Raw genomic sequence first — 288,358 nt, forward strand, 5'->3', positions numbered from 1 at the left:
TCCTCCACTGCGTCTGACTTCCAACAGTCTGATGGCTCTCCCAGCCTTCCCTGGCTCCCTCCCCATTCTCTCTCACAAGTGTTTCTTCTAATAAAATCTTGCACGTTTAATGTCATCTTAACAACTCCTTTTTAGAGGGCCCAGACTAACATGATGATATTTCCTTTGAAAACAAGCATCTTGTCAGGACCTCACTTGGTGTTCATAGTTGTATTATAATGCAGCAGGCAATACTTCCGGTTCCATATCCACTTATGTTACTAATCATAGGATGAATGAATGATATGGTAAGAGGGAACACCAGGGAAAACTATGGGATTTTACTTTACAGTTCTTGTTGTTCAATCCACTTTAGGTTTTGTCAAAATATAGGTCTAATTTGTATGAGCATAAAGCTGAAATTTTGGTAAGAACTATCATAGTGGGTGCTCAATGTGTGAGTGGGGACATTGTATATGCAAATCTGTTTGAGTGGGCAACTGGCCTAGTGCCAGGACTTGGATGAAAGGTTTGTTACATGCTACCTTGGAATTTCAAAGCAACCTCAACCCTAATATCAGCATTTTCCTTTATTCCTTTACATTTTCTTCCTCCCCAACCCCTTCTCATTTTTCTCTTCTATCTTTTCACTATATTTCTTATAGTGCCACTGCTTGAGAGGTTGCTAATAAGCAATAGTGCAAGTAGAATACAGAAACAGAATAGAGAAACCTTCATTTTGCTTTTATCTGAACCTGATAAGTTATTTAAAGCCGTACCCCAAAGAAGGCAGAATAAAAGTAGCTTTTTATACTTGTTCTCCAGAACTTCAAGTGTCCCAAATCCTACTCTCCTCTTTTTTTTTTAAAGAAAAACTTCTGATCGTAGTATTTTTTCCACAAAAGTATGTAAAAAACATCAATACCAAAATTGTATTTTGATAATATCCTGACAAAAAACAAAACAAAACAAAAAAACAACCAATGCTTTTCAAGCAAAAGAATACCCCTCTGTAATTTGTATCAAGGACTGTCAATTGTCAAAATGTGACAACATGCCTTTGTCTTCATTATAATAGCAGGCAATTAGGAAAGGTTTACTGTGGCCAATTTGTTCATTTCCCTATATTAAAAAGAACTGTAGCAGATACGGAAAATACAGAGTAGAAAGAAGAAACTAAAATAAACGATCACTCTTCAAACATTATCATTCTTCATTCTGATGTATTTTTTTTTCTACGCATAATTTGTTTTTACAAAAATATTACCTCGCCACCATGGTCTCTAGCACTGGGCTCTGACCTACCCTGACGACGGGATGTCCCTGGGACTCTGACACCCAGGGATCTGAGAGGTCCTGTTCTATGCAGGCGCTGGGGGGTGTGGCTATTTCCCCACCTGAAGGCCTCTGTGAAAAACAAAACAAAACAAAACAAAAAACAAAACAGAAAAAAGAAAAAAAATGGCCTCAGTGGCTATTCGCACTTTTTAATTTGAGAGCTAGTTATAGCTAACGCTGAATTAAGATCGAAGCATTGATTCCTCAGTCATATTCTAAAGGAACGGAAACCAGGAGAAACAGCTGATTTCGTGGAATGTCCCAAGATAATAGCTGTCAGGCCTTTATTATGGCTGGAGACTATTCGTCAATGATGACAGGCCTCGAGCCGTCTGAACAGTCTTGACTTTAAAAGTGCCTGACAGGAGTTAAAATGTTTCCCAGCGCCCAACAGTCAGTGCCAGTTTCCTCAGCTAACCGGCGGTCGAGGGCAGCAAGAACCCTCCATGAGCAGAGTCAACGGGCGGGAGACCAAGTGAAATCGCAAGGCACTGGGTTAGCGAAGGTGACCCTGGCACACGGTCCGGCCCTGTGTCCACCGCAAAGACCACGGTGGCTGCGGCTTGGCCCTACTCCATGGGCAACAATGCTGAGCTGAAAGTGAACGCCCTTGCAGAGTGTCCTGCCAGGATGCAAGCACCAGGGATTTGGGGTTTTTCAAAATGGAAGCATTACCGAGGAAATTTAAAGCCCTGTCTCCACAGACAAACTGAGGCGTTAGGCCAGCTCCGATACGAGCTGTATTATCTTAGACAAATCACTCGCCCTCTCCTAGCCCTAATTTCCCCGTAATGGAAACTATACCATTTCTTCCTCCTGGACCTGTTGTGAAGAAAGGATTTAAATGGCACGGCAATGCTGGTGTTGCGTACAACACGACACGTAAAACCCGTTACAAAAAGGTGGTGGTAAATAAGACCCTAAAACCTTCCCTGCCACCGTCTGCGTCTCTACCGGACCCGCTTCCGGAGCCCCTTCACCTCAGCCCAACGCAAATCCCTCCGCGCTCGCGTCACTTCCGGAAGACTCAGGTCGCGACTCCTCCAAATACCCGGATGTAACTGTCATGGCTGCCATCAGTGAGGGACCGCAGTAGAGATCGAGTCAAGAGCTGCCCGGAAAGCGCTCAGAGTTGGGGTGTCAAGGAGGCCTGTCAAAGGACAAAAGATGAGATTACTGGGCGGCAGGGTGCCCCAAACGTCCTAGGAACTGCGCCTCCGCGCTTCCTGTTAGCTTGCCGCCAAGTTTTTCTAGAGGAGTCGCTCCTTTTGGCAGGGTGGGGCCTCGCTTCTTTCTTGGGCCTTCCTTGTGTGGGGGGGGTTTGGTTTCTGTCACTCGGCTTAGCCCTGGAGTTGCCGCGGGCAATGGGAGCGCTGGCCATGCGGGCGCTTGCCGAGGAGGAAGGGGCGGGGCAGAGCCTAGGACGGAGAGAGGTGGGGCGATGTGGGAAATTTGGGGCAGCAGAGGTTTGGAGCGCCCCACTAAGTGCAGGCAGCCTCGAGCTGCTGCCCCCATTAGAGTCTCGTTTCTGTCTTTTTGGCTGACGTGCACCTTGCCGTGGGGCTCTCACGTTTGGCCATAGGGCTCTTCCCTGCTGACCCAGCTATGCTCAGCATTAGACTTTGATCCTCAAATAATATCCAGGATGTGTATAGTGAAGTATGCAACTGGTTTAAAAGTCCCAAACATAAGCAAACTAATATGTTAGCTTTAAGTTTCAGAATTAATAGGGAAACTATACATGTTGATTATTGGGTTGGTTTTCTTTAAAGTTTTAAATTTGGATAACATGTTAACTGCTTGTGAGATTTTTTTTAACAAAAGCATTCTTAAAATAACTGCAATGAGAAAATATGCTAATATTTAAAATACTCAGAAAATTGTTGCACTTTGCTACTGCGCAATTGTCACGATGAAACACGACACCAGAATTGTACATCATAAGACTTTAATTGCCAGAGGCTTCTGCAAATACAGTAATTTTAAATATAGATATATTTATTTCAAGTTAATTCTCTTTGCAGAGTGGCCTGTAGGTATTTGTCTTCAGGTGAAACAGGAACAAATGTGAGTTGATTGGTTAACATTTCCTAATAGTTAGAACGACTTCTTAAGTGCTTAACTGTGTATCTGTTGCATTCAGAATCTCAGTTGAAACCATTTTTATTTGTCTGAAATATGTAATGAACTCATAATGTAAAATATACATATAGACTGTTATTTTTATTTAAAAAAATACAGAAACTAATATGTAAAGCAAGTTGACCCTATAAAACACAGTGTGCTATAATTTGGATTTTCACTTAAACTCCCAAAATTAAAAGAGCTGACCAGAAAGACTTAAAAAAGAAATGTAGACATTTACCCCTTCTCTAAACATGCCATTGTTTGAACAGAAAACAAAATGACATTGGAAAGCACCTGGGATTTACTTTTACAGTTATACTGTATGCAAGGCACTGAGTTGATAATGGATGAGAAAGTGCTTTACAACATGTAAAGTAATATACTGATCATGAACAGTTAGTACTCTCACTTCTGACCAAATCATGTCTCCTTATGGTACATTTTAACCTCCAAAACTTGTGGTTCTTGTACAAGTATTAATATACATGATTGTAATCGTATTTTATAGAAAACAAAAATAAATTAACTTTTTACATTTTGAATATTTTTTCTTGTTTATTTGTTTCAAATTGTATTTATGCACTTGTACACAGTAGAGTCCTTAGTAACTTGATAATCATAGTTGGTGTCAATTCTTATTTTTTGTATGGTTTTTTTGCAGGTAGGTCTACTGGGTTCTTGGCACAGTACCATATGGACCTGGACAAAGCATTGTTAAGGTGGAAATTTTTATTGTATTAATCAGCTCAAATATTTGACCAGTCTATTTATTTTCCAGTATTTTAATCAATAACTAGATGTGGGCTTCATATAGTGAGCAATGTTTGTAGGATAGTAGGTCACTTTAAATTTCCTACCAAGTGTAAAGTTTGATCTCAAATAGTTAAGTTTTACAGAGCACTAACTATATGCCAAACTCTGGGTTAAGTCCTATATATACATTATCTTAGTTAATACAGTATCATGAGTTAGGTCTGTTAAACTCCTTTTTTTATAGATGGAGAAGCTGAGACAAAGAGGGATTAAGTTCCTTGTCCATGGTTCCAAAACTAGAGCCATATTCTAGAGCCTTTCTTGCTATATATTTGAAGACTTTTGTAGAAGAATAAAAACAGAAGTTAGAACCTGGGCTCTGGTACTACCTACCCTGCTTTGTACATCAGGGCAAGTCATTTAACCTCTCTGAATTTCATTTTCCTCTCCTACAAGAAATGAACAGTTTCAGCTATTACATTTTATTGAATCTTGAATCATCAAGAATCCTTAAGAGTGCTTTCACCATTGTCTTGCATATTTTCTTCCAAGCCTCTGATGCTGTTCCATGAGTTTTGATGCACATGTGCAGTCAGTGACAGCTCTCCCTTGAGTGCAGCCTGGTCTGACCACATTGTAAGATGTAGCTGATTTCACAGTGTCAAAATGTAAAATAATGTCCGTCTTGGAATTGATAACATGTAGTATGTGATCTCTGAGCTCCTTTCAACCCCAATTCTATGACATTTGTGACTATCTAGCTTTTTGCTGGTTTATGTCTTTTTTAATGTGAATGATTCAAGATAAAACAAGCTTCTTGGTAGTGTAAAAGTTGGAACCATTCCTGTCTTTTTTATTTCTAAATCTTCAGTACCCAGAACAATGCCTGGCACGTAGTAAATGCTTAGTAAATATCTGCTGAATGAATTCAGCAAATCTTCATTTTGCATTACAAATACAACTTCTTAAAAAAATTGTGTTTGACTTGAATTTGACATAAAACAGAATAGTATCAACAGTACAAAAATATTTTGCTAACATTTTTGCATTCAGGAGTGTATTGTTACAAAACAGTCATCTTTGTTTCCAAACATCTTTTCTGTGTTATTATTTGTCATTGAGTGTGTGGTACATTTTGTTCCTTGAAGAGTAAAAATTGAAATGCTGGCATAGACTTTTTAACAAGGCATCAAACTTTTTTTTTTAACTAGCAAAAGTATAGGAACACTGATTAATATATAGAGATTTTCATTTTAACAAAAGTTGGGAAAATGTTATTTAATATCTTTATTAAATTTTTATGTGTATTCTGGAGGTGATTAAAAATACCATCCTTCCAAATATACAAATAATATTAAATATGTCTGAGTTGTCAATGATGAAAATAAACTATAATTGAAAGATATTTTGAAACTCCATGAATGGACAGAAAACTGTTCAAGTTTTGGGGTGGCTAAGTGTAAGATAATGTAACTAAAGATATTATCCCAACTATATTTATAGTATGTCTGATGAGGTCTGTACTTTAAGGGGACACAGTAATTATCATAGAATTCTAGACTGTTTTCTGGTGATAATCAGCTAAGCGTTCTGCCGTGGCCAGAAAAGCTAACAACATGTGAAGTATCATCAAAAAAGGATTTGGGAAAATCAACAAAAAATATCTTATCCTGAAGCAACAGAATGGTCTATCTAAACATGAAGGTGTAGGCAGTTATTTTATATTCATGATAGATCTAGAATGTTCAAAATCCTTTTAATCCTTAAATATGACTATAGATATTATTTTCCTCACATAATTCTGAAGAAGCTATATGCCTATATACCAACTTCTAAAGACTAAAATACATAGCCACTAAAATTTCTGCCACTAAAATGAAGCTCTGTATCACATTACAGCATATTATTACTGGATGAACATTAATCACTAACTTCTCTGAATTTCCACTCTCAGTTTGCTTTTCTCAGGTCACCTTTTCATAGAAAACACAATTTTTATTCTTTATAAGTCACAGCTTGTGCAATAATGAGGAGGGAGTAGTGTTCACTTCTCTTAGTACTTACTCCCTTGCACAGGCTGTGTAAATGTGTCCTTTCCCAAAGCCCCAAACTCAAAGGAGAATAAGGCCAAGGGCCCACAAGACGTTATGAGTTCAGATGAAATAATTCATTTTATGAGGTTTTTACAGAAGTTTATGTGTATTGATTAAAGGCTTATTCCTGTACAGTTTTGGAGAAGTGAAGGAGTGATATTTATCATTAAATTTGGAACAAATATGTTCATTGAGTTCAATAGCTAAAGAGTTGTTTAAAGTACCTAATGGTAGTGCTTTGTACCACCTCAAAAAACTTTATCTTTAAAACTTCTACTATTTTCACATCTTTTTTTCTCCATCTTTTTGTTTCCCTATAAATAAATCACAGTAAACCCCCTCCCCCTTCCTGGTCTGGCAGCCCCCCCCACCCCCCGCCAGTTGTAACTTCATATGACTTCATCTAGGATAAAATCCTAGGATACATTCATTTTGTTTTGTATACTTTTTCCACATGTTTAAGAATTTATATCAAGTATGTATGATTTGGAAAATCTGACATTTGGGTAAAACAAATATAAATCAAAATAATAAAATCAGAAAGGAATGGAACACTTGAAAGTAAACCAGAGACAAAGTTTTAAAACCTTCTCTGGTTATTTACCTACAGCAAAAGTGAATTTATAAGTATCACATTGAAACTCTAGGGCAAGTAGATCCCTCAAGTTTTTAGAAAAGGAATACAAATGGAAATGTTGCTAATTCATTATTGTTGGTAGTTTGGTATGTTGAAAGTAAAGGATTTTACAAGTTCACTTAGCAACCTTATTCAAATCCTGTTTTTTTCCCTTTGAGATCTCAACCATGACTTCTTTTAATAGACGTTGTTTAGAAATGTTATGCTGCAAGTTGGTGAAGAAATATTGTATCTCCTTTCTAATATTTAAAATCTTTTTTTTTTTTGGAGGGGGGTAGGGGGATGGGGTAACTGGGTGATAGACATCAAGGAGGTTATGTGTTGTAATGAGCACTGGGTATTAAATAAGACCGTTGAATCACAGACCTGTACCCCTGAAACAAACAATACGTTATATGTCAAAAAAAGTCATTTTTTAAAAAAGTAATCTCTACACTCTTCACAGGGCTTGTACTCACGACCCCAAGATCAAGAGGCAGATGCTCCACTGACTGACCCAGCCAGGTGCCCCAGAAAATCATTCTTTATAGTCAGAACTTAAAGGCCTGATGACCCATTATCATGGGTAGAAAATTCTTTTTATGCTCTGCCTTCTAATTTGGTGACTGTGCGAAGTCTCTTATTTAACAAATAACATTTATGAATGCATGCCTACACAGGGTTGAGAGACAGACATGAAAAGATCACTACACCTTGCCACAACCCTGGAAGTACCTATATAAGAGTGACATTTGAACACATAAGCGCGTGGAAGGATGGCCTGTACTGTGATGAAAGTATGTACATGGTAGAGGAAGACACAGGTGATCTTCCTGAGGTCTGGAGAGCATGTTAAAAGGGGGAGAGGAGCTGCACAGAACTGTGATACCTAGGATAGCCATGCTCCTTTGAGGAAGCACTCTAAATAATTTGGTGGCTGTGTTTCTTAACAAGGACAGTATTAACATAGGGTAGGACAGTTTATCACTGTACTGGACTCGTAAGTGATAGGAAATATTTAGCATCCTTGGCTGTATGGTCTTTTCTCACCAGCCAGCCTCAGTTTGCATCATGAGGAGCAGTTGGCTTCCTCGCTTTTCAGTTCTGGCCTTTATGCATGCTCACACAGTCAGACTGCATCGCTTTCGGATGCTTTCCATCCATGTGTGTCATTCTCATTCGTTGCGTGCGTTCTCCAATGACTTTGCTACCTGACTTACAGTTTCTCTCCCTTCCCTGAGTCCCACCTTTAAGCCAAGGTTACATAAAATTCCATGTGGGTAACCCAGCCGATATCCTGGTCTCTTGATTGCTTGAACTTCTCAAATCAGTGACCTTCACCTTTTCCATAAAGCCACCCACTACTTGGACCTTGTCATCACTTATGTCAACTTCACCCTTAAAAGCTTAAAATAAACTCTTCTACTTTCTGCCCGTTTTCCCAGCTTCCTAACTGAATGACTTCCAATGCATCTGTACTTCAAGAACTCCAGGCCTTTGTGCTACTCTGTCTCCCCCATCAGTTTCTTCCCCTTTTCGCTTCACATCACTTCAACCACTGCATTCTTGCACTCTTGTCCTTCTGTTAAACCTATTCAAGAAAACCCAACCGTAGGTCAAAAATGATGATAGTAGCTAACATATATGTGTGCCTATTGTGTTCCAAACACTTCTCTAAGTTGACCTGGATTGTCTCCTTTAATCTTCATAATAGCCCTTTAAGATAGGCATTATCATTATTTTCATTTTGAGATGAGGAAACTAAAACACAGTTTCTGTCTACTAAGTAGTATCTCTAGAATATGAACCCAAGCAGTTTGCCCCCAGAAACTGTGCTTTTCATGACCACTTTAGACTACCTTCCGAACCAGCTGTCTTCTGTGCTTCCATTCTTGGACTGCTGAGCTGTTCTAGAGCAGAGTAGGTTTGGCTAGATGGAGAGTGTTGAAAGTACTAACCTTAGCCCTTGGTTCAGTAACTACCCCTCATGATAAGTTTCAAGCCAAGTGGGGAGCATAGAGGGAAGTAGCAGTGATTAGGTACTTAATGCCCTCAGCTACTTCTGAGTGTCTGTAGCCAGAGGGAGGAGAACACTAAAGAGATGCATCAGTTTGGGAGTTGGACATGACATGTCACCTCTGCTTGATGACCAGGTAACTACTGAACTTGAGAGACTGGGCTTGGCTTTATCTGCAATGGAGTAGACAGGAGAGAGTCCTCCATCAGTTTTTTTTTTGGGGGGGGGATAGTCACTCTCATCAGTTTTTCCTGTGGATTTCTTTCTCTAGATGTCCCTCTTTTTGTCATGGATTTGTTGACCCTGACATTATCACTTTAAGTGACAGGATAAAGCTCTTGAGAGCTGATTGCTCCAGTTAATGGGCTTACCTGTGTGGCCCTCTAACTAGTTATTTTAGGGCTTTGGTTTTGACGGTGATTTTTGGTTCCCTGTACAAAAAAACCTTGCCTCTTGCCATCCTTAGGTACTTGAAAGGCAAACGTTTATTTTCTATGTATTTAAAATAATACCAATGACTTCTTACCTTTAATATTAAATACACCATAATTTATGTATGTATTACATACAGAAATTTTATCTTCACCACAATTCTGAATCTGAATCTAAGTTACTCAATTTCAAGAGAGAAGGCAGCCTCTAGTGAAGTAAGGATTTTTCTTAGAAACCCCTTTCTGCTTAAAAGACTTCTGGAGAAAAACCACACATCGGAGAACATTAGTAGCGTAACAAATTTATGTCCATGACTTTGCCTGGCAATTCTTCCCTGTTTCCCATTCTCCACAGGAGCTATTTTAAACTTCTGCTCACCTAAGACCTTCCCTGTTGTGTCTACCAACCCGTGTACTCCTTCACTCAGCAGATTATTTTACTTCTCATTTTCTCAGAGAAAATAGAAACCGTAAGGTGGAATCTTTCTCAAATTAGTATCACCAAACCTTCAAACTTACTTGATTGGTACCCATTCTTTTTCCTTCCTTCCTTTTGCAATGGAAGAGGTAGCCCTCTTCTGATGCAAGCTGGATCCCTTCCCAGTCCTGCTTCCTAGTACCTTTGTCCCTTTACCTATCTGGGGCTCCTTCGCATTGGCATTTAGGTAGTTTCAAGTCTTTTCTAACCTTTCTATAGGAACTCCTCATTTTCCATTCTGTTTCTTACGTCTTTACAGATATGGTTTATGAAAGAGTTGTCTCTATCCACTGTTCCTTACTTCGTATTTGTATTTATTCTCCAACCAACTGCAATATTTTACCCCAACTGAAATTATCAGTTTTAAAGTTCTCTAACTACCACTCTGTTTCTAAATCCACTATGCACTTTTCAGATCTTATCTGACCTGACCTTTCTTCAGCAATGTTAAACAGCTTAACAGTAACCCACAACCCTCCAACCAACTATGACCTTTCTTCAACAAATGAGAGTTGAGCAACTCTCTTTTCTTGAAATCTCTTCCTTGGCTTCTGTGACACCATTGTTTTCCTGGTATCAAATAACTTACTTCTCCAGCCATTCCTTCTCAGTGTCTTTAAGGGCATCTATTCATTCATTCTCATTGTCTTACATATATATATATATATATATATATACATATATATATATATATATATACATATATATATATATATATATACGTATATATATATATATATATTTTAAAGATTTTATTTATTTGACAGAGATAGAGACAGCCAGCGAGAGAGGGAACACAAGCAGGGGGAGTGGGAGAGGAAGAAGCAGGCCCATAGCAGAAGAGCCTGATGTGGGGCTTGATCCCATAACGCTGGGATCACTCCCTGAGCCGAAGGCAGACGCTTAACCACTGTGCCACCCAGGCGCCCCTACTCATATATTTATTAAGCATCTGTTACATGCCAGGCACTGTACCAGGTGCTGGTGACAGAATCTGACATAAACTCTGGAGTCTTTCTCCAGAAAAATACACTCCCAAACATATACCAGAATTTAGCATATATTTTCAAGGGTTTCATGATCACTAAATACCTGTTTATGATTGTATAGTAAGAGACCTTGCTTTGGAACTTCCAATTTCTTTAGTAGAAGCTTTTACAAAAACATTAAAAAACAAAACAACCTGATTAAATTTTTTAAATTTAATCAGAAAATGAAAATGAAGGCAGTTTTTCCCAGAAGAAAGATTTTGTAACTATTGGATATCTCCTCTAAGATGTTAAGATTAAACCAGTTCCTCCAACCTATCATTTGTGGACAAACTACTGTTTCCCTACCCTCCAACCCCCCACTCCTATATGCCTTGATTGGTGTTACAAGAATAAAATTCAGGAAAGAGTCTTAACTCATCCTTGAAAAGGAGAAAATGAAGTGATAGAGCTGGCATTACTTTGAAATTAGATTGAATAGGATTCTAGTTTCTACTAGGTTCAAATGATGCATAGGGTGTCAGCTTCAGAGAATGGGGCAAGCAGGAGGCTGAGTAATTCCTCACTTGATGAAGCTATTTCTAGTGACAAGAAAAGGAAATGGTGCTGGTGTTGATATCTTGTGGTCACAAGTAATAGGACATTTGCATTCTGGGCTCTTATCTTTTTATGCCATCCATAGTCTCCCACCAGCCTCCAAAATGTGTGGGTGCTGAGAAGATCCAGCTCTGTCTTCTCATTACATGTTTTTAAAGGAAGAATCTTTTAGTTACAGATTCCATATTGGAGTTCTTTGATCACAGGAAACAACCAGGAAAAACAAACAAATGGTAAGATTCACGTTTCTTTTGGGACTATTGTGTATGAGGCAAAATGTTTGCCAACATTTTTTTTTCATACAACACATATATTGAGCATCCACTGCTGTGCTCCACTCCGGCCATGTAATGATGAGTAAAAACAGATAAAACCCCTGCTCATAAAGCTAATAGTTTAGTGTAACAGATCACCAGTAACCAGATAACCACACAGAAATATACAAATGCAAATTTAACGGGTAGTGGGAAGAAGTACAAGGTTATGTGAGGGTCTATGTAACAAGAGAACTTGACTATGTTAGCGAAGTCTTAAAGTGATGCTCAGGCGAAGACGAATGTTATCTAGGTGAAGAGGGAAGGAAAGTGTCCCCAGAGAAGGGGCTAGAATGTGCAAGAATCTCTGACAGGAGAGAACATTCAGGAAAGAGGTAGAAGAAAGGTTGGGTGGCTTCAGGGGAGAGAGTGAGAAGAGATGAGGCTTGAGGTCGCACTTGAGTTTTGAGAGGATTTCCTTGGCTGAGGTTGAAGAAAGGATGAGAGCAGGGCAGAATGCAGGTGAGAAGACCAGTCACCCAGGTGTGAGATGATGGGTGGTGGGGGTGGAAGTGTAAGGGAAGAAGTTGATTTGTATTTGGTGATTCATCTTGAGTACGAATACTGGATTAGATTGGATATATATTTTGCTAATAGTTTAGCAGAAACTAAATTTTGATTATTCCTTTTGGCAGTAAAATAAGAATTATTGTTTAAAAAAATATATATATATGCTTTTAAAAAGTTAGGGAAGACCACACTGGGATACAGGTTAGGCCCTCCTTGAAGCTTATTATGTACACTGAATATGAACAACTAAAGCCTCAAATTGGAGAAAATTGAGTCATGGACCTTTGAGATGCAGCCTCCAGATTGAAAAGTATCTCTATAATTTTAAGAATAAAACTATGTATGTATGTATGTGTGTATGTGTGTATGTATTTGAGAGAGAGGGAGAGAGAGTGTGAGGGGAAGTGGGGAGGAGGGAGTGGGAGAAGGAGGAAGTAGGTCCCCCGTTGAGCACATTAATACCTCGGGCTCCATCTCCAAGACCCTGGGATCCAGACCGGAGCCAAAATCAAGAGTTGAACACTCAACTGACTGAGCCACCTACGCGCCCCAAGAGTAAAACTAATTTTTATAACCAAGTTTGAGATTATTTAGTTTGTTTGGATGGCCTAATAGAACATTCGTTTGTTAATATTTTAAGTGGTTCTTTTATCCCACCCCCACCCCTTCTGTAACTGTTCTTATCTGTAATTTAATGTATTTAACTTAAATGCAAATTTAGACTTGATTCCTAAAAGAGAAATACCTGTGGTAAAACTGCAAGGAGAGAGTGTCTATCTTCCCTAGCCATTGTCTGTGATAGTGAAGGTTTGTTGCATTTCTCACTTGAGGGCAGCCAGCGAGTGGGATGTGCGGTTGCTGTGTACTAATTGCTATAGGACAGCCCTAGATTACAGCACTGGGGCGGGTGGTATAATTAGTGGAATTTTTTTGGGGGGGGGTCCAGCTGCAGGGCAGTCTTCAGGTTTGGTTGCCTCTGCTCATCGGCCCAGTGATGTCATCAAGGACATAGGCTCTTTCCAGCTCTTTCTGCCATCTTTTGTGTTGTATTGTGTGGGAAAGTGTATAATTATGATGTCAACATCAAGCTGGAGCAAGATGCTTCCATAATTCACAACATTCCACAAATTTACCTGGCTTCTTACAAGCTTTGCACTTTCTCCTCTGAAATGGTCTGTGACACCACTTTTGGGGTTCCTGCTCTGACCCTGCCCATTGCATACTGCCAGGGGTCTCCACAGCCTCTTTTTTTGATTATGAACGAATTTATTCGTTGTTGGCTACTGTTAAGGACTTGCCCCAGGACCTGAAACCCTCCCCAGTAGAATTCTAGACTGAACAGATTCAGTTTATAGCTTTATAAATTCCATTCTCTTCTGCAGTTGTGTGTCTCCCAAGAGGCTTTACATTAAGGCCCTTTTCTTCTTTCCTGCTACCCACTGATCACCGATAAGGGTCCCACCCTTTATCCTGGACTTGCATAATTGGCTCAAAGAACCTAGATCAGATATAAATTTCCCCATTGTTCCCATTTTCCCAAGTACCATTTCTTTGAAGGTGTTTTCCTTACCTGTCTCATTGTCTTAGGACTAGAGTCTTTATATATTTTTTTTAAGATTTTTTTATTTACTAGTGCACGAAAGAGAGAGTGCGCACACACGCGAGAGAGAAAAAGAGCAAGAGCAGGGGCAGAGGGAGAAGGTGAAGCAGACTCTCTGCTGAGCTGGGAGCCTGATTTTGGGGCTCCATTCCAGGACCCTGGGATCATGATCTGAGCCAAAAGCAGACACTTAACCGACTGAGCCACCCAGGTGCCCCTAGAGTCCTTATATTCTATTGTGATTTCTCTCAGGGATTTATCTTAGTTGTTATTTGAAACTAGAATTTAAAAAAGTAAAATTTTTTGAAATTCTAACTCCCCTGAGAGGCAAAATGAAGTGGCCTTCCCTCTCTCTGCTCTGGTAAGGCTTACAAAAACAGATTGCTTTGTTTCCTGAATCCCTCCTTGGCTCCCTCAACAATCCTCATCTCCTGGCTATTGCTTCAGGCTTCCTGTGGAAGGAGACTCAGAGAAGCTTTTCTGTTATTCCTTAAGAACTGTCCGCTCCATCTGCCATCCCCAGATAAAACCATTCTGCCTCCATCTCCACATAACTTCCTTGGCCAGGGCACAACCTCCCCATCATCCATGTTTTACCTCAAAGGAGAATGCAGATGCTGATTTTATCGAACTTTGTGCCTATGCCTCAGATTGCTGGAATGTTACTCTTTCGACTCTGAGCAACTATGTTTCTTATGAGGAAGGATGACCACTTTGATTTAGCGGGAGACTAAAGCCGGCTTAATTGCGAGCAACTACATCCTGAACGTCCAACTGATTAGGTCCAGTTACCTTGGTGGATCAGGTTTCCTGCAGGGACTTAGATCAAACCAACTGACTTCATTTTTGGTGCTGGTAAATGTGTTTCTTTTGCCAGTTGAAGAATCCAAGTGGGCAATTTGCTGATTGGTACCTTCAGAAGAACTGAATAAGACGGTATGCGTGATTTTTATTCAGTTTAAAGAAATCCAGAGGTCCAAGTATTAAAGGCCTCACTTCCAGGAGCTTTGCAACCCTTGATGTAGGACACAAGTTGGGCCTTCCCTGGCTCAAAGATGCCCCATGGCAAGGAGCCTACAAAGAGGGCTTTGTTCGAGACCACTTCCTTGTAGGATCAGAAAGATCTGTCTGGCAAGTAAGCTTTTCATCTCTGTTCTTCTCTTCCATGTGGATTTCTTATGGCTGCATGGATTCTCAACACCAGTGCTTCTCCCTGTTAATGGGTCCTGAAGATGTGGGCACCCTTTTTAAAAATCAAACATTAATATTCATACAACAAAATGCACAAATTACACCTGTATAACCACCACCACAATCAAGATACAGAATATTAGCATTACCCTAAAAGGTGTCCATGTGCCCTTTCCCACTAAATCCTCCACCACCCAAGTCCCTGGCCCAAGCAGCTGTGGGGAGTAACACCCATGAGATGAGGATCTATCAGTGTGGAATAAACCTGTCTTTCCTAGAGTTTCAAACAAATGCAGTTACGGATTTCCCCACTGTCTGAAAGCATTCCTATGAAACCTTTCACAAGCCAAAATGGTGTAAAGCAAAGTAGCATTTACCATTAACTTATATGGAAGATTGTTTGTTCCCAGACCCGAAAAGGGATGCATCTTGCTAACAGAGGCACAAAATAAATCAGGATAAAGAACGTGCTCACAGACACAGTTCAAAGCTATGGCAGCTTGATGCTGAGATGCTGAGTGTGGTTCCCAGGGAGGAAGCTTGGCGGGGCCGCTCTTGCAACTTGGGGTACGGGCTGCCCCCGTAACGGCTTGCTGCAAACAACCCCTGAATGCTATTTTTGCTTTACACCTTTTCCATCAAAGTGAATATCCTCTCTGGATTTCTTTTAGTTAGTGACAACAGGTACTCACGTGGGTCTTTCCTAAAAGCATAGTGTAATACAAACTTTCAAAAAGTGGGGAACATGGATAGAATGTGTTCTCTTTTGGGTCTGGCTTATTGCATTCGGTGTTACGTCGTAGAGGTTCATCCGTGTTGTGTATGTATCTGTAGTTTGTCTCTGTTGCTGAGCATGATTGCACTGTGTGGATATGCCACAGTTTGTCTGTTCACCTACTGATGGGCATTTGGCTGGTTTCCGGTTTGGGGCTAGCTTTTGTTTGGGCATATGTTTTCATTTGTTGTGGGTAAACACCTAAGAGCGGAACGGCTGGGTCTGTGGTAAGTGGATCCTTAAATCTATAGTAAACTGCCAAACTGTTTTCCCAGAGTGATTGTGTCGTTTTATATTTCCACCATCAATATCTGAGTTCCTGTTACTCCACATTCTCACCAATATGTAGTCACTTTAATTATAGCCATTGTAGTGGGTGTGTAGTAGTATCTCATGGTGGCTTTAATTTGCATTTCTTTGATGACTACTGGTGCTGAGGATTTTTTATGTGCGTATTGGCCATACTTACATCTTCTTTGGTCTAGTGCACAAATATTTGAGCAACTGATTTTACTAGGCAGTGTGACACCTCATCTCCTGGCCCACTTGCATTTCTAGAATGGGTACCAGAGTTGCACTGTTCCTACCCAGCTACACAGCCTCTTGGTGCTGTACCTCCTCCCTTTCTCTAGGTCAGGGATCAATAAACTTATTTTGTAAGGGCCCGATAATCAATATTTTAGGCTTTGTAGGTCATGGCAACTTTGTCACAACTCTTCAGCTTCGACAGTCTTTAGATTGTTTTTCAACCATTTAAAAAGGTAAAAATTATTCTTAGCTTGCACACCTAAGCTCGCCAAACGCTGCTCTGGATGGTTCCCGTGATCTCACCCTGTCCTTAGCGTGCAGTAGACTCACACAGTTAGAGGAGTTTGGGTCCAGCTCCCCCACTTGCTGGTCTGTGTCCTTGGGTATCTCTGTTCCCCTCACTTTTAAAGGAGACTTTCTGGAAGTCCCTAACAATGCTTCCACTTATATTTTGTTGGCCAAAACTTAGTCACATGGCCATGCCTAACTGGAAGGGGGGCTGGGAAAGTCATCTTGGCTACATGACCATGTGCCCAGTTAAAATTTTGGGTTCTATTAGAGAGGCTGAATGGGTTTTGGGGTAAGCAACGCAGTCTGTGCCATACAGCCCTATCCAGATATTCTCTGAGCCCTCGAACAGGCTCCTGAATTAAACAAGACACGACCCTCAGTCACAGCTCCCTGCGTGCGAGTTGCCTTGTGGAGCAATAATGTCTGTTATGTTGAAAAAACAAAAAACAGATTTTCAAGTCCAACGATGTTCAGTACAATCAGTGGAAACTGTTAGTATGGACAAAAATGTCATCCCCCAAATCTTTCATTTCATTTCAGATCTCTTTTGTGATTCTATTTTCTATACTCTTCCAAAATTCTGGATCAGATTCTGAGGTTTCCTCTATTTCTGGGATGACAGTGCTTTGGTGAACAAAATGTCAGTTTAGACTTTTTCTACCCTGCTACTCAGCGAACATTCAAAATAAGTAGGTATGATTATTTTAAATATTTTGTTTTGTTTTTTGTTTTTTTTCCCCCTCCCCTAAATGCCTGTCTCCACAGCACCTGAGGTTTTAAAAAATTGATAGTGGTAACGTTTGAGTGGAGGGAGCCTTAGTTGAGGATTTCATGATAGACCTAATCTTGTTCAAGATCTTTGACTCCCCGTCTATTATTTAGATAATACTTAGATACACGGGAAACTCCTCCAAAGTTATAGGAACAGTCATGCAGGAATGGCTTCCACAGAGCACAGTCCTCTTCAAATGCCCACAGAAGGGGCGTTCCAAGAGTTTAGACGTACCATATTAAAAATATTAGGGTGGAAATGGGGGCCTTAGATTATATGGATTTAAATGGTTAAGGCCTTCTGTTTGGATTAAAATAACATGCTTTTATACTGTTATGGAACAAACAGAACATATTTTGTCTACAATTTATATACTATGATTTTATCATGTTTCCAACAGTTGGCAAAACTGCCTTGCTTTTGTGGAAACAGTGAGAGCACATGTTTGTCTGTTGGGATCCCCTCCTCCTAAAGCTGTTTTATGCTGAAAATGTATCTTTTCCAAATGGGAAAAACATCACCATCTTCTTGAGAGCTTTATTTGAGGGTGTTATTGTTATGTTAGCCAGAGACCTCTGGGTTTTAATGTAAGTGGTTGGGGTCACCTAGAGTTGTCTATAGTTATAGAATGAATTGATTTATTGTGAAGTCGATGTATTACAATTTTTGAATCAATAAACGACCATTCTTGAAAGCCAGCTGGTATTTTGTTTGCTGCTAAGCCATACAACATCTTTGGGCACTGAGAATGGGATCCTATTAAAAAGAGACCTGCATGAATACTTACTATGGCTTTCATCTAGAATCTCTTTGAAGCATGGTGAAGTCTACTTGATCTGAGAAGATTTTTATTATCGGTAAAAAAAATAAAATGTATTTTTCCTAATTGTGAAAGTAATCCATATTTACTGTAGAAAAAGAACACAAAGTTACAACAGAAAAAATTAAAATCATCCACAGTCCCACTACCCAACAATAACTATGTTAAACCCTTTGACAGAGGGGTGGCTCAGTCGTTAAGCATCTGCCTTTGGCTCAGGGCGTGATCCCGGCATTCTGGGATCGAGCCCCACATCAGGCTCCTCCACTGGGAGCCTGCTTCTCCCTCTCCCACTCCCCTGCTTGTGTTCCCTCTCTCACTGGCCGTCTCTCTCTCTCTCCCTGTCAAATAAATAAATAAAATCTTAAAAAATAAAAAAAATAAATCCTTTGACAAACATCCTTTGAGATGACCAAATTAAGTTAGTTGTCTTTGAACCAGTTAGACATACCCAGTGGCCTACCCTAAAGTGATTTGTGAGTAAGGGAGGGCTTTGAGCCTCTGTATAATCCAAAGACCCCTTTCACTTGGCACCTCACTGGGAGGAATATCTATAAAACATGAGTCTTCCTAAATAAACTAATTGCTAATACTGCAGCACATACCCAAACAGTCCTTTATGTATTTCTCAAGACCTTTTGGAGAACCTAGTTTCTAGGATGACACATTATTTTGTGATGCTTTGATAATAGGACCAGTAGAGGTTGTATTTCCTTAAGGGCATGAACATCGTTTCCCTTGGCTGTGTGAAAAAAGGAAGAAAGGTGTGCAGTTGGAGGATATAATCCCATCATCTCAGATTATAAGCCACTTCCCTAGCATCTGAGAACCATGAGGCTCCTCTGAGAAAAGCAAAAACAAAATATTTGCTGAGTCACTTTCTTGCTTTCTATGTATTGGGACGGGGTAGTAGTGGTAGCTGGCTAGGAAGACTTCTGGGGCAATCATCTTTGTATTCCCTCTACTGCCAGGCACAAAGCCTGAAGCCTCATAGTGCAGTAGCAATTAGTAAAAGTCACAGTTGTGTTAAGAATAATCAAGGTCAAAGAGCACTTGAGGATACATATTGACAACAGCTCACATCACATATGCCACTTAACCATGTAAGAGATCCAGACCTTCTGGATCTCTGGCCCAGTAAATTAATATCTAAGAATGGAGGTAGGTACAGGAAGGATCTGCAGACTGACATGAGGACATGGCTGTAATCTGTGGACACATGCCACCCAGCCCTGCACTTTTGTACTGAGGTGACTTTCTACAGCAAAAGGATGTCTCTTCTGCTGTCTTGGGAACTTTCTGGAGAAGACATGTATGTACAGTAAAAGTGCTTTGTTCCTGCAGCAATACACCCTCCTGACTCTCTGCATCAAAACTGCCTGGAGTGCCTTCTAAAAATGCAGGTTCCTGATTCCCAGTCCAGATTTACTGAATCAGAATCCTTTGGACTAGAGGTTTAAACGATTCTTATGCACCCTGTTGTTTGAGAACATGGGGTTAAGCAGTGTTTTCAAGCTTAATGTGACGTAGTAGAGTTAGAAATGTTTACTAAAACAATACTTATTCCTACGAGGGCATTCATATCTTCTATTCCATTCTATTCTATTCAGTTTGCTGACTCTGATCCATTAAGTTGATTTCATGACCCACTAATGCTGAATTAGAAAACTGAATTCAATGACTTTTAATGTTTCAACATTAAACATTCTGCAACTGGGAAGAATTGAACAGCATACAGAAAACAGCATACAGAAAAATAAATGTAAATATAAAAAATAAATAAAATGTCATCCTCTTTTTTTCCTCCTTTCAGATTGTAGCCAACATGAAGATTGTCAAAATTCATGGAAGCCCAACAGATGACATACCTGGGCTTTACTCTCTTGCGACTGAACAATTAAAATCTTTGGGCTTCAGTTTTCATCATCTATAACACAAAGGTAATATTCCCCTTTACATTTCTTAAAACTTTTCAGATGAGAGGAGTGCCTAGGTGGTTCAGTCAATTCAGATGAGAGGAGTGCCTAGGTGGCTCAGTCAAATCAGACTCTTGATTTCAGCTCAGGTCATGATCTCATTGTCGTGGGATCAAGCCCCGGATCAGGTTGTGCACTCAGCGAGGAGTCTGCTTGTCACTCCCACTTGTGTGCTCACTCTCTCAAATAAATAAATAAATAAATAAATAAATAAATTCTCTTTAACAAGATTAAAACTATGAGGAAGCTCTGTGGACTCTACATTCATACACTGACCTAATTAATGCAATGCAATTAATGTAATTATGTCCTTTTATGTTAATTGTTACTTGAAAATGTTTGGACATCAGGCCACCTCTCTCATAATACCTGTTGCTTTCTGATCATAACTTACACTCTCCTTGATCCCTGGTGGATGGGCTTTAGAGGAAATGGCACTGCAAAAATCATGTGAATCTTAATGCAATATTTGGTTCTTGCTCTTACATTCTTAGTTGCTTTCATATAAGAGAAAATGTCCTGAAAAAACACACCTGGGAGAGCAATCTAGATCTTTGGTCTCGAGATATCTTCTTTTTCTTTAAATTTATTTATTTTAGAGAGAGAAAGCACTCAGTTTATTGAATAATCCATACTTTCCTCCACTGACCTGAGATGCTACCATTATCTCATATTAAATTCCATATATGGTTAGGTTTATTTTTGGAATTTCTGTTGTTCCACTGAACTGTCAACTCATTTGCCAGTAGCACAGTGACTTATTTACTGCAGGTTTGTTATATATTTTAATATGTCAGAGAGCTTATCTCCCCTCCTCATCCTTTTTCAGAATTTTCCTGGTTATTCTTGTTTAGTTCATTTTCAAAAATTGGCTTGTGAGGTTAATTTACAGATTAATGTAAGAACTGTCATCTTTATGATGTTGATGTGTCCTAAGAATATGGCATGACTGGGGCGCCTGGGTGGCTCAGTCAGTTAAGCATCTGTCTTAGGCTCAGGTCATGATCTCAGGGTCCTGAGATGGAGCCCCTTGTCCTTCTCTCTCTGCCCCTCCTCCCCACTTGTGCTCTTTCTCTCTCAAGTAATAAAATCTTAAAAAAATATGGCATGACTTTTTCAAGTATTCTTTTGTGTCACTGACAAGTATTTAAAGTTTTCTTCGGGGGAGGGCAGTGGGGAATTGGGATAGGCCGGTGATGGGTATTAAGGAGGGCATGTATTGCATGGAGCACTGGGTGTTATACGCAAATAATGAATCATGGAACACTACATCAAAAAATAAGGATATACTGTATGGTGACTAACATAACATAATAAAAAATTATTATTAAAATAATGTAAAAAAGTAAGTAATGCAATTATACCATTTTTTCCCATATGATATCTAAATAAATAATTTTTCTGGCAAAAATAAATAAAAGTTTTCTTCATACTGATCTTGCACATTATATTTATTGCTAGACATTTTATCTTCTTTTGGTGGCCATTATACTTGAATATATTTTTCACTAAATCTAACTGGTCCTGTCTGTATATATGAAAGCTATTTTAATTATGCACCCAGTCAATTTACTGAATTCACTTATTGTCTGTAGTAGTTTTCCAGTTGGTTATCTTGGGAGTTTCCAGGTGTACAATCATATCTGCAAAAGTGGCAGTTTTACCTCCTTTTCAATTTTTAAACTGTTTTATCTAGCTGCACTGCAGGCGTAGATCAGGTTTTTTTTCTTTTATAATTCTTTAATTTCTGCTTTTATCTTATTTCTTTCCTTCTGTTTTTGCTTGGTTTACTTGTTCTTGTTGGCATTTTAACTTTGTTTTTGATCCTATTATCTATATTTTTTTCATTGCATTTTCATGGAAGTATGTTTTCTATAATGACTGTATGATGTTAATTCTACATTTTGGAATTACTTGCTGTTTTCTTTATGGAAAGTCAAATTTTGTGAAAGTTCACATTAGAGTTTAATATTATCAAAGAAAACTTAGATATAATAATTATTAGTACACCATTTACTTGTGCAAAGGAAACCAGTAATAAGTTAATTTCATTTAATGAAGGCAAAAATGGGACTATTTTTGCAGTTTGGAAACCATGGATTTTCTTTTCTTTGGGTGAGCTGCCGATTAGCTGCAGCTAGCAAAAAGGCCAGTCAAGGCATTGTGACCATAGGCACCCAGATGGGTCAACAAAGAAAGCAATTGCAGTTGTTAAAAACTTTTGAGAAGACTCAGAGTTTTGCTATTGGCACAGGTGACACTCTGTCAAGTGTCCTCTGTGATCTTATCCACTAGGTCTGTACCATCTCCCTTCTCAGAATCTCTCCATATAGGTCAGTTAGATCAACCATATAATGTTATTAATATCTTTTAGATCTTTATTTATTTTTTAAATTACCAATCTGCCAGGGACCAAAAGAGATGAATTACAGTTTCCTACCCCCTATGTTTTTCTTTTATTTCTCCTTATATCCTCTGTTGCTTTCACAAAGTATTGTTGCAAGATTATATGATTCACAGATATTAACTGTTCATCTGTACTGTGAATTATAACCTTTAGCATTAGGCAGTGCCCCTTTTCTCTGGTTGGTCTAATACATTTGGGCCTGAATTCAGCCTTGTCTGTTATTAAGATGTTGCTTTTTGAGATTTTTTTTTTTTTTTTTTTTTGGTATCTTTTTACTCATCCTGTGTCTTCAACCCTTCAGAATCATTTTATTTTTGTTGTAGGTCTGTTAGATAGCATACTTTTGAGTTTTGCTTTGTGATTCAGTCTGAAATTCTTTTTCTCTTAAGAACTGAGTTTAGGGGACACTGGGTGGCTCAGTTGATTAAGCATCTGCCTTTGGCTCAGCTCATGATCCCAAGTCCTGGGATCGAGTCCCGCATCAGGCTCCTTGCTCAGGGGGGAGTCTGCTTCTCTCTCTGCCTGCTGCTCCTGTTTCCCTCTCTCTTTCTGACAAATAAATAAATGGAATCTTAAAAGAAAAAAATGTTGAAGTACCTTTAAAAAAAAGAATTGAGTTTAGTCCTTTTACATTTGATTTGTATATTTGGTCTTAATTCTGTCCTATTGTTGTAATTTTTGTATTTATACCTTCTAAAAATATTTTACACAGACTGCTTGCTCTGTTTTCTGTATTTGATAATTAGGAGGGTTTGTATTTTTGTTCCTGTAGTTACCTTTGTAATATCCTGATTGTATAACAACCTCAATTCTGTATTTATTCAGCCAGACTTTCAATATTTGTAATTCCCTTCCATAAGTAATGACAAATGATCAGCTGGATTTCATTAAGATAAAAAACTTAGGCTCTGTGAAAGATAATGTCAAGAGAATGAGACAAGCCACAGACTGGCAAAGACACATCTAAGAAAGGATCGTTAGCCAAAATGTAAAAAGAGGGGCATCTGGCTGGCTCAGTCCATACAGCATGCAACTCTTGATCTCAGGGTCGTAAATTTCAGCCCCACGTTGGGCATAGAGATTACTTAAAAGAAAAAAAAAGTGAAATACCCAAAATGGACAAAGAACTCTTAAAATTGACAATAAGAAAATAACCTGAAGGGCGCCTGGATGGCTCAGTCGGTTGGGCATCTGACTCTTGATTTCGGCTCAGGTCATGATCGCAGGGTTGTGAGACTGAGCCCCACGTCGGACTCTGTGCTCAGCACTCAGTCTGCTGGAGATTCTCTCCCTCCCTCACCTCTCCCTCTGCTCCTCCCCCCACTCGCACGCATGCACTCTCTGAAATGAGTGAATAAAATTAAAAAAAAAACCAAAAACCTGGTTAAAAATTGGGCTACAGACCTTCAGATACCTCCCCAGATATACAGATGGCAAATAAACATATGAACAGTTGCCCCACATCATTTATCATCAGGGAAATGCAAATCAAAACAATGAGATACTATACACTACATACCCCTACACACACTACACACCTATAGAACGACCAAAATCCCAAACACTAACACCACCAAATGCTGATAAGGATGTGGAGCAACAGGAACTCTCTTTCACTGCTGGTGGGAATGCAAATGTACTACCACTCTGGAAGATAGTTTGGAGGTTTCTTACAAAATTAAACATGCTCTTAACCATACAACCTAGCAACCTCACTTCTTTGGTACTTACCCCAAAGAGCTAAAAACTGACATCCACAGTAAAACCTGCATACATGTTGATAGCAGTTTTATTCATAACTGTTGAAACTTGGAAGTAGCCAAGATGTCCTTCAGTAGGTGAATGAATAAGTAAACTGATCCACCCAGACAATGGATTATTCAGCACTAAAAAGAGTTAACAAGCTATGAAAAGACATGACGGAAATTTATACGTATCACGAAGTGAAAGAAGCCAATCTGAAAAGGCTATGGACTATATGGTCCCAACTATATGACATTCTGGAAAAGGAGAAACTATGGAGACAATAAAAAGATCAGTGGTTGCCAGGGTTTGGGGGTGGGGGAAAGGGACGGCATGGGGAGGCATGAATAAGCAGATTACAGAGAATTTTTAGTAGTGAAAATACACAGTATGATAGTGTAATGATGGATACATGCCATTATACTTTTGTCTAAACCCATAGAATGTCCACCACCAAGAGTGAACCATAATGTAAACTATGGACTTTGAGTGATTATGAATTGTCAGGTAGATTCATCAGTTGTAACAAACGTACCACTCTGGGATAGGACATTGATAATGGGGGAGAATGTGCATGTGTGGGGTAGTGGGCACGTGGGAAATTTCTGTACCTTCTCAATTTTGCTCTAAAAATTACTCCAAAATTGCTCTTAAAAAAGTCTTTAAAATAATAATAAAAAGAATGGCAGTTGGGTAGGGGTAGGGTAGCAGTCTACCCCTACTTCCCATTGGAAAGCTGGAGTTTGGTCTTGATGCTTTCCACCTACTGTATTTTTTACTTTTTTTTTTTTTTAAATCTGAGGAATTAAAAAATGGATGTTGAGTGATTCTGAGTTCCAGACTATACCACTGTAACTGCTCCAATGTGATAGTTGTATCAAGCTAAATGTAAGCCGCTTGAGGTTAGGGAGGTTAAGTCTTTCACCATGTGCTTGACGATCCTTGATGGATATCGACTTGTTACATGGGGTTCAGAACTGCCTCCACGTAAAGCTACCTGCCCTGGTTTGAATGTTTTCTTAAATTCAGCCTTAAAGAACCTTGTATATTAACTGACTCTTGAGGTCTGTTGCTACACCCTGGCACTGTGCCACAGCAAGGGACAATACAGAGGACTAATTCAAAAAATGCTTTTTAGGGGTGGAAGTTCTTAATCCACACATACAAACCTGTTAAAATTTTACTCTTCAAAACAATTTCTATCTGCTGAGTTTTAAGTGGCAAATGATACATATACTTAGGTGAACAGACCATTCTCACTCACTGTTGACCCTGTTCCTCTCACACCCCTGACCATCTTGTGTCCCTACTTTTCTGAGATCAGACTTCAAATTTTCTCAAGTATGTGTTGTTTGATAAATCAGAAACTGTAATTGCTAATATACTGATTTTAAGCTCAAAAGGCCAAAAGCTGTGTCCATCATACTTTCGTGGGCTTTGATGGGTATGTATGAATACATAATCAATGGACAAGAGTTTCCTACGACTTCAGTTACACTCTACACCTGGATGGCTTTTAGTAAATATAATTAGGATTCCAACTCTGACTAATGTGATGACATGGTTCACTGAAGCTACAAATATGTATCAAATATATTTAAAACAAAACACTAAAGCCATTTTACTGAAAACTAGTTTTATTTTAAAATTAAGTGCATAGCACTCATCTAATTCCATTGGTGTAGAATTTAGCACCATATTCGCTATTTGCAATTAATGTCACAACACAGATACATTTTGGCTTGCAGTCTGTACTTGAGTAGTGTTTATTTAGTGGACTTTGGTAAAGCCCTTTATACATATCATTAATCTCTTCACAGTACACATTTAATGATGGTCCAGTAATCTCAAAAAAAAAAAAAAGACCTACTTTAAAGACTAACCAATAAATTAAAACAAAACAAAACCCACACAACTCCCCCCACCCCCATCCCCCAAGGCTAGCAGTTGTGAGTTGTATTTATATTGAAACCTAATGTTTTAAAAATAGTTCTGATTCTCCAACCACCCCATCCCACCCTACCCTGGGTATGCAGCAATAGTAACCAATTAATTATTTTATTCTACCCCCCCAAAAAAAATTAATCCAGTGTTCTTTAGCTTTTTAAATACAAACTGGGAAAGTGTTATAAGCTTTTTAAAAAGGCATATTCTTCTATAACAAGAATGACAATTAAACCAATCAATAAAAGCATTTGACAAGACATTAAATTACCATAGGCACCGGTTGTTGTTTCAAGTTGGGATCTCTATCCCAATATCTTACATTCATAGCATTATTGAGGTAGTTAAAATACTGAAAATTGGACTCCAGGTGCTGGGTTCTGAATGTGAATGTGAAAGATATATTCTCTTTTGAACCCACTTTCCCCCAAATAATTCAAGCTCTCTTGAGGTAAGAACTACCAAAATCCAATTAGCAGCCTTCTGTAAAGAGGAAAAGTGATGACACTTTCAGAAAACAATTTTCAGGCTTGAAAACTGCCATGAGTGAGTGTTCTTACCTGAGTGGTTTTTTTATCTACCAGACGAATAAATCCACATCATGCCCTATGTACTCTAATTATAAAAGTTACCATTCTTTTAAGGAGAGGACATTCTAGGAATTCACGCTGGCAGAAGCCACCCACCCACATCTATCCACTGGAGCCATCTGGATCAGTCCACTACTGCGTTGAGTCCCTTCCCTTCCTAACAAAAGCCATCGGCTTGATTACTGAGACTCCTGCTGCATACCCACAACATCTTTATAATAAGTTTGTCTTCAATGCATATTGTGGCAGTCACATACCTGCCATGCAGTTTCCCTTCTATTCAAGTGCTATCTTTAAAAAAACACAAACAAAAAGACACACCTTACTATTTTTAAATCGGAAAGCTTCCCTCCACCAAATCTCTCTTCTCCCACGGGTAAGAGCACAATGTATAGTTTCAGTTACTATAATGCTTGCTTTCTTTTTACTTTTTATTCCCTCTCAACTCTTTCCCCCCAAATTGCCCTTGCTGTAATGGCGACTTATTGCTGTTTTCACTCATTACCGACACAGTGAAACGTCCCAGGGCAGTTCTGGGGCCAATGTAATGCAAATGGCTACTGCAATCTAGTTTTCGGTTCCTTTGCCTGATGCACAGACTGGCTGGATTGCAAGGCTGCTTTTTCAGCTTGTCCTCCACGTAACAAAGTGCTGCTCTAGCACAACCTGAGCGCTACCCTGGCCACATTCCACTTCAAAATAAACCTACAGCACCTTACTCTAGTACTGACGTTTTACAGTTATGCCTTCCCTTGAAAAAACTTCTAGTGACATCAAATCTGAGTATAAATCACTGATTGCACTGAGAAATGCAAAACCTATATATGGATTATGAGTGATAGGAACCACTTCATTCGTTCTAAACTACAATTATGTTCTCAGTTGAAAACACATCCTAGCAAGAGTATTTTCACCTATGTTATAAAGGTAGTTCATACTATAACATTCCCAAAGCATGTTGCATTACAGTTAAGTGTTTCCAAGTAGTATAAATTCCCTGAGTTAAATGTGTTTTAATCCTAAAGATTTGAGGTTGATCACTTAGGGCAAAAAAAGCAACAAAAATTTTCGACCATGATTTTAAGAGATCTACTCCACCCTTAATTTTAGTACAAAAATCCAGATACCTATATATTGTGATAGGAAGTTATATAGACTCATCTAAAAAAAAATTTTTTTTTACTGCACAGATTGGTATAGCATAGCAATTCATGAGTTTAAACTTAGTCAAAAATTCATTTGTAGATCAAAAATGTAACTCAAAACTGCAGAATAAAAAAGACCTCTTCAAAAATTAATACTGTAACTTTCCTTCATAAAAAGACCATTTGGCAAGTCCACAGATAAACATTAGTCTCTGACATGTAAGCCAACATGAGGCCCAGAGCCCACCACAGGTCAAATCTCAAAATGGCGATTTACAGTCTGTCCAAATTTTCTGTTGTATTGAATATTTTTGAAATATTTGGACCATCAGCCAGGGCTTGAAAATTTTTGTCATAAAGGGATGTTTTTTTAACAGGATTTGATATACATACTGTTAAAGTGTTTGCAGTGTGTGTTCAGTCCTCCCAGGTATTCGTGGTGCACTGAAAGGGATATTCCGTCTTCCTGATGCTGGTATCCGAAGAGTTCTGATGTGATCTGGATCCCTTTCCTTTTGAAGAGATTACAAAAAGCTTGCCCCAGAGCTTCAAGTCACAGAACAGTCTGGGTGAGGAATTACCTTCACATAAAATCACCTTTCAAAGCACGGAGTAATGCAAGGGTAATGTTCATTTATCTGGTAACTCCGGTTATAAGAAACATTCAGACAGGGCTTAACTTCTACTGGTATTGCCAGTGACATCCCAACACCAGTCTGCACGTGCCCAAGGCCCTGCACACTGGTCTGGAAGCCAGCAGGACAGGTCTGTAGTGTGTAAGACGAGGTGTGTGTGGTAGATCCAATCTGCTGGCAGCTCGGCTGTTCGGCTACAGGATGGCGGTACTGCAGCGGGGTGTGGTGCGTCTGGTGGAGATAGTGGGGCTGCTGAAAGTGAACTGGCCGAGAGGGCTGCGAGGCCGACTGCAGCACACTCAGCTGCGCCGGCTGGGACCCTGCCTGGCCTCTCTGTTTGTTTGCCTCTTTCACATCGTTATCATGCGCGCTGTACGGAGAGAGAGTAAACTGTTAATAATGGTACTTCAACTCTTCAACGGCTCACTCTGCAGATGGCCCCACGGCCTACGTAGCAGTCGCTTTAACCATAATTTCAACAATGGTGAGATTTCACTCTTATCCTAAAAAGCTCCTTCCTTTGGCACAAACTTTGGCAACTCACTGCTGGTAGCTCTGAGGACTATTTCCTGCTTGGGAAATATATCCACAACAAGGACTTAAACACTGCTACCACTTTGGTGACACCCTGGTGGCCCCACAATTCAAAGATGTAGAAAGAAGGACCAGGGCAAAACTTGCCTGGAATGATCTGGGTTATGGGCTCACTCATGTAAGAGCATACCATGTACCCAGAATCATGACAGGTGACAGCCTCTCCCTGGAAAACAGCCAAGGCACAGCCTTCCACCAAGCACTGCTCATAAAATGGCTTGCTCAGGGCAGCCAGCTACTGTCAGAGCCAATGTCCTAAAAGCTCTGCACTTGTGAGAAGCTGTTTTTGGGGCCCCTTATCCATGAAGAAAAATACTGAGAAATCACAAACACAAGATTAAGGAAGCTTACATTAATAGCCGTTCAATGCACTGCACTAAAAAATCCCAGGAGTAAGCAGTAAGACGATGCAGTCTTGTAGGCCACGTTGGAGAAAGACGAAGTATAATCCTTGAAGAAGCCACACATGCAGCAGCTACTAAAGAAGGTGCATAATTTAGAAAGGCATAATCTGTGGAGACATCAAAAATGAACTTAAGCAACAGAATACACAAGTCACAAGCTCACATGTCACCTACTGGCATCCACAATGACTCACCTTGCAAAGATACTTCCAGGAAATAATCTGCATACTTGGCCATGTAGAGTTTCGTTTTTTCTAAGCAAATCATTGGCCAGCCATCATGAAGATCTGTTTCGTGTACTGCTTCAGAGAGATAATACTCAATGAAATGGGCAGCTGTTGGAAGGCAGAGGTTCCACTGAAAGGTTTCTAATAATAACAGTTCCATATGTAGCAAATTTTGCTTTGTTAATACTAGATTCATATTAGTCATACAACCCAGGCTGTTGAGCTGTTCCAGCTTAGGCACACTATCTTCTTTTTCTTCAAATTTACCTTATAAAGAAAAGGCGGGGGGGGGGGGGTGGAGAGGGAGAGAGAAAATGTTACACAAGTGATCATTATAGGTCTAGTTACTTAAATGGGATTTGCTGTCTCACTGCAAAGATTTAGATCCAAAGACATTCTTTCTCCTACCTGGGGTAGATACAATTGTGCCAGAACTCTGGCTCTCCTATTCTGCATGTTTCCTCTCCTCGTGCCTGCACCCCCTGCCCCTCGCCCTCCTCTAAAGAGAAATGGAGCATGTGCACATGTTGATCCACGTCACACTACAAAATGAAAATGATCCTATGTGCCGATGAAAAATTAACTCTCTCATGTCTCACCAGCCAAATATTTCCAGGAAATTTCTTTTGTGGGGGCAGGCAGTGGTCAGTGGAAGAAAATTAGTTTATTTTAGAAGAAAGTGTAAAGAATTTAATGTCATGGAGTTATCTGAAATCAAAAGTAGCTAAGCTTCAAGTGTTTCATCTTGGTATATTTTCAGCATAATCTCAATTCTGGAGAGACAGTGGGAGAAAAAAACTGGGTGAATATCAAATAACCATTCTCATTCCATAGAGAAACCTCCTCTTCAGAATTCAAAACAGAAACCTAGCTAAGTCTGTTACCAAAAAAGGGAGGGGAGGATACTTTTTACCTGCTTTTATATCCCTTCCTGAAAGCAGTATAGAAGTAGACAATCAGATGGCTGAACTTCATTATTCTAAGGCATCAACTTCCTTTCAGGAAATACTCATCCATATGTACAGCTGAGGAACAGAATTCCCTCTCCAGGCCCAGAATAATGTTTCGATAGGTTTTGTACCTATAGGTTTTGTACTTCAATTTTACCATACGTAAATCATTCATTTTAGGTATCTCTAGAACTTACGGCTGGAGAAAATTCAAACTATCAAGTACCAGTATGGTTTTCTAGATGCAGCAACAGAACCAAAGAATTGCCTTCAAGTCTCTATGGGTTTGTTCCACAGCGGTCCATAGAAGAAGGAAAAGCCTGGGGCGCCTGGGTGGCACAGCGGTTAAGCATCTGCCTTCGGCTCAGGGCGTGATCCCGGCGTTATGGGATCGAGCCCCACGTCAGGCTCCTCCACTGTGAGCCTGCTTCTTCCTCTCCCACTCCCCCTGCTTGTGTTCCCTCTCTCGCTGGCTGTCTCTATCTCTGTCAAATAAATAAATAAAATCTTTAAAAAAAAGAAGAAGAAGGAAAAGCCTTCTACCTTCTAGTATTATGTTCTATTTTATGTTAAAGTTTAAAACAGTCATATTATATTGCAATTATTTCTAACTGTATGCAATACAATCTATCATACAGATTTCTCACAACAGCTTTTAAACTTGCTCAAAATTACAGTTGTTAGACTACGTTACATATTACTGTATAAAATTTTTTGTTTTACTATTTCGATAACTTTTTCAACATATTTGGTTTCCTTGCAAATCTTGTACTTTTATTTTATCCATTAAAAACATATTTTGGAGATGAGCCAGAAAAACTGCCAAGCAGTAGAAACCAGATAAGCTCCCCTGTGAAGTTTCTCTTCCAGAAGGGCTGGCTTTATATCACACATCGGAGGTACTACAACAAATGGTAGTGGCCCTCGGGCCAGACGTTCAACATACGGGAGCCACTGGGGTTGTTCAAAGTCAGCCTGCCTCAGGGCTGGGGGAAAAGCACTGCAGACTACCTTGGTCTTTGCTTGGAGGGTGGGAGAACTGGAGTAGAAGGTTGTGTCTCCTATGCCAGGAGAGTCAAATCTCATGACCGGAAGAAAAGTTGGAGCCCAAAGAGAATTTTTCTCCCGCCTCAGAAACTCTGAGCTGCTTTAGATCTAAATTGCTCTTAACTAAATACTGCTGCAGGTAGGAGTTGATTTAAAAAAAAAAAAAAAAAAAAGGTACACAATTCAGACTTTAAAAGAATCTAGACAGCCCTTCCCAATTAAAATCGCATAGAGAAGAATTTCCCAAGTTTTTCCAATATGATATACTTAGTACAGCCCAAAGCACTAAAGTGGTCTTTAGGACACAGTCATCCAGCATTATCACTGCATAAAGATACAGGAAAGGAACGACTGTTCTCAGTGTCAGAGTGGAGAATGTCCTAGGAATTTGGTTCAATCCGTCTGAATGAATCATTAAGGTTCTTTAAGTACCCTGCCATTTGTGCAGCAGCAGTTAACACTAGCAGTATACTTCAAAGGAATATTGTAAAAACTAATGTGCTTATTTGTATCATGCTTGAAGTTCCTTTGAAGAAATTAATACACCATAATTCACTGTTTAATTCAAGGATCAAGAATGTTCCATATTATCTTCCCTAAACTTTCAACATTGAAAACAAAATTGTATATGACCAATTTCAAAGCTCAAAAAACCAAGATAGTGAGGTTGGCCAATTCATTTAAGGTCAAATAAGCTGAACCAAATAAAAAATGGAAGACAAAAAGGAAGACTTATGTTTGAATTCCCAAATCGGTACTTCCTGATCAAAGTACTGCACCGGGTTATATGGGAACGACAAATATCAAAATAGACGTCGATATTATTAAAAAACATCGACAGGGGGCGCCTGGGTGGCACAGCGGTTAAGCGCCTGCCTTCGGCTCAGGGCGTGATCCTGGCGTTGTGGGATCGAGCCCCACATCAGGCTCCTCCGCTATGAGCCTGCTTCTTCCTCTCCCACTCCCCCTGCTTGTGTTCCCTCTCTCGCTGGCTGTCTCTATCTCTGTCAAATAAATAAAATCTTTAAAAAAAAAAAAAAAAAAAAAAACATCGACAGGGTTTCTGTATTTATAAAGTACTTGGCTATTACAAGTGTGAAAGCCTTTGCAACTTGACATGCAGAGTTAAAAATAACCCTGAACTACATAAATAACCATACTTGGGATTTTATTCAGGCTTATGTTTTTTGGAACTTTTTCATTATATATAGTGATATAAATACTCCGAATCATGGACATTAAAGGATTTCAAAATGTGTGACAATGTCAGTGAGTTCCTGCATTCATATTCATAGTTTTTGTTGTGCTGAAAACTATGTGCATGAGTATTTTAAATCCACTTATCTGCAATACCACATACAGATCACAAAGATCAGTTTCTTCAATTGAAAGGAAATACCAGAAGCCATGTGATTATATTGATAAAGGCCTCAAACAGGAAATAAGGGCACAGGAAATTCACATCTGCTTCCCAGAAAATAAAGAATTAGACGCCACAGAAAAAAAAATCAGACTTTCTTCCCTTTATAGGAAATGCTCAGATCAGCCATGGAAATCAGCACATTTTCAAAGCTAGCAGTGAACGGCAGGTACGTGGCGGAAGGGCAAGGATCCAATGTCACGCAGTAAGCTCTGCCAATCCACATTTAATTCTGTTAGTACTGCGCAGGAAAAAAGTCATCCTTAATATATACTAAGAATTTTCAAAAATTTGTAAGACTACCAATAATAGAAAACCAGGTAAGGAACAGGAAAAGACAACTCATGGGGCGGGGGGAAAGGGTTCTATTCTCATTAAAAATTGAGACATAAATCAACTATTGAGATAAAATTTTCACCTTTCAGTTAATAAAGTAAAAAGCTTTGTCAACCCATTACTGCTAAGCAAGGAGAAACAAACACTTATCACAGATTTTTACTACTAACAGCTTATAATCTTATTTTTGGCTTCATTTTGATTCTGAGATAATTTCTTAGTTACACAAGACCTTGAGCAAATTATCAAAAGCCTCATCTCCAAGACTGCTTTCATGTTCTCCACAAGTTCAGTGCTGATCACAGAAGCCAAGGCAAGCCAGGGTATACAGGACAAAGAGTTGGAATTTCAGAATTTCCCAGGACAATCAGAGACTCTTCTAGAAAGAGCCAGAATCTTTAGGGCCAGGGAGCCCGATTAAAGATTAAAGAACAGTTTATGGAAGAATTAATCATTATGATGCTGACTTTTAGGTTTCAATTTCCTATGTGCTTTTAAACATCTTACCCACTTGATCCTTACAACAACTTTGTCAGTTAAATGTCTTTATTTTCATTTTATGGACAAGTAACTTCAGACTTAAGGGTTGTTGAAATTCATATTGCTGACAAGAAATACAAACATAGGAAATTCATCACTGTAATCCCTACTCTAAAACATGGCATACCCCTCCAATCATGGAAAGTCTGTAGGCCCTTTCTTCCAACTTCCGACTGTGCAGACACAGGCAGATAGGTATGCATATTACCTGGAATTTACAAGCTGTGCTCCATCTTTGGCCAAACTACTGACAGCCTCCCATCCTACTTAACAAGTGGAATCCAACTGTCACCCAGTCCTGTCAGCCGTAAGCTGTTCTTCACTTTTACACAACAGGCTGCCCATCCTAAAGCAGGTAGCAGCTGGAGAAGGACATACAGAGTTCAATCATTCTGGGAGGAGAGAGCATTACTTAAATAAAGTTTATGAAGCCTAAGTGGAGAGCTGCCAAAGGTTAAGAAGAGTTTAAGAATGTAAAAAACACTAGAATGTACTCCACAAATTAAAAACAGACATCAGATACTGAAAACAGGCTACCAGTTTATAAGCATCTTAAGTAATTTCGTTGTAGTAAAGTTACAGAGCAGAGGCAGGAGAGATTGTAGCCAACTACTAAGAGCCAGCCTCTTTGATTCCTGACCCAAGCACAGAGCTGACAGCTTGAACTCTTGCCCACTGCCTACCTGGAGGGGCCGAGACCCTGGGGGACACCTACCTCATACATTCTTCAGTGGGAAAGGAACAATGGGAAAACAATTCTCTCTCAGGGAAGGAGAGGTTAAGGGGTGTCAGTAGAACAAAGGAAGGAGGTATCTGACTCTTTCAGTTAACAGCTGATCAACAATTCATATTTGAACCACAGCAAATACAAATCCTAAAGCCTAGTTCCTGGAAAATGTACAAAATCATCTTCAATAAAATAAATTGATCATAATCTTAAACTAAGAATAATAGATAATTAAAAAAAACAAGAACAGTTGAAAACTCCATTCCAATCAACCTAAGATGGTGTGCAAATAAAGTATCCTTCCCCCAAATTGTACGAATTGCAGAAACTTGGCACTAATGCCAAGCACTGTGTGGTGGTCAGAAATCTTATTACATTATTTGCCTAGAATCCCCAGTGAACTCTGGCAATAACACGTAGTTTATGAATATCCAGTTTAGTATCCCCTTATTTGAGACGTTACCAGTAAGTAAACTTTAGTCACAAACGCAAGTCGGTCTATGAACTGACTCTACATCATAATTTCACAGTCCATCAGCAAGAATCTCCCACTTGGTCTGCACCACACTTTTAAGAATCTCGGGCATAGAGCAGATGGGGCTTGGTAGTGGTAAAAGCACAGTGATGGCCACAACAGGCAAAAATCATTTTTCATTAATGATCCAAAGTTTTTAAAATAACCTAACTTGTGTATGTGATTTCCAGTATCTCTCCTCTATAAACTTATCCCATTATAAACTAACATTTTGTAGGATAACAAGAAACCATTCCATTTGTGGATTCTCACACATCTGATATGTCAAATATGGATTTTTCTAGTCCTATGCAAACTATGAAACCACAAAGGGCTTCACAGCCAGTGATGAAACACATACAGAACTGTACGTGAGATTGCTTATGAGAATGACACTCTAATCAATTAAAGGTTAAAGGCTGATTATAAATACAAGTATTACCCCTCCAGCTTTCTGGGGAGAGGAACAGGTGATGTGTCTGAATCTTTGAGGACAATAGATTAAAGGAGAAATATAGATTTTCAGGAAACAGATGGTATTTTGGTAAGACTTTGGCTCAAGGTGCATGGGAATAGGGTGGGAAGATAAGACTGGAAAGGTGGCTGAGTCCAGACAAAAGGTTATAAATGTTACATTAAGGAGTTTCTATCTTAACCCACAGGGAGTGGGAAGTCATTACCCACTGTGTTTATTTATATTCAGCCTGGTCCACAAAGGATTTGAAATAACTTAAAAAAGACCTCCAAGGAGAAAAAATCAGTAGTTGAGGTCATCAGATCAAAGGAATAATAAGGGTAGAAAAAGAAAATCTGAGAAGAAATCAGTACTAGAAATGATTCCACAGGCCTGCATTTGGTTTTAGGTTTACTTGTAGTCAAAGAACAAAGTTATTCTAGAAAGAACTCTGGTGGCAGGGTATAGAGGGGAATGTTCCTTAGACAGCAGCCACACAAGATCCCAAACCCTCAAGTGGGGGTTAGAGATGAAGGCAGTAGGTATTTCTACATCCTACCTTAAAGTGGGGTTTACATTCCTATTGTAATGTCATAAATAATATAAAAAGAAATGAATTCAATTTCAATATCAAAAACGATCTTTCTCACATTACTAAAAGAAGAAAAACCCGATTTATATTCCTTTACTCACCCTCCTTCTCTTTGGTCAAGGTACTAACAATGAAATTATTTACAGGAAGAAGCTAAAAGAGGCACCAAAAGACCCACCAGTACATTCTGCATCAGGTAACAAATGTGGTTTATCACAGTCTACCTTGCAGCCCACCACGGTACTATGCCTACTGCAGAAGCAAAGTCCTTCCCATTTGTAGCAGTTGCCTGTGAACCTTTAGTTCACTAAATCAACTCATTATGTAGTCAGCAGAAGGTATTCTAACAATACAAGAGTATAGTACCTTTTTAGACAGAGTTTCTCAACATAGTTCTGCTGACATTCTGGGGGCTGTCCTGTACACTGTAGATATTTAGTAGCATCCCAGCCCTCTACTCTCTAGACCTAGCAGCACCCTCCCAGGTTGTGACGACGACCAAAACCACCATCACCCAAAGCCAACTACTTCTTGTGAGGCACGGTTTTTCCCGGTTGAGAACTTTAAGGCAATGGTTCTCAACTGGAAAGGAACATCAGAATCACCTTTGAAATTCGAGCCCCATGATACAGATTCTGAGTCAGTAGATCTGGAGTGGCCTAGACTTTTGTACCAGAATCTTCAGGATGTAGGGCTTAAGAATATATGTTTTCAAAAGACTTCAGAGCCACTTTTTAATGACTAGTTAAAAATTATTATGCCAAGAAGCACTTTCAACATAAACTTTCTGATACTACTAAACTGGAATGAATGGAATTTGGTGATATTTCACTGAGCTCTACATAAATTTTTATTATAAACAATGGAAATTTCCAGTCATGTAGATGAGACTCATACTTACTTGCTAAAAGCAGACAGGAAAGTGCAACTAAATGCAGCTGCTGGATAGAGATGTCATATCGATCCATAAATAAGTCCAGCAAATAGACAGCAAGATGTCGGGCAGAAGGGCAGAGGGTGAAGCGATTGCTCACAATGGCAATCAGGTCAGCAAAATACCTTCTGAGACTTAGTTGAGGGGACTGGCCTTTGTAGGAAGGCAACTTCAGCTCCTATATCAAGAGGAACAACATTTAGTCTAACATAGCCTGTAGGAGTAGTACCCGCACAACGCAAAGACAACTTCCCCCCAATATATTAGTGTTAACAAGTGCCTAAAACACTTTTCTTGAAGGAACACAAATATGAAAAAGTTGAGTGGAAGGATAATGAATAGTATTAATTAATAGCACTTGTTTTAAAATTTAAAACCAAACTTTTCGGGGCACCTGGGTGGCTCTGTTGTTAAGTGTCTGCCTTCGGCTCAGGGCATGATCCCAGAGTCCTGGGATGGAGCCCTGCATTGGGCTCCCTGCTCCACTGGGAGCCTGTTTCTCCCTCTCCCACTCCTCCTGCTTGTGTTCCCTCTCTCGGTGGCTGTCTCTCGTCAAATAAATAAATAAAATCTTTAAAAATAAATAAATAAAATAAAACCAAACTTTTCTCCTTCATTTTTAACCACCTCTGATGTGATAAATTGTTTCTCTTGCATTACAGAATGGATATATTCCAGCAAGATTTTTGTATCCTGTTTTCTCTACCAGGTGTTTTCCAAAGAACATCCTTACCAAAATCCCAACCACACAACACATACACAGCCCCTCCAGAAAGCTCAATGCTTTGGATTAGAAGGTAACAGTGAAGTGAATATGCTCCTGGTATGTCAATACTATATTACACTTGCAGAGGTGTAGAAGGTAGAGACTACTATTCATCCACTAGTATCTTCTAAGCATGTTTCCCTTTTAGCAGCTTTATGATGCTCTCCTTTGGCATTACCTTTCATACACCTAAAAATTTTCCCCTCATTGCTGTTCGATCTCAGAATTATATGAACCCATTTTTTTGAAATTGGAAGTTTTCTATACTACTAAAGTATTTCCACAGCATAGAGAAAGACAGGTTCTAAAATACTTCATGAGGTCAGCACAGTACTAAAAATAAACCCAACAGGTATCACAATAGCAGGAAGCTACACAGATATGACCCCAAAAGCACAGGCAAAAAGAGATAAATAGGACTTCATCAAAATTAAAGACTTCTGTGTATCAAAGTTCACTCTTTTCAATAGAGGGAAAAGGCAATCCACAGAATGGGAGAAAATATTTGCAAATCACATATCTGGCAACAGGTTAATATCCAGATTATATAAAGAATTTTTATACACGCAATCCAACAACAACAAAAAAACCAAGTTGCTTAAAAATGGGCAAAAGACTTGAATAAACATTTCTCCAGAGAAGATATATAAATGGTCAATAAACAGATATAAAGATGATCAACATTACTAATCATTAGGGAAATGCAAATCAAAACCATTATGAGGTAACATTTCACACCCATTGGGATTGCTATTATCAAAAAAACACAGGTGTGCCTGGATAGCTCAGTCAGTTAAGCATCAGACTCTTGATTTTGGCTCAGGTTATGATCTGGGAGTTGTGAGGTGGAGCTCTGAAGTGGGCTCCATGTTGGGTGTACAGCCTGCTTGAGATTCTCTCTTTCCCTCTCCTTCTAGCCCTCTTTTTCTCTCTCAACAAAACAAAAAACCAAGAAAACAGAAAACAAAATTAACAAGTGTTGACAAGAATGTGAAAAACTGGAAGTCTGGTATAATGGTGGGAAATAAAATTGTACAGCCACTCAACAATGGTATTTCAATTCTTCAAAAAAATTAAATACAGAATAACTATATGATCCAGCAATTCCACTTCCAGGTATACACCAAGAAGAACTGAAGGCAGGGACTCAAATATTTGTACATATATTGATAACAACATTATTCACAAAAGCCAAAAGGTGGAAACAAACAATCCATCAACATATGAATGGATAAACAAAATGATTTTAGTTTAAGATGAAAAAGTTCTGAAGATAGAGAGTGGTGAAAGTAGCAGAATGTAAATGTACCTAAGTCACTGAACTGTACACTTAAAAATGGTTAAAGTTTTATGTTGTGGACATTTTACAATAAACCAATACAAAAAATAGAAGTCATATATCTAACTTAATAAGGTATAAAACTTTAGATAAAATATTAGCCAATGTAATTTCATAGTATATCCAAAGAATACATCATCATCCCAGTGGCACCTGGGTGGCTCAGTCGGTTAAGCGTCCAACTCTTGGTTCCGCTCAGGTTGTGGTCTCAGGGTGGTGAGATCGAGCCCCCGGTTGGGCTCCATGCTCAGCATGGAGTCTGCTTGAAACTCCCTCTCCCTCTGCCCTTCTTCCCTCAACCCCGCTTTCTCTCTAAAAATAAGTAAATAAGTCTTAAAAATAAAATTGTAGTACATCCCAGGAATGCAAAGATGGTTTGATATCAGGAAATCTATTAAATCACACATGATTACTCACAATCATCTTGATAGATGCCAAAATAGCATCTGGACAAAGGTGACTCTGGGAGAAATAATATCAGATGTGTATTTCTTTGAAGAAGGAAGGAAGGTAAAAAAAAAAAAAGTCAAATTTAAGAGCCAGCATCTCACTTGGAGATTAAACAATAAAAGGATTAGCATTCTAGTGCCTGCTATTGCAATATTACTTAACATTATTCTGTGAACACTAACTAATCCAATAGAAAAAGGAAAGAAAAGGTTTAATGACTGGAAAAGGAGAATCAAAGTCACTTATAGGAATAAAATTCTTTTTTGGATGATAGAATTTATATCCAAGAAAACCAACAGAAAAAATAAACAGTAAGTATTCAGTAAGATGGCTGTTTAAAAAATTAATATTAAAAAATCAATAGCCTGGAGGGCACCTTTGGCTCAAGTCATGATCCCAGGGTCTGGGGATCGAGCCCTGCATCACGGTCCCTGCTCAGCAGCGGGGGGGGGGGGGGGGGGGGGGGCTGCTTCTCCCTCTCTCTGCTGCTGTCCCTGCTTGTGCTCTCTCTGTCAAATAAATGAAATCTTAAAAAAAAAACTCAATAGCCTGTTTCTATATTAACTGGTTAGAAAATAGAAGATTCCATACAAAGTAACTCTAAAAATTAAAACACCTAGAAAAAGTATTTATATTTCAGCACTCTATGAAGGTAACATTAAAATTCTGATGGAGTATGGAAGACTTGCATACATGCAAAGATTCCTTTTTCTTGGATAAAGAAATCAATTTGGTAACAATGGCATTTCAAATCAGGAGAACAGATGAATTTAATAAATGTTTCTAACACATAGGACGGAGTTAATTTCTCTATTTAGAGGAATCTGACACATCGATAAGAAAAAAGGCAACATTTATGAACAGTTTATAGGAAAATAAAATACTGCCAAAAACATATAAAATGATGGCTCTTCTCATTCAAAACTAAAGAATTACATAGTTTTTCACTTCCCAGATTGTATTTTATTAACTTTTACTTTTGCTATCAAGAGTGGAAATAGGAACTACCATGTATTTAATAGGTCAGATTGACAAATGATGTAACCTTTGGAGGGCAATTAGGTAATATAAATTTTTTAAAATGCAGATTGCAAATACTTTTCAACCTATCAATTTACCTTACATATAAGGAGGTCCTTTGCAATATTGTTTTTAATAGCAAAATAGTGGGAAAAGCTTACTGTCCAACAATCTAGATGAATCTCCAGAGATTTATTGCTGAGTGTATAGAGCCAATCCCAGGTCACATACTCTGTAATTCCATATACATAACATTCTTAAAAGGACAAAATTACAGACATGAAGGGACAAATTAGTGGTTACCAAGGGTAAGGGGGAGAATAAGAGTGGAAGAGAAGAGGACGTGGCTACAAATCATAACATAAGAGATTCTTATGGTGATAAAAAAAATATTCTTATCTTGACTATATCAATGTCAATATCCTGGTTGTGATAATTGTACTAAAGTTTCGTAAGATGTACCACTGAAGGAAACTGGGTAAAGGATACAGGGGATCTCTCTGTATCATTTCTTACAACTGTATGTAAATCCACAATTATCTCAAAATAAAAACTGCAATTAAAAAAAAAGCTTGGCATTCATCCACAGGGAACTGATAAACCACAGGACATCAATTCAATGTGGACATTAAAATAAAGGGCAGTTGATCTAAATGTGTTGATACAGAAAAAAACATAAATAGAATGTGCTGAATGATGTTGGGGTCGAAGAATGGTACAGAAGAGCAAATATATATTCTGACCTCTTAATATTAACAACAAAAAAATATTTGCATATATACTGATTTACTGGATATCTTTTCAGGAAAAAAACAACAATGGTGGTGACTTTAGGGGATCAGGAACAGTGAGGTTGGGGAAAGCTCATTTTAAACCTTATACTACCTGAATTTTTTTTAACCATATGCACGTATCACTTAAAATTTCAAAAAAATATTAACAAGAGTTACTTGGGAGATAGACTAATAGGCCATTTTAATTTTTGTACATGTGAGAAAAGCATAAACAAGTGCTATTTAGGAAAAAAACCCATTGGCTTGTTTGGTTTTTTGAAGAGAAAAAAATATATTAATTTCCCCAAATAAAAGGAACATGTTGATTTCTCATGCAGCCCCCAGGATCTTCTCCTTTACCGTTTCTGCAGATCTTTAGAATGGTGTAAATGAGTTATAATTTTAAACTCCACCTTTCTTTGCTGTCATAATATGCCATTTATTGTGCATCTTTTATATAGCAGATACTGTGTTAACCCCAGGGATAAAAGCTGGCAAACAGTCTCAAACCGCTCTTGAGCAGGTAAACCAAAATACAGAGATGATTAGGATATAATATAGCAATCATAGGGTATTACAGGAACACTGAGATGGAAGATCTAACCCAGCTCAGGGGATGGAGTGCTGGGAAGAAAAAGCCAGGGTAGGCTTTCTTTAGAAGAGGCCTGAACAAGGTCTTAAAGCTCATTGGGAAACAGCTGGAAAACACTATATTTGGTGGACTTTATTTTTCACTATATTAACTGTATGAAATGTGAACAAAACAAAGGCAAGAACACCAAAGACCAACAGGAGATTTTTAACAATGTGTCTAATACATTCTCTTTATGGCATTTTTAAATGGTAAAGTACAAGTGCTTACCAGATGGCTATCAGATTTAGTTCTCCTTGTCAAGGTACTGCCCGCAGTTAGGCAAGCATGAGAAAATGACCTACGCTTCTCTCAGCTTACAAGGTTTTGTAATATTTACTCCTGATCCTCCAGAATTTTACACTCTCATTCTTCTCTGCTTCTCGGAATCCCATAGGACCAAAGCACCATGACCTGGACTTGTCATCTCCATCTCCAGTCTCAAGTACTAGTCAGCTCTCCACCCCAAATCCCATCCCTTTCCCAGAACAGATTACCGTCCAGTTAGGATGGAAATAAAGGCATAGAAGGAATACTCACAAATGTAAATACAATACTCTGTGGGATATTTTCTGAATGTTTCTCACAAGCTAGCATTGTTCCCATCTGTCACAAAGGCTCCTGCAAATACTTCCCAAGCATCCTAAGGCACTACTATATACAGAAAAACATGAGAAAACAGAGGAGAAGGACAGAGGGGTGTAAGAAGACAGCTGCTTTGTGGGGGTTTTTTGGGGACAGTGTAATTATATTTTACAAAAACAATACAGCTGGTTTTTGGGGTTGAAGAGAATTTCCATTTGTTGTCATTTTTACCCTTCTCTAGTAGATATAATGCTGGTCAAAGCAATTATTCCTCCACACACCTTGGATCTAAACACACAATACTTCCATAGTGTCTGAATGGCAACTGCCCAAAAGAAGACCTAAATTGAGATAATCTGAGTTATAGGCGATTAGACTCTGTAAAGGCAGATTATGTCTTTCTCATTCACTATTACCATTTTAACACCTGGCATAGCAGCTGGTATACTGCAGGTACTCAAATATGTTGAATAAATAAATAAGCATAAGACTATCCAACTAAATCACCTAACTAACAGCTTGGAATTAACATTTTTTTTTAATGAAAAAAGTTTATTTTAACTTTCCTTGACTTCAGTGTACTATAACCAGGGTTCTTTCCAGTTTCACGATGTTCAAGTTTTACTGATTAACATAAACTATTCAAAAAGTGTGGCCATTGTGTCAAATGTGGCTTACACAGTGCTTCAAGAGAAAATAAAGACAACCCAGGGTAGCATGCCACAGGTGGTCCAAGGTAATTTTTAATGGCATTCCCTCAGACTCTGTGCTATCTCATCCTCCGATAATTTGTAAGCAACTTTAGTACAGGGTTGTGTCTTATTTCTTCAATCCTCTCCAGAGCCTAATAGAAAAAAAGTATTCAACAAATCTGTGGGGAAGAAAATCCACTTCCAACCTCAACTGACAAAATTAATTCAAGTAATCATTCAGGATTAAAATTACATATAAAATAATCGAAAACCATGGAAATCCGTTAAGAAAAATCTTTTGAAGGGTGCCAGTCGGTTAAGCATCTGCCTTCAGCTCAGGTCATGATCCGGGGGTCCTGGGATGGAGCCCCACGTTGGGCTCCCTGCTCAGTAGGGAGTCTGCTTCTCCTTCTCCCTCTGCCCCTCCCGCTGCTGCTTCTCTCTCCCACTTTCTCTCTCTCAAATAAATATTTTTTAAAAATCTTTTGAGTTTTAGGTCACTAAAAAAATAAAAGTATCATTAACATCAAATAATTAATTTCACCACATATCAGAGGGATAAAATGAGCTGACACTTAGAAAAGGAGAACATTTAAAACTAAAAGACCACATCTTAAAAAAAAAAAAAATCAAAAGTATATGGACAATTTTCAAAGTGGAAAACCTGAAACTCTCTTCCTACACATTCAAGAGAACCACTCCACAGTTGAGACTTTTTTGTAGTAGGAAAAAACTCTTAGAGAGCTGAGGTGTATTTAGTCCATCTAAGAAGCTCAATGTCAGAATTAGTAAGCAGCATTTAGAAATCTCAAACCTTAGACAAGGGTACAGTTGTAACAATTAAAAGTCAGAATTAGGTGTTTCTAATCTAGTTAACCTGGTTTAAAAAAAAATCCAGACACAAGTTCATTATCATCCCAGGATCTCTCAACTCCAACAGTCAGCATCCCTTGAATCAGCTGTTTTGCTTCTCTCTCATTTTCTATATATAACAAATGGCTCTCTCCATCCATGGTGAAAATGAGTCAAGTCAGGGATAGTTTTGGATCTGGTCTCTCTTCTGGTTATCAAAGAGGCAGAGATAAGCCCTTAAGGTGAGATGTGACAGAGTAAAATTGTACTTAAGAGCAACAATACGCAGACTTTGCATTGTGCCAGAAAATTGTATTCTCCCTACCAAGCTCTATTAAATATACTAAGTCTACTTTCTGCCTTACTTTAGCTGGAAGGAGCAGTTAACTCCTACCTTAAGGCTTTCTGAACAGCCCGCAAATCTGAGGGTCTCAGGGAAAATAACAGTTATGGCTTTAGTGCTTCTATACACCAAACACTGTTCTAAAGCATATGTACAGTATCAGCTCATTTAATCTCACAATCCCCGCCCCCACAAGGCACGTTCCATTATTATTCATTCCACTGATGAGGAAATTGGGAAACAGGAAAATTAAGTAACTCGTCCAAAGTCTTACAGCAGGTTAGTGGACAGGCTGGGAAATTGATGTACAGATGTGACATAACAGCCTAATGCAACAGCAAACACAGAACAAGGAGGGCTACTCTGCCCAATAAAAAGCCAGCATACGTATCTGTTTAAACACAGTATCAAAGTCATGTTTCGCCTTCCCTCTCCCAAATACAGCTCCCCACCCCCTTCCTCATTTAAGTTGCAGGTTCTTCTGATACATCCAAGCGAAGAAACTAAGAAGTTAATTAACCTCGACCAAATAAGCAAACACACCCTTTCTGGTCTGGAAACTAGTGACCGCACTTCCCAGGGAGCCGCATTTTTACTAACTGGCACAAAACACTGCAAGGAAAAGTCAAGCATCGGGATTACCTTGTATCGAAGCGCTTGATGAATGTCTGCGGCCAGCTGTCCCCGCCACCACTGTCCCTCCAGCTCCATGGGACCGGGCGGCGCGCCTGGTCAGACGCGGCAACTTCAGTCTGTAAGACACACCCCAGACGCGGTCACGGCCAGCACCCTCCACACGACCCTCCGCGCCCCCTCCCCGAGGGGTGTGACCTCAGGCCACCCTGGGTGGCTGTTCCTCTTCACCAGACTCGACCTAAAGCTAGCACCGATCCAAACCAATTCCCTGACGCCGCGCATAAGGCCCGAACTACCCAGGCAGGAGGAGCGGACTCACGCTGAGAACTGCCGGACTGGGTGCCGGGCAAAGGGGACCAACTTGGGCCCGAGTTCCCAAGGCGCGACCCCGGGTGCGCGCACGGGAAGCCAGAGGCGGAGGCCCGGCTGAGGGCTCCCCGCGCCGGGTTCGAATTCTCCCGTCGGCCCCGGGGAGCCGAGAGACTGACACCAGTCGCAGACCCCCTGAGGAGAAAACCTCCCGCGGACAAGCCGACGGGCGAATGCCAGCCTGGCTCCGGGTCCCGGCTGCAGACGCCCGGGCGCTCGTTTCTCCCGGGGACCTCCCCGCGGTCCCGCCGGGGCCGGCGCGCACCCAGGCCGCCTCCTCCTCGTCCGGAGCAGCGCACGGGATCGCGCGGCCCCAGAAAGGCGAACAAAAGGCCGGGCCGGGCAGGTCCGGTGTCCCGCGCCCAGCACAGGCCTGCCGGTCCCCACCGCGGCCTCCCTTACCCGGAACCGCGGCCCTCACAGCCCCAGCCCCGCCGGCGTGCCTGGGACGCCGGCCCCGCTCATGATGCGGACAGTCGGCCGCAAAGCGCCGGCCTCAGCTCGGGCCCAGCACCGGGGCGCTCGCACCGCCCATTGTTAAAGGACCGGCAGGCGGCTCCGCGTACAAAGCCAGCGCGGGGGCACATGCGGACCCGCCGCTGCCAATCTCGTCTCGCGATACAGCCGGGTCACCTCGAGCCGTCCAATCGGCGGCCGGGCCGGGCCCAGGTGCAACGCCCGGCGGCGGCTCGGCGGCACCGACCGCGACCCAGTAGTATACGCCCGCGCCGCCTCGGCGCGACCGGGTGTTCGGCGTTGCCCGACAGCTCCGCCACCACCTACCGAGAAGCCGGCCCGAGGGGCGGGCAGAGGTCGGAGGAGGGCGCCAGAGAAATTACAACGTTGATCATCTTTCCGGGGGCCCAATCTGGTCATGCCACTCACCTGCTGAGAACCTTCGATGGCTCCCGATGCCCACGGAGGAAAGTTCTGAAGCCTCAGCTTGGCGTTTAAAACCCCTTACACATGGAAAACCGGGGATGTACTGTACGGTGACTAACATAATATAATAAAAAATCATTATAAAAAATAAATAAATAAAACCCCTTACAATGTGGAGTCGGTCTGCTTTATCTCACATCACAACAGCCCCGTGTACATCCTAGGGGCTGCTCAGTGGGATTATTAATCCCTCCGCAAGTGTTTTAGCCGTTTCCGAAGCTCTTAAACGCGCTTTCTCTGTGAAATTATGCTGTCTCTAAATTCCACCTCAAAGCCTATTCCCGCTTCTAAAAACGTGATTTATCATTCCTCCTCATTTCCTCTGCTTTAGAGATTCCCAAGAGTTTTGAATAGAGTTGAGGTTACCTTTAGTAACCTAGTTTGTGAAATCCAAAGTGGATGTAATTAGCCATCTGTGGTCTTAAATCAGGAAACTACAAAACTTGTGGAAACACTCCAACATCAAGTAAGGTGTTGTGGTACTTGGAATATGATTCGCAGAAATCTATTGTATTTTAACCTTTTTGGTGGGATGTCTCAGCAGAAGTGCATGGTCAACCCAGGACAGTGATGCTCACTTTTCTGAAAATGTAGATTAACCTCTTTTAATATTAAAAAATGAATCATGGCAACTTCCCCCTTTTACTTAGAATCTTTGTCCCCAAAGAGGCATGATAAAGAGCTACTATAAAGTGATGAATAGCACAATGACATCTTGATATATTTGAAGAACAGCTGCAGATATGTATGTGAACCTTGTGAGACAATGCTTATGCCCAGGAGAACAGGGCTACAGGAACTAATGGCAAGACAAGGAAAACTCAGAAGCAGAGGCTGGCAGAACTGAGCCTAGCCCAGCATTGTCCAGGGAGAGGCTGCTGAGGCCTATCTCAGTTGCAGGGTTTCCCTAGAGAGGAGATGAACACATCAGGCTAAAAGCTCCATGCCATTTATAATAGTGTTTAAATAGTACCTACCTCCTTAGGTTCTAATTCACGTGCACTAAGCAACTTTATGACAATAATTTGGCATCCCAATAACTTAAATGTGCAGGGTCTAGTTAAGAACCCTTTCAGAAAAATAGGTCACAGACTGTAATCATCAGTGTAACAAGTAGGCTGACTCTCATGGTTTACTTTGAAGATATTATTCAGTGGGAGATACTTGTTCACAAAGAATTCTCAGATTTTCTGGATTTGCCTCCTATGATGAAAGGACCTTAATGCTCATTTTATAGATTTGTGTGTGTGTATATATACATATATATACACATACCTATATATATTTGCCCTAGAGTGTCTTAGATTATAAATCCCTAAAGTGTAAAACTCAGGTTTATTATGATTTCCTCATTAATTCCTTTGGGACAAGCTAGACACAATTAGGTATTTACTTAATTCCTAAATGAAGTCTGGTTTCATAGAGTTTATATTCTAATAGGGAGAGAGAAATACAATAAGTGAGCAACAACAAAAAGTCACATGGTGACAAGTGCTGTGAAGAAAAATAAACAGAAATAGAGAATAGAAAGTGACAGTGAGCAGACATTGTTTATGATAAGGTGAGGTGTGCAGAGGCCTGAGAGAAGTGAGGGAGCATGCAGATATCTGGTGGCTGAGTGTTCCGGGCAGAGGGAACGGCAAATTCAACGGCCCTAAGTAGAAGGCATGTTTGGAATGAACATGGAGGTCAGTGTCTGCCTGGAGTGAAGAGATAGGAAACACTTGGAAGTCTTGGAAGCAGCAGCCAGCCTGCAAAGGTATGAAAGGATGGAAGTAAAAAAAAGAACTTCTACACAATGAGCAGAGTAGGCAACTTGCAAAGGGTCCATTGTGCCTGCTGCATAAGGCACAAAATGGATTAGGGAAAAGATGAGGGTAGGACCAGATTCTCTGGAAAGCTTTTAAAACTCACAAACTTTAGATGGTGAGAAGCAACTGATGTTAAATTAATTTTTTTAAATGAATGCATGCAAAAGGTAATACATTCAAAGAGAAAACTGTATACAGTGACTAGCAAATCTCCCTCTCTCCTCTAATTTTAGTTCTTCCTACAGGCAACATTAATACCATTTTCCTTTGTACCCTTCCAGGGATATCCAGGTACTTAAAACCATGCATATACATAATGTATGCCCCATTTTGTGCACAAGCGAGCGCACTTTACACTCTCTGTTGTGTGTCTCGTTTTTTCATACTATATATTCTGGTGAACATTCAATAATAGAACATCCAGGATTTCTTTCAATGGCTACATTGTAATCCACTGAATGCAAAGGACTGGAAGCCAGAATCCCTGGGCTCTGGTTCTCAGTTCTTTTTTTTTTTTTTTTTAAAGATTTTATTTATTTATTTGACAGAGATAGAGACAGCCAGCGAGAGAGGGAACACAAGCAGGGGGAGTGGGAGAGGAAGAAGCAGGCTCATAGCAGAGGAGCCTGATGTGGGGCTCGATCCCATAACGCCGGGATCACGCCCTGAGCCGAAGGCAGACGCTCAACCGCTGTGCCACCCAGGCGCCCCTGGTTCTCAGTTCTTGATTTATCGCTTCCAATTAGAGTGCTGGTATTTTATCTCCTCTGAGACTCAGGTTCCTATCTATAAAGTGAACTAGATAATGGCTGAGATTGCTTCTGACTCTAACATTTTAGGTTCTTTGCTCTTGCCATACATGTGACAAAGTCTTCTGTAGGGAAAGAGACCCAACACTAGCCATAAAGCTCTAATCATTATCCAGTTTTAAAGGTTTTAAATTTAAAGTGTATCTTGGATATTCATGTCTGTACACCCACTAAGAAGTCAAATATTTCTAAAAGGTAACCATTCCTTGTTCCACTCCCTCCTCACTCCCAATTCCCATTCCAAAAGGTAACTAACCACTTGATCTCTTTTAGCTATTTTTCATAGTGTTTGCTACCATCTTTCAAACTGTCATGTTTATATTATGATTTCAGTTTGTCATTTTTAGATATATTTACATATGGTCCTGGAAAATAAAGATTAAGATGCCATATGTTACCTTTCACACACATATTTCCCCCTTCCTCATCTCCCCAATATATAATTTTAAGATATTTTTGGTTACATCCACTTTCAGTTGCTTTCATTGTTATGACTACACAAACATTGTTCACTGTTGAGCCACGTGGTGTCCTATAATTATACTTTCCGTTTCGTTTTCCTGGACTTTTTTTCCTTAGCTTTCTTCAAGCCTGTATCTTAAGTTTTCTACATCCTCCAATAGCTCTGTAAAATGTGTCCATTCAGCTTTCAAAAGTCAGACCTTCAGATAACTTAGTTTTATCTTTCTGCTCTTGATTTATCCACCTGGATCCATCTACCCTGATACTCCAGTTCCAATATTGATGGCTTCTCTCTAGAGCTCCCTTTAGCTGCCTATCCTGGGATAGATTCCTGTTCCCAGGATCCCATGTCATTCTTTTCCTTGGTTTACATACTCCAGTAGCTTTCTGAGAAAGGGTACTTGGGAGGCAAATCTTTGAGACGCAATCTATCTGAAAATGTCCTTAATCTCCCCTCATTCTTGGTTGTTTGCCTAGATATGAAATTCTAACCTGGAAACCACTTCCCCTCATGATTTTGAATTCATACTTTAATTAATGCCTTCTAGCCCTCTCTCTCTCTCTTTTTTTTAAGATTTTATTTATTTATTTGACAGAGAGAGACAGCCAGAGAGAGAGGGAACACAAGCAGGGGGACTGGGAGAGGAAGAAGCAGACTTCCGGCGGAGGAGCCTGATGTGGGGCTCAATCCCAGAACACCGGGATCACGCCCTGAGCCAAAGGCAGACGCTTAACAACTGAGCCACACAGGCGCCCCTAACCCTCTCTTTTTCTGCCAAAGGAATAGGGAGATGGTGTTAGACTGGCTGATAATGTTTTGGAGGCTACATGGAAAAGCAGCCTAGAAGACTGTCCTCACTGTAAACAGACTTTCACATGATTTCTCTGTTCTTAGTAGAACCCCTTTCTCCTTCCTACAGTTCAACCTCTTTAGAATATAAGCTTTCGGATTTTTAGTGTTGGTAAGTAGAGTTGTCTGGCTACAAAGAGTGAGGAGGGAGATCTTACAGTTTAGTCATTTCTTTTAAAGACTTTTAACCAATCATCCTATTTTTAATTCACCTCGTATCTCTACCTCTGCCTCCATCTTTAAAGCGTCATAGGTCCTGGGGTGTCTGAGTGGCTCAGTCGGTTAAGCGTCTGGCTTTGGCTCTGGTCATGATCTCAGGGTCCATGCATGGACTCCTGTGTTGGGCTCCCCGCTCAGTGGGGAGTCTGCTTCTCCCTCTACCGCACCCCCGCCCCCCCGGCTTGCGTTCTCTCTTTCTCTCAAATAAATAAAATCTTTAAAAGAAAGATATCACAAGGCCTGAGTTTTTTGAGGTTCTTGTTGACTTTGAAAAGTCCCAACATCCCTGAATCTATAGGCACTTTATTTTCAGCTTCCTCTGGTCTGGTAAATTGGTTATCATGGGTCTATCTACTTTCTAGTTTTTAAGGTTTTATTCGTTCTTGTGGTCCACTTGAGAGGGAGTAGAATAAGTGTTCAATCTGCTATATTTAATTTGAAGTTGAATTAATTATTTCCAGTAAAAGTCTTATATTTCGTTCTTGACTTTTGATATTTCAGAAGTATGTTTCATAACTACAGGTCTGTTGGTTCTACTTCCAAAATATATCTTGATCTACTACTGTATTAGGTTTGCCAAGACTGCCATAACAAACTACCAGAAATTGAGTGGCTCAAAACTACAGAGATTCATTCTATCACTGTTCTGGAAGCTAGAAGTCTGAAATAAGGTTGTCAGTAGGCTCCTCTGAAAGCTCTAGGAAAGGATCCTTCCTTGCCTCTTCCTAGCTTGTGGTGGCTCCTGGCAATCCTTGGTTCTCCCTGGCTTGTAACTACATCATTCCAATCTCTGCCTTCCTCTTCATGGGACCTCCTCCTCTGTATCTGTGTCCTCTCCTCTTCTCGAAAGGATAGTAATCATTGGATTTAGTGCCCACCCTAATCCAGGATGACCTCGTCTTAATTATATCTTTATATATATATATACATATATATATAAAATGTATATGTATATATGTATATGTATATATGTATATGTATATATATATATATACATATACACACACACACACGCACAGAGGAGGAAGGGTAAAGAAATCTATATGGTGGTGATAGTTCTACAATCTCCTTAAAGTGGTATATTTTAAGTAGACTGTGAAAAGTTAAGTATGTATTGTACAATCCCTAGAGAATCCTTTAAAAATATATAAAAAGATGTAGCAAAAAATACATACATTAAAATGAAATAATAAGAAATGCTCAGATAACCTAATAAAGTAGCAAAGAAAAAATAGTGGAACAAAAACAGAGGAAAAATGGAATACAAATGATAAAATGGTAGACCTAAGTCCAAACATAAATAATAACATTAAGTGTAGGGGCGCCTGGGTGGCACAGCGGTTGAGCGTCTGCCTTCGGCTCAGGGCGTGATCCCGGCGTTATGGGATCGAGCCCCACATCAGGCTCTTCCGCTATGAGCCTGCTTCTTCCTCTCCCACTCCCCCTGCTTGTGTTCCCTCTCTCACTGGCTGTCTCTATCTCTGTCGAATAAATAAATAAAATCTTTAAAAAAAAAAAAATAACATTAAGTGTAAATGGTCTAAATATGCCAGTTAAAAAAGAGATTGTCAGAAGGTTTAAAAAAGATAACCCAACTATATGCTATTTATAAAAAACTCACTTCCAATAAAGTTATATAGGTACATTAGAAATAAAAAGATGAAAAAATATATATATATATATATACCAAGTAAACAGGAATCCAAAGAGAGCTGAGCTATATAAACATCAGACAAAATAGACTTCAGAGCAAAGAAAATTAGTAAGGATAAAGAGGGACATTACACAATGATAAAAGGGTTAAATAACCAGGAAGACATAAATCCTAAATGTATGTGCATTTAACAACGGAGCTTCAAAATACATGAAGCAAAACCTGACAGAACTCAAAGAAACAACAGTCAAACCCATAATTACAATTGGCAACTTAAATACACCTCTCTCAGTAACTGACAGAACTAGTTGATAGAAAAACAGCAAGGGTATAGAAAAACTAAACAACACTTTGACCAACTGGATGAAAAGATATTCTTATCAACAAGAGAATGGTTGAATATACCCTAATATATTCACAACAAAGGCCACCACATACTACACAATTCCAGGGATCCTTGCACATAAATTATGAGTTGTGTGGTGCATGAACTGCTTAAGAGTATGTAGTTGTTCTGCCCAGACTTCAGAATACTATGGATCCTTTAAGAAATAGGAATTCGTTCATTTGGAGGTATTTCTACTATTTTCGAAGGAGAAAAGCAACATACAGAAAAGCATACATAATATGGTCTCATTTTTGTAAAACAAACAGGAACATACACACACAAATGTACATACGTATATTTGAGAATGATGGTAAGTGGAAGGATGCATACTTGGTTGGTAAGCAGGTGAGTGAGGTGAATAATGTGGATGGAGAAGGGGAGAGAACAGTGGGATAGGGACCCAAGTGAAAGAAAGAAAGAGAAAAAGGAAAAGAAAAAATACGCTGCACTTAAAAAATATGATCACATTTACGCACTTACATAAAATAATATCTGTAGAAGTAATTTTAAAAGTAGTCTTAAATATGAAAAAGAAAAATATTTTACTCACTTAACACCTTTCGATGATATGTTATTGTCCTTGAAATAAAATCTGAATTCCTTACCATGACTGACATGATCTGATTTTTGTCTACCTCTCCAACTTTATTTGCCTCTAGTGTCCCCTCCTTGTGTAAATCTCTTTCCGGACTCAAGGCCTGTGCAACTGCAGTTTTCCCTGCCTGATACGCTTTTGCTATAGGTTTGCACTACTGGTTTCCTCTCATCTGTGGAAGCCGCAGATGCCTATCCAATAAGCCACCCTCGCCTTCTTCCTTACCAATAGAACACTGATTTTATTGGGACAGCAAAATCTCCTTTACAATACTTGACCTCCCAGCTTGCCCTGTATCTAGGAGTGATACAGTTCTGGTTGATGGGAGATAAGTGGAAGTTACTAGGCATGGCCTCCTGGGAAGCTTTTTAAAAGATCTACACCAGCTGCGTCCTTTACCTCCCCCTTCTGCAGTTTCTTGCCATGGAAACCGTTGTGAGGCTAAAGCAAAGGTTCTCAAGTGTGGTCCTCAGATCAGCAGTCCCAGCAGCACCTGGGAGCTTGTTATAAATGCAAATCACTGGGCCCCACAGATCCACTGAATCAGAAACTCTGAGGGTAGGGCCCAGCAACTGGTGTCAACTGCTGTTCAGGTGAGTCTTCAGCATGTTGAAGTTTGAGGGCCACGGACCTAGTGGACACAAGCCTCCTTAGAAGATGACTGAGACCAGGGCACCTATGACATCACAGATATTGCATCAGACCGGGACTGCCTCCTCCGGTCTTGGCAGTTACGCGAAAAAGTAATCCCTATTTGGTTAAGCTACTACGATTAGGTTTCTGTTCCATGAACTGAATGCAACTGTAGTTGATAAATCATCTTCTAAATCTTGGCTCTAACATTGTCTCTCTAGAGAGGACTTCCTTAACTACTCTGCTTATACCCCCTACCCCCACCAAAGTCCCTCTCTATCATGCCATCCTGTTTATTGTTTTTATAGCACTCGGTATACACTGAAATGATCTCACTTACTTATTGTTTATTTGCTTATGGTCCATTTCCCCTGAGGAATGTAAGCTTCACAGGGGCAGGACCTTCGTCTTTTCACTGCTGTACTCTGGCACATACTGAAGTGTCTGGTACATAATGGATGCCTCATTATTATTTGTGGAATGATTTAAAGAACTTTAAAATTAGATGTTACATTTAAAATCATGTATTTTTAAGTTAAAAATAGAACTACCCTGCAAGTCAGCAATCACACTACTGGGTTTTTACCCAAAGAATACAAAAATACTAATTGAAAGGGATACATGAACCCCTATGTTTATAGCAGTACTATATACAATAGCCAAGATATGGAAGCAGCTTGATGAATAGATAAAGAAGATGTGGTAGATATATGTACAATGGAATATTTATTATACAGCCATAAAAAAAGAATGAAATCTTGCCATTTGCAACAACATGGATGGAGCTAGAGAGTATAATGCCAAGTAAAATATGTCAGAGAAAAACAAATACCATATGATTTCATTCATGTGTAGAATTTAAGGAAAAAAACAAATGAACAAACAGGAGGGAGGAATGGAGAGAGAGAAAGCCAAGAAACAGACTCTTAACTATAGAGAACAAACTGATGGTTAGCAGAGGGGAGGTAAATGAGGGGATGGGTTAAATAGGTGATGGGGATTAAGGAGGGCACTTGTCATGATGAGCACAGGGTGATAGATGGAATTGCTGAATCACTATACTGTACACCTGAAACTTACCAATGTAACCCTGTATGTTAACTGGAATTAAAAACTTAAAAATAGGGTGCCTGGGTGGCTCAGTCATTAAGCGTCTGCCTTCGGCTCAGGACGTGATCCCAGAGTCCTGGGATCGAGCCCCACATCAGGCTCCTCCGCTGGGAGCCTGCTTCTTCCTCTCCCACTCCCCCTGCTTGTATTCCCTCTCTCGTGGGCTGTCTCTCTCTGTCAAATAAATAAATAAAATCTTTAAAAAAATAAAATAAAAATAAAAACTTAAAAATAAAATCATGTATTTTTAAAGTAGACAAATGAAAATAAGTGGTTCATTACAGTTTCAGAATTTTAAGGAAAAAATTTTAGTTGAGAAATCCATACACCTGTAAAAAAGAAATGTATATGATACAGAAGGGTCCTCTATGCATGCCTATGAACACTTTCTACCTTACTCATAAGTGGCCTATCAATTTGAAAACCATAAACAACTAGCAAAATACTTATGTAAATATTGAAGGTGTCACAGAAATTAACTGCATGAGTTCAGTATTTTTTTGGTAATTTCTTGTCTTTGCATTAACAACATTTTTTTTGTAATTTCTTGTCTTTCCATTGACAACATTTTGTGCTACCCAATCAATGTGGGAGACTTGTTAGTAACAAAACTTCATGTAGCATTTAAACACAAACATTCAAATAAGAAAAAAATTCTAATTAATTTTCATATGCGTGCCAGAGAACACACACAATTAGGTTTTAACCTTGAAGCGAAAGCATTCTCTTCACCCACATCCCTACTATTTTACTCTTCTAGTAATCTCAAGTTTGGTCCAACACAAACATCACTGCAAATAAATGAGGTCTTCTCTGGCGTCAGCCCATGCTGGTGCACTGCAGGAGCGAATTCAGGTTGAGGATTCCCCAGCAACAAACGTGGGGTCTCTGCTTGTGAAAGGGAACCCAGAAGCTCCAGCACTCCTGCACTGGGAGACAGAAGTTTACTTTCTCCTGTTTTTACCTCCTATAAAAGTATTCTCATCAACCTCTGGAAATCCTTTGGTTTTTCTAAAATAAGTTGTTCTGTAACAGTTAAGTAAAGTGTATATATATATTTTTTAACGAAGCACAGAACAATTAAATAGAAGAAAGCACAGTGCTTCTGACTCAGATCCCTGTCCACTCTTTCTCGAGGCTCCTAGGATCCAGATGGGCCTCCTTGGAGCCACAACTGGGAAAGGAAAGTAGCAGAAAAGTGCCAGAGGCAGAATGGCAGGCTGTTTACTAAAGGGAAAAGGAGCCTTGAGATTTGGTAAGACCATGTTCTCCCTTTCTCACAGAATCAGGAAAGCATATCAGACAGAGTTTCTTGAGAGACCCTTCCAAATATTTGGAGCTGAAAGAACTTCAGGTCAGTAACATCCCAAGTGAAAACTCTGAGGAAGCCCCCAGAAGCTGCCCTCAGCCCTCAGCCCAAAGTGGCAGATTTTCCTTTTACTTCACTAGTGCAATAATCTTTTATCTTATGAGAGGCAATGACCTCATGTCTGTACTTGAATTCCTTCCACCTGGAATGGCAACAGAACCAGCATCAAAAGTGCCAAGCTCGTTGTAAGGCAGGGTTCTCACTCTTAACGGGTCATCAGAATGATCTGGGGGTCCTTGTTTACAATAAAGTGGGTTCTGGAGCTCCACTCCCAGAGGCTCTGATTCAGTAGGTCTTAGGTGGGATGTAGGAATCTGCATTTTCAACAAGCCTCCCCAGGTGATTTGATGGAGCTGGTGTGAGGCCTACAACTTGAGTAATACTGGCTTCAAAGGGAGGGGCCAGAATCACTTCTTTCCCATAATAAGCCCTACTGTAGACAGTGACCCAAGGCCACCAGACTGCCCAAAGTGTTCTCCTTGAAGAGGTCTCCATCCTCAAAGGGTCAGGGAGTGAGTCTCCATGGTGCCCAACTCTATAAAGAACCAAAACTTGGGTTCACACTTGGCTGGACTTGAGGATAAGTAGTAAAGTCCTATGTACCAGAAAAGTCTTCATTGCTCTGGGCGAGGGGCCCATAACACATTTTTTTTTTCCTTTTCTCCTCTTCCTTTTCACTGATGTCGAGCTAAGGAAGCCAAATAGACCCACACAGATAATATGTTGTTTGGGTACGGGTGAATGTATACAGCTAGAGCAAATTCTGTCTGGGGAAATTCAGAAGAATGAATTCCAGTTCGATACACAGCATCAATAATTGACTGTACATCAGTGTATGGCATCTGGATAGGAAACCCTGTGACCTAGACAAAAGACAGAAGAACATGTAAACCTGTGCTACAATTATGTAGAATGGTAGTCATAAAATAATTGTTATTTTATAGGTGCTTATGATGGTCTAGGAATAGTACTAAATGCTTCACGTACGTATTTAATCCTCAAACAACCTTATGAAGTAAGTTCTACTATAGTTTCCACTTTCCGCAGAGAGAGGAGCAGAGCCAGAGCTGAGAGTAGAGCCTGCACACTCAACACTCCACATACTTGCACTGTTTCTAGACTAGCAAACCGACAATGAAAAGATTACTTGGTCCTACAAATGAGGTATTTAAGTGAGCATTATGGGAGAATTTATTTAACATTGATTCAGTTCATATTCTTTTTTTTTTTTTAAGATTTTATTTATTTATTTGAGAGAGAGAGAGAGAGAGTACAAGTGGGGTGAAGGTCAGAGGGAGAAGCAGATTCCCCACTGAGCAGGGAGCCTGATGTAGGGCTCGATCCCAGGAGTCCAGGATCACGACCTGAGCCGAAGGCAGACGCTTAACCGACTAAGCCACCCAGGCACTCTTAGTTCATGTTTCTTAAGTGAGAACCATGTGACAGGATTAAAGGATTATGGTACATGGTCCTACATAACATTATCTATTTAATAATACACAGGCAACAATCATACACCTCTTTAAAACCTTAGATTACTTACTTCAGGAGGCTTTTCTTGCTCCTCAAATCTGTTCACGTGTCCTTCCCGGGTGGTTGCAATAGGATGCTATCCTCTCCTAACTTACTTAATAAAATATATTGCAATCATATGTTTTCTGGTCTGTCTCCTTAGCCTATAGTCTCTGTGAATGCACAAGATTGTATCTGTCTTGTTTATGGTCATAACCCCAGTGCCTAACACAATGCCTGGCACATAGAATACAAATAATATTTAACATTTGCTAAACACTTGCTGAGTGCTGGGTGCTGTGGTTAATCCTCACCATAACCACAAACCAGATAACTATTTTTATCCCTGTTTATCTTGCCCAATGGGGTGGAAAGTATAGAGAAGTTAGGTAATTTGGTCAAAGCTGGAGAGTGGTTGAACCAGGTTTTGAATCCAAGCCAACAGGATTCAGCTCAAGTTTATGATTGTGTGTTATTAAATAGATAATTTTACAAAGAAATTCAAAGTTTTAAACCTTGGCTTATATGCTTTGCTTATCTGTTTACCCCTAATTCTATTTTTTTAAATGCAAAACAAAACAACTTCCTCCCTATTCATGAATAAATAGCACCTGCAGATACACACCCCCTCCCCCGCCGGCCAGGCTAAGTACTAAACTCCCAACAAATTCCTTCCTTTCTTCTCTCAATGGGTTTCACTAGGAGATATCTCCTAGTCTATGTGATGGTAGGGGGAAAGAATCTCACTCTTGGGATGCTGGGGCTTTCAAAAACCCACTGGACCAGTTCATAGGGAAGAGTCAATGAGAGGATGCCCAGAGCTGGAGGTAGATAGGGGAAAAGAAGGAGGACCCTAGCAATATACCAAATGCCTACCATGTTTGGTTATGAACTTGTTGAGTTTGAGATGCCTTTTAACCACCCAGGATGATGCCACATGTGTTGGTAAATTATAAGAGAGGAGGTCAGGAGAGAAGTCCAGGTTGGGTACATAAATTTGGAGTATTTTGCATATAAAAGATATTAAAGCTTGCCTGGAGCCTTGCCCAGAACCAAGGACAGGGAATGTATTCTATCACTACCACTGGAAGTAGTAATTGCAGGTGATTTCCTTTTGGTCATCTCTTTCCAGAGGTTGTGGTTTATATAACATATAACATATGACTAATTCCAAGAAAATGTCATGCAGTGTGGTCATGGTAATAGTTGTTCAGTATATTTGAAATTTCTTAGTCTATAAATACATGTATTTTAATACCATATCATCTATCATCTAGGATCAAGATAAAAAACATTTCAGGGATATTTAAGGTTACTATTACCTAGTAATGAACAACATAGATAAAACAAATGTTATTAACGCACTAAATCATATACATACCCAATAAAATTGTAGTAGCCTTTCAAATTCACTCTCTTCTTCAGGGGAAACAAAGCTTCCAGAGCCAAGTTCTAGTTTAGGAAGGATTTCTCGCAAAATATAAGTACATTGTCGATTCCAACGTGTCGGCTGTTTAGGTCGCCACTCCATCATTTTACATTTCAGAGTCCTTTCAATCCTAACATAAGAATGCAAAGATTAGTTCATGATAAATTACAATTCATTTAATAAATGTGATAAGAGTTTTGGCACTTTACTCAAGTATGAGAATGATATTTTTTTGATTTTGAATGAACCAGTCCTCTATGGCTAAGTATTTCTGCCATCATTCACATTACTTAAGTTGGGGAGAAACAGGCTCTTGCTTGGCTTGGGAAAGCAAGAAGCTTCTGGGGTAGCTAACAACGAGATCTCAAGGGCACAGCTCCTTTCCAGTTACCTGTGTGTAGGCAGCTGCCTATTAGGTGTGATGTGACAACCGTCTACTCACTGGTCACTGAACTGACATCCGCATTCTCCAGGACCCACCCCTGCCATAAAACATTGTGTTTCTAAGAAACTGCATTCACAAAAGTTCAGATATCTGGTCTGGGTAGTGTTAGCAGGAATGGATTTATTTGATCAGTTAATTCAGCAAGCAGAGTCGGAAGGAAATAGGCATGGACAATAAGCATGATGATCAGGTTCCCTACTAGAATGTACACTCTGTACAGGCAGGGATTTGTGCCTGTGTATTCAGCCCCAGAACAGGGCCTGCTGGTAGACTGATCCAGGGACAGTGCAGGTTGGTTGACGGGGCCTACTTGGGAAGCCTCATTCCTGCAGAATCAGTGTGTGCTTAAAAAAAAAAAAAAAAGGCCACTGGGAGTGTCCTCTTGGCTAAGCCTGTAGTGTAATCGAGCAGTTTGGAGTTTGCGGTCCCAGCAGTGGCTGAGCCTCAGAAGCGCCACTAGGGCTTTATCATCATATTTTACCTCTAGATATCGATTCGACAGGTCTGGTCTGGGACCCTGGCATCTTATTTTTAAATAGTTCTAGAAGTGATTCTGATTAAAAAAAATAACAGAAGCTGGGAATCATTTCTCTACTCCATTTCTTCCCTTTTTTGTTAAGAATTGGGAAAAAAGGAAGGGAATAAGAGGTGGGAGTTGTGTGCTAGTGAGAGAAGAGACTAGCAAAATTATGTTCTGTCATGCTTTGTTTTGATCAGTTGGAAGCAGCTTATGTGGCAGCCTCCTCTGTCAGCATGAGTCACTGGAGGCAGTAAGATCAAGAAGCTTCTGACACATTTGGAGTAAGAGTAAGGCTTGCTGCAAAGTTTGTGACTTTGACAAACTTGCTCAACTTGACTGAATAACTCCTTAGGGCACGTGTGTGTGTGTGTGTGTGTGTGTGTGTGTGTGTGTGTGTAAGGGAAGGGGGGAGTGCCGGGGGTGGGGGTAAGACAGTATTGATGTTACCACCCAACTTGGATGTTTTTTCCATACTCCAAGTGGTGGGCCATTTACCTTCATGTCCTTTCAAGAAGTATTAGCTACCATGCTATTATTTTACTTTAATGTTAACAGGTGTCTGTGCCAACAACTTCCCAACAGCAGCCCCACAATGTTTCCAGAAGCAACCATTTTTTGACCTAGATGGTCTTTTTAAGGAATGTTCTGGAATGGCAGAGGGGCTGTTTTTTGATGCACAGACTAAAAGACAGCTGACTCAGTGGAAGAAACTATTATAAACTCAATTTCCTGCTTCTATTGCTGAATCGAATAGGTGTTCTGAGAGACTGGGTTAGAGGACTGAAAGGTGGAAAAAGGACTGAAAGATTCGGGAGAAAACATGGTAACCATAAGATACAAATAAAGGTGATACCTGTTCTTTAGATCTTCTATCATGCTTTTATTAGTCTCACAATAAATTATTTCTTCAGGCTGAAATATGTAGACAATTGAAAGTTAGAAAAGATTCTAGGGAGATGACCTTTACATCAAAGTCACCCCTGGAGTGCTAATTATAACAGGGAGAACCCGAACCACTTTCATGTGGCAAAATCACCCCACTACAGAGGCGCAAAGGTAAAACACAGATCACAGTGCCGCCTTTAATTTTAGTACTACTTTACCAGAGCACGGGATGAGGAAAGGATTTACAAAGTTATTTTTGCTGCATAAGACAGATCTGCTGCCCACATTCATTTACGCAAGCAAGCATTTGACAGGTTTTTCGATGATACCAGATAATCTTTGGCAGCTGCTTTAGTCTCTTCCACTTATTACCTGGGGTCTTGGTGAAGTTACCACATCTTTGAAACAGGGACAATAATAGTATTTACTTCCCTAGGGTCTTGTGAAGATTTTGAAATAAAGTAATACATGCAAAGCCTGGCACATATTGTTCAATAAAATCAGGTATTACTTTTACTACTACTCTGTTAACATGGTTTATCATTTTCCTTCTTTGAGTACCCTTTTCTTTCAGCTCACAGGAGCTGGGTCTTTGTGCGCACGCGCGCGTGTGTGTGTGTGTGTGTGTGTGTGTGTGTGTTCCATTTCAGTCTCCTCTGTCTCCAAGCTGTCGCTCCAGACACTGTGAAAACAGCAGAGAGCAATGCTGTGCCACATTCTCCCATGTTCCCTTCCCTGTCTGGCAGGATTTGCTGCGAGGAGAAAGGACTCTGTAAGTCTACCACCCAAACCAGCCCTCCCCGCCCCATCTCACAGGGCTCACGTGCACAAGAAGGAGGGGCTGGGTTTAGACAGTTTTACCTTGGACATTCCTGAACTGAGAAATAGAGACAGCTGTAGAGACAGGGACATGAGTGGAAGGAGGGTTGTGCAAAAAGAAGGCAACAGTTCTCAGGCCTCTAGGTGCTGGAATATCTCAGGAGTGATTGAGAAGATGCAGTCTGTCATGTGGTGATCTGAGCCAGTGGTTCTTGAAGTGTGCCCCCTCCCCCCACCAGCAACCTCATACCCGGGAACCTGTTAGAGATACAGCTTCTCAGTCCCCACGTGGGACCGAGTCAGAAACTCCGAGGGCAAGGCCAAGCACTCCGTGTTTCATTCAGCAAGCCCTCCAAGGTTCTGGTGCCCGCCATGGATAGATGTGAGAACAGTCCCAGGCACAAGGAGTTTCCCCACACCAGATGGGAGGCACTGGAGAAAGGGAACCGAGAACTCCAGCGTCACGTTGCAGGGCCACCAGCTATCCCAGACAGGACAGGTACACCGAATGCCTTTATTGCTGTCACCAGCCACTGTCCAACCCTCCAACACCTCCACTCCCCTCCCCTGCCCCCTCTCTCCAGCAGGTAACTCCTGTGCATTAGTGAGGCCACCTTCAGACCTGAAAAAGAGGCCCGCGTTTTGTTAACTAAGTAAGTTTATGAGGTATTAGTCCACTTTCCTTTTTTGGCAAAGGCCCCTTTCTTTCAGGGAATTCATATCTTTTAAAACTTCAAGAGGATTTCCCTGTTAACTTCATCTCTGAGTACCACATGCTCATCTTACACACTCAAATTTGTGTTCACAATTGTGATAAAGTTCACAATTTTGGGATGTGTGTGGCAAGACAGAAGATTGAGGGCCATCAACCACAGGAAACAAATCAGTAGAGATGCAAGTCAAATGCAATTCTGAATTTTCTATTTATAGATCAACTTGACAAAAGATTTCATTTCTTTTTTTTTTTATTATGTTAGTCACCATACAGTACATCCCTAGTTTTCGATGTAAAGTTCCATGATTCATTAGTTGCGTATAACACCCAGTGCACCATGCAATACGTGCACTCCTTACTACCCATCACCAGTCTATCCCATTCCCCCACCCCCCTCCCCTCTGAAGCCCTCAGTTTCTTTCCCAGAGTCCATAGTCTCTCATGGTTCATTCCCCCTTCTGTTTACCCCCCTTTCTTCTTCCCCTTCTTCTCCTACGAATCTTCCTACTTCTTATGTTCCATAAATGAGTTATGGAAATCATTTCTACACTCAGGCAGAGTGGCATTTAAAAACTACGATTGTGATCATGGCAGACTTGTCTTAGTGCTGTTGACTTCTGACTGTCCTGAGGACAAAGGGCCATGTCCTTAGCAGGACTCCGCTCACCCCTGAGCTCGTCTTGCTTGCTCCCTGGCAACAGCCAAGCTGGCCTTGCAGCTGCTCCACAGGTCCCTCCAAGCCCCACACATCTTCATGCCTGCTGTGCCCTCTCTCTGCTGTGCGGTTCTCCATCCTGATTTTCCTCTTGGCCAGCTCCTGCTCACCTTCCTCACTTTGTCAGTCATCCCTTTTTCCCAGGAAGCCCCAACAACTGTCCTTCTCCTCAGGTCCTCCTCCTGCGTGCTCCCAAAGCACACTCATTTCTTCTGTAATCACATTTACCACTCTGTCCTGCAAGGGCTTCCTTCCTTCTCTTTGCTCCTTGAGAACACAAGCCCCGGGAATACTGAGACATGTCTCTTCCTTGTGGTACCCATGCCTGACATAGCACTGGCTCAGAGCAAGCATGCAAAAAACAGTCACTAAACGCCTAATAGAATGATTAATGGTAAACAAAAAACCTCATCTCTAAATACACTGTTCTCCTCTCTAGGAGGCAGCATCAGTCACAACTTTGGGAGGGGAAGAGCAAGGCATGGCCTGTGGATGCTGAAAGTGTTTGCTCAGAAGAGATAAGCACATTTCCCCTTCTTTAAAATGACTTTACAAACAGGAAATATTAAAAAAATATATATGCTTGCATCACGTGGAGAATGTTTAGAAGAATACACAAGTTACTACTAAGAGTGGTTATTTCTTAGAGACTGGGAAAAAGACACTGAAGAGGAGGGACATTCTTTATACAGTTTGGTACTGTTTGATCCCTTCCCTGCAACCGCCATGTATTCTTTTTGGTGTTGTCAAATGCCTCAAATACACAGACAAGCGTTAAGAGTAATATAATGGAGGGGAGTTAAGCTGGCGGAGGAGTAGGGGATCCCTTTTTCAGCCGGTCCCCTGAGTCGAGTTGGATAGGTACCAGACCAGCCTGAACATCCACGGAATCAGCCTGAGACACAGGAAGCTACATCTGGATCTCTACAGATGAATATCTCCAGTGCTGAGTATTGAGGTACGAAGCGGGGAGCCATGAAACCGCTCACAGATATCGGAAGATAAACGGAAGGGGGAGGGAGCCACCGCCTTCGGGCGCCGGGAAGCGGCAGCCACCTGCACGGGGGAGTGGGCGGACTCGCGGACAGCACCCATAAGAGAACGGACTGAGACCGTGAGCCAGGGAACGCGCGCCTCCAGACTGAAAACCGGAGGTCCCGTGCGCTCACTGGAACCAGACTGAGACCGGGAGCTCTGGAGCACGTGGGGCGGCTGGCAGCTGGCGGTGTTAGAAACACAAAGGACAGAGAAGCGCCAGCCCAGGAAGTGAGGGCTGGGACGCCGGGTGTGGGGCGCACATCCCAGGACGCTGCAGGGTTGAGCAGCACCAATGGAAACAGAGTTAATGTGGCCAGAACATCAGTGGAGAACGGTCCGTGATCCCTCTGTTCTGAGACAGAGGCTGAGATTCGGCCACTGCTGCTCTGACTCTCAGAAGAGGCACAGCAGACCACCAGGAAAAGCCGCCAGAGAACAAAAGCCTGGAAATACCAGCTCACATTGTGCCTGTCCCCATCCCCCCTCGCAGGGGACACGGAGACTCTACCCAAACAGGGTTGCCTGAGTATCGGCGTGGCAGGCTCCTCCCCTAGAAGGCAGGCTGAAAAATCAAGAATCCCACATCCCTAAGATCCCTATAAAACAAGGGCACACGGCCTGGGTCCCGGTCAATAATTTGGGCTCTGGACAACCCCACAACCTCTCCTCATCAGAATGACGAGAACGAGAAATCCCCCCCAGCAAAGAAAAGACAATGAGTCTGTGGCCTCTGCCACAGAACTAATGGATATGGATATAACCAAATTATCAGAAATGGAATTCAGAGTAACAATGATCAAGATGATGTGTAGACTTGAAAAAAGTATTAACGAAAATGTTAATGAGAATATAGAATCTCTAAGGGCGGAAATGACAGCGAATCTGGAAGAAATTAAAAATTCCATGAGCCAAATGCAGTCAAAACTAGAGGCTCTGACGGCCAGGGTGAATGAGGCAGAAGAACGTATCAGCGAATTGGAGGATGGGTTAGTAGAAGAAAAAGCTAAAATAGAATCTGGGCTCAAAAAAATCCACGCTCAGGAATGTAGGTTGCGGGAGATTACTGACTCAATGAAATGTTCCAGTGTCAGAATCATCGGCATCCCTGAGGGGGTGGAGAAAAACAGAGGTCTAGAAGAGATATTTGAACAAATTGTAGCTGAAAACTTCCCTAATCTAGCAAGGAAAACAAACATTCGTGTCCAAGAGGCAGAGAGGACCCCTCCCAAGCTCAACCATGACAAACCTACACCACATCACGTCATAGCGCAATTCTCAAATATTAGATCCAAGGATACAGTATTGAAAGCGGCCAGGGCAAAGAAATTTCTCACGTACCAAGGCAAAGGTATCAGAATTACGTCAGACCTGTCTACACAGAACTGGAATGAGAGAAAGGGTTGGGGGGGCATTTTTAAAGCTCTTTCAGAGAAAAACATGCAGCCAAGGATCCTTTATCCAGCAAGGCTGTCATTCAGAATTGATGGAGAAATAAAGACCTTCCAGAATTGCCAGTCATTGACCAATTTCGTAACCACGAAACCAGCCCTACAGGAGATATAAAGGGGGGGTTCTATAAAAGTAAAAAGGCCCCAAGAGTGATACAGAATTTATAGAAACAAAGACTTTACTGGCAACATGGCATCATTAAAATCATCTCTCTCAATAATCAGTCTCAATGTAAATGGCCTAAATGCTCCCATAAATGCCACAGGGTTGCAGATTGGATAAAAAGACATGACCCATCCATTTGCTGTCTACAAGAGACTCATTTTGAACCCAAAGATGCATTCAGACTGAAAGCAAAGGGATGGAATACCATCTTTCACGCCAATGGACCTCAAAAGAAAGCTGGGGTAGCAATTCTCATATCAGACAGATTGGATTTTAAACTAAAGACTACAGTTAGAGACACAGAAGGGCACTATATTATTCTTAAAGGATGTATCCAACAAGTGGATATGACAATTATAAATATATATGCCCCCAACAGGGGAGCAGCAAGATATACAAGCCAACTCTTAACCACAAAAAAAGAGACATATAGATAAAAATACACTAATAGTAGGGGACCTCAACACTCCACTATCAGCAATAGACAGATCACCTAAGCAAGATATCAGCAAAGAAACAAGAGTTTTGAATGCCATACTCGATGAGTTGGACCTCATAGATATATATAGAACACTACACCCCAGAACCAAAGAATACTCATTCTATTCTAATGCCCATGGAACATTCTCAAGAATAGACCATGTTCTGGGACACAAAACAGGTCTCAACCAATACCAAAAGACTGAAATTATTCCCTGCATATTCTCAGACCACAACGCTCTGAAATTGGAACTCAACCACAAGGAAAAATTTGGAAGACACTCAAACACTTGGAGACTAAGAACCATCCTGCTCAGGAATGATTCGATAAACCAGGAAATCAAAAATCAATTTAAACAATTTATGGAGACCAACGAGAATGAAAACACAACGGTCCAAAACCTATGGGATACTGCAAAGGCAGTCCTAAGGGGGAAATACATAGCCATCCAAGCCTCACTCAAAAGCATAGAAAAATCTAAAATGCAGTTTTTATATTCTCACCTCAAGAAGCTGGAACGGCAACAGAGGGACAGGCCTAATCCACGCATGAGGAAGCTGTTGAGCAAGATTAGAGCAGAAATCAATGAATTAGAAACCAGGAGTACAGTAGAGCAGATCAACAGAACTAGAAGCTGGTTCTTTGAGAGAATCAATAAAATTGACAGATCACTGGCAAGACTTATCCAAAAGAATAGAGAAAGGACCCAAATTAATAAAATTATGAATGAAAAAGGAGAGGTCACAACCAACACCAATGAAATAGGAAGGATTATTAGAAACTTTTATCAATAGCTTTATGCCAATAAATTAAGCAATCTGGAAGAGATGAGGCCTTCCTGGAAACCTATAAACTACCAAGACTGAAACAGGAAGAAATTGATTTTTTGAACAGGCCAATTAATTATGAAGAGTTTGAGTCAGTGATAAACAACCTTCCAAAAAACAAAACTCCAGGCCTGGATGGTTTTCCTGGGGAATTCTACCAAACATTCAAAGAAGAAATAATACCTATTCTCCTAAAGCTATTTCAAAAAATAGAAACAGAAGGAAAGCTACCAAACTCATTCTATGAGGCCAATATTACCTTGATCCCCAAACCAGGCAAAGACCCCATCAAAAAGGAGAATTACAGACCAATTTCCCTAATGAATATGGATGCCAAAATCCTCAACAAGATCCTGGCTAATAGAATCCAACAGTACATTAAAAGGATTATCCATCATGACCAAGTGGGATTCATCCCTGGGATGCAAGGGTGGTTCAATATTCGCAAATCTATCAGTGTCTTAGATTTTATCCAGAAAGAAAAATTCAAAAATCATATGATTCTCTCAATAGATGCAGAAAAAGCATTTGACAAAATACAGCATCCTTTCCTGATTAAAACCCTTCAGAGTGTAGGGATAGAGGGTACATTCCTCAATCTCATAAAAACCATCTATGAAAAGCCTACAGCAAATATCATTCTCAATGGGGAAAAGCTGGAAGCCTTTCCCTTAAGATCAGGAACACGACAAGGATGCCCACTCTCGCCACTATTATTCAACATAGTACTAGAAGTCCTTGCAACAGCAATCAGAACAAAAAGGGATAAAAGGTATCCAAACTGGCAAAGAAGAAGTCAAAATGTCTCTCTTCGCAGATGACATGATACTCTATATGGAAAAACCCAAAAGAATCCACTCCCAAACTATTAGAAGTTATAGAGCAATTCAGTAATGTGGCGGGATACAAAATCAATGCTCAGAAATCAGTTGCATTTCTATACACGAACAATGAGACTGAAGAAAGAGAAATTAGGGAATCCATCCCATTTACAATAGCACCAAAAACCATATGTTACCTTGGAATTAACTTAACCAGAGACGTAAAGGACCTATATTCTAGAAACTACAAATCACTCTTGAAAGACACTGAAGAAGACACAAAAAGATGGAAAAATATTCCATGCTCATGGATCGGAAGAATTAACATAGTTAAAATGTCCATGTTACCCAGAGCAATCTACACTTTCAGTGCTATCCTGATCAAAATACCAAGGACATTTTTCAAGGAACTGGAACAAATAGTCCTTAAATTTGTATTTAAGGCCAGAAAAGGCCCGAATCGCCAAGGAACTGTTGAAAAGGAAAAACAAAGCTGGGGGCGTCACAATGCCGGATTTCGAGCCGTACTACAAAGCTGTGATCACAAAGACAGCATGGTACTGGCACAAAAACAGACACATAGACCAATGGAACAGAATAGAGAACCCAGAAATGGACCCTCAGCTCTTTGGGCAACTAATCTTTGATAAAGCAGGAAAAAACATCCAGTGGAAAAAAGACAGTCTCGTCAATAAATGGTGCTGGGAAAATTGGACAGCTACATGCAAAAGAATGAAACTTGACCACTCTCTCACACCATACACAAAGATAAACTCCAAATGGATGAAAGACCTCGATGTGAGACAGGAATCCATCAAAATCGTAGAGGAGAACATAGGCAGCAACCTCTACGACATCGGCCACAGCAACCTTTTTCATGACACATCTCCAAAGGCAAGAGAAACAAAAGATAAAATGAACTTGTGGGACTTCATCAAGATGAAAAGCTTCTGCAAGGAAACAGTCAAAAAAACTAAGAGGCAGCCCACAGAATGGGAGAAAATATTTGCGAATGATGCTACAGATAAAAGACTGGTATCCAAGATCTACAAAGAACTTCTCAAACTCAATAAGCGAGAAACAAATAAACAAATCTTAAAATGGGCAGAAGATATGAACAGACACTTTTCCAATGATGACATACAAATGGCTAACAGACACATGAAAAAATGTTCAAAATCATTAGCCATCAGGGAAATTCAAATCAAAACCACACTAAGATACCACCTTACGCCAGTTAGAATGGCAAAAATTGACAAGGCAAGAAACAACAATTGCTGGAGAGGATATGGAGAAAGGGGATCCCTCCTACGTTGTTGGTGGGAATGCAAGTTGGTACAGCCACTCTGGAAAACAGTGTGGAGGTCCCTTAAAAAGTTAAAAATTGAGCTACCCTATGAGCCAGCTATTGCACTACTGGGTATTTACCCCAAAGATACAGACGTAGTGAAGAGAAGGGCCATATGCACCCCAATGTTCATAGCAGCATTGTCCACAATAGCTAAATCGTGGAAGGAACCAAGATGCCCTTCAACAGATGACTGGATTAAGAAGTTGTGGTCCATATATACAATGGGATATTACTCAGCTATCAGAAAGAACGAGTTTTCAACATTTGCTGCAACATGGACGGCACTGGAGGAGATAATGCTAAGTGAAATAAGTCAAGCAGAGAAAGACAATTATCATATGATTTCTCTCATCTATGGAACATAAGAACTAGGATGATCGGTAGGGGAAGAAAGGGATAAAGAAAGGGGGGGTAATCAGAAGGGGGAATGAAGCATGAGAGACTATGGACTCTGAGAAACAAACTGAGGGCTTCAGAGGGGAGGGGGGTAGGGGAATGGGATAGACTGGTGATGGGTATTAAGGAGGGCATGTATTGCATGGTGCACTGGGTGTTATACGCAACTAATGAATCGTCGAACTTTACATCAGAAACCAGGGATGTACTGTATGGTGACTAACATAATATAATAAAAAAACATTAAAATAAAAAAATAAAATAAAATAAAAATTAAAAAAATTAAAAAAAGTAATATAATGAACATACTACCACTTAGCTATATCTAATATTTTCGCATTCTTCCATATCTGTTTTAGATTTTTTAAAAAGAAGTAAAATATTATAGACAGACTTGAAGTACTTTGTATGCTGCCCCCGATCTCATTCTGTCTCTTGTCTCGAAAGGTAACCTTTAACCTAAATTTGGTATTTATCATTCTTATGAATTTTTACATTACATCAAACTTTATATAAGTGATTTTGTACTCTGTGTCATTTCACGTATTCTTTATTTTGCTTAACATTACTTATTAGATATTCATTCATGTTGATGTGCATGGCTCTAGATCAGTCATTCTCAATCTCGGCTGTACACTGGAATCACCTGGGGAGCTTTAAATAATACAGGTGTGCGAGTTCTACCCTCAGAGATTCTGATGTAATGGACATACAGTCCAAATTGAGAACTAGTGTAATATGGTTCTTTTTTTTTTTTTTTTTTACTATATAGAAGATTTCATTGTATGATTACTTCATAACTTATGTATTCTTTCTCTGGTGGATGAATTCTTTCTTTCCTTCTTTCTTTCTTTTCTTTTTCTTTTTTGCTGTTTCAAGCAGTTCTATAATGAACATTCTATACTTGTCTCCCTGTGCATGCTCCTTTACCGTATGTACTTAGAAGCTGAATTGGTGGATCAAAGTTTGAGCATCTTCAGCTTTATCAGATATCATCATATTGCTTTCCAAAGTATTTATAGCAATTTACCCTCCCACCATTTCTCTGCTTCTTTGCCAACACTTGGTATGATCACACTTAAATTTTTTTTGTCAATCTCATACACGTGAAGTAGTGTTTTATTGTTTTAAATTGTATTTCTCTGTGAGATTGAGCATTCAAGTTTCTGCTTCTATGAATTGTTTTCTGCCTATTTTTCTACTTTTTTTTTTCTCACTTTCTCTGGGCTCGTAGCTCTTAGTTTATGGATTTTGCAATTGCCTGCACCCTGCGTACCATGGCCCTCAATCCAGAAACAGCCACTGAAGTGAAATTTGGGGTGCCATCACAAAGTGACACTGAGTACATCACAGATCCACTGGCTGAGCCATCTGGTCGTTAGGTTGTTCTTGACCTCAGGGTTGTGCTTCCACCTCCTGCCTCCTATGCCCCTCTGTCTGCAGCTTTTCTTCCCCATCTGCTTTCAAGAGTAGTGAAGTAGGGGGCCCCATCACAACCCTTGGCTCCAAAAAGTGAGACCGGCTCTGGTTCCCTGGATTTCATGAACCATTTTCAGACCTTGCTGCTATTGCTTGTTCAGCCCTACTCACTGCTAGTGTTTCTGTCCTGTTTCTATTCCATGAGAAAATCGTAATGGTTTGGAGCCCAGATAAGCCTTCTATTTTTCAATTTTTATATTTTACCATTCCCATGGATGTGGAGCAGAAGGGCTACATCAAAGTAAACTTACTACACCATCTTAACATTATATTTTCAGTTTCAGAACATCTAAAATTTTTTACTTTAAAATCTAAATTCACATTTAAGATGATACCTTCTTCTCAACTCCTCTTTTCTGCAAATACAGGAGTATGATCAGAGTAGCCCAAACTCAGGCTGGGATGGCAAAGAAAACTAGATTTTATTAATATTGCCAAGTAAATCAACATGCAAACAGCTATGTAAACATAACAAGAGCTGGCATGACTGGTAAAGATTAGAACCAATGGTAACTTTCATACAGATGTACCTGGAAAAATAAAATTTACCTGTATGGTATGTGCTTTTGTCCCTTGGAAATTTTTTGGAAGCAACTGTTTCCAGAAACCTTCCTTTGAATAGTCAAAACGTACAGCCGTTGGTGTATTATTTTGTTGAATATTAAACCAGACCTATTAAAACATTAACGTAAAATCAGTACAGTCACATGGGAGCACAAAGCCCCTACTTGGTTAGGATGAAGCGAAATTTTACAGTCCTACTACCAGCTGAAGTGGTAGAAGCCAAAGGAGGTTCTGAGGTAGGAGGTGAAGAGATTCTAGGGGTTTGTGAACATTAGACTGATTACTGGTTCTCAATCTTGGAGGTGCCACAGAATCACCCGAGGAAATTTATGCATAAAAGATTTCCCTGGCCCCATGTCCCAGGGATTCTAATTGAACATCTGTAGCCTCCTCAAAGTTTTCCACACAATTCTAATGTAGAGCTGGGGTTGAAGACCACTGTTCGACTCTTGAGGAGATAATTCAAAATAAGAAATCCCCCCCCCATATACTTACATTTCCATCATCAAACAAACAGTCTACACTTTGTAAGGGACAAAATGGGTCGAACTGCTTATGACATTGCCCAGTTAATGGATTCCAAAGCAAATATTCATCAGTTTCTTGAGTTAATACATAAGCCACTTGCCCCTATACGAGGAAAAAGAGTTAAAGTCATGTTTGGTGGGTGGTTGATTTAACTCATTTTTGTATGTAGAAATTATAATGTAAGTATGTGATATCTTTGATTTCTAAAAGTCTTTTTTAGGGTCTTCAAAGTCTTTTTGAAAAGCAAAAAGGCCAAAGCTCCAGAAATCCTCAAGCCCAGGGTAGCATGAAGATTCAAATTAGAGAACTTTTGAGCTGGTGCTGCCATGTACAGCCCTGTAGGGTGTACCCTCACAGCAATAAAACATGTTTTTCTAGAAAAATCCGTATACCCTGACAATTTCCCAACAGCTAGCCCTGAAGTGTTCTGAGGTAGGGATACTTTGGCCTAATTCCCACAAAGGCACTATATGGACTAGCTCTGCTTTGAATGGAATATACTTGGGGACTGAAGGGGAACACGCAGAGTTAGGAAATGGGCACTTGCTGAAGGCTCTGAAAAAGCCAAGTGAAGTTAAAAAGCCATTAAGTTAATCTTGAGAACAAGATCTGAAGTTAGAGGCTAGAGACAAAGTATATAGGAAACCATCTGAGGAGTAAAAGTAGTCATTATGTTATTTTCTGTTCTGAACATTCCTTTTTAAGTGCAAAGTTTTCTCAGAAAAGAATAACAATTTCAGGTAATAATAGTAAAGACTATTGAACATTTATTGGGAATTTATGTGCACCAGGTAGTGTGCTCAGCATTCACACTAAATTTTTCACTTGCATTCACTCCAAATTCTTCGAGGTAGGGGTGATCATTATGCCCATCTTTCAGATAGAGTCCGAGGTTGAGGGGCTTGTCTAGTGTAACAGTAAATGGCATTAGCCTTGTTCAGGGAGAGGATAACTAAGGCTCAGAGAAATAGACAAGCTTAGACCACACAGTTACTAAATGGCATTGCTGGGTTTAAAACCCCTCTTTGACTGACTCCCAAACACAAATTCTTTTTTTTTTTTTTTAAGATTTTATTTATTTGACAGAGATAGAGACAGCCAGCGAGAGAGGGAACACAAGCAAGGGGAGTGGGAGAGGAAGAAGCAGGCTCATAGCAGAGGAGCCCGATGTGGGGCTCGATCCCAGAACGCCGGGATCACGCCCTGAGCCGAAGGCAGACGCTCAACCGCTGTGCCACCCAGGCGCCCCCCAAACACAAATTCTTAACACTGTGCCGTGCAGCCTGGTCTCTCCAACGCTCTTGCTCTTTATCACTGTGCTCATCTTATTTACAGTAAAGAGGAGGCTTCTCAGCCGCAGAGCTGAGGTGCCCACCGTGCTGACTCACAGGCACAAGTGCAAATGTTTGTTGAAATATTGTCGACTGTTTACTGCCATCTAGTGGCACTTAAAACTACACAGGGAGATTGCGAGGGGGAAATTAACCGCAGGCTTTTTAGCTTGCAAATGTGGCAAAAATAATAAGCCACGCCAAGGAAATATAGAGAAATAAGTGATCATAACAAAACCTCAAACCAGACTGGAAAAATCTTGACCCTTATCAAGATATTCGTGGTAGAAAGAGAAACAGTCCAAAAGACGATAGCTTTCTGGAGGTATGAATGCAGGAGCATATAATTAAGTTGTAAAAATTTCGGGTAGGTAAACACAAATTTCAGGCCCACATTTGTATGACGAAAAACTGAGGAAGGAAGAATAGGGAGAAGTATTTCTTAAGGACCTTTAAATCTATTATTAGGAAGTTATAAAGATGATGGTGGTGATGATAGTTAACAACCCCTACAACTACTGCTATAACTATTATTTCATCACCACCACCACCACCACCACCATTTATTATTTGTTATGAACCAAGGTGCCCTTCTCAGTGTCACATATTCGCTATATAATTTAATATCTTAGTAACCGTGTGAAGTAGCACTATTATTAGTAGAGCTCTACAAAGAAAAGTGAAGGAAAGCCTTTCTTCACATTGTGGTCGTTTTTTATGAGCCAACATTATCTTCTTAACTAAATAACTGCCTGCCCATGAAATTCACCAATTAGCTTGTGAAAAGATGGAAAACTGGGGTTGGTGTCTTTTAAATTTGCAGCTGAAGGCTGATTAGTTTTGTTTACACTATTTAAATATTAACGCCAGCACTTACTTCCAACATTGAGTTCCCCAGGAGGACCAAAGCTTTCTTTCCAAAATACAGAAAGAAATTACAGAGTAGTATGGCATGCTCTTCCTTATTTCCCATAGCCAAACTGATGCAGCGCTAAGGCAAAGCAAAAGCAACAAGGCCAAAAGAAAACAGGTGAGAAAGATGAGTAATAAAAGCATCCCGCAGATTTAGAGCCCCTCTGCTCCCTCTAGGTTCAAACACACACATTTTTGCCAGGTGGCTAGGGTGACTGACTGCAAAGCTGAAAACTCTGATACCTTCTGCCTGAGAAAACACTGGGGAGAACACTAACTCGGAATATAGGGGTCACCTTTACTGTGGGACAATTAAGGTAGATACTGTGTAAGTGACCAAATAGTTCATCATCCAAAAATAGGATGAACATACTCTGATTAGGTCAAAGAATCTCAGAAGAGTCTAAAGTTAACGACACCTCTTTGAGTTTACTAGATTTCGATCACTGAATCACTAGAACCACATGCTGTGTCTCCTTTGCTCACTTAGCAGAGGACAGGGTAGATGAACAATTAAGTTAGTTAGTCCTGTGCCCCCTAAATCCATTTCAGCTCAACTCTAGCCTCTAAAACATTCCAGATAAGTGCCATTCCAGACAGAAACTGTCCCTCTCTTAAGCTCCTGTCATACTAGTAATTTTCAATTCAAAGTATTTATTGAATACTTGCTAAATTTATATAAAAATATAAAAATAAATAATCAAATCTACCACTTCATTCAGAGGTTAAACTTGGGATACAGAGTGTGGGTATAGAGTCAATACATAAGCAACTAAATATAATTTAAGGTGGAATGAAAAAACTGCTCTAATGAGGGTTGCCAGATTTTGGGAAAAAGTAGATGACCAATTAAATCTGCATTTCAGATAAACAAATTTTTAGTATAAATATGTCTCAAATATTGCATGGGGTTTGTATTTTATTTGGCAACCAATCTAAAGAGAATTTTAATCCAATCGCTAAGGAAGAGTATTGCTGTACAAGCTCTTCATTCAGATGTGGGGAGCTGGGGAAAGCTTCTGAGAAGTATTTGCCCTAGACTCAGCATCTGTCCAGCTCCATAGTGACAAACCATGTTTCTCTCTGGAGGATGCCGTAATATTGTACTCCTGGAATTCTCATTGCATTAAAATAATTCATGAGCTATCACTTATAATGTTGAATAAGCTTGTTCCTCTTTACGAATTATTTCTACGGATTTTTATAGAGTTGAAAATGATGTATTAAATTATCAAATGTTTTCAAATTTCATAAGACAAAGTATTTCATAAGTACATAAGTGTTTCTTTAGGAAAAAGGTAAGAAATACTATATATTTTAATTATTAAACATAATGGGAGCACCTGGGTGGCTCAGTTGGTTAAGGTCTGACTTGGTTTTCACTCAGGTCTTGATCTCATGGGTTGTGAGATTGAGCCCCACGTAGGGCTCTGTGCTCAACAGGGAGTCTGCTAGAAATTCCCACCCTCTGCGCCTCCTCCCAACTCATGCATGCACATACTCTCTCTCAAATAAAGAAATCTTAAAAATAAATAAATAAATAAAACATCATTTGTTACCTCTGATGTCATCCACATGTCAAAACCATCATTTTCATCCAGAATATCAGGCACAGTAGGAATCAAAGATACAAAGCGAGCAATGAGGTCCTAGAATAATAGTAACTAACATTTATTAAGTGCATACTATATACCCATCACCAAGCACAGTGTTTTACATGCAATATTATCACATTTAGTGTATCCCACAAGCCCATCAAGTACATACTGTTATTACTTTTGTTTTATGTGAGAGGAAACAAATATAGAGTGCTAAGATAACTTGCCCAGGGTCACAGAGCTAACACAATGTATGGAGTCTCTGGAAATAATCCCAGTTAGCCTGAGTCCAGAGAATGCCTGTTAACCGTGACACTTCACTGTAATAAATTATTAAAATGTTAAATATGATATATATTACATATATACCTTAAATTAGAACCATAAAAATTTTTTTAGAAAGATATTGAAGAATAGCAAAAGTCTGATTTGCTTTTAGGTTCCAAATCTATCAGAATTATTTTTATGAATATAAGCTTGTTACAAGCTGTTGAAGCAGGAAAATGTTGGTGCCCTTTTACCCCTACAGGGCTAGAGACAAGGGCCCAGACTAAAATAGGAAAGGAGAAAGGGATACAAATAATGAGTCAACACAGAAAGTTTACTGACATTTTCAATGATTTATAATAGCCATCATTTATGCACTAATGACCTTCTACATTGGTCATGTTTCTGACTCCATGCAATTAATTAAACATGGTTCATAGTTTCGTAAACAAAGTTGCTAAGAGTTATACTTTTTTTTTTAAAGAAAAAGATTGTCTTTGAAATAAATCTACAGCATTATTATCTTCTTGGACTTGGATGATAGGAAACAGACAGCAAAAAACTCATGATGGAAAGGCAGAGTGGAGCAAAAGGCAACCTAAATTAGGATTTCTGATTTTATCCTAAAGAGTTCAGCTAAGGGAGCTTTATAGTGGACAAATAATATAAATATTCTGAGGTAAGCCAATTAACTCAATCAAACCTACATAAACAAAAGATATAAGCAATTGTTCACAGATCCTTTAAGCAAAGCTAATTTTTTTTCTCAAAGAGGAGACATATTTCTGATTTCCTATTTTCCTTTCTCAAAGTAGAAGGAGGTTTTGAGCCCACAGTGAATAAATCTTCATTCTATAAGAAATTCAGTTTTGAGTATATGTCTCTCTTGTCATCTGGTAAATAGATGCGCATAAGGAAAAAGCCACATAGGGATGGAGTGGGAAGTGTTAAGTTGACAGTTTACAGAGAAAAATATAACATAGTTTCTTTATTCTCCCATAGAGAGAAGCTATCCTGTGAGAAGCAATCCTTAGAAGGACACAACCACTTTAGAAATAAAACTTTTAATTTTGCCTGGAAGTCAAAGGAATTTTTCTGTGTCATTTTTCAAAGTTGGTAGAAATGTTACAAAGCTAGTGTGGTCACATGAACTGGTGTAGCAACAGTGACTCTAGTCCAAGGGGGATCTAGAAGAAATATTCTCCCTCATCTGGGGCTTAGGAAGACATACTACAACACAGATGGTTTCTCTCTCAGGAAACTGTCTTTGAAAGCAAAATGATTTTAGTAAGAAAGTTATGCTCAAAGTTAATATAAAAAAGTAAACAAAAAAATATAAATGAAGATTGATGAAAATATTCTAAAATTTACTATGGTGATGATTGCACAACTCTATGAATATACTAAAAACCACTGAATTGTATACCTTAGGTGGGTGAATTCTATGTAATGTGAATTATGTATCAATAAAGCTACTAAAATACATATCTTACAAGCGTTGCATTAGAATCATGAAGAAACATATCCAGGAGTTGCTGAGGTGGATTTAATGCCTTGATATATCTTGTTACTAAGATCTGTATCCCTTCACCATTAAAAACAGTAGTTGTGATCCTTCGGTTGGGAAACATCGCCTTACAAGTTTTTTTAAAAATCTGTGCTCTCTCCAAAACATCTGTTTGATCTGAAAACTAGAATAAAGTTCAAAATATTTTGACATTGTACCATGTTGTTCCCACAGGAAAATATCAAGAACCAATGCTCATTTTTACCAACTTTGAAATTATTATTACTAGTTTTTAAAACAGTATATACTTCTTTAGTAGTACACATAAAAACAATTCAATGTAAAACCTACCTTGTCTAGTTCCGGATTACAAGTGACATGTGATATCTGAGGTTCAATGGTAGCAAAAATATTTAAGAAGGCACATTCTTTTAAATTCTGCCCATTATTATCTTCTTTAGGAGACACGTAAGTCTTACTCCAAGTATACCCAAGCAAAACTGGTGGAATATTTACTTGAAACGTTCCACTAATCTGAAAGAATATATCAATATAATAGATTCTACACAAAGAAAATATACAACAGCAAATACAGTACAGCCCATTTCAGTCTTCTCCAGAGGAGGAAACAGGCTTGCATGGGTATGTACGTGCTGATTCTATGCACCTGCACAACGATGATCAGGTTCTCCATGGTGGTCTATTCACAGGCACCCCTGACGCCCTGGGTCCCTGAGTAATATGCACTATGTGCAGAGGGCATATCTTAGAAAGGGATGACACGAGGATGCAGGTCATCCTAACAGAACGATAGAAGTGCTTAGAAGACCTAGTTCAGGCTCAGAGAAGATGATAAAAGACCATGTTACCTTTTACATTGGATCTAGAAATAGAAGAAAAAATGTAACAGCAGGAAGAACAGGTCCATGGGAGGAGGGATCTTGTGTGTATGTGTGTGTGTGTGTGTGTGTGTGTGTGTGTGTAGGTAGGAGCTGATTTACAATAATAATAACTCATAGTAATAGCTAATAGTTATTGAGGACTTACTATGTGCAAGGCACTGTGCCAAACACTTAATATAGATCATATCATTCAATGAAGTAGATATGGATCTTATCTCCATTTTGCAGATAAGGAAACTGAGGCTCACTGAATTTAAGTAATTTGTGCAAACTTAGACAGCTAATGAGGTCTGTCCACTTTTGAAGTTCACATTGTCAACTACCTCTCTATCCTAGAGTCTGTCCTGAGACTGAGAGATACCAGAGATTTACAGATGTAGGAAGCCCTGTACCTCTAACAACTTAATTCTCTCTTGCTATGGCGCCTGGGTGGCTCAGTCGGTTAAGTGTCTGTCTTCAGCTCAGGTCATGATCCTGGGGTCCCGGGATCGAGCCCCTCATCGGGCTCCCTGCTCAGCGGGGAGTATGCTTCTCCCTCTGCCCTTCACCCTGCTCGTGCTCTCTCACCACCCTGCACCCCCACCCCCACTCGTGCTCCCTAGCTCTCCCTCTCAAATAAACAAATAAAATCTTTAAAACAAAATAAATCTCTATTGCTCTTTATTCACAGCCCTTGTACTTGCAACATGCTCGCGTGTGACATCTCTCTTGATGACACATTATGCAGATATTTCTCCTCTCCTCCCTAATATCCATTCCGTCCTCCTTTCTCACCAACAGTTTTAGGCAGGCAACATGACAGGCACATAGTGGCCAAGTCACTATGCCAGGGTTTTCTGTGTAAGTGTCTGTTTTCCTGATACAGGCACTGCCCCTTTTTGCTTCACCCTGCTCTTGTCTTCGACACGAATGTGAGGCTGGAAGTGTATTGAACAATTTGCAATTAGGAGGATGAAAGGTACATGATATTTATGTGATATGATGATATTCTTGAGCTGCTGCACTGTCATCTAGACTTCTTTTTAGGTGAGATAAACAGACCCGTTGCATCACTGTTAGGTTTTCTGGGGCAAATGCCTGAATACAATACTAATACACACATAATTACTTCTGAGTCAGATACCCTCTTCTGTTTGACAAACCATCTTTAAGGACTTGATTCAAAAGTTATCTCTTCTGTAAATACTTTCCTGACCTTTCATTCTCCTCCTCCTATACCTCTTACTCACCCCTGACTCCTCTGAATACCCCACACTCCTTCTCCAAGCCAGGAAGAGTAAGGTACTCCCTACTAATGTTCTCAGAGTACCTATCTCCTGCCCCTGTCAAAGCACTACAGCATTATTAGGTTGTACTGAAGTGTTAGCTTTCTTCTATGGACAGTGAGCTCCTTGAGGTAGAAATTCATTTCTAAAACTTCTGTATCTGGCATAGCTCTGTAAGAAAGTAACAAAACCTAAAATGGAGTCTAGGCTGGGGTTTTTACATTTTACTGGTCACGAAGACATATTTGTGCTACATAACTCAGTAGGACAGCCCTGTGGGGATATCGCAGAGACAGGTGCTAATCATCAGTCTCACCATTATCAATAAACAAACCCGAGGAGCTGAAACTCCTGGAACCCACGGTCACAAAGCAACATCATAAATCATTTATCATTAATCAAAGAACATTTGTGAATCTGGTCCTAAAAAACTATTATATGCAAATGTAAGTGTTGTTTTAAGACCTAAGGCTAGCTTTGTTATTCTTTATCAATGAACACTCTAAAGAGATAAGAAATAAATATATGTGTATCTCCTGTTCTAAAGACAGCTAAAACATTTAAATACTGCAACATCCTAATGGCACTCAAAAACAAGATCACTTTAACTGACCTACCAATCTGCCAATCACAGAATCTGATTCAAAGACAACAAACAGTAAGTTTCTATTAACCAAAGGTAAAAACTCAGAATAATTAGCAAATAATCATTTTCTATTACCTCAGATTGTTGCAGAAGAGCAGAGAAAGGGAAGACAATGGTTCCGAGCCAATTCTTTCTTATATGTGAATGACTACTGCAGCTCTTGAAATAGGGATCCTATTAATATGAATAATTTTTCTATTACTTAATTTATACCATGTGATGAATAATTTCACAAACTTGCAAGTAAGTATAAAAAATCATTTTTTCTTTTTAAAAAGGAACCAAAGAGTAAGCAGAAAGAATATTTTTCTCTCTTTAAAAGATAATTACTATTTAAAGCAAAATAATGACCTATTGTGGAGTTTATGGCCTGTGTACGGTTATTTACATTATTGTAGTAGATATGTTCTGTGCAGCAAACTTTGCAAATACACTAAAGAATACAAAGAATAAAACTTACCTTAACTCAACCCCAAAGACCTCACCACCACTAACAACATTTTAAGATGGTAACCTTAGGTTACCTACTACCTTAAATGGTAGTGAAAATATGTCAAAATGATGAGGACACACTCAAAGAGAAGAACAGCATCATGGATTCTGGGTCAGTAAGAAAAATAGACTTAGAGTAGAAGTTTGATGGTTGATATAACATGGTCAAAGTAATTTAAGTGCATGACATGTCTATCGGAAACAGGTGACCCCCAAGTCTACCTCATTAAGCCCTTAAGACCATGCAATTCAGTTTTCTCTGATTTATCAAGCAGTCTTCTGAGCCCAGTTCAGTTTCTAAGAAAGGTCTTTCGAGAAGTGATTGCACTGATAGACCAGTTCTGAGTGGTTGGTATGTTATGTTTCTTATGCTAGTTGACAGATTGTTAATTTTTCCCAAGGTCCTGATCACCTTTATCATGGGAATTTCAGATTTGCAAGACTGGTTTGATTTCCTTTCTTTCCTATCCCCACTTTAGCCTTGGATAGAGCTTGCCTTACACTTTCAGGACCTTGTCATTAAAGAAGTAAACAACAGGCCATCCTGTTAAAGTAAGCCATCCATCTGTGTACAAAGAGAAATTAATCATTTTGGCCTGTTTAGAATATTATGATTTATTCTAGGCATGCTTAAGTCCTATCATGTTGCAAACTGGGAAAAGGAAATTGTGCTAGTTAACTTTACATGTCAACTTGACTGAGCTAAGGGATGCCCAGATATGGTAAAACATTTTCTATGGGTATGCCTGTGAGGGTGTTACTGAAGAGATCAGCACTTGAATCAGTAGACTGAGTAAAAATCAGCCCTCATCAATGATGGCAGAAATCATCCAATCCTTCTGAGGGCCTGAATAGAACAAAAAGGTGGAAGAAGGGCAAATTCTCTCTCTTCTTGAGTTAGAACATCCATTTTATCCTGCTCTTGGACATCAGAGCTCCTGGTTCCCAAGGGCTTTTGGACTTACACCAGCAGTCTCCCTGTCCTCAGGCCTTTGTACTCAAACTGAATTATAGCCCTTGCTTTTCTGGTTCTCCAACTTACAAATGGCATATTGTAGCATATCTCAGCTTCCATAATCCCATGAGCCAATTCCCATAATAAATCCCTTCATATATATATCATTTATATAATTGATTCTGTTTCTCTGGAGAATACGGACTAATATGAAGATAATTAAAGGAGGAGAGGGGACATATACCATGTATGCGGGATTGGAAAGATCAATATTATAAAAATGTCAATTTAATCGAATTGATCTATGTATTCAATCCATCCTAATAAAAACCCTAGCAGGTTTTGTCTTGTTTTTGGAAATCAACAAGCTGATTCTAATATTTATATGGAAATACAAAGAGCTAAGAACAGGCAAAGCAATCTTGAGGAAGAAAAACAAAGCTGAAAAACTTAGGTTTCTAAATATCGAGATTTATAATAAACCTTTAGTAATTAAGACAGTGTGGTATCCATGTAAGGATAGATAACAGACCAATAAAACATAATAGAGAGTCCAGAAATAAACCCACATTTATACAGTCACCAGATTTACAACAAAGGGTGATTTGTTGTGCAGTGGGGGAGGGGATGATCCTTTCCATAAGTGGTGCTGGGTCAACTGAATATCTTTACAGGGAAAAAAGTAATCTTGAATCTCTACCTCACAGATACATAAAAATCAATTCTGGTTGAATTTTAGATCTAAATGTGAAAGATAAAATGATTCAACTTTTAGAAGCAACCACAGGATAATACCTTCATGACCTTAGGTGGGCAATATTTCTTAACGAGGATCCAAAAAAGCACCACCACTGCATCACACTATATTAAATCAAGATTTTCTGTTCATCAAAAGACACATTAAAAAAATTTTAAAAAGACAAGCCAGTGTGGGAAAAATACTTATAAAATGTATATCTGACAGAGTACTCATATCCAGAGTATACACAGAACTGTTAAAAATCAATGAAAAAAAATGGGCAAAATACTTGAACACATCTTTCACAAAAGAGGATATCAAAATGACCAATAAACAGAAAATGGTCCTTAATTTCATGAGTTATTGTTAAAATGCAACTTAAACCCATAAGGTGATAGGATTACTTTCATTAGTGTGTTTGAAATGAAAGAATCAGACAATGCTAATTAACAACAAGGATGTGGATCAATCAGAACTCTCATGAACTGGTGGTGGAAATAAGAATCGACACAACCATTTTGGAAACTGCTTGGCATTAAACTACTAAAGCTGAGCATATGCACAATCCAAGAGCTAGCAATTTTACTCTTAAGTACACTTCCAACAGAATGCGTGATTTCCCCAAGACACATCCAATTATATTTATATCAGTGTTAAATGTTAGAGCTGACAACTAGAAAGAAGCAAATTATCCATCAGTCATAGAATGCATAAAAAAGTTGTATATTCATACAATAACATACCATACACCTATGAGAATCAAGGAGTAACACTACAGATAACTCCCACAAAAACAATGTAGAGAGAAATAAGCCACTCACAGATGGATGCATACTGTACGAGATTTCAACCATACAAAGTTCAAAAATAAGTAATACCTAATCTATGCTGTTAGAAGCTAGGATAGTGCCCATCAACAAATGAATGGAGAAAGAAGATGTGGTATATACATACAATGGAATATTACGCAGCCATCAAAAATTTGAAATCTTGCCATTTGCGATGTGGATAGAACTAGAGGGTATTATGCTATGTGAAATAAGTCAATCAGAGAAAGACAATTATCACGTGATCTCAATGATATGTGGAATTTAAGAAACAAGGCATAGGATCATAGGGGAAGAGAGAAAAAAATGAAAGAAGATGAAACCAGAGAGGGAGACAAACCACAAGAGACTCTTATTCTTAGGAAACAAACAGGGTTGCTGGAGGGGAGGGAGGTGGGGGATAGGGTAACTGGCTTATGGACACTGGGGAGAGTATGTGTTGTAATGAGCACTGGGTAAGACTGATGAATCACAGACCTGTACCTCTGAAACAAACACATTATATGTTAATTAACTGACTTTAATTTAAAAGAAAAAGAAGCTAGGATAGTTACTCTTGGGGAGGAAGTAGCTTGGAGAGAGCACAAAAGAGGCTTCTGGGGTGATACTAGCAATATTTGGTTTCATGTTCTGAAGTAATGACATTTTTTCCTTTTTAGCCTTTTGTCTCTACTATTTATTTTCCCATGGAGAGAAAGCAAAATGTTTGCCAGAATAAGTTTGTCAATACAAATTTAATTAAGAAACCTGGAGTTGAGTATTTCGCATCTGAATAATCTAAACTTATCTGAAGTGGTCTGTAAATTCTAGGGAATGCATATAATTAAAATTAAACTTCAAAAATAAAATGTTTTAAAGAGTTCTGTTCTTCAAAAATCATAGTACCAATGATTAAAAATTACAAAAGCACTTTGGCTACAACACAGAAAAACTAGAATTTATTTTTTAAAGATTTTATTTATTTATTTGAGAGAAAGAGGGAGAGCACAAGCAAGGGGAGGGGCAGAGGGAGAAGGAGAAGCAGACTCCCTGCTAAGCAGGGAGCCCCCAACCCAGGGCTCAATCTCAGGACCCCAGGATCATGATCTGAGCTGAAGGCAGACACTTAACCCACCCAGGGCCCCTAAAACTAGAATTTAAAGTCAAAACTTTAGGGGCGCCTGGGTGGCACAGCGGTTGAGCGTCTGCCTTCGGCTCAGGGCGTGATCCCGGCGTTCTGGGATCGAGTCCCACATCAGGCTCCTCCGCTATGAGCCTGCTTCTTCCTCTCCCACTCCCCCTGCCTGTGTTCCCTCTCTCGCTGGCTGTCTCTATCTCTGTCGAATAAATAAATAAAATCTTTAAAAAAAAAAAAAAAATAAAGTCAAAACTTTACACTAGAGTCACTCAAACGTTTGAAAATATAAAAGCATAATACTGAGTAACTAGTAGGTCAAGAGAGATAAATGTAATAAAAATACATAGCAAATAACACAAAATAAAAATAACCTAATATAAAAGATCTAGTCTAAAATATTTAAAGACAAATTCATGGTCTCAAAATATTACCAGTACTATGAGAGAGAGAGATTTATTCCAATTCATCTCAGCCCAGCTCTTTCATTCCTAGTGCTAAAAATAGGCCGCACAACGGGGCACCTGGGTGGCACAGCGGTTAAGCGTCTGCCTTCGGCTCAGGGTGTGATCCTGGCGTTGTGGGATCGAGCCCCACATCAGGCTCTTCCGCTATGAGCCTGCTTCTTTCTCTCCCACTCCCTCTGCTTGTGTTCCCTCTCTCGCTGGCTGTCTCTGTCTCTGTCGAATAAATAAATAAAATCTTTAAAAAAAAAAAATAGGCCACACGTCTGTGAGACTTCCAAGTCCTCAGCTTCCTGCTAACAAGTTAAATAATGAAGGGGAGACCCACCTAAAGTAAGAAATAGTTGATAGCAGGAAGAAAAAATACACAGGGAAAAGAGGAAAATCGAGGCATGGAAAGAAACTGTTTTCTAAAGAAGAGTGATCGATGATAAACTAAAACCTTCTTTCAACTGGGTGGTCAACTTGGGGCTCATCCTAGGTCTGGTCTTTTATGAGAAAATGGAACCTTGTAACCCAGTGCATGAGAGGAAGGCAAGAATACAGGCCAGACCCTTTCCTCTCCTGAAGAGTCTGCCAAAGTCGTCACATAAGTCTGATACCTGAAGCATATGGATTCCATTCACTAACAATACAAAGCACTTATAAGAATAGAACTATTAATCAAATACTATTCAATTCTGGTCAAACTGATCATTGAGATATTTCACTTCTGGGAAAAAGTCTGTTAGGCATTCTTTTAGGTTTCCCAAGTTCTAACCATTATCAGTTTAGGTATTCAGAAACTACTCAGTTTAACTCCTTGGAGAATAGCCATCACGAGGGTGCCTGGGTGGCTCAGTCTGTTAAGCATCTGCCTTTGGCTCAGGTCATGACCCTGGGGTCCTGGGATCAAGCCCCACATTGGGCTCCCTGCTCAGTGGGGAGCCTGCTTCTCCCTCTGCCTCTGGTTCTCCCTCTTCCTCTGCTGCTGCCACCCCCCCCCCCGCCGCTGTTACACGCTCTCACTCTCTGTCAAATAGATAAATAAAATCTTAAAAAAAAAAAAAGACTAGCCATCACCAAATTACTCTTCAATATTTTACCTTCAGCCTTTATGAAGAATTGATAAAAAATGTTTTAGTAAGAATGTGTGTCTATTTCCTGGAAAACTGAACTGGAAGATAGATAGATAGATAGATAGATAGATAGATAGATAGATAGATAGATAGATAAACTTAGTAGTTCTTAGAGAAGTCTCATTCCTGAACCGTATTTGAAGGTTTAGTTCAACTTCTCTCCCTCTGATCCCCAATCCCTCCAGACAGAATTAGTTGCCCATTCAACTAATTACCATAGGATCTGATGGGCATTTATATTAGGGCATTTAATCAGAGTCCCAAAGGAGGAGGTGTAATGGATCTGCATCTTTATACTTCTGGTGCCAAGTTTAGTAGGAAGGAAGCTAACATTTATTTGAGAGCTTGCCCTAAGTGTTGTTAGGAGCTTTTGTATATCTATGAGGAAGACATTCAGTAATTTTTAAAATTTGTTTGAATAGGGGCGGCTGGGTGGCTCATTCGGTTAAGCGTCTGCCTTCAGCTCACGTCATGATCCCAGAGTCCTGGGATCGAGTCCACATCAGGCTCCCTGTTCAGTGGGGAGACTGCTTCTCCCTCTTCCTCCCCCAGCCCCTGCTCATACTCTTTGCTTGGGATCCCCTCTCTCTCTACCTCCCCCTGCTCATGCGCATGCACACGTTTGCTCTCTTTCCCAAATAAATAAAATTTTAAAAATAAATAAATAAAATCCGATTAAATAGAACTGGGTTTAATCCTACAAATAATTTGGTGTCTTCTGTAGAAGTGGTGTATTTTCTTTGATTAGACAATGAGAAATATATAACCCATTTTCATTTCATTTATCTTGGCTACCAGGAAGCTCACATTTAAATGTTATGTTTAGGGGGTGCCTGGGTGGCACAGCGGTTGAGCATCTGCCTTCGGCTCAGGGCGTGATCCTGGCGTTATGGGATCGAGCCCCGCGTCAGGCTCCTCTGCTGTGAGCCTGCTTCTTCCTCTTCCACTCCCCCTGCTTGTGTTCCCTCTCTCACTGGCTGTCTCTATCTCTGTCTAATAAATAAATAAAATCTTTAAAAAAAAAATAAATAAATGTTATGTTTAATTACAGAAACCTACTTCTCCCAAATTCTTGGTATATTTACCCTTCCTCCTCCTATATGTGGTTTATGATTTCTGCTATTTTTTAAATGACTTGCCATATGTCTGATTTTATTTCTTTTTTTTTTTTTTAAGATTTTATTTATTTATTTGACAGAGAGAGAGACAGCCAGCGAGAGAGGGAACACAAGCAGGGGGAGTGGGAGAGGAAGAAGCAGGCTCCCAGCAGAGGAGCCTGATGCGGGGCTCAATCCCATAACGCTGGGATCACGCCCTGAGCTGAAGGCAGACAGACGCTTAACGACTGAGCCACCAGGCGACCCTGTCTGATTTTATTTCAAGTTACCCCAAATCCTTTTTAAAAAATGCATCTAAAAGCAAATTTACAAATATGTTACTAGAGTTCATTCAGTTTGATTTAGAATCAGCTCAACATAATTATTCTAATTTACCTCGTGTTTTTCAATAATCATTTCATCAAAAATGTTGATATATATATTATCTTTTATTTTAGATAAGCTTGAGAAGCTATAATCATGTCCTGGTGAGCTGTAAATAAGAAGAACATATGTAAATGCTTAACTTATTTTATAAGAGCATTATACATAAACAACCATAAAATTACCTGTTCTTTTCTTTTACAAAGTAGAAGCTAAGAAAAAGCTACGTGTTTTACAGATGACTATTATCTTTCATTAGAGCCAGTATGTGCTTTGTGATTTATCTTGTATCGCTCTTAAGGTAATTTGCATGAAAAATAAGAATGTTTAAATTTCAAGGAGAAAGACTTTTACTACAGCCATCCATTGCAAACAAATTATCCAAGGTACGATATATTAAGATTTTCCAAATACCTTACTCTGCTACTTTCTGCTAGCTCCCAAAAATAGTTAAACTGCTCTTTTTCTCTCAGCTAAAAGATACAACTGTTAAACCACAGAACTTATTCTCTTTCCCACATTTATTTTCTCCAACCAGAAACTGGGATAGTGGAATTCACCTTGCAAGCTGTCTGTTGATGGCTTACTTGATTAGATACAATTTTGGAGGTAGTGAAAGGATAGTGTGGTATACCTCAAGCCTAGAACTTCCTTCACTCTTAGTTCCAGCTTGTGCATGGAACCTTGAACCTTGATCAAACTTTTAAGTGCTCAGAGAGGTTAAATAACTTGCTTAAGGTAATGCCACCAGCAAATGACAGAGCTCATATGTGAACTCAATTCTGACTGACTCGAAAGGCCAGACTCTTTTCACTATACCAACTGCCACTGATATTACTTACTGAAGCTTGTTGCTAAGGAAGCAACTACTATTTCAGAGGATCTCCAAAAGTTTGTATCTTCCGAGACCTACAGCCAGTGACAACTGAAAAATGTTAGCTGAGATTAGAGAACAATTTTAAGTTGAAGTTTCCTTATATTTTTTAAGTGATAAGCCGACTTCCATACCCTGCTCTTTAAGAGTTCCCTTTCATGTTGCAAAGGCGTAAGACAGGACAGAGGAGGCAATGAATACTTACAACACTATGTTGGCAGGAGAAATGATAACTGTCATCCTCCAGACATTTGTGAGTGTGTCAACTCAGTATGTCCCCTAAATCACTCAAGTCCTGCATTGTCTTGCATTTTGTATTCTACTAAAACCTTATTCAAACTTTACCTCAATTTCTCCTCCAAAGCAGAGTTCACAAGGCTAATTACTATATACTGTTTATTTATTATTACTCTCTATCCCATTTGCATGTTCTTATTCACTAAAATGTCATGTAGAGAAGGGACTAGAGCTCTTGTATCTCAGGGAACCAAAAGTGGTAACTGAATGCTGTGCCTTAGCTGAACCCTCTGATCTATTTGGTTATATTCTAAAGGTGTTCTTAGCATATCTTGCTGCTGTAACTGTGAGAAGGCAAATACGCTACAGACTCCTTCTCTTTAGTTCACTTACAAATTTATTTATCTTATCAACTATTTTGTGTTCTCCTAAATCTATTTATTTAATAGAGTGACAGCACCCAAGAATAATCAAATATGAACCATATGATCTGCAGAACTTGAGGGAGCTGAAGAAGATTGGCAGGAGAAGGGGGAAAGGGCACAAGGACAAGAGAAAGGACTTTGATAATGGATGTGGTTGACAGTTCTTTATATTCTTTCACCTCAGTGAGAGCTAAAGATATTTAGGAAGTGATAACTGAAAATGGCTAATTGAGTTTAGAGAGCAATTTTAAGTTCTAGGTTTCAAATTTATCTTGATCAATGTACTTTATTTCCAATAACAAAAGCCTGTTTATACAGCTTTAGTACCAAATATAAATCTTAAAAAGAAGAACGAAGCTGGAGGCATCCAGCTTCCTGATTTCAAAATATATTACAAAGCTACAGTAATCAAAATAGGATGGTACTGGCATAAAGATAGACATAGAGACCAATGGTATAGAATAGAGAGCCCAGATATAAATCCTGGCATCTACATCAGGAAGACTGGTCTTTGACAAGGATGTCAAGCATATACAATGTGGAAGGAATAGTCTCTTCCAACACAAACTAGTGGTTGTTACCTCTGGGGGAAAGAGAGGGGATACAATTAGGTGCTGGCTCAGTAACAACTAGGTACTGGCCTTTGAAGGTAATGGTAATATTCTATTTTTTAAGCTGGATGGTAGATACACAGGTATTCATATTATTGCTTTTCCTCAGAACTTACATTTGCATATACATTAATCAGTACCCATGTAAAAAATATTTCATAATTTAAAAGCTTAAAAAATAAAGCCTATCTCGGGGCGCCTGGGTGGCACAGCGGTTAAGCGTCTGCCTTCAGCTCAGGGCGTGATCCTGGCGTTATGGGATCGAGCCCCACATCAGGCTCCTCCGCTATGAGCCTGCTTCTTCCTCTCCCACTCCCCCTGCTTGTGTTCCCTCTCTCGCTGGCTGTCTCTATCTCTGTCGAATAAATAAATAAATAAATAAATCTTTAAAAAAAAAAAAAAAGCCTATCTCAATCATTATTTTCAAGCAATGGCTCAAGAAAACAATTTTGTTATTTTTTTTTCTAGAAGCTGAGGAAAAACAGATTCCAACCTACATAAAATCTACTTTAATTTCTTCATTCCAGCATGGATGAGATCCACTTGCAGTACTGGTTTGGTATACAGTGTGTTGAAAAGAAACTTCCACGAGAGGTTGTACAGTGTCCTGAAACACATAATAAATACTGACTAGATTTTTGAGGTATTTTATATAGTTGGGCAAACTAGACAAAAAGTAGAAGGCCAGGAAATTACTTGTTTACTGGCCGACAACTGGATGGCTTACTTTTTCTAGTTTTTCAAACAGCGATTTTTCGTTCACTCATTTAATAAACATTTATTGGTCCTATTCAATATCAGATACTTTTCTAGGATTGAAAGATAAATGGAACTTACCCTTAAGGACTTTATATTCTATTGGGGGAAAATAAACAGGTAAACAAATAATTGCAATAAAATGTGAAAAATAAAAGAAATATATTCAAGGTATAATAGTTACTCAGGAGAGCCAATGATTAATTTTCTGGAGTAAGAACAAGGAGAGTTTCACAGAGAAAACATTGATTGACCTTGAGTTTTGAAACATTATGTGGTAAGTTTCATGTGACCAATAATATGGAGCTGTGTGGAGGCCATTCCAGGCAAAGGAAAGGGAAAGAGTCCTTCTAGAAGTAGTGGTAGGATATGATACTGTCTTGGGAAGGAGGGAGATGTGGCTGATTCGTAGTTAAGGGCCAGATCATCATAGATTTTTGTAGGCATTCTAAAAGAGCTTGTACCTTATTCTAAAGGCCCTGAAAACAGTGGAGCAGGGAGTGAATTGGTTAGGATTACATCTTATAAAGAGTACCTTCATTGTGCTATAGGAAATCAACTGGAAGCTTAAGACTCTAGAGATGGAGAGACCAATTAGGAGTCAGTTGCAATTCAGGGCAAACATGATCAAAACTGCACTTTATAGATGTGTTAAACACTTACCTCATTTAAGATCTCATCCGAAGCTACTGATTTGATTGTTTCTTTATGTCTGAGGCGAGATATTGATGATTTCAAATAGGTAGGCAGATCCAAGGTTCTTCAGGAAAAACAATATAGAGATATACACTTCAAATAATTTTAACAGAGAAGAGGAATTAAGATGGCAGAGGAGTAAGGGGACCCTAGGTTTGTCTCATCCCTTGAATACAACTAGATAGTTATCAAATCATTCTAAGCCTGAGAAATCAATTGGACCGCAAGTCTACAAATAGAAAAGAGACCACCTTTTGGAAGGTAGGAGGTGCAGAGACTTGAATCTGGTGTGATAGAGCAGAGGATATGGCGGTGGGGAGGGAACCTGCTTGAGGAGGCTACTACAAAGTATTATAAGAAGCAGAGTACAAAATTGGTTTTAGGAGTCCACTACAGTGGGGGCCATGCCTGGCTTACAGGTGCTCCAATCAAAAGACATAAGAGTATCAGAATGGATCAAAAACCAATTTTCATCAATATCCTGCTTACAAGAGACTCATTTTCGATTCAAAGACACCTTCAGATTGAAAGTGAGGGGGTGGAGAACCATTTATTATGCTAATGGACATGTAAAGAAAGGTGGAGTAGCCATCCTTATATCAGATAAACTAGAGTTTAAAGCAAAGACTGTAATAAGAGATGAAGAAGGACACTACATCATAATAAAGGGGTCTATCCAACAAGAAGATCTAACAAATGTAAATATTTATGCCCCTAGCTTGGGAGCACCCAAATATATAGACTAATTAATAACAAGCTTAAACTCATTGATAATAATACAATAATTGTAGGGAACTTTAACACCCCATTCATAGCAATAGACAGATCATCTAAACAGAAGATCAACAAGGAAACAAGGGCTTTTAATGACACACTGGACCAGATAAACTTACAAATATATTCAGAGCATTTCATCCTAAAGCAGCAGAATACACATTCTTTTGGAGTACACATGGAACATTCTCCAGAATAGACCACATACTGGGTCACAAACCAGTACTCAGCTGGAACAAAAAGTTTGAGATCATTCCATGCATATTTTCAGACCAAAGGCTACAAAACTTGAAGTGAACCACAAGAAAAAATTTGGAAGGACCACAAATACATGGAGGTTAAAGAACATCCTACTAAAGAATGAATAGGTCAACCAGGAAATTAAAGAAGAATTTAAAAAATATATGGAAGCAAATGAAAATGAAAACACAATAGTTCAAAACCTTTGGGATGTAGCAAAAACGGTTAAGAGGAAAGTATATAGCAACACAGGCCTTCCTCAAGAAGCAAGAAACATCTCAAATACACAGCCTAACCTTACACCTAAAGGAGCTGGAAAAAGAACAGCAAATAAAGCATAAATTCAGCAGGATAAGAGAAATAATAAAGATTAGAACAGAAATCAATGATAGAGAAATTTAAGAAAACAGTAGGAAAGATCAATGAAAACCAAGAGCTGGTTCTTTGAAAGAATTAACAAAATTGATAAACCCCTAGCCAGACTTATCAAAAAGAAAAGAGAAAAGACCCAAATAAATAAAATTATGAATGAAAGAGGAGACATCACAAGCAACACCAAAGAAATACAAACAATTATAAGAGAATATTATGAGCAATTATATGCCAACAAATTAGGCAATCTGGAAGAAATGGATAAATTCCTGGAAACATAAACTACCAAAACTGAAAGAAGAAGAAATAGAAAACCTGAACAGACTCATAACTAGCAAAGAAATTGAATGAGTAATCAAGAATCTCCCAACAAGAGTCCAGGGCCCGATGGCTTCCCAGGGGAATTCTACCAAACATTAAAAAAGATTCAATACCTATTCTTCTGAAAAAATAGAAATGAAAGAAAACTTCCGAACTCATTCTATGAAGCCAGCCTTACCTTGATCCCAAAACCAAAGACCCCAATAAAAAGGAGAATTACAGACCAATATTCCTTGGGAACATGGATGCAAAAATTCTCAACAAAATACCAGCCAATAGGATCCAACAGTACATTAAGACGATTATTCACCACGACAAAGTGGGATTTATTCCTGGGCTGCAGGGGTGGTTCAACAACCACAAATCAATCAATGTGATACACTACATTAATAAAAGAAAGGATAAGAACCATATGATCCTCTCAATAGATGCAGAAAAAGCATTTGACAAAATATAACATCCTTTCTTGATAAAAACTCTCCACAATGTAGGGAGAGAGGGAACATACCTCAACATCATAAAGGCTATTTATGAAAGACCCACGGCTAATATCATCCTCAACAGGGAAAAACTGAGAGCTTTTCCCCTAAGGTCAGGAACACAACAGTGATGTCCACTCTCACCACTATTGTTCAACACAGTACTGGAAGTCCTAGCCTCAGCAATTAGACAACAAGAAGAAATTTGAAAGGCATCCAAATCAGCAAAGAAGTCAAACTTTCACTCTTCACAGACGACATCTAATCTATGTAGAAAACTAGTAAGGCTCCACCAAAAAATTGCTGGAACTGATACAAGAATTCAGCAAAGTCGCAGGATATAAAATCAACACACAGAAGTCTGTCGCATTTCTATACACTAACAATGAAGCAGTAGAAAGAGAAATCAAGGAATCGATCCCATTTACTATCACACCAAAAACCATAAGATACCTAGGAATAAACATAACCAAAGACATAGGATCTATTCTCTGAAAACTATAGAACACTTATGAAAGAAATTGAGGAAGACACAAAGAAATGGAAAAACATTCCATGTTTTATTAAAATGTCTATGCTACCCAAAGCAATCTACACATTCAAAGCAATTCCTATCAAAATACCATTGGCATTTTTCACAGAGCTGGAATAAACAATCCTAAAATTTGTATGGAACCAGAAAAGACCCTGAATAGCCAAAGTAATGTTGAAAAAGAAAACCAAAGCTGGAGGCATCATAATTCCAGCCTTCAAGCTGTATTACAAAGCCTTATCATTAAGACAGTATGGTACTGGCACAAAAACAGACACATAGATCAATGGAACAGAATAGAGAACCCAGAAATGGATCCTCAACTCTAGGGTCAACTAACCTTCGACAAAGCAGGAAAGACTATCCAATGAAAAAAGACAGCTTCTTCAACAAATGGTTTTGGGAAAACTGGACAGCCACATGCAGAAGAATGAAACTGGACCACCTTCTTACACCATAGGGAGAAATAAATGAAAATGGATGAAAGACCTAAATGTGAGACAGGAATCCATCAAAACCCTAGAGAAGAACACAGGCAGCAACCTCTTTGACTTCAGCTGCAGGAACTTCTTACTAGACATGTTTCCAGAAGCAAGGAAAACAAAAGCAGAAATGAACTACTGGAACTTCATCAGGACAAAAAACTTTTGCACAGTAAAGGAAACAATCAATAAAACTAAAAGGCAACCTATGGAATGGGAGAAGATATTTGGAAATGACATATCAGATAAAGGGCTAATGTCCAAAATCTATAAAGAACTTATCTAACTCAATCCCCAAAAAACAAACAATCCAGTCAAGAAATAGGCAGAAGACATGAACAGACATTTCTCCAAAGAAGACATAAAAATGGCCAACAGACCCATGAAAAAATGCTCAACATCACTCATTATCAGGGAAATGCAAATCAAAACCACAATGAGATACCACCTCACACCAGTCAGAATGGTTAAAATTAACAAGTCAGGAAACAACAGATGCTGGTGAGGATGTAGAGAAAGGGGAACATTCTTCCACTGTTGGTGGGAATGCAACCTGGTGAAGCCACTCTGGAAAACAGTATGGAGGTTACTCAAAAAGTTAAAAATAGAGCTACCCTATGACCCAGCAATTGCACTACTAGGTATTTATCCAAAGGATGCAAACATAGTGATGCCAAGGGGCACACGCACCTCAATGTTTATAGCAGCCATGTCCACAATAGCCAAAATCTGGAAAGAGCCCAGATGTCCATCAACAGATGAATGAACAAAGAAGAAGTGAAATATATATATGCATGAAATATAGCCATCAAAAAGAATGAAATCCTGTCATTTGCAGTGATGTGGATGGGACTAGAGGGTTTTATGCTAAGGGAAATAAGTCAGTCAGAGAAAGACAAATACCATATGATTTCACTCATATGTGGAATTTAAGAAACAAAACAGATGAACATAGGGGAATGGAAGGAAAAATAAAATACAATAAAAACAGAGAGGGAGGCAAACCATAAAAGACTCTTAATTATAGTGAACAAACTGAGGATTGCTAGAGGGGGGGGGGGTGGGGGGATGGGGTAATTGCGTGATGGGCATTAAGGAGGACACTTGATGGGATGAGCACGGGGTGTTATATGCAACTGATGAATCACTAAATTCTACCCCTGAAACTAATAATATACTATGTGTTAACTAAACTGAATTTAAATAAAACAATTTTTAGATGAATCATTTTAACATTCGTTTTAGTGGGAATGGACAGGGTTTTGCCTATGTGCATGGTGATAAATAATTCAGTTACTCTGGATCTTACAGAGTTTGCTTTGGATCTTCTTATCATAGGTGGTTAGAGCTGAACGTTTCATAATCACCACTTTGGAAGAGTGGCTTCTAAATGCTGAACCATGGATTGAACTTAGCCTGTGATGAAGTTTTCAACTGTCCTCAGCAAAGGAGAAAAATAAGGCAAGTGATACTTTGAGATTACAGCCTTTCTATTTTTGGTGTTACAATATTCTTTCTTTTACGAATTGACGATTACAGAAAATGGTGGTGACTTTATGATGTCCTTACTTCATAAAAGTTAGCCTTTGGAATGTGCATTTGTTTTGAGAACATCAATTCTATTAGATAAATAAGGTTGTTGTTTATAAAACATAGGAAAAACTTTGTAAGAGGTTTTAACTATAGATTAGTACCTAGTAAGCAAAATATTTTTCATATGTAGAATTCATGGAATGTGGTAAACATTAGGTAAGCAGGTAGAGCACATATGTGTTAAATATAGAGGAGGATACTTAATATTCCTGAGATACCTGGGTCCTAAATACCAATAATATAGGATTCATACATGAAACTAAATACAGAAGGCATTCAACATTCAGGACACACTAAATATACATGAGCATTTAATATTCATGATGCCTTAATTTGGCCACTAAACGGTGATACCCATTCTGGCCCCATATATCCTCTGCTCAAGATACTTAAATAAAACCCATGGAGTGCCTGCAGAAGAGTTGGGTAAGATCTGATTTCTGCAGAGGTCAACTAAAATAGCAAGTCCGAAAGAGCCTACTCTCTCTTGTGTTCTACCTGCAGTACTGAGAGGGGCCAGTGGCAGAGAACAGTGCAGGTGGTGACAGTAGGGTCACAAGTGGTAACAAAAGGGAAGAAGGTCAAAAGGCATTTATTTGATATGGCATCCCAAAATACACATGGTAAATTTACCGTGGTCATCTCAAACTTCTGAAAACTCCTAATACATAGCAATGACAGTATGACAACCCACATGAAGATTTCAATTTTCATTCCATTTCTGTATACGGAGCATTAATACAGTGCCAATTTTCACACATAGGACAGCATGGAAATTTATATTTAAGATAGAGCTTTTGCAAAAAAAAAATTAAAATTAAAAAAAAGCGCTTTTGCAACTGTAAAAATTGGTGCACACTACCTTACCTATTAACTGTTGTATTCCTGGTAGGAATATTATAAGCCCGCAGTATTCTGACAAGAATCTTAATATCTCCATCACAGATAGTCTGTGCTGCCACCTTTTTCCTCTCTTTCCTCTGAGGCTTTAACTTTCTTCGTCGTTCAACAAGCTTACAAACTGCATGTGTCAACTGGCTAAAGAGTAAAAAAGCGATAAGCTGCATATGCACAAGATAACTTTGTTTTAAAAGACATCAATTTTTTTTTTTTAGATTTTTTTTTTAATGTATTTATGTGACAGAGAGACAGCCAGCGAGAGAGGGAACACAGCAGGGGGAGTGGGAGAGGGAGAAGCAGGCTCCCAGCGGAAGAGCCTGACATGGGACTCGATCCTGAAACGCCAGGATCACGCCCTGAGCCGAAGGCAGACGCTTTAACGACTGCGCTACCCAGGTGCCCCTAAAAGACATCAATTTTTAAAGTGAATTATTATAAATAAGGCCATTATTCTGAACCATACTCTCTTCATTGTTGAGGGGAGACAGAGTCGTCTTAAACCCAAGGAAAGAAGCTTTCTCTGAGCACAGAAGAGATGCTGTGCTCACTCTCATATTGTGAGAAGATGTGATTGCTCCATGCTCTTTGGGTACATGGTCCAAGAAGAGACAAGGGCATGGAGACGTAATTCCACAAAAACATGATGTTCTTTCAGAATATTATTCATTTTTCAGGAATCACTCTCCTGAAGGTGATTAGATACTCAACTTTTCTACAGGCTCTGAAACAGGAGTTAGTTACACAAGCTGCCAACCAAATCCATGGAATTATAGCTTTATGATCACACTCATTTTCCCCCAAAAAACTGAAAATAAAATACAATAGATTTCAACATCCAAACCAATTAAAACCATATTGGTAACACTAGGAATCTGCAAGTGGCCCCGGGGAGGATTCCCAGAAACATGGCATCTCTATTTCTGGTCCTACCCCCAACTTTCAGAGAGAACAGTGTGAGAATTGAGTTGAGCCAAAAGCTCTCCCAACTGCTGCCTGTGGGTTGTAGCACCACGTATGGCTGAGGATTCCGTTTTGAAAGGGGGAGATAATAGGCTTGGTATGTGGTGCTGCCAGCAATGACTTTTCCAGTAGCGGTTCCAGAACAGGAAAATCTTAGGGCAAAACTAATTTGGGACAAAGGTATTTCTTTTCTTTTTCTTTCTTGACCTAAAAACTATCAATAAGGAGAGGGTTGAAAACTAGTACTATGCAACTGAAAATACATAGCATATAGATATGTCCAAAATGCAATTTTAAAATATATTTTAAGTCACTATATTTTACTTTATCCCTTGTAAGTGCATCCTCTGACGTGTAAGTTAATATTAAAATGAAGAACTCTGAGAACTTTTAAGGCATTAGCTTAAAGTTTTATATTTCATATTTAAAAAAATAATAATTTTACAATGTACCTTGCAGATACAATTTCTTCATAATCTGCCACAACATCCGATAAGTTAAATTTGCTAACTTTCACAATTCTTTTCATTATCAACCTTCTCATCTACAAAAAAATAAATTTAATTTAAGGAAATAATAGTTTATATTTGAAGATTAAGTATTTACAATGCTACTGGTGCCACCATTTTTTAGTCTAATTTTTGCAAGCAGAATGTAAAGGGAGATTAGGAGGATTTCACAAAAGTAAATGCAAACATACTGATAATACTATTTTGTTATTGTTACCTTTTTCAGAAAATTGGCAGAATTAATCCTTTGTGCAGTAATAGAATTGACATCTGAAATGGAGATATCCTTCTCTATCTGACTTTCATATTCCTAAACGGAGAATTAAGTTAGTTTTACCTCTTCAGTGTAACAGAGTTCAGAGTATGATACATCGCAATAAGATATAAAATATTATTCAGTTCATGTGTAAGAGACACTGCCAACACTCTGGCATGAGATTCTCCCACTGAGCATTAGCTAAGAACAGCCTTAGACCATATTTCATTTGCTTCTAGGATGAGGTCCATTCATCTTTTAAAATAGCATAATGTTGAGAAAAAAAATTTACGATTGAGAAAATTATGAAAAAATGTGAAAATGACTGCAAAGTATTCTTTATGCATGCATTTACCTGGCAATCACATATGGGAAGTAGTTTAGTATCAATAACTTTAATTTTTAACTTCTAACTTTATTTTTTGTAAGATTTTTTAAAGCAATCTCCACACCCAACATGGAGCTCGAACTCACAATCCCAAGACCAAGAGTCTCACCTTCTGCCAACTGAACCAGCCAGGTGCCCCTTAACTTCTTTTTTTTTTTTTTAACATTTCTTTTTTTTTTTTTTTAAGATTTTATTTATTTATTTGACAGAGATAGAGACAGCCAGCGAGAGAGGGAACACAAGCAGGGGCAGTGGGAGAGGAAGAAGCAGGCCCATAGCGGAGGAGCCTTATGTGGGACTCGATCCCAGAACGCCGGGATCACGCCCTGAGCCGAAGGCAGATGCTTAACCGCTGTGCCACCCAGGCGCCCCATTAACTTCTAACTTTAAAAAGTTAATAACTCTAATTTTACTTCAAGCAGTTGGTATAAGTTATTTGTCAGGCTGCTTCGTCTATATAATTCAGAATAAATCTGCATCTGTTATATTTGCATTTGTAGGATACATCCCTAATACACATGGAATATGTTTTACATTATGGATAACATTAAAGACTACACAGGACCTGAGAGTTAAGATGGCGGAGGAGTAGGAGACACCGTTTTCAGCCGGTCCTCCGAGTCGAGCTGGATAGGTACCAGACCAGCCTAAACAACCACGGAACCAGCCTGAGACGCAGGAAGACGCATCTGGATCTCTACAAATGAACATCTCCAGCGCTGAGTATTGAGGTACGAAGCGGGGAGCCATGAAACCGTGCACAGATATCGGAAGATAAACGGAAGGGGGAGGGAGCCGCGTTTGGGCGCCGGGAAGCGGTAGCCACTTGCACGGGGGAGCGGGCGGGCTCGTGGTCGGCACCCGCAAAACAGCAGACTGAGACCGTGAGCCGGGTGCGCGCGCCACCAGGCATCTCGCGGAACACCGGAATCCCGGTGTGCTCACTGGATCCAGACTGAGACCGGGAGCTTCCGGAGCGCGCGGGGCGACTGGCGGCTGGCGGCATTAGAAAAACAAAGGACAGAGACGCGCCGGCCCTGGAAGTGAGGGCTGGGACGCCGGGTGTGGGGCGCACATCCCGGGACGCTGCAGGGTTGAGCAGCACCAACAGAGACAGAGTTAAAGTGGCCAGAACATTAGTAGAGAACGGGCCACAATCCCTCTGTTCCGTGACAGAGGCTGAAATTTGGCCGCTGCTGCTCTGACTCTCAGAAGAGGCACAGCAAACCGCCAGGGAAAGCCGCCAGAGAACAAAAGCCTGGAAATACCGGCTCAGGGAGTGCCCATCCCCATCCCCCCTCGCAGGGGACGCGGAGACTCTACCCAAACAGGGTTGCCTGAGTATCGGCGCGGCAGGCCCCTCCCCCAGAACGCAGAAGGCAGGCTGAAAAATCAAGAAGCCCACAACCCGAGGCGCCGGGGTGGCGCAGTCATTGAGCGCCTGCCTTCGGTTTAGGGCGTGATCCCGGCGTTCCGGAAAGGAGTCCCTCATCGGGCTCCTCCGCTGGGAGCCTGCTTCTTCCTCTCCCACTCCCCTGCTTCTGTTCCCTCTCTCGCTGGTTGGCTGCCACATATATAAATAAATAAAATCTTTAAAGAGGAAGCCCACATCCCTAAGATCCCTATAAAACAAGGGGCACGGCCTGGGACCCAGTCAATAATTTGGGCTCTGGAAACCCCGCAACCTCTCTTCATCAGAATGACAAGAAGGAGAAGCCACCCCCAGCAAAGAAAAGACAGTGAGACTGTGGCCTCTGCCACAGAAATAATGGATATGGATGTAACCAAATTATCAGAAATGGAATTCAGAGTAACGATGGTCAAAATGATGAGTAGAATTGAAAAAAGTATAAACGAAAAGGTTACTGAGAATATAGAATCCCTAAGGACAGAAATGAGAGCGAATCTGACAGAAATTAAAAATTCTATGGGCCAAATGCAGGCAAAACTAGAGGCTCTGACAGCCAGGGTCGCAGAAGCAGAGGAAAGGGTTAGTGAATTGGAGGATGGGTTAATAGAGGAAAAAATGAAAATAGAAGATGGTCTTAAAAAAATCCACGCCCACGAATGTAGGTTACGGGAGATTACTGACTCAATGAAACGATCCAATGTTAGAATCATCGGCATCCCTGAGGGGGTGGAGAAAAACAGAGGTCTAGAAGAGATATTTGAACAAATTGTAGCTGAAAACTTCCCTAATCTAGCAAGGGAAACAAACATTCGTGTCCAAGAAGCAGAGAGGACCCCTCCCAAGCTCAACCACGACAAACCTACGCCACGTCACATCATAGTGCAATTCGCAAATAATAGATGCAAGGATACAGTATTGAAAGCGGCCAGGGCAAAGAAATTTCTCACGTACCAAGGCAAAAGCATCAGAATTACGTCAGACCTGTCTACACAGACCTGGAATGAGAGAAAGGGTTGGGGGAGCATATTTAAAGCTCTTTCAGAGAAAAACATGCAGCCAAGGATCCTTTATCCAGCAAGGCTGTCATTCAGAATTGATGGAGAAATAAAGACATTTCAGAATCGCCAGTCACTAACCAATTTTGTAACTACGAAACCAGCCCTACAGGAGATATTACGGGGGGTTCTATAAAAGTAAAAAGGCCCCAAGAGTGATACAGAACAGAAAGTCACAGCCAATACAAACAAAGACTTTACTGGCAACATGGCAACATTAAAATCATATCTCTCAGTAATCAGTCTTAATGTAAATGGTTTGAACCATCCCATAAAACGCCACAGGGTTGCAGATTGGATAAAAAGAAATGACCCATCCATTTGCTGTCTACAAGAGACTCATTTCAAACCCAAAGATGCATTCAGACTGAGAGTAAGGGGATGGAGTACCATCTTTCACGCAAATGGTCCTCAAAAGAAAGCTGGGGTAGCAATTCTCATATCAGATAAATTGGATTTTAAACTACAGACTATAGTTAGAGACGCAGAAGGGCACTATATTATTCTTAAGGGAAGTATTCAACAAGTGGATATGACAATTATAAATATATATGCCCCCAACAGGGGAGCAGCAAGATACACAAGCCAACTCTTATCCAGAATAAAGAGACATATAAATGAAAATACATTAATAGTAGGGGACCTCAACACTCCACTCTCAGAAATAGACAGAACACCCTGGCAAAAACTAAGCAAAGAATCAAAGGCTTTGAATGCCATACTCGACGAGTTGGACCTCATAGATATATACAGAACACTACACCCCAGAACCAAAGAATACTCATTCTATTCTAATGCCCATGGAACATTCTCAAGAATAGACCATGTTCTGGGACACAAAACAGGTCTCAACCGATACCAAAAGATTGAAATTATCCCCTGCATATTCTCAGACCACAACGCTCTGAAATTGGAACTCAACCACAAGGAAAAATTTGGAAGAAACTCAAACATTTGGAGACTAAGAGCCATACTGCTCAGGAATGACTCGATAAACCAGGAAATCAAAAATCAAATTAAACAATTTATGGAGACCAATGAGAATGAAAATACAACAGTCCAAAACCTATGGGATACTGCAAAGGCAGTCCTAAGGGGGAAATACATAGCCATCCAAGCCTCACTCAAAAGAATAGAAAAATCTAAAATGCAGTTTTTATATTCTCACCTCAAGAAGCTGGAACAGCAACAGAGGGACAGGCCTAATCCACGAACGAGGAAGCAGTTGACCAAAATTAGAGCTGAAATCAATCAAGCAGAAACCAGAAGTACAGTAGAGCAGATCAACAGGACTAGAAGCTGGTTCTTTGAGAGAATCAATAAAATTGACAGACCACTGGCAAGACTTATCCAAAAGAAAAGAGAAAGGACCCAGATTATTAAAATTATGAATGAAAAAGGAGAGGTCACGACGAGCACCTTTGAAATTGGAAGGATTATTAGAAATTTTTATCAACAGCTATATGCCAATAAACTAAGCAATCTGGAAGAGATAGAATCCTTCCTGGAAACCTATAAACTACCAAGATTGAAACCGGAAGAAATTGATTCCTTAAACAGGCCAATTAATTATGAAGAAATTGAGTCAGTGATAAACAACCTTCCAAATAACAAAACTCCAGGCCCGGACGGTTTTCCTGGGGAATTCTACCAAACATTCAAGGAAGAAATAATACCTATTCTCCTAAAGCTATTTCAAAAAATAGAAACAGAAGGAAAGCTACCAAACTCATTCTATGAGGCCAATATTACCTTGATCCCCAAACCAGGCAAAGACCCCCTCAAAAAGGAGAATTACAGACCGATTTCCCTAATGAATATGGACGCCAAAATCCTCAACAAGATACTTGCTAATAGAATCCAACAGTACATTAAAAGGATTATCCATCACGATCAAGTGGGATTCATACCTGGGATGCAAGCGTGGTTCAATATTCGCAAATCAATCAGTGTGATACATCATATCAACAAGAAAAGACTCAGGAACCATATGATCCTCTCAATCGATGCTGAAAAAGCATTTGACAAAATACAGCATCCTTTCCTGATTAAAACCCTTCAGAGTGTAGGAATAGAAGGTACATTTCTCAATCTCATAAAAGCCATCTATGAAAAGCCTACTGCAAATATTATTCTCAATGGAGAAAAGCTGGAAGCCTTTCCCTTAAGATCAGGAACTCGACAAGGATGCCCACTCTCGCCACTATTATTCAACATAGTACTAGAAGTCCTTGCAACAGCAATCAGACGACAAAAAGGGATCAAAGGTATTCAAATTGGCAAAGAAGAAGTCAAAATGTCTCTCTTTGCAGATGACATGATACTCTATATGGAAAACCCAAAAGAAGCCACTCCCAAATTATTAGAAGTTATAGAGCAATTCAGTAACGTGGCAGGATACAAAATAAATGCTCAGAAATCAGTTGCATTTCTATACACGAATAACGAGACCGAAGAAAGAGAAATTAGGGAATCCATCCCATTTACAATAGCACCAAAAACCATACGTTACCTTGGAATTAACCTAACCAGAGACGTAAAGGACCTATATTCTAGAAACTATAAATCACTCTTGAAAGACATTGAGGAAGACATAAAAAGATGGAAAGATATTCCATGCTCATGGATCGGAAGAATTAACATAGTTAAAATGTCCATGCTACCCAGAGCAATCTACACTTTCAATGCTATCCCGATCAAAATACCAAGGACATTTTTCAAAGAACTGGAACAAACAGTCCTTAAATTTGTATGGAAACAGAAAAGGCCCCGAATCTCCAAGGAACTGTTGAAAAGGAAAAACAAAGCTGGGGGCATCACAATGCCGGATTTCGAGCTGTACTACAAAGCTGTGATCACAAAGACAGCATGGTACTGGCACAAAAACAGACACATAGACCAATGGAACAGAATAGAGAGCCCAGAAATGGACCCTCGGCTCTTTGGGCAACTAATATTTGATAAAGCAGGAAAAAACATCCGGTGGGAAAAAGACAGTCTCTTCAATAAATGGTGCTGGGAAAATTGGACAGCTACATGCAAAAGAATGAAACTTGACCACTATCTCACACCATACACAAAAATAAACTCCAAATGGATGAAAGACCTCAATGTGAGACAGGAATCTATCAAAATTCTAGAGGAGAACATAGGCAACAACTTCTACGACATCGGCCAAAGCAACCTTTTTCATGACACATCCCCAAAGGCAAGAGAAACAAAAGATAAAATGAATTTATGGGACTTCATCAAGATTAAAAGTTTCTGCACAGCCAAGGAAACAGTCAGAAAAACTAAGAGGCAGCCCACGGAATGGGAGAATATATTTGCAAATGACACTAGAGATAAAGGACTGGTATCCAAGATCTACAAAGAACTTCTCAAACTCAATACACGAGAAACAAATAAACAAATCAAAAAATGGGCAGAAGATATGAACAGACACTTTTCCAATGAAGACATACAAATGGCTAACAGACACATGAAAAAATGTTCAAAATCATTAGCCATCAAGGAAATTCAAATCAAAACCACACTGAGATACCACCTTACGCCAGTTAGAATGGCAAAAATAGACAAGGCAAGAAACAACAATTGTTGGAGAGGATGTGGAGAAAGGGGATCCCTCCTACATTGTTGGTGGGAATGCAAGTTGGTACAGCCACTCTGGAAAACAGTGTGGAGGTCCCTTAAAAAGTTAAAAATTGAGCTACCCTATGACCCAGCCATTGCACTACTGGGTATTTACCCCAAAGATACAGACGTAGTGAAGAGAAGGGCCATATGCACCCCAATGTTCATAGCAGCAATGTCCACAATAGCTAAATCGTGGAAGGAGCCGAGATGCCCTTCAACAGATGACTGGATTAAGAAGTTGTGGTCCATATATACAATGGAATATTACTCAGCTATCAGAAGGAACGAGTTCTCAACATTTGCTACAACATGGACAGCACTGGAGGAGATAATGCTAAGTGAAATAAGTCAAGCAGAGAAAGACAACTATCATATGATTTCCCTCATCTATGGAACATAAGAACTAGGATGATCAGTAGGGGAAGAAAGGGATAAAGAAAGGGGGGGGTAATCAGAAGGGGGAATGAAGCATGAGAGACTATGGACTATGAGAAACAAACTGAGGACTTCAGAGGGGAGGGGGGTGGGGGAATGGGATAGACCGGTGATGGGTAGTAAGGAGGGCACGTATTGCATGGTGCACTGGGTGTTATACACAACTAATGAATCATCGAGCCTTACATCGGAAACCGGGGATGTACTGTATGGTGACTAACATAATATAATAAAAAATCATTAAAAAAAAAAAATTAAAGACTACACAAAAATAATGAAGTAGATACTTTCGAACTTCCAGCCCTGTTACAATGAACATTCTTTTATCTAAAAGTAATTTATTTGTTCTTCCAATTATCTGCAAGAAATCTTGAATTTAATTCTGTTGGCAAGTAAGAACTTTTACTTAAAGATATATTAATATTTCATATCACTTTACTCTTTAAAGTATTAATTTATAAGAGCAACTTAAATATTATAATATCTAGATACTAATTTTTTATTATATGTGTCACAAATACACTGTCTTAATCTGTAGGGTTTTAATTTTAATATCAAATTTATTAATTTTTTTATTTATACTTTTTGTGTTTTAAGAAATACTTTCTCACCCCAAGATTAAGATACCATTTAAGTTTTGCTTTTCACATGTAATCCTTTTCTTAAGTTTTTTATTTTAATTCCAGCGTAATTAACATAATTCACATGTAGTCTCCTTACACAAGGTATTTATTCCTTTTGTGAGGTCTGAATCTTCTATTTCTTTCTAAACAGATGACCAGAACCACTTAACAGATAGTCCATTCTTTTTCTTAAGATTTTTTTTTAATTTAAAGATTGTATTTATTTATTTGTCAGAGAGAGACAGAGAGAGCAAACACAAGCAGGGGGACAAGCAGGCAGAGGGAGAAGCAGGCTCCCCGCTGAGCAGGGAGCCCCATGCAGGACTTGATCCCGGGACCTTGAGATCATGACCTGAGCTGAAGGTAGACTCTTAACCAAGTGAGCCACCAGGTGTCCCTTTTGGAAGATTTTTTATTTATTCATTTGAGAGAGATAGAGAGAGCGAGCGTGAGCATGAGCGGAAGGTGAGGGGGTGGGGGGGTGCGGAGGGAAAGGGAGAAGCAGACTTCCTGCTGAGCAGAGAGCCTGACACGGGGCTCAATCCCAGGACCCCAAGATCATGACCTGAGCCAAAGGCAGCCGCTTAACCCACTGAGCCACCCAGGTGCCCCGAAAGTCCATTCTTTTAGATCTGATTTGTGACGATACCTATCAAATATAAAGTTTCCACATATGAATAATAAGTCTGTTTTGAGGCCCTCTGTTCTATTTCACTGGTTTGGAATTGCATTACTACATTTACAAAATAATTTGGGGAGAACTGGCATCCTACAATGCTGGCACCTTACAATTTCCTATCAGTGAACGTTTACTCAGATTTTTTTTTTTACATCATTCAAAATGTTTTATAATTTTCTCCATTAAGTCCTTGCACTTTTTGTTAAATATATTCCTATGTATCTTAGAGTTTTAATTGTCATTGCAAGGGGTATCTTCATTAAGTTACAAGTTTAGTGGGCTTTTACTGGTATACAGAATGCTATTTATTTTGTCTTTAATTTTTCCTCAAATCTTTCAAAACAAAAAAAAATTAGCAAGAATGTTATAATCCATATACCCATCCTCTTAAGTAATTATAGTTGACCCTTGAAAACATGGATTTGAACTGTGCAGGTACACCTGGATGCAGACTTTTTGCATATGGTACTGAAAATGTATTATTTCTTCCTTATGATTTTCTTAATAATATTTTCTTTTCTCTAGTTTACTTTATTGTAAGAATACAGTATATAATACATGTCATATAAAAAAATGTGTTAACACTTTCTCCTATCAGGTTCTGATCAACCTGATATTTCAGTTTTGGGGGAGTAGAAAGTTATACATGGACTTTCAACTGCTCAGGGTTTGGTGCTCCCAACCCCCACACTGTTAAAGGGTTAACTGTGTACTTTGCCACATCTGCTTAATTTGTCTCTTTTATTATTTTTATTTTTTTGGCTAAAATATCTTGGAGTATATTACAGACACCATGCTTCCACATTCCTTAATAAATACTACAGCATGAATCTTCAGAAAACTAAGGACACACTTCTATACAGCCATGATGCCATAATCACAAACAACAAAATAAACAATTTCTTAATATTATCTAATATTCAACCCATAGCCAAATTTCACCAGTCGCTGTTTTTTTCCTCTCAAAACCTGGATCTAATTAAGGATCATGTGTTGTCTTTGGTTGTCCCTTTAGTCTCTTAATCTAGAATACTCTGCCTTTTTAAAAACTGGCTTTTTAAAGAGATTAAAACAGTTGTACTAGCAAGCCAGTTGTCCCACATTCCAAATTTGATTTTTTCCTTGTAGTGCCATTTAACTTGTTTCTCTATTCCTCATGCTTATAAACAAATTAAAGTCTTAATTTGATTCAGAGTACACATTTGTGGCAAGGATATCTCATACATAATGTTGTATATTTCATACTGTATCATATAAGGGGCAATAATGTCTGGCTGTATTTTATTATTGTATTAGTTTTCTTTTGCTGCTGTAACAAATTATCACAAATTAAGTCACTTCAAAAAACACAAATTCAGTATCTCACAGTTCTGTAGGTGAGAAGTTCTGGTTGCCCCAGCTGGTTTCTCTGCTCCAGGTTTCACAAGGTTGATGTCAAAGTGTAGGCCAGCTGGGTTCTTAACAGAAAGGTGTGGGAAGGATCTGTTTCCAAGCTCATTGATGTTGTTGGCAGAATCCAGTACCCTGCAGCTGTGTGACTGAGGTCTCCTTCCCTTGCTGCCATCAGCTAGGGCCCACTCTTAGCTTCCAGGGACCTCTCTCCAGTCTTTGCAGATGTTCCTTTAAGTCTCAGAGCCAGCAACTACTGGTTGAGTCCTTCTCATGACAAATCTGATTTCTCTTTCTGCAGCTTTTGCTCCCAACTGGAAAAATTTCTCTGCTTTTGAAGGCTCGTGTAATTAGATTAGGTCCCACCCAGATAAACCAGGATAATCTCCCTATTTTAAACAATGTAACATAACATATTCACAGGTTCTAGGGATTAGAGAGTGGACATCTAAAGAGGGGGCCATTATTCTACCTACCACTATTAGTAAGATTAAGCTGGATCACTGAGCCAAGATGGTGACAGCTAGATATCTCTGTTGTAGAGGTACAATGTTCCTTTTGCAATAAAGAATTAGTCATTTTAAATATGAATATTATATTCAACAGATTTACTAGTTGTGACAGTTTGCTGTAGTTTCTCTTATGTTTTCCATGTAGACAACTGTATTTTCTGCAACAAGGGCAGTTTGTCTTTTCTAATTCTAATTTCCTTCTTTCTGTCTTAATGCATTGGCTCTTCCTGGTAGAGATGATAGTGGGCATCCTTACATTGTTCAGATTAAGGGAAAATTGATGTCTATCCCCTAAGTATAATGTTTGCATAGGAGCCTATGAGGAAATGGATTTCTGATCATGATCCATACCAACTCAGTTTCAGAGCCATACAATTAATATGGTATTGAATCACAGTCAAGGGGCAGATTATAAGGAATAGATTTTCCAGAATGCTGAAAAGCTGGAGACAGAGAATTGTTCAGGGACACCTGGGTACTGGCTCTATTTCTTTTCTTGAAGGAAAATATGGATCAAGAACCAGAGGAGGCCAATGTTTGTAAACATTCCCTTAAATGGAAGTGCATTTACCATGTAAGTATTAATTCTCTTGGAGTAGTTGGGTAAACCTTGCCTATTGTGCAAAGGGGTTTTTTGTTTAACTGCTTTTTTTGTTTCATTTTGTTTTGTTAACTCTGGCAAAACCCTACTCTGTGTGGACATGTCACAAGAAGCTTACTCCCCATTAGGATACCAAAGTCCAGGAAAAACCAGCATCAAAATTTGTTGCAGCTGTCCTGACCTGTGTTCTGCTCTGCTTTCCGTATGTTTCTGCATTACTAGCTAATTATATCTGAAACTCATTGTAATCATCCAGTGGATATGTAGGTCATGCCTTCTTGTCTCTCCTCCCACCCTCTCAATTTCATAATTTAGAAGAAGCACTTCCTTCAATGCAGTTCACATCAGCAGAAAAACCCAAAATGTTGTAACATTCTTAATCAGTTTAAAGAAGTTCTCTTCTTAGGAAACAACAAAACTAAAAGGTAACCTAAGGAATGGGAGAAGTTATTTGTAAATGACGTATCCAATAAAGGGTTCGTATCCAAAATATATAAAGAACTTATAAAACTCAACACCCCCCCCAATCCAATGAAAAAATGGGCAGAAGACGTGAACAGACATTTCTCCAAAGAAGACATACAGATGGCCAACAGACACATGAAAAGATGCTTATCATCACTTATCTTCAGGGAAATACAAACCAAAATTAGAATGAGGTATCACCTCACACCTGTCAGAACGGCTAACATCAACAGCACAAGAAACAACAGGTGTTGGCAAGGATGTGGAGAGAGGGGAACCCTCTTGCACAGTTGGCAGGAATGCAAACTGGTGCAGCCACTCTGGAAAACAGTATGGAGGTTCCTCAAAAAGTCAAAAATAGGACTACCCTATGATCTAGCAATTGCACTACTAGGATACATACACCCCTATGTTTGTAGCAGCATTATTTATAATAGCCAAGATATGGAAGCAACCCAAGTACCCATTGATTGATGAATGGATAAAGATGGGATATATGTATATAATGAAAAATTACTCAGCCATAAAATGAAATCTTGCCATTTGCAACAACATGGATAGAGCTAGAGAGTATAATGCTAAGTGAAATAAGTCAGTCAGAGAAAGACAAATGCCATATGACTTCACTCATATGTGGAATTTAAGAAACAAAACAAACAAGCGAAGGAGAAAAAAAGAGAGAAAGAGACAAACCAAGAAACAGACTCTTAACTATAGAGAACTGATGATTACCAGAAGAGAGGCGTGTAGAGGGATGGGTGAAATAGGTGATAGAGATTAACAGTGCACTTGTCATTATGAGAGCCGGGTATTGTATGGAACTGTTGAATCACTACATCGTACATCTGAAACTAATATAACACTGTGTGTTAACTAACTGGAATTAAAATAAAAACTAAAAAAAGAAGAAATTTCCTTTTAATTCTAGTATACTAAGAGCTTTCATTATGAATGAGCACTGATTCTATTAAATGCCTTTTGGGCATTTATTAAAAGGAGCATATTTTTCCTTCCTTAATTTTGTTAATGTGGTAAATTATATTAATAGATTCCCTAATTAAATTAGCTTTGTTATGTGAAAACAAACCCTCTTAGATCATAAAGTGTAATTATATATTTATATACAATACATTGTTTTTCAATTTGTTGAATTTTTATTAGTAATTTTACAACTATGCTCATAAGTAATATGATCTAAAATGATCATTTTCTGCTCTCCTTGCCCAATTTGGGTATGAAAGTTATATCAGATTCAGAAAATGAGCAGGATTACTTCCCCTCCTTTTCTGTTCTCTGAATAGTTTGAATAAGGAAAGCTCCTAGTTTCAAGAGTAGAAACTATTCCTCTTTTATGATGTTATATTCCCAATATGCTGAGCCTCGTCTCTGCCTGTCACAGTTTATGGAACTGTAGAATTGAATTCAATCATTGAGATAAGCAGCAGGAGGAAACCGAGTAACTTTCTAGCTATTCTAAGATATTCTCATGTCTTCCCTCTGTAGTTTGCTAACTGAAGTTCCTAAGGTCTCAAAACAGGAGATTGACCATAACTAAAAGTTGGTAAATGCTTTCTGAAGCCGAATACCAGTTAGTCAGTTTGTGATTCCATGTAGTTATACTAACCCATGTTTGTGAAAGTCATGAATTATCTGCAAATCCTGTCGTTATATGACTATAATAGTCAAATGTGCTAACTGGTGGTGCTAGGACATTGTCATTGAAAAATCATTAATTTGCATTTCCCCTTTCACCTCTGAGCCACACCAAAAGAGTCTCCAGACAGTCTATTTGGTTCAGAACTGTCCTTGAGTTTTAAATGTAATGAGTCCTGTATAGTTTTGTTTGTGTATCCTCTAAACTAGGGTATACAAGCTAAAGGATGCCTGTGTGGCAACAACAAAAACACACACTATTTTTTAAAACAACTTTTATTTAATATTAAGTGACTTATTGCAATTTACTTTCAGTCCAGAATAAAATGAAGACAAATATCAAAGAGTTTATATTTATATTTACATTTTTTTCTTATTGATAATAACCATAGTTAAATTAATAAGTCTATTATAACCTATTTTTCAAAAATAGGTTTTTAATATAAACTTATTAGTTAAAAAAATTAAAATAGACTTAAAGCAGCAAAAATATTAATTTATCATACAATAAGCAATATTCAAATAGAAACCACATACCTGGAAGACTAAATCAGGAATATCCTTGTCGTAAAGGGGTATTTGCTGCAGAAGGAGAATGTCTAATTGACCTGCATTTCTAAGTTGCAATAGCTGGAAACGTTTACTCTTTTTCATTTCTTCTTCAGAAACAAAGTTAAATTCATCTTGCAACTGTTCAAGACGAAAATATTTTGGAATATCCTGTCCTTTATGTTTCATGTACTATAAAACATAAATAATAGTCTTTATTTAATATATTAATTTTTTACAATTTTAGAATTATTTCAAAACATTTTCCCCTCAACTGTGAGATGTTAGAGTTGCCATATATGTAGGAAATGGAGCAATGAATCTATACAGAGATAGAATCTGAAAAAAAAGAAAAAAGAAAAAATAGAATCCAGCCTACATGGCTTTCCAATCTTTTCCTGGTCATGACTGAAATGAAAAATGAAAATATTTGTATTGCACACTGGGTTAAAAGATGAGACTATTCATATCTGTTTGCCGTAAATGTTGAGAAAGGATCAATATTTCTGTATACCTGTAACCAATAGAGCACATTAATTGGGAAGCTCTGATCTAGGGAAGCTTAACTTCAATAATCAATGCATTGTTTTATTCAGTAAATGCAAATGTGCGTACGTGGTCCATGCAAAGAAGAGTGCTAGCTACCAAACTTCGCTGTAGTTCTACAAGGAAAGATAAAACAGAGAATGAATACTACAGTAAAAGGCAGAATGATATCAGAGTCACAGAAATTATAAAAAGAAAAAAAAAGTTAACAGGAGGGAATGGAAGGAAGGGCCTATATCTAACTGCGGTTATCAGGGAAACCTTTATCAGACTTGCATGGTAGGTAAGATAGTCACCTAGGGTGCCCTTCTGGGCAGAGGGAATGACATGAATAAAGGTATGAAGAATGCATGTTTGAGGCACACAGAGCAGTTCAGTTGGTTATAAGAAACAATTGGAGAAGTGAACAGATAATGGAGTCTTTGAGGGAAGGAATGTGTCTATAAATCATCTTTATATCCCTAGCATCTATAATACCATGGGCACTCAGTAGTTGTACAAGGATGCCAGCCTGAAGGTTAGCCTATAGGATGGACTGCAGGCTGCTAATTAACAGCAGAGTACCAACTATCAGGCCTAAAGTAGCAATTATTTCAGTTGCTGAATTTCTAATTGCCTTTACAATACTGTAAAACTGGTTGAAAATCATATCTGTCTTCAGATTTATCTTTATATGCCTCCTGGTACCTAGAAAAATATACAGCAAACTATGAAGTATAAGGGGGTAGAGCTTAGGAAATAGAATATACAGTATTGATAATTGCTAAAACTTACCATAATAAATTCCATTAAATCAGAATATTCTGGATTATTTGGATCAATTTTTACTTCATTCGCCCACTCAGAAAGCTTCTGTGCATTAATGAGCCACGGAATTCCAGGAACCCCTCTTGCATCTACATTCCTTAACACACTAACATAGAGAAAAATATCTTGTTGATTTGCATACAACATGCAAGTTATACCCCTGTTATACGGAGTAAAACCTACCCATTCCAGGTAGTTAAAGATAAAACCTATTCATCCCCTGCATTTAAAGATAAAACAGATTTAGATGTGATATCTCTTTTGGTTCTCACATTCTAATTTGTATCCTAGCGTTTTGATAAATGTCTACTCCCTCCCTAAGAGACAGTAAGCTTCTTAAGGGTAAAGTCTGTAAATATCCATCTTTGCCATCTCTACCTGGTGTAGTAGCTAAAATATAGTAGATGCTGAAGCAAATAGTGCTCACTGAATGTCCTTTGTAAACCCTGAGGATAGTAACTTGTTAAATATTTCCTTTCCACGGGATGTACAATATTGCAATTTAATCAAGATGTTAGTTTTAGCAAAATTAATAAAGTCCACAATATAAAAAGAATCTTTAAGCTCCATCTTTACAGTTGAAACATAATACAGAGTAATACAATTAACTGGAAGTATTCTGCTAGAAGAGTATCTTTGGTCATATGAGGCCATCTTGAGAAGTTGGAGAGCTGTAAGAGTCTAGACTCATAATTCATCTTTGATGACCTCAGCTATAGGCTAAGTGGAGAAGAAATTCAATCCTAAACAGTAAGGATTTCTTTAGAGCCATCAATTATCCCAGTTATTTAGTCTCTCTCTTCATAATTTGCCTCATCGTGTGTAGAGGGACTTGGACTAGAAAATCTCTAAGATCCTTTCAATAAAGTAATTCAAGAAACATTCCAGTCCATAAGCTGGGAGTCCAGAAATACAGTTCTGACTCAATAATGTCTTAACCCAAACATGGACACTATCTTACACTGTCTACTTTCCATTAGCACATACTCATATTTCTATCATGAATCTTGGGAAGCTATTGCAAACAAAGCCAATGCCTGGTATGACGGGATATAAGCAAAATTACAAATAGATGAAGTATGAGTAGTATTCCTTTCTTTAATTCTTACTTCTGTCCTTATATTTGAACTGTTTTGATCTCTTTGTCACAAGAGAGCTCTAAAGCCTGATACCCTGACACCATCATGTAAAAAATTTCCCTTCTCACAGGAAGAGTCCTAGCCCAGGTCACAAAGCCTGAGGCAAAGCTTACATGTTAATTAATAGATTAGGGAGAGAAACTTACCCAGTTATAGCCTTAAAATAAAAAAGGAGTTGTAACTGGATTTCAATGTACTCCCATGATTTCTGCCTCAGGGAGGGTAATAAAGACCTCAGAACATCTCCTGCTTTTGCTACAATGATTCCTCCAGCCAGGCCCTATAGGTGTTCAGCTGTGGGCTATGGCAAAATCCCTCTGTCACCTGTACTCCTTTCTCCACAACCAAATGCCAAGCAAGGAATACAATTCAGTGGCATTAAGTATACTCACAATATTGTACAACCACCGTCACTACCTATTTCCAGAATTTTTATCATTCCAAACAGAAACTCTGTTAAACAACAACTCCCCATTCCTCCCTACCCCCAACCATTGGCTTTCTGTCTCTATGAATTAAGAAAAAAAAAAAAAAGGTAAAGTTACTGGGGAGGAAAGACAGACTGTCTACAAAATACCAACATGGTAGACTTTTAAACAGGAATGATAAATCCCAGATTATGCAATTATAGCTTCAAAGGGTCAAGGGAAAATAAGTATCAACCTCAGATTTTACACCCAAACTATTGTTCAAGAATGAGGACAAAACAAAGGTATTTTCAGATACACAAAAACTAAACAAATTTGCTAGCTACAGAAACTGACTGAAAGAATCAATAAAGGAGCAGATTTTCAGCAAGAAAAGTAAATGTGGAATGAAAGTGTGGAAGATAAAGAGATGCAAACACAAAAGTCAATTAACCATGTCAGAAAATGTAATTAACTAGTGAGCATAAGAAAAACTTTTGTATATTAAAAATGTGTTAAATGAAAACTCTGGACAATAATCACTGATATTAGAGAAGTGTGCTCAATGTGGAATTAAAGCATTCCAAGATCTTTTAGTTCACTGCTTCATCTCCAGCTCACTGATGAATGAATAAATGAATGAGTAAATCAGAGAAGACATGAATACTTTCTTTCAGATCTCCTTGCTCCAGAAGGAGAGCTCCATGCTTTGACCCTCACAAGTCAGCCCTGCCTTTTGGAGCACCCATATCAGGTTCCTGGAAGCCTTGCTCAGCACCAGCCCTTCACCGCCCACAGCTGAAGAGGAGAGTTCTAGAACCAACCACTCTGATAACGGAAGCCCCAACTGTAAAGTTTTACTTCAAGTTAACTGCTTTAGAGAGTGCTCTGGACTTTGAAACCTTCTTTTGCAATTCACTGGCTCTTGAAATTTGTCATCTGTCCCAATGTTTCACACAACTGCTTTCAATCTTTTGTCAACTTGAGTTCCCAAGTAGGTGGAACTGCTAACTGCAGCATCACAGAAGCCATGAGAGAAAAGACTTCAAGAAGCAAAATGATGAGGATAGGTCAATAAATATGGCCAGAAGGTCACTGGCTGTGTTCAGGAATAAATGGGTTGCGTTAGGGAGGGAATGTGCCAAGACAGGTTTTCAGGGTTTAATCAAATACTTGGTTCTTCTTTTTCTTTCTTTCTTTCTTTCTTTTTTTTTTTTTTAAAGATTTTATTTATTTATTTGACAGAGAGGGAGACAGCCAGCGAGAGAGGGAACACAGTTAGGGGGAGTGGGAGAGGAAGAAGCAGGCTTCCAGCGGAGAAGCCTGATGTGGGGCGGGATCACGCCTGAGCCGAAGGCAGACGCCCAACAACTGAGCCACCCAGGCGCCCCTGGGTTCTTCTTTGTTTTAAAACAAAGACGGTTTCTTGAATACAAAAGACTAACAGTTTAAGGAAATGGAAGAATTAAAGATAATGTAAGAAAAGGATATAAACCTGTCGTCAGGATCCTAAAGGAGACAAAGAAAGTTCCAAATTGCCTGTATAAAAGTTAGCTTTAGAGTAATAAGAACAAACATTTGACTCCAAAAAGAAAGCAAAGAATAGTATAAGGAGGCAAAGATTGGAAAGAGCCGCAGTGGGGGCGATGCCATGGAAAAACAAAGAAATACAAGCAAATAATGGCTCAGAGTATTAAAAGCTTATTCACTAGCTCCAAAATGGAATACCTTTATTAATTGTCCATTTTTCTCTAAAATGCCCTTATTCAGGTCTCTCAGAAGTTGACCTTGTTTACTGAGCAAAACAAGGACATCATCAAAATTACATTCCTGTGTACACAGTGATTTCCGTTTCCTTCTCTGATTTGAAGAGATATTTCCTCTTCTCTAGACCCAAGCTATCACTTGTGTTCTGGTTCAATATCTTCTTGACTCTGAAGGATCTCATACTCTTTCTAATACATTCTGGCTCTTTTTCTATGGATTTCATCACTTATTCTAAGAACATAAAAATTGCCCCAATTTTCAAGAAACCTATACTTTGATTCTATTGTCTCTCTTATTTTCAGCCTCTTTTTAAAACTTCTTGGTAACTAATCTACATCCCTGACCTCAGCCTCCTCAACATCAATTGCTGAGTGCTACTGACACTGGTTTTTTTTCTCTTAAACTATTGCCAAGAAAAGCATTTATGAACTCTTACTATAACTCTGGCCATATGCCACTGGCTTTATACATAGTGTTCTCATTGTTATTTTTAAAATAGTCTCTAATTTCAGTTTGATTTCCTGTTTAATCCAAGTTATTTATAGTAATGTCTTAAATTTTAAAAATTATTTTATTTTAAAAATAGACTTTTTTAAAGAGCAGTTTCAGGTTCAGAGCAAGACTGATCAGAAAGTGCACAGTTTCCATATGTCCCCTACCCGCCCCCAACCTGCAATCTTTTCTACTATCAATATCTTGTACCAGAGTTGTAATTTATTACATTCATTGAAATAAAAGAGTTGCATTTGTTACAAACAATGACTGACACATCATCATCTCTCAAAGTCCATGTTTACATTAGTGTTTACTCTTGGTGTTGTACATTCTATGGGTTTTGACAAATATGTAATGACATGTATCTACAATTATAGTATCATACGGATAATAGTTTCACTGCCCTAAAAATCCTGTGTGTTCTGCCTATCCATCCCTGTTTCCTCCTAATGCCTGGCAACCACTAATATTTTGCTGTCTCCGTAGTTCTGACTTTTCCATAATGTCACATAGTTGGGTATAACAATATATTTTATTAAACGTGTGTTTACATGGGGAGGGGGAACCATCTTCTTGTTATCATCACTAATTAATTTTTAAATAATGGAATCTACTTTGCCCTTTATATTTATTGTTTTATTCAAACACAGAACAATAAATAAATCAGTATTATCATTTTTATAGATTTTTTACTGTAGTTAATTCTAGTAATCCCATTTGTGGTATGATCTAGAAATTAATCTCAATTTCCTAAGAAGTCCTAGGGCATAGAATAAGATTTCTAGGATTTTTCTTCTAGCAAATTGATAATGCATCAATGATTCTTTCATAATCCAGAATGGTTGGGAGATACAAAGGATCCAGAAATGAAATCCTTGGGAATCTTGGCCTCTGCCTGCAAGAGCTATGGGACCACTTCTCCCATCATCCATGTAACTATAAACCTAAGCATTAAAGAGATACATTCACTTACATATAAATCCAAATAAAAATAAATAGTCCAAATAAACTAGACTGTTCTTACCGCTGTTAGAGTTTTCCCTTTTACAGACACAGGTTCTGTGTGATGCTTTGCGGAGAACTGGCATTATTTTTCAGGCATACAAGTTCATTACCTGCAGGACGCAGATCTTAATGACTGTGACATGGGTGTCAGAGGAATACTATTTTCGTCTAAAGCCCACGACAGAGAGTAGCTCAGTTTTCCTGACGTCAAAAGACAAAGTTCCTCAGTTCCATTTCCCTCAAGAAGAAAAGGGACATCTGTTTATAAAAAGCATTAAAACATGAATTTTTAATAAAGCACAGAGTGTGACGCATTGTAGATTTTTCCCCCTGACTTTACTTGTGGAACCCCAGGCTGTTCTGTGGTGACCCCAGGCTCTAATCTTAGAACTCTCCCTCATTTTCCATCTAAGTTACCTCAAGGCAGACCACTTCAAACAGACTACAAAACAGAGAGGAAAATATTGATCTGAAGACCTAGGGATGAACATCTCTATTATCCTCGTCTTACTACTAGAAGCATTTTTAACCATTCTTTCTGGAAGTGGCTTCAAGCAGGAAAGGACCGCTGGAGGCAGAACTAGAGGCAAACCAGCTACTACTCTGTCCCCTTTCCTTACAGTCCTGAGGCTTCTCCTTCTATCCATTTTCTTTCTCAATCTCCAGAGAGCTTAACAATACTCCTCAAAAATTCTGCTGAGTTCCTGGTGCTCCCTAAATTTTTTGCCCTAAGTCTTTCTCCTGGGTTCCCACAACCCTATTTTCCTGCTTCAGCTGGACTCTAAGCAAACTACATTCCTCTCTTATTCCTGTCCTTCCCAGACTTTTTTGCCTACTTATTTCCTTCCTTTCCTCTTGCTCACTTGTTCATATTTCCTTTTCACTTGTTTGTATACAAGCAGCTGTGAAACTCCTAGCTAGGAGGGTGAAAGAAGGCATCTGGGGGAGAAGGAAAGGAATGGCAGTGTTCTCACGGACACGCTGACTTGAATTTCATTGCATGAGGAGTGAAATCAATTGAAAAACAAGTGAGCAGAAACATCCCTTCTTCCTTCTCTCCTTTTCTCTTTTTCCCTCATTCCTTCTCTATCTCCCTTTTCTATTCAGCTCAAAGATGCATCAATACATCCCAGAGCATCTTTAGGCTTCGCTAAAGCAGAGACAGAAGCAGAGTGGTCTCTCCATTCAGGAGCAGGCTCCTGTTCCAGACAGCATAGTGCTCTTGTCTCAGGTGATTTAGGAAAAGCACAGGTGCCAATTCCAAATTTTAGATTTCCCAAAGATCTGATTCAAGACATTGTTAAAATGTTAGTTTAATACACTTTAAAACTAATCCTGTAAACATAGCACTCTTTATTCACATAAATGACCCAGGGTCAGGTAGGATATGGAACTCCCAAGAGACTGAAGGTAGGGAGGGGGACATGTTAAATAAACTTACTGCTTCCTACTTCTCCATACGCAGGTATGACCAGCTCATCAGAGCTAAACTCTACATATTCCAAAACAGTTTTGCTTTTCAACTCTGTGTTATTAGGTAAAGGTAAATATAGTTTTGCCAGTAAACTTGTCCTTTTACTTATCTCATAAACCTAAATATAAAAGAAATGGTTGATAGCTCACTGAAAGTACAAAATGCGGGAGGAGGGAGCTAAAATGAGAACCCTCAATTAACACATTTTTATTCTTTTTTAAAAATACTAGCATATAAAATAGGTATTTCTCTAGAGCATCTCACCCATGTGATTATGAGAAAGGAGATAATCTAAGTCCTTTAAAATATAATGCCTTTTACTGGTTTCAAAGAAAATGATTTGAATTAAAGGATTACAAATAGAGTTCTGAGCACATAGGTACATATAACACAATACTCAAAAAACTTACTTTTGTACAGCACTTTTAAAGTTCTTTATCTCATTTAAGCCTGATAAAAATGATTAGGAAATAGGTATTACTTTTCCAATTTTACAAATGCAGAAATTGAGTCTCTATATGAAACTACATTAGTTTTTATTATAAATGGTAGAAATTCAGGTTGAATTGCTTAGGAAAGGGGGAGATTCATTGGTTCATAGAATCAGAGGACAAGTCGAGCAAGCTATGGGAGGCAGGGGAGGGAGAAAGTGTCCCAGAAGAAGGAGTAAGGGAGGGGCTGAGTAGACAGCTCCATAGATGTCCACTGGGTATTAAACCCAGGTCTTCTGATTCTGTATGCTGTTCTTTCTACTACCATTCCATCGCTGCCATAACTACAAACCTAATTTTTTTTTTAAGAAAAATCTTATTTTGACCTATACTGTGTTGTCAGTGTTTGGGAAAACAGTGACATGTGCTCCAAAAAAAAAAAAGGAAATCAAGGAGGGAAAAAATGCTTCTTGAAAGGTAAGAATGTGTCAATCAAAAGGATGGTTAATTAACCAAAAAAGCAGAGAAAAATGAAAGTCAAAGAAGCAAATATTTTTTCTGATCATCTAAATATTGTCCCCAAAAGAGTGACTATAAGTCAGCACTCTAGTTCCTTGACAAAGGCATCCCTCACACAGAAAGGTTTGTAGGGGTTGTAGCTTACAGTATTCAGGCCTATGAAAGAAATTTCATAGGGCAAATCGGTAAACTGGCTAACTGAAAAGAGGCATGACTACACTGATAACTACATTCAAATGTTAAATTGGCATTTTTGATTTTACACATCAGCCTTGTGATTTGTTTAGGGGTTGTAGACATATTCTCCTGGGACTGTCAAATCCAGTTTCTGGGACTGCAGGGCTGGAGGCCAGACCCTGGAGAGTAAAGGTAAAGGTAGAGAATTCCACCTCCGTGAGTGAAGTCTCCTGGGAGAGCCTTATCTCCTGATGGCAGCTCTCAAAGCCACTGTGTGGCTGGGATGGAGTGTCAAGAATGAAAATGGGCTAAGTGGGAGAACTAGAATGTTCAAAAGTTCAGAAGTAGGAAATTGCAAGGATGTATGGGGAAAAAACCAAGCAGTTCAGTTTGGCTACAGTGAAAAATGAATGAAGAGGAATGATAAGGAGTAAATTCAAAATGTAGGTCAGAATCTGTTAGGTCGGGTCGCATAGATTTATTTTGCAATTTTTGCCGTTGCTCCTGGTGCATTTTAACCCTAGTTAGATTCCCTTCTTTCCCTGCCTCTTAGTTTGCTAAGATCATGTTCGAAGTGGTAGGATAATGAAGGATTCAAAATACACATTTTTCTACTTGGGGGTGCGGGCAAGTTTTATACTTCAAGTGGTTGGATTATTACATCGCAATTTATTTTAGGTACAATAGGAAAGTATATTCAGTATACTTTTTAAATAGGAATTTCAACAGAGATACATTTTGAGATGATAGAAACTTGATAGTACAGATGAACAAAATGAATGTGCCTCTGATCAGGGATAGAAAAAAATTAATTTAGGCATTGTAAAAATATCTTTGATTTAGATTCATAGTTATAATTCTCTCCCCACTCCTCACAGCTCACTCGATGCTCACATACACAAATTTTTATTCCCTCCTAACTTTCCTTTCAGGTCTAGTTGCAAGTTTAACCCCTATGTTAGCCATCAAGGCTTCTTATCTAGACTCCCTTCATGTCTCTAATTTTTCTCCATTGTCCCATTTTCTTCTCCCTTTAGTGCAGGGGTTCTTATGCTGGGGTCTTCAGACAGGGTTAAGGAGTCTGTTGTGTGTATGTTCTTTCATCAGATTCTTAAAGGGATCCAAAACATAAATAAACAGACGAATAAATAAATAAACAGACAAACGAACAAATAAACAAACAAAACACATACATACATACAAATTCAGCAAGACACTGAAATCACTAAATCAGGGCTGAGACAGTTTGGAGAAATCATTCAAGACTAACAATAGCTATGCTACACATTATAGTTTAAATAACCCTCTTCCATATCACTAGCAAATGAAGAATAGTGCTGCACATCCAGGGTTGATAGGAATTTTAGCAGGAGAGAATGGAAGTATTTAGAATAACCACGAATCAAATAATTTTGTATTTGTAGCATAAAAGACCATTGCTGAGTTATAAATATATTATTTATAAATATCTTGCCTACCCATATAGGTCGATCATCTCTAAATAGAAATTACTTGTCACATATAACAGTAACTAACAAGAAGTTTAAAATTATGTATGGCATAAGATAAGATACAAAAGTAAATGACAATGGCATACCTCCAAGCAAATTGTTTCAGGCCAGTATATTAACTGAATATTGAAAATTTGCTGAAACATGACTTTAAAATCAAACTGAAGAGGAGATACGGAAGTGCAAGTAATCTGTTTATTGTTGTATAGTATTTTAATAAAATATTTAAGCTTCTGAATTTTGGCTCTTCTCTTTTGTTCGTGCCTAAAAATTAAACAAATCTTTAAGGGATCCTTGAAAAACAAAATGGATACAAAATATTGTTCTTTTGAAAATACACCTGAGCATGTTAAAGTATGACCATTTTAGAGGACAAATGCTATCTTTAAGCCCAATAACGCTTGCCTATGTGTGGATAAAATCCTCTCCTACTTGAATGTTTTTTTAAAAAGATATTTACTCAAAAATAGAGAAAGAACTAAAATCAAGGTACTATAAATCACTCAGTTATTTATTTTACTAAATTGAAACTTAAAGAGATTATAGCACTTACCCATCTTATCAGATGTCTTATAAGAAAACTGAGGAACTTAGGAATGGGGTAGGGGAGCTTGAATTAAAAATTGGAAAATAATAAAAAATCATTATTAAAAAAAATAAAATAAAAGGGTGATATAACAAAAAAAAAATTGGAAAATATTTTCTAACTTTCAGAAGAAAGACACACTTTTAAAAGAAATATGCCATGTTTTCAATAACCTCATTGAGGTGGCTCTCAGTCAACAGGCTTGCTGTGTCCTCTTTAAGGTCTTTATAAATCCCTTTAGGCCTTAGATTGTACACTCTTTTCCTCCAGGACATTCTTTCTCTAACTGCAAAGATCAGAGAGGCAAGCCAGAATCCCCGGGCTTCTAGAAAATCCTTGCTGGGAAATAAACTGATCCCTTAAGTGATTTGAAACTCCTGAAGAGAGTCTTCCAGCCATTCATTTGATCATTCACCCAACATCTATTGACTATCCTCTCACCCGCAAGGCAACTGACCTAATGATGTTTAGGACTTCTCTTTTTCAGAAGGAAGAAGACTGGTTGGAAGATAAGCTCTAGTGAAACATAACATGCCCTTCTGTTCTCCACCCTAATGGTCCTATGGGTCCAGTATCTCCCGGCGCCCACATCAGCCCATGTTCTCTGTAACCTTTTCAGAGGGTTAGGAGACAAAAGATTACTTATTTTTCCTATCTCCCTGTTGGCCTCTTCTAACCATCTTCTCAATTAACTTTAGAGAAATATGTTAGGTATATTTCCCCTTTATGTTGCCCTCTGAAAGTAGTTTTAATAATGAGCTCATGAACTGATTATGAAAATTCATTAATTCAGGATTATATTTATCCACAGGAAATCTTGCCTTTTTCATCACCTCTAAACTCGCTGTAATTCTTCTTTAATCCTTGTATTCCCTTCATCTTTGTCCTTGACATCAGTATATTCTTCTTTTCTAGGAATCAATCCTTACTCAACTGGACATTTTAAATGGATAATGACAGCAATGCCCAACAACAGCAATAGCTTTGAGAAGACAGAACACGTCCCACTTCCTTTTGCTTTGACTTCCACTAAGTTTTAGCCTCCATTTACCGTCCTCCTTCTCTTTCCCCTCTTTACTTCTCACTTCCATTTTATGGCTCATGTTTGCTTATCCTTGTTTAGATGATCCTTTTGTATGCATGTCTTACATAATAATTATCTCAGGTCCTCTTTGGAAGGAGGTGTAGAACAAATGAAGCATTCCTCCACTGCTGCACTTTGCTGGTCAGAAAGAGGGTACTGGTAATCGTGCCTTTGTGTCTGCTACTCTTTATGTTCATTTTAAATGTAATCATCCATCCAAACATTTCATAAATATGAATATTTATTGGCCATTTACTACCCTCCAACGCTGTGCTAAATGACGCACATTCACAATACTCAAAGATGACTGTACAAAGCATCCCATGGGACAGAGATGTTGAAAAGCTGAACTTAGTTCAGTGTTCTAAGTTGCCATATCCTCTATAAAGGAGATGAGATCCATAGGCCCAGAGATGGGAGAAATGGGCATCTATATTAGATCTGTTTTTGCATGAATGTCCTGGGAATAGGGAGAAAATAGCTCAAGGAAAAAGTCACGACTGGGAGGGAAAGAAGTTTGTGTCAAAGTAGAAAATTGCCCAGAGGATCCTCCAGATACAGAATACTTTTTATGAAAGCAAGAGGTCCTCTTAATAAGCATGGGCAACCACATAATCTTATTTTTTTACAGTGGCTTTATATCCTACCTATCTATACATGAACAAAACTTACTGCCATAGCAAAACAAAAAAACAATCATCAAACCCAACAGGTTTGTGTCCTACCTTGGTCATGAATTAGAAGTGCGACCCTGGGCAACTTACCCTTCCATAAGTATAGATTGCCCCATCTCTAAGATAAGGATAATACCAATAAGGATAAGGGCTATGGTTGCAATTAAATGTGCAAATATATTTAAAAACTCAGTAAAGTGCCCAGCATATGGTACTCACTCTATTAAAACAATATAATAGACAATATATAATAAAGAAACAATCCTTTAAAATGCTTACAGTGAACACTTGAATATGTTTGTTAATTCTGCAGTGAAAGAAAGTTGTGGCATCAAGGTAATTGAACTTATTCTTTCAATATCTGTTTCTTCAAGTTCTGAAGCTAAACATGAGAAGCTCTAGAAACCAAAATATAAATATATAATTTATAATGTTAGTTTACTGTTTTAAGACAACTATTCTTAAAATTAAACTTTTATTTTTTGTGTTTGTCATTTTGTTCGGTAACCGTTACAAATACCAGGACTTCCTATTCTACCAAACAATTAAATATTATAACCAGTTAAGGGGAGTTGAATGTTATTTTGCAATATAAATACCTCCTGTTTTTCCCCATTCTTAAATGCTTTTCCTTCAGTTTTCTTCTCCGTCTCAGACATTTCTAACAGTTCTTCTAGGTTTTGTTCATCACATTTATTCATTTCTATCCTAAATAATAATAAACATAATTATTTGAAGCAGAAATAGTGTAAGTATTTGAGATTTGTTATTGGTGTTGCTAACACACATACACACATACGACCAATCTCTTACAACAAATTATTTTACATCCCAAGGATGATAGTACCAAGAGTAAGAGTGAATGGTGAGCAGGCAGGACTGGTCCAGAGCTACTGTTCTGAACAAGCTTATGGCACCCAGGGCTCTCCTTTCCTGCTCAGGAGTTCAGAATGCATGTGTGTATCAGACTGGTTTAAAGAAGTGGAGGCAGGTAAGCAAGTTTACTTGAATTCAGGACTCTACAATAAAGTTTCAGGCTGGGTAGGTTTAGAAATTGTCAAAAGCCCTTTCGCTAAAAACCACTGCAGCAGGAAAAAAAATCAACAAAGTAAACATCTTTCTTAATAGGCTGAAGTTACACTAATCTCTTACAGTTTTGAAAAAAGACAGTGGGTTATGGGGAGGCAACCGATTATTTTCACTGTAAGTTCACAAACAGCTTAAATGATTAACAAGTACAGTTTTTAATTGTAACCATCTCCCCCACTAACCATGTTTTTAGGACTGTGTGTTTCACCTAGGAATGTGACTGCTGGCTCTAGGTGCAGCTTTAAAAGAAAGCGCTACTGTTTTCAAATGGATGTAGCATTTGCATTCCCATCAGCAATCAATGAGAGCTCCTGTTACTCAGTATCCTCGTCAGTATTTGTTATTGTCTTTTTAATTTCATTTTGTTTCGGATTTTAGCTGTTCTAAATTGAGGGAACAGAAGGCAAGCTGAGGACAAAGCAGAAACTGACACCCCGCAACCCCCCACCCCACGGGATGTATGTGACATTCCTCAGGCACTCTGGCTGCCCTAAAGGACAAAGAAATAGTTAACCTATAGTGACCACAATCCTGCAAGACTTGAATCTCCCTCAGTTTATGTCCTAGCGATCTACAAGAACAAAGCATTTCTATCAATAACCTAGCTTCCAGAAGGAAATGTAGATACAACTAAATGTGCTTATAATCTGCAGCTTGCAGGAAGTTCCCAACTATCTTCCTGTTAATGCCTTACTAGAGGGGTAAACAACCTTAACTTGACAATGGCAAGGCCTCCTGTGAGTTTTTTTAACATATGAAAGTTCTTTCTTCCAAACCTCCCTTTTTCTTTACCTCCCCCAACCCTGTAGTATATAATCAGCCACCCTTCACAACCCCAGTGCGGCAGCTCTTTCTGCCCACAGGTCCTGTCCCCGTGCTTTAATAAACCACCATTTTGTACCAGAGACGTCTCAAGAATTCTTTCTTGGTTGTCGGCTCTGGACTCCACCCCACTGAACCTCGCCGATATCCCACAACCTCACCATAAATGGTGTATAGTATATTCACGTTGGGGTTTTAATTTACATTTCTCTATTGACAGGATATCATGCTGAACATCTTTTCATGTGTTCATTTGCCATCCATACGCTTTCTTTAGTGAAGTATCTGTTCAAATCTTTTGCCCATTTTAAAAATTGAGTTGTCTTATTAAGTTTTAAGAATTATTCATATATTCAAGATATAAGTTCTTTGTTGACAACATCAAATAGCTGTCTAGCTTCTGGATTTTTCTCCCCGTTACTGTGAATTTCCAGTTATTCATGGGCAGTTCCTCAGGAGACCTGTAAGAACAAATAGAGCAGCCACTCACCTTTGAAACTGTAACTTTACAGGGGTGCTTGTAAACCCTTGCCGTTGTCGAAGGGATTTTATTTGTTTCCAAGTCTGTAATATACTGCGTAATAGAGAGAAGTCTTTTCCCCTTTCTAAGTCATAGAGCTGTTTCGTATTACTACAACAAAAAAGGTAGATCGAAAATACACTGGTGGATTAGAACTATACATCATTAAAAATGGCCTGGAAGAATGTATTACACAAACTCTTCTGGATCCCCCACCTCATGATTTTTCTTTTTTTCATTTTACCCACATCTTGAAATTCCATTTAGAGATTAATTTATGACTTGAAGATTTTTCACTTTTTTTTTAAGATTTTATTTATTTATTTGACAGAGAGAGACAACCAACGAGAGAGGGAACACAAGCAGGGGGAGTGGGAGAGGAAGAAGCAGGCTCCCAGCGGAGCAGGGAGCCCTATGTGGGGTTCAATCCCAGGACCCCGGGATCACGCCCTGAGCCAAAGGCAGATGCTTAATGACTGAGCCACCCAGGCACCCCGGTTTTTCACTATTCAAAAGTGCTCTGCTAAAATCCAGGCTTTTCCAGATGGTCTGTCATTCTGGAGTGTATTCATTATATTTTTTTCAGGTTAATGACTGAAACCATTACTTCAAATTTAGAGTTACTTTGCTGGATGGGGTAGTGATAATATCATTTGGATACTGAGGTAATATACTGTTTTAAAAGATGCTTATTCTGTTTCATGACTTTGCAAACACACTATTAGTATGCCAAATTACACTAATTGACTTTCTAATGTTAAATCATCCTTGCACTCCTGGAATGATCCCAACTTCACTGTATTATTTGATAGAATTCTGCTTAGCATATTTGTAACTATGTTTATGAATGAAATTGGGTTGCAATAGTTTTTGTATTGTTATCAAGTTTTAATTTCAAGGATAATATAACCTCATAAATGGAGTTAAGAATGTGGCCTCTTGGGGCGCCTGGATGGCACAGCGGTTAAGCGTCTGCCTTCGGCTCAGGGCGTGATCCCGGCATTATGGGATCGATCCCCACATCAGGCTCCTCTGCTATGAGCCTGCTTCTTCCTCTCCCACTCCCCCTGCTTGTGTTCCCTCTCTCGCTGGCTGTCTCTATCTCTGTCAAATAAATAAACAAAATCTTAAAAAAAAAAAAAAAAGAATGTGGCCTCTTTTTCTATTTTTTGAAAGAGTTTGTGGAAATGGAAGTCATATTTAAATCAGAGGCTCCCAACCTTTCCTATATCAGAGGAGGGCCTGCTGAACACGGATTGCCAAGCCCCACTCCCAGAGTTTCAGATTCAGTAAGGCTGTGGTGGACCTGGTAATTTGCATTTTTAACAGGTTTCCAGGTGAAAATGATGCTGCTGGTCTGGGGAACCACACATTTTGAGAATCCGTCTTTTCAATGTTCTACGGAATCCTAATTTTGTCTTCTGAGCCTGGAGTTTTCTTTGCAGAAAGATTTCAAATTACTGATTTCATTTCTTTAACAGTGATTGAACTCTTTAGGGGATTTTCTTGTTCTTCTTTCACTTCTTGTATATCTTCTGGTTGTATTTTTTTTTTTTAAGGTTTTATTTATTTATTTTAGGAGAGAGAGAGAGACAGCGCAAGCAGGAGGGGCAGAGGGAGAGAGACTCCTTAGCAGACTCCGCACTGGTAATGGAGCCTGACACATGGCTCAATCCCAGGACCCTGAAGTCATAACCTGAGCCAAAACCAAGAGTTGGACACTTAACTGATTGTACCATTCAGGTACCCCTAGATGTATTTTTTAAAGAGTTTATTTATTTATTTATTTGAGAGAGAGAAAGCCAGAGAGAGAGTACGAGTGGAGGGGAGAGGCTGAAGCAGACTCCCCACTGAGCAGGGAGCCCGACGTGGGGCTCCATCCCAGGACCCCAGGATCATGACCCAAGCCGAAGGCAGATGCTTAACTGACTGAGTCACTGAGGCGCCCCTACCCCTCGTTAATCATTTTTGTGATTTCTCCTTTCACTTCGTTTTTGGCTTTTGCACATTCCTTACTTTTTTTGCCATCTTGGCAATAGGTTTATAAACATTATATTTGTATTTTATCAGACATTTTTCCTGAATAAAAGGCAATAGTAAGGAAAAACTTCACAGAGTATGTGACACTCAATTCAAATTAATGAACACATAATAAATATCTGTTATGTGTAGGCAATATTTTGGGTGCTGGTAACTACTATCCCAGCAGAGAAAAATACAGAACAAGTAATTACAAATGTGATGAATATTATGAAAGGGGAACTACATAAATGTTATGTGAGTTTACAAAAAAGGGAGAATTTAATCTAATGTAATGGGCAAGTAAGAGCCTCCCTGAGAAAGTAACATGCAATTGAACAAAATGCATATTTTGACTAAGCGTTGGGCAGAAAACAATGAAAGAACCTTCTAGAAACAAGAGGCATTAAAACAAGATATATAGATACTAGAGAGTATAGTCCATTTAGGGCAGTGAACTACGAAGTTCCAAAGCAGAGAGCCCTAACCATGAGGCTGGAGAGGTAAGCAGGAGCCAGATTGCACAGGGCCTTACAGATCATGCTAAAGCTATTAAATTTTATTGTGGAGGTAAAGAAAGCCACTGATGTGGTTTCATTTATATAGAAAAATCACTCCAGTTTCAATATGGAGCATGGCTTTAAAAGAGGTATTTTAGGAGACTGAGTAGTCAGGCTATGAGATAAGCATCTGAAATAAACCAGAATCAATGGGAATGGTTACTGGTTGGATGTGAGGGATGAGAAGACAGGCAAGAAGTGGGGGTCATGAATGATTTACAGCTTTCTATCGTGGGTACCACCTGATTGTGGGTACCAGGCACTTGGTAGACTGTCGTTAAATGTTAAATATATATCTTTTCTAATAGAAACACTTTTTTCAAATGTCCACAAACTATTCTTTGCAGCATTTCAACACCACTCTAAAAATTTTCCTGAATGGAAATCTATTACATTGCTTTCTTCTGCTTTGATAAAGTAATGACCTCTTCAATGACCCTCCTACACACACACACACACACACACACACACGCACACACACAGTAGTAGACCTTTATCTACCACCATCAGACCCCATCTAAGCCTGCTTTACTCTTTCCTGTATTAAAGCTTTCTTGTTCTAAGGGAAACAAAAACAAAAATGAACTACTGGGACTTCATCAAGATGAAAAGCTTCTGCACGGCAAAGGAAAAAATCAATAAAACTAAAAGGCAACCTATGGAATGGGAGAAGATATTTGCAAATGACATATCAGATAAAGGGCTAGTATCCAAGATCTATTAAGAACTTATCAAACTCAACACCCAAAAAACAAATAATCCAGTCAAGAAATGGGCTGAAGACATGAACAGACATTTCCCCAAAGAAGACATACAAATGGCCAACAGACCCATGAAAAAAATGCTCCACATCACTCATCATCAGGGAAATACAAATGAAAACCACAATGAGATACCACCTCACACCAGTCAGAATGGCTAAAATTAACAAGTCAGGAAACCACAGATGTTGGCGAGGATACAGAGAAAGGGGAACATTCTTCCACTGTTGGTGGGAATGCAAGCTGGTGAAGCCACTCTGGAAAACAGTATGGAGGTTCCTCAAAAAATTTGAAAATAGAACTACCCTAAGAACCAGCAATTGCACTACTGGGTATTTACCCTAGAGATACAAATATAATGATCTGAAGGGGCACCTGCACCTCAATGTTTATAGCAGCAGTGTCCACAATAGCCAAACTATGGAAAGAGGCCAGCTGTCCATCGACAGATGAATGGATAAAGAAGATGTGACACACACACACACACACACACACACACACACAGACATACACATACATACAATGGAATATTACTCAGCCATCAGAAAGGATGAATACTTACCATTTACATTGATGTAGATGGAATTGGAGGCTATTTGCTGAACGAAATAAGTCAATTACAGAAAGTTATCATATGGTTTCACTCTTATGTGGAATATAAGAAACAGCACAGAGGATCATAGGGGAAGGGAGGGAAAACTGAATGGGAAGTCATCAGAGAGGGAGAAAAACCTTGAGAGACTCTTAATTATAGGAAACAAACTGAGGGTTGCTGGAGGGGAGGTGCATGGGGAACGGGGTAATTGGGTGATGGGCATTAAGGAGGTCATGTGATGTGATGAGCAACTGATGATTTACTGAACTCTATATCTGAAACTAATGATGCACTATATGTTGGCTAATTGAATTTAAATTAAAAAAATAAAGCTTACTTGTTCTGTGTTCATTATGCCAATGTCTGTTCTTTGCCTTCAATTTTAATCTTATAAATAATACCTATTTATTGTTTTGTAAATATTGATGGCTTCTATTCACTCGTTCATTCATTCATTCAAGTAATATTTACTGAGTGCTCATTATGTGCCAGGCCTTTGCAAGGTATATGTCAACCTTCTCAAGTAACATTGTTTGCATTTAACTAGATTACTCTAGGAAACCAATTATTTAAATTGACTGTTGCTTCTAGAGGTTGTAAAACCATGTCAGGGCAATGGGCAGGGAAATTCTTTAACTATCAAATCACTCCCTTATATAGACAATTATTGTGTCTTTATGCATAGGTGAACTTTCTATCCAGTAAGCACCTTCCAGTGAGCTTTCCTGTTTTTGGACAGTCCTTGACAAATAATTATGTTTTGTCTTAGAATTATGTTTCCAGTTATTTCATATTTTCTTAATTTCTCTTCCCAACTACTCTGTAAGCTAATGGTTCCCAACTTATAGACTATGTTTTTTTACAGGGGTTCTTAAATCTATGTGTTCTTTGAGTGTTACCTTTAGACTGAATTAGTAATACATCTTGTACATGTGTATATATGGACTAATTCTCAAATATATACAAATGCTTGAGACTAATATGATCCTAACAATATTAGTGAACTCATAGTGGTTTATAATTAGCATATAATTAACATGTGGTTTTTTTAATCAATGGATATTAAAACTACAACTACTTTCATGTGACACTTTTATGAAATATTTTTACACAAAACTGGGTCTTAAGGAAAGGTTGGAGACATTTCTGTAATTGCCTAAAGAGTAGGGACCTTTTCTTTTTCTTATTTTTTTTTTTTAAAGATTTTATTATTTATTTATCTGACAGAGATAGAGACAGCCAGCGAGAGGGGGAACACAAGTAGGGGGAGTGGGAGAGGAAGAAGCAGGCTCATAGCGGAGGAGCCTGATGTGGGGCTCGATCCCATAACGCCAGGATCACGCCGTGAGCCGAAGGCAGACGCTTAACCGCTGTGCCACCCAGGCGCCCCATCTTTTTCTTATTTTATATCCTCCATAGCAAGTGCAATACTCTGCTTAATGAAGTTACTTGATAAATGCTTGATAAATACATTAATGGTCCCAAACCTACCTTATCTGCCAATAATAATCTTGTAAAGATTTTTTGGTCAGCTGGCTTATTTCCAAATTTTCGTTTGCTAATTTGGTAGCATCTGTCAGTGCTTTTAGCTACAACAAAGAAAAGAGCTTTTTTGTATATTCCATCCACTGTTAATAGCACTCTAATTTCTCCAAAGGTCTAGGTGTGTGCAGCAGAAACACAACTGTATAACTTTTTGTGTATTACTGTCTTACCTTCCAAAATATATTTCATATAAGCACCTTGGGGCAGAACTGAGAAGAGCCTCAATATCTTAGAAATAACCAGTATGCCTAGAACTTTCTAGGTAATCAGTTCATCAATTAATGTTTAAAAAATCCAATCAATCAAGATGGCGGATCGAGCACCGGAATCTACCTTATCTTCCACCTAAAATCCCATGGTTATAGAAAAGATATGTTTATCTGTCTTTATTCATATCCACTGCCAACATCACATCCATATCTATACATGTATATTTACAACTGTGTTTATATCTATATCTCTATATAAAAAAATAAATATATAACAACATAGGAAAACAAGAAAAAACGATATACTAAGGAAAGCATAAGATAGAAATATCCACAGAGAATATCCAAAGAGAAATAAAACTGGAGGAAACTGTACCCTAAAACATGTGTAGGAGAAATTTGCACAGTTAGGGACAGTCTGTAGGAACTCCAAGACTAGAGTCAATTAATATAAACTTTTACTGGAAGAAATCAGAGAGGACCTCAACAAACAGGATGACATATTATAGTTCTGGATGAGGGAATGCAATTTTTATAAAGATAAAATTTCCTTCAAAATTAATATAATAATATAATGTAATCATAGTAAATATGGTAATAGAATTTTAAAAATAGAAGTTGACAGGCTAATTCTAAAGTTCATATGGACTTATGGATCAAATCTTTAAGAGCATCCAAAAACATTCTAGAAAAAACAAGGAGTCACTTGTTCTACTACATTATAATTTAATAATATAATAATTAAAACAGGGCAGGATTAGGCCATTACGTCAATGGAATAAATAGTCCTTATATCAATGTAAATATGTGAAGCTAGTTTAAAATAAAGGCAGAATTTTAAATTAGTAGGAAATTAGGTGTTTGGATATTAGGTTAACCTTTTGGGGGAAAGAAACTGAATTGAAGCCCAATCCCACAAGACACAGATATAAACTCTAGACAGAATATAAGCCTAGAAATTATACATGCACATACACATATATTATTAGAAGCATATATAAGAAGACAACTATAATTTTGGTCACTCAGACACTATTGGTTGCACTTGAAAGGTCATTTTTTTTGTTGGCAAAACCCCAATTTTGTTCAATTGCTTAATCATCTTCCATGTGTTTTAGAGGTAAACCCTGATTAGCCATTTGTAGCAATTTCGTTCTTTTTGCTAGTACTGATTTAGGCATTGATTTCTTTTCTTTTCTTTTTTTCTCTTTCCAAACTTTTATGTACCCTTTATGCTGTCATTGGATGACTGGGTTAATCATTCTCAGACCAAGACTTTTCACATTTTATATGAGATTCAAGATCTCTAATATTTTTTTATCAAAAATACTTTATTAGAAGACTTAAAACAACCATATGGCTCTTTTGAGTAGTAATCTGTTCAAATACTCTTCTTGAGTCATAGGCCCAAGAATACCACTGATTAGTGAACCATTTATAAATGCTAAATCTCCTGCAGGATACATTTGAGGCTACCTCCCTGGCCAGTCAACTCCTATAGTTTCTTTTTAGAAAAACTGGAAGCAACTATTGTTCTAATTGGTTAAATATTTTAAATGCTAAGGGAATATATTATAGGATAGCTTGCTCTGTACTATTCGTTTTCTCTTTCAATATTAAATGTTCTGCTCTATAAATATAATGAAAGTCATTCTCACCTTCTCATAAAGCAGCTGAGGTAAATTCTGTTGCTGCCTGTCCTGAAAACACTCATAAAGTTGAAGCAGCCTAGCACATAATACTTGTTCTTGATTGAAGAGAGGATGATGGCTGAATTGTAAACCCACAATGTTGAGATCTAATTGGTACATTTCTCTTTGGCCTTCCATTTTGTTCCTAATAGAGCTTTCCAGATCAGGTTTCACTGCCTTTTAAAGAAAAATATGTACACAATGTTAATTTGATTCTTTGTATTTCTTTTGAAATTACAAGTGACTTTTCCTTATAAAAGTAACACATTAATTGCAAGAAAATTAAGGGGTATAGAAAAGCAATAAACAGGGGCGCCTGGGTGGCTCAGTCGTTAAGTGTCTGCCTTTGGCTCAGGGCCTGATACCGGGGTCCTGGGATGGAGCCCCGCATCGGGCTCCTCTGCTGGGAGCCTGCTTCTTCCTCTCCCACTCCCCCCTGCTTGTTCCCTCTCTCACTGGCTGTCTATCTCTCTGTCCAATAAATACATAAAAAATCTTTAAAAAAAAGAAAAAAAAAAGAAAAGCAATAAACAATAATTTGATCTTTCTTCCTTGAAACTGATTATGGCCCTTGATTTCATAAAATATGTTTATATTACATCTACTTTAATCATCCTGCTATAAATTATTGTCATGTACTTTACTGTTGTTGTGCGTTGGTGGAGTTTAGACTTTTAAGTTATAAGCCCTGCAACAATTTCCTATAGCAACACTATGACAAATGGTGTTTAGATCTGTTGGGTCAATAGTTCAACTACCTTATGAACTAATAGAGTCATCTACGGGCAGGAGTTAAGTGGCAAACCCTGATTAAAACATTGTTCCTACATGAATATATTGGTAATCCCCTGGAAAATTCCCTGGAGGGGCTTGGACCCTCCAGGCAAGTGCAAAGGAGATCATCTTTCTTTATACAGGAGACCGTCTCCACTTGTATACCAGATTGCTCCTAAATTAGTTGAAATCTGTAGGCTTTAAATTATATACAAAATGATTCAATTATGTTTTAGTACCCTATTCTGAATTTAAGCACATTTGTTTGAATATGTATGTGACTGGTTTTTAGGGATGTAATTTGAGAAGGTTAACGGGTTACTTAGCAGGTACAGTCTAGTTTGTGAATGCCTAGCCACTCCCAGTAAGATCCATGATGCATTCACTTGAAAAGGACAGCACAAGCCCTCTCTCTGGACCAGTCTGCTGTAAGAAAGCATGGTTTCCTGTCTGTGCCATTGCTATTAAAGCTGCTGTTATACTGAAAAACTGCCATCCCACCTCTGGCCTAGTATGGCAGATCCTCAAGGACTGCAGGCCACAGTATGATGCCCACATTTCTCCCTCCCTACTCTCTCCTGAGATAGGAATACAAGACAAGAGCTAGAAAGTTTGTTTTGTTTCATCCTTACCTTGTCAGTCTCCATTTTCTATAGAAGGACCGACTCAGAGGGGAAAACCTGCTCTTGATTCCAATTTAGTCAATTGGTAGTAAAATGGTCATGTACCAGGCAAAAACACCAATGAAATGAACAGTTTTGGTATTAAGCAACCAAATTATAAATAAAAGTTTGAACATTAAATTTCCTAAGCTAGAGAGGACTGTTCTATTGAGCAGATACTGCACTGGTCAATTAAGTGAGGAGATTAAGTGAAATTCTAGAACTAAGTATGTTAGCCCCAAAGCACAAGGATATAGGCAATAATAAGTCAAAGGCCAGATAAACACACAAAAACATCCAAGCTGATGACAAGTGTAAGATCTACATAAACACATAAGAGAATGTTGGAAGAGGGAGTAGAGGGCGTAGTCAAATGGTCAGGCAAAACTCAAACAGGCAAATGAGACCTGGGGCAGAGGAATGTGGCAGAGACAACAGCAAAGACAGGACTTTGGTACTCAGGCAGCTCTTACCCGTGCTTCAGTTGCCCTTATATATTTTTTTATTCTGGCGAGAAACCCCAAATGAGCCTTGTCTCTAAGGCTAGCTGGGCAGAGTAACACATGTGGAGAAGATAAAAGGGAAAAGCAGGCAGAAGCATTTGTCTGACACAAATTCCAGAACATCATCTGTTAAGTATGCTACAGAATGAATTTTAATACTCGGTTTAGATGCTTGGTGAAGTGACATTTCCATTTATTCCCAAGTCTAAAGGTCCATGAAATACTGAAATTATGCTTGGATGAAGCTAGAACAGATGCACTTAAGGAAAAAGGTACTTGCTCAGCCCAGTGGTTTCCAATTTGGGATTCTGGTGGTTATAAAGGTTAATCTGGATGGTGGTTAATATTTCTCCAAAATTTGTATATTTTGCATTTATTTGTTATCATTCAATTGTTTGTTCATTCATGCATGCATGCATTCATTCATTCACCAAACTGCCATTGTTTCAGGGATCTCTGTCCCTAAGAATAATGGTCTCAGATAATTATATTAAAACACCTGTGCTTTATCTTCAACAAAATTAGATGAAATTTATTGTCACCATAAGGTGTAAAAGTTATGCCATATAATAGCAAAGAACAAGATAAAACAAATACTAGGGATTTTCTCTCCTCTCTCTTCCATTCTTTTATTTTTATTTTTAATGGGGATGGATGTTTTTAGTAACCAAACTGGAGAAAACAGAAAGATATTGCAATGTTGGGTGTGTGTGCGTGTTGGGAAGGGGGGGCTCATTTATAAAATGTTGGTAAATGTGTTATATTACAAATTAGGATTGGGCAGAGACATTGCCAGTCTCTCATGCTGTGACAGGCACCATGCAAAAAATAATCTTTTCTAAGGTTATGCTAGTCAACTGATGTCTTTCTCTTCTAATGTATACTAGGACCATAAAAGTTTACATCTACTGAGATTGCATTACAAATAATATAAGCACTCACTGAGTGTCCACTATATGCTAAGCATTTGGATATGTTTTAGCAATTGACTTGACAGAAAGAAAGAAAAAAAAGAAAGAAAACCCTACTCTGCAGTTAAGCAGCAAAGAGATTAGGTAAATGGAAGAGGTAGATACAGACTGAGACTTGACAGAATCGCAATCCAGTTGAAATCAGTTAAGCCCCTAATTGGATTAAGATGATTATCCCCACTCTATATGCCTAACAAAGCAAAGGCCAGAACTTTCCTGAAAGAAGATACCATCTAGAGCTTTAATAACTTTTCATGTATAATATTTGCAATACAATAAAAAGTCATCAACCATAATAAAAGACAAGTCTAAATGAGCAAAACGGAGAGAAAAAAAAAAAAAAAACAGACTCGCAGGAACCCAGATAGCATAGTTACCAGATATAGACTTTAAAGTGGCTATTACTGTGTTTTTAAAAATAGAGTAAAACAGGGGCGCCTGGGTGGCACAGTCATTAAGCGTCTGCCTTCGGCTCAGGGCATGATCCCCGTGTTCTGGGATCGAGCCCCAAATCAGGCTCCTCTGCTATGAGCCTGCTTCTTCCTCTCCCACTTCCCCTGCTTGTGTTCCCTCTCTCGCTGGCTGTCTCTCTGTCAGATAAATACATAAAATCTTTAAAAAAAAAAAGAGTAAAAGAGATAACACATGAAAACATGGCATATTCCAGGAGGAAACTGGAATATATACATAAGAATCAAATGTCAGATGAACATTTTAAAGCTAAAAATATACTGAAAATACCTGAAATTAAGAATTCATTAGACAGGTGATTCTGGGAATATGGTGGCACTATAGTTTTAGATAGTCCCAAATCTCTACCATTAAAACAGGCAGAGCAACTAGAGAGCACAGCCAAAAAGTCCATAGACGAGATCCATAGCAAAACTACATCTCCAAGAATCCCTTGTGAAACCCAAAATACAAGTGGATGGAGACAAACCACCAATAGTAGAAAGCTTGCATAGTACTGGTGATGGAAGAAAACAGAGAAGCCGTGAAGCATCTGAAGGTCCTGACAGCAGGAGAACCCCAGAGAGCCAACAGTTGTTCACCAGAAAGTGCAGCGTGCCAAATTAAAAACAGGAGCTAAAAGTGGAAGAGGTTTTGTCTACTCCAACTGTGGGTGAGTGCAAAGGCTTTTGGAGAGGACTAAAGGGGTGTCGAGGAACCCACTTCCTCAGAATTTCTAGGACAAGTCTTCACACTAAAGAGAAACTGCTAGGAGTGGAATAAAAATTGAGAAGGCCAGGGACCAGAGGGATTAGGAAAGAGAAGTTACAAAAAAATATCCGGGAAGGGAAATACAGCCAAGAAATTTCAAAAATCCAGCCACTATATATTTTTAACACTACATAGGAACAACAGAGTTCTGTGACATTATAAGAAAAGTTATCAGGGGGTGCCTGGGTGGCTCAGTTGGTTAAGCGTCTGACTCTTGATTTCAGCTCAGGTCATGATCCTGGGTGGTGGGATTGAGCCCTGCATTCGGCTCCCTGCTCAGCAGGGAGTCTGCTTGACATTCTCGCTCTTCACCTCTTTCTGTCCCTTCCCTGGTGCTTTCTCTCTCTCTCTCAAATAAATGGATAAATCTTAAAAAAAAAAAAAAAAGAAAGAAAGAAAGAAGAAAAATGAAAAGACAGTAAAATAATATCCCCACAAAGTACAACAGAAAGAAATCCAAAAACAGATAAAAATATAAATGTGCTTTCAAATGAGCTAAAAGATTGGGAAAATTTTATTGACCTTCAAGAACATATATCAGAATTAGAAAGACTGAGAAATGAGGTGACAGAAAATGACAGAAAGAATTAAAAATAAAAAAATATTTTAGGAATTAAGCCTAGGGGCGCCTGGGTGGTGCAGTCGTTAAGCATCCGCCTTCGGCTCAGGGCGTGATCCCGGCGTTATGGGATCAAGCGCCACATCAGGCTCCTCCGCTGGGAGCCTGCTTCTCCCTCTCCCACTACCCCTGCTTGTGTTCCCTCTCTCGCTGGCTGTCTCTCTCTGTCAAATAAATAAATAAAATCTTAAAAAAAAATTAAAATAAAACTAGAAGGAGCACAAGGGCAAAGAAACACCATAAAAATGGACTTTTTCTTAAGGTGAAAAAGGGAGAACTCTTTCTAAATAAAAAAGAAATGAATAAAGAGAAAGAATTCATTGGATGGATTTAACAAGAGATAATACAGAGCAGAAAATTAGATAAGTGAACTAGAAGACAGAGCAAATAAAAAATATTCAGACTAAAGATCAGAGAGAAGACAAGTAATAAAGAATATTAAAAAAGCAAAATAAGATACAAGGGGCATGTGTACTTAAAGTCCTATAACAGAAAGAAGAGACTGAGGCATCAGTCATATTTGCTAAGAAAATGGCTAAGAATTTTTCTAAAACTGATGGATGACATGGAATCATACATTCAGGAGGTTCTAATACCCCAAAGCAAAATAAATATTGAAAAACTCACAGCTTAACATATTACAGTAGAAATTATTGAAAACCAAAGAGAAAAACTGAAAACCAAAATAAGACCTTAAGATGGCTTTTCAAGGTGGCCTGGGTGGCTCAGTCAGTTAAGCGTCTGATTCTTGATTTTAGCTCAGATCATGATCTCAGGATTGTGAGATCGAGCTCCATGTCAGGCTCTGTTCAGGGAATAGATTCTGCTTAAGATTCTCTCTTCCCTCTCCCTCTGCCCCTTACACAACCCACCCCCAATAAATAAATAAATAAACAAACAAACAAATAAATAAATAAATACTTAAAAAAAAAAAGACAGCTTTTCAATAGAAACAATGAGATTCAAAAGAGAGTGGAAAGCTCTCTTCGAAGTGGTAAAAGCAAAATAACATCTAATCTAGAACTCTAGACCGAGCAAAAAATCTCAGACTTTTATTTTATATATTTATTTTTTTACTTCAGAGGTATGCTAGAAATCTCCACTGGACTTGTGTACTTCCACAAAGGCACTCTTGCCCATGGGTGATTGTCAGAATCAGTGTACTTAGGGGAGGAAGACAACAGAAAACTTTTATTCTGCCATTATGATGATACCATTCTCTCCAGCTTTCTTCTCCTTTATCAAGATTGTTTTGGCTATTCAGGGTCCTTTGTGGTTCCATATGAATTTTAAGATTGTTTTTCTGTTTCTTTTGATAGAAATTGCATTGAATTTGTAGACTGCTTTGGGTAGTATGGATATTTTAACAATATTAAGTCTTCCAATCCATGAACACATGATTCTTTCCACTAGACAGTCTTTTATTTTTAAAGAAACTGTATCTATATTTGAAAACATTTCCACAAATAAATTTCCAGGCCAAAATGGATTCATCAGTGAATTCTTCCAAGCACTTATGAAATAAATAACACCAATATTGTACAATTCTCCCCAGAGAATAGAAAAAGAAATATATTTTTCATACAATGGAGTTCTACATAGCAAGAAGATTAAGCCAATTATTGTTGCATGCAACAACACAGAATACCTACGCTATTTTTACACTTATGTAAAACAGGCAAAAGTAGCAGGTAAGAGTAATTACAGTGCTAGAAGTTATAATAGTAGTTACCTTGAGGGGAAATAGTTACTGGAAAAGGACATGAGGGGGACTTCTAGAATGTTGCTAATATTCTATCCTTGTTCTCAAGGACTCATGTTGACTTCATGTAAATTTATCAAGCTAATATACTTGATATATTTGTATTTCTGTACATAAAGATAACTGAGTCAATACACTGCTAACATTCCTCTCAGAGCCTTGGAAAGGGACCTCTGCACAGTTAGGGACCCTAAGCTTAAAACTCATTAGCTTCACAGCAAAACTGCCTCTAATTGAGGCAATGGCAATTCTCTTTTAGGTGTACTGATCTTAAGACACCAGATTGAGGGGCCCCTGGGTGGCTCGGTGGGTTGAGCATCCAACTCTTGGTTTTGGCTCAGCTTATGATCTTAGGGTCATGAGAATAGAGCCCCACATCGGGGTCTGCACACAGGTGGGGAGTCTGCTTGAGATTCTCTCTCTCTCCCACTGCCCCCCCAAAATAAATAAATATAAAAAAAAAAAAGACACCAGATTGAGTATTCTAAAAGTAACTCTATATATGCAATTGAGGATCAGGCACAGATCTGGGAAAGACACATGTTTGGGAGTCACCAGCAAGCACATGGTAGCAGCTGTCATGGAAGTTGGGATTATCAGGCAAAGAATATGAAGAAAAAGACAATAAAAAGACCAAGGACCTAACTTATACATCCTCATCATTGAATTTCTTTGCTTCTGGTTGGGTAGAATTCTACTTATCAAATGATCAGAAGTTTTGGTAGACAATTGTATATGTCTGTAATTTATAGAAGTTTGGAAAATTAAATAGAGCTAAAATGCATTTTATATAGTTAAATAATAAAAGGCTTTCTTAGCAGCACAAAGTGTTGGTATATTTTTAGAAGGTCCTGAGAACAATTTATAAGCAGTATAAAGATATGAAAAACATATCACAATATAAGAAAAAAATTTTTGATTTCCTGAATTCTCTGGGAAAGAAATAGAAACTAGGGAAGAAAAGATCATATATCATATATAAAGAAGATCTTTACATGTTATAGAAAGACAAGGAGACTCCCAAAACTATTCATCTCTTCAGTTGAGGGAACAATTGTAAAGAAAAAGCATTAACTACAGAAGGAAGGCGTGTAATTACTGGGAGAACAGAAGTAACTCACAGGTTCAAAACAACAGAAGAAATAAAGAATAACATCCTATAAGTATTTTTAGTAGGTATTTTTCCACTTTATATCTACTTACAGCCATATTTCTTATATATGGAATAGGTAAGGCAAATGAATGGGCAATTGAGTTTTTGTACATAGTTCTGATTTAAATTTTTCAAGCCAATTTTTAAATATAAATATTTCTGTCTAAATATTTCTTCTCATTAGGTTAATGGACTTCTAATTTTCATAATGTCTTGGAATTATATAAAATTTGTTTCTTTGATTATGTGTATAATACACATTCATTTTTGAAATTTAGAAAACAGACAAAGAAATAGAGAAAGAAATAAAGAAAAAAATTAAAATAATCATGTCCTACTATCCAGAGATAATTATTTGATATATTTCCCACTCTTTTAATCTATCTACTCATATATGTATGTATTTATTCATTCATTGAGAAATTCATTCATTATCTCTTTTTATAAAATTAGGATCATATGACTTTGCATTCTGCTTTTCTCACTTTGCATTTTGAGTATTTCCCTATATCACTGAATATTCTTCAAAAACATAATTTTAATGGCTATTTTACATTTCATGATAGTTTTGACATTACATTACTAGATTTATTAGTATCTTTACAGGGTGAATTAACACCACAAACACATAAGTTATAATTGACATTACAATTGATATTACAATTTAATTACAATTGATTCCAACCAGAATCACAAATAAACTGCTGTTGGTTACCTTTCTGTATATGGTCTTTAGCGCTGGATTTAAAGATCCCTTGCTTGTGTCTGACCTGAAGTTCCATGACTGTCTAATGGGCGAAGGTAATGACATAATTTCTCCACTTTCTTCAAACCAACATTTTCCCTATCAAAAATATTCAAGAAATATCGTAAAAAAATATTTCACTAAAAACAACTGTCACGCACTAACAATGAGTGGTGTAACTTGTTAGCTGGCGCACTTGCCTCTTCTAGGGTAAGCAGGCGATTTTCCATTTTGTTGCAGGTCTTTTTATATATTTGTGGCTTTCTCTGAATATAGAATCCTTCATCTTCCAAAATGCGTGGAATCATATCTTTTGGCAGTTTACGCTGGTTGGCCACTTAAGAACAAAACCTAGATATTACTTTGAAGTCCAAAATATTAAACTGGCATTGACCAAACAAGAAGAAAAAGGTAACTATCATATACCCTACCACTAAAGTTTAGCAGGAAGTCTAAATACATACATACATATATATATATATATATATATATATATATATATATATATATATATATATATGATAAATGAGTTCTTTTAACTAGTTTCCTTAAAGTCAGAGAAGATGTGAAGAACAAATACAGAAAACTTCCTGTAATTTTAGATCAGTACTTTTTATCTATCCAACTTACAAAGAAGATACTATTCTATAATATGATTCATTAATGACTTAAATATTTTGTTGTCAACAATTTTACCTGGAGAACTACTTGGCACACAAATGTTTGCCTGTTGTTTTTTTATTTGTTCTTGATCATCTTCATATTCAGCAGCTTTTACTTCAAGTAAATCGGGGAAAATGATTTCCTCCATAAAATCATCTTGGCCTTCAGCAAAATTTTGTAAATTATCACCAAGCGAAAAATGTTTGGGGTAACTATCATTTACTGATCTCTGCTGAATACCAAAAAGAAAAAATAAGTAAATATGCTGTTCCTAATGATTAATATATAGATAAGCGAGATGTATTGGGACCTTGCTGTGAATTGTCTTTCTGAGCCATGCCACCTAGTTCAAGTTCAAGTTGAAACTGTTATAATAAAATTTCATTGAACATAGGAAGAACTCATTTAAGGCTTAATAGTACATAGTATGATTTTTCTGTAACCCTTCTTTGCAATTCACAATGAAGGACTACTGAAATAGAACTACAATCAAGCACCTCCTCTCCCATGGAAAATGCCCTGAGATATTGGACTATGATATTTCAACCACTAAGAATTCACAGTGTAAGGCAAAGTCCGGAGACGTCAAGCCACGCAGCCTTAAACCACATTTTTTTTTCACCATTCAGAAAGCAGTATTACCTAAAATGATATGGAGCAGTCATGCTGGTTTCTGGATGGTATTTAAAAAAAAAAGAAAAGAGTCAACATAGAAGTCTACAGCAGAGGGGCGCCTGGGTGGCTCAGTCGTTAAGCATCTGCCTTCAGCTCAGGGCGTGATCCTGGCGTTCTGGGATCGAGCCCCACATCAGGCTCCTCCACTGGGAGCCTGCTTCTTCCTCTCCCACTCCCCCTGCTTGTGTTCCCTCTCTCGCTGGCTGTCTCTCTCTCTGTCAAATAAATAAATAAAATCTTAAAAAAAAAAAAAGTCTACGGCAGAGTGACTATAGTGAAATTCTGAAATATGATAGATACTATGAAAATTACAAACAATCTGAATATAGGTATCGAAACAGATGTATTACTAAATATAAAAATGGTATACTTTTATATCAGGATCAGAAATTTTATATGAGTCTCTTCACACACACAAAAATCACCAATTCTGGATGACTGTACTTGTCTAATTTGAAATCTATATATATTGAAAAACAGAAGGAGACAGAAAATGTGTGAGTCATGCAAATAAAATCCCTCAATTTTCCAAAACATGCATTTAGAGTTAAGCAGTTAAATTTAAAAATAATCACAGAATTCCTTTGAATAGAGAACCTTACGTGGCTTTGACTAGCTCCGACAAAATTAAGAAATTAATATAGTTAATCAACACCCAGGTTCATATCAAGTCATCACAACATTATACCCTCTTTCCTATCCTCATCATGAAATCAACAAAGTATTTTATATCCAAAAACCTTTATGGCATCTTTTCCAGAATTCAAACCAGGTATGACACTGACATCTACAAGCAAGATTTGGGGGATCTCTACACAGGGGATCTCTGAAGATTCCAGTCACCTACAAAAAGGGGCTTGAGGGGCGCCTGGGTGGCGCAGTCGTTAAGCATCTGCCTTCAGCTCAGGGTGTGATCCCAGCGTTCTGGGATCGAGCCCCACATCAGGCTCCTCTGCTAAGAGCCCGCTTCTTCCTCTCCCACTCCCCCTGCTTGTGTTCCCTCTCTCGCTGGCTGTCTCTCTCTGTCAAATAAATAAATAAAATCTTAAAAAAAAAAAAGGGGGGGGGGCTCGAGCTCCCATTACTAGACATCCCTCATACACCCTTAGTGTGGACCAGGGCTTTCAATCTGCGTTCAGAGCTAAGGCCTGTCCTGACGGCTGAGCATGTCAACCCTCATCTTGGATCCCAGCCTTTTATTTGTGACTAAACAGGCCTCTTTTATAAACCTTACCCGATTCAACTAGCCTATATTTTTAGCCTGAGACAAACTGTGATTTCAACCAATATAACCCTGACCTGACCAACTATTCCTGACTTAATCTGAGGCTAGCTGCTCTCCCGGATCACCTTCCTGGTCTTCACTATGCAGCTCACAGCAGAGCAGTGTCTGGTTAGGTGTTGTGTGACAGGGAGTATGAGGTCAGAAGGCATTCAGACTTTCCATTCATAACTCTAGATGGATACTCCTGAGCATGGTGTGGTAAAAAAGAGATATTTCCCCCTATGTCATGGGAACAAGCCTTGCTAATCATGGTATGATGAGTAGAACTGTCCAAAAATAACCTTGGACCTCACTCTGGGCTGCCCAGACAACCTATTTGGGACCAGGACTCCCCTTTCTCCCAGCAGGAAGAAACTCCATCTCCCAAACAGTGGATTTCTCCTCCCTGTGATGAGGACAGTAGTTTCCTATGGACCTCGAAGTCACCAGGTACGGGGCAATGGCTTTTCAAGACAACACCTCCAAACAACCCACATCTAAACCTGCCTTACTAAAGCCCAAATAGCCTATCTGCCTCACTGACCTAATTTCCCTCATGCACGCCCTCTGGGAAGGAAAAGCAGCCCTAACCTGACCCCCTGGTATCCACTGGGCGACCTTCTCTTGTTTTCCCAGAAAAGCTCATTCCTTAACCCATATTGTGAGACTCCGGGAGGTCAGATGACATGGCAGAGCATGCACATGTTGGAAACTCATTTATTCACTATTCATCGGAATATTCATTGAGCGTCTAATATGTTTCAGGAAGAAAATGAACAAATAGATATAGAAATAAATGCTCGGTGGTGATAAGTGTGTTGAAGGGGAAAAAAAGCAAGATAAGAAGATAGAGAAAACCAGGCTAGGTGGGTAGGGGTACTATTGTAGATAGGGTTGTCAGATACAGTATCTTAAATGATGTGTCATTTGAACGGAGACCTAAAGGTAGTGAGAGAGAGAGAGAGAGAGAGGATAAGGGAAGAGCTTTTTAGACAAAAAAAAGATACAAAGTCCTTTGCATGTCGTGAGGAATAGGAAGGAGGCCAATCTGGCTGGAGTTGGCTGGGAGAAGTGCAAAGTGGTAAGAAATGAGGTCAGAGAGGTACCAAGGCGGGTGAGGTCACATAGGTTTTGGAGAACTTTAGCTTTTATTTTGAGTGAGATAGGAAAACATTAGAAGGTGTAAGCAAAAGAATGGTCTGTCTTAGATTTTAACAGGAACACTCTGACCACTGTATGATATAGAAAAGAGACTGTTGGGGCACTAGTAAAAACAGAGGGAGGGGCGCCTGGGTGGCACAGCGGTTGAGCGTCTGCCTTCGGCTCAGGGCGTGATCCCGGCATTATGGGATCGAGCCCCACGTCAGGCTCCTCCACTATGAGGCTGCTTCTTCCTCTCCCACTCCCCCTGCTTGTGTTCCCTCTCTCGCTGGCTGTCTCTATCTCTGTCAAATAAATAAAATCTTTAAAAAAAAAAACAAAAAAACAAAAAAACAGAGGGAGACACTGGCAATGATCCAGATGAGAGGTTATGGTGGCTTAGACTAGGGTTATACCAGCGGAAGTGGTGAAAAGTGGGTCAGATTCTGGAATACTTTGAAGGTAGAACCAACAGAATTTGTGATGAATTGAATATGAGGTCTGTTAGTAAAAGAGGATCCAAGGATGACACCAGGGTTTGGCTGAGCAACTGGAAAAATGAAATTGTCATTTACAAACATGATTCTATTCATACAAAAGTCCGTGTATGTGCAAGTCTGGGCATAAGCATTGAGAAAGGTATGAAAAATGATAGTGGTTTATCTCAGAGCAGTGGGATTTCATGTGATTTTTAGTTTCTTCACATGGTTTTCTGCATTTTAAAGAAATAATGTACATACTTTCTTTAAACTTTTAAAAGATAAAGCTGTTTTTATTGTAGAAAACCCAACAATAACAAAGAAAGAATGAATGGACTGGGCAGGTTGCAAGGAAAGGGGGATGGAAGGGACTGGGAAGTAAATTGGAATGGAAATGGGTGTCCAAGAGGGACTCAGGAGGCCTGAGGGATTAAGCAATGCTGAGCTGCATCAGAAGATACTGGGTAGAACTCTAGGGGAGTTCTTCAGTAGTACTGGGGGAGAGGACCAAGGAAACCATGCAGAGACTAAAGGCAGAGAGGAACTGGAGAAAGTGTAAAGGAACAGGAGCAGACAGGAAGAGCAGAGGGATGGATAGTCAGGAGATGGGAAAGACCCATGAGACCAACTGGTACGGGAGGAGAGGACCACAAGGGAATAACAGGGAGCTGAGGAGTTTGGGAGGCACGGGGTAGAACTGCTAGAAATTAGAAGGGTCTGGGATCAGACTGGGAGGGATGAAGAATATGGCATCTATGGAGAGTAATGGAGATTATGGAGAACAACTGGGGGCACTTGGAGAGAAAGACAGGAACAACAAAAGGAAAAGGAACACAAGGTTTGGAGCTGACAGCCAGTGCTTCCAGCTCTACTGATGTTTCACCCTCTATCCCTGAGCTTCCTCACCTTTAAAATGAACATTATAATAACACCTGCCTCACACGATTACTATGAGGACTGAAGGATGTAATCCATATTAAAAATTTGGTATAACATTGGGCATCCAGTAAGTACTCAATAAATGTTAGGAATTATTATTTTGAACAGATTCTTAATTCAAAGAGAAAAGGGTGGCTCAGTAATAAAAATCTCATCTCCCACCCAAGTATTTCATTCTATGCCTTTAATAAAGAGCTTATCTGCCTGAGACATGAGAGGAAGGGGAGCAAATCCAACCTGCTCTGAACACCGGCCCACAGCTGAGCCGTCTTCACCACCCAGCATGAAAAACGAAAGACCTTCATCAAGTGAGACTTCAGTCTGTGGATTAAACAACAGTAAACCAGTATTCAGGGTGGAAAAGACTATTTTCTCTGCTTATAAGTGGAAGAAATACTTTTCTGCAATATGGTAAACAGTAGCTGTCATCCTATTCATGAGCAAGGAGCGGCAACAGTGTGTTCGGTTCATTAAGTTTTTTTGGGTTTTGTTTTGAAGGTTCTGTTAACAAACAGAATAAAGTAGAGCCCAAATCTTCTGCCTCCCAAAATCTCTCTTCACTCTAGCCAGAGTACTGAGTATTACCTTACAGTTTGCTCAAAATGGGGGCTCAGGGAAAATTCTTCTTTTCTCTCCCTGTTTTCAGATGCTCTCATGTATGTGTGCACTCACACCCAAGTACCACCAGCTCACCTACGTTCTTGCGGTTGGAGACAGTTACAAGTACTAAAAGGGGCATATCCTTAGTTATAAATTTGCTGATAAATAAGCTTCCATTTTTCAGTACTGTCAAGTCTGAATCTTTTACATGTAAATCACTTACCACTTCTTTCTCACACACATATTAAAATGAACTGTTTTTATGGAGAGTTGGGAAGAAATTAATTCTATAATAAAAAGTAAAACTCATAGTTACTAGAAGTCAAAGAATTTAAAAATAAATAAAATACAAAGCTTATCTTATATCCTGTTTGTACCTACAATTTAGCTGTCACATTAACTTCAAAAGTTATTCACCCTGCAATAATGTTGCGTATCGAAATTGTCAGTATATAATTTATTTCACTTCATCTCTGCTCATCGTAAAATCACTTGCTAAAACCCTCAACTTCCTGAGCAGATACTCCTATCCGGCAGTTGGTATGGACAGTCTCAGAAGCCAATTTCCGTTCTTTTTCACCTCTTCCTTGACACTCTGGACTGACTTTGACAAGCTTGCAATATTTTATTATTCACAGTTACATAAATCCAACTTAGGCACACTTTCATTTGTTGAATGAATAGCATGTACACACATCTTTTTTTTTAGTCTGCTTTTACTTTTAAATTTAATTAAAATAATTCTTACTAAGCACCCAAGGAGGGCATTGTGGGGGAGACAAAGATGACTTTAAAAAAAATTCCTTGCATTTAAAAATTTATAGAGTTAGTCTTGTTGCTTATGGTGGAAATGACTAATTGTCCATTCTTGCCTTTTCCCCATCTCTAGTAACAGAATCTACTTTTGGGGGGGGGGGGGCTGAACATTTTCCCCACGTTCCTTTAGGGGAAATAATGTGTGCAGCTTGCAGGTCTTGTCCTGTAAGAGATTAATCAGCAACCCTCTGGCTCTTTCCTTCTTTCTCTGTGGCCAGCAAACAAAGGCACTGGAGCTTGGCCACTAGACTCTGAGATTGAAACCATCTGCTGAAGATGGGAGAACTCTCCTAGCAGTTTCGACTACTTACCTGTTACAAGTAGAGAGAAATAAAACTTCGATCCTAGTTAAGACATTTTACTTGGAATCTTTTGGCTAAACGTGCTTAGCAACCTTTACCCTAAGTAAGATAGTTCCCCAGAACAGGAGTTGTCATTTCAAATTTCAAATATGTGATTACACACTGAATTGTAAAACAAAATCTGTAAGTCAGGGATCACCTATAATATCTTATTATAATTTTTTAGGATGAAAATAACATCAGGTAGGAATAGAGAGTGCTGCAAATCGGTTTGAGGGATTGTTGTGGAGTGATAATAACAGATTATAGGGCTGACTTCATCATTCTGTAAGCTTACTAAAAATCATTAAATCATACACTTTAAATGAGTGATTTTTTGCTACATAAAGTATACCTCAATAAAGCTGTTCTAAAAAGTATAAAAAATTGTTTACCTTAGGCCATTGATATATCTTCTCATCAATGAGTAGCTGAGGTGAGGACTTTTCACCTTGATTAATCTGAAACACAACATAATTAATGGTGTGGAAAATTTAATCTTCACAAATATAGACATAATTATGTTCATAAGTCTTTTACCCAAAATGGATAAAAATCAAGATTTCTCAATGCTTTTCTTTTAACCAGTATATACATGTTTTCCCTTGAGATGTTATATATAGTTACCACGGTTTGGAAAAAAAAGGCATGGAAAAGAATTTGAAGCTTTTGGGAATTTAGGAGCTATGTTAAGGCTAAATTTTCACTCTTTTTTGACAAAGAAAAGTTTATTATGATACATACTGCAGTAAACAGTAAATATGAAAACAGGAAAGAAAAAAAGAAGCATTACCTTAGCATTTTTTAGCTTCTCTCTTACTTTGCCTCTCAACGTTTCTATTACATTTTGATTTTCCTCTGCATCTAAATCTATCAAGAAGTCAACATAATACAGAGTTCATGACACTTTCTTACAATAAAACAGCAATAGTGGCAAAAGTGCTTATTAAATAGCTAAACTGCATGCATTTCTAAAGATCATGACAATTACGAAGACTGGGTCTTTGCCCCATGTAAGCTTAGAACCTAAGACCAATTGCTGTTGTCCCTTCCCTCTTTTCCAATCTGGACTAAATAATCAGGACTAAAACTTGCTTCTTTTTGTGAGTTTTTCCCCTGCCTTTTATATCCTCATCTATTGGAGAGAGTCCTTCTTTGTAGTCGGTCAAAAAAAGAAAAAAACAAAGAAAAAAGCAAGCTCAGATAAGCATGAGAACAGTCATATTCTGTGTAGACTGTTCTGCAGAGTATACAAATAATAAAGCCAGGTCACTTCAATATGATTAAACTGGAAAGAAAGGAATCTGGGGGCGCCTGGGTGGCTCAGTCGTTAAGCGTCTGCCTTCGGCTCAGGGCGTGATCCCAGCATTCTAGGATCGAGCCCCACATCAGGCTCCTTCCCTGGAAGCCTGCTTCTTCCTCTCCCACTCCCCCTGCTTGTGTTCCCTCTCTCACTGGCTGTCTCTCTGTGTCAAATAAATAAATAAAATCTTAAAAAAGAAAGAAAGAAAGAAAGAAAGAATTCTGAAAGGAAGACAGGAAAGTCTCTAGGTACCCATTTTAACTACTTATGTCAGTTCTGAAAAATCAGTACAACACTGCCAACCCCTACTTCTGCCAGTTCTTAAAGGATATGAAACATAGAGTATAAAGAAGGTTCCAGGTAGTGTGTGTCCTCTAAGCCATGTGTTATCTTCTGCTCATGCACTAGACAGTCCGCCAGATGGAAGAGAAAGACAGGGGTTGTGCAGTCCTATGTACAGTAGAAAATGGAGGGCCTATTGGTTATTCTGCCTTGCATTTTTCTTTTTCTTCTCCTTTGAGTACTCAAAGGTTGCATAGGGGCTAATGGAAATAAAGGGTAAGTATAAAGCTAAATCACTACAGATGATGAGAATCTTCATTTTTAACTGCAGTATTCCTTGGTAAGTTTAAAAATTACTAGTTGGTTTGTTTATACTCTACTCCCAGAATTTAGAATGGCAGATGCCACGAAGTAGGATCTCATTAAATATTTGGTGGATGAATGAATCAGGCTTCAACCATATTCATGTATGTTTCTCCCTGAGATCTGGAGCTTCCTGAAGCAGGTTCCGTATCTATGCATGTTTATGGACTAGCACAGTCTCAAGCACTAGTGGCTTCTCCATGTTTGCAGAAGGGGAGAGAAAACAAAATTTGTTTTTTTTACACGTGTTGACTTTACTATACATTTTCTTATGCCCATCTTGTATTATCTAGGAAGTTTAGTTTCTGTTTGAACTCATTTCTTAAGAAACTTGTGTTTCCCCTGTTCTGCCTGCTGCACCCCCCCTTGTGCTCTCTCCCTCTCTGACAAATAAATACATAATAAAATCTTAAAAAAAAAAAAAAAAGAAACTTGTGTTTCCAGTTGAAACCCTAGGATAGGAGTAGTCATTTACATCTTTAGAAAATAGAAACCAGCAGTATCAGAGTTGTGGTATACTTATTGAGAACCTTTTTGGAGATGCTTGTCTACATTCTCTTCTGCACTGTTATCTTCCGACATCTGCAAAAAAGTTGGGTGGGGGTGGGTTGCCTTACATCTTTTTGTTTTGGCATTGAACATCTTTTCATATGTTCATCAGCCCTTTGAAAGTCATCACCTTTAAAATGCCAATTAACGTCCTTTGCCTGTTTTCTTAAATTTCAATTTTTATCAATTGGTATGAGCTCTTTAAATACAGTGGATTTTTAAGTTAAGAAATTTCTCTCTGTAATATCAAAAAGGACCTTTTAATGATAAAATCCAATGGTTGGTTCCTAGTGTTCATATATTGCCAACTTTACATATTTTTTAGGACGGCCAAATAAGACCAGACATATGAAAATACTTTGAAACTCAACATTCTACCCATGTTAGTTATTACTTGATTACTCTGTAGCATCTGATAATGTTGGCACCTTTATTTTCTGGAAACTTCCTATACTTTGCTCTCTACTCTTCTACTTCTCTGGCCACTTATTCCCTGTGTTCTTCAATGGTCACACTTCTCTTCATAGCTTACATGTGGGCACATTCCAAGGCTTTGGAGAGTGTATGTATTCCTAGGGCTTCCCAAATCTGTCTCCAACCTTGGCTACTGATCCTGAATACCATATTTCTAGCTGCCTACTGGTATTTCTAATTGAATATTCTACCTTTATAAAAAAACTTGATATGTTCAAACTTCCTTTTAAGTTTTTTAAGCCTCAATATTCTGAAATTAAACCATACTAGCAATGTTAAGTCTGTTTTTAGAACGATACAGACTATAAGTTTGTTTTTCATTTTAAGTTTAAATACAATAGCAAAACACTCCTTAAATAACAACTAAAATAAAAGACATTATCACAATAAGAGCCTAGTCTACAGACCTCCTGAAAGAACTTCAAAATCCACCAGTGCTTCCTGTATCACACTTAAGAACTATTGAATAAGATCAACATAAACTAGGATGTTCAGTATCTTCCTCAACACAATTAAAAATACCTAATTCTATTCTGGACCAATGGACAGTAAGTGATTGATAGAGGTCTCCCTTTAATTTCCAATAATCTCACCCAGCATTCCTAGGATTCTGTACACTTCCTCAAACTTCCCATCCCCATCTAGAAGACAGGGATAAAATATGAATCTTAACTGGAGTTACTTTAAAAGATGTGTAGATATTGGTCCTGTATGTTTTAGTCACTCACTAAAAAAATAAAAACTTTCTTTTTTTTTGAGCAAAACAGGAAATGGACTGCTGGCTGAGAGAACAGGTAAATGAATTAATACTTACATAAGGGAATAAATAAATAAATAACTCACTTCTAATACTACGGCATTACTAACACACCAAAGAGTATAATTCATTCTTAAGCTCATTATTTTTTTTTAACATATGAACTATATGATTTGAATATAGAGCCAAACATATCACATTGTTCAGGATTATTCTACATTTATAATTGGGCTATTAGTATAATCAAAATCGTTATAATCTCCATTAATACCTTACCTTTTTTTTCATATCTTCTTTTCTCTTTGAGATTTTTTTCATGATGGTTCTTTCATTTCCACTTTCTAAATAAATAAGAAATAGTCTTAAGGATGATATACTACTGAAAGTATGATGTGATACTTAAAAGTATGCTACTTAAATGTTTTAATTTAACTAGAAACTAAACAAAGACATACACTATCACCTTTAGTATATAGTAAAAATTCTGGTTAATGTAATAAGACACATAAAAGAAGTAAGAAGTATAATTATTAGAAAAGAGAAGACAAAGTTATCATTGTTTGTAGAGGATAAGTTTTTATACATAGAAAACCCAAGACACTCAATCAAAAAGTTTAGACACAATTAGAAAGTTAGATGGCAGAATACAAGAGGAATATATGTCAAAGTTAATAGCTTCCTTATATGTTAATATAATAGAGAAAAATGACTTTCATAATAGCAATACAACAAACACATTTTCAAAACACCTAGGAATAAGTTCAATTAAAATATGTGGGAACCCTCTAAGAACTATAAAACTTAAATGAGAAAAAAATATCTGATTAAACATGGAGACAGATATATACCAGAGACAGGAAGATTGGTTGGGAGGCCATTATAATAGTCCCAATGAGAGATGCTAGGGATCAGAATCAAAAATGGAAGTGGAAATGGAGGGTGGGGAAAGCTTCATTTAAAAAGTAAAAGTCACAAGATTTCATGAGCAATTAGATGGAGGAGACAAAGTGAGGGAAGAACCAAACCAGGTGTTTGGTTTGTCACTGAGAGGTAGCGTCATTTCAATTACTGTCAAAGTAGGAATGTAGTTGGGGTAGGAATCAGTAAGTTCAGTTTTTGGATGTTGCTAATGGATGTTTATGGGACATTCAGGTGAGAAATTCAGAAGATGATTAAAATTACTGTAATAGAAGAGAACAGAAGAACAGAAGAGAATCAGGTCTACAGTCTTTGTTTAATCAGTAAACAGACATTTAGGAAATTGATTTAAGACTCTCTAAAATATCTTTAAGATTTTTTCTACTAACATAACAAAATTAGGCACAATAGGAATATATTGCCAGGAAAGAGAATTTTTAATTTACTTTGCGTTCTGCAAGAACGTCTAAAAATGACCTTCAAATCAATACCTGGCTTGCTGATAGGTACGTCTGTAAATTTTGTCTGCTAAACTAGGGGAAACATTAGTGACAGCACATCTTATAGATATTTATATTATGATAAATTAAAAAAATTATCATACAAGAAATTTTTAACAAGGTATTGTTTTGCAGATCTGGAGATGTTTCTAATCTGGTTCATTTATCATTCCATAAATGATATAAGATAAATAAATGATGATAGACAAAATAGTAAAATAATAAAATTGAAGATCTGGAAAAAAATTGCATTTGCTTTTTTGAAAATCTTGCAGAAGTAAGGAAAAATTGTGACTCAGACTTTTACCTTCTTACAGCAATTCAACTCTTTATTGAAGAACTGGCTCCAACAGTTAAACCCAATCTTCTCTTCAATTATTCCTAATTTGCAATTCTTGCAGTTAAAGCTCTTTCTAAAGGGTAAGGAAATTGAGGATTAGCTATTTTTGTTTCAGATGACCGGGAGGTCCATAGTCAAAACCTGAGAATTAAAGTCAAGTAGTTCATTCAGGCTTTTCTGATCCATAGCAAACAGAAGGCAATTTATGCATATAAATGTTTGCCTCTTGCTTAGCATTTAGAAATCTCTGGGTTCTGCAAATTTATCCAGTTGTGCCTTTATCACTACGGTGATTCCTGAAATGAAATTTTATGTTGTGTGTAAATTTAATATTAAATCACCTTGATTACTTCTGTCACATGCCATTTCGTTTCAGGAGTGTTAGCAGAAAAAAATTACAGAAAAATCTCTAGCACATGGAATGGTCACAGCATGCATATTCTGATATCTATTAATATTTCTTTGGTTAATTATGAACTAACTAGGAATTTGTTTCTCTTTTAGTTTTTTCCTAGCTCTTGGAAATCTTTCCAAATGTATTAATCCACCTTCCTTCCTTAGCGGAACTGAATTCAGCCCCAAATCCAACCTTACCTTTATTTTAGTTCATCTATTGTCACATAGTATGATCAGTCCTTTCTGAACTCCCTTATAGCAGTGTTTCCCAAATCATGCTTCTCCACACTTCTTTGATTTGCACTGTGATGCTATACAAAAACCTTAAAGTCTTGCTAAAAGTTATGGTAAAATTAAGGCCAAATTTATTAAATATATTACAAATATACTGGTACTAAGTTATGGAAATATAACAGCATTATTTCACAATGTTTTACAGAGAGCATCATGACTTCCAGGTGTTTCATTATCTGACAAATTTGAAAATGAATACCTTTTAGTTAACTATAATCTTATTTTCTAAAATAAAAAAAACTAGGAACAAGTGGCTTGACAAAGGATTTTCTGTGAATTTATATATGTCTTTAAAAAGCATCAAAACTAAATCATCCACTTTACACAGAACTAAGCCCCCAAATCACCATAACCTGCTCTTATAGGTCAAGAAAGATTTGGGTTCACTTACCTTGAGCCTTTAGGTACATAGAGATTGATTAATGCCAAAACAGGTTACAAAAACTGTGGTGTATTTTGAAAGGTTATATCTAACACACATACACACTATGTAATGTAATTTTGCCACTCCCAATTAATTACAGGATTTATAAAAATGTATTAATTCATAGAGCAACACGGGCCATGATGTCCAGAAACTGGACGCAGGTAAGTCCTGTGATGTTGCCTTTTATTTAAACCTGGCAATACATCTCAGTGCCTGTACTTAAGAGTCTCAACTGGAAAGAAAGTCAAAACAAGGCCCTTCCTGAAAGTGAGGCCAAAAAACGGTCGTGCCTCCCTCCCACGCTCTAACATAAACCTTTGACTACAGCCTGATCACCCTTCTTTTTACTCCCTTCCACATCCATCCTTGGATTTTTGCAACTTTCCTCTAATCTAGGAGCATTCCACGTCTCAAAGCTTGATTCAAACTCCACATCTTCCAGGAAATTTTTTTCGGACTCTGGCCCTTCCATGACTCCAAAAGCATTATGATCATAATTTTTGTTCATTACATCCGACTCTGCAAGTTCATCTTTCTGCCTACCCGCAAGGACGAGAGCCGGGATCCAAACTCATCTATCCTCCACCAAACCTAGCAAGATGTTCAGCACAAAATAGGCACTCAATAAATAACATGGTCTTGGATTTGATGCAAATCAAGCACTACTCTCGAATGCTGCAAAATGGAGTGGTTCTCAACCCCCTTAATTCCCAAAGGGAATGAATGACTGGTTGGCCAGGTTCTGGGGACTACAAATCCCAGCGGTCTGTGCGGGTCTGTGTCTGGTTCCAGGGGGCCGCCGCTAGTTTAGACCACAGAACAGGGCTCCGCAGACAAGATACCGGGGTTTCAGACAGGGGTCAGGGGGCTTTAACAGGCAGTATGACATTCACCTGGATGGAAAGTGCACTCTTGCTATTTATGAGCGGCTAAGGCAGGACGCACCGTTTACCGCGGACTCTGAGAGGTCACCAACCGCCCCGCAAGGTTCCTCACGACCGCGACCGCCGCCCGCCGCGGGCCGCCAGCCTAACGCTCCCTCCTCGGGGATTGACGTCAAGGCCGTCCAGGAGCATGCGCGATGCGGCCCCTGAGCCGGCTGGGTCCCCAGCGAGCGCAGAGCGTGCGCCTTCGGGAATCTTCGGTGCGCTACGTCTGTTCATCCGCCGCCTGGGCTTCTGACTGGATTTGAGGCGTCGGAGCCTGTCACTCGCGCGGTGCCCTGGGCCTGTAACGCCTGCAGGAGCGCCGGCTCTGATCACCTGCGGTCTGGGTGTGTGTCCCAGCGGCCGCAGCTGCCTGAGGGTTTGTTCCGGAAAAGAGCGGAGAGCGCGGTGTCCTGGCGCGTGGAAGCCCCGCACGTCTCGCGCCATGGTGAAGAAGAACAGTATCCCCAATGGGTGAGTACCGGCCGCGAGCTCCCCGGCCGGCGCGGGCCCGCGGCGACGGCGGGTGTCCCAGGGGACAAGCTCGCGAGCCCGCTGTCCGCAGTCCAGGTGCGCCCTGTGGTCTCCGGCCGGCGTGCGGGCCGGGCGGCGGGGATGGTGGCGCTCCCGGCGCTCGCGCGATCTGCCGCCTCGACCGCGCCGGGAGAAGAGAGCTTCTTTGATTTCAAGTGCTTTGGGGGTGGCATCCCAAGGGGCGCCCTAAAGATGCCAGGGGTTCTTTTTTTTTTTTCGGGCGCTTGGTATGAATGTAACCAATTTAATGCTTTTAAAAGCCTTAAATTAGGGCACGCAGGACATGCTCACTCGTGTCGTGTCATCTTTGCTTCATAAACGAAGCAGGTTACATTGATTTTCTTTTCCCAGCGACTCACTCCGAGTTAAAATAAGGAGTTAAGTGAAAATGTTCTGTGTTTTGGAACGTGTCCTGGCAAACTGGCGGGGATCAAGTTAGGAAACTCGGTAGTAAGGAAAGCAGCACAGCGGTGTGTTGGAGGCTTTCATTCATTCAAGACATTCAACAGACGTTTTCTAGCTGCTCTCTGCGCCAGGCGTTGTGCTTGGCGCTTGGACTCCAGAGAAACTTAGAAGGTGGTTAAAACTTCTTAAGAGCCTTGTATATTTGGGGAAGGGGAGATTTGGAAGTCAAGCAACTGCTGCAAAAATAATGTTCCAGGATATGTTGGTACATTGTGGCATACGTAGAAATAGAACTCGGAAGTTCTGCTTGCTTTATCATCTGAGGTAACTACATACCGCTCAATGTGTCTGAGCCTCGAAATCGTTCGGCCGTATTGTCATTCTGAGTAAAATCCTTTTTTTTTTTTTTTAAAGATTTTATTTATTTATTTGACAGAGATAGAGACAGCCAGCGAGAGAGGGAACACAAGCAGGGGGAATGGGAGAGGAAGAAGCAGGCTCCTAGCGGAGGAGCCTGATGTGGGGCTCGATCCCATAACGCCGGGATCACGCCCTGAGCCGAAGGCAGACGCTTAACCGCTGTGCCACCCAGGCGCCCCTCTGAGTAAAATCCTTGCTGGGTCTCCCATCTTGAATTTCTACGGCTCTTCTGCTGTGGGAATTTAGGAACAATGATAGTGGTGAAAAAAGGAAAAAGTCAAACAATCTTTTTTAAAATAGCAATGTTATAGGCTATGTAGAATATGAGTGCATGTGCAAATAATATGTAATCTGTGCTGTTCCTTAAATTCACTTAATTTCTGGGGTAATTATCATACAGGGGGACTTTTTTTGTTTTTGTGTTTTTAAAGATTTATTTATTTATTTTAGAGAGGGGTTGGGGGAGGGACAGAATGAGAGGGAGGAGAACATCTTAAGCCGACCCTCTGCTGAGCCTGATGCAGGGCTCTGTCTCAGGACCCTGAGATCATGACCGGCGTGAAAATCAAGAGCGGGAAGTTTCACAGACTTTAACCATCCAGGCACCCCAACAGGGGTTCTGTTTTTAAAAATACATATAGCATGTATTTAGTGAGATATACTATTATAACTACACTTCCATAGGTGTTATGAAGTATGTAGGCCTAAATAATGAACAGGCTAAAGTGAGTATTATCAGTCCAGCAGATATCTCACTCAGACTAGTCGTCCAAATCTCACTTGCCAAAGTGTTTTGCTTCAGTTTTTTTGTTTGTTTTGTTTTAAGTTGCTGTCATTTAAAGGTCCGGAGCTTTCACATGAAAATCTAGTTGAAAGATCAGATTTAGGAAACCAGATCTGTACATGGCAATTTTAAGTGATTTGCAGCTGTCTTCTCCATGAAGAGTAACCCTCTCCAGTTTCCCATCCCCCTTTAGCCTCCACAGCACTTGAGACTTAGTGTTGATCGACTTTTTATTATTTTATCGTTTCTTTATTTGGGACATGTTTTACTTAGGTATATCAACTGGCCTGGCATTTGAATTTCTAAGTCCAGCTGTAGAGGGTAAATGCGAGGAAGGAACTTAGTTTATTATATTACTTGTTTCCAGAATAAAATGTCATTTTGAGTCCCGCCAGGCGGTGCTGTGGACTGCTTTGTCAAAAAGCACGGTTACCTTCCATATTGTGAGCCTTAGAAGACACTACTTCAAATATCCCTACAGTCCCTTAACTTGATGAGCTGCAGTTTTGTCATCTGAATAGCCTGGGTGATCATAGTGTTCCCTGTCCTACCTCCCACCTGGAATTATGGTGGAATGTGACAGTGAAATAGGAAAGTGCTTTGTAACCTGAAGAGCCTCTAAACAAACTAATTGCGATAACTCTAAAATAGCAATTTTCTTATCTGGAGGTATAGATTTATTTTTACCTTCCAATGATCTCTCTTCCCAAAGTTGTTTTAGTTTTTGTTGCTGTTGTTTTCTTTTTGTTTTTTTTTTTAAGAAAGAAAAGATAATGTGACTACAGACAAAAGATACTCTAATTGGGACTGATTTGGGAAAGAATAAAAATGGGGCACCTGGGTGGCTTAGTAGATTAAGTGTCCAACTTTTGATTTCATCTCAGGTCATGATCTCGGGGTGGTGATATCAATCTCGGAGTTGGGCTCTGTGTGCTCAGCGGGGAGTTGGCTGGAGATACTCTCTCTCTCCCTCTCCCTCTGCCCCTCCCCACCTCTCTAAAACAAATAAATAAATCTTTTTAAAAAATTTTAAATGTGTAGTTGCCCCTTTAAATTACACAGGATTTTAACATGAGTTTTTCAGAAATGTTCTTTATTTGATCTGACTGGAATACTCTTTTATTAAGCTCTCTGCCTTATTATTTTTTTTTGAGAAATTTCCCTCTGTTAGAAGGTAAGTTACTGGTGATTACACATTAGATCCAGTCTTTTTTTCCAAGTAAAATTCTGTTCTTTCCTATATGAATCTTAATGGGTATTATAGATGTTGTGACAAAGTAATCACACTGAGGATTTTTATCCCTCATTCCACTATATTTGTATTTAAAATAATTTGGATCCTCAATCCTATACTACTATGTCTTCCTCCACCCATTTGCCCATTTTTTCCAAGCTTTTCTTCATAAAACCAGAGGGTCTGCTGTGAGAAGGAGAACTGTAGCTGTCTGTTTATGGGGGTGGGGGGACAAAGTCCCTGAATCCTGAAATTGGGAACAGAGTACTATCATATTGATTCTTGCCAAACATCGAGTGAATTTAAGCTGGGACCTCACTGTGTAATGTAAATATTCAGAATGGATTTGTATTTTTAAGCAGTATTCTATAAACGTACTATCTAGAGATCAAAATACTGCCTGATGTTCCAAACTATCTCTTTCATGCTTCAAGGGATACCCTTTAGTTCCCCTTCGAAATTTGTGAGTTTCTCATGAGAGTTTAAGCTTTAATTTTATTTTCTGAATGTCCATATTAATGACAGATAAGTGTAAGCATCATTAATCTTTTTATTCTGAGTTTCATTGATTGCCTGAATTTCTTGATGTTCTTTTTACTTTTCAATAATATAGTCACCAAAACTAGCACTGTTGTTTACCTCAGCAACCAAATAAAATCCTAGTGTTTCTGGCAGCTTGATACTGAAACAGTATTATGAGAGTTTCATTTAAGATCCGAGATCAGTAAATCCCATTCTACTTCTAGTTTCTATCATACTTGGTAACCACACTGATAATTTCTCATATCTTACCCCACAGTTTCTCTATCTATTGATCATCAGTCTTCTTCCAGAGACATTAACTCTTTCCCTGGACTCCCCATATATGATGTAAATAAACTCTCCTTTATCCCCTCTTCTTACAGAACATTCTTTCTCCTGATATGTGGATCCTGACTCTCCCATAAGGCCTCTGCTTTCCCAGCAGCTCACCACATTGGAAGTCATGCCCCACATACCACAGGGGGCATTGATATGCTCCATCTCCTCATTTCCATTGCTAGGCTACTCCATCCTACCCTTGTAAAACATAATGGAAATCCTTGTCTAATGACTATCTACCTTCCTCTTCACCATCATTTATCAGTTCCATGGTTACTCCCTCACTTTTATTAATGAATTTAGCATGCAACTCAGTCTTTATTACTCAATTCCTACAAGCTCATGGTGGGACTTAAAGCAGTCATGTGCATCACAGTTCCAGCATCTATGAAATGACTGTCTGTGGAACCTTAATGTCTAAGACTTTTCCATATTAAAAATCCTAAATTCTAGCATTGTCCTCTCATCTTTCTGTTTATTCATCTCTCCCTCTTCCTTATTTTTCTATATTTAATCTGTGACCTCATAGAGACCCTGTCGCTTGACTACTGTTTTATCATCATCAGTCTCTACCTAGATTAATTTTCTTCCTGTCTAGCTACACTACTTGGTTCATTATTTACTCACACCAGTATCTAAAATTTCCTTGCCTTTTGTCTTTCTCCGCTTTTGCTCTCTGCTCTAGTTCAGTTTAGCCATTTGCTTTTTCAATTCATATATCTAAAGATAATTAAGTTCTAGTACTGAAAATCACAAAACTGGATTATCATCATGATGATATGTAAGGTCCATAATGGAGCTCAGCCATTCTTTTCTTTTCCACTCACAGCTACTATTCTAACTTCTATCACTGTTTAAGCCTTCTGTCTCATCTTTGACCTTATACTTTTCAGCAGCTGGTTTTGCTTTTTCAGAGGAAATAGACTCTCAGAAGTGAATTTGCAACAGTGACCACGAGGCCAACTTAACTTCATCAGCAGGTATCCTTCTCTCTTGTCTCAGCTAAAAGAGGTATGCTTTTTTCTATCCACAACCTATATGTATCCTAGATCCCATCCATTCTGTCTCCCTGGGATCTTTGCTTCATCATTTAACCTTTTCTTTTATCTTCAGTATACCTTTCCTCACCTCCCTATACTGGCTTCATCCCCCATGTTCAACAACAACAAAAAACCATAAAGAAAATTCCTTCACTTGGATTTCCTCTGATTTCTGCTCTCTCTTTCCTCTGCCTTACCATCAAATTTGCGGAAAGAGTAATCTCCCACTCCGCACGTCTATTAACTCTTTCACCTACAATGTTCTGGCTTCCATCACTTATCTGCTACTAAGGACTTTATAATTGACAAACCCAGTGTATCTTCTTAGACCTCTTAAATGCACTTGGTTCTGTAGGTCATTGCCCAGTCTTGAACTTTCCTTCTTTGGTTTTTCTAACATCAGTTTCTACTTTTCTTCTCCCATCTCTTAGAGCATTTTAAATTTTCTATACTCGTTCCTCTGGAATCTCACTCTACCTCTTTTCTATGGTTTTTTAGTCATTTTCTCCTCTTTGGCATATGAACATGTTCAAGTTCATCTTAAAAAAAGCAAGAAATAAAACAAAAAAAACAAATATTAACTGTTGCCTTCTAGGGTTTTGTTCTTTATCTTGTTTTCTTTTTATTTTGTTCTCTTGAGTAGTTTCATAGCCTCAACTACCATCTGTAGGGTAATGAATTCCAAGTCTATCCTTAGCCCACATTCCCTACCTGAACTCCAGACTGACTGTGGATACCCTTACCCCAATTTCCAAAACTCTAAATATGCAGAGTTTCAAACCAACCTTGCCTCACAAAACTTACTCTCTTTATTTCCTGTTTTTTGAATAAAGCCAGTATTCAGTCACCCAAGTTAAAACTAAGAACAATCCTGAAATTCCACTTTTTTTTTTGACATCCCACACATAGTCAGCAGGTTATTTGATTCTATCTTCTAAATAGCTGCTCTTTGGAGCCTACTTTTCTCCTCCTCTTTCTGCTTTAGCAGCCATCATCTCTTGATAGTAGCCTCTTAATTGCTTAATTGATGTCTTTGCCTCCAAGCTGTCCCTTTCTGGTTCATTTTTAAAATTGAATTAATTAATTAAAAAATTTTAAATTGAAGTATATTTGACATAATATTACATTAGTTTCAGTTATACAACATAGTGATTCAACAAGTCTATACATTATGCCATGCTCATCACAAGTATAGCTGCCATCTCTCACCATATAACACTGTTGTAGTATCATTGACTTTTCCCTATGCTGTATCTTTTATCCTCATGACTTATTCATTCCATAACTGGAAACTTGTATCTCCCACTCTTCTTTACCCATTTTTCCCATCCACTCACCCCCCGCCCCTCTGGCAACCATCACTTTGTTCTCTGTATTTAGTGGGTCTGTTTCTGCTTTTTGTTTGTTTATTCATTTGTTTTGTTTTTTAGATTCCACATATGTTATGTATGGTATTTGGCTTTCTCTGTCTGACTTATTTCACTTAGTATAATACCCTCTAGGTTTATCCATGTTGTCAAAAATGACAAGATCTCATCCTTTTTTATGGCTGAGTAATATCCATTGTATATATACAAAATACATATGTATATCACATCTTTTTATTGAAGTATAGTTGGCACACAATGTTACATTAATTTCGAGTATATGACATAGTGATTGGACAAGTCTGTACATTATTATACCACATCTTTTTTTATCCATTTGTCTATCATGGACACTTGGGTTTCTTCCATATCTTGGCTATTGTATTCATGTTGCAGTAGACATAGGGGTGCATATATCTTTTTGAATTAGTGTTTTTGTTTTCTTTGGGTAAATACCCAGTAGTAGAATTACTGGATCATATGGCATTTCTATTTTTAATATTTTGAGGAACCTCCATACTGTTTTCTACAGTGGCTGTACCAATTTTCATTTCTATCAGTAGTGCACAAGGGCTCCCTTTTCTCCACATTCTCACCAACACTTGTTCTTTCTTATCATTGATTCTAGCCATTCTGACAGGTGGAGGATGATATCTCATTGGTTCATTCATTATACTTCCTAAAATGCAGGCCTGATTCCTTATTTTCATTTCCTCCATGTGGTAAAATCTGAGCTCTTTACATGGCGTGTATGAACTGTCTTCTTTCTTTCTAAGCTTCGTTTTTTTTGTTTGTTTTTGTTTTTACCACTCTCCAGCATGTATGTTATGATAAAACCTTACCGAACTGCTCACTGTATCCTGGGCCTAGCATGTAGCATCATGCCTGCATGCCTTTTCATGTGCCATTCCTTTCTGGAATGCCACCCCCTTTTCCCTGTAAAGTTTCTACTTAAGCTTTCTTCGTGATGCCGTCACTAATTCGCTGTTTTATGGCACTTTATGGTAATCATCTGTTTCTCTCTCTACTAGACTAAACATTGTTGAGGGCTAACACTGAGTTTCTCCATTCATTGGTGCTTAATAAGTTTGCCGAGTGAGTAAATGAATAGTAATGAGCACAGTATCTTCAGTGAACCATGATTCTTGGATACTTTGGGTGATGATCCAATATTAACTTTGGGAAGGACTTCAGAGACAATGTGGTCCAGCTCTTTATTTATTAGGTACAGAAACTGAGGACCAGTAAGGACTGAAGCACCTGTTCATCAGGCATAGCATATGCATGGATGCTTTCATATCTTGTTTTTTTCTTCCCTCTGCCTAGAATGGACTGTTCTACCTATCCATGTACTACTTGTCTGTGGGTCTTGTTTTTTCAGGGTTGTCCTTGGACTACCAGCATCAGAATTACAAGTAGTCCTTATTTAAAATGCAGATTCCTGACCTCCATCACAGAATTTCTCAATCTGTCTCTGTAAGGGAATCCAAGAAATCTATTTTAATTGAAGTTTCACCCTATTAACCTAAGAAACTAGTCTCTACTTCCCCATATGCTTCCTCTGTAAAACAAGTGCAAAAAGAGTGTGTGTGTTGAGGGGGGGAGAAGAAAAATATTCTAAGATGAGAAAGGAACTGTTTTAGTATACTGCCAAATTTATTTCAATAAGTCTTTTATGATTTTCATTTTTGTTACTTAAAAAATAAAAGCAAACTAACCCCAAATTATATAGTTATCAGAACAAAAACTAATTGAAGTTCAGATTTGCTGTTGCTCATTCCCTAGCAAGACCTCTCTCCTGAAAAGTACTCTTGAAGCTCAGAGTTTTTTAGTGAGATTGTTGCATGTGTCTGTGAGAGAGACAGAAGGAGAGGGTGATGATTTTCAGAGGGGTTCTTTTGCATTTAGTGGTTGACGGTAAGAACATTTTAAGGCTTCGGAAGAGAACAAGGCCCAGCCAATGGCTGATATTTCTCCATGAGATTGGAAATGCCCTAATGGGTAGTCGATCCCCCTAACTTAAAGATATAACGGCACTATACAGAAGGTGTCAACAGAGGCTGCTGATTACTATAGAAAAGTGAATGTTAGGTTGGCTAACTAGAAAGGGGGAATAAATAAATACTGTGACTAGTAACTGAAATTTTTCCAGGCCAAAACTACTTTTAACTACTTTTAATTCTAGTAGGCCCCACTTTTGGAAATTCTGATTTAGCACGCATAGATTGGGACCAAGACGTCTAATATTTCTGTAAAGAATTTTTGATATTTTTATATATACTTGCGGTAGAGATCCAATCTTTAAAGGGAAAGAACCCATTCAAGTACTTATTTAAGCATTTACATTTAGGTGGGTTTGTCCTCTATCTAGGCAAGAGTTCTAGCTCCTTTACATGCTCAGTAAGGTACCAATTTTATTGTCTGTCTGGATTTAAGAAAAAATAGTGATTACTTACCGTGTACTTAAAGCTGTGGGTTTGGTTCTTTATATCTGTGGTCTGCACATAAAGCCTCTAACTTATATAGATTTATTATCAACAAATGATATAAAACACCAGCACACCAGATTCTTAGGAGACAGTAGAATCCAGAATTGTCCTTTCTTCACTTCTTCTCAAAAGCTTGACTTAAAGAAGTTGACCAACAGATCATTTCAAGGCAATGTAGCCAATCCATTTCTTCCAATGGATCAAGCTGAACCACTTGGAATTTAGGTGCTTGGGCTATACTGCCTCAATTCCTTGAAGAATTATTTTTACTGAGTCATCCCGGTCATGTTAAATGTCATGTCCAGTCATATGAATGATTTATTTTAGGACTCAGTAATAGAAAATGTTTCCTTTTTTCTGTTGTCTGATTCTTTTTGATATTTTATAAATATTACGTAATGTATAAATTATTTTTCTTCTTTTGCTTTTGTTTCTTAGAAGCTGAGAGGTGAATGTGAAATTTAGTTAACATCGAATCTGGATTTTATGATCTGTATGTTTTGATATTTACATGTTCTTGATTTTCTACTTGTATTTTATTTGTACTTTAAGTACAATTCCTTAAAATTCTTTGTGAAATAAGTGTAACTACATTAAGTTAAATGTCTGACACTTCAGTTCATCATAAGATACAAGTTATTGCAGCATTAAACAAAAGTTTTGGTAAAATGAAATCCTATGTTTGAAAGGCTTAGAATAAATTTTTTAAAATGGAGTTAAGATTTGATGCCTCTGTCTGATTACTCACTTTTTACCTGAATTACTGCATTAGCTGATGAGTTAATTTTCAGCTTTCTCAGGAGCTTTAAAAGAATACTTTTCACATAGTTGTATTCTGAGGATATTTGGGCATGTTCTACCACTTGGAATTACTAGTAATGACCTATTTTCAGGCCTAATAATTTCAGTTGTGGTGTGGGGATTTTCTAAAAATAGAATCAAGGGCACCTGGTGTCTGCCTTCGGCTCAGGTTATGATATCAGGGTCCTGGGATTGAGCTCACACCTGGCTCCCTGCTCAGGGAGTAGTCTGCTTCTCCCTTTCCCTCTGCCCCTCCCACTTGCCCATACTCTCTCTCTTTCTCAAATAAATAAATAAAATCTTTAAAAAATAAAAATAGAATCAAGCTCTGAGTCCTAAGAAAATAGCACCGGTATCAGGAAGAAACTCTAAAAAGCTTAAATTTCCACCATGGGGTGGAGGATTCATCTTTTTTTAGTTCCTACTCGTTGTCTGTAGAGTACACTGTTCTCTTTAAAAAGCTAAAGTGTAAAATCCGCCCCCCCCCCCGCCTTTGGTTCCTAAACAAAAAGTTGCCTATACTCTCCTGCTTCTTTTGCCCCAAATATAGAATATGCCTTAGAGGAGAAGCAACAAGACCTAGCTTCAAGTCTTGACTTTACCATTAGTACCCTGGGATACCAGGCAACTCCAACTCTTGGCCTCATTTTTTTCATTTCTCAAGTGGGGTTAAATAATACATATCTTAAAAAATGTCTGTTCTGTCAATCTCATATAGAGTCATATGAGGAACAAATGAGGTAATATTAATGAAAGTTTCTGAAAAAATTCAAAGTCTGTGAATGTAAATTGTTATTACTACTACCTTGTAATTATCACCAGAATGTGGTTAAGCTCTGGTTGCAGAAAGGCTAATCAGTATTAGTAAAGTTACTTCAGTTATCTATATTTTCATTTATTTTTCTATAATTTTCTGTTTAATTTCTCCTAGAATTACTGTATTTATTTGGTGTGTGGTATAGATATTATTTCAATTAAGTAAGATATTGCTACTTGTCATTTTTTAGTGGGTTTTATGGCTCAAGGAAATAGTTGTTCATATGTCTTTATGGCCATATCCTAATCTTTTATTAACAGAGAGTTTATTGAACATACACTATATACATACTGCCATGCCAAGTGCTTTGTGAGGATAAGACTTACCAGAAAAAATTTAGAGACTAAGACATAATAATAGCTTACTGAACTCTATGATTCATTGAGTTAATAGAAGAGGCAGTTCAGAGAAGAAAGAACTCAAAGGAGATTTTTTTTAGGTCAGAGTATTACTAATTATATTTTTTATTGTGCCATCATTTGTTTCTTGTTTTATTTTTAAAAATTTCAAACCTTCAGAAAAGTAGGAATAATACAGTAAATATTTTGTAACCTTTGCCCTAGAATCTAATTTGCCACATTAGCTTATCTTCATATGTATACATATGCATTTATCCTACTTTTTTTTTAACCATTTGATTTAGTTGCAGAGGCCATGACAGTATACTCCTGAATACTTCAGCATGTATCTCCTAAAAACAAGATAATTCCCTCTTTAACCACAGATAATAATCAAACTTTGGAAATTAAACATTGACACAATATTCTTACAGTCCATATCCAGATTTCCCAGTATAATTATGATGAAGTTTGTTTTTGATCCCAAAAAGGTCATGCATATATTTAGTTGTCTCTTTAATCTCCATCTACAATAGTCTTTTTTTGGTCTTTCAGGACATTGTCATTTATTCAGAGTCTAGGACAGTGGTTGGCAAAATATGGCCCATGGGCTGACTAATTGTTCCTGTAAATAAAGTTTTATTGAAAAATAGCTATACTCATGATGCACATATTGCCTATAGCTGCTTTTGTACTACGGTGGCAGAGTTGAGTAGTTGCAACAGAGACTGTGTGGCCCACAAGCCTAAAATGTTTGCTCTCTGACCTTTAGGAAGTTTGTTGATCCCTAATCTAGGCAGTTGGTTATGTATGAGCCTCTTTTTGAGTTTGCTGATCATTTCTTTAATTACATTCAGGTTAAACTTTGTTTTGTTTTGTTTTTTGGCAACAACACTGCATTGGTGTTATATCCTTCTCAGTATACATCAGGAGGCACATGAGGTCAGTTTGTCTTATTCTTTGTGATATTAAATCATGGGGGCATTTTGTAATAAAGGATGACTTAGATGAAAGAAATGTTTTAAAGTAATCCTCAAGGATAGGGTAGTATTTGAATAAGTAGAGATTTTTCTAGTAGACGTTGTCTATAACATTCTTCTGTTCTTGCTTCTATTATCCTAAATTAGTATTTTCATCCATTCACATGGCTGGAATGATTGATAGCTTAACAACATACGGATCCGTTGGTAGCAATTAGAACATTATAGGTTTTCTCCATACAGTCTCTACCTTTTATTTATTTGTTTAATTTTGCAATGGTAATTGTCTTTTATCTTACACTGTGTCCAATTCTGTAAGCAAGTTTTCTTGGATTTGTATAGAGTACTCTAAAGATTTCTTGGAGCTTAATAAAATTTTTATCTGTCTGAAAACCAGAACCCCAAAAGTATTGCATTCTAGAAGCAAATGTTGGGAATGTATATAAATTTGCTTACTTTTTTTTTTATTAAGGATTTTATTTTATTTTTTTTAAAGATTTTATTTATTTATTTGACAGAGAGAGAGACAGACAGCGAGAAAGGGAACACAAGCAGGGGGAGTGGGAGAGGAAGAAGCAGGCTCCCAGTGGAAGAGCCTGATGTGGGGCTCGATCCCAGAACGCTGGGATCACGCCCTGAGCCGAAGGCAGATGCCTAACGACTGAGCCACCCAGGCGCCCCTGATTTGCTTACTTTAAAAAAAAAAAAAAAAAGCTGGAGAGATAATTTAAATGAAGTTCCAGTTTATTTAGATACCATCGTTTATGTCATTATAGAAACATTAGTTGTGGAAATAAATGGATTGAAAAAAGCGCATGTTATAGTAATATGTGTAATAACATTAACAATATTAGCAGGTGGTCCAAAATTGCTTCCATATGGTTCCTTTGTATTGTTAATGCAAAAAGAACAGCTTCCACCTGGATGTCAAAAACAAAGTTGAACATCTTTATGGAATTATCATACTCATAATTGAATATCATTCATAGTAGTGGAATTAGATTGCTTTCAAGGAAAGGATAAATGTCGTAAGTATTCAAGGGCATCTTATTCCACAAGTGAAGAATTCCATCAAAGACATGATCTTTTAAAAATGTCACAAGCAAAAGTCTAAGAGTTAACAAGTTATTTAAAGGTAAAAATGAGGCCTTTTATTTAGAAATGAAGCCTTTTATTTACTTATGCTAGAAATCATTTTCTAATTTTTAAAGAGAAAGAAACCTAGTCCAACATCATTGCTTTGTTACTGGATTTTGGTAGCATTTAGATTGTATTTAAGAACTTGAGAAACTATATTTTTCAATATATTTGATAAATTATCAAAATCAAGTTTCTGTTCTTACAAAGTGAAGGACTACTAGAACATAGTTATCACTCCTTTTTTGAAGGATAGTTTTGCTGGATATGGAATTCTTGGTTGGCTACATATTTTTTTTAGCATTGGAATGTCATCCAACTACCTCTAACCTTCAGTATTCCTAATGAGAAGTCAGCTGTTAATCATGTTAATGTTAACGTTAATCATGTATAATCAGTATATTAAATAGTGATTTTACGAAACCAAACTTACTCAACATTTATTTAATATTTATGGAGTATCTGTGGGGTGGCAGGCAGTGTACTGTGAGGAAAGACAGACATGGTTATTCTCATAGTTTATGATCAAAAGAGAAACCATGATTTGTCAAAAAAAAAAAAATCACATAATCATATGTGTAGTTACAAACTGTTAAGTGCCAGGAAGGAAGGTGAAAGGTATGTCTAATGGGAATGGGTGATGGATGACAGACATGTTCCTGAGAGGCGATACTGGTGCTGCAAGCTGAGGGTAACTGAAGGAGTGAAATGGGAGAAGGGGGCTGAAGGAAGAGCATGGAGCATTGGAAGGACTGAGGAAAGGAAACAGTGAGAAGCCAGAGCCTGGAAAAGGGAAGGATGGTACAGAAATGAAGCTGGAGAAGTAAGCAGGGAATTAAAATGCTCATTTTAAGAAATCTTCATATGTTATAATTGGAATATATCAAAAATAACTTGGGAATAATTATCTGACGGAGTTATTTTTAATACCAGATTTCTCTACTTTGTTATTCATAGTCATCCGATAAATCAAGATGTTTAAAGTTAATGAACTATAGTTCTTAATTTAAGATTAATCAGAAATTAAAACAAGACATCTCCAAAATAATCATGTTGAGAAAATGATGACATTGTTGACAAAATGATGACATATATTTACTAAAACACTGTAGGTTTTCGTATTTTATGTTTATTATTCCCACATTTAATACCTGTTACCACTTTTTGTTTAATATATAATCAGTGACAGTGATATAAAACTCATTAACTATTTTCCTTCTCTTACTGTTGCCCAAGAAAAATAAAGATAATATTGTTTTGGGTGTTGGAAGTTTGTATCAGGAATGAATGCTACCTTATTTACTGTAGAAGTGCTGTACATATGCAAAACCTTCTATTGTTTTTGTGTATGTGTGTTTTTTAAAGATTTTATTTTATTTATTTGACACAGAGAGACAGCCAGCGAGAGAGGGAACACAAGCAGGGGGAGTGGGAGAAGAAGAAGCAGGCTCCCAGCGGAGGAGCCCGATGTGGGGCTCGATGTGGGGCTCGATCCCATAACGCTGGGATCACGCCCTGAGCCGAAGGCAGACGCTTAACGACTGCGCCACCCAGGCGCCCCTGTTTTTGTGTTTTTTGAGGGAGGAAGCAGTGAGTTAAAATTCATGCCTGATAGCACTCAAAAAGCAACCAACAAATGAGGCTCTATTTATTAAAAGAATAATTTCTTTATTTACCATTTTGAGTCATTAAAATATTTTTATTATAATTGTAGTTTATTTTCATTACAGGTGGAGGACTGTGACGCCAATTGGACATCCTTTACCAGGAACACGATTTATTGCTTTTAAAGTTCCTTTAAAGGGAGTATGTATACTATCTTCTCATCTGTCTTATAAGGAGAATTGGGAGTAACGTGATCCATGTTTACTTAATGTTATGCTTTTTTTTTTTCAAAAAAATATGTGAAATTTCCAGCAAATGTTTGACATTATAGAAGTAACAGTAAACTTTTTCACCAAAGTAATTATTAATTGTTCATGCCTAGTGTAAGGGAGTAATTTTGGATTAATTTTTTAGTAACAGCTTCATTGGTATGTAATTCACCTATTCTCATTCACCTATCTAAAGTATACAGTGGTTTTTAGTATATTCATGGAGTTGGGTAGTTGTCACTACAAGTTTAGAACATTTTCATCACCCTCACTTCCTCCCAAAAACCCATGCACTGTAGTCACTCCCCTTTCTCCCTCACTCCCACCCCCCACCTCCTAGGCAAATCTCCTTTCTGTCTTCATAGATTTGACTGTTCTGGACGTTTCATATAGATGGAATGGTGTGATATCTGTGACTGGCTTCTTTAGCATGTTTTCAAGGTTTACCCATGTTGTAGTGTGTATCATACTTCATTTCTTTTTATTGCCGAGTTGAATTAATTTTTTAACGGTTCAACTTATTTTGTTGAAAGCATTTAACAAGATTAAATACTTTTTTGAGAGAAAATATCTCTAATCCTAATGTTATTATTGCTTTTTATATTTTGACCTATTTAAAAGTTATAATCCAAAAGTAAAGATGGATAACTTTTGAGTACCCCCCCTGCAAAAATCAGCATTCCTTTACTAATTTGTCAAATTCTTTACATAGCATTTCCTAAAAAAGTCAAAAGATACTTGAAACCTATGCCATGTCTTTTTTTTTTTTTTTAAGATTTTATTTATTTATTTGACAGAGAGACAGTGAGAGAGGGAATACAACCAAGGAGAGTGTGAGAGGGAGAAGCAGGCTTCCTGCCAAGCAGGGAGCCCTATGAGAGCAGGGATGCGAGCAGGGAGCCCAATGCGGGGCTTGATCCCAGGACCCTGGGATCATGACCTGAGGCGAAGGCAGATGCTTAACAGCTGAGCCACCCAGGCGCCCCTGTGCCATGTTTTTTATATGGCCTCAGATCCATGGCAGCTTTAGTTTCTCCTACTTGCTCTGACATTGGGAATGTGTGAGCACACAGTTCAGAATCTTTTATACTGGCCTCCTAATTTAACTCAGATTTTTCTTTTTTTTTTTTTTTTTAAAGATTTTATTTATTCGACAGATAGAGACAGCCAGCGAGAGAGGGAACACAAGCAGGGGAGTGGGAGAGGAAGAAGCAGGCTCATAGCGGAGGAGCCTGACGTGGGGCTCGATCCCATAATGCCGGGATCACGCCCTGAGCCGAAGGCAGACGCTTAAGCGCTGTGCCACCCAGGCGCCCCCAGATTTTTCTCTTTCACAGATCTTTAAGTTACTTTCTTAATATATTGAGAAGTAACTTTTAAGTTACTTTTTAAATATGTTTAATGTAATTAATATTTTATATACCATAAAATACACGTTTTTAAAGTATATAATTTAGTGGTTTTTAATATAGTCACAGAGTTATGTAATCAATGACATTAATTACAGATCGTTTTTATCCCCTCAAAAAGAAACCCTGTACCAATTGGTAGTCACTCCCCATTTCCTCTCCCCCGGCCCCTGGCAACCACGTAATCTACTTTCTGTCTCAGTAGATTTGTCTATTCTGGACGTTTCATATAATGGAATCATAAAGTTTGTGGCCTTTTGTGACTAGCTACTTCCACATAGCATGTTTTCAAGATTCATTCATGTTGATTTCCTTTTATTTCCAAATTGAATTAATTTTTTATTTTTTTTTATTTTTTAAAGATTTATTTATTTATTTGACACAGAGAGAGAGACAGCCAGCAAGAGAGGGAACACAAGCAGGGGGAGTGGGAGAGGGAGAAGCAGGCTTCCCGCTGAGCAGGGAACCCGATGTGGGCCTCGATCCCAGGACTCTGGGATCACGCCCTGAGCTGAAGGCAGACGCTTAACGACTGAGCCACCCAGGCTCCCCTGAATTAATTTTTAAAACGTATTTATATTTGGCTTTGTAGTACCTTATGTTAACTGCATTTTTTTCTTATTAATCATATAATACAAAAATCAAATCTGTTGTACCATCAGCACACACCACTGAGAGCAATAACAGCAGTTTAGAAGAATGCTGGTAAGTTTATAGGGATTGACCAAAACTATAGATTTTGGTCAGTTTAGAAGATTGCTGGTAAGTTTATAGGCATTGAATACAGCAGTTTAGAAGATTGCTGGTAAGTTTATAGGCATTGACCAAAACTATAGATTTATCTCCAACAATCCATATATAAAATTTGATAGCATTTTTAGAATTCTGTACTCTGTTTAATATAAACATGGAAACTTAGAACCTTTTTATCTGGGAGAAAAATGAACATTTAATCAAACGAGTCAGACTGCTATCATGAGCTGGATAAAGATAAAAATTTCTGGGTTAGAATCTTGACTGCTGTCTAGCCTGTGACACTAGACAAGTAATTTAACTTTTCAAAGCCTCAATTCAAATGAGAACTCTACTACAAAATTATTTTTCACTAATGGTTAATACTTTATTTCTAACTGAATTTGGTGCAAGAAAATTCCAGTGGATCAAAGCAGGATAGTCCCTTTTTGAAGTGTTCTGACTCCTTGATGACAAGGACATATGTAAAATCACTGAAACAAATGATGTAAATCTGTTCATTATGAGCTTTGCCAGTGTCTTAAAGCAATGACAGTTTTCACTGATTCTTTTTGTCTTATGTTTTTTCTTTTCCTTGTTTTATGTTAAGTACATTTTATCTGTATTTCGTAACCTTACTGTTTATTTTCATTATAGGCAGTTAATCAGAGACTTACTCCAACCCAGAAGTTTACACCAAAAGATTTGATTAGTGCAATAAAAGCACTAAATGTGGAGCTTGGATTGATTATCGATCTAACATACACCACAAGATATTATGAAGTTAAGGTAAAGTTACAGATGTATTTTGTTATCATAGATATGTCTTGAAATAGAAAAGATTTTTAATACTGCATTTAGAAAGTAACTCTTGTGGTTATTTTAATAAATTTCAGAATTTCCCATGTGTAATTTCTTAGAAATCTTCTTAATTCTTCACATAATCATATAATACCTTTTTTCTAAAATCATGGATTGTGCAGAGAGGAAAAAAATGGAATATTTTTCTTCTAAGAGAACAAATATATAGAATAAATGAGTGTACATAGAGATAAAAAAGGAAAAGCACAAAAGGGAGGCCAGGAAACAAAGGGAAAGAGCAGCATGATGGAAAAGAAAGCAAAAGAAAAACGATAAAAGGAAAAACAGGAGATGCATATTACTGTACAACAGTGTTTTTTGAACTTTCTTTTGCAGCAAAATCCTTTCAATTAAATCTTGCTCTGAAGCCCATTATATAAAGCAGATAAACAGGGAATTGTGCTGGCTGAAGCAGGAGATTAGGTTCACTAGGCCTCATCATCCTCCAGTCCTCCCCTCTCTGTCCCGAATCTTAGCGATTCAACTTAGCTAAGGGCTGCGGAGAGCAAGAGAATTTTAAAACCTTGTTCTAGAGGAAAATAACTCTTGAGCCTTGCTATTCGGTTGGATTGGTGCCATCAAAGATGTCATCTGTCATTCCTGTCCTGATTAGGTGACATTTAGTCTCGGATATCTTGCTGCCCTGTCAGATTTCAACATACATAAAACTAAACACACCATCATTTCTTTACTTCCACACCACTCCTTCCCAAAAATACAAATTCTCAATCTCTTCAGCTTCCCTGTTTCTCCTGAAAGGACCACTACTGAGCCTGTCAGTCAGGTTCAAATCACTTGAGTCCTCTGTCTTCTGGGTACCCTACATCAGGTCAAGGACTAAACCCTATAGATTTTTTCTTCTAAAATGTGTCTCATATTCTCCAGATCTTTTACCTCATTATTCAGCAGCTAGTCTTTTTATCCTTCTTTGACCAGTTGTGCCTAAACATAATTTTCATGCCCAGTCCAGGTCCTTCCTAAAAAAAAAATAAAAAAACTCAGTTCTTTCTGCCCTCCCCACTGTTTGAATGCATCACATCTAAACTCCTCTCCCTGTTTTTCAAGGCCCAGTTTAATCTGACCCCCTTCTCGTCATGCTTTTCTGTTTCTTCCAACAAACCATCTCTTCACTATCTCGTGAACATTCTTGATTCTGTGCCTCAAGTCATTCCAGAAACTTGGAATTTTTTCTCTTCCCCCCTGTCCAAAACTCTACCTCTTCTTCAAAGCCTAACATTTACAGCTTCTCCTGGACTGTTATGCATATTTTTCCAGCATATAACTAACTGTTCAAACGTCATTTTTCTTATTTTTCCAAAACTATTACTTGCTCCTAGGATCTGATCATATGCATTTATACTATTACCAACATTGATGTTCTTTGAATGAATATTGTTAGTTGATTAATTGATTTTGTTTAAATGATGAAATTAGCCCTTCTCTTTTTAGGGTCTCCACTTTAGACGCCCCCTTGCAAACTTAAGAATGAGTCAGGGAAACATTAAAAAAGGCTTTTACTAAACATAGCCGAAGCTGATATCTACAATCATAACACCAGCTATGGAGTTAACACTTTATATTTTTTAAGATTTTGTTATTTATTCATTTGAGAGAGAGAGACAGACAGAGCACAAGCAGGGGGAGAGGCAGAGGGAGAGGGAGAAGCAGACTCCCCTCTGAGCTGGGAGCCCAATGTGGGGCTCGATCCCAGGACTTGGAGATCATGATGTGAGCCAAAGGCAGACGCCTAACCATCTGAGCCACCCAGATGCCCCAGGAGTTAACACTTTAAGCTCGTTTATTGGGTTGACCCTGTGTCTGCTTAATCAGTTGAATCTTTAACTCATCCTATCATTGGCCACTAGGAATGGGGCTTATTTTATAGCCTCTTTTCACGTAGACTACAAAAGAGTTCCACACAAATAGGGGCACCTGGATGACTCAGTCCGTTGAGCATCTCACTCTTGATTTTGACTCAGGTCATGATCTCAAGGTCATGAGCTCGAGCCTCATGTCAGGCTCCATGCTTAGCCAGGAGTCTGCTTGAGATTCTCTTTCTCCCTCTGCCCCCACTTGCACACACACGCTTACTCTCTCTCTCTCTCTCTCTTTCTTTCTCAGAATAAATAAATAAAATCTTTAATAAAAAACAAAAGAATTCTACACAAATTGATCTAAAGTGTGCCTTCAGTATAATCATTGTACCTGATTTAAAAAATACTGAATGGTAAGTTTCATTAGGTTGAAGAATATGTTTTTAATAACTTATAATTGTTGCATTCTATTTTCCTTTGTTTCTAGGATTTACCTAAAAGTATTCATTATAAAAAACTTTATACTGTTGGACTTGAAGTCCCTGACAATGCTACTATTCTGCAGTTCAAAAAGTGGGTCAGAAAGTTCCTGTGGGAAAATGCAGAAAATGGTAATTAATAACTTTTAATGTAATCAAAGTGTTTTTATTTAATTGACAGATTATTTTAATAGAAATTATTTTAGACCACTTAAAGATGATGTAATATACATATTTCACTTAAATACTTATAGTTAAAAGGACATTATCAAAGATTTCCCTTTAGATTACGATGTATGCATGACCCTTACTTAAAGGAAACTTGGTTTGGAGAAAGTAAAGCATACAGAAAAGGTATTTTGAGGGATGATTCTTTGCTTTACACATGGATTCCCTACAGCATTCCTTAAGTGCTGACACCCTTGGGACAGATAAAAATATAACTCCATATTTTAAAATTGACTTAGAAATAACTTTTCTTGAAAGAATATGTAGCATAAAGTAAGGTACATCTTAGTCTTGTTGGTATACAGTTTGGCTTCATATAGAAAAGAAAGATAAAACTTAAAGCCTTATGTAAACCTTTTAACTGCATGAATGTATTTTGGGGAATGTCTTCCCTAAAAACAGAAGTATATATAAACATGTGAACAAAAATGTTCACTGATGTTTATAATATTGAAATATTGGAAGGCACCTAAAGGATCAGTAACATGAAATTGATTAAATTATGGCATGTACATACATATGGAATAATAGTTAAAAGCCAAGTAAAAGACAAATATTCAGTAATTTAGCAAAATACTTGTGAAATATTTTTAAATGACAATGTTACTGCATGATTTATATTTATAAATAACATGAACAAACATATCCAAAAAGATAAACACCACAGTATTAATAGTGGCATCTGATTGTGATTTTTGACTTAATAATTGTACTTCCTATGTTTTAGGTGTTTTTTTATATTGGACATATATTTCATAGTTTTATTTATTTATTTATTTATTTATTTATTTATTTAAAGATTTTATTTAATTTATTTGACAGAGAGAGAGACAGCCAGCAAGAGAGGGAACAGAAGCAGGGGGAGTGGGAGAGGAAGAAGCAGGCTCTCAGGGGAGGAGCCCGATGTGGGGCTCGATCCCAGGACTCTGGGATCACGCCCTGAGCCAAAGGCAGACGCTTAATGACTGAGCCACCCAGGCGCCCCACATAGTTTTAAAAGGTTGCTTTATTTATTTTTATTTTTTTTTAAAGATTTTATTTATTTATTTGACAGAGATAAAGACAGCCAGCGAGAGAGGGAACACAAGCAGGGGGAGTGGGAGAGGAAGAAGCAGGCTCATAGCAGAGGAGCCTGATGTGGGGCTCGATCCCATAACGCCGGGATCACGCCCTGAGCCGAAGGCGGACGCTTAACCCAGGCGCCCCTATCCAAGTGTTCATAATGCTTGGTAGTCAAGGACTTACCTTTACCTCTGGTAGAGTCTTCACCATAGACTGGAAGACCTCAGAGGTGATCTGGCCACATGAACTTCTTCACTCTAGTGATTTCCTGTTTGTCTGGGTCATAAGAGGTATTAAACTTCAAAATTCATAACTAGAACGTACCTAGGATTAATCTCAGTGGCTAATAAATGCTATTTATTGCTATCCAGCATGTCTATAGTATAGATTTCTCTGACGACACCTGCACTGTTCGGATTTCTCATTCTCTTACTCCCACTAGATCTAATTCTCTCTGGACGCCTTCCTTTCTGTCCCTACCTATGAGTCCTTCTGGGTTTCTTTTATGTCCCTTACCATGCCTGCCCCACTGGCTGATAAAATCAACTCTGTTTTCCCAACACTTTTAGTTTTCTGAACCTCTCTCTTCTCATTGTCCTTTCCCTGTACCTGAGCTAAGTAATTAAAATAAATATCAATTTTCATTTACTTTCTTGTATCAGTCTCCTGAATTAAGCAATTTTTTACACCCAGAAGTGTAAAAAGGACAAGAAACCCATTCTGGGGGTAAATGAACAGAAAGAAAAGGATGAGATTGGTACTGCCTACCTAGTTTCCTGGACTTAGGGAGGAATTTCAGGAGACAAGGCCTACTTCTTCTTGGGAAGTGGCTTATTTCTGACGCATTGCTAATGGCTCCTCTTTAACTAACTGTTTAGTAAGAGCCTGAGAAGTAGAATTGGTTTCAGGGTTTCAAGCTGATAGGAATGGTTACGATGCCAGCTGCACACAGCAGCCTTATCCTGAACCTGCAGGTTCTACTTTGTACTGTGTCTGTCCCAACAAATCAAAAAGAGGTTCATAAGCTTATTTTCCCCAAAGACTAGGCAGAGGGGAGAGGGGCTAATTGCTGTTAAACTATTTATCTTAGGAAGACAGATTTAATGAATCAGAACATTGTTCCTACTAGATACTACTGAGCAATGTAAAGTTACATTTTAGTCAATGATACCAAAAGTTTGTGATGCTTTGGGTACTAGAACATTGATATGATCTTAAGTTCTTGATTTTAAAAACCAAGTGGAGAAAAAAAAATCTGTAAAAAGAATATTTCATACATAGACTGAAAAGATACTATTAAATAACAAAAATTCAGCTGAGTAAATTAAAGATCAAATTGGCTTTATTCAGTGATTCATGAAATGGGCAGCATCTCATCTAGCAAAGAGAAGCTCCATCCAGAAAAGGAAAGGTTTTTAAAGACAGAGAGGAAATTAATAGCAAAGAACACATTGTTTTAGGTAAGGCCACCCTCCTATAGGGAATGCAAAGGGTCTATCAGATGATCTCTTTGTGCTGCCCAGCAAATTCCAAGTTGCCTGCTCTCTCATTTTTAACAATACACATATCCCTTTTTTATCTTTATTCCAAAAGTTAGTCACCGGTAGATCTTTAAGAAATATTTTCTAAATTCCAGTGCAAAAACACTCAGCCCTAATTTAATCCAACAGTCCTCCTTCTCTTCTCTTGAATGTTAGAGAAAATACCTCCACAGTGTTGGCTGGGTGCCACCATGGGTCGATGGCTAAGGGTTTCAGCTGGGTTCTTACTGCTGCTTGGCAGTCCTCTCCCTGTCCCCAGCCAGCTCTCTCATCTGCTTTTGAATCTTGCCTACATCACACTGCTTCCTTAGCTCAGGTAGCATTGTTCCCCACGTCTCAGGGAAAACAGAGGCCCCTTTCTAACCTTCACCTGTATCCATACTTGCATATTCTTCCTTCCTTCTGCTTTCCTAAGAAAAGCAGACCAGACCTCTACCTCTCTTCCAATCCTGCCTTCTTCAGGACATTGTCTTCATTTATTCTCAACTCTGTAATACCAACATATAAACAAGCACACGCCTCTCCTATGTCTTAAAATAATCCTCTCTTCTCCATCTTGCAACCTTAATTCTTTCTTTCATTCTGTTTCCTTCCTCTGCCGATGACACTTTTAGAAGAGCTGTCCCCACTCATTGTGTTCATTCCATTACTGTTCGCTAAAGAGATTCTTATTGACCACCCATAATCTGATTTCTACAGCCCTCTAATTGTAGTTCAATTGGAAGATTGTAGAAATTCAAAGAATAGTTTTCCATCTCTATCTTGCTTGAATCTCTGTAAGCTTAACCTCTGCTGTTCATTCCTTCCTTAAAAATTTTCTTTTGGCTTCTATATTGTTTTCCTGGTTTTTTTTCCTACCTAAGTGTTTTTCAGTTTTCTAGCTGACAATTTCCTTTTTCAGGTTTTCTTTCTATGCTAATACCCCCCCCCCCCCCGCCTTTTGTTCTACTCAAATCCTTGATGCCTGCTGTTCTTAAGAATCTGTCCTGCTTTTGGCAACTGCAAAGCTGGGGAGATCCTGGATGTCAGATCTCATTGTTCTCCCAGTCCTTCTACTCCTTCCTCAATCCCCTCAATAAAATGGTTTGGTAAAAAAAAAAAAAAGAAGAAGAAGTCTTTTCACTTCACTTTGTCTCATTTTTTCCTGTTTTCAACTTTGGCCCCCTAAATCTTTATCTCTAGCACAGACCTTTCTCCTGAGCTCCATGTCACTGTTCACATGTATCTTGTATCCATCAAGGGGTTCCTCTGGCACAAACAAACTGAACACGTCAAAAACTGAACTCTTAATCGTCCTTCTCCTGCACCTACCTCCGCAGATCTACTCTAACCCTCTCTGGTCTGGGTTATTATCATGGCCTCCTGCATAGATTTCTTGCCTCTCCTCCCACTGGTCATTCCTCCAGACTTAATTTATCTTTCTAAAATGCACATCTGGGGCGCCTGGGTGGCTCAGTTGATTAAGTGACTGCCTTCAGCTCACGTCATGATTTTGGGGTCCTGGGATCGACCCCCGCATCGGGCTCCCTGCTCAGCAGGCAGCCTGCTTCTCCCTCTCCAGCTCCCCCTCCTTGTGCTCTCTCTCTCAAATGAATAAATAAAATAAAATAAAATACACATCTGATTAGGTCATTTTCTTGCTTAAAATCCTTCAATAGTATCCCATCTAATAAGCACTAGATTCCTTAACACAGTGCTTCATGACCTGATTCTTGATTTCCTTTCTAAAAACCTCTTTTTTATATAAGTGTTTTTTTTTTTTAGTGATCTCTGCACCCAACATCGGGCTCAAACTCATGACCCCGAGATCAAGAGTTGCACACTCTTCTGACTGAGCCAGTCAGGTGCCCCTCTAAAAGCCTCTTACATTTTTTTTTCACGTGTCTCACACATCTATTTTCCAAACAAGTTCTATCCTCCTAGCATTTACACACTCGACTCTCTTACTGAAATGTTTTCCCATCTTGTTCTTGATGAATTTCCTCTCATTTCTCAAGATGATTTCAGTGTTTCTTTCAAACTACCTCTGAAACCTCCTCTGCCCCAGTGCAAATTCAAGGGCTCTTTCTTACTACTTACTACTTACTTATTACTTACTACTTACATTGGTGTGCATTCATCCTTTATTATGGTAAGTGCTTTGTTTACTTACAGCTCTTCCCTTCCTAGACTCTGAACTCATTGAGGTGCCAGATAGACTCAACTGGAATTCTGTCAGCTATCATTGCTCAGATGAAAACCTCACGTGTGTGTGTGTGTGTGTGTGTGTGTGTGTGTGTGTGTGTGTGTATAAAGCCATATGGAGATATTTGAAAAAAATATGTACGTATCAGGAAAAATGTTTCAGATAATGATCATTCTTCTACATATAAAAAGGCCATACATTAGTTCTATTATTTTTACAAAAATGAATTCCATTTCATTCAAACGACAAAATAATGAAAACAGGTTTCTAAAATCTCTTATTATGAACTGATTCTAAATATGTTCACCCAGAAATTTATGGTACTTGAAAATAATTTAAAAACTTGGAAATGTGGGTTTTAACTCAGTGTCAGTTGAAAACAATGTCCTAACAAACACTAAATGAATGCTTCCTGAATCTTCCTTCAAATACCCTACTGAAGAAAGGTGGCAAATCAGCTCTTTTGAGAAGTTCTGGCGATTGAAGGATAGGAAAGGTGAATGTAAGGTAAATACAAGTGAAGAAAAACATCAAGAGCATGTACTTTTCAAGCACTGAAAAATTTCCTCAGAATCTCCACCCACGAGATGAATATGACTCTCAAAATCTATCTTCTCTAGGAAAGTACTCAAATTTTAACCTCATGGTGGGGAAACTCTTTAAGATAGGTCATTTCCACCATGCAGTAAAAGGTTCCTGGCCCATCCACAAAGGTCAGTAGATTCATCTTACCTTTAATTCTTCAACCATGGTATCAAATAATGTGCCTTACAGGAGAAATGGTGTCATAGGTATTTCTACTAACCAGAAAGTATTAGTACATTTCATTGAATGCAGAGGCAATTAATTAAGATCAAAGAAGTAATTTTATTTATTTATTATTTTTTTAAAAAGATTTTATTTATTTATTTGACAGAGATAGAGATAGCCAGCGAGAGAGGGAACACAAGCAGGGGGAGTGGGAGAGGAAGAAGCAGGCTCATAGCGGAGGAGCCGGATGTGGGGCTCGATCCCATAATACCAGGATCCGCCCTGAGCCAAAGGCAGATGCTTAACGACTGCGCCACCCAGGCGCCCCCAAAGAAGTAATTTTAAAATGATTTCTTTCTGAATAATGTCTGAAGCATGTTATTCATGATCATGATATAAACTTTGTCCTTCATTTGATTATCCTTAAAAATTCACCTTTTAATACTATAGGGCCAACACAGAAACCCTGTTTCTTTCCTGAATCTTTGATAGTGTCCCTTTAACATACTAGATTTAAATTTAATGACTAAGAATTCTACTAGTGGTAGAAGTTTTATTGAAAATTATATTACAAATTGTGTATAAAACATGTTATTTTATTATACTTTTCTCATCTTAATTTTTTCCATACTTTTTAATGTTTCTTTACCTTTTATAGATAAACTCATTGGAGTTCATTGTACCAATGGAATTAACAGAACAGGATACCTTATATGTAGGTAAGAATGATATAGGTGCTAAATTTTCAAGTCTGTCTTCTTGAGAAAATTTTAAAATTCAGCCTTACCTATCCTGTAAAATTAAAATGATATTTTTAATTCAGGTACCTTATCGATGTTGAAGGCTGGGATCCAGATACAGCAATTCAAGGTATTTTTAGAGAGTTCAGCTAAAAGGACCAATGTTATGAAAATGTCTAGTGCCATGTAAATGAGTATGGATTAAAATATGGATAATAATGATTTTTCTTTTTTTATTCTAGTTACTGCCTTTCTGTTAATACCTTTTCAACTTAATACATTTTAACTAGATTTTTCATTTAGCCATTTACTCAAGAAAAAAAAAAAAGAACACACAGGAACATTAAAAATTAAGGTAGTAATGTTTTTATATTAAAAATACCTATAAATTTTTAGGATCTCATCACTGTTACCATAATAAATCATTTTATTATATAATCTGTTAGTTGGTGAGCAAAACCCAAGGATCCTGTCACAAAATTTATCTCGTTAATTTTATTTGGTCAACATTAATCCTTCATTGATTATTCTTAGCTTTTGGTGAGGCCCGTGGTCATCGAATAGATGGATGTGTGTACTTAAAGGATCTCAAAACTCGACCCATGAGAAGGTAAATTTTAAACTGGACTGTGAGTTGTATCTTATCCAAGGATTTTATTCCTTTAGTAAATTTCTTTCTTACCCTTTGCAGGTTTCTTAAATTAAGATCTTTGTTAGAACTCTCATTGTTAAATATAAAAACCAAAAGAAAACTAATATGTATATCATTAGGACACTCTAGTGGCCATAACTGATTTTTGTGTTAAATGTATTCGGAAGTTTTAGGAAACTATCCTAAAGAATGTTAATCATAGTTGAAGTCTACCATTGTTACCCTGTCAAAAAATTCAGACCTTGTCATCTCCTAAATTTTGCATCATAGGGCATGGAAGAAATTATTTTGAACTGGAAAAGCTTTAAGTATACAGGTATTATCAGTCAGTAACCTTTACCATATCAGAGAGCCTTGAGATGCTTCTTCTAAAATGGTAGTTTTTGACTTGGTGATATGGTGGATATAGCTGGAGAATGTTTTAAAAAGACAGATTCCTAGGGCCCACCAGATAAGCTACTAATTTAATAGGTTTAGTGTGGTGTTAGGGAGAGAAGTGTCAGGAATTTGACTTTTAAAAGCTGCTCGGAATTGGGAGCCAACGTGCTAAACCATATCAATTGACTAAGTAATTCGTGGACTGCCAAAGTAATTAGTGGACTGACAACCTGAGTAAACTGAAAAGTGTACCCTTTAGTAAGTAAACGATTTGACTTCTTTGATAGAACTGTTGATTATCATCTATTATAATAGTTTGAGATTGTCTTTTAGAAATAGCAGCTCAGGGGCACCCGGGTCGGACTCTTGGTTTCAGGTGAGGTCGTGATCTCAGGGTCATGAGATAGAGCCCCGCGTGGGGCGCTGTGCTGAGTGTGGAGTCTGCTAACGTTTCTCTCTCCCTCTTCCTCTGCTCCCTGCCTCGCACATGCTCAAACTCTCTTTCTCGCAAATAAATAAATAAATCTTAGAAAAAATAGAAATAGCACGGTTTATTTTATAGTAGTGTAGATAAAAGATGCAGTTGCTTCTTGTGATCTATACTGATTCATGATACTAGGACTATTTATCATCATAGAGGAGCATATTTTTCTTTGGCAAGAAATCCTGTACCCACTTTATTTGTAAACTACACCAAGCAGGACACCTGAGTGGCTTAGTTGATAAGCATCTGACTCTTGATCTCAACTCAGGTCTTGATCTCGGGGTTGTGAATTCAGTACCCACGTTGGGCAGAGCCTATTTAAAACAAACAAACAGAAAAACCCACATCAAGCAGGGGCACCTGGGTGGCTCAGTCGGTTAAGTGTCTGCCCTTGGCTCAGGTCCTGGGATGAGCTCCCTGCTCAGCGGCAGCTCTGCTTCTCCCCCCTCCTCTGCCCCTCCCACCTCAGCTCATGCTCTTCCTCTCTCTCTTTCTCTCAAATAAAATGTTTTCAAAAACTACATCAAGCAAGTTACTTAGACAAAAATTTTAAGATGGGCCAGGATACAACTTGCTTGTTATTCACTTTGAGAGTGAAATTTAGTAATTAAATATTTATCGCATATTTGATATATTTTAGGCACCATTCTGGATGCTGGTGATATAGCAGTGAACAGAACAGACTAAAATATAGAGCTTACATTCTAGGTGGAGGCAAACAATAAACAATTTAAATAAGTAAAATATGTAGCTTGTGATGCAATGTTAATTACTATGGAAGAAAGCAAACCTGGAAAGGGGAATAGAGGATGTCAAGGTAATGGTGGGGAAGGTTGAGATTTAGAAGGATCACCAAGGAAGGCCTCACTGGTGAGGTGTGAATATGAATAAAGTCCTGAAGGAAGAAAGGGAGCAATCCATGTGATTAGATTTGACTTTTGACCCTACCCAGCTTGGACCGCCTTGTCAGCCATCTTCAAAGTCTAGATTCATTCATTCATTCATTCCCTTGACTTTCCATTCTGCCAGTATGGTAATTCCCAATTTTGGGAATTTTCAACAGCTTCCCTATCCTGAGCTGATAAGTATCATAGTCAAACTATGTTAAGTTTAGCTATAAATTAAAATTATTTAACCCTCCTTTACTGCTGATGTTTGTTAAACTAGACATTAATGAAGAGTAAGTGGAGAGAAAATGCAACGGTAAAAAAATGGGCAGTTAGAGACCACTTGTTAGAGAAATTTGGCAGGAAATGGAAAGAGGATAAACATCTTTAGGAAACTGTAGGATCTGTTTGCTCATTACTATGACCATACGACAAGTGTGAATGATACTCTGACTAACCATTCCAGAACTTAAGCAATAATATAATATCTGCTATTCTGTGCTTTAAAGTCCTTTGCAGATTATCTACAAATACGAGACTAAGCAACATTGCCATCTTATAAAAGCCACCGACTGACCATGACCTACTTCCCCAGAGCCTTGGCCCTTAACATAAATTTAGCCAGGGACTACTGGTTGCAAAAAAAAAAAAAAGATATGTAAAGCAGTGCCCAGACTGAGCCGATGCAAAAGAAAGTTACTTTTGGAAAGACTTTGTAAGCTCTAAAATTGAAATAAAGACCCAAAGTCCCTTCCTGTTTGTAGTTCCATCCCTCTCCTTAACCCAGAACTGTAACTGTTCACATACATATAAGGAGAAAGCAGTGTGGATTAGAGAGAATTTTATTGGAGAGAATTTGTTGCCACCTTTACCTTTTTCCTGAAAATTCTTTGATCTGATCATGCTTTGAAAAACTCTTGAAATTCATACACCAAATAGGTAAAGTAGACATTATTTACTTATAGCCTTGCTTTTAGAGACTAAGTAAATTCAGAATCTGAAGGTATAATTTCTTATGAAATTCCTATGAATAAATTCGGAGTCTGAAGATATTTCTTATGAATAAAAACGAAAGCAAAATCTGAAAGTTTTCTGCTTGCCTTTGAGCCAATTGCTAATTCTTTTAAAAAAATATTCTCATTATGATTAGTCACTCATAAAAAGAAAGTATTTCTTGTTCAACTTCTACATTTTAACTATCCAGAATTCATCTGGCCCATAGAAAATTCTACCTACTACCCTCCCAAAGGATTGTATTTATTGAGAATTTTAGACTTGGAGAAAGTAAAAACTTTCTTCCAAAGTTTAGTAAAGTTTTTATAGCCAAGTAGATGACAGCTAAATACCTATTGTGGGTCTGAGTGCTCGCTTGATGTTTTACTCATTAGGTTCACAAACACCTAATCATTGTCTGTTCTGCCCTTCAAAGCTTCAGCTTTAAATACTTCAGAAACTCTTCACATAGGGCACCGTGACTATGGGCTTGTTAGTTTTTCTTGCCTTTTCCATTTGGGTCTTGGCTTCAGTGTGAACCTGGCTTGGTCCTAAAGATTGTACATTCTGTAAAGGGCAGCAAACTGTTTCTTAAAGAGCCAGATTGTAAATACTATAGGCCTGGAGGCCATGTATGTCGTCTGTGTCACAAATCTGCCATGGTAGCCTTTAAACAGCCATAGACAACATAAACAAATAGTCTGTGTTCCAATAAAACCTTATTTACAGAAACAAATTGCTTAGCTTCCTAACCCCTGTTCTAAACTGTTCCCATTTGCTGTGGGTTAATTTTATTTCCTTCCTCGGTGCTGGAATAAAATATGTCTGCACTTTGTCTTGTCATACATGAAGAATATGCTGTACTGTCAGTTTCTCCAGGTTACTATCCTGGTATCTACCTGAATCTTCTAGATGTCTTAAATACCTGGCTCACATTATCTTTTTTTTTTTTTTTTTTGAGTTGAGATTCGTAAAACATGAAGTTAACCAATTTAAAGTGAATGATCGCATGGTGGTTAGTACTTTACAGTGTTGTGTGACCGCCACCTTTATTGAATGGAAAACATCTTCATCACCCCGAAAGAAACCCCATATCCATAAAGCATCTGTTTACCGTTAACCCCTTTCCCCAACTCCTGGCAACTACCAATCTGTGTTCTGTCTCTATGGGTTTAGCTATTCTTGATAATTCATGTAAATGGAGTCATACAATAGACCTTTGGTGTCTGGCTTCTTTGACTTAGCACCATGTTGTTCAGGTTCATCTATGTATAGCATATATCAGTACTTCATTTCTTTTTGTGGCTGAGTAATGTTCCATTGTATATATACTACAATCTGTTTATTCATCCCTTGAATGACATTTGGGCTGTTTCTACCTTTTTTTTAAAAAACATTTTTAAATTTTTTTGTGGTAATTATTTTTTTGTTTAAAATCAGTTAATTAACATATAATGTATTACTAGCTTTAGAGATAGAGGTCAGTGATTCATCAGTCTTACATAATACCCAGTGCTTATTACATCACGTGCCCTCCTAAATGTCCATCACACAGCTTACCCCATCTCCCCACCCCCCTATTTCCACCTTTTTGCTATTGTGAATAGCACTGCTATGAATATGTGTATATATGTATTTGAGTACCTGTCTTCAATTTTTGGATTAATTGGTATGAGAGAACAGTGATTCTTAAATATGGCTATTTGGGGATTGCTTGAGGGTTTTTAAATGTAGACTTCTTTGGCTCACCTACACCTAGTCAATCAGAATGTCTGAAGAGGGGCCTGGGAATTTTTTATGTTTTTTTAATGCATTCCGAATGATTTCTGTTGCCAATACGTCACATTTGGAAATCATTATAATAACAAGCTCAGGTTTCAGGATTGAAATTTATAGGCCAAACTGCTGAGCTAAAACCAACATGATGAGATTTATGGAGACAGAATTATAATCCTACAGTTGTTGATTTTTTTTAATTTTTTCTTTTATTTTTAAAGATTTTATTTATTAGGGAAAGAGAGAGAACACAAGCAGGGGGAGCGGCAGGCAGAGGGAGAAGCAAACTCCCTGCTGAGCAGGGAGCCTGATGCAGGGCTTGATCCCAAGACCCTGGAATCATGACCTGAGCTGAAGGCAGACGCTTAACCGACTGAGCCACCCAGGTGCCCCTGTTAATTTTTTTTTGAATTGTACTGACAAGATGTAGAGGCCTTAGTAGTTCAGATGAAAAAAGCGGGAATTTTATTTAATGTAGTATCATGCAGCTGATTAAAAAGTTAATGTACTTTAAAGGTCAGCATTTAAAGTTTCAGATTGAGGTGAAAGGAGATAGTAGTTTTACTCTACATATGGTTCTACCACATTGCAAGTATTGAGTTCAGTTCTATATATCATGTTTTAAATCACTGAGAAACCGAGGTGAGTGATAACCGAGTCTCCGCTCTCCTGTAACATAGCACTGGGGTGGTTAACTTCTCTCAGCACTTTGGTTTTTGACCTCCACAAAGAGAGGTATTAGTAATAGATGTGTCAGGTGCCCTTTGGCTCCCAAATGCAATGAACAAAATTTTCATTGACCCTGGTTATTGCTTTTACAGAAATGAATTCCCAGCGTGCAAGAAGGGAGTGTGGGAAGTGTTAAATGTGACATAAACATTTCAGGTGTTTGTTTTTGAAGCACACAAGTAGAGATGTAGCTCTAGAGCCTAAACTTAGAGCCAAGGGCAGCAAGACTTCAACAATTTATGAAATTTAATATTTATGTAATATTTTTCCAACTTCATTGAGGAGTACTTTTCAAATACACTTGCATATATTTAAAGTGTACAGCATGGCGATTTAATACATGTCTATACTGTGGAATGATTACTAAGATCAAAATAATTAACACATCCACCACCCTCCTTAACTCTTTTTTTGTGGTAAGAATGCTTAAGATCTACTCAGCATCTTTTAGATTTACAATACTGTATTATTAACTATATTCACCGTGCTGTACATTAAATCCTTGGAACTTCTGCTTCTTATAACTGACAGTTTGTATCCTTTGAACTGTGTTTTCTCTATTTCCCCTACCACTATCCCCGCTGGCTAGCACAATTCTATTCATTGAAATGAGCTGGGCTTTTTTGTTTTGGGTTTTTTTTGTAAGATTCCACAGAAAGTATTTGTCGTTCTCTGTTTGGCTTATTTCAGTTGGCATAATGCTCTTCAGATTTATCCATGTTGTTGCAAATAGCAAGATTTCCTTCTTTCTTATGGCTGAGTAATATTCCTCTGTGTGTGTGTGTGTGTGTGTGTGTGTGTGTGTGTGTGTGTGTTTGCCACCTTTTGTTTATATTCACACGCTGAAAAGGCTTTTAGGTTGTTCTCATATCTTGGCTATTGTGAATAATGCTGCAGTGAACATGGGAGTTCAGAGATCTCTTCAAAATGATCTCATTTCCTTTGGATAAATCCCAAGGGTAGGATTGCTGGATTATATGGTAGTTCTATTTTTAATTCTTCCAGCAATTTTCTGTAATGGTTGTACCAATTTACATTCCCACCACAGTACACAAACAACTCTGCCGATGAGGTTTGCTGGGGTTCTCCTCTCTTCCCCCGTGGGGTGAAATCCCTCCAAGGGGATCCCTCCTGGCGCCAAGCTGCTCTGAACTGGGGGATGGGGTGATGCAGGTAAAATGCTTTCTAGGCTTTTCTATGTGGCCATCCTTGGTTTTCTGAGTTCCACAAGGTTTCTACTGCTTCCTCGTTGTAGTCCAGAGCTTTCTCAGGCCATTTTTATCAGTTTGTAGTTAGTTATTATTTTGGGGATAGACGAGCATTGGCACCTCCTAGCCCTCCATCTTGCTCACATAACACCTCTATACAATATTAATTTTAAGGGATGAAAGACTGTTTCCAGCTTAGATGTTTATAATGTTACAATTTCTATGTGTGCTACTATAAAGGGATTTTTTTAAATGTAAAACTGGACATAGTAGTCACCATACTTAAATCCAGTATTTACTTTTGCCAAGTATTTCTTACTGAACTGTTTATAAGAATTTATAAGAGGGGGGCGCCTGGGTGGCACAGCGGTTAAGCGTCTGCCTTTGGCTCAGGGCGTGATCCCGGAGTTCTGGGATCGAGCCCCACATCAGGCTCCTCCGCTAGGAGCCTGCTTCTTCCTCTCCCACTCCCCCTGCTTGTGTTCCCTTTCTTGCTGGCTGTCTCTCTCTCTGTCAAATAAATAAATAAAATCTTTAAAAAAAAAAAAAGAATTTATAAGAGGGGCGCCTGGGTGGCTCAGTTGGTTAGGCATCGCACACTTGATTTTGGCTCAGGTCATGATCTCAGGGTTGTGGGATCAAGCCCCACATCGGGCTTCACACTGGGCGTGGAGCCTGCCTGCGATTCTCTCTCTCCCTCTCTCTTTACCCCCCCCCCATTCTCTCTCCCTCTCTAAATAAATAAATAATTTTTAAGAGTTTAATTGTGCTTCTAATTATTGAGAGATCAAAGTAGAGGCACCTGGGTGGCTCATTCAGCTAAGCGTCTGCCTTCGGCTCAGGTTATGATCCCAGGGTCTGGGGATCAAGCCCTGTGTCAGGCTCCCTGCTCCGTGGGAGACTGCTTCTCCCTCTGCCTCTCACCCTGCTTGTGTACTCTCTCTCTCTGTCATATAAATAAAGATTTTTTAAAAATTTAAAAAAGGAAGATAAGGGGCTGCTGGGTGGCTCAGTCAGTTAAGCATCTGCCTTTGGCTCAGGTCATGATCTCGGTCCTGGGATCGAGTTCCGCATCGGGCTCCCTGCTTTGCGGGGAGCCTGCTTCTCCCTCTGCCTCTCTATTCTCTCTGTCTCTCCTGAATAAATAAATAAAATCTTTTTAAAAAAATAAATAAAAAATAAAAAAGGAAGATAAAAGTAAAACAAAAGGCTATTACAAGAGAGGAATTTTTAGGGGCGCCTGTGTGGCTCAGTCATTAAGCATCTGCCTTCGGCTCAGGTCATGATCCCAGGGTCCTGGGATCGAGCCCCGCATCAGGCTCCCTGTTCAGCAGGAAACCTGCTTCTCCCTCTCCCACTCCCCCTGCTTGTGTTACCTCTCTGGCTGTCTCTCTCTCTCTCTCTGTCAAATAAATAAATAACATCTTAAAAAAAAAAAAGGGAAAGGAAGAGAGGGATTTTTATTAGTCAATTCATAAAGTAGGAGAGTTCTTAGACCCAAGATTTCAGAGCAGGAAAAAAATGATAGCACTAGACCTTCTGCTTTCAGCTGTGATAGAGTAACAGGAACCAGATTTACTCTCCCACCTAACTAATAGCTAAACAACTAAGCAGCTTAAAAAGCAGAGAAAATTATGAAGAGACAATTTTCAAGAAGTTGGATATCAGGCATAAAGGACAGTTATCTATGAGAAATGGCCAACGATGGATATGGATGACCTAGGATTGCTCCAGTTTACTGCCTTAGAGTTTCCAGGCCATGGCAAAGGAAAGGGGGAGTCATGGCAGAGCCAGATGGATACCCTAAATTAAAGAGACAGAATAATCAGAGAGACCAATGCAGCTAGTGCTGGAGAGGAGAGAGTTGCATAGAAAAAAAAAAAAAAAGAAGAAGAAAGAATTCTCTAGATCCACAGAGAGGTGCCCTACATGTAAGGAAACTACCTGAGGCCAGGCTAAGAACTACTGGAAGATAAGAAGGAATGGTTGTCACACAGAGCCAGGAATAGTGCCTTTTCCCTCCAGCCAGATTAGAAGATGGCCTAGTGGATAGAATACTGGGTAGTACTCAGAAGGGTCTTGTCTCACTAGCGGGGAATAGTTATTAGCCCTAGACCGAACACTACTCTTAGTTTATTTAATAATTCTTAAAGCAACATGTAAAAGGATCAAATTATTTCCAAGTAACTTAACTGCCTCCTAAAACAAAGCTCAAGAATACTTATATCAATACCAAAATATACAGCACCATGAATTGGGGTTATTTTTTCCTAATTTTTCTCAGTTTCTGTTCTGAAAATATGGAGGTTGCACAGTATAATGAAAAAAATATTAGATTGAAAGTCAGGAGAGCTGAGTTCTTATCTAGTTCTGCCACTAACTTGTCATGTGACCTTTGTCAAATCTCTTCCTTTTTCCTGGCAGTTACCTCAGGGGTAAACTGAGGGATTTGGATCAAACTCTAAAGTCCCTTAAATGCTTAAATTCTGTTGTCTTCAGGCCTTCTGTATTTGTTCAAAGGAATCAAGAACATTAAATGCAGAAAACATTGCTTTATTCTACTTAGTTTAACAGTTTGTTTTACTGTCTGTTCTTATCAGACATGAGGGATTTTCTAATTTTATTTATTATAAAAAATGTAAATAAAGTCAATTTGAAATTTTATATTTTAATTCAAATTTATGTTATTTAATGGACAAATCAAATTATGCATAAAATGTTTTAACATCTTTATTGAGGCATATTTTATAGATCATATAATTTACCCGTTTCAAAGGTACAATTCAATGATTTTTGGTAAATTTACCAACTTGTGTGTCCATCACTATATATCAGCTTTCAACCACTTCATAATCCTAATAAAATCCTTCATATTTATTGTTAATCCCCATTCCCCCACCCCAGGCAGCCACTAATCTCTTTATCTCTATATATTTACCTTTTCTGGACATTTAATATAAACAGAATCGTATATGTAGTCTCTTGTATTTGGCTTCTTCCATTTAGTATAATGTTTTTGAGGTTCGCCTGTGCCATAGCATATATCAATAGTTGGTTCTTTTTTATTGCTGGATAATATTCCATTGTGTGCATATATCATATTTTGTCCATTCATCAGTTAATGGACATTCAAGTTGTTTCCCGTTTTTGGCTGTTGTCAGTAGTGCTGCTAATAAGAACAGTCATGCAAAGGTCTTTGTATGGATGCGTGTTTTCATTTCTCCTGGATAGATATCTAGGGATGGGATTGCTGGGCCATGTGGTAGACTTATGCTTAATTTTTTTCCAGCTTTACTGAGATACAATTGACATATAACATTGCATATTTAAGGTGTACCATGTGATAATTTGATACACATATATGTTGTGGAATAGCTACAATAAGGTTAGTTAACACCTCCATCACCTCACATAATTACCCGTTTTTTTTGTGTGTGGTGAGAATATTTAAGATCTACTTTCTTAGTTGGGGCGCCTGGGTGGCACAGTCATTAGGCGTCTGCCTTCGGTTCAGGGCGTGATCCTAGCGTTCTGGGATCGAGCCCCGCATCGGGCTCCTCGGCTGGGAGCCTGCTTCTTCCTCTCCCACTCCCCCTGCTTGTGTTCCCTCTCTCGCTGGCTGTCTCTCTCTCTGTCAAATAAATAAAAACAAAATCTTTAAAAAAAAAAAAGATCTACTTTCTTAGCAACTTTCAAGTCTATAATGTAGGATTGTTAACTACAGTCACATTGCTGAGCATTAGATCTCCAGAACTTCTTCATCTTATAACTGGAGTTTGTACCCTCTGACCCACATCTCCCCATCTACCCACTCCACTCCTCAGCTTCTGGCAATGACCATTATACTCTCTTTCTATGAATTAGGCTTTTTTAGATTCTGTATATAAGTGAAATCATATACCATTTGTCTTTGTCTAACTTATTTCACTTAGTATAATGCCCTCAAGATCCATCTGTTTTGCCACAAATGACAGGACCATGCGTAACTTTTTAAGAAACTGCTCAACTGTTTTCCCAAATAAGGCTTCCTGTTACTCTACTTTCTTGCCAGTACTTATTGTCTATCTTTTTTATTTATTATTTTAGTGGGTGTGAAATGCTATTTCATTGTGGTTTTAATTTACATTTCCTTTTTTTTTTTTTTTAATTTTTTAATTTATTTGACAGAGAGAGAAAGAGAGAGCACAAGCCGGGAGAGCAGGAGAGGGAGAAGCAGTCTCCCCGCTGAGCAGGGAGCCTGACACGGGGCTCAATCCCAGGACCTCAGTATCATGACCTGAGCCGAAGGCAGACACTTAACCCACTAAGCCACCCAGGCACCCCTAATTTACATTTCCCCATGGTTAATAGACGTAATACATTGTGTGTTCCTAAATCGAGAGTGGCTGTTTGTTTTACCTCATTCAGATTGCTTTCTTATGATAATTTTTATGATTATCGGCAATAGAGCCTAATTGTCAGTCTCATATATGACTTGCTATCCCCTTCTCTTTTTTTTTTTAAAGATTTTATTTATTTATTCGACAGAGATAGAGACAGCCAGAGAGAGAGGGAACACAAGCAGGGGGGGTGGGAGAGGAAGAAGGCAGGCTCATAGCGGAGGAGCCTGATGTGGGGCTCGATCCCACAACGCCGGGATCACACCCTGAGCCGAAGGCAGACGCTTAACCGCTGTGCCACCCAAGCGCCCCTCCCCTTCTCTTTTTAATAGTCTGTACCTCATTCTTAGAAAAAAAGTTTCCTTTTTTTTTTTTTAACTTCCATCTCTACAGAATATGATTCTTCTAACTGTAGGATCTCATCATCACTGTCCCTGTCCCCTCATATCTTAAACCTGCCTTGCCACTTTTGCTTTCAAACATACTAGATTCAGTTCAGTCCCTATTAAAATTCCAATGGCATTTTCCACAGAAATAGAAAAAATAATCCTAAACTTTATATGGCACCATAAAAGACCTCAAATAATCAAAGCAGTCCTGAGAAAAAAAGAACAAAAGCAGAGTCCCTGCACCTCCTGATTTCAACTTGCGTTACAAAGCTACTGTAATTAAAGCAATGTAGTGCTGGCATAAAGGCAAACATATAGGCCAGTGGAATAGAATAGAGAGCGCAGAAACTCATGCATATACAGTCAGCTAATTTTTGACAAGAGTGTCAAGAATACACAATGAGGAAAGGATAGTCTCTAATAAACGGTGCTGGGAAAAATGGGTATCCACATGCAAGAGAATGAAAGTGGACCCCTGTCTTAAAGCACTCACAAAAATGAACTCAAAATAGATTGAAGACTTAAATATAAGTCCCTAAATCATAAAACTCCTAGAAGAAAACATAGGGGAAAAGCTTCTTGACATTGGTCTTGGCAGTGATTTCTTTGATAAGGCACTAAGAGCACAGGCAACAAAAGCAAAGCTTCTGCACAGTAAAGGAAATAACAGATTGAGAAGGCAATCTAAATAATAGGAGAAAATATTTGCAAATTCAGTAGCCCCCCCCCCCCCCAAAAAATCTTTAATGGGCAAAGGACCTGAAAGGACATTTCTCTAAAGAAGACACACAAATGAGCCAGTAGGTATATGAAAAGATCCTTGATGTAAGTCATCAGAGAAATGCAAATTAAACCACAATTAGATATTACCTCATACCTGTTAATATGGCTATTATTAAAAAAAATAGTAACTCAGGATGTGGAGAAAAGGGGACCCTGGTACACTGTTGACTACCCATATGACCCAGCAATCCCACCTCAAGGAATTGAAAATCAGGAATTGGAAGAGGTACCTGCACTCCTCTGTTCACTGATACATTATTCCCAATAGCTCAGATATGGAAACAACCTCATCAGCAGATACAGGCAAAGAAAATGCAGTAAATACTCACAATGGAATATTATTCAGCCTTAAAAAAAAAGTCTGCCATTTGCGGTAATGTAGACGGACCTGGAGCAAATTATGTTTAGTGAAATAGGCCAGACACAAAAAGACAAATGCTGTGTGGTCTCACTTAGATGTGTAATCTAAAATAGACTACATAGAAGCAGGGTGTAGAATGGTTACCAAGGACTGAGTGGGGGGCAGGGAAATAGGGAGTTGTCAGTCAAGGGGTACAAAGTTTCAGTTATGTAAGGTGAGTAATTTCTAGAGATCTGTCATGGCATAGTGACTATAGATAACCATAATGTACTATATTACTTACTTGAAATTCTTTTTTTTTTTTTTTAAGATTTTATTTATTTATTTGACAGAGATAGGGACAGCCAGCGAGTGAGGGAACACAAGCAGGGGGAGTGGGAGAGGAAGAAGCAGGCTCCCTGCGGAAGAGCCTGACATGAGGCTCGATCCCAGAACTCCGGGATCACACCCTGAGCCAAAGGCAGACGCTTAACGACTGAGCCACCCAGGCGCCCCACTTACTTGAAATTCTTAACACACATGCACACACACATATTATGTGAAGTGATGCATATGTAAATTGGCTTAATTATAACAATTATTTCACAGTGTATCTGTATATCAAATGAAATCATCAAATTGTATACCTTAAGTATACAGAATTTTAAAAATACTTCTAGAAGTGTTCTATTGTTTTCTACATCTTCTACAAATTACCATTCCATTCTCTTGATCCATTATCCAATTTTTAAAAACACTTTTCAGAGTTCCAGGATCGAGCCCCACATCAGGCTTCTCTGCTGGGAGCCTGCTTCTTCCTCTCCCACTCCCCCTGCTTGTGTTCCCTCTCTCGCTGGCTGTCTCTCTCTGTCAAATAAATAAATAAAATCTTTAAAAAAAATAAAAAATAAATAAAAACACTTTTCACTGCCTTCTTGTTATTTCTTTACCTTCTTATTCTCTGCTTAAATGTGTTGCGTTTGTTTCTACCACTTAATTAAAATTTCCTTCTCAGAGATCAACAACAGCCTAGCCACGTCCTACAGCTTTTCTTTGCACGGCATCATTAACCACTCTCTACATATACTTTAAATTTTTTATTTTGGACACAATACTATCCAAGTTTGCCCCTTAATATTCTCATAGCTCCATTCACCTTAGTTGTCTCCTCTTTTTCCTTCCTGTTGTAGATGTTTGATTAGACTGTCTTTGGCTTTTATTCCTGTACTCCATTTTCTTGTCACTTCAGCTTTTATTTTTACCATATGACCCACAAATCTTTCTCACACCTGAACTTCATACAAAGTCTCACACTTACGTAGGGAACATTTTCTTTTCAAATCATAGGTGTTTGGGAAAGTTTATATAATAGCTCATAAAAAGAATGACTGTTTTATATTTGTTTTTAAAAGACCACATTGTTTTATAGTGCACTAAAGCATTATCGTCTTTCAGAGTTTAAGGGGCTAAATAAAATTTAACCAAAAACTGAATTTGGCCTGTACACTAGGGATTTCCTTCTTAGTATTTATTCAAGTACTCTGGGAGGAAAATGTATTGGTTACTCATTTCTTATTTCTTATAGGAGCTGTTCAATTAAATTTTCTCTCTCATGTTTTTCTCTTCCGTTTGAAACCTTTTCCTTGTGCTTGTTTATAGCCTTTACCTGAGGAAATGTTATTCCCAATAGATAGCATATGTACCAGAACAACACTAGCATCCTTTTTACTAGAATTTAGAAAAATAATTTTTGAACTCAATATTAATATTAATATTCTCCTAAGGTAGTGATTGTATTCATAGACACTAAGATATAATCCTTCCTGCCTTCTCTGGCCTTTATCCCTGAGAAGATTGCCTTTATAGCATGTTCAGATGTTATTTTTCTACTTTTTGAAACTAAACATTGTAATAGTACAAAAATCTTTTTTTTTTTTTTTAAGATTTTATTTATTTATTTGACAGAGAGACAGCCAGCGAGAGAGGGAACACAGGCAGGGGGAGTGGGAGAGGAAGAAGCAGGCTCCCAGCGAGGAGCCTGATGTGGGGCTCGATTCCAGGACCCTGGGATCATGCCCTGAGCCGAAGGCAGACGCTTAACGACTGAGCCACCCAGGTGCCCCAACAGTACAAAAATCTTAAGTGTCTTTTAGCATAAATTCAGTGAGGCATTCCTAAAGAATATCTTCCATTTAATTTTATCTTCTCCAATAAAAGATACAATATTCATTCAACATCTCTGATGTACTGCTCAGGAATTCTGTGAAGCATTTCTATATGCCAGGCATAGTGCTAAATAGCTATAGAGGCTGGGAAGAGCCCTTGTCCCCAAGGACACAGGTGAGTAAAACCAGCAGATATAACAAAGGATTAAGTGTTATGATACAGAACACACTACCTGTCCTTTTTCATTCCACAAGTATTTATGGAGTACCTACTGTGTCCTGGCACTCTGCTTGGCTCTGAGAATTCAGCAGTGAATAAGACAGACCATGTCCCTTTCCTCATGAAGCTTTTAAGTCTCTGTGCAGTTCTCACGAGGCCATATATGAGGGAATTTTGCACTGCTATTTTCTGTACTTGGAATGCTCTATCTTTGCATGACTGACTTCTTTGTTCAAATGTCACCACCTTGGAGAGTTAGCCTTCCTGTCTTATTTCATATTATCCCTCTCTCCCAGTCACTGTCTGGTATACTACCTTGGAGTTCCTGCAAAGCACTTACTATCAGAAACGATATCATTTATGTACTTGCTTATGATCTGTCTCTCCTTTGAGAGCAGGGACTTGCCTGATTTGATCATTACCATATCTCTATGTGTTTGAACAGTGCCTGGCACATTTGGGTACCTAACAAATATTTGCTGAATGGAAGAGTCAGTGACTGGATGCATGGTGCTGGAGAAAGGCATTAGCAAATAAGGTAATTTCAGATAGTGGAAGTCTAGGTAATCAGAGGAGGTATACGGAAGAGGAGAGTTAGGGAAGTCTGATGTCTAGTACTTTAGTACTCCTGACCTTATTCCCACTCCCACTTTATCTCTTCCATTAACCCTTCCTCACAGTGCCTATGCCTGAAGCCCTTAATTTTTGTGATCTCTTGGCCACAGGAGATACTGTTTACATCCTCAAAGTTGAAACTCCTAATATCCTAAAATCTTGCTCAACTGATGACCTCTACTCATGGTTCTTAAGCTTTATTCTTTTCACTAAGGCAAAATGGCAAAATATCCACAGATTTTTCCAAGATGCAAATGGTGTGCAGATATTTTTCTTCCTTATTTTGTGCTCAGCTTGTGTGTCTAAAAACATATGACCTTGTTTCTGATAGAATTTTAAATTTTTTTATTGATATTTTCCCTCTAGTAATCTTGGAATGGATGTCTGGGATTCTGATGAAGATGCAAATCCCCCATCTAATTCTATGGAAGAATCTGGAGATTGGTCACCAAATGAAGACTTTCATGGGTAAAAGTAACATAATTGTAGATGAATATTTTATGAAAGTTTAGATACATGTTAATAATGGTTGAGCAGGGAGAAAAATCCACAGGATTGGCAATCAGGAAGTCTGCATTCAAATCTTGATTCTGCCACTTATAAATTGTAGGTAACATAGAGCCAGTGACATAACCTTTTCAGGCCAGTGCTGTTTAATTTGTAACATAAATCAGTGGACAAGATCAGTTAGCTTTTCTTAAGTCGTATTCTAAGGACATATGAAACTAATATTTTATGAGGTATTAGTAGTTTTACAGGAATAAAAAGTGTTAAGTCAAATAAATTTTGGAAATGCAAGCTGTCGTCACCACGAACACCAGCTTATTAAAAGCCCTTAGAATTCCCGAAGTAAAGAAATTTATTAAATTTTATCAAACCCAGCATTTTCCTAACTTAGTCAAGCACAAAACTGCTTTTCCCCCCTGACAGAACAAGCATTAACATGGTATGGGAGACTAATGTTCTCCAAGCTGTTTGGCAAATATTGAACTAGGTAATCTCTATGATCCCTTCAAAATTTAAAATGCTATGATTCTAAGTAATAATTTGTATTTATTCTACCAATATGTCAGAAAGTGGATTAAGGTTATCAAATGGTACTAGAATATCTTCTGTGACTTACGTATCTACATATGTGTGTGGGGGGGGTATAAATGGAATTAGCATACAACGCAGCATTTGCACTCTTGAGCATTTATCCCAGAGAACTGAAAACTTGTTCACACAGAAATGACATGAATGCTCATAGCAGCTTTATTTATAAAAGTAAAAAACTGGAAATAACCAAAATGTATTATTTATATTGTAAGCTCCATTAATAGTTCTTAGGACTAATTATACAAAAATCAATATATGTCTTTTACTTCTTCTGACATGAAGTCAGTACAATAATCCAGCATGTCATCAGCCATATTTGTAAGATTACTTCTTTAACCTGTCACATAGGTTATGATAAAAGTGATCTGGTTATGACATTCCTCCAAATGAAAAGATGCTGTGGAATATGTTGTGCTCTAGTTTTTAGGGGAAAAAATTAAAATTTAACACCAACACTTTTGTATGGAAATTTACAAGTTAGTTGCAGGAGAGAGTTTGGGGCTCATCAGCACAAAGGAGAAAAATGAATATTTGGCACAATTCAGTTCAGAGTACATCACAACGATTTATGTCCTGTTGAGATGAACAAAGGGAAATTTTGCTAATGGCATAGGATTTATCCTTTATTTTTCAAATACTTTGGATTTATAGTGTATTTTCCCCCCAGCAGGACTGGGAAAAGGACAAGGCTTCTTAATGACCAGCACCCTCGAAATGATGTACAGATAAAGGATTATGATTATGTCAACAATGGACCTGCCCAGAGACATGGGGATTTTTATAAACACCAGTGCAACGACAGCATGACAGAAGAGAGACATCTGAGAAATTGGGATTTGGGTAACAAAGGACCAGGACCAAGATGTTCATTCTTTGCTAATCACCAGTGTTTTGATGTCTCCCAAGAGGAGACAGATTTCAATAACAAGATACATGGAACCAGACCAAGACCATTTCATGATCACCAGCCTCACAGTGACTGCCATGAACCAGATGCTGGAGATGATTCTGATTTTGTTAGCAAAGTTGCTAGACAAAGGAGACATTCCATTCAGAATCATCAGGCCTATAGTAACTGCTGGGAACAATTTCCAAAAAAAGATTTTGGTTTTATTAACAGAAGCTGGGGACAAAAACGACGACTTTTCTATAACCACCATGAGTACCCACTTCATGGTGATTTTCAGGACCAGTTACTTGTACAAAGTTCTCATTTTTTCAATAGAGGTGGTGGTTTTCAAAGGCAAAAACGTTTCCACCAGGACTGTTTTCATGACGAAATGAACTGTGAAGATGTAGAATACAGCGATGGAGTATCAGAGCACACGCAAGGGTCTCTACATGACCACTCCAACGGTGACTTCTCAGAGAAAATGTTATCTAAAAAATACGTTAAAAGAGGTCATGGACAAAGACTACCACCTTTCCCAAAGTTTCAAAAACAAATGCAGTTAAGAAATTTTGATTTCAACAGTGGAACAGGACCATGGCAAATACCTTCCTGTAACCACCCACCTAACGATCCACAAGAACAGATTCTATCGGAAGACTTGGATTTTGAACAGGAAACATCCTTACAAAGACCACGATCTTTTCGGGACTCCCCACTTCCTGATAACATAAATCCTGATTGGCATTTAGATAAGTGAGTCATTTGTTTTGCACAGTAAGGAGTAGTACTTGACTCCAACAAAACACACAGACTTCTTTCAAATTAGGTATTTGTAAAAAAGTGGTATAAATTATCACCCAAAGCAAAAATTCAGATTTATTCTTGTATGGATTCAATTTATAATCAAGGTTTATTTCTCATGCTGTGAATTATAAATTTACCTTTATTTCCCAAGATTACAGTAAGTATACAAATTAGATTTAAATGTTTAACCCTTCACTGTAAGCTAACAGTAAAAAAAAAAAAAATCAGATACAGATTTTTCACGGAAATACCATGACTTTTAGATAAGGATTTTTAAAGATATAGTCGATCCTTGAACAACATGGATTTAAGCTGTGTGGGTTCACTTACGTGTGGATGTTTTACAATACGGTACTTTAAGTGTATTTTCTCTAATTTTTGAATAACATTTTCTTTTCTCCAGCTTATTGTAAGAATACAGTATATAACACATATAGCATAGGACCACATGTTAATCAACTGTTTATGTTACCAGTAAGGCTTCTGGTAAACAACAGGCTGTTAGTAGTTAAGTTTTGGGGGAATCAAAAGTTATACAGGCATTTTCAACTACCCAGGAATCGGCACCCCTAACCTCCAAATTGTTCATGGGTCAACTGTATTCCTTTTAGATGTGCTACAAATTTTTTCTTTAATTTTAATGCCAGTATGGTTAACGTACAGTGTTAAATTAGTTTCAGGTGTACAACAAAGTGATTCAGCAATTCTATATATTACTCAGTGCTCATCAGGGTAAGTTTAGTACTTTTAATCCCCATCACCGATTTCACTCATCCCCCACCCACCTCCTCTCTGGTAACATCAGTTTGTTCTGTTTTTTTTGGTTTGTCTTTTTTTTCTTTCTTCGCTACAAATTATTATTTTTTTTTTAAGATTTTATTTATTTATTTGACAGAGACAGCAAGAGAGGGAACACAAGCAAGGGGAGTGTGAGCACTCCCGCTGAGCAGGGAGCTCCATGCGGGGCTCAATCCCAGGACCCTGGGATTATGACCTGAGCCGAAGGCAGACGCTTAACAGCTAAGCCACCCAGGCGCCCCTACAAATTATTTTTTGATATACACACGCCAGTAGTCCTTTCTCTGCCATGCAGTAATTGTCTCTCGGTGCCGTCAGGAGAGCAGGGTCTACAGTGAAACTGAAGTGCAAGACAGGAAGGAGAGAGGGGAACCCTGACATCCGAAAGGGAAAGAACAAGATAAGAAAGGATAGAAAAAGGTATAGAAATAAAAAGCCAAGGGGCGCCTGGGTGGCGCAGTCGTTAAGCGTCTGCCTTCGGCTCAGGACGTGCTCCCAGAGTCCTGGGATCGAGCCCCACATCAGGCTCCTCCGCTATGAGCCTGCTTCTTCCTCTCCCACTCCCCCTGCTTGTGTTCCCTCTCTCGCTGGCTGTCTCTCTCTGTCAAATAAATAAATAAAATCTTAAAATAAATAAATAAATAAATAAATAAATAAATAAATAAAAAGCCAAGCCAGGAAAAGAGAGCAGTGTGCTGGGATAGAGAATAAGACCATAGAAGAGGGAAAATTTTGAGAAAGGAGATGGAGTAGAAAGTTATTATGTGCCTTCCTTTTTAATTCAGAATGTTTCCTCCAGTTGTACAACATTATTCTATACATACCTGGAGAGATGTGAATTTTTACCTGTGGGCTATGGGCTATCCTGGTTTTCTTTAGAAGCTTTTCTTTTTTTCTCTTCTACCTTTTCTCCCAACATCTCACCTGCCTTTTTTTCTCACATCACAGGGCCTGTGGCACTGAGAGCTGCAGAGGCAGCAGTCAGAGGCAAATACTGATTTAGCCGCGAAACCATCCTTTTCAGTCCTATCCCTGATTGTTACCAGTGACATATCAACACGTTAGAAAACACGCATGTCATGAATCCACGTGTATGCAGGGTTTATATACCACCTCTGCAGATCCCGGCCACTGCCTCTGGAAATGACTGTCACTTCTCCCTTGTGGTTTGGGGATTGCAAGACCAATTAATTAGTTCATCTGCACCTGGGTTACGAGTGGCTACTAGTTGGTACCAGTTAAGCTAGAAATTTGTTTCATTTCCTTTATAATAACTTCACTCTATTCCATGGTTATAAGTCTACACCTAACCCCAGCCCACTGTTTTCCGTTGGACAAGATAAAAGACAAGATTGGTCAATAAAAATCTCTTATTCCCCTTAGGACAGCTTCTCTATTACTGATGATGCTCTGGGTTAGGAGAGTTATAGTATTCAAGAGAGGCCATGTAAAAGAAAAGGTCTTTGTTTGGCTTGCTTTTTCTCCTGTCTTGTCACTCAGGACCAAATTTGGGGTCAGGATTATAAGCATCTTAAGTGAAAGAACAGAAGCTTCAGTATAAAAGGATATTTCATACTGATTTATATTGAACTACTCAATAGAAATCAGATTGGAGTTTTTGTTTTAAATTACCTTGTTTTTCTTAATTTACTAACTTCTTCAGCTATTGACAGGATTAAATTGGCTCAAAGGTATTCTGATCTAATGGAGATACCTATAAGAAAAATTGAGATAGACCAAAAGTGGCCTTGGTTTGAGGGGAAAAAAGGGCAGATGACAGCCAAGACAGGATTCCTCCTGCCCTCTTCCTTTCAACTTACCCACTACTGACAGGCCCAAGTATAATACAGCATATTAGCAACTTGGAGAAGAAGGGACTGTAGTAGGAGAAAAAATAAAGGGTTCTTTACAGACACTATCAAATATTTACATGAAAAATCTGCAATTATCCCACAATTGTATATTTTAGTAGAGGTTAGTTGAAAGATTTTAGGTTTAAACATATATGAAAAGCAAAAATTACAATTTAAAACAGGTGAGTCATTAGCCTTCAGCTTCTCGGTGCCAAATACTCTTAACAGAGACCATCTATAAGTTACATAACCCACTGATTTGCTGCTATACCAAATGATTCTGCTAATCTAACGTCATAATATAAAAAGGAACAGACAAATATAGCTGCTGTGGCCCTAATTCTCTCTGCAGGGTGAAGAGGGGCCTACCTCCTTTCATGTGAGATGCATTCTTCTATGCAGTTAAGGACCCGAGCCCTCTGTTTACTTTTACTGCATTGCAGTAAAAAAAAGGGGATTCTGTCCCCCTTCACCATTTGACTGTTGGTAAAAGGGTACACTCACTTTTTTTTTTAGCACAGTGCCCCCCGTAAAGTTTGAATCCTGCTTTATGATTAGAATTAACACTTGTTTCTGCAACACTGGCAAAATGATGACAAGTGTCGAATGAAGTTCTATAATGGGCACATAGATGTGTATTATCCTACTGTTGTTTATGTTTGAAAACTATAATAATAAAAAATTAAAAATAACTGTTTCTGTTACATTATTAGACTGGTGTATGCAGAAGATAATCGAAGAATACATTCTTCACATGGATTTAACTTCAGGAGACAGAGCAGACTGGCAGCATATTCTTCACAAGAACTTCCATCTTCGTGTGTATTCCAACAAGATGGTTCAGTTGACTATTATGGAGGCAGAAATCCAAGAGATACGGAACAGCACAAAAGGTCATATTTTTGAGCTACTGATTATAATTATAGTATGCCTGTCAGTTGCAGAGCTAGAGAGAGACCATTACGACTTACACTAGAAAAAACTGCAATTACTGCTGAGTAGTTCACTTTAAAAACTGCCCACTACTTATCTATATTTGCCCCCTTTGCATTATTACTGGGCCAAAAATCATCTCAAAATAAAATAAGTTGTATGTCAAAAGGCAACCTATGTTATTATAAAATTAGCCATCTACAGCTTTCAATTTTTCATGAGTTTATAAATATAAGGAAACTATAATGTGGAATATATATAATTATTGCTTTTTCAGAATGGGAAATTTGATTTATTGAGGCTCTATTTTTAGTTATATATGCTAATGAATTGCATTTCTGGTAGCAAACTTTATAAAAAATAATTTCCTTATGTTTTTTTTATTCCTTTTACAAGTAATTATTGTGTGCATATAGCAAGAGATTATAGCTTCCACCTAGTTGGTTAAGCTACAAAATTATAGAGTTCAAAAACCCATCAGAACTAAATTTTTAAGTCAATAACTCTTTTTTTTTTTTTTTAAAGATTTTATTTATTTATTTGACAGAGAGAGAGACAGCCAGCGAGAGAGGAAACACAAGCAGGGGGAGTGGGAGAGGAAGAAGCAGGCTCATAGTGGAGGAGCCTGATGTGGGGCTCGATCCCGTAACGCCGGGATCACGCCCTGAGCCAAAGGCAGACGCTTAACCGCTGTGCCACCCAGGCGCCCCTAAGTCAATAACTCTTTATCCCTGGTAGTGACAGGAAAAATCCATCATATATGGACTACAGGAAACAAACTGAGGGTTTCAGAGGGGAGGGGGGTTGGGGGATGGGCTAGCCGGGTAATAGGTATTAAGGAGGGCGTGTATTGCAATGAGCGCTGGGTGTTATATGCAAACAATGAAGCATGGAACACTACATCAAAAACTAATGAAGTACCATATGGACTAACATAACATAATAAAAAATAAAAAAATAAAATTTGAATTCCCATGCCAAAAAAAAAAAAAAATTCATCATAGACAGGAATAAGAAAAGACCTGAACTTCATAGCATTTTTAAAGTTTCCACGTAGGCCTGCATTGTGGATCACCTACCAGCTCTTTCCCATGCGTTTCTGCCAGAAGCACAGGGGTAATACACTGGCAGAAGAGCTGGGAGAAATCCCTCTGAGGCACACTGGGTCTTCGCTGAGTGCTAGGCAGTGGCTCCCCAAAGGCAGAAGGGAAGGCAGACAGAAATCTGCCGAGGCACAGAAAACTGACAAGAACAGCAACCCTTGAAGAATGTTGTATAAGAGAAAGAGGAAGCTTTGTAAATTGCCCTTGAGCTGGCCACTGGAACAGGCTGCCAAATGACGGATGGCAGTCAGGCAGATGACCACTTACCTGAGGGCCAGCGAAAGGAAGTCCATGGGATGCGGAAGTAGTCTAGGTGTTTGATACTCAAAGTTTGGACAGCAGCACCGGCATTACCAGGCAGCCTGTTGGAAATGTAGAGCCTCAGCCTCACCCCAGACCTACTGAATCATCTTTTATTAATTAAAATTAATTTCTATTTCAACAAGATTCTTGGGTCAGTTATATACACATTAAATTTTGGTAAGCATGACCTTTTAAGAATATTTTATTTATTTGAGAGAGAGCACACGAGCGGGGTGGGGGGAGGAGCAGTGGGAGAGGGAGAAGCAGACTCCCCGCTGAGCAGGTGGCCCCAATGTGGGGCTCGATCCCAGGACCCTGAGATCATGGCCTGAGCCAAAGGCAGATGCTTAACCCACTGAGCCACCCAGGGGCTCCGATAAGCATGACCTTTCAAGGTATATTCTGATCCCTAAAATTCTACTTAAATAATATGTGTAATCAAGTGCTATGTGGTGAGCCATACAGAAACTAAATGCGTGGTCCAAGAAGGAAACGTTCTATGTAGGTAATGCAAGGAGGTGTCATTGAAGAACCAGGAGTTGAGCTAGTCCTGAAAAGCTGGAGGAAGATACAGTCACGTCAAAAGATAATGAAAATAAGTATACGGAAGCAGAAATTATGGTATGGATGAGCCTTCCTGCAGTGGAGAGGGAGATTAAGTAGGACTATTACCTTGGTTCCTGCTAAAACACCCCTGAGGCCTATTTTTCAGAAAGAAATAAGTCACTTAGCTTTCTCTGAGGAGCTTAAGCCAGACACAGAATAGAGAGGTCTGAGGTCTAATGCAGGCCTAGGCAAAGGGCGGCAGTAGCACAGGGAAACAGCAGTTTATTCTGACTTGGAGATGTGAACAAGGCTTCACTGCAGGCATTTGAGCTGAGCTTTGAAGGTAGAGTGGGGCAAAGGTATTCTAAGTTGAGCAAATAACCTGAACAGTGTTGGGTGAAGCAGCAGTCTACCCTGTCTGGAGTGTGGGTGACATCAGAGGGGCGGAGTGGGATGTAAGCCTGGAGAGAGCTTATAGGCACGGTTCAAAAAACTTGAATGTCTGTTGGAGAGTTTGACCTTATTTTGTAGGCAATGGAAAGCCACTGGCAATTTTAGCTAGGGAGCAATGTGATAAAGCCTTTTTATTTTTTTAAGATTTTATTTATTTATTTATCTATTTGAGAGAGAGAGAGAGAGAGGGAGGGAGGGAAAGAGAGGGAGCAGAGGAAGAGGGACAAGCAGACATTATAGTATCTATAGCTGTTTTTAAAAAAATTTCCCTGCTCAGCAGGGAGGCTGCTTCTCCCTCTCCCTCTGCTGCTTCCCCTGCTTGTGCTCTCTCTCTCCCTCTCTGTCAAAAAAATAAAATCTTAAAAAATAAATCAGAACAGCACGTCCTTGTGATTTTAGACAATTATATAGTTTCACTCATTTGTGGAACATAAGGAATAGCAGGGAGATCAGTAGGAGAAGGAAGGGAAGAATGAAGGGGGCGGTAAACAGAAGGGGGAATGAACCACGAGAGACTGTGGACTCTGGGAAACAAACGGAGGGTTTTAGAGGGGAGGGAGGTGGGGGGATGGGCTCGCCCAGTGATGGGTATTAAGGAGGGCACATATTGCATGGAGCACTGGGTGTTATATGCAAACAATGAATCATGGAACACTACATCAAAAACTAATGATGTACTGTATGGTGACTAAAATAGCATAATAAAAAAAATTAAAATTAAAAAAAAATTCCCCTCAATAGAAAGACAAAGTATTGCCTGTGTCTTTTTAGCTTTCAATGTATTTTTAGACATGTGCTGTCCAATGTAGCAGTGACTAGTCATACACAGCTCTCCATCACTTGAAATGTAGCTAGTCCTGATTAAGATGTGCTGCAACTGCAGTACATACAACAGGTTTCAAAACTGAATATGAGAAAATATTAATAGTTTTTATGTAAACGACATGTTAAAATGATAATACCTTGGATACAGTCCCTTTCTTAAACTCTTCTTAGCTCTCTGTTTTGATTGCACCCTCTCTTACTTGTTGACTGATACAACATTAGAATGAAGTATACTTTTTTTAAAAAAGATTTTATTTACTTGAGAGAGAGTAAGCGAGAGAAAGGGAGCATGAGCAGGGTGAGGAGGGGCAGAGGGAGAGGGAGAAGCAGACTCAGCCTGATGCAGAGCTTGATCGCAGGACCCTGAGATCATGACCTGAGCTGTAGGCAGATGCTTAACTGACTGAGCCACCCAGGCATCCCAGAATGAAGTATACTTTTAAAAACTTTTATTTATATTGCATTTCGTATTTCTTATTAATTTAGGAATTGAGTAAGGTGAAAATTTTATATCTGTCTCTCATACACACACACACACACACACACACACATACACACACACAGCCTACTTAGGTAACTTCATTCTTTTGTCTATAGAAGTAACTATTTCTGATATTTTCCCCTTACAAGTTCATAGAAAAAAGTTTCCCACCTTCTAAAGGAATGGTGGAACCAAGTTTAGTTGGATGGCCAGGAAGGAATGGTAATCATTTATAACCAGTGGCCAATTCAATATTAAAGTCAGTTGACAGTGACCCATTTCATTTGGCCCTTCTCATCTAGAATGGCCCAAAGCAGGTTCCTGAATCTGCCACAAAACCATGTTTCCCTCCAGTGGAAATGAGATTGAGTTGTATCAGCTGATCATTTCCATGAGCCGAGACTTAAGTGACTCCCAAATACCTTAATGGATTTTTTTTTTTTTTGAACCCAGGCTGCAAGACAGAAATGGAATAAGAAAAGAGTTCAGTTTGTTGAAGGAAACTGGTGAATTCTAATTCCAGCTTGCTGAGGGGCAGTGTTCAGAAAAGACAAAACAATAAACTTGGGGCAGAAGACATGAATTTGCATATCCGCTCTCCCATCTACTAGTTTGTGTGACCCTTATTTATAAAATGGAAATAGTACTTACACCTCATGGGTTTTTTTTAGAATCAGAATAGAGAATGTCCATGACAGTGCTTCGTGTATGTAGACATAAGGAAGAAAGGAGCTGCTGCTGGCTCTCTTTTATGACCTTTTATTTTCATTTTTATTTGATGCAGAATTGCTGTGCAGGGAGCAAGCACTGTAATAAGGAAGCCAGGAATATGGGGAATCCTTGATTAGCATCATACGCCATGTATGTTACCATGCAAAGTACGTGAACAGAAGATCAGTGTTGCCATGACAGCCTTTGTGGACTTAGAGCAATACTAAATCACAAGTCCATCAGGGCACAGGTCATCTGTCTCCTTCCCTCTCTCCCATGCCCATCAGCCCTGTATTCATACAGAGTTAAGTGTGTGCTTAGAAGTTACAAGGAGACAGTCTAGTATATTTGGGAAAGAAAATTATGGCTAAGTGCATTGCAGGCTTTTAGGTCAGCCACTTGGGCAAGTGACTTAACCTCTCTGAGCCTCAGTTTCTGGTTCTGTGAAGTGGGAGTGGTGGTAGCTCCCTTCAGACTGTTGCAAGGATTAAGTGAGAAAATGAATGTAACGCACTTGAGCAGAGCATGGGACACAAGAGATGCTCAATAAATACTAAGTGTAACAATATAACCACTAGCACTAGTAGAGTTTAAACATGTTCAAACTTGGCTTCTCATTCCTACTCGAAGTACAACAAGTTCAATTATGAGTAGCAGAAGAGAAGTTCCTGTCCACAGCTTTATAAGCTTGTATTCACCTGGATGTTGTAAAAAGAGATATAAAGACATTTGGCTTCCAGTTTGTGGGAGAGCTTTTCCTTCCTCACGCCAGCCCCACCCTGCATCAGTCAGCTCAGCAGTCAGTCCCCAGATCCAGAGGTGGGGAGCTCGGGACAACTTCAGAGTAACACACCACTGTACCTGCCCACAGCAGTCATTAAAGGAAGAACGTATGGGGTCTCTTCATGTTTCTGTGACAAGGTCCATAGCTGCTGCTTCTCCCACAAAATAGTCCATGGAATAAGTAAATAGAGCCCATACTTGTGTGACAGGGGTGGCAACCACACTTGCAGATGTGGTTCCTGGCACACTTTGATGAGCAAATACCATGACAGTGGAAAGGTGTGTTGCAGCTCTCTTACTGTTTTAAACCCTGGGACAAAAAGGTACGGCATGGCTTTAAAACTCAATGGCATCTTTGTGGTACAACTGATTAGCATATTTGGCTGTTAACTGAAAAAGGTTGGTGGTTTGAACCTACCCAGGGATGGTCTTGTCTCCAGCTAATTTCTTGGTGGGGAAAATATTCTGGAATTAGTGGTGATGGTTGCACAACATTACGAATATGCGAAATGCCACCGAATTGTACACATTAAAATGGTGGACTTTATGTTATATGTATTTACTACAATAAAAATAAAATCCCAGTAGATGCATTGAAGGATGCATTTTCCAAACTCTTCATTGTAATTGTATTTTTCTTCCTGACCTGTATACCTACCATGTCGTATGTCCTAATAGCTGAATGCCTATATGTTATATCAGCTTTTTAAAAAATCTCTGTTCTGGGGGGGTCCCACTCTTTAGCATTTTGGCATCACTGAGGAATATTTTGGATTGGATTGAGTATTGTATTAACTATTCAAGCTCATAAATTCTCTTGCAAGACTCTTTGGCCCTAGCACATATTTGCCTAGTCTAGAAAATTCTCCTGTGCAAACGGCAGGATGGGAATGAGACGTGTGTCTGCCCTCTCCGAAGGCATTTTATGGCATTCTTAATAAATGGGCATCAGGAGAAAGAAAGGGTCTGTATGAGAACAACTGAACCAGTTCCTGAGATCTTCTTTTAGCCGGTGCAACTTGCCAGTGCAGGACTCAGGACTATGAGTTCTTCGGAACAAAGTCATGATTGTTTTTTTTGTAAAGCAGAGATTATGAAAGGTAAAAGGTCTTTAAGACCTACACAAGCACAGAGTACAAAAGAGAAAAGGGGAGTTGGGAAGGACTCACAAAACAGACGATGTCTGCCGAGTAGTCCTTGAGGCAGGAGGTGATGAATACCTTCCATGGAAAGGCTTCAGCAAAAGCCAAGGAAGCTTCGTGCTGGTCAAGACTGGCCTTGGTGAGCAAGGAAGGATGACCTTGTACACCACTGTGGAGGAAAGTGCTCCCTGGGCAAGCGTTTTTTCTCACTCCAGCCAGCAGATTTCAGCTGCTCCTGCTATACCACGTCTTTCCAGAAATACGAAGGCTTGTAAAAGAAACACAGGCCTACGATGACCCCTGCAACCAGGATCAGGGAGAAGAGGACCATGAGGAAGACATAGGTGGAATGGGAGAGAGGTGCGGACAGCGGCTCCTCAGCGGGGATCATGTTGGTCAGGTTCAGCATGTAGCCCAGAGTCCACCCGACATTGCTGCTCTGGATCTGCAAACAGTGGGGAAAGGCTGTTGTTTCTGGTTTGAAGATGAAAAGAGTTTCATGCAATCCTGTCCGTAACACGAGCGCCAGGAGGTTCAGTTCTCTAACTGGATTACTTTTACATTCTAAACTGGGAATACGGTTGTGGGGAAAACGGAGCCCAAGCAAGTGATGAAGGAGAGTTTGGAGTCTCACTGCTCTGTTTCTGAAATTCAGAGGAATTTGGTGAATAACTGCCCAATTCTCCTGCCTCTGCCTAGAACTTACTTGAAACAGCCTTTGGAGATTTGCATTCCTCTGGTTGTTTGAGTGAATGTGGAGGGAAGGGTGTGGAAGGTGACAGAAAGCAGGCAAAGGATAAGAGAATAATGATTGTCCCTGCTCTCTTACATCTACGTCAGGCCCAGGAGTCTCATCCTTATGTAACCAGGACGTCCTTACGATTCAATGAGGGAAGACTGGGAAATAACCCCAGCAAGTCAGTGTTACTTTAAGGAAGTTGGCAGACTGTACACATGTTGAGAAAGGATTCTTCCTAAATGATAAGACATGCGCTGGCCCTGCCATCTTCCTAGAAGTATTTTCCAGTCACCTCAAAACATACTGGAATGTAGATAGTCTGTGAATAATAAATAATTTTGAAAATGTTTTTATTACATGAGTTGTGCATAATCACGGTAGAAAAATTAGGAGATACAGATAATCCTAAAAAAGAAAATAAAAACCAGCTATATTTCACCACTTAGAAGTCACTGCTATTATCTTTTTGTGACACGTCCTTCCAGTCTTCTCTGTGCATGTTTTTTCCCTTACAAAATATGGAATAAAGGTGTTTTTTTTTTTAAAGATTTTATTTATTTGACAGAGAGACACAGCGAGAGAGGGAACACAAGCAGGGGGAGTGGGAGAGGGTGTAGCAGGCTTCCAGCAGAGGAGCCTGATGTGGGGCTCGATCCCAGGACCCTGGGATCATGACCTGAGCCGAAGGCAGACGCTTAGTTTAACGGCTGAGCCACCCAGGCGCCCCGGAATAAAGTTATATGTAGAATTATTCACTTAACAATACCTTTCTTCTTTTTTTTTTTTTTAACAATACCTTTCTAAACATCAACTCATGTCTCAAAGGATCATCACTGGCATGAACTGCCAATGTTTTTTTTTTTACTCACTTTATCCAATTATTTATAAATCCTAGAAATGAAGTAGTTGGATAAAATGACATGCATATTTTAAGGCTTTTGGCACATATTGCCAAAACAGTCTCCCCAAAGGTTGTGCCAATTTACATTCCAACCAGTTTCCGTGTGGAAATGCTCTTCTCCCCTAAACCCTTACCAGTACTGGGAATTAATAATTTGGGAAAGGTCCAGAGTTAGAGAAGTTACCACCTATGGTTTAGAAATACTAGATCATTCCCTGAAGTCCAAAGACTATAAATTACTCTCAAATTTGACATAGACATATCCTTCAGACAAAAAGATGTGATGAAATGAAAGGAAGACTAGGAATTAAATCAAGGAAAAGATTTGCATTTGAATTAGCAAGGTCAATATGTGTAATGAAAGTGTAATGACAAGAGTGTAATGAAAATAGTATCCTGTAGGTACAGCCCTCTGCCTCAATGTATTGCTTTGCTTGATATTTATTCATATTTAATCAATGGAGTTAATTGTTTTTGCCATTAGTGGGTATACGTTTAAAAGGCAGAGAAGCACCACTCTTGTTACTTTTCAAACAGCAGTTGCCCATCAGTCAATGTAAACGTTTCTCTATGCCTGGATACCTGCAGGTGGCGCTATGGTAAAGCACAGCACTGAGGTGGCCTGTGGAAGGCGCCCGCTATGCCTGACTTCTTAAGCAAAGACCCCCACTCACAGTCACTCATCTCCTTTATGCTAAGCTTTCAGATTAGTAAGCCTTGAAGCTACAACCAACAAGGCCCTCAGCCCTTATGAGAAGCCATAATAATCATTTCCAGATTCAAGGAAGGGGACTTCAGGATGGATGTTGAAGTCAGCAAACAGAATCACTGAGGCTACTGAAATACTGTTACATTTAATATCTCACTGTTTGTTTTATAAGGAATTAGTCACTGTGATATGAACAGAAAGGAGAGGCTGAGAATGCAGATAGCTCTCCTTAGACAGGATATCCTCAGTCGGCTGGTTGGCATAGGAGGGCTTGACACAAAATGTCAGGTTGGGTAAGAGGTGAAATGGTAGAACTGGACATCAGGCTGACTCCTCCCTCTTTCAAGCCCAAAGCTGCCTCAGTCACCCAATCTCCCCACAACCCAAGAAGTACCCAAATTACCTTGCCCATGAAATGAATATTCTTCCAGGAATCAGCTGTGAAATGATAGCCACTCAGAAGGAGAGAGAGGATGTAGGCTCCAGAGAAGCAGTATTCACTCAGGTACTTCTCCTTCACGTCACCAAAATATGTCTTCAGCTGGAAGGGAAGGAAATAGCACACGTGTACAACAGGCACCTCCCCACGGCTCTCTTCACCCTTAGAGCTGATCAAGACAGGAGAAAGGCCCAGCTCAGCCAGGCCCGAGAGCCGGCTTCTCCAGAGAGCCCTGGGAGTGGTGCCGCACTCCTTCAGTGGGTGCAGGGCTATAGTTTAGGGTCTCAAGGAAATTTTTCCTCCCCTGGGTTCTGTGGGATAGTAACAAGTGCTCCAGGAAAACAGTGGTTTCCGTGATCTAGTAGGTTCCGAAACACAGACTTTCAGCATACTTCTTCACCCCTTCTGAAACTTGTTTCACAGTTACATCAGCATTTTAAACTGAAAAATCTTGCATGAAAGAAATCCATCAGTCTGTTTAATCAGACTTTTCTATGCTCTTGACCAGAGTCTGAGTTCAGAGTCTCTGAAGGAACTAGTGCATCAAATAAATAAAATCTTAAGCATGTTAAGGAAAGTGTGTCATAAAAAGCCTTGCCACTCGTGTGGGGCCTGGGTGGCTCAGTCGGTTAAGTGGCTGCCTTCAGCTCACGTCATGATCCCAGGGTCCTGGGATCAAGTGCTCAGGGGAGTCTGCTTCTCCCTCTCCCTCTGCTCCTCCTCCCACTCATGCTCTTTCTGTCTCTCTCAAATAAATAAATAAAATCTTAAAAGAAAAAAAAAAAAGCCTTGCCTCTCGGTTTAATACCTGGCCTAGCAGTGTCGGTGCCTCCCAGGGGCTTGTTAGTCCTCACTCCAGAACTACCAATGCAGGATGTGCTGTTTAATGTGATCCCCAGGTAATCACATGCACAGTAAAGTTGGAGAAACTCTACAACACAGTTTAGGATGAATTTTGCTCAGGGCTGCTAACAGTGCCAACATCTCACCTTCTGTCCTCAGCCCTTACCTGACCTCTTTTTTTGTTTATGAGTCATGCAAAGGGGTCTTCTTGAGTCCTTTGTGTGTTTGCTCACCCTACTCGCAATTGAAGGGCTGCCTGCTGACCCCCACCCTTACCTCCCCTCCTGTTGTAAACATATGCCCAGATGCCCACAGCTTGCTCTGCTCCTCTCTGGCCCTCAGTTAGAGAACAACAGGCCAGCTCAGCTCAGAGTTGTCTGCTGCCCTATTCCTCAGCCCTTGAAACAGCAATTCCCTTCTGGACACCCTCGGCAGACAGAGAACTAACATTTATTAAGCAGATATCAAATACTAGGAATCAAGCCAAATGTTTTATATGTAGGACCTTCTGGTTACCTGTCTACCCACCACCACCACCCCACTTTTGCCCAGATTTCTCTCTCTTCCCAAGCAACACCCCATCTCTAAACCCCCTAATTGCTAGCTGGGGTCTGTTTCTCACTTGGTTTCTGCCAGCCCCCCGTCTCTGGAAGGCTAAGTCCATACCTAGCCTGCCTTGGCCTGCTCTGATGGAATTCTCTGAATGACCCAACCTGGAACTTGTCTTTCTCTCACAGTCCTAGAAACTACTCTTTGATCAACTCCTCTGCATGGGACACCCTCCCAAGACCTTGGTGTAACATCAGTGCCTATCCGGACCCTACCCCCTTCTTACAGTAACTGCGCTCTTTCCTTCCTTCGTGGGAAGACTTCTCCTCCCACTTAGTGTCGTCTCAGCAGGCCCGCCAAACAAAAAACCGCTATGGAAATCCAAGAATCCACCTGGGCCAGACTTGAAACTGCTGCAGCCCACAGGTCCTTATAAGCTGGCCTATTCCTTGTGGGAATGCCATTGTGGTTTAATTTTCCTGAATTCTACAAGTCCTAACCCCTCCTCTTCCTGGAAAAATGTACATTGCCATGCAGTCTAATCTGTTGAGGATTAATTATGATAGTAGCCAAAAAATATGGAAGCCAAAGGCATCCATCTGGTTCCTAAGTCCAGATCTGATTGTGTTAATGCTTGTGGACTCAACACTATGTTCTCTCCAAATGGGGGGATGGTTTGCATTTCTCATTCCTCTCTCTGCCTCTCTCTCCTTTCTCCCTTCTATTCCTAGGGCCTATTGCTCCTTACCACTCTACCCATATGAAGGGGCACAGCAAGTCTTCAAGAATGGGATGCATTTCTCTAGAAAGGATAAAAGTCCATGAGGTTGAATGTCAGGACCCAGAATATATGGAGAAATCCTAGTTAGTAGTATACACAGAATCTTACATTGTTGTTCTCGTGGGCTGTCCAGAGATCTTGAGTGAACATATTTTCTGAGTGGATAATTGATTATTCTGGTTGTCAAAATTAGAGGGTTACCAAGCCCTCTAATTAACCTATCAGAAGACAAGCATGAAATGTCCCTTTCACTCACTTTCCTAACCTCTCCTCCTCAGGGATCCAAGGATTGGGGGCACCTCCAAGAATTTGGAGGACATCAGTAAGTGTAGTTTGCACTTTTTTTCTCCTGCCAAAGCAGGGGCAGGCAGCATGATATAATATATATAAAGCATCTAGCTCACTTTTCAGCACATAATATATGTCTAACAATTGTCAGTTCTCTTTTGGCCAAAGGTATCTAAAAGGGACATTCTCAAACTCCAGTCACACAGGAGTAGCAGGAAAAGAGTTGCCCTATGAGAGCACACTTGATACCTAAGCATTCCATATGGACAGACAATGCAGTTGGGAAAAATGAACCCTGAGTCATAACACCTACCTCAACACCAAGGCCCTGGGTGAGGGTCTAGGTCTCACCCTGCAACTCCCCCCCACCCCCTGCCAAAGATTTCAGATTTAAGGTGCAGGCCTTAATGAATCTACTTCTAGGACCTCTGAGCAGCAACTCATGTGGCTTCTCCGAGCAGACCTACAGGTCTGCCCATAGGCATTGCCAACCTAATGTAACCTGATGAAATTAAAAAACAACAACAACAACAACACGAGGTTAAGGAGAAAAAATGTGATAGCTTTCACTCTGAACAAAAAGTAATTTTTTTTCCCCAGGGGCACCTGGGTGGCTCAGTCAGTGAAGTGTCCGACTCTTGATTTCAGTTCAGGTCTTGATCTCAGGGTCATGGGTTTGGACCCTGCATTGGGCTCCACACTGGGCATGAAGCCTACAAAAAAAAAAAAAAAAGAGAGAGAGAGAGGGAGAGAAAGAGAGAGTGACAGAGGAAGGGAGGGAGGGAAGGAGGAAGGAAGGAAGGAAGGGAGGAAGGAAGGAAGGCTTTTTTTCCAAAAAGCAGCTTAAATCTACCTCCTTCACAGGCACACACTGGGGTTGTTTCAAGTTGCCTCGGCTCCACGATGCTCACCTTGCTCAACAGATCACTACCAGCTGCAAAAAGCCTCCCCCACGTGTTTTGCAAACTGTCAAGTGCTGAGGCATTTCGAGGGGCTCTTCTGGAAAGCCCTGAATCCTCTTCTTTCCTGTTCTAACTCAGACAAATATGAATCCCTTCCTGTTCTAACTCAGACAAAATATGGAGGGAGAAGTCCAGGCCTCCAGTGCTTGCACAACCTTCCTTCCTCTGTCAGCGCCAAGGAGACGAGCATCCATTTCTAGTTAATTACACCTCCTCGGAATGAAAGTACCACTCACCTGTGCAACCCTGTCAACTTAAAACAGCTGCCGTTGGGAGCTACCCCTAGCTGATCCTTTTTGATTAGAGCAGACCCGTACCTCTCTCCTCCCTGGAAACTTGCATCAGGTAGTACTAGATCTTCAATGACTCAGTGCCTCAGACAAGAAAACATTTGTGCTTCAACTTTATGAATAAGTAGGAGGCACCTGGGACCCAGGCAGGGAGAAAGCGTCTTGCCACAATGGTGTTTATAGCAGATTGTGTGAGTTGCCGGTCTTCCTTGCTAATAAAAGTCGAATTTGGGGCTTGGGGAGAGGAGCGTGCGACAACGTACCCAGCTCCAGAGAGTAGCCCAGGCCGGATCTAAGGCTCGAAGCCAGCCCTAAAATCCCGCACCCTGCTTTCCCAGCCAGTCCCATCTAATGAGACGTAAGAGAGAGACTGCTAAGGAGCTTCTGGGGCAGCTTATGCTTCCTTGTAAAATGGAACAGATGGATCTGGCTCTTCCCTTCTTCTGACCCTGAACATAAGTGATCTCTGAAGCCACATCTTGTGTCCATGAAGAAAATAGGCCTAACAACAGAATTGAAGAAGTAACGGCCGAGATAGAGTCAAATGCTGAGCTCCCAGCCGCAGCCGCAGACTGCCAGACTCGGTAGCAGGTGAGAAAAGTTAAGACCGTGTTTGCTTCAGCCACTGTATGCCCAGTTATCAAGAAATGCCGACGCGCTCACTCCAGACTGAGCGCGCCCTCTGGGCTCCTCTAACGTGTCTGCTGGATCTCAGTCTGGGTAGCAGGACTTGAAGAGCAGACTCACCTCCTCCATGCCGTCAGGGGCGCTGGACAATACCAAACAGCTGCTGTTTCTCATCACTTACCTCCTCCCAAGGCTGAGAGCAGAACTTTTCCATAGTGTCCGTCATCTCTTCCTGAGAGGGGGTTTCCTCTGAGGTAAAGTTTAAAAATTCCATCACATAGTAATAAGCCGAAAATGCCTGCAAGAGAAAATGCAGTTTTGCACTGTGTCCAACACAGATGGACACTGACTCACTCTCCAGAAGGCTGAACCCCTGGTGGAGGTGCCTGGAAATCTCTGTCGAGTAAATTAATGAACCAAGTAATATTCCAGACCCAAAAGTTGTTTCTTTTCTGGAAGAGGTGTCACTTCGTTGCTCTCTTTACTGCTGACATGCATTTCTGAGCTTACCTGGTAACTGTTTCTGTAATTTTAATGGAAGAGTTGAGGAGAAAGAAAAAGAGGGGGGAGAAAAAAGAGAGGGAAAGAGGTTGGGGCGCCTGGGTGGCACAGCGGTTAAGCATCTGCCTTCGGCTCAGGGCGTGATCCCGGCGTTGTGGGATCGAGCCCCACATCAGGCTCCTCCGCTATAAGCCTCCTTCTTCCTCTCCCACTCCCCCTGCTTGTGTTCCCTCTCTCGCTGGCTGTCTCTATCTCTGTCGAATAAATAAATAAAATCTTTAAAAAAAGAGAGAGAGAGAGGGAAAGAGGTTAAAAAAAATCCCGTCTTTTAAAAACTGTGTATTATATATGAGCTTTTAATAAATAAAAACTGGGAACTTTTATACCAAGATATGAAGAGTTATCTCTGAATGGCAATCGTAAGGCATTTTTTCCTTTTTATTTCTGCTTTTTGGGGTCTATTTCTAGAATGTCTATGTACAGCTTTCTTTAGTCAATCTTTAACAAATATTTATTGAAGTCTATCATGAACTAAGCACAACTGAAACGTTTTAAAAAATCATTATTATGATCATCGTGAGAACTACGGAAAAGGTTACAAATGAGTACAAAGGAAAATATTCAACTGAGGAAAAGGAAAATATTCAACTAAAATTCACAGGATGGGTGCTTGGAAGCATTTTCTACAATACTGAGTTCCATGTCTTCACTTTCCACTGCTTTTTCTCACCCTTCAGTTGAACTTTTGTGCCCCTCCTTCACTAACCTACCCACTCCCATGGCCACTTAAAAACAAAATGGATCAGATTACTCCTCCACTTAAAGCCTTCAATGACTCCTAATTATACGTAGAATAAAATCCAAACTCTACCAGGTCTTTCAAAGCCAGGCATGCTCCAACCCTTCCCACCTTGCAAATACCACCTCCTACCCCCACCACCTGCACACGCCACCCCCCAGCATTCCTTGCCCAGCTTTGCCTCCCTGGGGTGGCACATCTGCTCTCCCCCTGTTGCGATTCCCTTCACCTTGACTCAGAGAGGATTTCTAATCTTCCCCCTGGACTAGGGCACTGTCTTTTTTTTTTTTTTTAATAATTTTTTATTGTTATGTTAGTCACCATACAGTATATCCTTAGTTTTTGATGTAGTGTTCCATGATTCATTATTTGTGTATAACACCCAGTGCTCCATGCAATATGTGCCCTCCTTAATACCCATCTTATTCCGTTTCACGGGACTCTCTGCTGCTTTCTTCCCTCTGGTTGCCACCGTCTAATTTGCTTTTGTCTGTGTCTCCAGCCTTCCATCTGCCTGCCCTCTAGAAGGCCAGCTCCCCGATGGCAGGGACCACAGCTGCCTTGTTCTCGGTGGAATCTGCCGCACGCATGGCACTTGGCACACAGGGGAGCGCTACAGACATGTAAGTGGCAGAAAACTGCTCTTTTTCGAATTCCTAGAGCACAGCCTTAAATGTGAGAGACACTGGGTGGATCTCTGTTGACTGAGAAACTGGATAAATCCAGAGACTGGAGAGCTCCGGTATGCATAGCTAATGCCCTGAAATATTCCCCCCTATTAATTAAAACTATTCAGAGTATTTTCCTCTAGTGAACGGACTGTGGGGCAGGAGGGAGGGGAGGATTTTTAGGATGTACTTTCAAATTTTTTATTTTTGTTGTGTAAGAGCATTTAACATGAGATCTACCCTCTTAACAAATTTTTATACATACGATACAGTATGTTAACTCTAAGGACAGTGTGTACAGCAGCTCTCTAGAACTGAATCATCTTGAATAACTGACACTTCATACCTGTTAACTAGCAACTGCTCATTCCCCCTCTCCTTAGCCACCACTGTATTCACTGAGCACATGGGATGTCTTTGCATTTGTTCTTAATTACTTTCCTCGGTGTTTTGTAGTTTTCAGTGTACAAGTCTTACTTCTCCTTAGTTAAGGTTACTACTAAGTATTTTATTCCTTTTGAGGTTATTGTAAATGGGATTGTCTTCCTAGTTTCCTTTTCAGACAGCTCATTGTTAACGTATAGAAATGCAGCTGGGTTTTGGATGTTGATTTTGTACCCTGCAACTTTACTAAATTCATGTATTAGTTCTAACAGGTTTCTTATCTGTCTTTTTTTTTAATTGAAGTATAGCTGACACACAATTTTACATCAGTTGCCGGCGTACGACACAGTCATTGAGCATGTCTGTACATTATGTCAGGCCCGCCACAAGGCTAGCTCCCACCCATCACCGTACAACACTGTCACAATACCTTTGACTATATTCCCTATGCTGTGCCTTTTGTCCCTGTGACTTACTCATTCCGTAATCGAAGCCTGTATCTGCCATTCTCCTTCATCCGTTCTGCCCATTCCCCACCTCCCTCCCCTCTGGCAACCACCAGTTTGTTTTCTCTATTTATGAGCCTAACAGGTTTCTTTGCTGTGTGCGCAGACCTTAGGGTTTTCTTTATGTACAATCTTGTCATCTGTAAACAGAGACAATTTTACTTCTTTCTTTCTGATGTGGATGCCTTTCATTTCTTCTTGCCTAATTGCTCTGGTGAGTTCTTTCAGTGCTATGCTGAACAGAAGTGGTGAGAGGGGGCATCCCTGCCTGGTTCTTGATCGCAGAGGAAAAGTTTACATTTCTCACCCCTGAGTCTGATGTTAGCTCTGTGGTTTTTAGATATGGCTTTTATTGTGCTGGTGCAATTTCTTTCTATTTCTACTTTGTTGAAACTTTTTATCATAAATGAGTGTTCAATTTTATCAAATGCTTTTTCTGCATCTATTAAGATGTGTGGTTTTCATCCTTCATTCTGTTAATATGCTGTATCACACTAACTGATTTTTGCATAGGGAGTCATCATTGCACCCCAGGGATAAATCCCACTTAGGCATGCTATATTACTCTTTTAATAGACTGATGAATTCAGCTTGCCAGTGTTTTGTTGAAGATTTTGGTTGTTCCAAAGTGTGTTCTTTCATTTCCACATACAATTCCACTTGTGAATTTTCCAGTTTCCTTCTGCTATTGATTTCTAGTTTCATTCTACTGGTATAATTTCAGTCTTCTTAAATTTGTTGAGACTTGTTTTATGACCTAAGGTGTGATCTGTCTTAGAGATCCATGTGCACTTGAGCATATATTCTGCTGCTCTTGGGTGGAATGTTCTGTATGTGTCTGTTAGGTCTATTTGGCCCATAGTGTGGTTCGAATCTGCAATTGTTCTAGCCAGTATTGACAGGCACTGAAGTCTCCTACCATTATGGCATTGCTGTCTCTTCCTCCCTTCAGTTCTGTCAATGTTTGCTTCAGAGATTCAGGTGCTCTGATTTGGGGTACATATATACTTATAATTAATGTATCTTCTTGGTGAATTAACCCTTTATCATTATATAATGTCCTTCTTGGTCTCTTACGACAATTTATGACTTAAAGTATATCTTGTATGATATACATGTGACCACCCTTGTCTTCTTTTGGTTGGCGCTTGCATGGAATATCTTTTCCATCACTTCACTTTTGGCCTACGTGAGTTCCTTAAATCTAAAGTGAGTTTCTTTAGAACGTATGGTTGGATCTTTAAACTTTTTGTACAGTATGATTTTTTTTTTACAATGAGCATGTCTTAATTTTTATAATAAATATTTCCTTAAATTGTTACATTTCAAATTTTTTTCCGATATTACTTCTAGAGCTCATTCTACCAGCAAACGGCTTAATGAATTAAGAACCTAGAAATTCTCTTGTTTTTGCTAAAGTGTGACATGTGCTTTTTAAAGAAATAAAAATTATTTTTAAAAACATTAGCAAACAGGGGCACCTGGGTGACTCAGTCAGTTAAGCATCTGCCTTTGGCTCAGGTCATGATCTCAGGGTCCTGCAATCGAGCCTCACATCAGGCTCTCCGCTTAGCGGCAAATCTGCTTCTCCTTCTTTCTCTGTAATCTCTGTCTCTCAAATAAATAAATAAATAAATAAATAAATAAATAAATAAATAAATAAAATATTTTGAAAAAAACATTAACAAACAGAAAATTTGTGTAGGACAATATAGCAAAATATTGAGCCTTCAGTGGGATACATAGCTCGTCAGCAGGAACTCCTGGTCTATGCCACTGCCTACCCCCAAAGTTCTGCATGCCATGGACTCTTGAAAAATTTTCCCTGACCTACAGATGTTTCCCTTTAGCATCTCAGAATCCTGCTCTTATTTATTTTTCAACATATAAAAGTTGCCCTCTTCTTTTCCTTCAAAATACATATGTCTTAAAAATTCTGCCTTATTCAAAGGTAACACGCTTATTGTATAGAATTTAATTATTACAAATTAAAAATAAAGTTTCCTCCTCATCTTAACCATCCCCTAGAGAAAAATACTTTTAATAATTTATTGCTTAATCCCTGTAGCAACTATATATGTAAAATATTAAAATATATGTATATATTTTTACCTAAATGTGATCATACTAGACACATTGTTTTATAGTCCTGCTTTATTTCACTTGATAATAATACATTATGGGAAAGTTTCCCTGTAGATTTTACCTTACCCATTAAAATGTCTATAAAAGATTATTATGTATGGGGGCACCTGGGTGGCACAGCGGTTAAGCGTCTGCCTTCAGCTCAGGGCGTGATCCTGGCGTTATGGGATCGAGCCCCACATCAGTCTCCTCCGCTATGAGACTGCTTCTTCCTCTCCCACTCCCCCTGCTTGTGTTCCCTCTCTTGCTGGCTGTCTCTCTCTCTGTCGAATAAATAAATAAAATCTTTTAAAAAAAAGGTTATTATGTATGGATATATCATAACTTACTTAATCTCCTATTCGTGAGTATTTAGGCTTTCTAATATTTCACTTTTATAAATAATGCTACAAGGTACTTGCATCTTTGTACCTTTGCCTTGAGATGATTTCCTTGGGGTAAAATTTTGGTCAGAAGGTAAATATATTTTGCAAGTAGAAATATGCACTAAAAGACATGAACAAGAGTGTTCATAAAGCAGTACATAATATCCCCAAACTGCAAACAACTGAACTGTCCATTAACTAGAGAATGGATAGATAAATTTTAGTGTATTCATGCAAAGGAATACTCCATTGCAATGAAAGAAAGAGAAGAGCTACTGTTACATACGACAACATAGATAAATCTCAGACAATACTGAGTGAAAGAAGGCAGACAAAAAATAATATACGCTATGAATACAAAAACTGGCAACACTAATCTATCATGATAGAAGTCGGAGTAGTGGTTATCTTTGGAGGGGGCTTATCAACTGGGAGAGTGGATAAGGGAACCTTTTAGGATGTTGGGAATATCCTGTATCTTCATCCAGATGATGGACTCACAGGCGTATTCCTTATAAACTATCACGCTGTGGCCTTAAAATGTACACATTTTACTATAAGTGTATGAGACCTAAATTTTAAAAATATCTATACATATCTCACGAGATTTTTTAAAGATGTATTTATTTTAGTGAGAGCAAGGGTAGGGGGAGGAGCAGAGGGACAGAATCCTCAAGCAGACTCCCCGCTGAGTGCGGAGCCCGAAGTGGGGTTCGATCTCATGAACCATGAGATAATGGCCTGAGCTGGAACTAAGAGTCAGACGCTTAACCAACTGAGCCACCCAGGTGCCCCCTCATGAGATCATCTTTCAGAAAGGTTGGATCACTTTATAACTGTAGGAGATAATTTCTCCCTAAAGCTTAAAATATGCTCTATTTTCTGTGAGTCCCACAAATGGTCCTTTATATGCTCCTCAAACTGTTATTCATTTCTTCCAAAACCTGGGATCATTTCTTTCTAAACCCCTGAACCATATCTTCATCTTCAATCTTCCTAAAATTACCACCATTTTCCTGTACTATGGAAATCTCTAGGCTTATAGATCATAACCCTTGAACAAAGGCATCTAATGACCACAAAGGTGATTTTTAAGCTTGGGAGGAAAAGCTTCTAAACTATCAGAAGCAAGTCACCTGCCTGCCCACATGGAAAAACCCACTGAACTACTTTCAGGTCTCTGAACGTGCTTCATGCTTTCCTGCCTCCAGGCTTCTGTGGATGCTGGACATCTCACTAGAATATTCCAAACACTGAAGTTCTCTTACTGAGAATATTCAATATTCCAGGCACTCCAGCAGTAATATATCTAGCAGGCCTAAAAATGAAAAGGTGATATGTACACCATCCTGCCTTCCAGGGCCTCAGGACACAGCTGGGAAGACAGACATAGCAACCTATAAAGACAATACCCATTCTTGCCAGCCAAATTTTGTGCGAAGTGTAACCTACACAGAATGCAATACATGCGTTCCTGTTCAATTTAACTGAGCTGATTTCAGTGCAGCATCTACCCTCTCTCAAAGTTTTTCTTGTTTTTGTGGTATCAATTACCCACTCTCCTCCCTGCTCCGCCAACTTTAGAGCATCTTCCAGGGAGCTGTTTACTTTGACCTGGCTTCTAAATCTATGCTCATTAAAATTACCAGTAACCTCCTAACTGGCAAAATCAATAGCCATTTTTTTCATTCTACCTCTTCCTTGACTTTTGGCTGCATATCATGCATGCGTTCATTCATTCAACAACTATTGACTGAATAACAACTATGTTCCAAGCAGTCACAGAAACAGATGAAAATCCCTGCCGTCTAGTGGAAGACCACGCAACTCAAACAAGTAACAGATGGTATGATGGTCAGGTAAACAAGTCCTATAAAAATAAAGCCTTTTGTTACATACTCTACACATATAGAGCCTTTATTCAGATTGGAGAAGCCCACAGAGCAGGCATAGTTCATTAATTTCTTCCAATCCAGATACAATTTATTTCAGGGGTCATTTTTTTTCATAAGAACCATTGCCTAGTAATACAACTGACACTCGCATCTTTATCACATTTCCAGGGAAACAAAACCAGAAAAGTAACCCAAAGCCAAAATTGTCTGTAAGGGAAGAAAGGGGGTTTGTCAAATCATTTTCCAAAGATCCAATCAAAAACACATTGCTAGCACTTTGGAATAAAGATTAAATGAAGCACTCATAGTCACAGAAGGGACAAGTATTACAGTCTAGTTGCAAGTTCTGTCCCAAACTGACCCCTTGACATGTTCCCCTCGCCTCCCCCACCTAACTTCATTACTCATGCTAACTTGGTTCTCTAGCACAGGCTGCCTGCTTTTATTACTAGATATTAGGTTTGCTCTGCCCTGGCAGGAAGCAACTTAGAGGCAGGCGTAGCATCAATTTCAGAGTCATCTGTCTCTGGCACATAGGTCTGCATTTGCTTTCCATACTTCTAAAGAAACTGACCTCTGACATTTGTGTGGCGTTCAATCCCAGCCATTGCCGTGCTTGGGCTCATGGTTCTACTTTAATCTCTACTTTCTATGTACCTTTTGTTCTAGATTAAGGGCTTTTAATATGGGGCTCACAGGTCCATCTCAAGGGATCATGATGTCTTTTAAATTGTATGCAAAAATTTCAGCACACCTTTACATGTCTATTTTTCTGTTTAGAGGATCCTTAGCTGTCAACACATTCTCCAAAGAGTCTTGTGATCCCTTGAAGAGCTAAGAATGACTGGTCTATTGAAGACATTATGCTAAGTGAAATAAACCAGTCACAAAAAGACAAATATATGATTCCACTTATATGAGATACTTGGAATAGTCAAATTCATAGCGACTGAAAGTAGAAGGTGATTGCCAGGGGCTGAGGGGAAAGAGGAGTGGAGAATTGGCGTTTTGTTTAATGGGTGGAGTTTCTGTTTGGGAAGACAAAAGAGTCTTGGAGGTAGATGGTGGTGATGGATGCACAACAGTGTAAATGTACGTAATGCCACAAAACTGTACTCTTAAAAGTAGGTAAATGGTTAATTTTCTATTATGTATATTTTAACACACACACACACACACACACACACACACACACACACACGAATGGCTGGTCCAGACAACCTTGATATTTTTCTAGCTGTTGTCTTGACTGTGCAGGGTATGGTTTAGAGTCCTCTCTCAAAGTAGAATCAAATAAGCAATATGCAACTGTAGAATAATGCCATTATACAAGGAATAGAAAACAAAATAAATACAAATAGCCCTTCTAACTATTACAAACACCTGAATCAAATTTGAAGTAATATTTTAAAACTCTCTCCTTTATAGATTTTTTAAAAATTTCTCAGATAATAATGTTACTTTTATATTCCATATATAAATAGACTCTAGAAATGACTATTTCTCTGTAGCCGCAGTAGAGATCAAGTCTTAGAATCAAGGGCCAATCCTGCTTGCTGTCTGAGCTGGGAGTGTGTCTATTCATCTTTCTTTCTTGGACAGCTGTGCTCCAGAATAAGGTCATCTCTGTCTCTCCCTTGCTCCAGAACCAGTCCATTCATACTCTATTGACATTTATTTTTTCATTTTATCTGTCAGTCTTTTCTGAAAGTCTTCCATGTGTTGAGGCCTGATAATTTTCCTGTCTATATATGCTCTTCAGAAACCCACTCAATTGAGTTTAGTATCTAATCTGGCCTCTTAAGTCCCTTGGAAAGGTCTCTTCTAGGGTGGAATATTGCTTATACTAACATGCATTAGAATTGAACCCAGAAAAATTAAGTGTTAATGGGATAGGATGATGAGGTTTAGGATGAATATTTTTTCCTTGATTTATTTATATTATGTAATGAAAAAGAAATCTTAACCCTATCAGAATGCTTCTATTTTTAATCCCAAGAATTATACTGAATGACAAAACCCACCTTCTTCTTTTAATACTCATGAGGATACACTGATCAAAGTCAGATGGTTCAAGGACACATCATCAAGTTTCTTCCTACAGCTGTGGTAGATGACTCTTTGAAAGTCTTGAAGGAAAAACGATCATCCTGATTCTGTTCTTGGGGTATGACTTGGGAGACTCAATACATCAGATAGATGTTCTGTTGCCAGAATGGACCCAAAGGTGATTCTTGAGGGAAATGCTGACTCAGCTCTAAGAATTCCTGACCTTGCCTTTAGGTACTGGAGAGATGCCCTATACTACTGAGTTCAAAATCTGTGATCAGCTTCTTAATTTCCATATTAGGGATTAACCTTACTATATAAATCTTTACTTGATTGGTGTCTATAACCTGTGGGCCAATATTTAAGCAGCAACTGAGAATAATAATACTCTAGGCCATCTTTAGAGAACATATAGCCTCAAAAGTTCAGCTCTTCATCTTCCAATTTCCAGCTTAAATAATTAACATTGATGGAAGATGACTTGAAAAATATATGTCTCCCCCTTTTCCAACCATTCTAAATCCTTTTTTTCTATCAAGTTGAGTATTTATCAAAGACCTACACTGCCTCAGTCCATCACAGAATTGCTATGACTGAGTTGGCTTTTTAATATCATGCCTCTACGTTACAGTTGCTATAAGAAATTGATTTTTAAGAAATATGGTCAAAGACATTGTCTAATAAAATCTCCTTTATAAAATATCCTTGAGAATCAATTTTGGAATAGCTCTGCTTTGCCCTGGGACCTGGTATGCTACACTTAATGAAAACTGTATCTGATTATGTCTTATTTTTTCCCCTTGGCTACTAGGAAGCTCAGAGCTAAATATATACACACACACAGACACACAAGTATATGTATACATATGGAAACAAACAAGTTTTTAATGTTCTTTAATTCCAGTTCCCTCTTGTATTTGTTTTACATTCTTTCTTGTTTATATAAGTGATACGATGTGATCTTTTAAAAATTTCCTAAATTACCTCATAAATAATTCCCTGCAGATGTTCCCTCTTCCTTTTGGGTGTTTCTAATTTGCCTACAAATTGGATTCTGTCTAGCTCAGTGTAGCCAAACTGAGAAAAAAAAATTGACAGCTTTTAATACTCTATTTACAGAGTAAGAATTAAATCACCAGTGCTGAATGCAATTGTGGTAAACATTCCCTCCCTGCAAATTCTCTGTGGCTTGAGAATACCCAGGCTAACTGGTCCTGGAAATAACTGGAATACAACTGGATTTTTGAGTTGCAAATAGTTATGCTTCCAGATGTAGAACTGGGCAGTGGGAACTTCTGCAGGTATAACAGCCTAGAAAAAGGATTGTTAAGAGAAAGAACTAACCTTACTAAGGGCCCACCTGGTGCTAGGGTATGTTCGCTTTCTGCTACTGGTAGTGATATGCTGGAGGTGGATCTTACCCACTCATAAGAGCTAACTGTTAAAATTTCAAGAGTTGTGTGAGCCAGTCACAAACCAGCCCCTACGGCCCCAGAGAGCTGGTTGGTAGACACTTACCAGGCCACCACCATTGTCTGGCTTATCACTCACAACTAGCAAGAAGATAGGCATTTCTGTCTTCATTTTATAAAAGGAAACAGACCCCCCAAAATCTTTAGGCTTTAGCGAAAAATTACAGAGGGAAAAACAAATTCTGTAACAGAAACGGCCAAAGCAGGAATAGGTACAGGTACAGTGCTGACCCTAAGGGCTATATTCAGAGGAAGAAGATCCTACTCGGAGGAAAGCAATGAGCTAACCGAAGGAGACTGCCAAGCTGAGGTTCAGAAGGCTGTGAGGAGAACAATTTCAGTGAGGAACTAAGAGACCAAACAAAAAGGCATCCAAGGGGAGCACAAGTCTCCTTCACCCCTTTCAATTCCACTTCTCCCTACCTAGGTTGGAGGAATCACTTTCAAAGACAAGAAATTCCACTACCACCACCCTCAAGTAGAAAGGGTTTGCTTAAGCCTGAAGACAAGAATTGGGCTATGTTTCCCAGGAGGTGAAGCTTTCAGCAAAGTTAAAAAGTCAATGCACAACAGTATATTTCTTTTCCTTTGGAGGTACTTCCTATCAGGGACTGGAATGAAAAGGGCCCTTGGCTGTCCCCAGCACCCCTAGCCACCTTCCTCCCTTTTGTGGCCCCCTCTTTTATCTTCCAGCAGTTAGATCCAAAGGCAAGGGCGTTGGCCCAAAAAGTCCAATATGGGCTGCCAGTGCCAGCTCTGCTACAGGACATCCAGGTGAGGTTCTAGTTTGTTCTGAATTTAGCTTTGGAGCTAAATAATCACAAAGTATTACTCTGCCAGGCATTGTCCTGACATGTTATTTCCCTCAGGAATCTTAAGGGGAGGAGTAACTGTGGTCTGGGCCACAGTAAAGGTAAGCCTGGGTCCACAGTACCGCCCATTGTTTTCCTAGAGACGATAAGAATGAAGAGCTTATATAGTTCACAAGTGGCAAAGCCAGATTTTAAACCAGTTGCAATTACTACAGGGCCTGAGCTCTAACCAGGGAGCTCTTTCTGTGACATCGGGCTGAGCCAGGAGACTTGGGAGAAACTCTGCTGCTGGGGTCCCATACGAGAGTTGAACCTCTCTTCTCACATGCTGATTTGTTTTCTGAAAAAGGGAGAAAGAGTGTGAAGGCACACAAAAGCCCTTGTTTCTATGCATGATGTCTTAAGTAATTAATGACATCAGGCATCTATGTTATTTAGTCAATAACTGGCTCTTTAGTGGTGGTAGCTAATTTTGCAATATACTACTAAACTATGATTACAATAATGCTTCATCTCCAGGACCAAAATACGAAGTTGGAATTATGAGTAGATCAAGGGGCACCTCTTCTACCTCTGCTCAAATATTTTATCTTATTCTACAGTAATTAAGAAGAAACTGGAGCTGGGATTTAAATAGTCCCCCAGCTGTTTAAAATGTAATGTAAATGATGCTATCTTCAATACTGCCTTGGGATTTCTTGAGTTTCTAACTTTAGTTTATAGAGGAAAGCCTTTAACAGAGACATCTAACTGCTGCCTCTCCTTCTTCTGACGTTAAGAAGCCAACTATGGCAGATCCTAATGGGTGTGCCTACCCAACAGTCAGCTCCTTCTTCTGGCTTACAGATTCCTGATTTCACCCATGCAGAGGAAAGCAATATGTGTAGGAAAGACTCCCCAGTTCCAGGGATGAACAGTTATTAGTCTAAACCAAACATAGTCACCCATTCCCTTTGATCACAGATTGGTTTAGAAGTGTGATTTCACCAATTCTGGCCAATGGCATCTGAAAAAGACATTTGTTGGCATTTCTGCAAAACTGGACAGAAATGTATGCAAGAGAAACTTCCTTCTTTCTTTTGTTGTGTGTGAAACAGTAGGTGCCATCGTAGCACCCCAAAAAAAAGGCCAAGAAGATAATGGAAAAGCTGATCCCAAGTCTTGACATTGTTAAACCAAAGAACTAACCCTGAATTATCTACCTCAAGGCTTATTATCATATGAGAGAAAAATAAATCCTATTATTTAAACCCTTTGTAGTCTCCTACTCTACAACTTGCAATCCAAATCATCCTAACCAACATACCTTATTATTTTGCACACTTACCCCAAAATCCCCATGAAGTGGTGGCAAGAAAACCCCATTGAAGGAACAGTGGGAGTAAGGGCAGGAACTGGTGTTGAAGAGTTGAAGGATGCTTTGCCGGCATTGTTGATAGTTTCCAGTGCCCTGGATTTGAAACTGATCGAATGGAAGAGTCCTCTCAAATTTCTTAGTGCAGGGGCTACTGTAGAGGTCACTTACGTTCATCACCGTCTCGTATCCAGGGTGAAAGCATGGGTCCCTGAGGATTCCGTTTGTACCCTGAATGGAGAAATCACTTGAAGACATCATGTGCAAACGTGCTGGGTACAAAAAGCACCACTCTGACATCCTTAATGTGTAGGAATTTTATAATATCTTAGCTTTGGCATCAATATACCCCTGCCATGCCTTTTTCACCCTTGGGAACAGTCAGATTTGTATAGTAGGCACCAGAAATGCTATCAGATGTGAATGAACTTTTGCTATTCATAGAAAGTTAATACAGAGCTGGCAGAAATGCCATTAGTTTGGAATGTCCACTAGTGCTTAATACAAATGAAATACATAGGTCAGAAGCAGATTCACAAGGAAAACTCTAAGGCTCTCAGAAGTCTGAGCCTGGGGTAGTTCTCCAGGAGGAGTCTGCACGTACCCCAACCCCACCTCCAAACAAAAAATCAGAAGCAACATGCCTGAAAAGTACCTTAGATCATTTAAGCAAGGAGTATCAAGGTGATTTTTGACCCACAACCCAATATGTTCAAGAGAAGAAAGGGGGCTGCTGTGGATAAAAGGCTTAGTGGAGACTTGGGGCTCAGTAGGCATGTCCCAGCATCCCCTACTCCAGTGGGAGTCACCTGTTGCCAGTGCTTCTGAGAACCAGAGCAAGAGCTTTGGAGGAGAGCAGGGAACTTGTTGTCCTTTCGGTGGAGACAGGGAACAGCTGGATGTGACACCCTTGCTCTGTGTGTGTTTGTTAGGGTGTGCCTGGTACTCACATGATTTTGAGTATGTTTAACTTTTCTTGTCTTCAGAAGACAAAAAGCATCTCAGGACAAGGTATGAAGTGTTGATGGATAAACTGTGTGTTTTCCCTGAGAGTTTTCCTCCTCCCCCTCAGGTTGTTTCTAACAACCCTGTTTTCTGCAGTTGTAGGAAATGGAGACTAAAAAGTGCTAAAATCTTATAAATTACACACCCCTCCCAACAATATTCGAGCATGTAATTTTCACTGTCAAGCCCAAAGGGGTGAGTAGTTATTTGCAAGAAAGGATCTGAGTTGTGTCCTTGGAGACAGTGTAGTAAACAAACACAGGAGGTGATGTCTGGATGCGACGATTCACAGGGGTCGACCAGATGTACTTAGATATCCTGCTTGAAAAGGTTTGGAAAGTACAGTAACCAAGTTCAGACCAATTACTGAAGTAGAAAGAGACAACAACAGGATGTGGGGGCTGGTGGTCCAGATGTGGGGAGGGTGGGTCTGGATTCAGTTATGCTTGCCTGAATGTCCTTGGCCAGTTTCTGCCTGAGTGCTTGATCCTTCCCATAGCACAAGAAGCTGTGCGTATACACGCTGTAGTCCCTGCCATAGAGGCGAAAGTGCAGAGCGTTGCTTGGAGACTCAATTTTCTTGTTTTGGGGCACAAAAGTGATTTGTGTAGAGGCTCCCCCAAGGTCTAAAGCCCCGTAGGTTTCAAGAGCACTGCCTTCATTTGGCTTCAGGTTGAGCCAGTTCAATTTCTGAAAAAGAGTACAGTCACCAGTGATAGCAGTCTCTGGACACCCGCTTCACACCGTATCTTGGACTCCGGGACTTGCTAAGGTGAAGGAAAGGGGCATAAGGTGACACAAAGCTTGCTGGACGCTCCTGAGTCTGCATCAGATCAACAAGAAACATCAGATCAGCAAGAAAAGAGGGGCTTCAAAGACAGAGCTCAGACTGCAGCAACACAGAAGTGGCATAGCCAGTGTTTACAAACAAGGGGTCTGGACCTAAAAGACTCAAGTTCAAATCTCCACTCATTTGCTCATTAGCCATGTGACCCCGAGCAGATAACTACCTTCTCTAGGCCTCCATTTGAGACTTGAAAATGAGAGAGTTCCTCATGTAGTTGTTCTGAAGATGAAATCAGACAGTACAGGAAAAGTGCTTATTAGCACAGCACAAGACACATAGCGCTAGGCAAATATTAGCTATTTTTATTTTTAATGATAGATTTCTAATTTCCTCTGTGTCTTCCTAAGGTGATGATATGATTTCCTTATTCTCTACTAGGAAAAGTTCTTGTAATAAAATTCCCCAGAATACCCCTGGTGACTCATGCAAATGTGGGGATAAATTAATTTGTCCATTCTTCCAGCATTCATTCTGGCTACAGATCCAAATACTGCCTGAGACAGCACTGGCCTTGACGCCCAGGGAGCCACCTCCCTGGGAACTGGGAGATAATCACCTGACTGAATTTGCCCAGCAGATAGTTGATAGTGATCCAGCCGTAGGCACCTTCCTCTTGGCCAGTGATGATTCTGGCGCCCTGGAAATCAAAGTGGTATTTGCTGAGGCTCCTCGCCACCGCAATCAGGACCGTGTTGGCCAACCGTTCATTTTCGATCCTGCACAAAGGAAGAGATGCATTTACCGGTTTCATTTGAATAACTACAAGTACTCGTTTCAGTCACGGCTTCCAGCAGTTCTCCTAGGAAGCGAATCATAACTCCCTGGAATAAACAGAGACACGGAGATCCCCACACATGACTGTCTGAGGAGCCCTCCTTTTGGGTGAGGCAGAACTAGTCTTTTGGCTCTCCTCTCCAAATCCAAATCCTTCCAGTCCCTACGTAGGCTGCTCTTCCTAAAATGCCATTTTTGTTGCTGCTCCCTGGCTCCAAAATATTATCAAAGCAATTTTGATTTTTGTGGTGGTGGTGGTGCATGTTGTTTAATCACACACCTAGAGATGACGAATGCTACATTAGCCATCACTGGTGGCTTGCAGCTGGTTCCAGAGTCAGGCTCTGCTGAGATTTTTAATTATGGCTATAGCAGATACAAGGTGGCAATGTCCTGGGGCAGATACCCAGTCGCCACTGGGGGGCCAGACCGGGAAAAAATCTTCCTCATATTGTACCTCAGTTCTTGGGTCTGTCTGAGATGTTGAGACCTAAAGAAGGAATCTTCCAGAGTTGTCCTAGTGAAAATGGGTTGCAATTATTTCCAACATTGAGAGCCTCTGGGTCAGAGGATGCTGTCTTCCAACCAGCGTTGAACCCTCTCACCACTCATCTGAATAGCTTCACACCCTACCTCTGGCTTCCCTATCCCTAGTCTTCTTCCCTTCCCCCACCCCCAATCCACCTCTCTCCCAGTGTGACCATTTATGTACCATCCTGTAACAGCTTCCCATTATCTCTCAGACGAACACCAAATTCCCAGCGTGGTCCACAAAGCACTTTGTGAGCTGGACCCTGCCTCTTTGGAATTCCACTCAGAATCCTGGCTCTACCACTTACCAGGCATGGGACTGACCTTGGGGTGATTTACTCAACATTTGTAAGCCACAGCTTCCTTAACTGGTTTAATAATAGTTAATAATACCTCTTCGTAGAGTTATGATGACTAAATTAAAGCACAGTGCTAACAACATAGTAAGGGCTCAACAAATACAAGCTGCCTTATTATTATTATCATCATCATTATTATTTTACTATATGTTGCCTATGTTCTATCTATGCAGAACTATTTATAGTCCTCTGAATATGCTCTGGTCTCTCACTCATCCCTACCTTTGCAAATTTATTAGAACACAAGCTTCAGGAAGGCAGGGACTTTGTCCTCTTCACTCCTGTATTCCCAGCACTTGGAACAGTGGCTGCCACATAATAGATGTGGAAGAAACATAGGTAAGGGAATGCATGACGTCTTCTCTGCCTCCAATATGCCCTTCCCCCACCATCCAACTCATCCTTTGTGATTCAGCTCATGTGTTCTCTCCTCCCATTCTGGGCAGGGCCAAGTATGCTCCCATAGCATCTCTAAGCACTCCTCTGTTAAAGAACTGATGACCTGTATCAAAACTCTGATCTCCTTAAGAGCCGAGTCGCCTACTTTCATGTCCTAGGACAGAGTAGGCAGTCAATAAAAGCTGAATGAATGAATGAATGAATGAATGAATGAATGAATGAACAAATAACGCACACAGGTAGTAACCAGTGACAATGAAGATGTGCTAGTTTTGATTATTTGTGTCTTGGGACATCTGTGGGTCTCCTCTGGTCTTTCTACTCCCAGATACTGGATGGCTAAATTGGTAGCCTCAAATCCCAGAGTACATAGGCTCAACATTTCTCTTTGTGTCCCTGCCCCCTTGAATTCTCTGTGGAGAGATGGGCAAGAGGACTTTTTTTTTACATACTTTAACTCCCACCATTACACATTCTAAGAGTTTGGGAGTTTTACCCACTCACTGAGATTTTCTTTCTGAAGTGTGGACATTTAGGATGTTTAGAATGTGGGGTGTTAGGGACGCGTGGCGCTTCCCATAACTTCATAGGCTCTTGCATGACCCAACCTCACCCCCAGACACTCTGTCCCCACGTGCTGCTATACCTGAGCAAGCGCATGCCTGCCGTAGCTCCCAGGTAAACAGGGGTCTCTTGGTGCTGGGACTGCGGAACCACTTGAGTGGCTCTTACCATGCATGGAGTCAGATAAATGTCTATTTCGCTTAATTTTTGAGCATATCTTGAGATTCCAGGACCTAAGGAAAGATGTACAAGCAGATGACAATCTTTTTAAAAAATATAGGACACACCTGGACAATATTAGAGCAAAATACTGGTGTTTTCTGAGAAAAATCAAAGAAGATGATTTCTTGATGTGATATATATTGGGTTGCTGTACTTAGAGGGTAACTCTGAACCTGTTCTGGCCACTGTTCAATAATTTTGCCGCTGGATGGCGCAATTTTCACATTCAATGATATAACCTCCCGAACAGGTTCTCCCACATTTTAAGGGGGATAACTAGAATTTAAATAAAAAATTGAATTTAAAAAATGAAATGGGGATCTTATAATTACCCTATATATCTGCTTTTTGATGTTTCTTCTACAAAACTGTAACTAACACCACTAATTCCTAGAAGACCTAAAAGGAGAAATAAGAAATTTAGAACAAAAATTAAAATAAGCACCAGGCACACTGGCTTTTACTGAAAAGACAGTAACTGCTGCTAACTAGCTATGTGATCATGGCCAGTCCCCCGAAATTTCTGAAGTGGAGTTTCTTCCTTTGTTAGAATAAACAGGCATAGAATCTGTGTCTCCTTAGCAATTTTCCACCCTGAAAACCCGGTTTCCTAGTAAAACTGGGTTTCCAGTTCCAGAGCAAAACTAACTGTGGCTAAGAAGAGGATTAGAGCTAAGATTCCTTAACTTTTTTGAAGTTATGCTTAACAATGTCAGCTCACTTTAAAATAAATCCTCTACACTTCAGTGAAGATGTGCATTAAAGATAATTGCCCAGATATGTGATCCATATCTTTTACAGGTTTTTAAAAAGCCGTTTATTTAACAGTAACGAAAAGATCAGCTCTAAGTTATCAGGTAACTGTTTTGATTCAAAACTTCTGGCCTTCAAGAATTTGTGGCTTTCCACTCACCTTTCATCTAAATATTTGATTAGAGAACTCTCTCTCTTTTGAGAGGGGAAAAGTCCTGCGCTTCTTAGGCCAGACATACCTGGGATGAGTCTCAGAAAAAAAAGATAGCTGTTAAATTTTTAAAATACCAATACTTTCTTTAAAAAGGGAAGGTAATAAATTAAATAGAAGCCAATAAAATGAGGGATTTGGGCTTTAAGAAATGCTCAACATACTGTCTCAGAACAGACGGGGCCAATGTCTGAGGATATCAGGCTACTGGGTAAAATGACTTGCTCTCTTGGAAACATCTCCTCTCTACTGCTTTCTTGGCAAATTTTGAAAACTGGGGGAACTTACAGGCCATCAAAGTAAAAGTCAATCTTCTAGGAGCTAGGTTACCTGTCTGACTGAAAATAAATAGTGGGACCCTGCCTCAAAAGGCCCAGAGAGATAAAGGTCAGAGAGAGGATGGTGCAGTGTGGTAACATTCAGTGCATGCTGGGGTACTGAGTGGAGGGAGTGGAAAGGGCTGAACTGACAACTCTAACCCCTGTGTTCTGTGACCTTAGAAGAAAACTAGGGGGAAAAAATCAATCTGTAATGCGGTGATTCAGAGTAGAAGGAAGCCTGGAGTGCAGTGAAGAGACCTAGACTCTTGTCCTGGGTCTATTCCTACTTGTAGGGCACTAGTCTCCCAGGTTTTTGCTTCCTTCTCTGAAAACAAGATTTAAATGATCCACAAGGTCCTTTTCCCAGACCTAGGAATCATAGATTTGGCCTCCCCTGCCTATATGAAAGCTAAAGGCTTTTGAAAATTTCTTCCAAGCTGTAGCTTAAAGGACAAAGACTGAGAACAACAATTCTTTGGACCAACAGCATCAACATCACCTGGGAGCCTGTCACCTCTGGGGGTGGGGCCCAGCATCTGTGTTCTAACAAACCCTCCAGGTGGCTCTGCTGCAGATTCAAATTTGAGAATCACTGGAGAAGTCACGGGTTCAAAGTTGGGAAGATCTCTATTTGAACCTCCGTTCCATCACTTACTAGTTCAAGCAACCTTAACAAGCGGCATAACCTCTATGTCAGTGCCCTCATTAAAAAAAAAAAAAATGGGAATAGTAAGACATACCTCCCAGGGAGACTGTGAAGATGAAATCATGCATTTTCAGTGCTTGGTGCATGGCACACAGATCTGTCCTGTTGACAGGAGCCATTATGATTTGACGATTTTTTTTTCTTTTTTAAAAAGTTTAACTAACATAACATAACTCGATGATTTTTACATTTGTTTCTTCCTCAAGGGTTCCATCATTCAGGACTGATTTCAATACTCTTTGTATAATGACAATAAAATAACACCAGTAGCTGGTCCACTATGTTCTTCACTGAACTTCCTTTTTCTCACGGGTCCCCCCCACTTGCCATACATGTTCCTCTCAGCCCCACTGTCTCCTTCTCCTTTTCCTTCATCTTACCTTTCAGCTTGCACTCTGTTATCTGATGCACCACCCCTGTGTCATTCTCCTTTTCTGCTGGCCATTTATAGATGTACAAACTTGTGTGAGAAGAGCCTGCGTCCAGCACAATCCCATACTGAGGGTAAAACAAATCAAGAACTTATCAGGATTACATTATGCTTTTCCATACTCAGCTTGCAACAGAAAGGAAACAAAGACAAGAGTCTTCAAAAATGTGAGGAGACGTATTTTAATTCAAGAGGAACATGTGGAGGGGAGAGGGGTTGCCTGGTGTCACCCTGATCACAAGAACTACCAGGACACAAATCCCTCTAGAATAGTGGCTCTTAATGCTGGTGGCACTTCAGAAATATCCAGGCCTTACCCAGGATGGGGCCTGAGCCTCAGTACAGATTAGAAGCTTCTCACGTGATTCTGGTGGGCAGCTGGGAATCAGAACCAGATGCTGAAGCAGCTCAGACAACATGGAAGGACTAGAAAGCCTTGAATCCAGTAGTTCCCAAACTTGTGTGCACACTGGAATTGTCAGAATCACCTGGAGAGCCTCAAAAGCTAGTGATGCCCATGTTCTGCCCCCAAATATGGGACTGGGCTTTAGAAGACGGACATGGAAAATATTAAGCATGCTTGCTTTTTCATTATGATTATAACTATACGTTGTATTCAATAAATTTTAAAAGATATATATTTTTCATGTTTTGGGCTCTTACGACTGAGGGGAGATGAAAGGAAGAATAAAGGAAAAAAGAAGGTGGGAAGAAAGAGGGGGAAAGACAGTATGAGAAAGAACTCACTGCTCAGAGAAGAAAGGGGAAAGAGCCAAGTTCCCACATCACATTTCACGAGAACATTAAATGTCCCGGGCAGGTGCTGCATGAAGCTTTTTATGAGAGTTATCTGATTTAGCTGTCAGAGCAGTGCTGTAGGGTAGGTACTCTATTTATCCCTGCTATATAGGTGAGAAATTAAAGTACAAAGAGGTTAAGTAGTTTACTCAAGATACCCAGCTAATAGGCGACAGAGCCTGGATTTGGATCAGAGTCAGACCAAAGACCGTATGCTCTGTATACAGAGAAACAGAGGAGAAAGGGCAGAACAACAGTTCTTAAAGACTTTTAATGAGGGGTAACTACAGCAAAGTGCATCCCAGTGGATTTTCCCATATGTGCACATCCATATACACCACACCACCAAGATCACGATTAAGATTCAGAATGTTTTCTACTCCCCAGAAGGCTTCCTGGTGCCCCTCTCGGTTAGTTCCTCCCGAGGGTAACCATTGTCTTGATTTCTATCACCACAGATGAGTTTTGCCCATCTTTGAGCTGCAGTAGAGGGACTCGCACAGTGTGCCTCCTTTATATCCAACTTCTTTTGCTCTACACGATCTCTTACATGCATCCACACTGTGTGCAGCCATGGTTCATCCCTTTTCGTTGCTGGAGAATAGTTCCTGTTTCTTTATACGCACTATATTTTTATCCATTCTCCTGTTGATGGACATTTGAGTTGTTTCCAGTTTGGGACTATTGGGAATATAGCTGCCAGGAACATCCTTGCATATGTCATTCTGTGGATATAAGCTCTCATTTATTTTCGGTATTTACCTAGGAGTAGACTGCTGAACGCCCTTTGTGATCATTTAATGCTCATCTTTGGTTACGTCTCTAAGTTTAATCAGGAAAAATGCCATGGTTGAGTACCAGTGTCTGCCATGGGCTTGTGGAGAGAGCGTGACGGTATCTGTACTTTTATTTACCGTCCCTCTACTAGAGAGAAACATGGAGGAAAGTAAATGGGGAAGCAGAAGGAAGAGAAAAAGGAGGCATGTCTAAAATGTGAGCCAACCACTCTTACCCCACTTTGCTGCTGTGGACCTCAAAGTGCTATCTGCCTCTTGATAATGCTGGACTCGGCAGTTGTTTGATACATATCCTCCCATACTGTCTTATCACCTGGTAAGAACCTAAGAACTTCCAGGGAGGAAAGAAGACAAGAATGAGGATTCAGGAGACCTCCCTGGACCACTGGCAATAGCTAAAAGCTGAGTCTGCTAAGGTGTCAAGCTTTATTCTGTTTTGCCAGATTAGGGAGTATCAGTGTGCAGCAGAGGGCAGATCTTCGACCCTCCGAACCTCCAGTGTCCTTGGCCTAGTTACGCACAGCAGGACTCCCTACGGCAATGAGCATTATGCCCTTAAAGAGAAAAAGGCCTGTATACTTGGCGAGAAAGCAAGCGGGACAGACTTCTCTGGAAGCAGGCTTGCAGTGAGAGGAAGCCAAGAACTGACTTGTAGTGACTGTCGCAGGCCCATTGGGGAATGCCTGGGGCCTGGGGCCTTTGGAACCAAGGGCAGCCTCCTGGGGTGGAGAGAGAGGCTCAGGGGTTACACAGCAGAAAATTCTGTTTTTCACTAGCAGGGTCCGTGAATTCTTCCTGCCAGAAAATGCTCCAACCACAGCGGCCTATGATAAAATCTGAGGAGGCAGCAGCAAGCAGCCTTTATCTGGAATCAGGACATTCTCTTCTGTCTTTGTTGACATGAAAGTCACTCTTCCAGTGGAGCGAAGGAATCAGCCTTGCTTCTATCAGCCTGTTTCTGGAAGGCCTTACACAGTGAGGTGGTGGAGAAATGAAAGTTTTTGCTACATTTGGTTTGTCAAGTGTTTGAGGGGGAGGTGATGTACACTGGAACACAGGGACTGAGGGCATTTCACCTTGTGTGTGCAGCACACTGGAATGCTAACCTGATGAATCGTGCCAGATCTTTTTTCTCTTCGGAAATGGTTTGCAGCTTGAGAGACAGATAAAAGCCTGATTGTGTGAAAACTCTGTTGAGCATTTTGGAAGTTTGCCTTTCTTTGTTACAAAATTGTCAGCATATTTACTCATTTTCATTGCTGGCCCATCTTAGAGCTATAAGTTCATTCCATGCAATCTTATTTGAGAGCTGAGAGACTGTGTCCAGTACAGTTCAAGGATCTACCCAACAAGTACAGACGGTGAAAGCCTTCAAAGACCCATCTAGAGCCCGGGTAGCCACCATCTTTTGTTCCTTTTCACCATACCAGCATTTTCCAGTACATGTTCCAAAGAACACAAAACCTGCAAGGATCTAGGCAAAGAAGACTTCCCAGGAGTTTGGGGAATGCTGAGTGCTCTCTCTCTCCTGGGCTCACAAACTCACTAGGTAGTGAGTGCTTCAGAGAGTCTGGCAGTGGAGAAACTTGCCTAACTTTGTTTGAGCCAGCATTCCCCAGACTCCATGATGACAGAATTCTGTTTGAAATAAAAATCTCTACCCAACAGAAATGCTTGACCAACACTGTGCCTTGCACCATGCTATCACTCCCAGGCAGTGTTTCTCTGTAGCTCATATTAAAAACACTTCTAAAAGCCCCTGTGAGTACGTTCTTCACATTAAAGAAAAATCAAAAATATGTGTGGTGATGAAGAGATCTGACATTCCTCTAATATTATTTCAATATTACATTCTAATTTAGGAATAATAAAAGCTTACTAAATAGCATCTATAAAATGAAGGGGAAAGGGGAAAAAAGACATTTAAGATCCTACCAACCAGACATCAGTTATTTTATCTCCTTCTAGTCTTTCCTAAATACATAAATTTTTATATGGCTGCAGCCTCACTGTGTATACAACTTTATCCTAAGCTAGTTTTTGATCATGCACATGATTTTAGCAATCCTAACTGATCTTCATAAACTCTGCTGAGTGAACAGAAGCAGTGTTCCAGGAAAAAGAACAATAAAAATGACCTTGCTTGGTTCACGGAGACACCAATGGAGGGCTTTTGGTGTAGACCTGGAGATGTGGGTGGCCACAGACCCTGAGCTCACAGAAACTGGAGGCCATGGGGTGGTGGGCCAAGACTCTCCTTAAGATGGAAGTAATTCTACGTGCACAAATGTCATAGGTCCAGGGATCTGAGTAAATCTCCCTAGATGTGGAAAGAAATAGAAAACGTGAGCATCAGATGATCTACTTCTATTCCTGGCTCTGCAGAAGTGGGATGTTCAACCCTCTGAGTCTTCTCATTCAGAAAATACCTGCCATGACATTGGCCAGCTCTCAGTTCCCTATAAGCCATGTAGCTTCTGTTCCAGAGCCTTAGTCCAGAATGCCCTTCACCTGAGACCCCAGCCTTCTCTGACCTTTTCAGATTTGATTCTACCTTTCTAATCCATGCTCAGAGTACCTGTATTTTTGCTCTAAAGACAGCACTTACCATGATGCATAAGTACCTGTCTATGTAGCTATTTGATTAAAGTATGTCTTCCTCATAAGGATGTGAGCTACATTATCAGGGCAGGTCTGTACACCCAGCATCCATCACGGTATATCCTACCACATGTTAGGCACAAAGAAGGAATTCAACAGACAATTGTTGAATCAAATGAATGAATGAGGGGGGTTAGAATTGTATGATTCCTGAACTCCTTCCAGTCCCCAAAGAATTTAATACTCACAGTCTAATATAAAGTAGTACCATCGGGGTCGAGTTCCACCATCACCACTACCACCACCCAAAAAAAAACCCCATAAGCCAGGGAAGATGGGCAACAGTAAGATAATTAACTTCTTTCAGTCACTTCAGACATTTTTGTTCTTCAGAGTCTTTCTTAAAAGTCCCTGTAGCTTTAACTGTACTTTTAGCAACGTCATCAGTTTGTCTCAGTGAGTCCTTTTGAATAAACAAAGCTAATCCTTTCGAATTTGACTCTAGTACTCTATAAACAAATCAGGTCTCCATTAGTGACGGCAATGTTGGCAGGGCCTATAAACAATTGGAGACCATTTATTTTCTGCTTTTCTTTTTTCTTTAATTGCAATTACTAGACCTTCAGTACAAACCACAGTTTTATTGCTGTTTGTTAAATGTGGGAAAATACACTGAACATAAATTTACCATTTTAAGTATACAGTTAAGTGTGCGGTTCAGTAGCATTAAAAACATTCACACTTTGTGCAACCATCACCACCATCCAGCTCTAGGTATTGTTGTTGTTGGTGGTGGTTTTAAGATTTATTTATTTCAGAGAGAGAGAGAGAGAGAGCACAAGCAGGAAGAGCAGAGGGAGAGGGAGAGAGAATCTCAAGCAGGTTCTGCGCTGAGCACAGAGCCCCACTCAGGGTTCGATCCTACAAACATGAGATCATGACCTGAGCCGAAACCAAGAGTCGGCCACCTAACCAACTGTGCCACAAAGGCACCTCTCCAGGTATTGTTTTTTAAACAAGACAACATTAAAATCCAGTGAAATAAAAATAATATAGATATTTTCTAGGAGAATTTGAGGTTCAAAATTGGAGCAAATCCTTCCAAATTCTCCATAAAAAGATATAATCACAAATGCTTAATGAAGAGTAGCACTTTAGTTCCTTGTGAAAAAGCAGATGTATGGAGACAGGTCACTACCCTTGAGCAGCAGCTGGAAATCCTGGGAGCACCAGCTCAGTGACATTAACACATTAGCAGCAAAGAGACTTCCCTAGAACTCATCTCCCTCAAAGCAGTGTGGACAGCTGGTTTCCACTGAGGGCTTCTGATGTGCTGGATACTCTGATAAGTGAGTCACTGGTATCATTCCACGTAATCCTCACAACCACCTCCATTTGACATATGAGGAAGCTGAGGAATAGAGAGACTTATTTGCTCAAGTCTCATAGCAGAAAGTAGCAGATCTAGGATTGAAATCAAAAGCATCTGGTCCCTGAGCCAAGAGGCATTCCACAGAAGTGGCAGCTGTTAATGAAGGTATGTGGTCTGGTATTGGGTCAGTCTGGTGCCTTCGAGAGAACTTTGTGGGGATCTGTGTGTGCCAGAATGTAGAATGTTTGTGCTAAGAGGAATATCTAAAAACTCGCTAAATGTCAGTGTTCACTAATGAGCAGAAAATTAAGGCAGTGATGAACTGAACAGATCTGAAAGCTACCTCCCCACCCAGGTCCACCAGGACAAAGGCACTTTCCCAGAGGATACCTAGGTACAGCTAAATGACTCTTCAGTTCATTAAGCCCCTCCCCCCTTTTTAAAGTGTTCATTGCATATCTGTAGGATAGTGGTTCCCAGACTTCAGTGGCACGAGAATGTCCCAGGATGCCTGTTCAATGTGTAGATTCTCAGACCCTGCAACTTGGAGGTTCAAACTAAGTAGGGTCTCACCAGGGTGAGAATAGGGAACCCTGGTCTCCAGGGGATTTAGAGGCAGGGGCCTTCTTCCCACACTGACAAATTTCTGCCATCAGGCTGGTCCTTCACATGCTCTTCACATCCAAGGAGGAAGCAGTTTTACCTGTTCAAGATATTACTCTATTCATTGAGTCAGCAAACTTCTATTTTGGCAACCAGTTGGACTCCTTGTTGCCCCATAGAAGCCAAGTCTGACTGCTGGTTGTAATTTAACATTTATTTTGTGATTATTTGATTAATGATTATCTCTTCCACTAGACCATAAGTTCCATGAAGGTAAGGACTTTGCCAGTTTTGCTCATTGCTATATACCTAGGGCCTAAAATAAGAGTAGATGATCATTGAGTATTTGTTAAGTGAGTAAGTTGAGTGAATGAATAATAAAATGCATACAAAGACCAATGAAACCCAGGCCCTATCCTTAATGCCCTTACCACCTCAGTAGCTGGGCAAGTAAACAACACAGCAGTGCAATAAGGAGTTCTTGTGTTTTGCTAGATTTGGTCTGGGCATGGGTCTACCACCGCCACAGCAAGGCTGAACCCAAACTGGATCATCAGGATGGGAGGGCTGACCCGGGCTGGGTTGGACAAGGGTGAGTTAGATGGGAAGAAGGGGGGATAAAATGGCAATTTGCAACCAGGCAGACAGGCTGCAAAGATGATAAAATATGAGCTATCAATCACTGAGTGTCCACAGTGGGCCAGAATGCCTGCTCATCACTCACATTTACATTTATTTATCCTACCTAATTCTTGCAGTAATCTATGAGATATTGAGCCTTGAGCAAGAGAACCTCAAAGGCCCTCATTTTGCTTATCTATAAGATGAGGATAATCTTTCGTTCCTCACAGCATTTCTGGAAAGAAAAAATGTAAATGATTTATAAACTACGAGCACTATATTTGAATGTTAGAATTCCTCAGGACTTGATCCTTGCCTTCTTCTTGCCTTTTACCCCCTTCCTATAATCTCATCCACATCTAGGGCTTCAATACATCAAAGGCATCAGAGACATATCTTTAGTCTAGACCTTTACTGTCCAATAAGGCAGCCACTAGCTACATGTGGCTATTGAGCACTTGAAATGTTAATGGCGGCTGACCCTTGAACAACACAGGTTTGAACTGTGCAGGCCCATTTATATGTGGATTCTTTTTGATAAATGCAATAGAGTCCTATAAATGTATTTTCTTATGATTTTCTTCACATTTTCTTTTCTGTAGCTCATATTGTTGTAAGTATACAGTATATAATACATATAATACACAAAATATGTGTGAATCAACTGTTTGTGTTATTGGTAAGGCTTCTGGTCGATAGTAGACAATTAAGTTTTGAGGGAGTCAAAAGTTATACATGGATTTTTGACTGTGTGTGGCGGGGGGTGGCACTCCTAACCCCCACGTTGTTCAAGGGCCAACTGTAGTCTCCACTGAGATGTGATTTAAGTTAAAAATCACCCTGGAATTTGAAGATAGCATGAAAAATATAATGGAAAATATTTCATTAATAATTCTTTATTTTGATGAAATATTGAAATAATATTTTGGATGCAATGAATTACATTAATATTATTAAAATTAATTTCATCTCTTTCTACTTTTTAAAAATGTGGCTCCTAGAAAAATTAAAATGTGGCTTGCATTATATTTCTAACAAGCACTGTGGGTCTATACCTCTTCTGTGAGGTCCAGATCTGATTATCCAACTGCTGCTTTGACATTTCTCCTTGGATGTCCAATACTTCAAAAACAAAAAAAAATTTCTTCAAAAATTTAACTATAAATCTCCTCCTTCCAAACTACTGTAATACCTAGTCTCCTATACCTGCTCTTATCACCCTACCCTCTACTTCACTGCAGCCAGACTGATATTTTCAAAACACAAATCTGATCAAGTTACTATCTTCTCATTGATTTTAGGATTGAAATTAAAATCCTCAGCCTGACTTGCTAGACTCTGACTGAACCACCTCCCTCACCATCTTTATCTGTGAGATTCTTGGACTTGCTTTCCTTTGGCCTGGAATACACTCTATCCTCTATCTCAGCTAATTTCTAATCATACTTCAAATTTTACTGTAAATGTCATTTCTTTCAGGGAAGACCACCCTGGCTCCCAAAACTTTCACTTGGTGGCACTCATCACAACTATAATTAATAACTTGTATCATCTATTAAATGTGTTTCCTTCCCCAGATAGCTCAGTCATATCTATACTGGCCTCCCAATTCTGTAGCTAATATAGTACCTAATACAGATACTTAATACATAATTGCTGATACATGAATTTGTAAACAAATGAAGAGCTGCTGAATGGGGTATGGTCATGAGGAGATGATAGGTTTTTATTTAATTCCAGTACAGTTACATACAATGTTATCTTAGTTTCAGGTGTACAGCAGAGTGATTCCACAATTCTATATAATACTCAGTTCTCATCATGTAAGTATACGCCACCTATTTCACCCATCCCCCCACCCACCTGCCCTCTGGTAACCATCAACTTGTTCTCTATAGTTGATTCTGTTTTTAGGTTTGTCTTTTTTACTTGTTTTGTTTCTTAAATTCCATATGTGAATGACAACATATGGTATTTGTCTTTCTCTGACTTATTTCACTTAGCATTATATTCTCTAGTTCTATCCATCTTGTTGCAAATGGCAAGGTTTCTTTCTTTTTATAGCTGAATGATATTCCATTGTGTATATATACCACATCTTCTTTATCCATTCATCTATCAATGGACTCTTGCACTGCATCCACAATTTGGTTATTGTAAATAATGCTGCAATAAACGGAGGGGTGCACATATCTTTTCAAATTAATGTTTTCATATTCTTTGGGTAAATATCCAGGAGTAGAATTACTGGATCATATGGTAGTTCTATTTTGAACTTTTTGAGGAAGCTCCATACTGTTTTCCACAGTGGCCGCATCAGTTTGCATTCCCACCAACAGTGCACAACAGTTCCCTTTTTTCCACATCCTCATCAACACTCATTGTTTCTTGTGGTTTTGATTTTAGCCATTCTGACAGGTGTGAGGTAATATCTCATTGTGGTTTTGATTTGTATTTCCCTGATGATGAGGGATGTTGAGCATCTTTTCACATGTCTGTTGGCCATCTGTATGTCTTCTTTAGAGAAACGTCCGTTCATGTCTTCTGTCCATTTTTTATTTGGATTATTTGTTTTTTTGTGTTGTGCTGCATAAGTTCTTTATATATTTTGAATACTAACCCTTTATTGGGTATGTCATTTGAAAATATCATCTTCCACTCAGTAGGTTGTCTTTTAGTTTTGTTGGTCATTTCCTCTGCTGTGCAGAAGCTAATGCATTATTTTTGCTTTTGTTTCCCTTGCCTCAGGGGACATATCTAGAAAAATGTTGCTACAGCTGACATCAAAGAAATTACTGCCTGTGCTCTTCTAGGATTTTTATGGTTTCAGGTCTCACATTTAGGTCCTTAATCCATTTTGAGTTTATTTTTGTGTATGGTGTAAAAAAGTAGTCAAGTTTCATTCTTCTGCATACAGCTCTCCAGTTTTCCCAACACCATTTGTTGAAGAGACTATCTTTTTCCCATTGCACATTCTTGCCACCTTTGTCAAAGATTAACTGACCGTATAATTGTGTTCTATTGATCTGTGCATTTATTTTTGTGCCAGTACCATACTGTTTATAGTACTACAGCTTTGTAGTATATCTTGAAATCTGGTATCTCCAGTTTTGTTCTTCTTTTTCAAGACTGCTCTGGCTATTCAGGGTCTTTTTGGATCCATATACATTTTAGGATGGTTTGTTCTAGTTCTGTGAAAAATACTCTTGGTATTTTGATAGGGATTGCATTAAATCCATAGATTGCTTTGGGTAGTATGGATATATTTTTTTAAAGATTTTATTTATTTATTTAACAGAGATAGAGACAGCCAGCGAGAGAGGGAACACAAGCAGGGGGAGTGGGAGAGGAAGAAGCAGGCTCACAGCAGAGGAGCCTGATGTGGGGCTCGACCCCACAACACCGGGATCACGCCCTGAGCTGAAGGCAGATGCTTAACCGCTGTGCCACCCAGGCGCCCCTGGGTAGTATGGATATTTTAACAATATTGGTTCTCCCAATCCATGAGCATGGAATATCTTTCATTTGTTTATGTCATCTTCAGTTTCTTTCATCAGTGTTTTATAGTTTTCAGGGTACAAGGCTTTCACCTCCTTGGTTAAGTTTACTCCTAGGCATTTTATTCTTTTTGGTACAATTGTGAATGGAATTGTTGTCTTTCTTTTTTTTTAATTTAAGATTTTATTTATTTATTTGAAAGAGAGAGACCGAGAGAGAGAGAGAGAGAGAGAGAGAGAGAGAGATAAAGCACACACAGTGAGGGCAGGGTGTGGGGCAGAGAGAAAGGAGAAGCAGACTCCCCGCTGAGCAGGAAGCCCGACACAGGGCTTGGTCCCAGGACACCAGTATCATGACCTGAGCTGAAGGCAGATGCTTAACTGACTGAGCCACCCTGGTACCCCACGGGATTGTTTCTTACATTCTTTTTCTGTTATTTCATTATAGATGTATAGTGTATAGATATGCAATGGATTTGTATATATTGTTTGTATCCTCTGACCTTACTAAATTCATTTATCAGTTTTGGCAGTTTTTTGGAGGAGTCTTTAGGGTTTTCTACATATAGTATGATGTCATCTGCAAATAGTGAAAGTTTTCCTTCTTCCTTACCAATTTGGATGCCTTTTATTTCTATTTCTTGTCTGATTGCTGTGGCCAGGACTTCCAGTACTATGTTGACTAAAAGTGGTAAGAGTGGGCATTTTTGTCTTGTTCCTGATCTTAGAGGAAAAGCTTTCAGTTTTTCACCATTATGACATTAGCTGTAGGTTTGTTTGTGTTTTTATATATGTCCTTTGTTATGCTGAGGTATATTTCCTCTAAACCTACTTTGTTGAGAGTCTTTATCATGAATAGATTTTGTACTTTGTCAAATGCTTTTTCTTCATCTATTGGGATGAACATATGATTTTTATCCTTTCTCTTGTTAATGTGATGTATCATGTTGATTGATTTGCAAATATTGAACCATCCTTGCATCTCAGGAATAAATCTTACTTGATCATGGTGAATGATTTTTTTTAATGTATTGTTGGATTTGGTTTGCTAATACGTTGTTGAGGATTTTTGCATCTATGTTCATCAGAGTTTTTGGCCTGTAGTTCTCTTTTTTTGTAGTGTCTTTATCTGGTTTTGGTATCAGGGTAATGCTGGCCTCATAGAATGAAATTGGAAGTTTTCCTTCCTCTTCTATTTTTTGGAATAGTTTAAGAAGACTAGGTATTAGTTCTTCTTTAAATGTTTGGTAGAATTCACTGAGGAAATAGTCTAGTCCTGGATTTCTGTTTTTTGGGAGTTTTTTGATTACTGATTCAATTTCATTGCTGATAATAGGTCTACTCAATGTTTCTATTTCTTCCTGATTCAGATTTGGGGGGTTATATATTTCTAGGAATTTATCCATGTCTTCTGGGTTGTCCAGTTTGTTGGCATATAATTTTTCAGAAAAATCTCTTATAATCCTTTGTATTTCTGTCGTATTGGTTGTTTTTTCTCCTCTTTCATTTCTAATTTTGTTTATTTGAGTCACCTCTCTATCTCTCTCTCTCTTTTTTTTTTTTTTTTTGATGAGTCTGGCCAAAGATTTATCAATTTTGTTTATCTTTTCAAAGAACCAGCTCCTGGTTTCATTGATCTGTTCTACTGTCTATTTAGTTTCTACTTCATTTATTTTTATTTTTATTTTTTTAAGATTTTATTTATTTGACAGAGACAGCCAGCGAGAGAGGGAACACAAGCAGGGGGAGTGGGAGAGGAAGAAGCAGGCTCCCAACGGAGAAGCCCGATGTGGGGCTTGATCCCGGAATGCCGGGATCATGCCCTGAGCCAAAGGTAGACGCCCAACGACTGCGCCACCCAGGCGCCCCTCTACTTCATTTATTTCTGCTCTAATCTTTATTATTTCCTTCCTTCTAGTGGTTTTGGGTTTTGTTTATTCTTCTTCTAGCTCCTTTAGGTGTAAAGTTAGGTTGTTTAAGATTTTTCTTGCTTCTTGAGGTAGGCCGGCATTGCTATGAACTTCCCTCTTAAAACAGCTTTTCTTCATCCCAAAGATTTTGGACCATTATGTTTTCATTTGCATTTGTCTACATGTATTTTTTTTTATTTCTTCTTTGATTTCTTGGTTGACCTGTTCATTGTTTAGTAGCATGTTATTTAATCTCCATGCTCTTTCCAGATTTTTGCTTGTGGTTGATTTCTAGTTTCACAGTGTTGTAGTTGGAAAAGACGCATAGTATACTTCAATCTTTTTGAATTTGTTGAGACTTGTTTTGTGGCCAATATGCGATCTATTCTGGACAATGTTTCATTTGCACTTGAAAAGAATATGTATTCTGCTGTTTTAGGATAGAATGTTGTGAATATATCTGTTAGATTATTCTAGTCCAATACATCATTCAAAGTCACTGTTTCCTTGTTGATTTTCGGTTTGGATGATCTATCCATTGATGTAAGTGGAGTGTTAAAATCCTCTACTATTATTATGTCACTATTGATTACTTCCTTTATGTTTGTTATTAGCTGCTTTATGTATTTGGGTGCTGCCATGTTGGGTGCATATTTACAATTGTTATATCTTCTTGTTGGATTGTTCCCTTTATGATTATATAGTGTCCTTCTTTGTCTCTTGTTATAGTCTTTTTTTAAAGTCCATTTTGTACAATATAAGTATTGCTACCCCAGCTTTCTTTTCACTTTGATTTACATGATAAATGCTTTTCCATCCCCTCACTTTCAATCTGCATATGTCTTTAGGTATGAAATGAGTTTCTTGTAGGCAGCATATAGATGGGTCTTGTTTTTTTATCCATTCTGTCACCGTATGTATTTGATTACAGCATTTAGTCCTTTACATTCAAACTAATTATTGATAGATATGTACTATTACCATTTTGGTACTTGCTTTATGGTTGTTTTTGTAGTTCTTCTCTGTTCTTTTCTTCTCTTGCTGTTTTCTCTCATGGTTTCCTGGCTTTCTTAAGTGATATACTTGGATTCTTTTCTCTTTATTTTCTGCGTATCTATTACTGGCTTTTGATTTGCGGTTACCATTACCTTTATATATAACATTTATGCATCTAGCAGTCTATGTTAAATTGATTGTTGCTTAAGTCTGAATCCATTCTTTATTCCTTTCTCCCCACGTTTTAAGTATATGGTGTAATACTTTACATCCTTTTATTTTGTGAATCCCTTGACTGATTTTTATAGATATACTTATTTACACTGCCTTTGTGCTTCCTATTTTTCTTACTCCTGTGCTTACGGTGTTTCCTTTCCTTTCAAGAGTCCCCTTTAACATTTCTGGTAGTGGTCATGAATTCCTTTAACTTATGTTTGTCTGGGAAACTATCTCTCCTTCTATTTTGAATGACAGCCTTGCTGGATAGAGTATTTTTGGCTGCAGTTTTTTTTTTCTTTTAGCACTTTGAATGTATCATGTCATTCCCTTTTGGCCTGCAAAGTTTTTGCTAAAAAATTAGCTACAGCCTTTTGGGATTTCCCTTATAAGTACTTATTTTCTCTTGCTGCTTTTAAAATTCTCTTTATCCCTACTTTGTGCCATCACTATTAATTGCCGTTTTACATGTGTTGGTGTGGACCTCCTTGGGTTGATTTTGTTGGGGGGCTCTCTGTGCCTCCTAGATCTGGATTTCTGTCTCCCCTGATTCAGGAAGTTTTCAGCTATTATTTCTTCAAATAAATTTTCTGCCCCCCTTCTCTCTCTTCTCCTTCTGGGATCCCCATAATGCAAATATTTTTACACTTGATGGTGTCACTGAGTTCCCTGCTTTTATTTTTTTTTATTATTTCTTTCTTTGCTCCTGTTCAGCTTGATTGCTTTCCATTACTCCATCCTCCAGTCACTGATCCATTCTTCTTCTTCCTCCAGTCTACTAGTTATTCCATCTAGTGTAGTTTTAATTTGAGCTATTGAGTATTTCATCTCTGATTGGTTCATTTTTGTTTTCCTTTTTTTCCCAAAGATTGTTTATTTATTGAAAGAAAGAGAGAGAGAAAGAAAAAGAGAGAGAGAAAGGGGGGAGGGGCAGAGGGAGAACACGAGAGAGAATCCCAAGCAGATTCTGAGCTGAATGCAGAGCCTGACACAGGGCTTGATCTCACAACCCTGACATCATAACTTGAGTCAAAACCAAGAGCTGGTTGCTCAAGCAATTGAGCTACCCAGGTGCCCCTCTTTTTTGTTTTCTATCTCTTTGGTAAGAGTGTCACTCTCTTCTCAAGTCCAGTGATTATCTTTGTGACCATTACTTCAAATTCTCTACAAGCATATTACTTATCTCCATTTGTTAGCTCTCTTGCTGTGATTTTGTCCTGTCCTTTCATTTGGGATATATTCCTCTGTCTCCTCATTTTGTCTATCTCTCTGAATCTGTTTCTGTGTGTTAAGAAAGACAGCTATGTCTCATGTACTTGACAGTAATAGGCCTTATAAAGAAGAGGTCCCATAGTGCCCTGCCATGCAGTGTCCCCTCTTCACCAGAACCTGGCACTTCGGGGGTATCTCCTATGTGTGATGCATGTGTCCTGCTGTTGCAGCTGAGCTGCTTTTGCCTTCAGTCCAATTGTCTGTGATGGCTCTATTTGCCTGTTATGGGCAGAGTTTGGTCCCTGTGTTGTTAGTGGGCCAGTCTAGGGTCATTTTCAGCTTGAGTTGAGTCAGACCAGGAGTTTGCCCGAGATGCAGTAACACCAAACTGTAGGGCACTTTCCTTGTGTTGTCTTCTGAGAGGCTTTCATAGGTGCAGGATCTGCAGTCAGACCAGACATCTGCTGCCAGCCCACTGTTGGGGCTGCAAGCAGACTGGTATGTGTGATTATCTTCCGCTCTCCCCAGGGCAGGAGTCACTTTGGAATGGTGCTAGCCTATTAGGGCTGCTCATACACTGCCAGGCTTGTGGCATCACTTTGGATGGGCTTTGGCCAAGGGCATACTGGAGGGGGCAGGTACACAGGAGAATGCAGAGATGGGGGGTGGGGCACACAGTGTTAGCAAGGTTTGCTTAGGTCTGTTGTGAAAGGGGACCTGTAGCCACCAGAACCAAGGCTGGCTGGATTGGAGGAGGTGGATCCCAAGAAGCACTTGGGGGCAGGGTGGGTGGTATTAGTAAGGCCTGTTGTGATAGGAGACCTGGAATGAGGCCTGGCTGGAGCCAGCATGTCCACAGGAGAACACAAGGGCGGGGCAGGCTGTTAGCAATTTCGGTAGTGTTGGAGAAGTGCTGGTTCACAGGGTGGAGGGTGGGGGAAGGAAATGGCATCCACCAACTCCTTTGTTCCTGGAGAAGTCTCCCAATGATTCCTGCCCCTCCAAGCACATGCTCTGAGATTAGTAAACAAATCTCCCTCCCGCATGCCCCAGGTGCTTTTCAAACTGCTGCTTCTATGCTGTATCTCCACAGGGCTGCTTGTTTAAGGTGCTCTCTCTTTAATGGTGGGGACTCAGTTTCCTCTCACCCTCCTGGCTCTTCCAGAACTGAGCCCACTAATTTTCAAATTTCCAGGCATTAATCCCTGCTGATTATAAGAACCTCGGAAATTAGGCCCCTCTGGTTTCACGCAGGATCCCTGTGCACCTGGAGTGCTTGGTGTGACGGTCTGGTCCTCTCCCCTTTCCATGCCTGTATTGTTCCTCCCTCCTACAGACAGGTCTATTTAGCTTCCAAATGTGTCTCCACCCTTCCTACCCTCTTTGATATGGCCTCTTCTCTACATTTAGCTGTGAAAAGTCTGTCCTGTCAATCTTCAGATCATTTTCTAGGTTATTTACACTGATGTGGGTGTTATCTTGTTCCATGGGACCAGGTGAGCTTAGGTCCTCCTATTCCACCATCTTCCCTGGAAGTTTGATATTATATGTTTTTAAAACAAATGTACCAGGTAAAGATATTGAAATAATGTTTTCCTTTAAACCATCATTTTTGAAAGGAAATAAATTTATTCCAACAAACTACTCAAAGCACTTTAGCTCATGATATCTGGGATGATCCTGGTATTAGGTTACAAACCACAGAAGAAAAAGTTTCATTTCTTGTTCCTTATTTTAGATTTTATAATGGTTTATCATATACCTTATTCCTCAAACTTAGTTTTAAATGATTCCAGAGATATTATCAAAGAGTATGCTCTAAAGCAGCAATGTCCAATTGAACTTTCTGCAGTGGACATGTTCTATGTCTGCACTGTCCAATTTAGTATCCACCAGCCACATGAGGTTCTTGAGTGCTTGGAATATGGCTAGTGCAATTAAGGAACAAAATTATTTTATTTTACTTTATCTAAATTAACTTAAGTTGAAATAGCTACATATGGCTAGTGACTATCAAATTGGGCAGCATATATAGCTTAAAGCCATCACCAAAGACAAGTTCCTAAAATATTTTTGCCCTCAATATATGCCAGCAATTTTATTAAAATTAGCGTATGACCTTAATAAATGACTAGTTTGCATACATAAAATGATCTTTGTGTAAAATAAACCAGTGATATTGCTATAAAGATTCATTTCATATGCCACTGTCTACTATTCAAATACTCATACCTCTTATTTAAAGGCCTGTTCCATTTTGTGGGGCCAACACAACGCAGAACCACAACAGAGTCAATGATGACCACTGCGAATGCAGGAAGGTCATCCATGACCAGAAGTATACACTGGGAACACAGAGCTCAAGTCTGTCATGGATTTTGCCTCCTAGGCAGTCCCCCTCTCCAGTGATGCAATAATGAACATAGAAAAAGGTCAAATCAGGAACGCAATCATGTACTTTTGGAGCTGGTAAACAAACCGCAGAACCAAGATGTCACGAGCTTTAACTGTGAGTGAAGTTTTGCCAAGAGAGCCAACATCACTCAACATTAAAAGGCAAGAGACCATTGAAAACGAGATAATATCAGCCTTCTGAACTGACAAAGGGGTTGCTGTGCACAGCAACACTGAGTTGAGCGCATGTCGCAAAGGAATGCCAATGTAACATCCAGGCCTCCACTATACAGCAACTGATTTGGGTGGGTGGCAAAAGTTTTAGAAGCCTGGCATATGCATCCATCTTTCCAGCTCACAGTTTAGTATCTTCAAATACAATAAAATAAACTCGTGCCCATGTATTCCAGAGCCTGCATGGTCAAGTTAACTTCTGGACATGTCATCGCCTATGTGTACATATGTGCCAATATGCACAACATTAGCATATTGGTATATTCTGGGCCCTTTTAGATTTATTTACTTATACATTTATTTAACTTCAATGAAAGTTTAAAATGGTTATTTACAACATAAATTTAAATTTTCCACATGCTTTTTAATTAACAGATTAAATAAAATGACATTACAAGCTACTTATATTTATGTCTCTGAAATTTTACTTTGATGAATTTGAAAGGAAGCAGAAATAAATCACAGCAGAGTTAATGACCCTAATTATTTTTAATGATTTAACTACCTCTTCAAAATGTGGAAATTTTCAAGAAATCTGTTCATCTATGAATTCATTTCAATTCACTATATTTGATACATGTATGTGTTCTCTGTGGTTTTTTTTTTCATTGATTTTGCTGCTTTCTTTAATATTTTGAAGATGAGGAATAAGTCTTCTCCACAATCTTTGACTTTCAAAGTGCTTTATAGAATGCTCTCTAATAAATTTTATTATTTTGATGATAGCAATAATGATTAAGAAGATCAGAGAGTGCAGTGTTGTGACACATGCACAGTGAAACAATGAATAAGAAGTAGAGATAGTACTAGATCATAGAATGTCAGCACAAAATAGCACCACAAAATATCAGCACATATCTGGATATAGTGAATAAAGTATTTGTTTCTTTTAAAGTATTAACAATAATTATTGCTGAACAAGCATAAAGACAATTATCTTCCTACCACTAATTGATTCAAGACATTCCCTCTTCCAGAATGAGCATCATTCCATTTTACCTCCCTAATCCAGTGGATATTGACTTGCTCATGGGCTGCCAGAACCTCCACCCCTCCCGTATGCTCTGTTTTACCATAACCTCCTTCCCCTCCCCCCACCGCACCCCAGCCAGACCCCTCAGATTTGTTACCTTAACATTTTCTGGCAATGGTTTGTTCTGGGTCAGCCCCACAGCAATCAAAGCAATCACAGCCACGATAGAGGAGAAGCCAAGGATGATCAGTATATTTCTGGAACAAAAATTCTTCAGTTCAGACTCTAAAACCAAAAGCAGAAAAGAAAATACCAGAAATCAACAAACATTGATTTTCCTCCACTTTTGGTAAGGTCTTCTGCTAGCTATCTGGAGACATCAAAGATAGATAAAAGTTTTTCTTTATCCCTACAACACTTGTGAAGTAATAGGGAAATAATTCAAGAACAAAAGGATTTGTCTGTCCTGTGATAAGGGCCAAGACTGAGTTAGTGGCTGTGGTAAGGAAAATGGACAGAATTAGGTCAATGACCAGATAAAGAATGAGGACAGGGAAGAGTCCCAAATTGTCAGTTTAATAGGTCATACTGGTCTATGAGAGTACAGGCAATAACAAAAAGGCAAGGATTGCCCTCATTTTTCAAATCTACCACAAAATGTTTAAGATGTTGATAAGTATTCAGAATATATCATCAAACATCAAAGTCCCAACACTCCATGCCATTTTTTGGCTTGACAAACCCCTTGCATTTCAACCACACTTATATGTTGTAATTGGTAATGGTGTAGCGTCTGCGGAGTTTTGAACATTTCATCATTCACATTATCTCATCTATTCTTAGTCTCAACCTGTTGCGGGACATAATAAAGCTCCAAGCAGAGAATTATATAAAAAGCACAAGTTACTTTGATCATTGCAAACAGAGCATATAGCAGAAGTGAACAAGAAATGGAAAGCTGCCCCACTTCCTCCATTCTGACAACTCACTCTCTTCCTCTCTCAACTTTCCAAACTATCCCTAAACTTTTTTCTTAGGCTTTGGGGAGGAAGGATAGGATAAAGCAATAAAGAAACACATGGAATGAGATAGGCTCTGCAGAATAGATTGCACTTCTCTAAAGACAGGGCATGGGATTAAAACAGCTAGAAGAGGAGCCTGACTGACTCTCCCCCTCTGGATCTCCCTCTTGAACAGCAGCAGCCACCGCATGCTGAAACAGGAGCTCCTCCCCAAGATCTTGAGCAGAAGCTTGGACTTAATCCAAAGGACTGTAACCGTATGGGTGTCCAGTCTGCTCAGCAACCTCTAGAATCTTGAACCAGTCTTGACTCATTAGACCAAACAGTAAAAAACTTAGGAGAAAAGTTTTAGCAACCCCATTAGCTACTGCTTCCAAACATAGGAACAATAGATGAAATATACAGCACTTCCCCTCCTTCTTCCTTCCCAAAAGAACCTCAATTTTGTTCAGATGACTGCCACTCCCCAAGCAGTCCACATAACTCATGGGAAAATGATACCCTCCACCACCACCACCACCGCAGCCTCTGGCTCAGAGTCAGGCCTTATTGTTGTGCACAATCTCATTCCCTCACCAATGATTAGTTCAACAATGGATTTGTACCCAAAAATGGCCCATGAGACCCTGGAGGAAGTCTGCTGGAGCGAGTTTAGGAAAAGAAAGGCAGAATTCTCGTCTTCCTCAGACATTGCCCTGCCTGGATAAGATGACTTTCCATGGTGTCAGAACAGAGAGATGGACAGAACTTGAGTCTTTGATAGCATTTTGAACTGTTAAAAGAATAATCCCTGCTCCAATCTTCCCATGAGACTTATGCTTTGATCCAGTTAGAGTCAGGATTTTAATACTTTGAAGCCAAAATATCCTGATGTAACTGGTGTGGCAGAAGTATCCTGTTTGACGCCAGGGCTCTGGAATCTGGACAAGAACCCCCCTAGGTACTACTCGCCTCAGTTCCCAAAGTGTTGATACTGACAAACACAGCTCAAAACAAGCAGCACTTTGGATGAACAATTATAAATCTAATACCCAAGGGCAGCACATTGCAGCAGTTTCTATTTTAATTGAATTTTGAATGCTTTACTCCCTCAAGCTGTTCAAAAAAAATCTATTTAGTTATTTTGTTTCCATAAATATGACAATTTTGCTATCTCATTTTCCTTCCACATCTATTTGGGCACTAATCTTAGTAGTGACAAAGACCAACAAGGTCCCTGCTCTTTGGAGTTCACAGTCTGGCTGGGGAGATAAATAAGCCAGAACAGAAGTCATAAATCAGCGACTCCAGGTCACGATACATACTAAGAAGAAATTAAAACTAAGGGATGTTATACAGTTTAATGGAAATTAGAATGAAGGATTGGGATATGCAGCAGAGTTGGGGTGGGAGGATTCAACTGAGGGTCAGGAAAGCCTCTCCGAGAAGGTGATATTTGACTGAGACCTGGGTGATGAGAAAACACCAGCTATGAAAAGGAGTAAGAACATTCCAGAAAGAGGGAACAGCAGTTGCAAAAGCCCTGAGGTGGGAAACAGTTTGACATGACTCTGTCTCTTCCATTTCCTAATGAGATTATTTACTAACATTATTATTCCTGAACAGCTGGAAATATACTTTTCCATATTTGCCCAGCTGTTGCAATGACATCTGTATTATCAGAATATATTGAAGACTTTCATCATATTCTTTTTACAGATACGATAAGAAAAAGAACTTAGGTCACAGAGAAACTTTAGGAATTTTTCATACACAATTTTTAAAAGCTTTATTACAAAAAAATAAAATAATAATGGCTAAGTTTGTGTATTTATTTATTTATTTATTTATTTATTTATTTATTTTATTATGTTCAATGAGCCATCATAAAGTAAGTACATCATTAGTTTTTGATGTAGTGTTCAAAGATTCATTCGTTGCATATAACACCCAATGCTCATCACCACATGTGCCCTCCTTAATACCTATCACCCGATTGCTCCATCCCCTCACTCCCCTCCCTTCTGTAACCCTCAGTTTGGTTCCCGGAGTCCAGAGTCTCTCATGGTTTGTCTCCCTCTCTGATTTCTTCCCATTCAGTTTTCCCTCCCTTTCCCTGTGGTCCTCCATGTTCTTCTTTATATTCCACATATGAGTGAAACCATATGATAATTGTCTTTCTCTGCTTGACTTATTTCACTTAGCATAATCCCCTCCAGTTCCATCCATGTTGATGCAAATTGTGGGTATTCATCCTTTCTGATGGCTGAGTAATATTCCACTGTATATATGAACCACATTTTTATCCATTCATCTGTTGAAGGGAATCTTGGTTCCTTCCATAGTTTGGCTATTGTGGACATTGCTGCTATGAGCATTGGGGTGCATGTGCCCCTTCTTTTCACTACATCTGTATCTTGAGGGACACTGGGCCAGATGGACTTCGTAAGTTTGTTTTTCATGTAACTGTCTAGATTACCAGGGAGGAGTACTTAAAATACTACCATGTTTCCTATGGCTTATGGCAGGTAGTTTTCAAAAGCTCTTATCACATGCTGGAAGCCAGACTCTTCTTAGGATGTGGTACTAGCCATACCACTAGACCTGGGAGTCTGGGGGGGGGACTTAGCTGGGATGTGCTCATAAAAAGGGAACCATTTAGGTTACAGCCCCCTCTTCTCTGGCCCCTAGAGCTCTTTCAGATGCCATGACTGCTACAGTCAAATTCTGTTATGGAAAATTCACAGTGACTGTCTCTCCCCCACTTCCCTGAAAGCTCTTCATTTACCTTGAAGATAACAGAAATTCAGTTTCTATCACACCATGTGAAATGGCATTTCAAAAAACAATTTCAAGAAATACTTTTTATCAAAATATCTAATGGCAAAGTGTTTTGTTTGTTTTCCTTTGAATTGTCTTACTATAGTGGAGAATTCAAGACTGCCACTTCCCTCCCATTTTTTCCCTCTCATATGACAGGTGAGAAAATGTTTCTATTTAAGGTGAGAGTCAGGTAGAAAGTTCAGCTCTTCACCTGAGAGACAAAACTGAAGGAAACCCAAGCTTTTAGAAAACAGATTGATTTCAAGCCAATTAGCTATGTCAGAGGAAAAGAACAAAAAAGAAAAAATGACCATTTGATTCTTACACAAACAGTTATCCTGACATCAAATGCTAGCATCCTCTTCAAGTGAAGATGAAAATTCTGCCAGAGAAATCTCAGCCATCTCTACTTCATGATACCAAAGATGTAATATCTTAAAAATTTACTTCATTAATAAAAAGATTTGGAGTGTTTGAAGATGGGTAGGTTTCAGGCAAAAAACAACCAAAGTTTTACTCTGCAGATCCTGTGTAACTCACTAGTTTCAGACCACTTCCAGTTTGATGGGTTACATTCAGATTAAGTTTGGCTTGTCATATAGAGGAGAGCAAACACAGACAAGCTTAGAGGGTAAACAGCAATAAAGTACTGTGGTCCTTCCTGTGGGCCTTCACAAAGCCGAGTGATGGGACAGTCACTGAAGTTAGGGACTGGTCCTAATCTGGCCTAATCTGGTCCCAAATCCCGGCATCAAAGTCCCTGCACCATCTCTACTATCTTCTTTCCTTTCCATCAAGTAGTTGTTCTCGGTGACACACATTTAGATTGGTCTCACACTCCGGGGCTTTAAGATCCTTTCTCAATTTCTCAGTTCATTCCCGGCACTTTCGACACACTCTCTTCTACGGTGATTATCTACCCTCCTCCAGCGACTTCCACCTCTGTACAACAGCCCTTTCTCATACCTCCCACCCTTTCTAATGCCCTTCCCTATCAGAATCCATCCTTCCTGTTGCTTCAGAAATCTCCCATGACAGACATTCCCAGGGCTCTTCCAGTTCAAGAATTTAAGGTAGCTTCCTATAGTCTGCCAGATGAAAGCCACGCTGATCTAGACCTCTCAACCCTGTGGAAATGTAAGCCCTTCCTATCTCACCATTTCAGTAAGCAGATGTTTTTCTCCAAGATCATACTGCCTGACATTATGACCACTAGAATGTAAGTACCCTGAGTTCTTCTGACTTGTTCATTGCTGTATTTCCAGTTGAATGAATAAATGAATTTTAGATTCTCACTTTTCCTGAGAAATCTGAGATTTCCATCACTTAGAATTCTATTCCCCTCTTTCTCCACCACATCCTTTTCCTTGTCTCCATCAAAATCAAGCTCAATAAGAGGCTATGTTCCCTCCATATGCTTCAAAGCTCAGTTGTTCCAGTAGTTCTCTCTTCGTGTGCTACTTCCAGATACTTCATGAATTAACCCATTTCAGTTCGGGAGTTCCATAGCTATTGTTGGGGAGGGGCTATACTTCATTCATTCTTTCAGTTAGTTACTCAACAATTATTTACGGAATGCATTATACTGTGCACTAGCCCTGTCCTAGGCTCTGAGCTATAGCAGTCAACAACACAGATAAGCATCCCCATCCTTATGGTACTTTTATCGTAGTTTGGAAGAAAAGACAATAAACAAGATAAGTAAAATTTATGGCATGTTACATAATTATAAGTGCTAAGGAGGGCGAAAAAGCAGAAAAGGTGAAGAGGAAGGATAAGTTGATTAAGAAAGGCCTAAGATGGTGATATTGATGATAGTCAAGGGAGTAAAAAAGAAAGCATGCATACCTGTTGAGCAAGAGCATTAAAGGCAACCAGACTGCATGTGCAAAGGCCCTGAGGTGGGACAGTACTGGGCCATGAGGTCAGTGTGGCTGGAGAGTGATGCAGGGGAGAATAATAAAAGATGGTCAGGTAGGTAACCGGGTTACTTGCACGTGGACCTTGCAAGCAAGGGCTTTGCCTTACTCTAAGTGATCTGACTTATTTCTAATCATTTGTATAATCTACACTCAGCAGCATAGGGGTAAATAAGAAATCATCAGAGGTCTTTGAAGTCTCTGGAGAGGGAGTGTGTGGCCTTTTAGGCAGCACACACCTGTCTCTTGTGATGAGGTGCTGAGGCTACCCCAGTGAGGTCAGGTCATAGGATAATCAAACAACTAAGTGTAGACAGAGCCTGGCTCGGTTGGAACAGAGCCTGTGCCAAGACCAGGGCTGGTAAAATAAATCCAGGAGGAATAAACACCATTACATGGGAGGTCTTCTCTATACCTTCTGGTCTTGGTGGATCAGTACCAGAGAATCTTTGCTGAGAAAGCATCATCATGAGGGGTCACCGAGCCAACCAGGATCCATGAGCGGAAAGTTCAACTCCACAGACTTCTGAAGGGTGGCTCAAGCTAGAGCAGAGTCCAGACAAGCTCACCTTTGCTCAGCCTCTCTAAGCCTCCATTTCTCCATGTGCAAAATGGGAGTCATAATAGTACCTACTTCATAGGGTTGCTAGGTAAGATCCAATGAGCTAACAATACATAGTAGCCTCTACTTCAAGAGCCCTCCCTGTATTCCAGATTCTGCTCTTAGCACTTTATTTTTTTTTAAGATTTTATTTATTTATTTGAGACAGAGCACAAGCAGGGGGAGCAGCAGCCAGAGGGAAAGGGAAAAGCATGTGGGGCTTGATCCCAGGACCCTGGGCTCCAGACCCGAGCTGAAGGCAGAGGCTCAACCGGCTAAGCCACCCAGGCGCCCTGTACTCTTAGCACTTTAAATGTAACCACTCATTTAACCCTCCCAATAACCCTGTGAGGTAGATGTACTGTTATCATCTGCATCAGCTTCCTAGGGCTACCACAACAAACTACCGCAAACTTGGTGACTTAAAACAACAGAAATTTATTCTCTCACAATTCTGGAAGACAGAAGCCCAGAATCAAGGTGTCAACAGGGCCAGAGTCTCTGGAGATGATTCCTTTCTTGCCTCTTCCAGCTTCTGCTGGCTGCTGGCATTCTTTGGCTTATGGCTGCATCTCTCTAATCACTGTCTGCACAAGGCCTTTCTCCCTGTGTCTGTGTATGTCACATTTCCCTCTTTTCTCTTATCAGGACCTTAGTCACTGAATTTAGGGCCCACCCAAAATCCAGAATGATCTCATCTCAAGATCCTTAATTACATTGGCAAAGACCCTTTTTCTAAATAAGGTCAGAATTACAGGTGCTATTATCATCATCATTATTGTCATTTTACAGATGAGGAAACTGAGTCACAGAGAGGTTAAGTAAATTGCTCAGAGTTATGCTGATGTAGGGGTAAGCTCAGGTATTCTGGACTCAGAGGCTAGGCTTTTAACCACTGCCCTATCCCGGACCACATGACTGAGGCTTATTACAGTGCCTGGCACACAGTAATAGTGCTGTATGTGGGAGCCAATCCCATCATCCAGAAGTGAAAAGTGACTGACTTTGAGGATTTGGCTGGTGGGGTTGTCGGAATTGTTGTCACAGATGACACCAGGCAATGCTGTACCTTTTAAAACAGAGTCTTCAGTCCATGACAGTCAGAAGCTTAGAGCTAAGTAACAGAGGCTGAGATTGTAATTCCCAAAGAGGTTAAGGGACTTGCTCAAAGTCATATATCTTGCAAACAGCAAAGAGGTACTCAATCCGAGTTTCTCAGGCCCACTCCAATGCCTCAGCCATTGTTCTGCCTTAGGGATGTGTAGAAATTACTCAGCTTTCTTCCTGGACTCAGTGCAAAAGAATTCACCCCAAGTTCTGTTCAAATGGAAAGATCTTCTTCCATCTCACCACCTCCCCATATTTTTTCAATTAATAAATCCCGGGTCAAGTTTGAGGACAAAGCAGTTTAATTTGGTGGGGTTTTTTTCCTGCCTGTGTTCTTAAGTCAAGGAAGTCAGTACAACGTCAATAAATACACAAATGCTAAAAATAAACTGCAAGGCCTCAGCGATGACCAGTTAGTTAAAGGGCAAAAGGCAAATGAGAGGGCGGGAAAACATGATTGACTCAGACTTGGGAGACACGTGCAAGAAGACAAAATAAGAGGGGACGATAGAATGGAAAGAGAGGTAGAGATGGATAATTGATTAGATAACCAATGTCCTATCCCACTGATCTCTTGAACCACAGATTTCGGAGGAAACAATTTGCTTTTATTCATGATCTTTTATTCCTAGTCTTTGAAATGTTAATTAGCTGGTTAATCTCAGTTTGCAGCTCTTTAGAAAAGGAGTGCATTTATCTTAACAAAGTAGCCTGGTTGATCCTGAGTGAACCCCTTCAGAGACTCAGCTTTGGGTGGGAGGAGCCCGTCTAGGGACACCAGGCAGTGGAAATGGGAGTAGGGGTGCAGAACAAGTTCTTCCTGCAAATCAGATTCTGCCAACCCCATACTCCCGGCCCCACAGTTCTTGTTGTGAGCTGTGCTCTTTTAAAGATTAGCAGCAAGTAACTGACTTTGCATTTGGTGTGCCTGACTCTAAAAATGTTAATGACTGCAAAAATCAAATGCGGACAGGGGCTCTGTGTGTGGGAAATAAGGAAGCCAAGGAGTCCCCTTCCTCACTCTCTTTCTCCTTACTTCTTCCCACCATACCATCTACCTCCTCACGCATACCCCTTCCAGCCTCTCCTGCATTATTTTGCCCATAGACTGCATGGAGCACAGTAAGTCTTTGTGGTCATCATGGAATTCCATATTCAAGTATAGGGCTGGCAAGGAGGAGGGTTGTTTCCAGCAAAATGATATCACTGAGACTGCAGACAGGAATTCCCTGTGTCCCAGCCAACAAGCATAACAATCTCATGTATTGATGGTCTCTGCAGTAAGTACATTGCTTCCACTAAATGAATCCTCTGCCACATCTGAATTGAAGAATTGCACCCTCAAAACTCTACCCTTTCTCAAAGCAGCTGCGTTTGTCAATAAGCTTTGGTTCTTTGTAGCCAGTGAGACAGACTAAGAAAATCTGTACTGAGCATATATCACTAGTATGGGGGTTGCAGCCAAGGTGGGGTAAACTGACTCACCCAGGTTGCCTAGCCTTACAGTCCCCTGTGTTCTATACCTTCCATTCATAAATTCTCCCATTTCTACCTCCACATCTTTACACTCAGGAGATATATTTAATATAAAACATAAAAATATTTCTGCAGCAAAATATGCCATCAACAAAGTAAAAAATTACAAACTAAGGAAAATGTTTGCAACAACTATGAATGAACCAGTTGGTTTCCTTAATATACAGTCATTAAAAATCATTAAGAATATGATTAACCTACCTAATAAAAAAATAAGCAAAAAACATGAATAGGCAATTTGAAGAAAAATATTCTTAACTTATTAAGTGTATTCTAAATGCCCTTAATTAAAGAAATGTAAATGAAAAAATGAGATAGCTTTTATCACTTTCCAGAATAGCAAAGTTTTTTTTTAATTTGATAAATGTATAACATTACTACATACTTATTAGAATGGCCAAAATTAAAAAAAATACTGACAATACCAAATGTTGGCAAGGATATGGTGCAACTGGAACTCTCAGATGTTGCTACTGGGGATGCAAAATGGCATAGCCACTTTGGAAAGAGTTTGGCAGTCTCTCCTGAAGTTAAGCATATACCTGCCATATGACCAGGCCATCCCACTCTTAGGCATTTATCCAAAGAAAGTTAAGACATATGCCTACACAAAACTCAAAATAACCCAAATGCCCATCAACTAGTGAATGTATCCAAATTGTGACACAACCATACAGTCAAATTCTACTTAGCAAAAAAAAAAAAGGAATAAACTACTGATAAAGGCAAGAATATCGATGAATCTCAAAAGCATTATGCTAAGTGAAAGAAGCCAGATTCAAAAGGCTACATACTGTATGATTTCTTTTATATGATATTCTGAAAAAGGCAAAACTAAAGACAGAAATCAGATCAGTGGGTAGAGGTTCAGAGACAGAGGACTGACTACCAAAGATCACAAGGGAACTTTTAAAGAGATAATGGAAATACTCTATATTTTGATTGTGATGGTAGTTAGATAACTCTATACATTTATTAAAATACATAGAACTGTACGTCTAAGAAGCACGAATTTTCAGTAAGGAAATTCAGTAAAGAAATTCTATTTATCAACAATGATGTGGGGAAACAGGCATTTCTTACATGTTGGTGGGAGTAAAAAACCATACAACCTCTTTGGTGGGTGGCAATTTTGTAATACCTATGAAAGAGTAAAGTACATATATCCTTTGACCCAAGAATTCTTTTTTTTTTTTTACTATTTTTTATTATGTTCAGTTAGCCACTGTATAGTACATCATTAGTTTTTGATGTAGTTTTCAATGATTCGTTAGTTACATACAACACCCAGTGCTCATCACAACATGTGCCCTAAGAATTCTACTTCTAAAGATTTAACATGCTGATTATACTTATGAACATACAAAAGGATGCATGTATAGTGATGTTTCGTGCAGCATTATTTGTAATAGTGAGACTAAAGATGACTAAAGGTCCATTAATTGGGGCCTGGATATATAAATTCTAATATACTATAGATAATATTATGCAGGCAAAAAGAAGACTTTGATCTATGAATGTTGATGCAGACTGTCTTTGAAATATTTTATATGTGAAAAGCAAAATGTGAAACAACATGTACAGTGTGTTCTCATTGGATAAAAGCACAGACATCTCTGGAAGAATATGGATTCGCTAGGACTCAAGACTCATTATATGTTCATACTCACAACTAAGATTATTACAGTGAAAGGATATGAAGCCTCAGCAAAGGGGAAAAAAAGCATGGAACTAAGTCTGGGGGAACCTGGGCACAAGATTCCAAAGGTCTTCTCCCAGTGGAGACCACAATACATACTAAATCCCCCAGAAGTGAGCTGGGACAGCACATGTGAAATATTGTCTATCAGGGAAGCTCATCAGAGACCCAGTGCCCAGGGCTTTCACTGGGGGCCGGCCATATAGGCACCTTCCATTCAGCGCTCACCAATATTCCAGATTCCCAGAAGGAAAGTAGCTACCCAGCACAAACCACACTACCTGCACAGTCCAAAGCACAGTGAGCCATCCCCACCAATCCTCAGAATGGTGAGATCCCTTCTGAAATCCAGACATCCAAGGGCTAACCCAGCAAGCAGGTCCCCTCAAGGATAGCAGTCCCAGGCTTGCATGTTGATTCCCTTCTGCACTGAGCAATTCTTAAAACATTTTACCATGTGACCTTCCCTACTACCTCCCTCTTTCCCCTCTCTTCTTTCTCCTCCTTCCTTTCTCCTTTCCCTCCTTCCTTCCTTCCTGATTCTCTGAGTAATTTAAAATTCTTAATAGAAATTCCTAAAAACCCAAAGGCTTTGAGCTGAAGAAGAAAAATTTACAGAGGGTTTCCAGTTTGGAGTAAAGGGGCAATGACACTAGGGACCCAGAAGGTAGGGAATGGGTAAATAGGAAGTTGTGCAATGGTAGTTTGATGCTCACTTTGCTGATTTTTCTGCCCAGTCTACCACCCTGCTACTCACTCACCAACCTGATGAGGCCGAGCAGCCATCTCTGGGTCTCCACTCATTCATTCTTCCTAGGTCAGTGTAATCTCTTTTGCATTCTTTGGGGCAGAATCGTCAGGTGTCACTTAGCTAGACTTTGGGTGGATTTGGAGCTTTATTTTGAGGGTAATTTGTCATCTTCTCTCAGGCATCTCTGTTGTTATGTAACAATACAAGAGAGAACAACTCTCTGGATAAGTTACAGTCAAATTTCTAAATGCCCATGGTAACTTTGTCATAGATCATCAGTATCTAAGCAGCTAGGGCTCTCCCTTTAACCATTAACACAGAGTATTTGCACTTTAGATACTTACGTGAGAACTCAGTCTTAAGTTGATCAGTATCTAGTTCCTGTCAAGGGTGTAACAGACAAAATTGATATTTGCGAGGGACAATCTAAGAGTCCCCTAGATTTTTTTTAGCTTATTTTCTGTACTCATTTAGTGAGATGGAAGGAAGGAGGGGTTAAAGAAAGGTCCCTGGACCTTGGAGAAAGGCGTATCCTCCTAGAGCAAAACTAGTAAGACCAACACAGAACAGATGAGAGCAGCTCCTACCAACATTGCCCACACTTTTTAAAAAATGTATGTTCAGTCCTTTTGATGTGGGAAAGGCAGAAGAAAAATTATTAAATTTCCTTATTACCTACAGCCCATTGACAAGTCCTTGAAACAGGCAGAGTGACATTTCTCTAGGAACTCAGCTGACTCAATGTTAATACTTGCTAACGGGCAAAAGGCTATCTTAATCCCCAGGATCCTGTAAGTCTACTTTAACATATAAAAATTCCTTTAGAAACTTCATCTCTACCCCCCAAGATATATGTTGGCTATCATCTTCCAAGCATATGACCCACGATATACATCTGAAGAGTCTCATGACTGAGTTTTTACTAAACAGTAATAAATGAGCTTTTCCTAACAATAGCTAGCCCCCTCAGGATCCTGGAAACCTTGTTTCCAAAATACCTGGGAGGCTTCTGCTATCCCTGACTCCCTCCCAACTTGAAAGTATATAATGGGCCACTCCCCGTAACCCCAGGGCAGCTCATTCTGCCCACAGGTCCTGTCCCGTGCTTTCATAAAACCACCTTTTTATACCAAAGACCAGCTTCGAACCCAAACATCTTTCCTATAATCACTGTGACTTGAGTATTTCCTCAAATCCAGAATACAACTAAGAACATGGTGTCCTACTCAGTTTTGCAACCTAAGTGAAGAGAGAATATGTAAATATGGTGAGGTGGGGTCATCTGCATGGAGTGAAAAGGCAACTAAAAGAATTGGACAGTGTGGTGTGTGTCTCTAGCACAGTCTAGGGAAAAAGTGCCCTGGCCCATGGAATCAAGTATACCATTTTCCTGAAACTTCTTTCTCCATAGTAATGAAGGATGTCCTCTCTAAGATAACAAGACTAACTCCCCCAACTGTGATTTCATGTCCACCGAGCTATCTTGCCATGATTTTTCTAACAGGGTAAAAATGAGCTGATCATTGTTAAACAGTAAGTGGGTATTATGCTTTATCTACTCATCATTTGCATGTTTGGTTTCATAGGATTCTCATTCTTTTTATTCCACAAGATGAAACAGATTGTATTTCCCTTAAAGACATAGGCCACCTGTAGAATACAGATGCAATGTGGAGACCACAAGAGCGATGTGTGCAGCATATTCCATGTACTTCTTGCTCACACCCAGTCTGCTATCTTACTTGCTCAGACTCACAGAGGTAGGAGGGGTGCAGCCAGACAAGGGCAACAGACTTGGGGTGGGGGGACAAAGCAGACAAGAGTGATTCCATATGCTTTCTCTTCTTTGGAATTATAATATTGTTCTGAGTGGAAGGGAAAGTGTCCCCACCTCAGCAAAAGCTCAGAATACCACACAAAAGGAAGCACACATTAGGGTCCTTGGAAATGATGGCTAAAATAGTTCAAATTCTTGACAGAAATTCCTACAAACCCAAAGGCTCTGGGGAACACAGGAGCTGACGAGGAAAATTTTACTCCACCTTTTGGGAAAGTCTTTGTTGCCTAGAACTGACCTCTGGGAATGACACATTGGTAGAGCCATCTTTAGGGATGGAATAGTTAAGCTAGATAACAACGACACTATTAGGCCACCCTCCACCTATTCTCTCAGGACTGGGTGGGGAAAGGCCACTTCCTCTCTTCTTAGAGCTTTGTATGAAACTGGTATGTTCATTCCTCTTCTCTTGCCTCCAGCTCTCCCCCTCCGGCATCTCCAGTGAGCTGACCCATGCCACAGCAGTTCTTAAGATTTGACTTCCTCTAACTTGTTTTTTTCCCTCCTTGTACGCTGTGTATTTCTAAATTCCACCTCCTCTCAACTCATCCCTCCTTGATCTACCACACCTGGCTTCTGTCCCACCAGTCCACTAAAGTCACTCACAGAAATATCCAGTGAATGCTTTTCGGTATTTGCGTTTCCTGTAGAATTTGACAGTTAGTTACTACATACAGTCTCTCCTTCCTTGGCTTCCATAACACCAGGCTCCTGTAATAGTCCTCCTATTTCTCTCACCCCTGCTTTGCTGGCTCCTTTTTCTCACTATACCCTTTAAATAGGAATGTTCCACAGTGCTCCATCTTGGAACCCTGGTTCATCTCATTTTATATACATATTTCCAACTCAATGGTGATGACTCCCTAATCTGTATGAAAATGACTCCCTAATCTCTATGGTGATGATGCTCTCATCTATATTTCCAGTCCAGAACTTTCTCTTGAGCTCCAAATCCCAGTCACCTACGGAACATATTTGCTTTGATGTTTTACAGCCAAAATCACCATGTCTAAAACTTAACTTTCTCTTTCCCAGTCTAATTTTTCTGCATAATCTGCTCAGTAAAGGTCACCACCATGCTGCCAGTCTCTTTAAACTCCTCCTTCTCCCTCCAATCAAACTCAAAAAAAAAAAACCCAAAAAACAAAAAACTTTAAGTTTTATTGATTCTACCCACTAAATAGCTCTCAAATCCTTTCATTTATCTCCTTATTCCTTGACCAGACTCCTCCCACAGCTTTCATAAAGGCTCCCACATCTGGGCTCTTCCCCTTCCAATTCATTCTCTACTTAGAGCTAGCATGATTATCTTAAAAATGCAAACCTGGGGGCGCCTGGGTGGCACAGCGGTTAAGCGTCTCCCTTCGGCTCAGGGCGTGATCCCGGTGTTATGGGATCGAGCCCCACATCAGGCTCCTCCGCTATGAGCCTGCTTCTTCCTCTCCCACTCCCCCTGCTTGTGTTCCCTCTCTCGCTGGCTGTCTCTATCTCTGTCGAATAAATAAATAAAATCTTTAAAAAAAAATGCAAACCTGATCCTACAACCCTACCAGTGTGAACTTCTGATTCTCTGAGTAATATGTCTCAAAATAAAAGTAAAACTCTTTAACAACAATTTTGAGTCCATATCCCCAGGTACAGTTCAAGGTGATAATCTCTACTTTGGCCCTTTTTTTCATAAACTCATGCCTTGAGCAATGTTTCTGCTTCTTTTTTCTGCCTAAAACACTCTTCCTTCCTCCCTTCTTGTAACTCTACCTTATGAGGAAATTGAGGCTGAGAATAAGCAGTTTATATATCACTGTTTCCAAAAAGTCTTCCAGACCGTCTCTTGCCCCTCCTCTTATGATGGATTAAATATAAATACCCTCCTTTGCATCTGTCTCATGGCACTACCCACAGTGTTGCAATGGCCTTTACCCTGTGTTAGTCTCATCTATGAGAACAAGCACCTTGAGAACACAGTGTATCTTTTAGATCTCCAGAAACCAGCAAAGGGTCTGGCCTATGTCAGTACTCCATATGTCAGCTGAATAAATGAATGGATAAGATTGATTTGAATTTTTAGAATACAATGTTTTCCATCAAGAAAAGGGGTAGGGGATTTGATTATTTCAAATGTGTTTTAACTTCTCAACTCCATGGTTGACTATTTTTAGTGAGCTGCCAGGAAACCTCAACTTCAGTCTGCATGTACTGGAAGCAAGAGGACAAATGTTTGGGTAGTAAATCCCAAATCTGGATCTCAGGGCTTAGTCCTAAACTCCATGGAATATTTTTTCACTGAATTACAAAGAATAATAGCCCTGAATGATAGGTTTATAATAGAAGGAACTCCACATTTAGCTAGTCCTTTCTAAGCAAGCACGGTTAATTCTACTTTGTCTCTGGGAATGAGTCATTCTGATTAAAGAGAGGTTACAGTATGATTAAGTAGCAATGCATCTTCTTATTTATGATATGTAATAATCTCATAGGATGTACTCTCAACCCTGCCTCTTACTAGCTGTTTGACTTGGGCAAGTTACTTAACTTTCTAAATCTTCATTTTCTAGACTAAAATTTTTAAAACATCTGTCACTTACTTTGGGAAGCTGATGTGAAGATGTAGTGAGCTCTGTATGAAAAGAGCGATTAGAGTAATCCCAGCTTGCCCTGTGGCCTGTTACTACTGTCCATATGTGGGAAACAGTCTAACTTCTATTTAATCCAGACACATGTATTGTTGACTTTACAGCTGCCTCCTTGCCCTTTCAGCTTGGATGACTCACAGACATCTCAAACCTATTCTACCCAAACAGAATGCATGCTTCCCTCTTCCCCATAAACCTGGTCCTCCTCCAGCTTCCCATAGTTCAGCATCCACAGCTCAGTGAATATCTCTACGACTCATCCAGTTGTGATATCAAGAACAACAGCATCATCCTCAATTTCTTCTTCACTCTCGCCCATCACATCCAAGCAACCCACTCATTCAGGAAATGTTTCTGACACCTTGTGTGTCGTCCTGGGTCCTGCTTCCCAAAGATTCTGATGCCTACCCATCCCCCTCCATCACACTGCCGCCTCCCTAGTCCAACCACCACAACCTCCCACAGCAGGCTCCTAACCGATCTCCCTGCATCCACTCTTGCCGCTCAACAATTTACTTTCCACACTAAAGCCAGAGTGATCTTTTCAAAGTGCCTGTATGATCACATCACCCACTAGTTATTTCAAACATTTTAGAGCTTCCCATTACTTTTGAATAAAAGCTAAAGCCCTTCTTGTAAGCCATAGGTCCCGTAGGCTCTACCCTCCTGGGTTTCCAGCCTCTCCTTTCAGCACCATCCCCTCACTCTGCCTCCCTTCAGCCTCACTGCACCACTCTGCCCCTGCCGCAGCACCCCAGCACAATTTTTTTACTCTGCCTGGAACATTCTGCCCCCACCCCCTTTGTTTGGCTATTTTTTTTTTAAGCCTTCAGGTCCCAACTGAAAGTCACTTCCTCAAGGATGCCTCAGAGACCCCTTCTATGAACTTGACACTAGCTGGCACTCCGCATGGCCCTCCAAACTTTTTCTATCACTTAAAGCTTCGTAATTAATTATCTCCATGTTTGGGTCTTCTGCCACACCAGCCTCAATTCTGGCTGCGTATTAGATTCACCGGAGAACTCTGTGAAAATACCAACTCCTGAGTTCCACCCCAGACTAATTAAATCAGAATTGCGGGAGCTGGGGCCTGGACATTGCTGTTTTTTAATGGCTTCCTGGTGCATTCAACATGCAGCCAAGGTTGGGAACCACCGGTTCAGAGGGCAAGGACCAAGTCTGCTTATCCAACAACTTCATCCCTAGTGCCAAGCACACAGCATGTGTGCACACAGTAGGCACTCAATAAATGGTAGTTATAATTGTTGTTGTTATGGCTGATATGGTTACAATTAAGATCATAATTTTTTCACATTTTTGGCATCTGTGATTCTTGACCACATAACTCCAAAAATAAACCTGTAGCACCCAAACTGTCTTCTTAAAATTCAGCGAGTTTCTATTTTCCTGTCAACATAGGGCTTTAATTAAGGAACCTACTAGAATCTACTAGACATAATGTTCTCAAGCCACATCTCCAAGGTGAAACAAAATACAGCATATTTAAAAACTCAATTCATATTATACAATTCTTTTTTATGTAGTATGTATTAGTAATTATAGTCACTTGAATAATGACTTTATAATTTTGTAATGACATGAATTAATTGGATTGGCCACTGCTTTGTCACTCTGATTCTAGTTGATTTTACTCTTCCCTGTTAGTTTTTCTCTCCTATCGCATGACCTATTATACCAAACGTCAACCCCACTCCTCACCCTGGCTTAGTGGTTAGAACTGAAGTTCCTTCGATTTGCAGTCTTCCTGTTCAGCCCTGTGTCAAAGAGCAGGCTCTGGACACGTCCTTTAGAGAACCTTTTAAAGACATAGTTTCTGCAGTACAGTTCTTAACCATAAACCTGCTCAGAATCACCTAGGTAGCTTGTTAAAACAAAACTTCTGGACCCCATCCTCAGACTTTCTGATTCAGTACATCTGGGTTGAGGCCAGAGAATTTGCATTTCTAACAAGTTGCCACATAATACTGCTGCTGCTGACCAGGGACCACACTTGGAGAACTACTGTTTAATTCATAATGCACTGTAACTGCCTCCTAGTTAATGACTAATATTAAAAAAAAAAAAAAAAGCAGAGCACTTGTAAGGCCTTCTAGGGGTACAGTGAGTGAAGACCATACAATTTATATTTAAAGCACGACCATGGGCATGTCTCCTATGATTTCAGAGGGATTTTCTCTGTGCTAATTTTGCAAACAACTCAACATATCTCACCCATACTTCTCTTTTTAGGAGAAAGATATGTGAAAGTATGTGGAGGCAGCATGCCCCTAGCCTATTCCTAATAGGCCATCCCTCAGCCACCTCTAGCCTAGGTTTTTTTTTTTTAATTTAAATTCAACTAATTAACATATAATGTATTATTGGTTTTAGAGGTACAGGTCTGATTCATCAGTCTTATATAATACCCAGTGCTCATTACATCACATGCCCTCATTAATGCCCATCACCCAGTTACCCCAACCCTCCACCCTTCTCCCCTCCAGTAATCCTCAGCTTGTTTCCTATGATTAAGAGTCTCTTATGATTTGTCTCCCTTTCTGGTTTTGTCTTGTTTTATTTTTTCCTCTCTTACTCTATGATCCTCTGTTTTGTTTCTTAAATTCCACATATCAGTGAGAGCATATGATAATTTTCTTTCTCTGGCTGACTTATTCCACTTAGCATAATATCCTCTAGTTCCATCCATGTCATTGCAAATGGCAAGATTTCATTGTGTGTGTGTGTGTGTGTGTGTGTGTGTAGTATATATATAGACCACATCTCCTTAATCCATTCATCTGCTGATGGACATCTGGGCTCTCCATAGTTTGGCTAGTGTGGACATTGGAACATTTATAGTAGATAAACACTGGGGTGCAGGTGCCCCTTCGGATCACTACATTTGTATCTTTTGGGTAAATACCCAATAGTGCAATTGCTAGATCCTAGGGTAGTCTATTTCCAACTTTTTGAGGAACCTCCATACTGTTTTCCAGAGTGGTTGCACCAGCTTGCATTCCCACTAACTGTGTAGGATGGTGCGCCTTTCTCCACATCCTTGCCAACATCTGTGGTTTCCTGACTTGTTAATTTTAGCCATTCTGACTGGTGTGAGGTGGTATCTCATTGTGGTTTTGATACATATTTCCCTGATGCCCAGTGATGCTGAGCACTTTTTCATGTGTCTGTTGGCCATTTGGAGGTCTTCTTTGCAGAAATGTCTGCTCATGTCTTCTGCCCATTTCTTGATTGGATTATTTGTTCTTTGGATGTTGAGTTTAATAAGCTCTTTATAGATTTTGGATACTAGCCCTTTATGTGATATGTCATTTGCAAATATTTTCTCCCACTGTGTCGGTTGTCTTTCAGTTTTGTTGACTGTGTCCTTTGCTGTGCAAAAGCTTTTTATCTTGATGAAGTCCCAATAGTTCATTTTTGCTGTTGTTTCCCTTGCCTTTAGAGACATGTGTAGCAAGAAGTTGCTGCGGCCAAGGTTGAAGAGATTTCTGCCTGTGTTCTCCTCTAGGATTTTGATGGATTCCTGTCTCACATTTAGGTCTTTCATCCATTTTGAGTCTATTTTTGTGTATGGTGTAAGGGAATGGTTCAGTTTCATTCTTCTGCATGTGTCTAGCCTAGTTTTTAAAGGTAGACCTTGTTCACTCTCCCTGAAGCCAGCTAGCTTTGTGAAGTCACCTTCAAGACTTTTTAACACCATGGTGGGAAGGGGATTGAAATAACAGTGAGAGAACTACTAGGAAGCTCTTCAAAGAAACAAGCTTCAAAATCTCTAAGAGGTTTCAGCAGGGACTTCAGGGAGAGGTAGGGTAAGGGATTCCCAGGCACCCCAAAGGAAGTGAGCCCAACACCAGTACCCTGACAAGATGCCCAGTGAGCAAGCAAGGACACATCACTGGAACCAACAAATAGAGCGGCATGAATTGTAACGTATGCTGTTGCTCACTATGCCAATGTGAGGCACTCAGGTGTACACACAACACAGCTTCACTCTGCAGGGGGAGGGAGTACGATAAAAAAAGGTTTCCTGTACTGTCCTCATTTAGGGACCTGTGGAGCATTCTTAGGGTGACCAACCATCCCAGTTTGCCTGGAACTGTCCTGGATTTAGCATCTTTTTCAGAACATGTACTTTCACGCTCTTTTCCCCTCTACCATTCCCACTCAGCCTCATTCTTACCTTCTTCCTGAAGACACAGGCAGGCTCTCTTCTAAGATGCACTCTCTCCTGGTAACCTCTGGCACTTTTAGTCTCACTTAAACAATTCTCTTTTCTTTCCTGAGCTCAGTTTTGAACTTGATCACTGTCATCTTGAGGCTTTCCACCATTTTGACTTTTTAATATGCCATGAATGTAGTACATCTTTCAGATCAAAAAAATTTAAGTGGAAAGAATCCTTAGAGTCCATGCATTCCAAGGTTCCTAGCCCCAACTGCACAGATGAATCACCTCGGACTTTTTTCAGTCCCATCCAGAGCAACTGAATCAGAATCCCTGGGGTCGGAGCTCAGGCACTGGTCATTTTTAAAGCCCTTCAGGTGATTCTAATGTGGAGCCAGGGTTTCGAACTTCTTCTAAGCACCAAACCTACTTCTATGGAATTCTTGAAAGCTGGGTATTTAACCTTTGCAGTATCCTTCTCCACTGAAATAAGTGCATGTCGATGTAGTTCAGGCCATTGCCAGACATTGTAATTGTTAGGAAGCTCTTATCTAGATCCAGGTTTTGTTTCATTCTCCCACCCATTGACCTCAGCTTTAAGCCACAACACAATGCTGTATGTTTACTTCTTCTACATTAACAAATTTCCTTCCAAATCCTCAAAGATAGCCAGTATACAAATCCCATCCTCCAGCTTCCCATTCTTGAGGATAAATAGCCCCAGTTCCACTAACCATTCTTTACTTATCATGATAGGCAGATCTCATGTTGCCCTAACTACCCACCACTAGAAGCCCTCCAGTTTGTTAATATCGTTCTCAAAACACACTGCTCTGAACTGAGGATAATACTGCAGAGAGAGTGAAGTTATTACAGCCTCGATCTGGAAAGTTAACTTTAACTGATGCCATCTAAGATGACTAGTTATTTTAGATACTCATATTGAGAATTGTGATCCAGTAAAATCTACAGATCTTTTTCAAATAATCTCCAAGTCAGGATTCTCTCTATGTGTGTATCATTTAAACGTCAGCCTTATAGCTCCAAACCATCTTTCCAGTCTGATAATACTTAAATCTTTCATGTAATATATTGCACTCTCACTAAAAGCTATGTAATTTTGGCAAATTTGCTAACCATGCTTCCAATGGTTTCATCCAAATCATTGATAAAATGTACCAACCAAAAAAGACAAGGAAAGAACCTTCTGGTATATTCCCCTATAACCTTGCCTCAAGGTGGATCTCAAACCATTTGTTGACATGATTTGGCCATGATTCATGTTAATACCAATCCTCTAAGTTCATTCTTATCCACTCCATGTTTCTCCAACTCATCTTTAAACATATCATGAAACACTTTGTTATATATCTTTCTCATCCTGTTGTATGTTATACATTTGTCTCATAATGAAGTACTTACAAATGATATAATACCTGGGATTTGCTTTAAAGTATTCCAATACCAACAGTAAAAAGACATAGTAGAGGGGACAGTAATAGGGAAAACAAAAATCTCAGAATATTAATAGTTGTTAAAGATGGGTAATGGGTATATAGAGATATATTATTATTATTGGTTTTGTTTGAACTTTTCTATAAAAAAGCATTATGAACCTCTTGCTGAAATAAAATACACTATTTCTATGAATTTGAGAGACTCTAGCACCCTCCTACACATTTTCCAAATTGGGGTAATTTGATATAGCTTGACTTAATAAATCCATGCCAGTTTCAAGTGATAGCGGCTTTCTTTTCTAAGTGCTAACATATATTCCATATTTATTTTAAGATTTTACCAAGAATCAACCTCATGTGGAGTTTCCTGAATCCATCCTCTCCCGTATTCTGTGACTTAGATTAACTCTTAGAAATTAAAGACCATCATGTCTGTAAAGTTCTTTAACCTCATTTAGAAGAGTCAGGGACTCTCTTAACAACTTCCTATCTGTTTCAATGACTTCTTAATGATGCATGTTTTACTTTGAATTGATTGAATTGCATTTTTCTAGATTGACGCAAAATAGAAGTTCAGAGGTTCCAATTCCTTTGCATAATCCATTACCATTGTGAATCCCTCTTCCTAGTCATGTCTTGCACTGAACCATAATCAAAATAATTTTGTTATCTTTAGCATTTTTTCCTGCACGCCTCATCTCCAAGTAATACTTAGCCCAAGGGATGCTACTTTTAAAAGAATCTCCTAGCTTCTAAACATTCTTCTCAATTACTTGCCATCTTTTTTCTCTGTTGTACAAATCCTTGAGGGGAAATTTTATTTTATAAAAGCCATAGTCATCATAGAAATTTTTAGAAAATAGAGAAATATATAAAATAGAATTAAACTCACCCATAATTTCTAAGCTCCTTCTCAAAGTTCCCTCTGGTCAAATAAGTATTTTAAATGCCTTTCACTTTTCTTACCCATTAAGATTACTTATGGTCACATAATCAGATTTCTCATGTAGTTGGTTATGTCACTTTTAGACTCTTCTCCTTTTTGAGCCATATTCTTTGGTAAATCTGACAATGAGATCTCACCTATCATCTGTCTGATTTTTCTTTAATCTACCTTCTTAAAAGTAGAGGCCATGTGTCTGGTTGCATTATGTTTTCCTCTTTCAGGATTATTAATGCCTAAATGAACCAGTCATTTCTCCTACTTCTAAACCATATTTTTCTTTTGAACCAGAGTTAAATCAAGGAGGAAGGACACTAAAATCTTCCTCTAGCTTGCAAAAAGTATCTGCGAGGAATATCAAGAATTTTCCACATGTTCTATTTTTGGAAAAATCAGATTTCCAGTAAATGTTTCAGAATTTCATAATTGAAAAGGGTTGGGTGGGGGTAATGGAGGACAGTGTTGCCAACATCTGTTGTGACCTTCTTCACTCCAGGCACTGTACTAAGCACATCATATAATTTTTTTTCTCATTGAATACTCTTTTTTAATATATTATTTTATTTTATTTAAATTCAACTAATTAATATATAGTATATTATTAGTTTCAGAGGTAGAGTTCAGTGATTCATCAGTTGTATATAACACCCAGTCCTCATTACATCACTTGCCCTCCTTAATGCTCATGACCCACTTACTGCCCCCCCCCCCAGCAACCCTCTGTTTCCTACAGTTAAGAGTTCTTATGGTTTGTCTCCCTCTCTGATTTCATCATATTTTATTTTTCCCTCCCTTCCCATATGATCCTGTTTTGTTGCTTTAATTCCACAAATGAGTGAAATCATATGGTAATTGTCTTTCTCTGATTGACTTATTTCTCTTAGCATAATAAATACCCTCTAGTTCCATCCACATCACAAATGGTAAGATTTCATTTTTTTTTGATGGCTAGTAATATTCCATTATATATATATATATATATATATATATACACACACACATATATATACACACACACACCACATCTTCTTTATCCATTCATCTGTCGATGGACATTTGGGCTCTTTCCATAGTTTGGCTAGTGTGGACACTGCTGCTATAAACATTCGGGTGCAGGTGCCCCTTCGGATCACTACATTTATATCTTTTGGGTAAATACCCAGTAGTGCAATTGCTGAGTCATAGGGTAGCTCTATTTTCAACTTTTTGAGGAACCTCCATACTGTTTTCCAGACTGGCGGTACCAGCTTGCATTTCCACCAGCAGTGTAAGAGGGTTCCCCTTTCTCTGCATCCTTGCCAACATTTGTTGTTTCCTGACTTGCTAATTTTAGCCATTCTGACTGGTGAGAGGTGGTATCTCATTGTGGTTTTGATTTGTATTTCCCTGATGCTGAGCCACACTGAGCATTTTTTCAAGTGTCTGTTGGCCATTTGGATGTCTTCTCTCATTTAATACTCTTTAAAGTACTGTTTTAGTTCCGTTTTACAGATAAGGAAAATGTAAATGAGATAGGTTAAGCAACTTCCCCAAGACCAGGTGGTATAGTATCTTTCAAATGTTAATTAGGATAGAAAAACTCCATTCATAATTTATTTTGCTTCTGTCCTTGCTTTGTAATTTGTATTAGAAACAGTTCATCCAAAGCCTCCACTTGCCTGTGATGGTTTATCTTACACTCACACCTATGTCCTTTTCACTCTCCCTCTTTTGTATCTTCACCCAAAGCCGTGCATAGAGCTGCCAATCTCATGCTTCTGTATTTCATACAGACAAACGATATCTTAACATTTCTTCCCTCTCCTAAAATGTTTAACGTTGAATAAGAAATAGAATTCATTGCCTCCAATCAATTAGGAGATTCATCCTTGTGACATGTGGAGCTTCATGTATATGTACAGTAGAAGAGGCAATAATTTCAATAGGTTAAACTTTGATTTGAAAAAAAAAAAAAAGATGACCAAGATAAAGCCTGGAATTCTAGGATCAAATTTCCTTAAAAGTTGTATCAATGAATCATAGATTTATTCTCCTTTTTTCTCTCTCAGCTCTTTTCCTGAAACTTAATGCAGCTTATTTTGCTTCACATTAGAAGAGGCAAAACCCATAGCCCAAGACCTTTCTATGCATCATTCTAATAATGGTAGCTCATTACCTAAATGGAAAAGCAACAGCAAAACAACCCCTAGAAGTTACTAGATCTGGGATCTTGAGTAAGCCACATTCTCATCCTCTGTTTCCTCAACTATAAAAGGAGGATTAACAGTAATACCTACTGCTAAAAGGACTGAATAATGTATACGAAACTGTCATATGAACTATAAATCCAATAATTATGTATGATGATGATTATAGTTTGTAAGGTCAAAACTTCATTTTTAATCATTGTATAAAATCAAATATGCAAATGTGCAATACCCAAGTAATAAGAGGCATTTTTTCTTTTTTTCTTTCTTTCTTTTTTTTAAGATCTTATTTATTTATTTGAGAGAAAGAGAGAGCATGCAAAAGGGAGGTAGGAAGAGGGGCAGAAGGTGAGGGAGAAGCAGACTCCCCACTGAGCAGGGAACCCAGTTGTTGTCATGGGGTTCAATCCCAGGACCCAGGATCATGACCTGAGCAGAAGGCAGATGCTTAACAAACTGAGCCACCGAGGTGCCCCCAGAGGCTTTTTTTTTTAATAGGTGTAAATGGTGTTGTAAATTTTTTTAATAACCCAAATTTCCAGGGTTCTTCTTTTTCTCATGATAGAAAAGTCTAGGATGAAAAGATTCCTGTTATTCAGTATTTGCTGATACTTTTCCCCACTAGATTTGGTTTTTTAGGAGCCAGGTTTTGCTGCTGACAGTGCATACTGGGAGCTAGAATCTAGGACTGAACCCTAGCTTGGTGGCTCTCATTCCTGAGTTGCCCTATTCCTTGGGGAGCAACATCACCTTCAGGTTCTAGAATCAGGGTTCACCTTCTCAGGCAAAGAAGAGGGATGGTGTAGGGAGGTTGGGGAAACCCACACCTTTTTTTCCCCCTGCTGATCTTTCCTTTCCTCCAGACTTGTCTTTCAGGCTCCTTTCAGGGCAATATGGAAGTCCTTGGGCTCAAAGTACCCTCTCTACTTCACTGCTTCTCCCTCATTTCCCATTCAGGGGAGTAAAGAAGAAATACTTCTGGTGGCCTCAAAAGTAGAAGGGAGTTGTGTGGTTCTTCATTGAAAGTGAAATGTTCCCAAAACCTGGCTGCAGCAAAGCTGTACAGAAAGAATTGGGTTTGGAGGCAGTACAGGAAGGGAGCAGGGGGCATACTGTCCCTTGGGATGGGTGGGAGCAAAGGGCCTTAGGCAACACCCAGGTACTGGGCAGCAGTGTGGAAGGACAGAAGGTTCAGGAGGTAGAAGAGAGGCCCATAAATGAAACCCTCAGATACCACATCTACTTTACCAGCACCCAGTTTTACCAAGTACCCACGCTGTCTCCTTCCTGCCTCCTTGGATGGAAAGAGCAGCACCACAAGACTCTAGACCAGAAAAACCGTCATCCTCACAGTCATCATTTGTTATGTGCTTGCTGGGTACCAGGCACTGTGCTAAACACTACATGAAATCCTCATAACATTGTAGATATCATTAGCCCAATTTGCACTTGAGGAACCTGGGAGTCAGAACATTTAGTAATGTGCTCATGGTCACACAGTAAGTGCAGAGCTGAAATGTGAACACAAGCATGTCTGAAGCTGGGAACTCTATGCTCTTAGTTATTAGGAGGAACTGACACTCATTTAACTCTTCCCTTTTCTACTTTCCCCTACCCTCCCCCACCTACCCACCTACCACTTCCTTCTGTCAAGTGTGGTCAGTTTACATAGCCATCTTCTAAGAAGATCGCCACAGGTGGTTTCTGCCTCATAAGTTTCTAGGTTGGGTTTTATGGCTGTCTTTCGTGTCCTGTGACCTCATGATCTTGACCACAATAGATTGTTAGATTGTTCCAGCAACTGCTCTTTGAGCCAAAGCCAGGGTTGGGCTCACATTACCTCATTTAATCCTCTTAACAAACCAATACCATATTAATTGCATTGTACAGGTGGGAACACTGACACAGAGAAGTTAACTGCCTGAGGTGATACAGCTAGTAAGAGCAGAGCTAGGATTGGAAGGTTGGTTCATCCAAATGCTTGAACATTCTGCTCTACATCTTTTTCCTGGGAAGTCAGTGGAGTTGGCCTGGAGTAAGAGACTCTCTTGAATGCAATTTGTGACAACAGAAGGGAGTTGTCCAGCCACTGCAGCAGGAGATACAGACCTAGTACAGAATCAAAGAAGAGATGAGTTCTGGCAATGGAACAGTGATCAAAGGGGATGACTTCCACAGTGGCTGTCTAGTGATACAAGCTAGTCATGCAATAACCTCATCAAAGGGGCCCCACCAGCTCATAGGCGGCAATGGAAACTGTTAACCTGTGTTGTCTGACTTCTCTGAATGGGCCTGTCAACCCCTATCACCTCAAATAACTTAACCCAGTCCTGTCATCTGTGTCTCACACACACACTTCCTTAGGCTTCAACTCCCAGAATACACCCCATCACTATCTTGGCCTGTTGTAATGGAGTGGTGAGAGCGCTGAAGCCTTGTAGGCCCTGATGCTTTTAATCCTACCCCCACTATGATCTCCAGCTTTACTTCTTTCCCCAACAAGTAACTCTTCCCCTCCTTCATTGTCTGCCAGCTTCAGGGGAAGGAGTATTAGGCCTAAGGGTGCTTTCTAACAGGCCCTGAGTGTTTGGGGTATACATCAAATGTTTTCTGGGGGAACAGCAAGTCAAATGCAGTGTGCAACTCAGAAGGCCATAAAAGTACAGAACTTCCATGTCCTGGGTCCACCAAGGCCTTGGAGTGACTAGGGAATGAAGCCAGAATCTTTTTCCAGGTCCTCACACTCTTCAGTTAGCCCCACTGTCTACAAGAGACATCAGAGCTCACAGAAATCCCCTTGTCTCGAGGGTGGCCAGAGCAACAAGCTGCTGGAAAGTGTCCGTATTGGAAATGCTGGCAAGGAGCCACACAGGACATTTTTAGTGCTCCCATAAAGCCTGTGTATTCTGAGGAACTTACACCCATGAGCAGCTGATGCTACATCTGTAAATGTCACACGTGTGAAGCTGTTCCAAGAAAGATCCAGGAATATAAAAAGCTGGATTTCCTGGCTTCACTGTCTTCCCTTTGAAATCCTGTCTTATGAGGACAATTTGGCAGAAGGTCAAATTGTTACCCTGATCTTTATACACACACACACACACACACACACACACACACACGCACACGCACGCACACACACACAAAGAGAACAAGAAAACCATTTGGTTATATTAAGCATCCCATCATATTCCTCCCTCAGGAAGGCAGAATATAGTAGTCAGAAACAGACAAAAAGAAAAAAAGTGATGAGGCACCCATACACAGATCTACTTCTTTCCACCTCTCTTTCAGGGCCTCCAGCTGTTCTATTACTTGGTCACCAATTGCCCCAGCTCCAAATCTGTTCCTCCTTTCCACAGTCAGTAATATCTAGAAGCTAAGTTCCCAAGGCAACCACAAATATTTGTTATTCTTTCTGTCATGTGATTTCCCCTAAAAATAAACTCAGATATTTTTCCTACCATCAAAATGCCATGAAGAATGTAAATGGATATTTTTTTTAATGCATACCTGTGAAATAGAGGTGTAATGCTACTTAGGCAAAATGTCCAGGAATGCTGTGAAAGTCCTAAAGTAGAAGATTATATAAAAGCTGGGGTGTTAGATTATTCTACCTTTAAAATGAACAAGCAAAGGAAGGCATGGGGGAAAAGGATTCGAACAAGCTGGTACATCTATGCTCACATGCACCCAAAAAAGTACAATTTGTTTTCCTTTTTAGAAAGGGAATAGCAGAGTGCCTATTGGCTCTGAGGTTTTGTCAGGATTTAGCCTCTTTCCTTCAAAATGCCCCCTTGATGTGCCAGCCAAGGACTCCCAGAGACCTCCATTTAAAGCTGACAGAACTTGAAACCAATTAACAAACAAGCTTTGCTTTCTGTTCTCGTGTGACTCTGGAGTGGGTGACCTTTTGGAATCATGGATAAAGTCTCCATTTAAGACTCCAACATAGTAATGACCCCGCTACACAAATCACTGTGGCTTAGGGGGCTTCTAATTTAAAGGAGATCCTGCAAATGGTAGTGTCACAATAGCAACAGTGATAGAAAACTTTCACATTTCAATGGTCTCGACAACAGTTTGCAAACAGATTTATGTCCCCTCTTTTTTTGATCCTCAGAGAAACTCCCTAGGACACAGAGGATACACACACACACAACATACACAATCCCGTTTTACAGGTATGTGAAAGCTGAGGCTAAAGAGCAAGGGAACTTGCCTAACCTGTCTGCAGCTAGGTGTCCAATTAAACCAAGTCTTCTACTTCCAGTCCCATGTCTTTTTATCCTAGATATTCTTTATGCCTCCACCTCACTGTCCACACTATCATCCAAGAATTCTGAAACCGGTAGAATTTGTGATACAGAAGACCAGGAGTCAAGAAAACAGACTCAGAGCTTTAGAGCATCAGTTCATAAATAGATAAAATAATGGAACGACTGTGGGGGAACAAAAGAGAAAACAGGAAGAGCTGAGATGAATTAATGCAGGATGCAGTC

The 288,358-nt window shown here is 39.2% G+C and overlaps 4 protein-coding genes, 1 long non-coding RNA gene and 1 other non-coding gene across 10 annotated transcripts in view; 3 read left to right on the forward strand and 3 right to left on the reverse strand.

The window, feature by feature from the left end:
- The first annotated feature begins 1,247 nt into the window (after positions 1-1,247).
- LOC123784006 (small nucleolar RNA SNORD88) lies at positions 1,248-1,336 on the forward strand. Its single transcript, XR_006777355.1, has one exon. It is a non-coding gene; the product is annotated as a small nucleolar RNA SNORD88 (small nucleolar RNA).
- A 1,005-nt stretch (positions 1,337-2,341) lies between these two features.
- LOC123783981 (uncharacterized) lies at positions 2,342-31,335 on the forward strand. Of its 2 annotated transcripts, XR_006777350.2 has the most exons (6): positions 2,342-2,593; positions 3,342-3,384; positions 4,106-4,163; positions 11,591-11,651; positions 20,033-20,159; positions 31,015-31,335. It is a non-coding gene; the product is annotated as an uncharacterized LOC123783981 (long non-coding RNA). The 2 variants fall into 2 exon arrangements; XR_006777351.2 differs by lacking the exon at positions 11,591-11,651.
- On the reverse strand, positions 26,197-46,414 carry CCNJ (cyclin J). 2 transcript variants are annotated; one of them, XM_045785005.2, is made up of 6 exons: positions 46,257-46,414; positions 45,492-45,601; positions 37,366-37,576; positions 29,852-30,151; positions 29,605-29,728; positions 26,197-29,029 (listed from the first exon to the last, which is right to left on the reverse strand). In XM_045785005.2, the coding sequence occupies exons 2-6, from the start codon at positions 45,558-45,560 to the stop codon at positions 28,618-28,620; spliced, it is 1,116 nt and encodes a 371-aa protein (XP_045640961.1). In that variant the 5' UTR covers positions 45,561-45,601; positions 46,257-46,414; the 3' UTR covers positions 26,197-28,617. The 2 variants fall into 2 exon arrangements, with proteins under 2 accessions (XP_045640961.1, XP_045640959.1); XM_045785003.2 differs by having other exon boundaries at positions 29,605-29,764; positions 46,257-46,413.
- Positions 46,415-57,370: 10,956 nt separating this feature from the next.
- CC2D2B (coiled-coil and C2 domain containing 2B) lies at positions 57,371-154,672 on the reverse strand. 2 transcript variants are annotated; one of them, XM_045785080.2, is made up of 34 exons: positions 154,631-154,672; positions 153,105-153,156; positions 151,420-151,496; positions 151,021-151,087; positions 149,107-149,201; positions 144,406-144,601; positions 143,910-144,046; positions 143,680-143,808; positions 135,267-135,476; positions 133,346-133,443; positions 127,890-128,030; positions 126,088-126,196; positions 125,768-125,886; positions 123,231-123,408; positions 120,474-120,624; positions 119,143-119,290; positions 114,187-114,325; positions 112,855-113,058; positions 99,432-99,524; positions 99,158-99,249; positions 97,713-97,883; positions 92,020-92,116; positions 91,098-91,207; positions 88,466-88,562; positions 81,339-81,437; positions 78,802-78,984; positions 78,437-78,634; positions 76,638-76,727; positions 75,044-75,157; positions 72,803-72,937; positions 72,293-72,415; positions 61,456-61,514; positions 59,590-59,767; positions 57,371-57,559 (listed from the first exon to the last, which is right to left on the reverse strand). In XM_045785080.2, the coding sequence occupies exons 1-34, from the start codon at positions 154,670-154,672 to the stop codon at positions 57,371-57,373; spliced, it is 4,320 nt and encodes a 1,439-aa protein (XP_045641036.2). The 2 variants fall into 2 exon arrangements, with proteins under 2 accessions (XP_045641036.2, XP_087718613.1); XM_087862487.1 differs by lacking the exons at positions 143,910-144,046; positions 144,406-144,601; positions 149,107-149,201; ... (2 more) ...; positions 153,105-153,156; positions 154,631-154,672 and having other exon boundaries at positions 61,456-61,525; positions 72,289-72,415; positions 143,680-143,775.
- Positions 154,673-172,002: 17,330 nt separating this feature from the next.
- Positions 172,003-208,581, forward strand: LOC148109786 (uncharacterized). The gene is made up of 10 exons (XM_087863187.1): positions 172,003-172,130; positions 173,093-173,168; positions 176,035-176,166; positions 178,540-178,663; positions 184,956-185,016; positions 185,121-185,167; positions 185,572-185,647; positions 201,402-201,503; positions 202,804-203,778; positions 207,194-208,581. The coding sequence occupies exons 1-10, from the start codon at positions 172,003-172,005 to the stop codon at positions 207,384-207,386; spliced, it is 1,914 nt and encodes a 637-aa protein (XP_087719313.1). The 3' UTR covers positions 207,387-208,581.
- A 185-nt stretch (positions 208,582-208,766) lies between these two features.
- ENTPD1 (ectonucleoside triphosphate diphosphohydrolase 1) overlaps positions 208,767-288,358 on the reverse strand; it is a 99,370-nt gene continuing 19,778 nt past the window's right edge. The window contains exons 2-11 of one of the 2 annotated variants that reach the window (XR_006777352.2): positions 259,341-259,468; positions 240,910-241,027; positions 238,400-238,550; positions 236,247-236,406; positions 235,294-235,533; positions 233,812-234,069; positions 221,070-221,186; positions 216,513-216,650; positions 213,788-214,205; positions 208,767-208,878 (exon numbers count right to left, since the gene is read on the reverse strand). Coding sequence is in view for 1 of the 2 variants with exons in the window: in XM_045785006.2 (XP_045640962.2) it covers positions 213,999-214,205; positions 216,513-216,650; positions 221,070-221,186; positions 233,812-234,069; positions 235,294-235,533; positions 236,247-236,406; positions 238,400-238,550; positions 240,910-241,027; positions 259,341-259,468 (1,517 nt within the window). In the remaining variant the exon portion in view is untranslated. Of the gene's footprint in view, positions 208,879-211,867; positions 214,206-216,512; positions 216,651-221,069; positions 221,187-233,811; positions 234,070-235,293; positions 235,534-236,246; positions 236,407-238,399; positions 238,551-240,909; positions 241,028-259,340; positions 259,469-288,358 lie in introns of those variants that run through there. The other variant, XM_045785006.2, reaches the window with a different exon arrangement.

The sequence above is a fragment of the Ursus americanus genome, chromosome 6 (genome assembly GCF_024610735.1).
Source record: "Ursus americanus isolate L20-20 chromosome 6, mUrsAme1.1.p, whole genome shotgun sequence".
Taxonomy (NCBI): domain Eukaryota; kingdom Metazoa; phylum Chordata; class Mammalia; order Carnivora; family Ursidae; genus Ursus; species Ursus americanus.

What these genes read in the sequence shown, in the direction of transcription:
- LOC148109786 (XM_087863187.1), top strand. Translation starts at nt 172,003, where the DNA reads ATGGATGACAGACATGTTCCTGAGAGGCGATACTGGTGCTGCAAGCTG. An exon ending in TCCAGATACAGCAATTCAAG is followed by an intron (nt 185,168 to 185,571) that starts GTATTTTTAGAG and finishes GATTATTCTTAG; the next exon opens with CTTTTGGTGAGGCCCGTGGT. An exon ending in AAAACTCGACCCATGAGAAG is followed by an intron (nt 185,648 to 201,401) that starts GTAAATTTTAAA and finishes TTTTCCCTCTAG; the next exon opens with TAATCTTGGAATGGATGTCT.
- CCNJ (XM_045785003.2), bottom strand. Translation starts at nt 45,560, where the DNA reads ATGGAGCTGGAGGGACAGTGGTGGCGGGGACAGCTGGCCGCAGACATT. An exon ending in TTCCTGTCTGCTTTTAGCAA is followed by an intron (nt 30,152 to 37,365) that starts GTAAGTATGAGT and finishes TTTCTTTATAAG; the next exon opens with GTAAATTTGAAGAAAAAGAA. An exon ending in CCTGGAAGTATCTTTGCAAG is followed by an intron (nt 29,765 to 29,851) that starts GTGAGTCATTGT and finishes ATGTCTCCACAG; the next exon opens with ATTATGCCTTTCTAAATTAT.
- CC2D2B (XM_045785080.2), bottom strand. Translation starts at nt 154,672, where the DNA reads ATGAAAAAAATCTCAAAGAGAAAAGAAGATATGAAAAAAAAG. An exon ending in GAAATTAAAGTAGATTTTAT is followed by an intron (nt 88,563 to 91,097) that starts GTAGGTTGGAAT and finishes TCTTATTTACAG; the next exon opens with CTCACCAGGACATGATTATA. An exon ending in GTTTGTTTGATGATGGAAAT is followed by an intron (nt 72,416 to 72,802) that starts GTAAGTATATGG and finishes ATGTTTTAATAG; the next exon opens with GTCTGGTTTAATATTCAACA.